At 39.8% G+C, this 288,358-nt stretch overlaps 2 protein-coding genes across 8 annotated transcripts; one reads left to right on the top strand and one right to left on the bottom strand.

The window, feature by feature from the left end:
- The first annotated feature begins 9,885 nt into the window (after positions 1–9,885).
- Positions 9,886–11,673, top strand: KLHL34 (kelch like family member 34). Its single transcript, XM_009665364.2, has one exon. It carries the CDS (start codon positions 9,886–9,888, stop codon positions 11,671–11,673), a length of 1,788 nt encoding a protein of 595 aa, XP_009663659.1.
- Positions 11,674–12,860: 1,187 nt separating this feature from the next.
- On the bottom strand, positions 12,861–238,515 carry CNKSR2 (connector enhancer of kinase suppressor of Ras 2). Of its 7 annotated transcripts, none has more exons than XM_068918098.1 (22): positions 237,783–238,515; positions 201,090–201,253; positions 186,794–186,996; positions 174,409–174,496; positions 158,632–158,673; positions 143,906–144,025; positions 136,961–137,020; positions 132,228–132,296; positions 116,700–116,846; positions 106,390–106,523; positions 102,919–103,130; positions 98,733–98,822; positions 96,890–97,104; positions 74,671–74,719; positions 73,595–73,767; positions 71,437–71,510; positions 69,418–69,489; positions 63,081–63,148; positions 57,954–58,054; positions 56,231–56,774; positions 18,392–18,588; positions 12,861–15,322 (listed from the first exon to the last, which is right to left on the bottom strand). In XM_068918098.1, the coding sequence occupies exons 1-22, from the start codon at positions 237,844–237,846 to the stop codon at positions 15,107–15,109; spliced, it is 3,102 nt and encodes a 1,033-aa protein (XP_068774199.1). In that variant the 5' UTR covers positions 237,847–238,515; the 3' UTR covers positions 12,861–15,106. The 7 variants fall into 7 exon arrangements, with proteins under 7 accessions (XP_068774199.1, XP_068774208.1, XP_068774218.1 ...); XM_068918145.1 differs by lacking the exons at positions 12,861–15,322; positions 18,392–18,588 and adding exons at positions 27,995–30,118; positions 49,043–49,109; XM_068918136.1 differs by lacking the exons at positions 12,861–15,322; positions 18,392–18,588 and adding exons at positions 27,995–31,461; positions 49,043–49,109.
- Positions 238,516–288,358: the final 49,843 nt, after the last annotated feature.

Genomic DNA, 288,358 nt, shown 5'->3' on the forward strand with positions numbered 1-288,358 from the left:
TCTGGTAAATAGGAAGGACATTGTCACGAGTAAGAATGACCATTAGGACCATTTACCTGCCCGAAGGGAGCTTGATGCCTGACTGCTCTTTCTGCCTTTGAAAATTCCCCCAAACATTTCTGTCCTCAGTGTGTTAGTGATTCCTATTCTCATCTTTGCATTTGAGAATTTTAATGTATGGGGAAACATATGGTGCTTATAGAAAATGTAAATGCTCTTCAGTACCTCTTTTCAAGAACCAGTAAGTGTGGTATATTCCCTTTTCTAAAGGAGAAACACTTTTCTAAAAATGTGGGGAGTATTAGAAGAAACCCCTACTTGCCCAGCTACAGAAAAATCAGCCTCTTTACCATGTAATGAATGCAATTCCAGAAACTGAGACAGTAAAAATCTGTCCTGCAAGCCCATCTGCCACTAAAGTAACCCTAGTGAAATCAGTGGTAGCAATAGTAAGTGCACAGGAACAACACTAATACTGAAGGCTTTCCGTTTTCGAGTTTCAGTAGAGGCTGGAATATGGGAACTTCTGAAGAAAAGCTGTCTCTGTCCTTTCCTCACCATTTCTTCACACTCACTAAGGGCTCCTCACCCCATAGCAGACTGCTAATGTAATCTCTACACATCAAGAGTTAACACATGAAAAACGTGCTGTATGTCGAAACTCACTTTTTATGACAGATAGGGGTTTAATTTTAAAGGGTCTGATCTTTAATACCACCCTTTATTCCTTTAGGAACACTGGGAGTTAAATATAACCTGCATATAGAGTGAGAAAGCTGGCATATGAGGCTGAAAAATTAAGCTAGAACAGATACTTTGGCCCAATAAACCTTTCTATGCTAAGAACATAGTGTTCCTGCCTGTGCTAAAGTTGATTACAGAACTCCTATTAACTTCAAGGAAATCACAACCAACCACTATTTCCCTGTTACTCTATAAGCTTCAGACTGGAAAGTACTCATTAGATCACAAAGCTCATCTAAGAAAATTGCAAAATAACCCCCCTGCCGAAGATCTGTCAGCTGTCTAACAGATGCTTTGTTTAGTCAAAGGCAAATAAACTCTCTTGGGAAAAACGGGCAGGTGATTTGAATGGTGTTTACTTGTATTTTATTTTGTTATTATTCCCGCTTACAGCCTCTTGACCATAGTCAAGAGATGTCAAAATATCAGGCTGTATAGTTTGTTTGTATAAATCACTTGTTATTTTACAAGTACAGCTCGTCGATATCAGAACTCAGTAGATGTGACCATTTCAAGGCATCTCCTAAACTTGAGGGATTTTCTTTTCAAGGGAAAACAACGATCCAGCCCTGGCAATGTTGCAAGCGTTCCTTTTAGGGCGATATGTTGGGAAGTACGGGAGAATATACTTAATGCAATCATTGTTTTTAAAAGCTTTGGCTTAGCTAATATGATGGAACTTCTGTACTAGGAAGGCACAGTAGCTCCCTGCAAGGTGATGAGCTGAAAGTCTGCATCAGGCTTTGTCTGTGAAGCTAATTTTGACTATTTTTACCAGGGCCATAGGCACATGCATATGTTACCACGAGTTAAATTAAAGTACAAGCAAAGGGATTATCTACTTCTCTACTTCTGTAAACTCACTTACCCTTTATAAATCAGGTTTCCTCTGACCAGATTTGTCATTTTCATAGTGTAAATTAAGGAAACTTTCTTTCTAGTAACTTGCTTGCTAGCCCATAGTCCAGAGAAAAGGAACACTGAAAGAGGCCAAAAGGTAGGAAAACTATGGTCCATCCTGTCAAGGTGTGGTCAACACTGTCCTAAACAACTGTATTGCTGTCATTGCACTACCTCCAGAAATGCCATTGCTTGTAAGTTTAAAACAATTTAAAGCATGTACATTTATTTTTCATCTCCTTTCTCTTTCAATGGTAGGATAGCAAAATTTACACTGTTGTGTAACTCCGTTTTGATAGCATTTTGTTTTTAACTCCAGCTCTTACTAGCATCCTCCCCTTTCACATGTCTGCTGCCAGGATCAGAAGTTCCTAGATATCAGTTTTGCCTCCACAAACTGAGGAAGAGGATGCAACTGGTCTCATTTTATTGTGTGCGAGGACTCCAGATTTTCCAGAGGGAGGATGGCATCCTGCTGAAGCATCCCAGCCTGCTCTGCCTGAAGAGCACTGTCTCATTACTCCAGGAGGAGTTTTGCCAGTCAAAGTGAGAGGGAAACTTTCGCTAGCCCTAATCACTCAGGGGAGCACAAAGTTTTCCCTGGTGCATTGCTCAGTGCCTCAATAGGGCTGGAGTGGTCTATCTGACCTTTAATGTGAAACAAATCCCTTGTTTCTACTGAGGGGCAGCTAGTGTCCTCGAAAGATGGACCACGTGGACCAGTGGACAGATAAATATTTGCACTATTATAAAGGTGGTTTGCTCTCAGGCATTCTGAGCCCCTATCAAAGGCTTACATAGGTTTTAGATCCATCTGCCCTATACCTTTCTCTTTACTTGTCTGCAATTCAATTTATTTGATGTAATAAAAGGTCCAACATACAGTGATAACTTTTCTATTTGAGGCAAAATCCAAAGGTCTCCCAAAAACCCTGCCGCTGTGTCAAGGAAATAATGCTGCATTCCCAGGCCAGGTACATACTGGCTCAGAGCATGGACTAGCCATTTGTTCACTCTGTTCAAGAGTTACTTATATCAATCCTTAACCCATTCAGCAGATTTATTCTGGTCTCGTTTGAAATAGAAGACTATCTCTACAACCTTTTGAGCTGGTTTAAGTAAACAAATGGTTTACTTAAACCACACACAAGCTCTTGCACTTTAATGAGGAAGTTAATATTTGCATTGTTGCTGGCACAGAACTCTAAAATAGAAAAAAATAAAAATGAGCTCATAGCTCATTCAGGTGTCTAGTATGAATTCTTGAGGAGCGCCTAGGTTTGGCTCACCTCAATCCATTGCATATATGCATGTCCAGGCTGCTTCCAACTCATGCCAGAAAAAGAGAGGAGGTGACTGAAGCCATGGTGTCTCTGGACTCTGGCCTGGAGAAGGAAACTTGACGTATGCAATCCAATTCCCATAACTAGTCTAGAAGTGTCTTCCAGTAGCGGTATTTAGAGGCTGTTCCTGGCATGGAGGGAAACTTCTCTCTCCCTGCTCAGTGGGCAGGGCCACCAGTACCACACACCACTATGGATGAGCCCTGAGCTGAGCCTAACAAATGATCAGTGAGGCTTGCTAGTCACACACCTTTCAGCAACTCATGAAGACTAGAAGGGTGAATAAAACACATCCCATCACTGACTTTGCCACACTCCAACACGGCTTTATTCAGTAAGAAGTCATTAAGATAAAAGAGTCCTCTACAGACATGGTTGGTTTGCCATCCATCATTCACCCCTCAGCACACACGGGCCTGCAGTTAATTCCAGCTGCACCTCACCCAGTACAAGGGCTTGCGTGCAATTCCTTAACCTACTACCTCTCTCGCACCTGAGTGCTTGTGTGAGCAAATGAAATAGGATTAGCAGGCACAGATACAGTGCCTTCAGTCCCAGGGGTGAGCTCAAGAGTTACAGGCCTTGGAAGAAGTTAAGTTTGGGTTCGCTAAGTAACACGATGATGATGACGATGCTGTAGCGTCCAGATTCTAGGAACGCTGTCAGTGATCAGTTGAGCGTGAACATCAAGGTCCACTGTCTCAAAGAGTAATACCATGAACAGCAGCTGATTATACTATGACCTTTTCTTTACTAAGTAACAGTGTCTTAGAGAGCACTTGCTTGAATGTGAATTAGGGAGTGGAAGAGGACTGAAGAGATGAATCCTAACCACTTTACGTCAAACGCACCTTGATTTTGGAGGCCTCTGCAGCCTGCAGCAAGCTCCATGGAGGTTCTCAGCATTACTTGAAGTTCATGGTGTTCTAATAGAGGAAAAGATCATTTGTGTTTTCTCCTCTGTGGTCCCACAACACAGGTCATTTCTTGCATTGCTATCCCTATGAAAACAAATCCCCGTTTTGATTACAACACATTGAGAGACCATTGTAGCAAGGAAAGCCAATCCCCATTTCCTTACCATTTTCTTTGACCTGAGGTGTGGATCCCATACTTATAGTGGTTTTGTACTGGGTTTGTGTGTCACTGAGAGCACAAGAAACCATGTCAGGTGGACGGGGCTACCTGCAGCGGGGGCACAGCAGGGAGCTGCTAGGAGTATTTAAACACAGACAGAGGTGCCAGACCCAAGGGTACTGCCTTGAGTGCTCACACAACCCAGCACGAAGCCAGGAGCGGCAGCTTTTGCTACTACGTGTAAGCAAGAAAATGAAGTTTGGGACCATGGTTCGCCAGGTCTTGGAGAGGCAGGCATCTGTCACGGTGGTCAGTGTAGACGACTTTTGCCCTCGTGGGGCAAAATGCCACGACGAAGGTAGCTCCAGCATGGGGGTGGCAGATCCCATGCTGCCCCACGGCCAGCACTGGCTGCTGGAAGGGGCAGGTGCAGGCTCCATCTGCAGCATCTCCTGTGCTGCCAGATCGTCCACACAACCACGAGGCAGCGTGGTAAAACTGCCATCCCTGTGAAAAGCATATGCACCTCCTAGGTAGGATGCTGCATCCTGCCGCGGGATCAAGCCCGCATGACTTCAGTGAAAAGCAGGACAGCTCTGTGAAGGCCATTAGGACTTTGGCTCTGAAATGGGCTCATTAAGTTACCTGCTCACCTTTCCTTATTCTGCAGTTGTGTTGCCTAACTCATCTTGCTGCCATGACTCTGAAACAGAAACCCAAGTCACAAACTTTTCCAACTCATTTTTTGTTCTCTGGGGAAGTTCATATCTTATCCACTGAGAGTGGAATAAAAGCCATAATTACGTCTGTCTTCACGGGAGGCAAACGAGAGGGAACCTGGAAAAGAAGAGAGAGGGAACGGATGAGGCACAAGCTAATTGAAACACATTTATTTCGCTTTGCCTTTCGCAGTTGGACACGCTTTTGCTTTCTCACGTCAGCGCAGCGGTAGCACAGCCCGGTCAGGGCATAGCACCCCTACCGCAGTGTGCCAATCGTATTTCCTCCCATTTTTCCACAGAACAAGAGAAAACCGCCTTGCAGCCGTGGCTTAGCGGACGTTGCTGTGCAGCAGGTTTTTGCTGGGATCCCTGCTCCGATTCTGTGCTCTGATCGCACTAAACCCCTTTTCCTCCCTAGCAGGGGACAAAGGCTTGCACTCAGTGGCCGCTTCCTGTGAATATTGTCCCTGTATGCAGATCCCTCATAACTCCCAGTCATAACCTTCTCCACCATGGGCCTGGTGGTACCTGGCACCATGCTGCTTTTCTCCTTCCCTCAGCTCCTGGGAGGCTGGAGGGTCCTGCAAGCACCTCTGTTTCACAACACCAACAGCGCTAAAGTAGCTCAGCACCATGTGCACCCTCAGCCTCCCCTGCCTAAACAGAAACCTCATAGCTGGAGCCCGCCTCGTCTCACCCAATAAACCTTTCCCTGTGTTTTTATATACAGACAATCTTGGCATGTATTTTCTTTAGCTGCAGGAAAATTTATACCCCGTTTTGTATGCCCCTACTGTTTTGTTCTTGAGCACCGCTTTCCCAGTCTAAATATTGCTTGGTTTAAATAAATGGGGTGACCCAAATACTATTGTAAATGATTACTCAAGTATGAAGTGTAGACTTCAGGACAATGATTTTTACAGGACAGCTTAAATCAATATCATCTTTTTATTAGTAGTTTCTAGAAAACCTATATTCTACAGCACCCATGTTACATTCATCATTTGGCTCACTTATGTGTGTTCATGTAACACATTATCAAGCATCTGAACCATTTGTTCTTTTGTCCTCTGGACAGTACTGTTTCCTTCTGTAAACAAGTGTAGCTTAGAACTTGTTCACTGTAGATTTTTGCAATGATTATTTTGTAGTAAGCCACTTGTCACTAATTATCCTAATTGTACAACATTTTATATATCCTTTACTCTTAGAAAATAATAGAGAAAATTTACAATGGTAATTGAAGTGTTTACTAACTGATGGCCTACTTATGAGATAAAACTGAATACAGCATTAAAATTCAGGACATTTTCCAGCTTTCTATAAGAAAAAATAATTGCAAGGGTGGACGCCAACATTTTTCATAGAGCACCTCTGAATATTCTTTTTTATTGTGCACTACCTACTGTAGTACAGGAATGATTTTAACAGAAAATATACCAAAAGTCTGAAATCTAAATCAATTCGAAGTCTAAATGAGGTGCATGATTAAAAATATATTAACCATTCTCAGCAAATTACATATCACTGAAACACTAACGTTAGCCTAATTTTAAACTCTGTAGTGAGTCAAACATTAGATCTGATCTTCCAAGTCATGAATGAGAAAAATAAGATGTTGGGTTGAATACATCCCACCTAGCACTAAGTCTGTTTTTGAGGTGCAGTTTAGTCAGTCTGTTCTCTTGCCAATAGACATTAAATAGCCCTCCTGAGATCTGAACTGCTGTCTGGAGATAATTCGTCTGTTGGCTGAAGGAGGATACTGGCTCAGTAGGCTCCACAGTTAGACACAGCTAACTACCTGGAAGTGGAGCAGGAGGAATCCTCATTTCAATAATAATAACTTTTTTTTTTTGGTCATTCCAGTGCATGGGAGTGGAAAGGATTTGGCTTATTTCAATTACTAGTGAAAAAAAAAAAAAGCTACAGGCAAGTAAACAGCTTTATAAGGATCATGATTCTTACGATTTCTATTAGCCAACTCGCCATGAAGATGAAGTAGGTCTGAGATGGAATCACACAGCAAATCTGCATATAATTATAGGACCTGCTTATCTGCCACTGGCTTTAAATCATTTCAGGTAAATCAGCACAGGCTCTTTTTGACAACACGCTATAATCAGCTGACAACTGACCTGTATAAACTGCAGCCTGCGTGCAAAATTCATTTGGAGAACAAGTGAAGCAAAACCAGTTTAGTTAACGCTGCATCACTCCAAGCACAGATGCAGACTTTCACATCAAACACATTTTGTGTGCTGTCAAGTTACAGTACTTGCTTGCAACGGGTACTGTACTAGTAATTTACACATGCCAGAAAAACCAACGCAAGCTGGGGTGTAGCCTGAGCTGTCCTTAATGAGGGAGAGGGAAAACACACGTTGCCTTTGCCTGGGCATACGTCTTTTGATAGGGGAGCATACGTTTGCCTGCTGCTAGCAATAACTGCAGTTTCCCAAATCACATCTCTGACCCCCTTCTTGCACATCTGGATCCAGGCACAGTAGGATTTAAGGAGTTATGTGTCCTTAGTCCCAGCTTCTACTGCTTACCACCATGCACAAAGCACGTGGCCCAGCGCTGGGGGGCTGGTGGCTCTGGCTCAGCAATGAAGGACCAGCCCTATTTCTGCATGCTGGGCAGGCATGACATCCCCAGCTGCCTGCCCACCCGGCAGCTTGCTCTCAGCCTCCGCTGTGCTCTGCATCGTGGCAGTGGATCTGTTTGAGAGGCCATGCAGGGAGGGAGCCTGGGGGAGCTGTCGGGGTTACACAGACCTCTTTGCTCTTGCTTTTTGGATTTCCCCTTGACACTGTATCTGTTCCCAGCTCTGGCTCCGCTCCTAGCCCCAGAGCAGGAGAGCCAGTGCTGCCAAAGGAGGACAGGGCCTGCTGGCAAAGAGCGTACGGTGTCTGGACCTGCTTATGCCTGAGCTGCTGCAGAAGGAAATCCTCATTAAGTTGCAGCCTGCGATGAAAGCCCAGCACCTGGGTGCAGCCGCGTTCACAACCGAACCTCCTGGTGAAAGCGCTACAGGCGCAGTGCCCAGCTTGCTGTTTCCAAACAGCTGAGGTTTGTGGGCACCTTGTATTATTGAGATCTGGTACCCGACAGGGGTTTAAACTGGACAAAATAGTATCTTTATGAATGGCAGCATGTCAGGTCTGGTCCCTCATCACCAGCATGAATGACAGAGGGCTGAAATGCTTTAGAGTTGCCCCAATCACGGACCATGGACAAAATTGACCAGAAAAAAAGAAATAAAGCATCCCTTTCCTACCTCATCCCCAGTGCCTGTACATGTCATTTTGCTAGCAAAGTAGATGATTTTTTAACAAGACCCTGATTTATGTTCTCCAGTGTGATGACAGACAGCAGGTTCAAGCAGGAAATCAATTTCCAAAGCTACATAGCCACAGAAAACTACATTTGTTCAAACCCTCCCCCTTCCAGGCAAAGGCACGTGTAAGTATTATTCTGCTTATCAAGACAGTTTTCACTTACTAAAATGGTGGTACAGCATGTATGGTCCTCATTAGGGCCAATCTGCTCCAAAACAGCCCTCCTCTACAGGAGATGAGGCAGAATTCCATGAAATCACATAAATAAAAATAAGCAAATACAGTAAAGAAAACTTTACCTGTGACTTCAGCAAAGGGTGAAAATTATCAGTTCTGCTGGATCCTCTCATGCCTCCACGTCTGCTGGCTTATGCTGTAGCAAAGTGGTCTGGCATTTATCAACCCTGTCATTTTGCAAGCCTTGAGCAGGTTTGACCTAGAAAGCAAGGTGTCAGAAGGAGATTCCTGACTGATATGTGAACACCTCCACCCAGAATTACACAGGCAAAAAAGAAAAGCCTTAAGTGATCAGAACGCGTAGCTCACCCAGAGCTACTATTCCTGGTAGCAACTGGATCCTGAGAGGCCCAGGTGAAAATCAGAGATAATCCCTGTGTACGTGCTTCTAATTGAGATTAGCTGAAGGTGGGGAAGCTGAACCAGTCAGCTGCAGACCATCCACAGGAGTTCAGGGGGTTTGTTCCCAGTTGGTCACTGAGAAGGTAATTATGCAAAGCCTCCCCTATAAACAGATTTCAGTTTATTATGACACACCTCGAGATCTATTTTTGTCAGCGCTTTGTGCGAATGTGTTACCCTTGTGATTTCCAGGCAGGTCATTCAAAGTCAGCTGCTTTGGCTCGGGCCATTTGAAAAAGCTGCTCCATGTTCCCAGGCCCTCACCTCTCTGCTAGCCCTCCTCAGGCAGCTCCTGGGAGGGAGGCCGAGGGGTTGTGCCTGCAGGCTATTCTGGTAGCTGTGAGTTATAGGGATATCATGTGAACCAAAGAGCCCAGAAATGCATGTCAAACTGAACCAGTGACTAATCATGATATTTTGGTTGACTTAGTGCCTCCAAGGAAAAGATTTATGGGCTTAGAAAATCTTCACGTAACAATCCCCGGGTGCTGACTTGATCTTCAGTGGAGACTTCCTCAGAGAGTGCAGGAAGATGACCAAAAGGGGGCTGTTGTCCCAAGGGTAATGAGATCTAAACTTACCTAAGTTTGAAACACAGACAAGACTCAGGCAGGGCAAGAAACAAGAAAAGCTGGAGCTCCCTTCTCATCTATTTCTGCTCGGAGCCATGTACTGTCAGCCAGAGAAGATCTGTTTGATCTGCCTAAGGAGAAAGAAGGGTCGAGGGCGACGGCTGAGCAGACACAAAGTGCCATTTATTGAGATTGTCATCTAGCTCCCTCATCTGTCACCTGATGGCCAGCCAAGCAAGCGCTCAGCACAACCGTGGACCATTCATCCTTGCACAAGCAACGGAGACAAAAAAAGTAAGCATCCTACAGCTGTTACGACATTCAGCTGTTTTTTCTATGAAAGAATGCATTGAATTCACTGCAAATCTACTAACTAACCCCCTATGCCAGGCAAGACACTGATTTTTTTTTTGATTGGGCTTTTCTCTAACAGCTGGAGGTCTGGTGGGCATTCACACAATGGCTGTTGAGTAGGGCAGCTGTTTTGGTGTCTAGTTGCATTTTAACTTTAATAACTTAAGTGGAAAGCATTGTATTATCTACAATGAGTTACTTCCTGTCCTATTGCAAAGCACATTGCAATGCTGTGCTCGCCCAGTACCAGACCCTGAGATCAGAAGGCTTTCTGTGTGATATTTTGCTGAAAGTGAAGGAAAATGAATTTCCTGCACACAAGTCCTTGCTGGCATGCTCCAGTGACTACTTTCGAGCCATGTTCAAAAGTTACACCCAAGAATCTAAAGCCAGTGTAATTCATCTGCAAGTTATCTCGCCCACTGGCCTCCAGCATGTCCTGGATTTCATTTATACTTCCTTGTTGCCCCTTTCTTTTGAAAGCCTGGAGGATACCTTGGAAGCTGCAAGTTACTTGCAAGTGACTGATGCTATTGCCTTGTGCAATCAGTACTTGGTTAACAATCTTACCTTGGAAAACTGCTGTTTTTCTGCCAATGTCGCCAGAAAGTTCTATCTTCCAGAAGCTTTAGCAGCAACCAAAAAATACATTATCAATAATCTTTGGAAGCTGCTGGACTTGGATTTTGCAGGACTGCTTCAGCTGAACTTCAGGTCTTTGCTAGCAGTGGTTGAATCACCAGACCTGCCCATGGTGAAAGAAACCTGCTTGCTGAATCTTGTGCTGATGTGGCTGAAGCAGGACACGTCCAGGCTGGCTCACAGAGGCAGCCTTTTAGAGCACATAAGATATGGACTCATCCCGGTGGAAGATCTGAGAAAAACCTACACTCAGTCAGAGGTGCCCCTCACTGCAGGTATTAAGTGCTTGATCATTAAAGCAATAAATTATCATACATCTATTTTCAGACAGCCTGTCCTGCAGGATAAGTCCACCACTCTGAGGAACCAGAAGACTCGCATCATTCTGCTGGGGGGAGGGACAGCAAGCGAGGGGCTCATCACCGATGTGGTAGCCTTTGATGTTTACAATCACAGATGGCGAGCTCTCACGCAAGTGCAGGACAGGGTGCAGAACCACAGCCTGTGTGTGGTGGGGAACTTCCTCTATGTGCTGGGTGGGGAAATAGAAGGTGGTGCTCCAGGAGACGCAAAAACTGACAAGGTCTTATCGGTTACTAACAAGGTCCATCGTTATGATCCGAGATTTAACAGGTGGACACAAATCACTGGCATGCTGGAAAAGAGATGCCAGTTTTCTTGTTGTGTCCTAGGCAACAGTATTTGTGCCATTGGTGGGAGAGGTGAGAATGGGTTGCTGCATTCATCTGTGGAAGTCTACGATATCAGCAGGGACAGATGGATGAAGGCCAGGGAATTGCCATGCAAGATACATGGCCATGCCGGAGCCATTTGCAAGAACACTATATACATCTCGGGCGGCAAATGCACAGATCAAGCCAACACAAGTAAGGACGTATATTCTCTGAGCTCGCTGGAAGGGCAGTGGATGAAACAAGCCCCCATGAGCATTGCTCGGTTTGGGCACCAGATGGCAACAATCAGAGAAGCCATATTCACATTTTTAGGACTATATGAACCATTCTCTGAAATAGAAAGATATGACCCTGATCAAAACCAATGGACTCGTTTGAGGCCATTGACCTATGATCGATTTTGCTATGGCCTGGCACTTGTAGAAGAAACTGCACTTCTTATTGGGGGAAAGAAGTGGCAAGACTCACAGGAAGTCCCCACTCAAGATGTGGTTGGCTACGATATCGACAACGATGGCTGGGAAGAGATCTGCAAAGCTCCCTTGCCTTGGTGGGGACTACAGTGTGCGGTGCTGCAGCTTTCTGAAGAGACCGATGAACAGGACAGTGACACCCAACAAAAGAAGCAGCCAAGCTGCTGAGCCAACGCTTTGCGGAATAATCATCCCAGGACGTGAGCCAGCAGGACTGTCCTGGGAAGAAAAGGGAAATTGCAGTGGAACGAAACATGACAGAGTTGAGATTTTGCTTTGACAAGCAATATGCTCGGTGGAAATAGGCAAGAAAATCTGGCTCTAGCATGGGAAAAGGTGCTGTGATTTATACAGCTGAAAGCTGATCTCAAGGAGGACGGATGTAGCAAGTAGTACATTTGGAGGAGATGAGCTAGAATCGCAATGCTTGACTTTTTTGGAATAATACCTAGATAGCAATTAATAGCTGTTGCAAGTCAGATTTTTCAAAGGTTAAAAAATATAATCCATCTTTTCTGTTTTCCTAATCAGAGGTAATTTTCCCAGGTGGTAAGTGCTATTGAATTTTATGCTATAGCTAAGCAAAATGAAAGCGAGCTGTATAAAGGCTAGAAAATTGATGCCTATGAGAACTAATAATAAGTAGTGCCAAGAAAAAGGTATTATTTGATATGCTACATGCTAGGCAAGAATGCCTTAGCCAACCAGCATGAAATTACTGGACAGAAAGCATGGGTTTTTTGAAATGTAGCCTCAGTTATGGCCACATGTTAAAACAGTGATCGTTCCATAGAAGAACTGAAGGAAGAAAGCCACTTCTCTCTGAGCAGCCTTTGTGGTAGTATGCCCTTCAGATGCTTATTTTATGCTATTTTAAACATACACAGTACTGACACAGTACATTTATTTTGTATACAAACCTTGTGTTTAGATGGCCAGGATTGAATGGGTATACTTATTTTAAGGCTCCACAAACCATGTTACAGGAGTTGCAGTAGCTAATGCCCTGATACTTAGCTGGGTACTTTACACTGCTTTACTATACCTGGTCAAAATGGTGAAGTTGTTGAACTAGTACATGAGAGAACCAGGTAGTCAAAAATGGTTTACTTTCATCCAAGAGTACAAAGAGGAGGAAGGTAACTGGAGGTTTTCAGAAGTCTGTATTCAATGTCTGCCTACATCCAAAACAGCAATAGTCTTACTTCTTTTTGGCCATGTTGGCAGAGTCCGAAGGCACAGACTGTGAGCGTACTTTAAGGCATACTCATCTGTGAAATGCAGGCAACACGGCCAGATGCCAGAGAATCACCCTTGTATGGAGTATATTGAATCTCCAATAAAAAACACTGATTTAAAAGCTAAATTTATTGTACTTCATTTTACAACGTTCCCTTTTCTAGGTTGAGGCTTAATACAATAAAAATATATATAGAAGAACATTTAATAGTCTTAAGGCAGCACAATGGATAGGACACATGTTCTTTGTCACTAGACTAGCTTAAAAAACTGTAATGTTTAATTTTCACCTTTAAAGCAATCAAGCTGACTTTACTAATGTAAAGTGCAGACAGAATAGCTGTTGCATAGCAACAGATCTAAGTCTTCTGATCTGCCTTGGTTTTGGCAAGGAATCAACTACACAGTGTGCATATACATCCATCAGATATATAAAGAGTTTTTATATGAATATATTTACTTTTGGTCCAGTAAACAATAGCTAGAGAATCTAAATGCTTGGAACAATAGCACAACCCATCTCAAGTCAAGCATTTTTTAAGAGAAATTTACAAAAACCTCACAAATTTAATATACAAGTCAGAACCCATGCAGTAAATAAATGTCCAGTTTATACAAACAATAGTCTTCTAAATGGTACAAATATTACACTGCATCAAGAATTCTATACAAATGTTAATACATGATTTGTCATTCATATCGACTTGAATATAGGATTACTTAAAATGGGCTACAGAAAGGCCACTCTTCTGTACAATTGTGCAAAATCTGCAAAACATTTGCAATCCAAATGCAACATTACAACCAGGAAGAAAGAAAGGAATGGAAAAAAGAGAAAGAAAGAGAGGAAAGAAAAAAGAAATCTCTCCATTCTTTCATTCATCCCGTCATGGAGATAACTGCCAGGAAATATCAGAGCTCATGAAGTTTAAAGTACATTCACTGAGCTGTACAGGCAATAGTCTGAAGTTGGATAAGAGTACAGCTCACTATAAGAAGTATAAAGGAGGTTTTTCCCTTTCACATGAGCATTACTACATCATATCATGAGTCCTAACTTATTCAGTAAAACATTGAAAAGCAGCACAAATATTTTGTCATGCTCTGATCACTTTTCAAAAACAAGCCCATAAAGAGTAAATACATGATTTAAGATTTACCTCCCATTTTCCTATTCCAAGCATGTGCCTAACTCTAAGGAGGTATTTCTACTCATATTCAACAGGTTGTCTCCAGCACATCTGAAATCTCATGGAAGCTTAAAACGATGTAATTGGCTTGTGAACTCAGCAGAATCCAGACTTCCCTTTCCTTTCAAAAGCAAAACAGAGGCTTTTTTAGTTCTCAGTTATTTTTCAGGTTCTGTGCTCAGCTCTGTTCCCATCACACATTTTCCCTGGTCAAATTTCACAGCTCACAAAACAAATAAAAGACTATTTGAAAAATCCTATTCATTCCTTTTGTATTGTGGGAATTTTCAAAGCCTCTCAGATTCAGAACATTTCATTGGGAACCTTTTGCGCTGCTGCTTTTCTGGGCAGGAGAAATACCTTTATCAACGATGTTCGAAGTCGACGTTTTCTCTTTTCCAAAATCTACATATTATACCAACACCTTCAGTAGAAAAGCAGCATCAATGACAGGACCATAGCTAATTTTAAAAAAAATCAACCAAACATAATTAAGAGACAAATAACACATAATTTCATCTTAATTAGAACATAAACCAGTATCCCTTTGCACTGATGGCAAACGTTAATAATTGGGTTTAAAAAAACACAAGGAAATAAGACCTAACCTTTTAATACTTGAATTCACACTAGTCATTTTTATCTGCTGATTTTTATCCTTTTATCTGTTTGACAAAACTGAAACACAACTACTGCATTACACTTTCTCCCTGTCATTTAAGAAAACTCCTAGAGTTTCTCATTAAGTATAAAAAAAGTTTTTTCCCACCACCAAAATAGTACCTGCACTCCAAAAATGCAATGCAACACTGCAGTTCTATTATATAAAATATCATTGTAAAAGTGACCTTCAGTACTGAAACATTCACCTTGTAGAACTTTCTGTGTGAAGGCTGCAGTCTTCCAAAAACGCTTCTAAATACTTTTCTTTAATAGTTAAAGACCATGTTCATTTATTTCTCAGAAGGTAAACACAAGCGGAGCATTGGTAGCATATAAAATATACAAATCCTCATTAAAGACATGGTGTCATTAACCATTGAAAGTTTACTTCACACAGCTGAGTAGCATTAAAATATAATTTACTAGAGCTCCCACATATTGATATAAAAACTACTGTATGCATTTAAGTAAAGGGCTAGAGTGTAGTAAATGGGCAAAAAGAGAGACCTTTATACATGCGTTTCAATGTAAGAGTGAGTGTGTGCTAAAGAGGCTAGAAGTGCATCAACCTCGGAAGAGCCATTAACAGAGTCCCTCGGGGTACTGTTTTGACAGCTGTCCAGGAAGAGATCAAGGTACGTTTGCTTCCATTCTTGAAAGTCTCTAGATGTCAAACCGGGATTATCCAGAACTTTATCTATAACGGCTACCTCTCCCTCTCTGGCCTGTGGGAGAAAACAAACAAGCAAACAGTCACGGAGAGTGATGAGTCACTGACAAAATCGCGTAGGCGGAACAAGAGGAAAGGAGCAGCAAATGTGAGCCGCACAGGCGTTGAAAGCAGGGAAGCATCTCACCGCTCTGCCCAGCGCTTACAGACAGCAGTCCTACCTACCTACCAGGCGTCATGCGCCCCCTCGCTGCGAGGGCTTTCCTCACCTTGCCCAGCATCTTCAAAAACAGCTCTGCTCCCTGCTCCTCGCCCCCTGCTTAGCTCATGCGAAAAGCAAAGCCTGCCCTGTTTGCTATTAGCTGGTTTCCTTTCTCACGATCTGTTTCACGCTAGGCAGTGCCATCTGCTTACTCTTCTTGATCATCATAAGAAATGCTGTGTTTGTGTGTGGGATGCAGGCAGATGGCCTCTCGCCTGCCAGCAGAGCCAAACCTTTTTTACCAAGCTTGTCGTGGGGACATCTGAGAGCTACACCGTAAAGGGCTCTGCAAGGACCTCTTAACTTGATAACTCATCTTTAAGGATCCTGTACGCACAATGGGCTGGCTTGCTGCCACTGTGGTGGCAAACAAAAGCAGAAACAGGTACAATCTGAAAAAGCTACTGATACCTCCTTACCTGTCCTAGAGACAGGTGGGTGAGTGTCACATAATCAGTGGCCGGTGATTAGTTTCTCGAGAGATGACAGCCAGCCAGTACAGACCACAGTAAGCCTCAGATATACACACAGCTGCGCATGGCTGTTGTACACAGTGGAAACTAGATGCAACAGGCTTAAGCTTTGGAAACACATTTAACACTCAGATTTCCAGCTTTACTTGTCGACATAGGAATGATATGGGCATCAACAACCTCCCCTCTATCCTCTGTGCCAGAGCGGTTTCACAGTCCTCACTGCTAACTCATAACTTCCATGTTCATATGATGAGTATGTTGAATCCTTCTGGGAGCATGCTAAAGAGAAACATGCTGTGTCAGCCTGCAGCATGGGAGAAGTTCTGAAGGGTCAGACAACTCACCAAAAAGCAGTATGTTGAATGGCATTTTTCATGCTTTGCAAACAGTAGCTAATTAATGCTACATGCTGTAATTCTTATTTTCAGAAACTGAGGTACAAGAGGAGAACGACCAGTGGAGGTGAAACTATGGGAACTCCTGATCTCTGTTTAAACTACCATAACCTGCTTCTCAGAGACCTGACTACTACCTTATCTCCTCACTACTAGTCAGGTAGCTCATTCTAGCTGGCAGGAAAGATGATTTTATGATTATATCTCAGGATAGAAAACAGAGACATCCTTTCATTAAGGACTTAGAAGATGGTACTGAGACTTCATGGATGATACCAGCTAAAAGCAATTTGGAGGGCTGGATCAGATTACTAACAATTTTGATACATTGAAGAAGAGGTCAGAACATCAAATCCAACAGGCCAGTGCAAATGACTACATTTTGGAAGGAGAAACCAAAGTTACTGTGAGGCCACTACAAAACTGGCATTTGCCATTGTAGACTGATGCTGTACGTATGCAAGGAAGAGCAGCTATCTAACTTTCTTTGGTACTTGCTGACATCGTATGTCCAATTTTTTGTCATGTACGTGAAGAACGATTTATACTGATCAAAGTCCAGACAAGAACAATGAGCAGTTTAGAAAATGTCTTGCGGAGAGAGAAGGAATGAATTGTGTTTGCTTGGTCTAAAAGAAAAACGACCCAAGGAAGCACTAAAACAGCCCTGCTCTGCGTCAAAGGGGTGAGTTGTTGATTTTCCCCAGAGGAAATCAGTCATTTGTGGGAAGCCATTGGCTTAATTTAGGTCAGGTATCAATAAGTGCTAACAAGAAAGACAACTAAGCATGGCAAGAGGCTACTGATAGTCATTGCATCATTCCTGGAAATTTCAAGGCAGGGTTTTCTTTATTTCAGGCCATCGTCTTTCACACAGTTTTGGTGTGAGTGATCCTGGCATGGTGCAAAAGCACAGATACTGCGTGAAATTCCTGCCACCCCTACTTGTCTGACCTGACTGTGATTCTGCTTCAGTTTCTCATGCTGCCACTTCTTGTTGGAGACTTGCTGAAAACCTGCTCAACTACTCTGTCTTGATTTTTTTCTGCCAGCCTCCAAACCTGTAAAGACTCACATACCTGGATACTATACGTCTCTATTGCCTTCAATGAGATGATACAATTCAGAAAGTTAAGCACGTGTAGCACTTTTTTTCAGGATGGGGTCCCACAGCATGAAAATAATATTGCTTAAATGTTACTCTAGGTGATGGAAAACTAAATTAATTAATGTTGATAAAGCCCTTTATCATGAAAGCTGTTACAAAATCCACTGCACAATTATCTGGTGACTTAAAATGTGGTAATTTAATATCGTTAACAGGGTCCCTGGGGAAACCCAACATATTGTTTGCTGAAATCTCTAACAGTACAGATTTGATACTGCTGTAACAAACAAAGAAGCAGATAAGGGAGGTTAAATGAGCTGTGGCACATTCACAACAATGATAAAAATCTTCAAATCTATCATTACCACTATCTATTTATTTAGTCAATCTTACTGATTAAATACAATGATCCTATCAGTTTATGCAAAATGCAAGGATACAGTTCATTCCTAGACAAGCTCAGCAATCAGAAAACAATCAAATGTTTTCAAAAGTACTGCTCCTTTCCCAAAAGGCACACTTTGCTTAAGCTTCAACTCTGGCAATTACAGACTAAACGTATTCTGGTAAATGAAAATGTTCAGGACAAAAAAGGGATTAAGGTTCCTCCGATAATTTGGTGTCAAATTATGTTAAACTAGCTAGAGGAGGAGTAGCTTTCTGAGATTTTATCTCCTCACAAATAAAAACTGATCTCCTCACTTCCACTGCTCTCCCAAGGTACTTTTTTCTGCGCTTTGAGAACAGCACTTACCCATGTCTTTGTTGTTTGTTTCACACACTAGGTTCAGCCTCGACTCCAGCTGCGTACAATTAATCTCTGAATACAATACAGTAAGATCCAAGCCTGGGGCAAGATTTTTTTCTCCCTCTTTTATCTCACCTTTAAAGTGCTTTTCAGAATTCGCAGCTGGTGCAGTTTTTCATTGACTACTGGATCGCTACATCTCTTTGTAAAAGATTTCTTATACTCCAGCTTAGTGGAAATCCGTCGTTCTCCTAAAGGAGACAGGCTGGCCTCCTCCAAGGCTCTGTACAAGTCTTGCAAGGAGTCTGCTGTTTTTTCATGTATAGTTTCAGCTGCAATGAGAAAAACAAAAGGGGAAAAAAAGAAGAGGAAAAAGACAGAGAAAGGAACAGTGTATCATTAAGATGGTTACACAAATATCTACCAAAACTATTTGCAAAAGGTTTAACAGGTTTAACTAAACCAGAAGGTGAACATTTCACATCTGCTAAGATCCAGGAAAAAAGTGCTGTGAGTTTGGCTAACTCCTTTTCTACTCCTTCAAGAGAAAAGGAGGAAAAACTTCCATGAATTATAAAGTCTCAACCAGTACAGAAAAAAGAATAAACAAAATAGTGCAAGGTGTAGTAACTTTATGGAAACGTACTGTCAGAAATCACATCTTTAATTGCAATTAAATATATTGGTAACTTAGTTATTACACAAGAAAAGGAAGGATTAGAAGCATCCTGTTGAAGAAGGTGATGAGGAATCTAATTTCTGTCAGAGAGTACTGCTATGTACTGACATTCAAGGATATGCTTCCGACTGATGGTCTTGGAATGACATGTAGTTTTCCTTCCTACTAGTTTAAAGCCCACTTCTTTTTGTCTCTTATTTCTGATATTCATGAGTGTAGTTCAACAGTCAATAATGCTATCACTTGTGGTATTTTTTTTACTGTACTAATATGCAGATACTGGGCATAGGAACGCATCCATGAGTGACTAGCCAGCAGTGCAGCAAACCAGACCACAGCTGTTTGCATTATGGATTTTTCGGTGTTCATTCTGATTAGCACTGGGAGCATTTTAAAGGAAGAAAAAAACGACAGATTTTTGCGCCTCTAAGAACAAATTCAACCAAAGGTTGGTTAGAAAGCATCAAAACGTCACCTTCTAACACATCATTTTCCCCATGAGAAACTTCTGATGACTCAGTGGAAACTTGCAAAGTTTTAGTGAAGCCGCCATCAGACATGTGGCAACTGGCAGAAGCAGGGGCAGCCGTGCAGGAGTGAGCCGGGCAGGCAGCACCTCTGTCCCGCTGCCCCTCGCTCACCAACACCTGCACACGCAACAGCAGCTACCACCTGGTGAGCTCACCCCTCTCCAGAGCCCAAGGGATGAGACCCTCCCACCCAGTTTTGGTTTTCCTAATTGTGTATGTTTTCCTGGGCCAACATGCTCATGTCCTCAGGACGCTTTCATTAAACCCCCTGTAGAAAGGCTACAGCTCTTTGGTTTCAAGCACAACTTTTATCCGGTGAGTGATCCCACGTCAAGAAATGGCCATACTCACTGACTGAAAGCTCAGCACATGCTGAAGTGCCCACAGGTAGGGAAGCCTCAGTTTCTCCCCATGCTTAGTGGGTTTTCTATCCATGCTACCAACAGAGTAGCATGGCGGGACAGCTAGCGTTTAAAAGTGCCATTTCTATGCTGAGAAGATATGCTCACCATGAACTACCTGAGGCGTCCTCTGGCTCAAGCCAGCCCCACACAATACAATAACTACTCACCTCAGGTCCAAACAAGAATGCCAGAGACCAAAATCTCCACCTCCTAGCACAAGAAGTATTTACATGTGTATAGATATTTATACAGTCAGAGAATTTTGCAGTCAGCAATTAATCTTGTTCTATCTCCATTGTACGTTTTGTGGGGGCTACTGTGTTGTTCAATAGCCAATAACACTATCACTTGTGGTTTTCAAAGCATTCATTTTTTTTTAAAGTGATACAGACCATGAGGAAGGACTAGAGGTTTTTTTATTGATCGAGGTGTTGCGGGTCTGTACAGAGCTGTTACGTTCCTTCAGTTGGTACATATCCGCTCACTAAATCCTCCCATCATATATTATTCTGCTTGGAGACCTGTATCCATCACCGTATGTGTGGGCAAAATTTGAAGAAAAATAAAAGTGAGATGCGCTTCATTCTTGTGTTTCTTATTAAAAAGGTCTAATGTGTTAAAGGGGAAAATATGCAGTAGCTGAATACCTAAAGATTGCTTAAAAACCCCTGCAGTCTTGATTTTTACGCTTTCTTAAAAATTCCATGCAGCAATGAGACAGGATGTTTCGGATAGCTGTATCCGTTCTTATCACTGAACATCTAAGTCGACCAGTCTGAGAGCTGGGGAATGGGAGTGATTTGTGAAAAAGCAAAGGGAAAAAAACCTCCATGATCTGAAGGGGGAATTATTTTACATCTGCTTCTCTCTTTCTCTTATCCTGTATCATGCAAGAGAAAAAAGATCTTTCCTCTGCTCTCTTTCCCCCAGCAGCATAACCACATTGTATCCTCAGGGGATTAATAAGTACATGGAAACTCTACTGAAGAAGTGAGCCACTGCTTTGACTCCGTGCCATTTTAATTTATTTTGCCAGGCTAATCTAGAGCCTGGATCAGCCACCACTTTCAGGCTTGCCATTGAAAACACCCAGGCTCCTGAAAAATGAAAGGTCCCAACCGCAGTGAAGGACAAAGGTAGCCCTCGAAACAGTTTGGGTTTAACCCCCAGGATCAATCCTGAATAGGAGGTGCCTTTCACGAGGCTGGAACTCAGGTTGGCCTGCGCAGGTAGACGACAGGGTGAGGGGCTCGTGTTGGTCTCTGCCCCCCCGCTGTCACTCTGGCCACCGGGCCCCGAAGCGCCGCCAGACTTCCCCCGGCTCGCTTCCTCAGCTACACAGCCTGCTGCTGAGTGTGTTGGCGGGGGGGGGGGGGGGGGATGCAAACAGATAATTTCTACTCTAGCTCCAAATAGGAATAGCTGAGACTCCATGGAAAAAGGCATAGTCTGCAGGGGCATTATTAGGCAGGGTTGGGCAGAAGTCTAGGTGCCCTCTTATAGCACCAGGCTGACAGGTTTTTGAAGCCCATCAGTACACCACCTTTGCCTGTCTGCGCCTGGCCTCCCCCAGGCTCTAACATCACTCAGCTACTGTACAAATGAGTGGCGTTTAGAAGAGAGAATGGATTTGATATGAAGGAAAGAGCAGCGAGGAAAAACAGCAGGTCTCTTTCCCTATAATGTCTCACTGTTGATGACGTTAGAGAAGCTCAAATAGGGCAAGATACCACCTCGTTCCACCCACGGCTGGGGGGAAGGCAGGAGGAGTCATGCTAACACATCCTAAGCCCTTAACATTTTCCACTGGATGTGATGCACTGCTCTCAATGACTCGAGTAAGTTCTCAGTAGGCGGGAATGAGATTATAAACAAAACTCGCCTCCTTCACCCTTCCACTGAAGGGTTTGATTGATTTCCTGTAGGTGCTGGTGAAACCCTTGGTGCCATAAAGGATCTGAGATAGATACTTGATTAGATACACACCTCAGCTTAAAAATATTTTCTTTTTTCCTTTTTTTAATATTGGTGGATTTGTATGCAAGTGATATGTTATGCCAACAGGGCTGTCTTCTTAAGAAAGAATAAGGCCTCAGGTAATGCCTCATCTAAGTAGAGAACAAGGCCTAATGGGATTTGTAGGCTGACCTTGCAGCAGTCTATACAGCAAGTTGTTATTCACCCACACTGGGCTGCTGAGTAATGGGTTGCGTCTCTCCAGTTGCTTTGTTTCTCTGACTACATCGGTAGATAGCTGCTTCCATATACTACTAAAAAGGAAAGTCTCTTCTCCAAAGCAATAATTTTGTCCCCAGCCTCACCCATGCTAGAACAACTCTGTCACTTTGGGGCAGAAATAAAGCTGCATAAACTCTGCAGCACGCAGGATCTAAATTCTGAATATATCTTCCAAATCCCAGAATACCTAGGTACCAAATTTTGTAATAATGAAGTTTCTGCTGTATCTTCAAGTGAACACAAAACCATTTGCTTTTAACTGAATTAAATTCAGCAGCTGAATAATGCTTCAGACTAGTAAAGGTTGTGTTATTATTTTTTATTATTCTGCCTTCCGTTTGGAATAGTTTCTGAACTTTTTGTACTCTACTCCTACTTCTTAAAATGCCACAAATAGCTGCATCTATTTTTATATTTTCTCAGGAGAGGAAGCTGGAGATTATGGCTGAGTGGGTGAAATTATGGTCAGAAAATGGTTAGGGTTGTTAGCAATCAGGAAAAATTGGTGGGATTTTTTTACATTACACTCCTGCTTATTGTTGAAATGACAGTGACCTGAGATCCGTGATGTAGTAAGCGTAACCACCTCCTGGCTCCATTGGGCCGTTCATCTTCCCATTATTTTCCTCCTATAAACCAGTATCTTAAGAGCAGTAAATAAGACCATAAGGTATTTGAGTAAAAAGTGATCGGAGAGAAACAGTTAACATCATTCATATTTACACAGTCCGAGAGTAGGTCATTAACTTCCTGATCATTAACATCAGGAAGATGACACTGAATTAGGGACATGTAGAAGGTCACCCTTGCAACCCAGCTGGCTAACACATCGTTCCTTGGACACAGAGAATCTCTAGGCACACATTTCTCACAAATCTGCTCTAAATATCAGTGGAGTTTCCTGCACTTATGTGACTCACTTTCCCTGTAAAAGCTCACACCACTGAAAGCTTGCATGCTTTTCCCCTTTGGTGAGGTACCAGAAGAACTAGCGATTGCACTTGGGGCCATGAGTGCAGATAACTGTCCATGCAAGGACAGCACAATACAATTAATCATTGGTTTTATCATCCGCTAGGCCAACCAGGTCAGTCAGACTTTTCAAGGGTTGAAGCTCTCCTTTATGATGCCCCTTCATACTTTGCTTATTCCTCCTAATGCCACCCAGGCACCTCCCATCATCTTTAGACTTCTCATCCTGTATGATGGACACTGCTGCCCACTCTGCCCGCTCTGTTTTTCCACCATCCCGTTTGCTACCTTTACAGCTTAGTGATGCACTTTCCTCCGCTGTGCGACTCCTGTCATGCATACCCACTGCTCGACTTGCAATTAGCCCTGCATTTGAACAAAATTACCACCTTCTGCAAATCCGGAGAAAGCCAGGCTGCTGCAAATTCTGTGACAGAGAGAGAACAACATACAAGCAGTTGAACTAAACCCCTTCATGCTCCACTGAAATCTAAACTTCCATTTTCATTCCTTTTGGTGAGCTCACTTTCTCTGGCAGAAAAACCAGCTCAGCTCAGCCTTCTCAGGATCTTAAGGAGGTAATTTTGTTAGAACACAGCACTAATTACATTATTAAACAGCTGCCATATGTTATTTTCCCCCTACATATCTCACAAGATTTGCTTCCAATTTTACAGTTATACCTTTCTGCTTTACCTTTAGCACTGGGGAGCCATCTCACTGAAACCTCCCAGGGACTTTCTGCGGCTGTCAGTAAATGCTCTACCAAAACAGAGAGCATTCCTGGCCTCTGGGAAATGGTCTCAAGCTAGATAAAAAACAAGCCCTGACACACGTCTCATGTTTATGCATAAATCTCTGCTCCTCTGTTTCATCTTCTTGACCCTGATGCATCCACATTAGAAAAAGAGAAGCTCGTCTACCACATATTAGCTGATACAAGCTAACTAACAAAGTGACAAAATCATAGAGCAGACAAAGTGTTTTGTAATTTTCCTGTGCCACAGCATGTTGGATGTGCCGTGTCTATCTACAAGGTCTATTAAAAACTGCCTGGTCCTCCTACAATTTCACTTTTAGGTGATGTGGTAAATAGACATCTGCTGTTCCCCAGCGAAGGGAAGGCCTCTTGCTGCAAGTCCTCAAGCCCTTGCTCAAGCTATCTGCCAGCCAAAGCGTGAGAACATGCAAGTAGGGGCAGGGGATGTAACGCGTTGATGGGGGCAGACAGCTGGACTGAGGCTGTAAACCCTGGGAGAATACGTAGGGGAAACACAGAAGGGATCTCTCTGTATTTAAGGTGAAAAACTAAGAGGATAGAAGGAGAGTTGATGTGAGCTTTGGCTGTGTTAGAAGGCAGGGAAGAGAAGAAATCCTCCAAAGAAGTACTTTTCGGTTTCTCAGTGCAAGGCTTAAATGTATCTTTGCTGCTGCTCAAGTTACTCTCAAGACTCTAAACTGCACAAGGGGGAGACATATCCAAATACTTATGATGCAGAAGAAAAAAAGGAATTGCAGTCATTTTTGCACTATATGGGTGGACTACAGGCAGACAAAGCTAGATGTTTCCTTTTCCCCCAGTCTACAAACCAAAAAGAAAGAAATGGTGAAACTAATGAAATACAAAGTTTTATAAGTTTGTATCTACACAGCTGTGCACGCTGCAGAAAGTCATCCCTGCACACGTATATGGGAAGCCATGGTAACACGGAAAATCAACTCATGTTAGGAAAGCACTACAAGTCACATCACTGATTACTAAGAAAAGGTACAAGCAACATAGTGTTTAAGTATGGCATGGTGCAAGCAGGCAGGAGGTACAATAAGATGCAATTCTGGTCTATGTGAAAGCCAACTGTTAATCATCTGCTCTGGATAACAAAGAGCTGATTTTCTTGTTAAAGCAGAAATAGAAACCTGTGTCGTCTCCCACTTCATATTACAGCAAAATAAAGGCCTGACTGGGCATGCAAGGATGCGTGTGCATATATATATGTATATATATACACACATATATACATATACATACCTAATGAGACCTTTCTGTGAGTGGAGGAAAGCGTAAGCAAGCTTAAGAAAAGCTTAAGAAAAGCTGTGGGCTTCTTGGGCAGCATCTGGCCTTTGTAATCCTTCTCCCTGCTGTTCCTTCCCTTTGCCTGCCCTTTTCTGTTTTGCGTAATTCTCTGTCCTTTTTGGCCCTTTAAAATACAGATCCACGTACCAGAAAGAGCAGGATTTTCCCCAGTCTTGAGTCTAGGAAGGGAGGAGCAGTGTTTAAAAACAAGCTTGGATACATGTGCATGCAAATACATTCAGTGTCTGGAGGATCAGAAAACCAGTCTGCATTTTACGCCATTCTTACCTCTAATGAGGAAGTATTTCTTGGATACCAGGAGAGTTGTACATGGTTTCTATTCTCTCCTATCATGTAAACTTGTAAGTAAAGAAGATATTCCCTAGAGATGTTATTCACTCAGATCATGAACACAGCAGAGCTCTGTCATATGCTGGAGTTTTCCACCTGATGCTGTGAGTCTGCTTGTCCTCTTACATGCATGGGCACAAATTGGTTTCTTGAAATCAAGTGAACTGTGTGCGCAAGCAGAAAACTCATCTCCCATAGGACAGATTTTAGAAGGTATTTCAGGTGTTCCCACTACATCAGAGTTCAATCAGGAGCAGTTAAGTACCGTAATCACTTTTAAAAGATCTGACCCTAGCCTTTCTCTGAAAAATGTATAGCCTTGGCCATTTTGTTTTTGGATCAACAGACCCCGGTTAATCTCTTTTTCCTCTCAGGTCACCTTTCTGGTGATATCTGAATGTAAAGCTACGTACGCTTTTTCACAGCCTCTTGGGTCACCACTGGCCTGCAGACTACAGGCTGGGAACTAGTAGGCTAAAGCACATTCAGCCTTCAGTCTTCATGGGCCGCTTGAGCTAGTTTACCGGAAGTCGCACGCCCATGTCAGTCACCTCTCTTCACCTTTCCATGCAAATGGAGTTGCTTATTAAAAGGGGCGGGACTAAACTCCATCAGCATTAAAAGAAAAAGACCCTCAAGGTTTCTCCCTGCAGACTAGCACTGCTGTGCTGACAGTAACATTCAGGCATTTTCAACATCCACTTAGCCATGAAGTACTGGTGCCAGCAAATGGGTTAATATGTTAGTGAGAAGGGAAAATACAGAGAGAGGGAATAATTAAATTGCTCTGTTCATACTGCCTCTTGACAGCTCTCACACATCTCGAATGCGCATCAGGAGAAGCTCCTCGTTTGCTCCCAGCCCTGCTGTTTCACTAGGTTATATTGGTGGGCTGTGATTTCAGAGAGGGCATAAGAAAGAGGATGAAATAACTCAAAAGCATCGCAAAGTAACAGGAAACTCTGATCAGTGGCAGAACTTTTTGGCAGCAGCATTATAATTGTATCCTTTGGTATTTGGACACAGAATTCTACTCGCATCAGTTCAACCTTCATCTGCTGAGCAGATTTTAGTGACTCTTTGGGAGAATTTTAACACAGTGAAATAGAATATCTTGACATTTTTCTGTGACACACATTGATATAAGTGCTGTTTAATTTTACCACAAGCTACCAATGTTGAAGTGAAATGAACAAAGCAATTACTTTTTGATGGTACACTTCCCCTAAGTCTCCTCCGTTCAGAAGCAATGAAAAACTTCTTATATTTATGAGCTAATCCAGGATCTGGAGCAAACTGAATACACTGCTGTACATTTGGGGCTGCTGTGACTTTTAAACAGGACAATGATGTCCCTAGGGATACATCCAGCAAGCAATATATGGAAGCAATTACTCCTTCAGGAGGATATTTTTGCACAAACCTACAAGCTGTTACAGCATACAAAGCTGCGAAAGGTTAAGTGACAAATGATATGGACATAGTGACATTACTCACCAGTTAAAAATCAAGTGACAGTCACGCTTGCACAACAGCAATGCCTGTCAAGGTTTTGAGGCTCGCTACCTGAAAGTAAGTCTGAACAGAAGGAATATGCATTCCTGGTGAGCGACATCCACTGGGAAGATGGGCTGTACTTCAGGCTACACTCTAAGTTTGCTTATTTATACGAAAATATAACACCAAGAGTGAAATTTTCAAAGGCACTTGCATCACTTAGGAGCCTAAATTCTACTTCCAACATGAAAGAAGCAGGATAAATTAGTGTAGGCAGGGGCTAGACTCATTTAATAGCTGGCTCAGTTACCTCTGTAACGCACTGTAGTCTGTTGGGGAAGCAATTCCTGAGGCATTTATGAAAGGGGCCTGAAATATTTCTGAAAAAGTTATCCCAGAAGATGTCATATTTATTCAGATATTCAGATTTATTATCGGATTTATAATTGCAGATGTTATGATAGCTGCACTGATTAGATCCCAGCCTAATTAATCTGCACCCTGATTTACAAGTTATTCATTTAGGGCACGACACTGCAAAACATTAAGCACCCTCTGCCAGCTGCTGAATGCCCATCATACCACCAGTCTTCTGGAAGTACCATATTGATTTCCCGCCCTACACGGTACCTTGGAGAACAAAAGCTATTACCATGACGAGAGAAATGCAATACCATGCTGCTTCTCTAGGCATTATGCATGTCATTAGGTGTGATAACGCCCAATAAACTCAGGAACGTATATGCGCCTTATCATAAAGATTTCTCTCAGAACCGGAACAACAGTCGTCACAGAAGAAAGGCTTTTTCCACATCTATTAGGAAGAATGTGTTTGCACACAAAAGAAAGGAAGTGAACACCAGCCTTTACAGTCAATGGTTACGCAAAGGTAAAACTGATAATTTGCTGGCTTATTTCCTTTATTAAGCCCAAAATAACACCTTCAAAAAGCCTGACTTCATGAATAAATCAAATGTCTTCATTAAAGAAACATTAACTGCCATTTTCTATACTTTATTTTAAGGCATACAGAAAAATATTTAACAAATGTGTATGCAATTAAATGCCAGGGACTGCTAATTACAGCCCTTCTGAATGCCTCTGCAAAACAATGATACTCAACACAGTCTGTTAGAAAGGGTGGGGAAAACAAAAGTAGAGGAAGCTGAAGACGATCTACTTCATATTAGCGCAGATAGATCCTGGCCCTTGGCTACAAGCAGCAAATGAGCCATCCATGTAACCCAAAATGGCAGCCAAAGGACATTTGAGATTTGTATCTTTGCTTCTGCTTCTCTAATTCATTTCCAAAACGTTTCATTTCTAACTAATTATGGAATTTAATGACAGAATGTAAAGGACTGGCTCAGGTTTCAGGCCACTCCAACAAGATTTTAATGATCTATCTTGCAGGTTGCGGAATCTTTATGCACTTAGCAGTGATTTATCAGCCCTGGCAGAGGCAGGTACTCAGAGGCAACCTTATATAAAAAATAAATTCTGCCTTTGCCAAGCATCAGAAAGAGCACTAAATTAAATTTAAAAATCAATTCCTCGAGACAAGAGAGTCATAAAAACTCAGTGGGCTTGTCTATTTGGCCAACAGGCAAAAATTTATGAAAGTACAATTTTGTAATCAATAAAAGCAATACAGTGTATGTTTTTGATTGGAAAAAATTAAAGCTGCCAAAACAACATTGTTAAATATTTAAGCTGATTCGTGACAGTCCCATTAAGCAGCAACACAACATGCATTTTGATGAATTTCCAACTAGTTTATGTCATACTATACTTTTTATTTTTAAAAAAAAAGAATATTAAAACTATTATAAGCTTTGTCACCTGCTGTAAGGCAGAATGATGCAATTTTATTCACTGCACATTTCTCGTTTGTGAGGCAAAAAAGCATAATTTACTTCTTTATAAAAGGGAAATATATATAACTATATATATATATAATTTTATTGGTATTAACATAATGCAATACCATACATTGAGCAAACAGAAAGAAAACATTTCAAAATACATTTTTAAAAGTATCTCCCCATAAGATAGTATGAAATATCAAGTAATTAGCATTACATTATTACAATACACCCTTAGCCAAATATATTAAGGAAAATCCACATTCTAACCACAGAGATAGAGGCAAACATCAACCCATAGGGGACTCAGAACATAATAATAAATACAATATCTGAATCTACTTTGAGTGACATCCAGACAAATACTGGCCCCAAAACAGCCCTCTGGAATCTGGGTGTTATACAGAGAATACTTTGTGCCTATTTGGCCAGGCGGTATCACTCACATGTTTAAGTCCTAGAAGATAAAGAGGAACTGAAGAGTTTATCTGCAGAGTCTAATAAATCTCAGCGTGAGGTATCTTCTCCATCATCATCCAAACCAGTGTCAGTGTACCCCTCCGGTAATTCATTACAAATCATTAAATAAATAGAAGTCTCTGAATAGTCTGTACACACCTTCACTTGATAGAATACACTTAGTTTAGTACGATACAGTACGGTAACTTCCTTCACTAACGTGAAGTATGCTTAAATGACATAACTCTGTCTGGTTGGCCTGAATGGATTCACTGGAGTTCAGTAAAAACAACAGGATTTTACAGTTACCATGGCCGAATCCCTCTTTAATTCCTCGAAGTCTGCAGAACAAAACTGAGTGACATCAAAGCCCTTCCCCTGCCAAGACCCTCTTCCCCTTCCGTTCTCCCATGCGGGGGGCAGTATTTTCTGCAAATGTGCTCCATGTAGACTGGATCTGACTTTGTGCCTAGTCCCATTGTGGAAAGGGTGCATTCTTCAAAAGACTGGCCATGCCCTTTGACGCCTTCCTGGAGGCCTCATATCCAGGCATGTGGTTGTCTATGTGCTTTAACACGTCTGTTCTCTTTTATAAACACCAAAGTTATTCAAGAAGAATTGACTTTCTGAACGGAGGCCATTAGGTTGCTTGCAAGAGGCTGAAGTTGAGTCTCCGTCGTGCCAATTCTCTAATGATAAGTTTATCAACCTTTGAGTCCACTCGGTTCAGTGCCAAGGGAAGTGGATCCGATTTGACATGGAGAGGTGCTATCAACTCTCGCAGTGTATTAGCCTAATATGATAAAGCAGTGATACAACACGTTGAAAGAACTGTGATGTGCCATTATTTCCATATCATATTAGTATATTAGAAATACTATCATGCAAACAAGAGCAAATAGCAAATCTGGCGTACAGTTGCAGCACTACAGAGCTTTTCTAATCTGCATGCAGGTATGCTTGTGAGGACAGAGACATGGCACTGTTTTGGTGTTATATTCTGCTCTGTCAAAAATATCCATCCCTGATGCAAAAGAGGTATTTAGGGTAGAAAGTTATATATTCTCTCTTTGTGGATTTGCTTAAAAACAGAACAGAATGAAGATCAATTTAAAAAAAAACAATAAAGCAAGAGAACAAAATACGTCCTAACCAATGTGGTTTGGCTTTCTCTGCGTTTAAAAGACATTAGCTCATTCGGAAGCGCTAAGAAAGGTCACAGAAACAAGGGGAAAGGAAGCAAACAATGTGCCCCAAATCCACCAAATGTGCACTAAAAGGAGAAAAATATTCTGTCAGCAACTTATGCATGACATCATAGAAAAAGAGGTGGCCCAACACAATCTGGCTCCTTTCATTATTCTAGCTGATGATCCAGTATTGTGAAATTGCTGGTGAAGGGTAAGATACACAGCTAGGAAATCATGTGACTTTGAAACCACACTGACATTACATACCTCCAAAAACTTAGGACACTCTAGAAACTTTGTGGACTCGTGTTAGCAAAGAAAAGAGAAAGAGAGAGGTGGAATAAAGTAGCATATATCTTTTACTTTGAGTTTCTATGTGTATGTGCAGTCTGTGCACACAGGGCAGTTTCAGGCCGGCCAGTCTGGTCTCAGTAGATACCCTGTTTTACTGTCTACTATATGTGTTTATAATAGAATATGAAACTTTCATTGAATCTTGAAATCCGCTGTTTTTCGATCCGCAGATATGGAAAGTTGGGGTCTATTTTGTTGTTAAAAAAATCCTCACTTTGGGAAAGAGTTTAACTACGCAGACTATAAAGATGTTCAAATTCAATAACATTTAATTAGTTAGGATTATTTATCCTTTGTTAAAGAGAAAAATTTCTTTCCAAAAGACAGGATGAAAAAGGATGGAGAAAAATAAACCATTGTCATTTTTACTTTCGAGTGTGTCACAACAAGTTTGGGATGGCAGAAGAGAAATGTTGTCCCAAAGACAGAAGGCACAAGTTGGAAAGAAATTCCCGATAGAAACATTGATGCCATTTACTCCACCCACGGCAGCAATGGGAAAATGAGTTTCCAAACAGGTATAATGTGAGCAATGCTATGGAACTAAAACGGAGTTCAGTCTCTCCTTAACTTCTTAGATTTCCCAGGAATTCTGTGCATCAAAAGGAGAGGAGGAAGAAAAAGGAAGAGGAAAACAGTTTATAAAACTATATCCTAAATATAGTAGTCAAGAAAAAATTTTACATAATGTACTGTTTAAAATAAGGAACATTTCTCTCTACAACAAAAATAAAATAAAATAAACTGACAGAGACCCAAAGCAGCACATGTCAAGGCTCATGGGTTTGAGGGAAGGGAGACTTAAGCAGACAGCAAAAGGGAACGTTATTCACATTTTAGCCTGTTTTATAGTACTAACAGTCTCAACATTTAAAATAACAGTCTTGGATTTGTTTGGAAAGAGACAGGAGGAGGAGGAGGACACTGCTGTCTCAATTTTGCAACTTCAGGAGATCCTGGTGTCTTATGGGTACTGTTCATATAACTTTACCTCTAAAAACTCAGAAAGTTTGCTTTTTAGGAGGTTAGGCTATGGCAAAAGAAGCTTTCCTTTTCCTGAAGCAAGATGGCTAAGAAATAAAGCAGGGTCATTTGAATTAGGGCAAGGGCCTAGGTGGCAAATGTCTAAACCCAGTTCTTTCACATGCCCTGTGGTTGGGATACCTACTCTGTGTCTACGGGAGAGCGTATGGAAGAACTGTGCTACCTGATCTGCCCGGTGATACAGGACATTTTTTAATATACCTAAAATCTAACCGCATTCTGCATTATAAGATGACACTCTGAAAAAAATTGCTGATAAGACACATCTGTGAAGAGACTATTCAGGAATATTGCTAAGGCCTTTATGGCACCATCGTCACACACTGGTAATTCTTCTGTGTCCCAGTATGGACTTGTCACAATGTTCATTAACAGCCTTTCAACAGGATCTCTTAAGATAAGCAGTAGAACAAACACTCCTATTTATCTGAAGGTGAATATAATTAACATGGACACTTGGAGGGCTTTTCTAAATCTATTTTATTTTTATTTTGGTGTATCACTGCATCACTCTCACTGATAGCAAGCAACTGTACAATATTTCCTATCAGGATAAGTGCACAATAAGAACTGAGAAATTCTGCTTCTCAGTAATAAAACTGTATTTGGTTATGATCATAAAACAACATTTTTCTTTCTGTAAATCACTAGAATTAGCAAAGTAATTTATGTAAACAATTTCCAGTGTATGGGTCTCTTTCCAGGTTAGGGTATATTTGTTTGTTTTTAAAGGAGAACAAATACAAATAACAAAGAACGAGTAACATACTTTTGGATGGGTACTTATCAACACTACAATTTACGAAAATCATCAACACTACAATTTATGAAAATCATGAGACTTGCAAACATTTTGAAAAATAAACCGTCATTCACATACAAAAATGAATGTAACCCTATGAAAATAATGAAGTGAACTTAATGCATTTATCAACAAAACTATGTTTGCATTATAAGAGCTTTACAGCAAATGACTTCCCCAGAGAAGTTACAGAAACAAAACTGCCTGCTATAAATCTCCAACTATTTCTACAGCAAATGCAGTCAACATAAGATGGTATGTTGGTATCTTATGTCCGTGCAAGTCTGTAGCAGCAGGAGGTACTTATCCCATCAAAAGTGGTGGTGAGAGAGAGAGCATCAGGGCTGGGACCAACTCACCAAATGAGAGCAGAGGGATGCTCTACTGGCCTTTCCTGTAGTTGGGGAGGACATGCCACCGTGTCCCAAAAAACAACAACAAAAATTAAAGCAAAAGGAGAGGAGAAAGTTCCCATCTGAGAGAAATGTTATGAGTCACAGTCAGTAAGGTTTTAAAATGACTGTCACACTCAAAGTCCTATATAGTATGGAGAGGGGCATGGAAGATGAAACAACTGCCTAGTTCTTTTTGTCTTTGAGAACTATATACAAATAACGAAGGCATGTCAGCAGTCACTAATGAGAGGCAAATTGAGTTAGGGTGTTCACATTGATGTGGATTCTAATAAAATGCATAACATTTTACTGCTGCCCCCTGAGAGCAGGCTTTCTTATGCATGTCTGCATTATATACTTTGTCTAAACAGATTACAACATGCCTAATTATTAAATGGTAACTTTCTGGTAAATTTGCTTTTCATTGAAGGGGTAGGTAGAATCATAGCAGGTTAACAGGCTTACTTTTGGAGTAAATAATGAAATTGGAGAAAAGGAAATTTCTGGCTTACCATCTATAGTGGCAATCAGTAAAACTGTAATTGTATTTTGAATTTCTGTTTTGTCTCTCATTTGTATCCTACTTTGTGTACATTTTACTACATCTGTCTATCTATTCATAAGAAAAAAAATGTTGACCAGAAGCTCCCACCTATTATCTATTCTAATAATGTAGCATGTCTAGTTCTATATATTCCCCTATAAGTAAATGCTACGCTTGAGTAATCAGGCTCTGAACAAGGAGTCAATACAGACACTGGGGAAAAAACCCTTCCCCATATACCACGAACTGCTACCTGGCTGCTTCGGCTGTAAATCCAGTGGTAGCTAAATCCTCCTGCTCACTGGGGAAGTGACCGAATGCTATTTGACATAGACTCCTCTGGAGAAATATTGGCAAAGTTTTAAACTATTCATTCCTCAGTAGTGGAAAGTGACTGTAAGCTTCAGGATTGTTCAGGTCACACAGATGCCGTGCAGAGATGAAAAGGAGCTGCTATGGTGCCCGGCAATGAGTGTGCCTGAAGAAAGGGTTTCAATGACATACCCAGTGCAGCCTCCTGACACTATGTTCCAAAGCAGCCTATCTGCACGTTATTCTGTAAGACGCCAATTAAGATGAGGAAGCAGTAACAGCAGTTACCGAGTATTCCTCTGGAGACTCTGGTTACTGCAGTAAAAGGGAACTAAATCAAACACAGATAAATATAGGAATAAACTGTAAGCAGCACGTTCTAGTTTTTCCAACGTTACAGTGTGTGCTTTAGTGTCCCCTGTGTCCTCACTGAGCTAGAAGTAACAACAAAAGAACACCAAGAGCACAAATATTATATGAGAAATCACAATGAACAAACAGGACTTGGGGAACAGGGAGAACAGGTGATTATGTCAGAACATACATAATCCCCACTATCTGTTCCTGTGAAAGTGCCACACTCAGCCTTTGAGAAGAAAGAAGCACAGGGATTTTACAGAGTCCTAACCTTCAGGGATTTTTCCTCCCACTTGCCACAGAATTTCTGAATGCGCAAACGCAGCCTGGTTTTCCCAATAGGCACGTCATATACTGCAATTCCTGCTAAATAACCCGCTATCTACTCAATACTAAAGAACTAAACTAAAAAACAAACAAGCACAAACCCACTAGAGTTACAATAAAAAGCACTCTGAGAGCTGAAAACTCAAAAGTTAGGGTTGTCTTATATACTCCATCACCATAACGCAACCACACTCAATAATACATACAATAGTAATATTCTCTTTATGATCCTGCCTTAAACTGTGCACAGTACTTTTATTTCATATGCAATTCACCTTTTGTGCAGGAAAGACCTGTAAGCCTTGTAAGCTCATTACGCTTCTCTCCAGACTGACTCGCTTGGCCTTGCAGCTGCAGGACCTCACACCGCCCTGGCCCTGGGGCACTAGCACGGACATCCCACCAGCGCCGCCGCAGGCACTGAACCCCATTCAAAGAATTCCTCGTGCCCAGTGAAAGCCCCCATCTCTATACACGACCATATACACATCTCTATACACATCTGTATTCATAGGCTTGGGAAGCTTGTGGACACAGACCTTTATAATCATTGCTCACCCTTCCTTCTTCACTACCTTCTGCGGAAGGAATACCTACTGCAGGCAAGGCAGGGACAAGGCCATAAAGAACATGCATTTGCTTTACCAGCACTGTCCCTCTAAAGGATACGACACTTTCTCACAATGCCACTAGAGCCCCTATATTAGCTGCTGTCTGTTCATGGAGGTTTTACCACGTGATTAACTCCCAGCTCTCTGGGGCAAATAAGGATGCTATCAGTAAGGAAAGCATCTAATGAAGGAGTACTGTCCACCCTTAACAACCCCATTTTTAGTTCTCCTTTTTGGTGCTATATTTTTTTTAACTTAGCATGTCACTATTTCTGCTTATATTAGGTCCCTCCATGTTACATCTATCTCATGGTTACTTATTTTTCTGCTGCACAGGTCTCTCTCTAATATCTGCACAACTCTCTCTAATTTCTTAATGGGGTCTTACTGGAGTGATGGTCCACAACTCCAAGGCTGGGCAGCTTTGAGTTGTGGCTCTGCCAGAAATCAGTGGTTATCTTTGTTTTGTAACCATTGTAAACTAACACAAATAGCTGCTCCCAGACACGAGGCCCTCTAATTTGAGACATAAACAATGAGATTGTATAAAATCTGAAAAATATTCACTGTTATTGGTATAACATGAAAAGCACAAGCTCCATTCTTTTGGAGGGGAGAAAAGCCATACAGTTGGATAACTATGGTCAGGAAAAGAAGTTGGCTAACTTTCTTAATTTTACATACATTCAGAGGGTGCAAGATGTAATGAGGACTTTAGTGTCCCATTGGGTAATCTACGAATTCTGAGAATATTACTAAAATTTCTGTATATTGGCACTCTAATTGCTGGACCATAGTGAAACTAAATTACGTATTTCTGTTGGATGGGCTTCACCCAAGAGAACTTGATGCTACAGTAAAACCTTAAGGCATATATCTAAAGGTAAGGTTCCTTTCAATCCAGTTCTTAAGTCTTAGTCAGGTCTTATTCAGGTTATGACTGCAACAGCATATAAAGCTCAGTTTAATTTACCCAGCATCCTGCATAGCTTATACTGTGAGTGGCTCAAAGAGATGATACGTCTGTATTTTCTGATCATGAATCACAAACTATAGAACCCTTCAATGCACCAACATCAGGTAACGTTAATTGCTCTTTTTGATGGTGCTTTCCATATTGACAACAAAAATAGCGACATACAAAATCACTTGCACGACTAAATAACGCACGGGCAGACAGGAACCTCCCCATTTGCATCCATATTTGCATCCAAGGACAGAGGATTGAAATGCTGCCCCTGCCAGAGCTGGTGACAGTTGCAGCAACTTTACATCCTGGCCTAGCATCTCTTTGCAGAAGGGCTCAATAATAGAGGCAGATCATATACGTTTTAACTTATTACACATCAACACTGTGTGGTTAAGGTCAAACAAGCAGACTGAGCAAGAAGTGTCATCTTGCTTTTTGTGGCTATGTTTTGCTGAGGCTCTTGAGCAGCTTTTGCTAAAATGTTAATGAGAACTCTGGAAATGTTCCGAGTTAGGGAAAGTGGAGTATGCAGATTATTATTATTATTATTATTATCATTATTATTATCATTATCATTATTATTATTATTAGGCTAATACTGCAAGTTTTTAATAAGATTTGGAGCTTACTGGAGAAGCACATACACAAAATATGGACTACTTTATCACTCTTCTGGCAAGACCATTAAGTGAAATTTTGTCAGCTCCCCTTGGTCGGTTGTGCTACATATAACATATGTATCCAGTTATTTCTCCTGATGTATTAGCATGTGTTCGATCGGTTAATCCAACTTGCCTGACTGCTTCCAGGCAAGTCATATGATTTTCCTCCAACTCTATTTTTGATTTAGTCAGGTTTCTTCCAGGCTGTAGTAGGACCATATTTAGCAACACAAATGTTACCAGCTCTGAAATCCCTCCCCCAGCAGACCATCATACTGAAACACACTGCACAAAATTAGCATAAAAAGAAAGTGCTTCTAGAAACCAAAGTGCTTCTAGAAACCTTGTATTAATTTGCTTTCTGCAAAGATAAGGCAGAAATCTCTTTTCCTGTTTTAAAGCAATGATTCAGCTGCTTTCTGAGGTGTCTACAGTGTCCTGAAAGCCCATCAGACTGATACAGCAGTTGGCTGCTTGTTTTGCTGCAGTGAATTCATTATGTACTTGGGAATATAAAATGAAGAATTAAAGATAAAATGTTGCACACCTGGTAGATACTGAAAGGATATATTTTCATCTGGTGAATTTTATGTTTCTTTTTTATGAGCATAATTATCTCTACATAAAAACCTTACACAGAAGGGTTTTATATAAGGTATCCTTCTGGCAAGCCAAGCATTGCTACACTTTTTGGTTGCAAGTGCTCATAGATTTTTAACGTGCAGTAGCTGCTTTCAGAGGTATTCCAAATTTGTTAGGGTTTTTAAAAATATATTCTAAGCCTATTGTCTGTCAAACAATGCACTCACCAGCATAATTAGAGAAAATCAAAATTGAATAGGGATTTTATTAGGTTAAAGGCTCCTTTTACAGCAGTCAAGTGCTGAAAATGTCAGAAGTTCCCCAGTGTATTTCAGGTTTAAAGATAGCAACAAACAATAAATTTTAAATTGTTTCAAATCTCTGAATGCGTTAGAGTCGACATAATTTCTTCAACTGGATAGCATCTCTTCAAGTGTGCTAAGATACTATTCCTATATGCAATCTAGGAGGGAAAAAACAGCAAACTAATCGAAGAAGCTGTTTGTCTTATTGCCTTACATGTCTACGCTCCTGGTTAAGTAGTCATTCCAAAAATCACAAGGCAGCAGCACTTCATGGGAAGTCGGGGTGGTGGAAGGTGAAAAATGCCAGGCAGACCAGTCATGAAGCCCAGATGAACCCTGGAGGTGACATTACAGTATTCCCTAGCCATGCGATGCCACCCTGCAGAGCCTCATGCTCCAAAGTTGGAGCCCTTCGCCCTGTTGCCTCCCTTGGAAATCCAGGCACCCATCAAAAACCCTCTTGAAGGGGATGTAATGCTCGACATTTTTAAAATGAACATCCTCATCAAATTGTTGATGTGCTGGAGATGAATGGGAGGGGTTATTCCTACACTTCCACCAATTCCTATGAGGATTTTTCCCTCAAGGAGCTTAAGGCAAAGGTACAAGGACATCAGCGCCCAAATTCCTTGCTTCACATTCTCTTGCTCCCTAGTTCCAACCCTCCAAGCATTTCTTAAATACAGAAACATTTCTGACACACACACTCTGTTTGATGAGGTATAGTTTTGAGTATTTTCATATGATCGTATTATTTTACAGAAGAAATAATCCTATGTTTAACATGTTATAGAAGTAATACCCAATTTGGGCACTGGCTCTCATGCATGGTCTGCCAAAAAGGTCTGATCCTCTCGCAGCAAGAGAGGGCACAGAGTCCTGCTTCTGCCTGGTCAGGAGGAGGTAATGGAAATACTCTTGAGCACTGAGGAGACCCGCTGCCCCCCTGGGGTGCAGGAGCTGTGTGACAGCAAGGAAATGGCTCCGAGGGCACACCAGGGTGGCCACATCCACCTCCAGATTCAGGCTGAGCAACCTGTTCCCGTGGCAGCTCAGCTTCTTCCACCTGCCCCAAGTTGCGGTGAGAGATGGGCATTTCTCAAAACCTTCTGAGATGTCAAAAATGCTCTTATTTCTCAGGAAAACAAAAATAGGACCTTCAAGGCTTTCAACAGGAAATGAGAAATCCTAAGTGCCATCCTAGGATAGCCAATAGCAGTGGTCAGGTCAGTCTTGAGGAGGATATGAGACCAAAGTACAAACTCTGATAGAATAAAAGAACACCTCTGAAACAGGAATGTTTAGAGTTAATGAGAATATTTGCTTTTCACCATTTCTACTGTGAAAACCTTAAGCTTCAGACAGAAAGCACTACCTACCAGCACCCAAAAATCTCTCAAAATAGAAGACAGAAAATTGGAATTTAAAAGTTCCTGGCTACTACTACAGAATCTAAGAATTAAAAGTCTCCAAGGTATTAGGCTGCTTTCCATATTGGTTTAAAAATTATGCCTTAAGTAACTGTATGATTGTAGTTCTTAGGTCCTGTCACCTCATCTGGGGTTTTAGATCACAAGCAGGGAAAAAAATCATTTGCTTTCTCAAAGTTAATCATATATGGAAAAAGAAAAAAACGATTAAAGAGAGGGGAGCCCTTCTGCAAAGGACTCATGCGGCTCTGAAAGCTGCCAGGTAGGCTGGGGTATGGCTGGTGTCAGACCTTGGCTGCGTGGGCTGAGTCGATCTCCTTGGTGACAGAGGAGTCGGCGAGGAAGAGGAGCGGGAAGGAGGGATGACGTGACGCAGCTCCCCGCCGAGGCTCGCCGGCTGGAGTCTAGCGCGGCAGCTCGATTCAGCAGCGAGCGCGCCTGCGGCTCGTCAGCTGCCACCCTGCCCCAGTGTTGCCATAGCAATCTGCTGCAAAGCAGGGGATCTACTTCACACATAATTAGTATTAAAAACCCCCTTGAACTAAGTAGAGGTATTAAGCACTAAGGAGGGCTTACCCCCTCCCTCTGCAGTCTCCAGGTGAGCAAGCAGTACGGGTGCCCTGAGCCAGCTGGTGCACAGCCCTTGGTCCTGCAGGGACTGCCATATGGAGAATATGGATTAAAGGAAACCTCCACAGGCTCCAAAGGGAAGCCTCTTATTTTCACCGTAACCTGTGGCGGAGGGATATGAGGTGATTCTGTTCTCTGAAGGCCGCGTGCAAGAATGGAAACACCGTGGTGGTTCTCTCTGCTGCTGAGGGGAGGGACAGCTGTAGAAAAAAGATGCCCTTGGAAACTGCCAGGTGACAGTGGCCTGCCCTCAATGGCTGGCGAGTCCAAGAAAGGTTGTGCTGACGAGTTAATGCTGTCCAAGCACCTTCTGTCTGATTAGTTGTGTGCTCTGTCACTCATCGCATGGGTAAATTCTAGAACAAATCTGTCTGGCTTTCTATAATGGAAATATTCCCAGTAACTAGCTACTTATACCCACTTAAGTTTGCTTAAGTATGTTTCATCTCAGTGCTCAGTGTCATCACTAAACAAAGGAAAAATTGCCTATACATCCTGAAGAACACTGAATATCATCCAGCTGAATTCTGTTCTCATCCCACCACAGCATCCTCCCTTCTCACCGAGCAACTGCTCAAGCCGCTCAGTCAGCTGTCCTCCATTAATTTCTTTATATTTCTTTTCTTTATATTTCTTTATATTTCTTTTCTTCTAATATTTTGCCTTTTTAGTTTCCTTCTCCTTTCATGCGAACAAGCATTACACTTCTCTTTTCATGTATTACCTATGTCAAAACTACATCCTTCCCCCCCCCCCCCCCCTTTAAGGTAGAACTATCAGGCACCAAATGGTTCCTGTTGGTTCTTTTCCTGAAGAACAAAATGATAATTACAGAATATTTGTTTAAAAGTTTGAAATCAGCTTCTGGAAAAACAGAGGACTTGAAAATACTTACGGGTTTGGCTTTTACTTCTGAGAAAATAAGGAAAGGAGTAGAGAACAAAGCAGAAAAACACTAAAATGCCACTGTATAAATCCCCGGTGTGTCACATCTTGAAGACTGCATGCCAATCTGGCCTCCTCATCTCAAAAAGGAGTAATAGCACAAGTAAATGACAGAGCAACAAGGATTATTAGTGGTAAAAAAGGCTTTTTCTAGAAGGTATGAGTACGTTCATGCCTCAGACTTGGTCACTATAATTGAGGGAGAGATAACAGAGGCCTACAAAAATTATGAGCACACACATTCACAAAGTAAACAGAAAGGGTGATCACTGCTTCTTCTGATAACAGGCAACATCTGACGTTACAGTGCTAGGTTCAAAACTAACCAAAAGAGATGCCTCTCTCTCCAGCCTGTAGTTACACCATGCAACTCCTTGTTGCCACACGATGTGGCTAAAAGAACCCCTGAGTTCAAAAGTGAGAAAACTAATTGGTGGAAGAAGGCTCCATCAAGGGCTACAAACAAAACTGTTTTACCTCTTCCCTAGGAGCATGTTTTTAGCCACTGTTCAAGGCAACCTACTGGGGTAGCTGGAAGGTGGGGCTTACAAATTTACAACTGCTCTTCAGCGCAAGCACTTGTGCTTGCAGTTTGTGTTTTAAATGCTACTAGCTCAGAGTCTGACATCTGGTCCAGAACTACACAAATCAACATTGGACAATTTTTACTAAGCCCCCATCTGCTCTGCAGAATGGAAAAGTTAGACTGCAAGACTAAATTGTAAAAACAACAAGCTTAGCGACTTTTTAATTCTGCAAGGACTTGCCTTCTCAGAGCAAAGCAAACCTCTCTCTTATGGACACTATCTATATGCTGGCAATAAGCTTACTGATTTTCTTGTATAACACCAAGACTTGATACCAGTACAAGTGGATATTCCAAATACTTGTCACTGATGCTGCTTTTGTAATTTGCAATAACTTGAATTTTTGTTCATCTTCCTAAACGTTTTTATTTCAGAAATATAGGTGAAAAGGTGTAGAAGAATTATCTTGGTGTAAAAACAGGCAATTAAACTACAAATTGATCTTTGACTTATACCATATCTTTCATACCTAACATAAAATAAGCACAGAAAACAAGATTTAGAAACACAAGGAGATCATATGACCTATTACAGTGTCCTTGCTTGTATCTGCTCTATTAATTTAAGGATTTTACTGTGATCACAGAGGTAATGAAGTTCAGTGTGTATTATACAATAAATTTATTAAATTGTTCTGTCGACAAATAAGGCTTCTCTCAAGTTAAATTTCTTATGAAAAAGTACACCAGAAGGTAGGAATGGGTGATAATTCTTTTTCTGGGTACAGTATGGTGCGATGGGCACACTATAACCAGCACGACAACTGGTGATGAAAAAAATGGGGGTGACTGCAATTTGCATAGTGGGGCTCCAAAATACTGCTCTGTGAACTATGAAATAGAGTAAGTAGATGATCAGCTTAATCTGAGTGTTTTTAAACACCTCCTTGCAATGGTAACATCAGCAACATCTATGGGATCAGCAGGCACGTGCATGAGAGTGGGAGGATTTCAGAACCAGAAATCCACAATCACACATGTTGCGTGCAGACAACAACCTCCCCTGTCCAGTCTGGAACTATTACAACCATTTTGGGTCCAGGCTGCCTTGAAAGGAGGAGACAGACGTTAGTAAAAGCCAGAAGGAACAGAGATGAGGATCTGGCTATACACTTTTGATCATTTATTACAGAGCTAGCTATGGTAACAGCTAAAGATTAGCAAAAGCAAACTGAAGAAACGCAAAACATACAAGGATAAAATAAAAAAACAGGGTTCTGACTTAGTCTTCTAAAATTGCTGCTCCATTTCAGTATGGCACAAATGATTAAGCCATCTGAAGAAAGAGTTTCACCAAAGGCCTCTGCCAATGCTTTAAAAGACATGAGTTAACGAGACACTATGTGGAGGTTTTATTTAGCAGAAATTAACAGTCTCTTCAGATAATTATGGACAGAAGTATTACAGCGTTAATGACATAATCATCAGGTTATGTCAGATTCTCCTCCTTGGAGGATACCTTCGGCTGAGGAAATCATTCTGTTAACTGGCATAATCTATCATTATGAGTCCCCGACATAAAATACATCCAGTTGACTGATCTACACAGCATGCTAAATTGTATAATTTTGTGAAACAAAACTAACTACAACATGAATATATATGCATTTATGATATAGGTTTCTTGGTAAGAGGAATGTGTCACTTCAAGACAAAACGTTCTTAAAACAGTTGTTCTGCCTGAGGAAAACATGAGCATTCTCAGTTGTGGCACAAGGCACATTAAGGCGGAAGGGACTGTCTTTTGAAAAACTAATCACTACTCAAGGTAACTTATTCCACAGCTAGTCCTTGCTACTATAGATGTGTGTCTTACTTCTAAGTCTTTGGTCTTCTGCTTCCACCTCAACTCACTGGATTTTACTATCTATCTCTTCCCCAGCTACCCTGATGTTTTCCCAACAAGCTCTACAGACGATAGCCTGTAGAAAGCAACTGTTTCCTTTCTTTTTATACAGGTAAATTAAGCCTCTGCAGTCTTGGGGGTTGCACTTTCATCATTCTTTCGGCTAGTCTTACCAACCTCCTGTTCCCGAGCACCCTGGGGGAGCAGCGATCCTCAGCACTGCACACAGTGCAGTCTTCCAGCATTAGAGGCGGAAGTGCCAAATCCAAGAGAAATATAAAATCTCACGCCAGCATTCCTGCTTTTCTCTGAATAAAAATCCAAAGAGTAATGCACCACCTAGCTCTAAGGGATAGTGCTGGTTGCTCATGGCCATCTAACTGTGGACTGGGCCTCCCACTCCTAAAAGTTCAAGAATAACAAAACACATCAGGAACCCAAGTGCTGTTTCCAAAAGTGATTGAAGAGCCTAAGTTTTACTTCAAGTGACTTTTGTATTCTTGATATAAATCCCATAATCTTGTTTAGCCACAACATGTACAAGCTCAGAAAATTGGCCTTCTGGGATGGAAGAGAGCAAGAAAAAGGTGGCTGACATTTTTGAGTTTCATTAACTGTAAAAGCCATTCCCAAGTTGTGAGTCTCCAAGGCAATCATTTTTTCATTTTATGAAAACTCTGAAACATTCTTCCACCTTCTACCGATAGTTCAAAAATTAACTGAACCTAAAATTTCAGCCTTCCTTTTAACAACTATTCCCAGTAAGAACTAACAACACACATCCCTTTTCAAGCTATTTTTCATGTATTTTACAGATTGTGTAAAATGGTCATGGAATCGAGTTTCTGGACTTACTACTTCAGAGTCTGTCAAGAAGCAAGGAGAGCCTGTGTATAATATAAGATTCATGATGGTCACTATAACGTTTAATGTGTGCAGGCAGAAATTGTGAATCAGACTACAGAATTTTAAAACGTAAAGTGAGCAGAGAATTTTGCAACTACCGATTTATTTATCCATAATGCACTGAGTTCTAAAGTGTATTTTGCTGCTTTTTATTTTTAATTTCATTCCTCAGGCTTATCATTTCCTAAATCATCGTCAAAATTTAGAGATTTAAATTTTCAGTGCATTGGTATAAAAATTTACGGTTGAATTAAATTGACCAAGTTCGTGAATAAGTATTCCTAATCCCTGTAAGAATCACATGCAACTTTTGAGGTTACCTTAGGAAATATGACAGTAAATATCAAGACCAGATACAGTCTGGAGAAGGTAAGTCTAATCCTCAGTGGCAAAAAATGAAAATATTTAGTCTTGGCCTTTAAAGCCTACAACTTAAATGGGAATTTTCCTAGGCTCTTTACACATTCAGAAATAAGGAAACAAAAGTACTCTTTTCTTTCCTCTGAAAAGATGCAAAGTAGCTACTCCTGTTGTCCCTAAACCTATCATATTAAAGTTAAAAATATAACTTTTGTGCCATAGAAGTCTGTGTACGTCGTTAGCTTGATTAAAAAAAAAATTATAAACTCTTGAAAATAAAATTTATTTTCTTAATAAAAAGTTGAAAACAAACTGCAGGGTATATTCAAACCGCAGGGTAGGGAGGAAGGAAACAGAAGAATTCTCAGAATAATCAGCTTCAAGCTTTTTAGGTTAAGTATGATTTTCATATTGGACCTCAAGTGCTCACATTAGTACAGTAAAAATATTAATGCCAAATGCAGAGGCTATTAAAATACTGTTATTTGAATACTAAAACGGAATTTGCTACTTTTACTACAGGAAAATACTTTCTAATTCTCATATTCACTAACTTTCAAGCATTCTATGATGACTACTTTGCATATGTAGAAAACATAGTACTATCTGAAATGGGCCCCTCACATCATCAAGCCTACTCTGCTGCTGTTGTACACAAGCAAGTTCCTCCTCTGAGCTAGCCAACCCCATTGGAAAGCTGAGTTTCATTTAACTCAGAATTAAATGCTGAATGAGCCCCAGCAAGCTCTAGTATTTATTCTCATTGCTGGAGGTCTTGTTCAGTAAAGTAGTCAAGGTGAAATCCTTCCCCTTTGAAACATTCCCAAATGGCCACCTTGTTAACTAACCTCAGATCAGCAGCAAGATGCTTCCCAGCAGCCTACATAAAATTGCTCTTTTGGCAGTTCCGTGGCACACCTAGGTCAGTGGTGAGAGCACCACTGGCGTGCTGTGAGCAGCCTGAACTGGGATATCTGTGAGCAAAAGGCCTAAATCTGAGACAGTACCTGAGGTTGTTCTTTCCAGTAGGAAGAAAAAGCACATCCAAAGACTAAGTATTTGATTTATGCTGGATGGCTGTTTCTCCCCTTTGACAAGAACCCAAGAAGAGCAGCTCAGCCCCCGATGTCAGATGTTTAGGTGGCTAAAGAGCAGAAGAATCATACCCTGTGTACAGACCCTGCTGTCTGATCTTTGTCCATCCCTGAATTTACCACCAGGAAAAATCTCCTAAGTGAGGCTTGTTTAATTCCACCTCTCCCTCAAGTCCTGTAAATCTTCACATGATTAAATCAACATTTCAAAGACTGGCTGAAAAGTGTTTTTAAAGAGAAGCTTTTTGGCAGCCTCTCTCTTCATTTTCTCATGACGTTAACAACTCAAATGCTTTTAAACAAATCCGAGGCGATATTTTATATTCTGAAAGACTAGAGTTCAGACCTCTGTAATCCAGAAGACAAGAAAGAATTAGCTATTATTTTGTGCCAGAAGCACTCACAAAGTGAAGCTGTAAAGTGACCATCCTACTGAAAATGCAGCCATTATCTTCAGAAAAATGTTGTTCCGTGTTTTGTCCATGAAATGATACTATATAATAGCATCACACTAGCTACACTGATGTGGCAGTGGTTGAAGATCCCAAACCCTAGCAAACTGGGGCCACAAAAGGGGACAAATAATATTTATCTTCTAGAGACACACCACAATCTTTTCCTTCTAGAAGTTCAGATTCCGGAAGTGAGTAACATTAGCCATGTGATCAAGCTGTCCTCTGATAGCAAAAGTGAAGCCCAAATTGAGGAGATACCAGAGGTTCACTGTTAAAAACAAAGGCTGCACTATGTGGGGTTCCCCTGCGGGTATCCTAGTTTCAGAAACACTCATTATTTTCACTAATGACCTGGACACTGGAAGAGAATAAGCCTATTATAATCCAGAAACATGAAAGTGGGAGGAAATGCCTCCCAGACTGCTGGAGGACAGCCTTAGAAGACACAATGATTTCGTGGGATGAAATGCCCAGTTTCATGTAACAATATGGAAAATGCTATGTTAACGGACACAGAGCTTGGCAAACTCAGACTGCAGAGCATTTTTTTGGTCTAGTCGAGCTGATAGTTTTACACAACGTCATATTTGCTTGTTGGTTGAATTTAGACCAATTACTTAGATATTTTAAATCACTATGTTTTTGTCAACATGAGCTACTTAACATGGACATGTGAAAGGCACAGGAATAATCAGCTCCACACCTATAAGAAACATAGCGGTCAAGCAGAAAAAGATCTTGGCTACAATACTTCACAGACTGAAATATGAGGTACTATATAGTTGCAAAAAAGATTCTTATCACAATAGGGTGCATAAAATACAGGGTGAAGCCATCTTCCTGGTCTCAGCTGGGTGCACTCCACCCAGTTTTGGATGCTGCCTTTCCAGAAAAGGTAGAAGGCAGCTAGAAAGATCCGGGGAACTAGAATGGTCAGAAGTCTGGAAAACACTATTTGCAGAAAAAAGAAAAAAACTGACTGAACCCTGGGAAGCTCGAGTACAATCTTTCAGCTTAAAAAAAGAGCTACTCTAATGAAGATGCTTTGTTTTCCATGTCACATGGATAAGAAATACTAGGCTAAAATTGCAGAGGGGAAGATTCAACATCCATTAGGAAAAAAAGTCCATTTGCAAAACAGTAAAGAGGAAAAGCATTGTTTGGAGGGATTGCAGAATGCCCACTATTAGAGGTATTTAAGGTTAGATATGGCAGTTATAGTTGCTCCAGGTTTAGAGAAGAGAGAGATACTGGATAACCTCTTGATTTCCTTTCCAGCCCACCGGTTCTGTGAAATGCATGACACACACAGTTTCACCACAGCCTTCAGAGGGGCTGAGATTTTAGAACTGTCTAGTCTACATCTGTTGCCTTCCTGCAGTGGAAAAGTTTAGGAAACAACTGAGGTGAGATTAAGAAGCCTAAACATAAGCTTCAGGTGTCTGAGAGTATCCAAAAACTCCCACAGGGCTGGCAGATAGGACATCGGCCCTACAGAAGACCTGTGGCCCTCCAGAGCTGCAGCCAGAGGCTAGAAGGAACGGCAAGTCAGCCTCAGATTAGGTTGGGACCCTAGGAAAATGAATGAAAAACTACTCTGCAATATTTACTTCATATGTTTCCACGACAACCTTTATCTTAAATGCAAGAACTCAAAGAGCTTCTCTTTTAAAAACAGATTAAATCAAAAAAAACTGCTTTGTAATAAATTTGGCTTTTCCAGAGTCTCCTTTGCAGTAAAAAAAAAAGAAAAATTGCCAGATGCTGACCATTCTCATTAAGAATCGCATCCCTGCAGGTTTTAATACCTTATCTTGCTTCCCACAACTAACAGTAATTAAAATGGAATGCATTTTTACATGGTGACACTAAAGAAGTTCAGCATGTTAATAGTTTAATAAAAGTACACTCCTCCTATGTTTTTCCAAACACTAATGACTCAAGTTCTTCCCTGCATGTGTTTTAATAGTTGCATTAGAAAGAACCTGAGAGCCACAGACAGCAGATGGTACCACCTGGAGATGTAATAAATATAATGTCAAAGACTTTACCCCTGCTCTGTTCTCCCAGTCCTACTGGTACTGTCATGTTCTTCTGATTTAATTATAATCAGTTATAAATAGAGTTTCACATTTTTTCAGTGTTGAAAAAAACTATTTTAAAATTATCAAAAGAACATGTGCACACGATAGCTGGTCAGCTTTGTTCCTTGTAAGTGTCTGTTTCCTTTCCATTTCAGAAACTCTTTCTGACTAGGCTAAGTCCCTGTTGCAGCTCAATGAAAAGAGGAATTATCACAGTTCTGCAGAAATCCTAGTGGAAACAAGCCTTCTTATGTCTTGTGCAGTGGTCAAATCTGCGCGTGTCTTTAAAACAATTTTCAGTGAGTTTGTAATGAGAAGATTTATGTAAATGATTAAACACTTCATATACTTTTTTCAGGTTTGAAAGAAAAATGACTGTAAGCGTGCATTTTAGGATAGGAAAACCCTCTTTTTAATGGGAAATGATATGGTAATTTAAAAAGGTAGTCTGTTTTTCCTTCTTGTACCAAGAGAATTTCAAAAAAGCTAGCTATGCTCATTTAAGAAATATGAGTTTATTACGCTTTAAAATGAAAGCACATTTGGAACGGGGAGAAAAAAATCTGTAAGCACCACAAAGGCCTTATTATATTGCTATTGAGACAAAGCAAGCCAAGAAACCAAGAAGCCATCATCACTTATCCTTCACTATGAGAACTAGAGAGTCCTCAAGGGCTTGGACCAGTATTCCCTATACCACAGGGTCTACCACATATGGGTTGTCTTTTTCCCAGGACAGTATCTCTCTGCAGTCAGACTCAAGACACGGCAGATGCAGGGACACAGCTTGCTTACACCAAGCAATGGAAAAATTAAAGGCAAACCACAGACTGGTTACGTGACACCTAGCAGGAGAATTAATGTGGAATACAGAAATAACAGGAATGTATTATTATATCCATAGAGTTCTTGCTCTATGACCTAACCTGAAGGTGCCTCTGACAGCATGGCTCCATTGACAGCCACCAGCTTAGTAATACCACTGAGGATTTTCTGCAAGAAAATTATTTTGAAAGAATGGTCACGTAAGAAACTCCCTTCTGTTTTTCTTGCTGCTTGTGAAAAGACCATTTAATCCATACAGTTCAGGCAAAATCAGATTACTTTTGTTGGCAAAGACACCCAAAGCTATTAGAAGCAAAATAAAAGTAAGAGAATAACATGATATTTCCATTTCTGAAATTCATCTCTCCTTTGCGTTTTTAGCAAAGGTTAGCAGCATGGACAATGAAAATCAATTAAAATTTAAACATTGGAACAGCATATTTGTGGATAAAACTGAACTCACTTTTACAAACACTAACAGACATAAACTAGTTTTATTTTTGTTGACAGCCCATATCGCTTTCTGAATTGCTACTCAGTAAATGATTCAGTATTTGGGCTTCAAACACTGCAGGCAGTTTTTTTCTCCTCCAATGGAAATTTAAAATCAGAACAGAGTTTTCGTATTTCTTCATTTTTATTTAGAATTCAAAAACACTTTTATAATAGAGTTTCTTTAGCTCATGAGAATTGCAAAAGCTTTGTTTTATAAAGTTTAAATTTTGAACTAAAGACACTTGCACAGGAAGAAAGATACCTACTCACAGTACTTGTTTATCCAAGTTAAGTCTTTGGATCAGTAATTTTCTTTTTAATACAATAATCTAAAACACATTTTTTATATGCACAGCTGAATACACACACATGTATGACAGCTAGGAGGTAAACACACAGCTCCTATCTGGGGTGATGATTTTCCCAGATACGTACTTGCTTTTGAAAGCTTACAGAAATTCCTATTCAGATAAACATGTATCTTAAAATTTGACAATGATATAAAATTGCAGCCTTACATATAAGCTGGAGTATCAATAATGTTGTCCCCCACCCATTAATTTTTAAATATAAAAGCTCTCTTGTGTCTCTGGGCTGTCTCTAGGCCTGGATACAAAAAAATGAAGCATCAAAGAGTTTAGTTAAAAAAAAAAAGAAAAGAGGGGGGCTATATACAATAAATGAAATGCCGTTCCACAAAACGTTTTATATGTAAGGCATTTGCTTGAGAAGATGGTCAGGTAATGTGTTAGCCCCTGTCTCGTCCTGCTTTTCCACTGTTCCCTCCCCAGCCACTGAAGGAAATTTCCCCAGCACCAAAACAGTGCTGTCTAGCCATTGAGAATATGAGCGAACATGCTTCAGATCGTGTTTTGGACATCACCGCCCAGTACTTTTAGCCAAGCTCATTCTGAGTTAGCAGCACAGCTACTGCCAGGGAGCCTCGGGGGCAGCTAAATGGCAGCCCCCTTCCCAGCAGACCGCATGCAAAATGCTGACGCTCCACAGCGGGGAGGAGCGCAAACGTCCCACCAGGTAATGTGGGAAGGGACTCGAATGAGAATGAAAAACGAAAAATCAGACTGTAAAAACCAAGCTCAGAAAAAGCAGCCATTTCATTACTCAACTTCAGCGTCAGAGCGTGCACGGGCTGTGCTGTGCAGAAGGAAGGACGCCGAAAAAAATAACAGCGCGGGCAAACGTTCTAGTTTGTACATGACTGAGAGTGGAGGCAGTAAGTTAGAAAAACGTCCTCCTTAGAGTCCCAGAGGGTGCTGTACTTTGTGCTGTTCACCAGCCTCATAAGGACTATTTCTAATGTGAAACATGACCTGTCATTTCTCACAGCCTCGCTTATTTAAGACACTACCAGGCATGCACATCTTTGCTAACCTGAATAGTTCCAGAGAGGAAAATGTCGTATCTTAATGGTCTTTCCCTTGCCTCTTGGTGCAGATAAAACTAACTAGGTGGTCAAATGACAGGACACCACTAATCATATCCTTTCTACAATGGAAAGAGGCTGTCAGAAAGACAAAAACCGATCGACCACTTTCAGACACACATCGCCAACAACTCAAGTGTGCACAGCATGGGCGTAACACATTATTCATCCAAACTCCCACATTTCACTACTGCTTAAATCCTGCCCAACTGAAAACGTACTCAACCCAAAAGGCAAAGAAACAAAACCTAGAAGTGGTGCATACTGTCCCGATTTATCATGTTGTATTTAATTAGGAAGCACTGATCTTTCTGAGATACACCACTCGAATCACACAATAAAGCCCCTCATTAAAGAGAGGCCCTGTGTCCAGGGCAAGCCTCCCTCTACCCCATTCCAGAATCTGAAATACCCAGCCTTATTCAGAGTATGTCTTTTTACTAGTATTCAGAGTATGTCTTTTTACTAGTACGAGCTCCTTCTTGAAAGCAAACACTGCCTAGGATCTCCCACAGATATACCTCCCTGGGCATGGTGTGTGAATCCTACATGTTTCTAGTCATGGGAGTCCTTGAACTGTCTGTCCTATTTTGTGAAACATCTTGAATGTCCTTTCTAAGACAGGTAGGTGGTGCTGGAAAAACTGCTTTCAGTTTCTCTTCTTATTCTCTTGTTGGTTGCTAATATTTTTACTGGAGAAAAGAAAAAAGTCTCATGCCTGGTACCTCAGAGCAAGCAGATATTTAACTCTGCTGTCAGTGCCTAGTGCTCGCTGAAATTAAGGGGAGCTTTCCTGAACACCTTTGTGGGGCTGGACTTCTCTTGAGCTGCAGAAATGAGAAACACCAGCAGCAGCTCCTGCTCCAGCCTTTGGCAAGTGTCTTCAGTGCTTTAAGGAAAAGAGCCTAGTTTCAGAAACTGGAATATGAGGCTACCATCTTCCTCCGGGATAATGCAGATTAGACTGTGTGGGACTAAGCAAAGGATACCTGCAGGTGTCACACACCTAAACAAGGGCTGACAGTGATGGACCAAAATGCCACGGAATACAAGTGAGCATGCCCACTCTTAGGAAATGTTGCAAAACCTTTTCAACATGACACACGTCACACACGGAAGACTGTCACAGCCTCATAAACACTCCAGTGAAAAAAAAATCTATGCAACAAACAGAAAAGAACATCAACCCCTTTCAGTTCCCCCCAGTGGTTAGCCATGGATTTATTTAAATCTATTTCAGACTTGATTATAATTGTTCACCCTCTGAAGAAGATACTCCAAAGTTACGGTGATGGGTAGCAGCATAAAACCCTACAACACACGTTGGCAGGAATTACAGTACCTAGAGCGCAGGAAAAGGACAGAAAACTTGCAGAAGCACAGACAGGATGAAGAGATCAGGAACAACGCAGGAGGAAATGAGTCTGATGAGTGAGAAAACAGCCTAGTGATTTTTTCCTGTTCCTCTTCACACTCAAAAAAAGTTTTTTTTTTTAATCCACATTCCTGAACAAGTGCAAGGTCCTTTGCACACTGTTGTAATGCCTGGAACCGGCTCCCCTTTGCTCCGACCAGCCCCGGAGTGCATTTAACTGAGCAGCAGAGCTTCTTCCCCAGCACCAGCCTGCACAGGAGAGCAGCACTGACTCCCACTGATGTTCTGGCACCCCAGGGACTGTTTCAGGGAATAAGCAGAAAGGTGCACATTCCTCTGTGGGTAAGTCAGTGGGGTCTCCAGTCAGTTACATTCTTCAGAGAATTAGCATTTGTTTCTCCTGAACGCTAAATGCCTAGAAAAGTCCTTCCTATGACTACTTTCCCACAAACCACAGACACCTACAAAAATGAAAGAGCAACCTCCAGCAAAGCTTTTGGATAATAAAGCAAGAAATGAAGCATGCTTTCCTGGGACAAAAGCCCAAACTGCTCTGCCAAGAAGATCCTAGGTGCTCTTTGACATCAAGTGATGGAACCGATGTCAAAGTGCTGAGGGACGTGGGCCTGTGGGGACGCAGGCGGCAGAGGCACGGTGCACAGCTGTCTCAATCCGTTACCTCCAACCAGGAGAAGACAAACCTGAAAAGTCACCACTTGTCCTTCATGCCTGAATCACAGAAACGTAACGCGCTGTGCCACAGCAATTAGCATGTGCTCTGTGCACAGACTGCTTTAGAGCAACACAGCGAGACGGGAGGATGTTTGGTGCCACAAGTCTGAATATCATCTGCCGTTTTCATAATCTCGGGAGCAAACACATGGACAAACACAAATGTCCCACATGAGAATCTTCTTCGATTAGAAAACAAGAGACTATTACAGGACGGTGTCAATATGGAACAACTAAATGATTTAGGAAAAAGTCATTGGAATTACAGAAATAAAATAATCAACCAATTAAAGATTAGCAGTGCAATGTCAATGTGATATAACGAGACAAAAAGAAGCAACTGAACACACAACAAAGTTAAAGTCCTAACAGATAAACACAGGAAAGAACAACCCATATTTTTAGTTAACTATGACGTATCTAGGCATTGCAGCCAAACTGATACATAGGATTATTCACGGTGTCAGTAAGTTCTTGCAGTATCTATTCAAGGTATATAGGAGTGATTAAAAGATAGAGAGCAGATTCTGAGTTGTTGCAAATCCAAGTAGCTTGGTAGGAAGTCAGTAAAACTATGTTAAATTACAGCAGCTGAGACCAGCATCTGAAATAGTGCACAGATCCCACCTAGTCTGTGATGTGGTTATTTGAAAATATTTCTTCAAAAGAGGTTGGAAGAAGCATGCCTGCACTTTACTATTTGATTTAAATTTGAGAGTTTTTTAAAAGTAAAGTGGGAACGTAAAAACAAAAAGCTGAGAAAACAAACTTTTGGCAACGACATTTGACTCATTTGGCAACAATTGCAAAGGAGCTGTAGTCCTTGTCCCACACAAGAAGCAAGAGGAATGATTAAGCTTTAAAACACATACACAGAAACACAAGAACACATATAATCATCCACAAGTTTAGAACGATGTAAGGATCACAAACGTATAAGGCAAATTAAGGAATTTAAAAGGTTCGTATGATACCAAGTCACAGAAGGTTCAAGGGTAAATCTTTGGGAGAGGTTAAAACCTTTCTAACAGGGAGAGGATCCCCTCCTCCCCCAGTTTCAACATGCTGTTTTCCCAGAACAATGGAGGTGGCGGGGGCAATGACGTAACACGCACAAGTGCACCCATCGGGTCAGCAGACTCAGCAATTAGAAGCAAATGATGACCCTCCCAGCCCAGAAATTGGGATTTTGCACTTAAGAAGGACACTTGCATGAAATCCCTGTGTTTTACTGGTTACAGCCCTGGAAAAAGCCAGTGCTGCAAACAGAACATTGTAGCCATAGCAACAAGCAATTCAACACTTAAACTTTTCAACAGAATAAATAATATTTTCTTTCCGTTTTTATAATTCCATGGTTAATAATTCACCATGAGCACTTCACTTGTTTAGCTGGTCACTAATGTCTCAAAAATAAACTCCCCTTAGTGCTTCAAGCAGGAAAACCTCCTCACCTAAAAAAAAAAAAGTATGTACATACAGGGAGATCATGTCAGAAATTAAACTTTTTTGTCCCTTTTTGGAAGGCAGTATGGAAATGTGGAGAAGAGCCCAAGTTCTGGTGCGTCAATCCAACCACTAGCCCTTTAATAGTAATATGCAATATAGAATGTCACAGCTGGAAGCCCTAAAGCCTTAAAATTGAGATTTAAGATGCCTAATAACTTAGGCCCTGCAACAGAATCTCTGTGTAACACCCTAACAGCACAGACACTCCTATAGGAAGTCTTTGCCCTTTTCATTGATTAAGACGTCTTTTTTTTTTAATGCTATCATTAAAAATAACATTTGAAGACCAAAATTAAAGGCTAAAAATAGTTAGGATAACACAGTCTGTCTGGTTGATGAAATTTAACCCTGTTAAAGTGTGACATGGAGCTGCCTAGTTAAGAGTCTAATGTTACCCTAATAACTGTATGGGATTTTCTGGAAAATAATAATTGTAACTGTATGGCATTTTCTGGAAAATGCTGTAGAAGAATGCAACTGACATTAGGCCTTTTTCTTCTTTTTAATGGCATCCAGCTTAATTTCTGCAAAAGAATTTTCTCAAAGGTAAGAATTTGAGATGTCTTGAACCTACTCATTAAAAGACAAAGGAGAACTGTTGATCTCTCCTGTGTAGACTAAATGATGTCAGCGCTCAACAGAGGTGCTAAGTTTAAAGTTTAATCAATTTATTTACTTAGGCAGTTAATTATCTGAAGCTTTCACTACCCTTTTCTATCTCTTCACCATTTTTATACTTCTTCACTAAGTGAAGAATTTGAATTTGAAGGAACCAGACAGCATAGATCCTTTGAGAGCTTCAGAGGTCATCTTGCCTTCCTTGCCACTACAGACAACTTAATCGTAGCATAACTCCACAATTCACAGATGCTGACTTTGTTGACTGACCCTACAACTCGGGTGCAGACCGAACTTTGCTAGCAACACATGCTGAGTAGCTCTAGAAATGACAGTGAAGGACAGTGCATGAAACAGACAAGGAAATGTGTTTACATGTTCAGAAGGAGCAGGGCCCTTCCTCAGTCCCTGTTTATTTCAATTGTTTTTGACAAGTAACACTAATTTCTGTAGAGTTAATGTGCCACATAAGAGACAGTTACTCGTCATTAAGACTTTTTTTAACCCTGCTAGTCACATAGTGGGTTTTTTTTTTGGTTTGAAATGTTTTTGGAACTTTTCTCTCTCTATATATATGTATCAGAAGGTGAGGAACTGGGGAAAACTCTCTTTTTAACTTCTTACATCTTCTTTGCTCTCTTGTAACCTGTCCACCTGAAAGCCAGACATTCACAGTCTGACCCTGCACTCCAAGATTTACTGAGTGCTTTTACAGCTCAGACAGGAATTGGCTCTCAGCTGGAAAACTTACTAAATATGTCCTGAGACATGTATCTGTCAATAGGGGAGGATTCTGAGCAAGTGGAAGCAGGAAGACAACAAGGAAGCAAAATCCATTTACAAGCAAGATTTACTAATAGGACGTGGTTGGTCTATGTGGTGACCAGCCTACGAGGGAAGTGTTTGGTGATCTATGACAGGTTGTGCAGTGCTCTCAGTCTTTTAAGCCTTATGCATAAGGCAGATAAAGAAGTCATTTTTGATGCATCTCTGACAAGAGGGATTTGGTAAAATTTAGGGGATGTCGAAAGACTTCTTTTTTTGTAGGGAAAAGGAAAAAAAACAACATTACAAGAACAGGACTCTTGAAAAACCACAGAAATACGCCATACTTACTTTTGTCTTCCTGATTTTCTTCTGCTGCTTTGCCTTCCTCCTCCTCATCCTCCTCTTCCTCTACTTCCTTCTGTTGTGCTTCTTCATGGTGATCAGTGGCACTGACAGAAAGGCTCTGACAGCAGTGGTTGAACCCACTATCCCGAGGCAGAGTGAAACTTCGGGGCTTTCCTCCGTTTCCATTTAGCACTTGCATCCGCTCCCCCTCCACAAGGGGGAAGGGGCCGTAGTGATCTTGCAGGTGGCACTTCTGGGTGGGCAGGGTGGACTGCCGCCGGTGCTCGGGGGAGACCACAGCTGTCTCGGAGAACACCGAGTCCTCCAGTGGCAGGGTCTGCAGGTAGTGGAGTCCCGAGCTTGTCAGCGGCGTCTCTATGAGATCCTGCCAGGAGCGCCGCTGGCTCGCCGTCTTGCGCACCGGCGAGTCGGTGGCGCTCCCCGCCGCCTCAGGACGAAACTCCTCGTGCGATGACTGTGACTGGGAGGTCTCTGTGGACGAGAGGCGGCTGTGCTTCGGCTCCACGTATGGGCTTGTGCAACTCATCTACAACATGAATGTCGGAGAAATCTTAGATTGCTAATACTGCTAATAGTCACATACTTTCTACGGTTATTGACGGCAATGAATACACAAAATCCAGACTAACTTGCCCTGATCATAGCTTTGGGGCACGCACAAATTTACACCTGTGACAACTGTGGGCACCATACTGATACACTTATTTGTGCAGAATGTCCCTTAATCAATCAATCGATCAATACAATAAGCCAACACAGGTTTTTTTTTTTTTGCAGAATAATATGCACAGTAAGGCTCTATGGAACACACATAAGAGAAATTCCTGGTCCATTAATATTATCTTTAAAATGCCAGTCAGATGTCTATTGCCATCCTGTTTTATTAAAAGTTTCTTTGCAATCATGTTTGCATTGCTTGGGTACAGTTCTGCTTCTGGAAGAAGAAGTATTGCTTTCAAATTAAACATTATGAACATCCTCTCCCCCCAAGACTTTCCCAAGTTTTCAATCCAAATTTTTGCTTTGTTTTTATATATTCAGGTAAGATGCATTAGCTGAGTATATGGAAGTGAAAATTAAATTCCTAATTTACAATAAGTTAGAAGTCCATACCCTGACTTTATATTAACATCTGCTGCAAGAAGAAATTAAAAAACAAATACCCTTTGTTCTAATTCATAGATAAACATACTTTTTCAAGAACAGCAGAACAACTTATATCAACATTTAGGATATGAGTGAGAACATTTTTATGTTGGCATTTCTCTACAAATTCAAGTGCAATTTGTTACTGTAAAGCTTCATAGCACAATTGTTTCACCTGAGGAAGAATCTGTGCTGTTACCGAGGTATAATGTTCTGATGGAGAACACGATACGGAGGAGGTAGAGGTTTTGCATGGATGAATAGAGGGGTCTGTTTTGTACTGAGAATAGAAAGAAAATTTCTCCAACTTAATCCATCTTGTACAATGACTGGGATTATAAATCCCAGTACGAGTTCTCTACACACTGGTGGAAGTAGCAATGCTGGCTGTTGCAGTCAGCGATGCATGTTACTTAGCATATGCCTTAAGTCAAGTGCTGACTCAAAAAATACACTGAAGGGTGCCCTAATGTGTGCATGCATGTGTTTTAAATGGGAGAGTAGGTAAACGTGACACTTGATGTAATCATTCCTAAGTAGATACTGGCAGGTGACTTACCGAAGGAGGCCGTGGGTATGTGTCGTATGGGGGTGGTGGGCTGTCTTGCTTGGGTGTTGATGGAGTGTCAGCTTCCTCCTTATCACTCTCACTCCAGTAATCTACAAGTTACATATAGATCAGATCAAAAACTACTGACACATTTTGATACATACGCACATCAGAGGCTGGTGTTCACAAAAACAACTGGAAACGCCATCCTAGATATAAACGAGAATTAAACATTGGTGAATGTTGACTCTGTGAATTTTAGCCTCTGTAATTTGGAATTTTTTTGATCCAAAGGAGGAAATATTCAAAACATTATGGGATATATTAAGCTTAATGCACCATTGCACAGATTAAATAGCAATCTGCCAATGAGCCACAAATATATACTGTTGTGTACAGCTTATAAATACAACATGCATACAAAATACCCCTACTACAAATATCTAACTTTCAGATATCTAGAAAATCATCAAAATAATTAAGATTGAATGTATATTGGCTAGAATATACTGAAAATATATTTCAAACAGAAAAAGTGAAAAATGTAAATTGCAAAAATCTTGTTGACTGCAAATAACATTAAAAATGTAATTAACACTAACTGACAAATCAAACAAGTAGCAATTATTGCAAACATACAGTGTCCTACTAGTTGCCCAAGCTTTTAAATTAAATTTCTAATAACAAACAGCTGCAGGTAAAATTAGAATATAAGAAAATAAGAAAAACTTGTATCATCTGTCTGTTTTCATAAAACAGCTGCTGCCCTGTTATCCAAGCACGAGTATAAAGGTGATTTGATAAGGAAAGATATCATAATGATATTTAAGGAAAAAGTTCCAAAAGATTAAGTGCAAAGGACATAGAGCTTGGACGCTAAATTTAATGCGATATGAGGCTTAATTTTGTCATGAAATCAAATCTTGATCAATTCCCTATCATATGTTTGGTAGCTTGGCCAAAGCTTGGGAAAACGGGAAAAACACATGGATGACTGTACCACTTTGTAAGTTATACTTATTCTGTTGCAAATATTTCTGATGCAGAACAGCAGCTAAGTAAACGGACACCATACCTAAATATTTCTTACAAAAGTAAACTACGCAACTTCCAACGCAGTTCAAGATGAACAACTTCAACATTTCTACACAGTGTAACACTTATGTTAACATTTGTTTTATCATCTCATTTCTAACTGTATTAGCACTAGTATTTGGGTAATTAGCACTAGTATTTGGGTAATTTGTACAGTGTAGTTCTTACTATTCACAGACTACTCATAGGCGATTTTGACTTTGCCCAGCAAGTGTTCAATGAACTGCAACACTTACTACTTTCTCTTTGATACATAAGGAGAAAAAGATGATTGATTTTTGCTTCATAAATTATCTCAACCAAAAAAACCTGAAAATATTCCGAGTTGGCACAATATATAATTTCAGCTTTCATGAATGTTTGCTATCATTATGATTATCATATTGTTATGATAAAATAATCTACCATACCAAATGTCTTACTCAAGATTTAAAACAAAGACTGCTTACCTTAAAACGACACCCTCTTGAAACAGTTCTCCCTAAAATTCTATATATTTTTAGATAGTTGTAAATTGGGATAGGGTAGCCTTATTTAATTATTATTTTTTTTTTTTTTACAAGCAGTAACAATTCTGTTATAACACTGGCTCTCTTGATTTGCCTCCAGCAAGCATATACCTGAGAGGCAATCTCTTCAAACAGTATAATAAATAAATAGCATGAATAAAGTTTTCCTGAAGCATAAAATCAAAAACGCCAAAAAGTTCTGCCTCTGTGGAAATCTCTAAGTAGTTTATTCTATGTGAACAAAAGATGAAGTCAGAGACAATTTTTTATCAGTCACACTTAGTTTTAAGAAAATTAGTTTCCAGGAACTGAAAAAAATGAAAATATTGGCATACAGGAATGTTTGATCCTATTACAGCAAAGCCTAATGCAGCTACGTGTGCTGACAGGCCTGTTAAAATTTTACCACTCAGTGGGATTTCTGCAGATTTAGAGCCTAACTATTCATTCTGAAACTAAAATTTAGCAAAGTCTCAGAGCCGGTTCCAGTTCTGGCTAAAAATACAAACAAGTTCATGGCTGACAAATCCACATACAACAAAAAATAGTAAGATCATGCTTCTGTACACTTTACCTCAGATTAGAAATTCTGCTGACAACCTAGAGCATTTGTCTAAAAAAATTCTGCATTTACAGGGACCATGAAATGAACAAAAATAGCCTCCCACCAGCTTTTAAAATGTTTTGCTTTTAGCTGAGTCATTACAGTCTGTCTAAAATGTGTGTTATGCTATCAAACAGTTGCCAGATTTCTCTCCACAGATTTTGTCCCATTCAATGATGGACAAGCTCAATTCATAGGGCATACCTTGAAAGCTTTCTGAATGAGCAATAGACTTCATTGTTTGTATATAAATTAACACTGGCCTGCATTTGCCAATTAATTATTTTCTACTAATATAAGGAAATATTTTTTTCTCTGATTTTATATGACTGGAAAGTATACAACTTCCCCATCCAAAGAAGTCCCTTGCCACGTTGATAACATTCACTATATTTAATACAGAAAGTTGATGGTATTTTTATAAAACTGTTCTGTACAGAATGTCACATTTTCTTCAGCAATACACCCACAATTTGGTGATTCGTGCATCTCTGAAGCACTTGAAATATATTTATGCACTTTAGATTCAGAACCATTCCACTCTTAATTGAAGCAGGTTTGACAACTACTGTTGAATTGTTTCAGAGGTATTATAAAGCCTTGCTGCAAGGGGCTGAACTGAACAGAAATAAAAGATCTTTTGTAAAATCAAATATGTAGATGACAATTGGGACAGTCACTGAATACAGAAAATTCCAGCTTCACAGTTTTATAATCCCAAAACCGCTTGAAGTGATAGAGAGGTTTGCTAACTTGATGCCTCTGCTAATTAGGGACACTGCTCAGCAATTTAATAGCCCTTGTGCTGGGAGCCAAGGATAATCACCAGAGGTATAAAAATACTGTATTGCTGCAAGTGGGCAATGTGATACTGTTCACCCGACTAAACACAAATATGCAACAGATAAAGAGGATATAACTTTCCCTACCTACATATGATAAATCAATTCTAGTGAAGGGCACTAGAGAAGTAATAAAGAACTCCCTCATTGCCAGGGATATCATTCCTATAGTAAGTGGAGTCTCAGTGACAATCTTAAAGAGGGAGCCATTCAAATAAGAGGTATAATGAGACCTGAGTGCACATGGTCCCATGTCTAAGAACTGGATCATCCGTTATTTTACTGCTTGGTGATTGCTTGGTAGGAAAAATATTTCTCCAAATCCATCTGGATTTATAAAAGTGCATTATACCTGCAGTTGTGCACTTGGACCGTGTTAGCGTAACTGTTCATACACCTTTTCCCTTACTGTCCCAAATGCTTCCGTAATTCCAGTTCCAACCTGATGTCATTAAAAGCTTGATTATGGCTTTGGATGCTAACATGGATGACTTCCTAAAAGAGTCTAATATGCAGAGATTCTTCAAGACCTCGTCAAGCAATGACAAATGGTATATAGGTCCCTCAAAATTGGTTATTTCAATACTGCCTCAGAAACAGAGTCCCAAATTTGTTTTGAAGTTAAGAATGTTTTAGTGAGAGCCTGAGAACGTGACTGGAGGAACACGTGAGCATGGCTCTGCTACCCTGTGCTATCTGAACTCAGGGGGCCTGATGTTATGAATGACTTGATGTCGCTATGGACCACACCAAACACTAAAGCGGGTGGCAGGCAAAGCTCCTGGAATAAGCAGCTGCACTTAATAGAAGATATGATTAGAGAGGAAGCAACAGCATGCCCAATCTAGTGATCTGAGAGAAAGACAGAATGCCCCCCAACCTTTCCACCCACATTGCTGCCTTCAAATTAAGGCAGTATGCTGTGAGCCACTGCTCTTGAACCATGCTGAGCCCTCTAGTGCACTCTGTGGTGAGGCAATCACTGTATGAATCAAGGCAGGCACCCTTTCTGATGCTGCTTGTTAATCTCCTACCATTACTGAATATTTTAGTCTCCTGATGTTTCTGCCTGGCTGCTGGAATCACCCTTGCTTCTCACTGAGGAAATACAGAACCTCACCGATGAAGACTGTGCAGCCATAGAATTAAAAAGTGATAGTCTGACTCAGCTGTCAGCATGCAGACAGGTACCCAGAAAAGTTCTGGATCACCACGATCAGTGCAATTTTCTGGTGTGTCCTGCCAGGTACAGCTGTAAAAAGGGAGTATGGATTCACAAGGCAGTTGTTTGCCAAACCAACTAGTTGAATAGAAATACTTCTGTGAATCCAAGTCACTGGCAATTCTGGAAATAACATGCCCAACATGATGGAGCACTGCCCCATTCTTTTTCCTACCTAGGGAAAGGATTTCTACTACAGCAAACTAAAGGGAAGAGACTTATTATTTTATATGTGCTGCTTTTTTAAACCCATGTTATACTAGACACTAAAAAAGCACAGGAAAAATGTTGTAAATCTACAACTGCAAATGAAGTGCGTCATTGAAAAGGCCAGCAGAGCTCGAGCACACACCTCAGTCTAATGAAAACACCAGAAACAGAAAATTAAGGAACCTTAAAATTAAAGCCTTTAAGGGAAATCCAATTATGTCAACAGGCTTTAGAAGAATGGTTTTGTTCCTGAGAACTATTTGATGCGTTCCTGCTCCCTGTGAATTCAAACATCAAGTGCAATGTTTTTTTAAATTTTTTTTTAGTTTGCAGATTCTTTTTTTCTTATGGGAGACACAGGCTTCCTGGTACAGTGTATCTGAGCTAAGTGGAAGTCAATTAGCTGCTTTTAGCCACCTTTTGTGGCTTTCTCAGAAATAATCCAAGAGTCAGATCAGAATCTGAAGGTGTTAATCAAACATCCTGAGAGAGAAGGAATTCTCTAAAGCAACAACCACGACACCCATATGTGAATTACTCTCAGATGATGGGAATGAGGCCTGATGGGGAAGGGAAGGGAAGAGGGCCTGATGGGGAAGAACAGATGAACTTGTGATAAGAGTTGCAGAAGCAACCAAAATAATAACACATTACCTTGCTCTTGTTTGATCCTCTCTCTTTCTGCATAGCCAGCAGCAAGCATGTTAATTCTGTTTAGCCATCTGAAATAATATTGAAATAAAAGCAGTGATACTGATCCAGCATGTTAACTTTGGGTGCATTTCTACCAAAAAGAACAAAGTTATAAGCATCTGAAGGCAATTCAGGACAATATTATTCTTCATGCAAGACAGCTGTTCTCTTTGATACTTTTACTCAGGGTGTCGCCAAAGATCTATAATTTTACTGTTGAACAAATTGTTTCCACAGCAAAGATCTTGTTTCAAATGGAAAACCACATATGATGTCAAACATCTGTAAAATAAAGGATTCTGAGATAATCAAAGAGCCATTAAGTCTGCTGCTCACAGATATGCCATCACACCAATACTCCCGCTGTTCTTATTTCTTAAGAATAAACACCACTTTTCAGAGATTTAAGCAATATTTTAAGGCCTGAATTGGCATCTTAACAGAGGAACAGAGCAGAAACCAGCAGTCAAAAGAACAGGTTCACTCCTAAATAGACAGTGAGGTTTAATTATGCCATTATGCGTTTTAGAGCTTACCTACAGTGCCAAGTACAAAGAAAAGGGGGCATATCAGAATTCACTTTTGTGTTCGTGTCAGACAAGCAGAGGAGGAAAAGACAGTTGCCTCAATGCAATTCACATCTAAGGCTTTAACCTCAACTTTACTTGAAAAAATGCTTCCATAAGCTGCACGAATTAAAAATAAACGATTGCTATTCTCTTCTGGCAGTGCTGTCATTGTGAAGCACAGATTCAACTGCCTGTAGCAAAGCCTTGCTTCAACGTGCCCTTCTCCCTCATGGGGCTCTCAGGGTATTCGTTTTCCAAAAGCTTACACTAAATCATTTCCTCCATCAATGAGGCTTTAAACCAACATGACAGCCTCCCATTGGTAAACCTGGAATTACTTACTCTAGTCATCCCATAGTCAGGACTTGGCAGACCTTATTTGCCAAGCTAGTGGCTTGCAATTTTAGTGCTAATATCCAGAGAAGGACAACTGAAGTTACTTTCACATTTTCTTGAAGAAGGTGAAAGTCTTGGTTCAGAAAACTGTGCCTGATGGGTTTCATTTGCGTACTGTATATAAGGAAACAACATAATATTTGCTCAGCAATGGAGAGACTGTATCCTTTGTAACCACCCCTGAATGTCAGCCCTCAGGATAATTCAGGGCAGGGTATGCAGACATTAGACGGTAATGTATAATTGCTCTCCCTGAAATAAACTTCCATCACTGTCCTTCCGCAAATTGTGACCACATGTATGGTCTGTGAGTAACACTAATGGTCAATAAATCTTCCCAATTGTACTTTGGGAAGAATGCTAGAGATGTCCTGAAGTGATTACAGGATATTTCATGTTAGCATACAATCAAAATTACTGCCAGAAGAATAGGAGGAAAGAGAAGCCAAAGAGACTTAAAATTTCAGTTGCAATTGTTAGGAACTGCCACAGACATATAAAAATAACTGGCACATTGGAACAGAAATCCAACAAATCGTGCCTCAGACAACTGTTCACATCTTCACGGCAGATAAAGTGACCCCCTCCAAAGCTTTCGTTTAGGTTTGCGTTCCTGAAACATGAAGGCTTCCTCTGGGGGAATGTCGAAATGTCAACATGTCGAAAGCTCAGTCGTCTTGACAGTTCTGCCAGAGCTTTCTCTCCACCCCAAATCAGACAGGCCGAATGACAGGAGCCACACGCAAAGAACGGCAGCCTCTCACCGTGGGGGAATGAGCAACAGACCAAACACTCGTCCTTGTGCAAAGGGTAGAGCAGCACAAAAAAGCAACTGCTCTCTCAAACAGTGTGGCAGCCAACAGCGGCAGAGTCTCGCTTGCCTCTTGCCTGTTGCAGATTTCACATCCTCAGTTCACAGGTTATTACTACTCAATGCAGCCAACACAAGACAGTTAGCTACTGAATCAGGCTGAATAGACCAGAAAATGTGAGAAGATAGTCCTACAAAGGTGCTTCTGTTGGAAAACTTCATTCCATTCTAAATATTAGAAAGATTGTTTTGGGTGCAGAACAGTGAGTGAGGTAACCTATTAAGTTAGCAAACAGCTAACTGACAGTCAACTGATACTGGTTATATCGATAGCAGACTATTCTTTCCACAAAGAAGTTATTTCCTGAGATGTATAATCTAATGATAACCCAGGAAACATATAGCAATCTAAGAGAGATCACATTTAATGATTTTCTGCAGCTCATGATTTGTGTTGTGGTTTGGAATATCACTTGCCATGCCTGTGAGGTGAAAGACAAGGTACTGGTGTGGCTGTAGGCAGTTATGGACCATGGCTTTTGAGTGGTTTGTTAGTTCAGAAACTAAAAGAATGGTACTGACTCCTTAGGTGTATTTGCTGATACATAGCCACAGTGCAAAGCGTCTTCAAGTATGGTTAGAATAGACATGGGTAGAGTATTAGATTATTTCAATAAAGCACAGCTAGAGTTATGTTTCATTGAAGTTAGAATCACATGAGAAATTCAACATACTGGGTTTCTGTCACAGGGAAACATTAGGATCTGCTGAAGAACGGAAGAGGCATAAAACATTCCTTCTTTACAAAATATTTAGGACAAGAGTTCCAAGTGTACAGCTACACAAAAGTTCCCTATTATGAATATTAAAAGATATACTAAAATCTTACTTGAAAGTTATCTGCAAACTCCTAGGACATGGAAAGACCTATTCTCAGTGATGATGTGCTCTGTCTTGGTAACCACTGTAACTTTTAGAGGGCAAGAAGCCTAGAAAATATTCCTCCTTACTGCAAATGCAGCTTGAATTTTTTTGTGAGAATTATAAAAATGCATTTTTTAGCTATGACAATAAATGCAGAAATACTGGTAGCTGCAGCAGTCATCTAGACTTTTTTGGTTTTGTTTTTCTTTTTAAGAATAGCACATACATTCCTTGTCAGGGCTTAATCAATACAATTTTATGATTTACATGGATCCATATAAAAAAATACCTTCTAGACCTATAACTGCTATAAAGGGGAATGCGCAGCACTCAATTTCACACAGAATAATAGGAAACGTTCTTCTGTCTTTTCTCAAACCCTAGGGAGATGCAATGCTTCTAGTCAAATTGCCCTTAATCATAAGGCTTGAGGATACAGGATGAGCTTGCTATATAGGAGCAAGATAGACACCATCTTCTAGTGTCTATAGGTAATCAACTGTAGTTTAACTAAAATGAAGAGACCTGCAGATGATGCTGGAAATTTTCTGGAGGTCATCTTCACTGAAATCTTCCAGACATATTCTCATGTGCTAATATTAGAAGCTGACTTGTCATCTTTGCTTTTGATCATAGAGCTACATTAAGGAAGAAAGTTCTTACAAATTTCAGTATTCTGCCTACTCACAAAAACAGACAGGACAAATCAGTTACAGCAGGTTCAAGGAAGTTCTCAGACTACTATTCAACATGACGTTACTGACTATTATCTCTTCCCCTGCCCAGGAAATACAATTTTGGCAGCCATGTATGTCATCACTTTAAAAAAGGACTGCTTAAATAAAAAGGAAGAATAAGGATGCACTAAGTACCTAAGCCAGCCAACCCTGAAGAAGCCACTTTTGCCTCTAAGTAAAAGATCAGGATCTTTGAGTAAAGAACATATATATTGAATCCATAAAGCAGAAGACACAATTACCATGGAAAATCAAAACAGAATTACATGTAATACCATTAAGTAGAAATACAAGGTCTGGACTCGACATCAGAAGTATTTTCCTGGAATAGGATTAACAATGAGCTTCCAAGCAATGTGCTTCTATGAATACACACTTATACCAACAAAACTGTACTTTGTACCAATGAAGGATATTCCATCCTTCTTCACACTCAAACAAAACATGCTATATGGATAGAAAGAACACTTTTGCTGGTCTAACAATGTAGATGAAATGAACTTCACATGCCACAGTAATAACCTGCAGAGTCATAATTCTCCAGACTCCTTACCAGCATAATGGTGTGGCAGAGTCACAAAGGTAGCAAGATAACCTGAACAGTGTCAGAGTTACCTAAGACTAAAATACACATTTTATGTGAGCATCTACTCACACAAATGAAAAATTCATGGGTCCTTCATACAAATACATTTTTTTTAAATAACTAAATCATTATTTTACATAAGGGATGGAGGAAATGAACTAATTCTAACCTTCAGTAAGGCTATGTTTTAACAGTTTGCTACTTTCTTTTCTTCTGCCTCAAGTATAAACAGTACTGAACTGACTGTATTATACATAATTAAAATGTACATCAGAAACCTGACAAAAAAGTACAGAAAGTGATCAAATCAGTCTTAATTTAATTTTTGATACATTGACTTAGAATGTTTTGACCTAGTTTTGCTAGGCTAGAACATGCTTTTACACAAGAAGCATTTTATTATATTATTTTATTTCCACATCTGGATTTAAAAGATTATTTTTCAATAATCCACATTTTCTCCAATATATCAAGTTAATTCAAGGTTGGTGAAAGTGAAGTACTTTTTTCATACATTAAACAAAGAGAAAAAATAAAATTATTTGGTGAGACTCTGATGGCACTGAAGACTGGTAAGAATTACTTGAAATTCTTGACCTTGAATTACTTGAATTCATAGACCTTGATGGAGCTGCTTCAAATTTACATGCGTATAACTCAGATCAAAACTGGGTCAAGCTCATTCTTAATGAATTAATAAATTCCAAAACATAAACAGATTACTCATGTTAGGAGGTTAAAAACCTTCTAGTTACTGAGTTAGTTTTAGGCTGTGCAGTATAGTTTTCAATGTATTGATGCACATTTGCTGCTGCTTTCTGATTACTGAACAGTTATATATTTTCCTCTTCAGAAACAATGCATCTTGTCATGACTGAGGACCTACTGACAGCAAAGATTTACCTATTGCTGTTCTTCAGGATATGCTGAATAGACCATGCCATTATTCTGTTTAGTGTGCAGCAACCTGAACTTTGAGTCACTGGCTTGACAGAATTATCAAGTAAAGACAAGCCTAAAATTTTACAAAGAAATAAAAGAGTTTGAAGCTTCTAACTGGCCAGAGACTTTTGAAAGTGATCCTTAGTCACGTATGAGCTTTTGAAAATGTAAACAGGCAACTATTTCTAAATAACAGTAAGCACAGTATGCAGCATTGGTATGTGTTTTCAGTCAATTAATGGTAAAGAACTGGCAGTTCCCTGAAAATGCTCTTCCTAAAGGTAGCTGATTCTAGCACACATAGTAGAGATTAAATGATCATAGCACTTACTAACTAGTTTTACTAGTTTTTTTTACTTAGACTTTTATCTCCTTTTTTTGCTTTTATGAAAAGCACACAGTCTCCCTCAGTTAGGATGTCCACAAACATAATCTAGGAGAAAGTGAGTCTCAGTTTGCAATCAGATTTCTGTTTAGGTCATCTGTCATATGATGGAAGTTATATATTATTTTGAACTGAATTAATTATTTTATGTTGTGAAAACAGATGAAATAAAAAGCACATATGTGAATAGAGATGAAATGGATGTCATTCCTCCAGTCGAATGAATTAAGAGTAATTGTATTTATTTTGTGCTGAAGTTTCAAGCATTTTTGGGTAAAATTTCAGAGATGGACTAAAAATGGTACAGCTAAGCTCAGTCCCCAAGAACTAAGACTTAACTTCTTACTTTTTTCCAGTTGCTGAGATTTTTCCCGCTTATTCCAATAAAACCAAAATTTCACTTTAACTTGTAGGTTAAATTCATGTCAGTAGAGAAAACCTGGAAAATTCACTATTTACAATTTCTAGTGCCTTTTTCAAGATTGGCAGAAGAAAGATCAGTGACTGTTATAAAGCTTTCTCCTACTTCTCACTCCCACAAGGCCAGAAACAGAGAGAAGCATCACTGGAGCGAGTACCATGTGCTTGTGGGGATATGTGAGCAAGCACTTGGAGATGTTGCTCCTTTGCAGGTGCTGCACATCCAAGAGCAGCTTTACAGAAACATGAAATTCTAAAATCTTGCTTGCACTTTATCTTCAAAAAGTGGATTTTATTTCTTTTCAAAAAGAAGGAATCTTGTTTCTAAAATCTTCATATCTTCACTTCAAAAAAGGCAATTTTTGCATAAATGGAATACTTAGCATATTGCAACCACTCAGAAACAATGCTGCTCTGCAATTATTTTCTCAACTATTAAACTTAACTTTTAATTTAGATAAACACGTAACTTGTTATCACTATGTTCCTGTATTACTGTGGTCCTTGAACTTTGCTAGTTTTCCTTACCTGTTCATATCATCTAGATGTTCAGCAGCAAAATAAAAACTTTTGATCTTAGGATGGCAGGCTTTGAACGCGCTGTAGAGGAAAAACATAATTATAAAAACATAATGGCTTTTTTTTTTTAATATAAGATAGTGAAGTGACCAATGAGATGAGTTCAGATTTCCTGGATTGTTAAAATCCCACAAACAGGGTATAAACACAACTTTTAGGATTGTGCCAGACTTCACTGTCCAAAATGCACTACAACTACCCCTTTCTAAATAATATTTGATTCATATATGCATAAATAGAGATCAATCACTTACACTATACTGCTTTTGGATAAAAGTTAAACAGTTAAAGAATATTTTATTAATCAAGCAACTTTGCTGACGGATCTAGAGGTGTAAAATTCTTTCTGAACAGAAAATTGATGGAACAACTTATTCAATACAACAGAAAAACTCTCAGTCCTGATGACTTTTCACATCCCAATGACCTTGACATTACCTTTAGTTCTAATTACTGGGTTTCAAACAGAAAAGTGTGATGCACTGATTGATTTCTGAAAAGCAGTTATAAATCAACAATATGTTCTTGAGGTCATACCAAGCAATGGGCAATTACATCTCATCTTTCCTTTCCACCAAAGTAATCAACATGACTAGGCCGAGAGAATTACAGCATTTCACACATAATAAGAAATAAATTACTTGAAAGAATTTTTCAACTATGTTGGATAAAGATTTATAGTGAAGTATTTGAAGATCTAGAAAATGAATGTGAAAGTATTTTAATAATTTATAGTACAGAAGAATCATTTTTGAGAATAGCCTGAAATAAATACACTCTTAAAATAAGAACAAAAATGCCTAATAATCCCAAAGAAAATAAGAAAAAGTATAATACACATAAAGAGTATCATTACCATTTTTCTGAGAAACAATGGATTAGATTAATACAGCATACATCTCTCTCTCTGTGTATCTATATATGTATGCACACATGCATTCACATACATACATATGCATATGTATACACATACACATATAAATACATATGTCTATATATGAAAATAGGTTTTCAGAAACCAGATATATGTAATCCAGGAAACTGCTAGCGAGGATAACATGTAAAATTGAGACCAAAAGGACTCATGTGCACATTAGAGTATGACATAATGTTATGCAAGTGAAAACAGATGTACAGTGACATCTGTTCAGTTTAGAAAGACATCATCAACTAACTAAGACCCTAAACGTGACTTCTTAAAATTGTTACAGCATCTGTTGTCTGCATTCTTAGAGTCTTTTTTCTTTATCAGCCACCTGAGTAAGGAATTTTAATAGCCACATTTTATGTTCCACTATCCAGCACATAGCAAAGGAAAAAAAAATTAAGCAGGGTGCAATTCTGAGAAGTGAGTTGACTTATCAACGACGCTGCCTAACAAAAATTAAAAAGGAAGTACTTCAGCAGTGTAGCCCAAGGACACAGGACAATAAGCCCAAGCTTATCCCAAATTTTTTTAATGTAGTTCTCATTTTCTACCCTTTGAGATCATCATGAAGATCAGAGTTCATCCTGAAGGGATATGTAAATCAAGTGGGACAAGGTCAGTGTCTTCTTAAGAACTGTATGTACTATAAATTACAAGGAAATGCCATTTTACTTTTGCAATTGCTTTTCCGTACAATTTTCAGTGATTCCATGTTTTTAAAAAAAAAGGAAAGGGAAGGAGAAAGCCTAAAACTAGTAAAGTAATAAAGGAATAGGAGCAGTCAAGCATTTAATGCTTGCTTTTAATGCATTTTGCTGTGGTCAAGCACTGTGATTCATGATAGCTACAGATCCTTCTTTAGGAAAAATGGCACACAAAAACCACACCAGAATTTGGCTGTTCTGTATGACCTTGTTCTGTGATGTAACCAATGACCATGGTAACAACTCCGTAACGTCACTGTTGTACGGGAAAACTTTGTCCGTTGTTCCACTTTTTCTCCTCTATCATTGCATTGCATTACTTTGGAGTATACTTACTATTTCTTGCGGCATTCGCTGGCTCTGTCAATTTTAAATTCAGGTAGACTGATGAATCCTTCTGCTTTTTCGTCCTGCAAAGACAGTTCTAGATATTACTGTTGTTAAGGTGTCAAAAAATTCACTGAAAACTTAGCATAAGAAATATATTTTCACTTGCATGCTTCTTAGATAAGGAATACTAATGTGTGCTCTGCTCTGGTAAACCTCCCGCAGAAGTCACTGGGACTTTTGCCAAAGTAGTAAGATAGATCCCTTGGTGTAAAACACAATTTTAAAATACCCAGTTTCCTCAAACAATTTCACAGCTGAAACAGCATTTGGAAATATACAATATGACCAAATGTATTCAGGCAATTAGTCAACATAATTAATTAATTTGGGGGGAGGATGGACTAATTAGTAAGGAGCAATGCAGAGTATTGTAAGGGACAGGGAAAAAAGCAATCTGAATTTGCACTCTTTACCGTCTTTAAATGATATCACAGCTAAGATGCATAATAGTTGATTCAGTTACTTTTGATATGTTAGGTACGATTCAGTTATTTTATCTCTCCAATACTCACAGAGCAGACACCTGACCTTCCTCCCTTCTCCTCTAAAGATTTGTACATAGTTTATTTTATCAGATAGTGAATCTCCCTAGTCTTTTCACAATTTGAAAGCGTTATTTAATATAGCATCATGGGCGTGAAGCTGCAGAAAACACAAATGTATGTTGAGGAATTCCACAGAATTACATCTCCCTTTTTTGGAATCTCCATGGCTACATTTGCTACATATGCAGTCTAATATGGCTATTTTGCCACAAAACATCAGAGAAAACTGGAACTGGAGTTGTTTTGTGTGAGATACAAGGTTGTAACAGGTTTTGCACTAGCAGGTACTTTAAAGTCAAAAGAGGACTGTTTAGAATAATCTTGCTATCAATTTTTTGCCTGGTTGCCTAAAAATAAAATTTTGGCAAGAGCACTGTTTGCTTGTCTGTCCATCTGTCACTGAGTCCTCCCCCCGCAACAGCTTTTGAATCTGTTGGTGTTTGCAACCACTTTTGTCAAGCAAGTCTCAGAGAAAACCAAGTTCCAGCAAGTCTCATGGAAACCTGGGAAAGGGAAGAGAAGGGGATGCTCAGACCATTGCCTTCTCCAAGAGAAAGTAGGGCACAACTCAGCAACTCCACACTCTCCTTGGCCACAGTTGGTGACCAGTCATTGTATTCGTAGCTATGAATTACGACCCAGATAAAGACCTCATAGTAGACCTTGGGGAGGGAGGAAGGAGAGAGGGGAGTTGAGGTTATTGATTCGAAGCTGGGTTCAAGTCTGTGGGAAATGAGGCTTTGGTAAATCTGTTCATGGAACGACTTTCTATCTACCCAGGGAAAAATTTGGGACCATAACATTTTAAATAAGTTGTGTGCAAATGCTCACAGTGATTAAAGTAACAAAAACGGCAATCCTGGACTGAGTACATCCACATGCTGGCAATGACTTTATTTTAGTACATTTACAAACGAGACTAGTGTTACTTAAAAATTAGGGTTTCCTACCTCACTGGCAAAAAGCTTTTTTACGAAAGCTGACATAAATAAGCCTGCACTAATGCAAAATACGTTGCACAATCAAAGCTGTACACAATTCATTTGGGCTGCTCTGGTGCTCTTAAGTTCAGCATATATGAGTGCTGAAATTATATCAGAAGCTATGTAGAAAGAACGAGAGGAGAACACAACTGAAAAACAAATGCATCTTCTGTAATTAGCAGAGCTTTTGGTGATTTCACTGGCACAGACAAACAAGGTATCCCAGCCAGCACATTATTAAAGTTTACCTTCCCATGACTAAGTTTGAATGATAGGATTAAATAAATAACTTTTCCCTTCCAAGAGTTTGAATGGCGAGAAAATGAGAGATTTATTCTAAACTGGTGAGAACAGGGCACAGAAAATAGTGTTTTTTCTCCTTATAGGAAAAGGTGAATTTGAAGGGCCAAATACATTTACGTAATTCAGTCAGGGAGTTAATATTAATTTCAGTATGATTACTTGGGTGAATAAAATCATTCACACATATAAGCACTTAAAGCACTGGCTTTCCACTAAATCATGACAACAGTACTGCACAGGGTTTTTGATAAAACAACGAGCAAAGATGCTTACCTCTTCATTGATATACCAGTATAGGGATGTATCTTTCAGAACAAACCAATATTTCTTCCATTTCTGGGAGAAATAGCTCTTGGCATCTTTCTTTTTCCAAAGCCAGCCTTCACAGTCCCCTCGGCCAAGATCTTTACATGAGATCCTTCTTTTGCTTTTACCGGGCATAGGAGCTGAAAATGACAAAGAATTGATGTGAAAGAGTTTGATTTGTCCACCACATCAACAAGCCAGTTAGCCAGAAAGCACTATATATATTTGCTTAAGAATATTAATCAAACATTTCAACCTCAATTTGCCATTATTAAATTATTACAAACCTTTTACTTGGGTCACAGAGGCTATGCAAGGTACCATAAGTTAAAAACAATGAAACAAAACAAACCATGTTCACCACCTCACAGAGCTCATATTCTATGGATGAGACAAAATAAAATAAACAAAAGCAACAAGGAAAGAGAAGAGGTTAGAGAGAAAGGAAAGGCAAGATATTTAAAAATACGAAAAATGGTTATTTATCATTTCAGCAAATTAATATTTCATGCCAGATTAAAGCATACAGCATATAAATGCATGTACTTTCACAGCTGGCTGCTAATTTTTTGTATTTTTGTCAAATACAACTATGTAAGTACTTGACAGAGATGCAGAAATCTCTCCGTGTAGCTCCTCTTGCAACTAATCAGTTCTTAAAAAGTCTTTGTACTTCTAAATCAAAGGAGGACAGTCTAGTACTGTATGAATTACCAGACAGCCTAGGTGTTCTAGTAATCAGCAAGGGCTGCAGAAAGGCCTTATATGCACGTAGCTGAAAAACACAACCCTGCTCCCAAAGAGGCTGCAGTATAAATATAAAAAAATGATAATGACTAATTATATATATATATATATAGACAGGAGAACATTAGAAAACTATGAGACATCAGTAATGGACTAATAGCTTCTTCATGTGGTCAACAGAGCTATACATTTGGTGGGAGCTAACAAGTTCTAACTCCTAAGATACTGCAATACTGTAAATACTAATGTTTGCAATTTCCTTCCTACCAATAAGTTAAAACTAACTTAATTTTTACCTTTGTTCTTCTTTTTACTTTTCTGCTGTAGAGAAGATTGCTGAAATGTCTACAAGAAAATCAAAAGAAGAAAAGTGAAAATACAATGTTAATATTCAAGTGCATCCTCATCATAAAAGTAGTGAAACTTTGCAAACGCTGAAGTCATCACCAGGTATTACCCACAGCAAACAGATTCCTAGGCCCAAGAAAAATGGTAATTTTATTTCATAAATTCATAAGGTTCTACAGCAAAAATTCTACAGCAAAATCACAGTGAAACATGTTAAAATAGACCACAGATTAGTTTGCTAGTGACAACTGAAGTTTCTCTCCAAAATGGTCATTCTTCTCTTCATTCTGTTAATAAGAAATGTCTCATTTTGTTTAGTATGACAGTGAATCTACATAGCTCTTGTATTTCCAAGAGATAGTCTAATTAGGACCTAATCCTAATAGAGCCTAATAAAAATATGCAAATTGTTTTAGTTCACTGCCTAATGAAAGTGTGAAGGCATTTTTATGATAGCATTTAGGATCTCAAACATTTTGCTCAGAAATGATTATATAGGTCTACAATCTTAAAAACCAACAATAAAATTCAGGCAGATCGCAACTTGGAAAGAATTTCCCAGATAAAGACTCTCAAATAAAAAATATTTTTTACCAGGTTTTGACTGACTGTATTTAACTCCATTTGATCCAACTCCATGAACTAGTTTGTTGCCTTGGAAGAAAGATAGGAGGGAAATTACTCCTTTGCTTAGCATCCCAGCTTAGTAAAAAAGGCAATATGTATTAATATGTTTTATGGTCATTTCTCTTAAAATATTTGAACTTAGATAATCATCATCATCATTCAAATGAATTAAAAAATAATTCTCTAATTAATCGCTCCAAGCTTTTAACAACATAATATCAGTTGCTTTGAATTTTAGCTTTATATAGAGAGAGACAAAAAAAATTAGTGGTGAAACTAAGAAAAAAACACATTAGAGTGTCTGAGTGTTAAAACCTCTTACTTTAGCATACACTGAATCGATACAAAAATCAAATCTTTCATGCCACTTGTTAAAAATAAATCTAAGTGAAATCACTGACAGCCCTGGGAGCCTCAAACCTGTTCATAATTGATAAGACAACCTCTCACCTCACCTTACAAGGCTCTCCTCATTTTAAAGATCTGCTGTTTCTTTTCTTTTTCTCCCTCCTCTCCCTGCTCATCTGAGGTCACATGCAAGCCACGGTGGCTCAGCTTCCAAGGGATGTGTCAAGTCACAGCTGTGATATTTTCAAGCAGCAAATACTAACAACATATTCATGGGGATAAATTGCGAACTATACAACAATAATTAAGAGTAATATCATGAAATTAAGAGATTCGGTAGAGATGCTGATCCCTTGGGGGTTGCATCTGAGGAAAGCTACTCAACTGTACTGCCACTGCAGATGATTAAAATGGGCCTCCATTGGAAAGAAAAATGGAGTCAGTTTGTTTTGGCTCTGCTCCTTTTCTTCCTCTATTGATGTCAATTCACGGAGTGCAGCTCTCAGCAAGCTAAGACACCACCACTATCCCAACTTATGTCGAATGAAATATTTCTACTTGTACAGGACTAAAACAGGTCTTTTTGGCTCACGGAGAAATAACAGAGAATGACTGGGCAGAAGGGTGTAAATAATCTTCCTCTTAGAAGCTTTGAAAATCTTAACCTAGTTCAAAGTGGTCAAAACACATACACACACAAATCCATAGCACCTCAGCTCAAAAAAACAGACCACTTCATTCTGCTGCTTAACTTTTCTGCATTAGTATTTTAACAGCGAACTCACCAAAACAGAAAATTTCTGTTTGGTTTTCTTTTAAGTGATACTGGAAAGTTATGAGAACAATATGAAAATGCTTCTCTCTTAAATGTTTCATCCGTAAATTGAACCTGAAGAAGTGAGCTTGCATCTCTCAACTTCTGAGTCAGATTTTGAGAAGAAAGTATAATGAAGGGGTACCAGTTTTTAATAGGAAGACAGCATGTAATTTAGATGTCTAGCCATTTTTCCATACATTAAGTCATATTGCAAAACAGAAAGGTTTTATTAGAATTCACTTATTGTTTCAAATTAGACCTTTAAATAAGATAATAATTAAGGACACAATCCACAGCTGAGTAAAATTCCTGGGAACAATTCATCTGACTTCAGTGATTTCCATTCACACTTTAGATTGTTTCATAGATCTTAGGCTTCAAGTTGGTTTGTTCCGCACAAAAGCAACACCAGCTCATTTCTTTAAACAAAAGATATATAAGCTGTAGGTATTAGTCAACCCCACTCAGTTTCATACTTGCAGGACATATAACTCCAAAAAAACTGCAAGTGAGGATGAAGTCTACAATGCTCATTTTGTTGTTTTTTCTGGAAATCATCAAATACAACAGCCTATGTAATTTGCAGTTACTCCAGTTACTAGATACTGCATATTCCCATTTTCTCAGTGCTGTTTAGAATCACAGAGTGATGTAGTTTGGAAAGGACTTCTGGAGGTTGTCTAGTCCTACCTCATACTCAGAGTAAGACTTGCTTTGAAGTTGGATCCAACTCCAAAGTTAGATCATGCTCTTTGGGGTAATCTCCAGCCTAGATCTGAACACCTTCATGGAGGAAGTTTCCACAGCCTCTTAAGTAACTTGTCCCAATGTGTAGCCACCACAATGTTTCCCCTTTTACAATTTAAATCTGTGATGTGGCAAACATGGAAATAACAGAAATGCTTTTTCTTTAATGCCATGAACCTAAAAATATGGATCCGTATCAAAACATAGAAATTCAGTTGTGTACCAAAGCAATGGTTTGCTGCAAGATACTGTTTAATCACCTGCCCGTGAGGCTGGATTTCAACATATGTTCACTACATTTTGATTCTGATGCATCTTGAGTTTTAAGCAACTGTTTTCACATACATCATTCGTCCCAGTTTCCAAGAATTCATCTCTCCTACTAAACCTGAGAGCAAGCATGAAATTAAATGGAAAACAGCTTCCTATACTAAAGAAAGTTGTTAGTAACTCAAAATAATGAAGAAAAAGGAAATGAAATTGCCACTGGAAAGGTGAAATAGATTAATACCTTAGCCTGATTGGAACTTGTCACTCCTTGAGAAAATTTGCAGCTGTTTATTCATCTTCTGAATGATACACTATCCAGCTACCAAAAACACAATTAGCAAAACTTTCCATTCTCCAAAAGCAGGGCAACATCACTTGATGTTCAATGTATATCAAAATTTCTGTTTATTGCCTTGAGGTTCAGTTGTCTGAATGCAAACATTTTCTCCTGTGATATGCGATGTTTAAGCTTGTTATATTTAATAATATACCTAAACTACACCATCTGACAGATGTATGTCTAAACAGAACATCAAAGAAACATTTATATATATCTACTTTTGCTATCAGCAGCCTTCAAAACACATGTATTTGAAGAGCAACAAAATATCATTCATAATATGGAGTTTTCTATGTTTAGTGTTTTTTTTTTTAAATAAAAGTGCTAGCCTACCTCCAGATGACATTTCAGTCTGACTTGTTCTGAAGGCTTGACTGCATCAATCAATGGAAGTTTCACTATGCGCTGAACAGCCATAACAGTTGTTCTTCCTGCAACTCTTCATTACCAGACTCGTTACATGGGCTATATTTAGTTTTCCACTCTCCCAAATAATTGAAAGAATTCTGAAAGCCCATTAGAAGACTGCATCGGTGTAAACAGTACCCAGCCCTGCGATATGCCTTTCCATTATTTTGGGAACGTAGCACAATGATGTATCTACGTAATCAAAAAATTTCCAGGTGGAAGTTTATACTGACAAGAGAAATCACCAACAACATATAACCATATTTGTTCCTTTAGCAAGAAAATAATCATATACAGATGCTTTATTCAACAATGCCTGTATGTAGGCACACACCAGCATTTTAGTATGTGAAACATAAAACTTCCAAGAAATGAGGATATTAGATTTTCCTCTTGCTAAAAATTATGCAGGTTCTTGCGTGCTTTCAGCTTCAGAGATAAAGTATTCATCCTTGGTTGGTACCAAGTCCTGTGCATTTTTAATCAGAAGGCAAACAAGATTAAAAGCAAGTCATTACCATTCAGAAGCCTGAAAATGTGAATATTTATTATAGACTACTTAGCAGTAATTTGATTGCTCTATATTTAGAAAAACTTATTAAAATAAAAGTGTTAATTAATTCATTTGTTTCATGTCAAATAGGAAACTTAAACTAATCTTCCAAAACCTATACTAGATTGGAGAGAAACTGCTATCACGAGAGATGAATATTCGATAAAACTCTCACTTTGTGATGACAGTTAGAACATTCCTTAGCCAAAAGAAAATTCAGTTGGTGCCTTAAGGAAAAGTGGAAGACAACTAGACTGCTTAATCAAAAGTGTTGATTTGGGAGGCTGGTTACTTTGCCAGTCTTTAAGAGTTTGAGCAGGAAGTCCAAAAAGTTGTTACAAAGGCTTTTTACATTGTCTCCCATCACATCCTCCTAGGTAAGCTCAGGAAGTGTGGGTTGGATGAGTGGAGAGTGAGGTGGATGGAGAAGAGGCTGGATGGCCGAGCTCAGAGGAGTGTGGTCAGTGGTGCAGAGTCTAGTTGGAGGCCTGTAGCTAGCGGTGTCCCCCAGGGGTCACTCCTGGGTCCAGTCTTGTTCAACGTACTCATCAATGACCTGGAGGAAGGGACAGAGCACACCCTCAGCAAGTTTGCTGCTGATACCAAACTGGGGAGGAGTGGCTGACACACCAGAAGGCTGTGCTGCCATTCAGAGGGACCTGGACAGGCTGGAGAGGTGGGTGGAGAGGACCCTCCTGAATTTCCACAAAGGCAAGTGCAGGGTCCTGCAGCTAGGGAGGAAGAACCCCCCATGCAGCAGTACAGGCTGTGGGCTGACCAGCTGGAAAGCTGCTCTGCAGAGAAGGACTTGGGAGTGCTGGTGGACAACAAGTTAAGCATGAGGCAGCAATGTGGCCTTGTGGCCAAGAAGGCCAAGGGGATCCTGGGGTGCCCTAGGCAGCGTGTTGCCAGCAGGTGGAGGGAGGTGATCCTGCCCCTCTCCTCAGCCCCGGGGAGGCCTCACCTGGAGTACTGTGTCCAGTGCTGGGCTCCCCAGTACAGGAGAGACATGGCAGTACTGGAGAGAGTCCAGTGGAGGGCTGCAAAGATGATGAGGGGACTGGAGCATCTCTCCTCTGAAGAAAGGCTGAGAGAGCTGGGCCTGTTGAGCCTGGAGAAGAGAAGACTGAGAGGGGATCTCATCAATGTCTACAAGTATGTGAAGGGAGGGTGTCAAGAGGATGGGGCCAGCAACAGGACAAGAGGTAATGGGCACAAACTGAAACATAGGAAGTTCCATCTGAATATGAGCAAAAACTTCTTTCCTGTGAGGGTGACTAAACACTGGCACAGGTTGCCCAGAGAGATTGTGGAATCTCCTTCCCTGGAGATACTCAAAACCCGCCTGGATGTGATCCTGGGCAATGTGCTCTAGAGGACCCTGGTTGAGCAGGGGGATCGGTCTAGATGATCTCCAGAGGTCCCTTCCAACCTTGGCTATTCTGTGATTCTGTGATTCTGTAATTATTCCTCTTCCAACAAAGATCAGCTCTTCGTACTTCAGAGCTAACATAAATTCCGTATGTGATCAACATATCATGACATCCACGTCCAAAAATACATATATTCTAATAATAATGTGGACCCATTTATAGTTACAGAATTTGTAGTTCTACCACAAAAGAACATAACCGAAGCTTCCCTTGAAGATCTGGATTGGCTATTGTGATTAGTACTAAATTTGATGGCTCCCTAGTATCCCCCTCCAAATGCTAATTTGTCTCTTCACTTTTCTTCAGAAATGTTACACTGAATCAGTTTTGGAAAGCTGGAAGAGGGAAGCAGGTTATGGAAATAATAATCTCCATAACTCTTTTATGTGAATTTGAGCTCATTCAGGCTGGGAAGGAAATTGGCAGGTATTTTTACTATTTTTTTGAAAGCTCAAGTCAAATCCAATTTTTCTCAAGCTGCAAGTTTAGACAGTAAGGAACTATTTACAGTCAGACAGTTCCTTTCTGTTGCTGTAAGATAACTTTCTCTAGTTTTCAGCAGAGGAGCTAGCTACATTTCTGACTCCTGGAACTTTCTGCTGCTAATGGAAAAGCCTGTATCTAGGAAAAAAAAAAAGAAAACTGCTGCTGATGATTATCTGATTGCTCTCTAACATGCTGCAAGAACTCTAGTTTACAAAACTCTTCTAAAAGCAGAGCTTCACTCTGGATGGGTAAAACGCAAATACATTAAATGGGATGGCCCATAAGAGGGAACATCTAATACAGAACCACAGCCATGAGTTTATGAAAAGAGATCTAGAAATATTTCCTGAACTCAAGTCACAGGGCGGTCACAAAATACTCATCATATCTGAGTAATGCATAAATTAATGGTGAGTTGGAATCAAAAATGATTTAGAGGCAAAGAACACTGCATTGATTAACAATGCCCTGAAACCTTCAGTCTTGCCTCCCAGAAAGCAAAATTTACTAAATCAAATCTCTTATGGTGCTTTGGTAACAGATCCTTCTGTGTTCTTTTCTCAGCTCTGTCTGCTCTTTAGCACACTATATGATAAAATACCACACCTGGTTTTAAAAGTACAGCATTCACTATGGTTCTACCTAAGAAATTTAATACTAAAACACAGAATGAATGTTGCATACAAACACACTTCTCAGTGTAAGGTTTCGTAGTACAAAATAGTGTCAGCAAGTAAGCCAGGATCCTTATACTAAATATTCTGTAGAGATCTGTCTTTTAAATGACAGTTACTTCAGACAGAGACGCATGAATCACTGCTTCTGTCAAATGGGTTGTGAGAGCCACAGACATATTAACAGTTACTAGGAGAACTGATCCCAGAATTCATGGTTTGGTTTTTTACCTTACATATTATTTCCCCCCTCCTCCTCCCTCAGTTTTGCTTTTTCAGATCTGCACAAAGTCTAGAGCTCCTCTGCAGGGCCACTCCACACCAAGGTTGAATGAATGTGTTTGCAAAAGCTGGCAAGCCACTAGTTTCCTTAGCATCAGCCATAATGTCCATTTCAGCTGAGATCATTTTCTCCCTCTACCTGACAGTCAGTGGTCCTATTCCTAGTCCCATTCCTATTCCTACTCTTTCTGTTCCTCCCTCAGAGCAGCTTTATGCAAGGCTTCTAAGAAGCACTAGATCTACAGTACACAGCTATGGCACAGCTCTAACTGGGTTCCTTTATGTTCGGAAGCCCCAAGCATGACCTCATAGCACATGCAATTTGTTAGGGTTACCACGCATAGGCAAAACTTAGGCAAACTCTAAACTCTTAAATCTTCAGGCCATGTCAAGAAAATAACACCATATAGTGGCCTTACTTTCCCCTGCCAGGGAAAGCTTTTCTTTCTTATCCACTAAGTCACAGGACTCTCTAATTGAAATATAGCAGCAGTAAATCGTCTGGATAATATCAAATTTAAACCAGAGTTCTCATATTCCCCCACAGTCTTTTCTACAGACAGAACAAGGACTCCAGCACTGTTATAGCTGCCTGAAGCAAACGAGGATAAAAAGTTAAGCTAGACAAGTGCTGTTCATCAAAATAATTTATTCTGAGATCATTCTTCTGCTTTGCATCTACTGTAAAACATGTAATTTTGGTACCTCTCACACTGCTTTTATTGACAGTAAGTAATCTAAGAGAGAAAGGGGGGGGATGGAAAAATATGTCTTCTCTAATGGCAAAAGTCCAAGATATATTATCACGTAGATGTCCAAGATACATTCTATCACAGTATGTGTTTCTACTGCCTTAATTTAAGAAGCAAAAAGAAATCTAAACAATTATCAGCTGTTACAGAATAGTATTTAACTCTTTATTTTGATTTAATTTAAGTATATTCTAGCCCAGAGTAATTCCCAGATTGTTACTCTTATTGAAGAGGATGGACCAGTCACAGACTTGCAGAATAGGCGAGCTGGAAAGGACATTGTCTAGTCCAACCCCGCTGCTCAAAGCAATGTCACCTAGAGCAGGTTGTTCAGGGTGGTGTCCAGTTGAGTTTTGAATATCTCCAAGAATGAAACCTCCACAACTTCTCTGGTCAACCTGTTCCTGTGTTTGACCACCCGCACAGTAAAAAAGTGTTTTTTTAAACATTTAAATGGAATTTCCTGTATTTCTGTTTGTGCCCTTTGCCTTTTGTGCTTTCACAGGACACCACTGAGAAGAACCTGACTCTGCCTTCATCATTCTTCCTCCATCAGGTATTTATACACATTGATCAGATCCCCCTGAGCCTTCTCTTCTCCAGGATGAAGAGTGAACTCTCTCAGCCCCCCCTCATATAAGAGATGCTCCAGGCCCTTAGTCATCTTCTCGGCCATTTGCTGGACTCACTTCAGTATGTCCATGTCTCTCTTGGTCTGGGGAGCCCAGACCTAGACACAGCACCCCAGGTGTGGCCTCACCAGTGCTGAGTAGAGGGGAAGGATCCCCAGCCTCAACCTGCTGGCAACAGTCTGCCTAATGCAGCCCAGGATACTGCTGATCATCTTTGCTGTGAGGGAGCACTACTAGCTTATGTTCATCTTGTCCACCAGGACCCTTAAAAGCCTTTTCTGCAAAGCTGCTTTCCAGACAATTGGCTCCCAGCATATACTGGTGCTTTGGGTTGTTCCTCTCCAGGCGCAGGACTTGGCTTTTCCCTTCGTTGAATTTCTTGAGGTTCCTCTTGTTGCATTTCTCCAGCCTGTCAAGGTCTAAATAGCAGCACAAACTTCTGGTGTTTTCACCACTCCTCCCAGTTTTGTGTCATCTGCAAACTTGTTGAGGGTCACTCTGCCCCATCGTCCAGGACATTACTGAAGATGTTAAAACAGTATTGGCCCCATTATTGACCCGTGGGGGATACCACTAGTGACTGGCCTCCAACTTCATACTGCTGATCATAATGCTTTGAGCTTGGCCATTCAGCCACTTTTCGGTCTGCCTCACTGTCCACTTACCTAGCCTGTACTTCATCAGTTTGTCTATGAGGATATTATGGGAAACAGTGCTGAAAGCCTTACTAAAGTCAAGATAAATAACAGCCCCTGCTCTCTCTTCATCCACCAAGCCACTCATCTCCATGTAGAAGGCTGGTTAAGCATGCTTTCACCTTCATAAATCCATGCTGACTGCTCCCAATCACCTTGTCCTTCCTATGTCTGGAAATAGCTTCCAGGAGGCCTGAGCTTGGAAGAGGTGATCTTTGAAAATCAACCAGCTCTCCTGGACTTCTCTTCTCTCCAGATCGTATACCATGTGATTCTTCCAAGCAGGTTCCTGAACAGGCCAAAGTCTGCTCTCCTCAAGTCCAGGGTCATGAACATGCTTTTTGCTTTGCTCCCTCCTCTCAGGATCCTGAACTCCACCACCTCATGGTCACTGCAGCCAAGGCTGCCCCTGACCTTCACGTCCCCAAGCAGTCCTCCTTTGTTTGTAAGTAGGAGGTCCACCGGAGGGTTTCACCTCATCGGCTTCTTGATCACCTGTGTCATGAAGTTGTCATCAACACACTCCAGAAACCTCATGGATTGTTTGTGCCCTGCTGAGTTGCCCTTCTAGCAGATATCAGCTAGTCAAACAAATCTCTTTAATAAGATGCAGTTTCCTTCAGGAAAAATACGGTTTTGCTTAGAATATTTCTATTTTATTCACAGTAAAGGTAGGCTTCCCTCTGTACAGTTATCCGAGTAATGAAATGATAAAACTCTTCAAAGAGATTTTAGAGAAACTTATTTTTGAAGTGATTTGTGTTAAATTACACAGGTGGTCTGTGGTACAACATGTAACTGATTCTGGAACTACTAGGCAGAAAACTTAGATCATGTAAAACACCAGAAATGTCAGCCTCAGGGCATTCAAAAAATCTTCAAAAAATCTTGAATCAGGCCTATGATCTCCCTATATGAAAAATCATTAGGTTAGAATACAGAAGGCTAAGAAATTAAGAGATTTAAATAAATGAAAAAAAAACTATGACTATGAAATTACTTTTGTTTTATGTGCCTTTTGGTTTTGGATCCTTGAAGATTTACCTTTGAAAATCTCTTCCCTCAACTATAAGAATTGGAAACTGTTTGTTAACAACCACAACAAAGTTAGATGACAATAATTTGACTCCCAGAGCTAGGCTGCTAAAGAAAACAAAATTTAAATACCATGATAAGAACAGCTTGCACCTCTTGTTCTTTCCTTTCCCTCAGTACTTGGACAAACGCTGAGCAATATACTCCCATCCTCCAGGTATGTGCATTACCAAGACTCAGACACCATAACTGAAGGATTTATGATGTGAACTAGAGCCATGCTAAGAGAAGGGGCTCCCTGCCCACTACAATGTCTAGTTGCTTGTCATGGAAAGAGTACATATACACCTCCTTCTGTAGCAGCAACCAGCAACACTTCTGAATATGCCCCCTCAGCATAATCTCTCTTTGCTCAGCCTGTGTGACAGAGAAAGGTGCAGGGGATGTATATGCTGACGAATGAGGGCAGAACTGAAAAAAAAAAAGATTTTTGCTTTAAGGATGTAAATATTAGGAAGATATACGCTTGCAAACTATTCTGTGTTAGCATTTGGGTATAATAGTCTTTCAGGGAAAGAAACACTTTCAAAAATATTAAGTTTCTGGTGAAAAATGCAATAAAATAGAAAATTGTACTTTGAAATAATGATGAGACAAATGTTTTTCTGGAGCTACAGAGTTTACAAAGGCTTTAGTGAAACAGGACATTAGCACACAGTCATGTATGAAAGAAGCAGTCCTAGCAAAGAAGATGCACAAGACAAATCACAGCCACCACAACACTCTTCTTGTTCATCTTCAGAAGACAAAACATTTGAAAACAAATCTTTTGTTTTTCAAGTAATGAAATATCTGTATGTTTCATCATGAGCAAACATTATCTACCGGTTTTGTTACTTGTAAGGACATATCATCAAAGTCATTTCCAAGGCTTGGAGATTTCGTTGCATTTGAACCTTCAGGACTAAAATGGCATTTCCAGACAGTAGTGCTTTGTGCATCTTTATCGTTGCACCACGCTACTAGGAAAAGCTTGCAGTAATAGCTGGAGTAACAGTTGCACACATTAGTGCTGAACTCTGGTAGGTCTTGACTAAAGGAAGCAATGGAATCTTAAACACAGGGAAAGTTTCCATGGGGAAAGACGGAAAGAGCACTTGTATCTCAGCCATTACCCATTCCATTAAAATTCACACCAAACAACCTCATTGCTCCAGTGAATTAACATAAAAAAAGACCAGCTCATTCCAGGATATCAGTCACATTACTGCTGAAATTTAGTGAAATTTCCTTTAAGCATAAGATGAAATAGCACTTCTCAGAAAGTGGGGAAAGATTTTAATTCTATGCTGTCTACGGTGACCTAATCGGTACCAAACCAGCTTACAAAATCAGTATTACACTTCATTCTAAACTCACAATTCTCTAGTGTTAGCAGTATTATTTGCTAGGGTTAATCTGAGAGCAAAGGTATATATTTGGAAAGTGGACAAAAGGCAGCTATCGCTATGCAAAAATATGATTTTTTTTCCCCACAGTACAGTAGCAGAGATGGATTGACTGACTCACAGATCAGGCGCTAAGCAACAGGCACTTCTTTCCAGTAAAACAGAAATATCTAATAAAATAGCTGCTGGTCAGGAGCCACACTGCTGTAAAGAACCCATTTTCCTCCTAGGTGTTACAGCACAATCTCCCACGTCATATGACAACACGATGCTCATAGGGGCCACAGAGCAGTGAGTTCGGCAAAGGAAGGGGGCAGAGACCCCCGCTGAGTCAAAACCACTGCTTTGAAAAAAGCTCTTGTTGAGAAATGCTTATATTTCAAGTATTTCAAATGCTTGTCAAAGCATTTTGATCAAACTCTACCCTAAAATGGGCATCTGCTCCCAATTAATCACCCATATTTTCATCATTCAAGGTGGGGTTTTTTTTGTATACTGTCAGATTTCACAAAGCAGGTCAGTCAATGTCCTTGAATCATGGCTTTCATAGTCCTGGTATTTTCCTTTTCCGTGTGCAAAAGGACCATAAGCAGAAGCCAGTTGGGAAGTCAGGGTCTAGATCTAACTTCTCATAGATGTGACATTCCCCACCATATTGCAGTGATAAATCAAGCTGAGTCTCCTCTGTGCAATGCCTAACATACACTTCTCTGATACAATATGCCATGCTTAATCTCTTCTTTACCAAAAGAGAGTAACTGAGGGACCATATCTTTGTTCTACATTAAAAAAAACTCTCTTAAGTGTGCTATTGTGATTGTACCAACTACAGGTACAACTACAGGTAATATAGCTTACTGGTGTGCAATGTTAACATCTACAAAAGCAGAAGCACTCTATCCGGTGATAAAAGCAGGATATAACCAGGAATGATTAACTGGAATAGGTAACATAAAAAATACAGAATAGGGGTGTGAAAGGAAATTAGGAAATGTTCTGAGCCAGGAGATTTATTAGGCTATAGATCTACATCTCTTGACAGTGTAAAATTACACTTTCAGAGCATTGGATCATATGCTGTAGAGGATAAATCTATACTGGCAGAGTTGGACTAGATGGCCTTTACAGTAACTCTCTCATTTTTGAGGAATTCCCCAGCTTCATCATGGCAAGAAACTATTAACAGGCTATTTTTTCTCTCACGGTCAGATGGGAAAGAAGGTAACAGAGAAAGCTGAAAATAAAAATTTTCCACAAAAGTACCCAATTGTGCTTCAGGTTGATCCATAAACCAGCTCTCCTCATGTCTACAGCATTTTGCTTTTCTGCAATAGTAACTCACGAAAAAAATGACAGAGTATATAGAAATAGAAGTAAAATCTCTCACATCTAGAGCCTTCACATTTCCTTTTGGCAACCACTTCTCCAATAAGAGAAAGCTCATCGTATTAACTGCTTCTTTCAAAAAGAAGCAATGCAGATGTGAAAATATTCTCCTGTGATAGGAATGATATTCATTTTGAACAGTATAAGTAAAAGAACTTAGCACCCTCTCCCAAGGAGACAAAATATTGCTATTTCACAAAATGTATGCTTAACCGGAACTCAAATATAAAAACTACATAAGGACATCCATTTTCCTAAGACTTGAATTCAAAAGTCTGAGAGTCTAGAACAGGCAGAACAAATCTGATATTACTGAGGCAATTTCACAAGATGATTTTAGCTAAGCAGCAATGATGTAACAGAAATAATGCCTTAAATCTAAGTAATTTACTATTCTTTTCGTCTTTGCTGAAATCTCTGTTTTCTTGCCCAGCTCCAGCTTTTTCCCCATGAGGACAGTTGGGCAGTGGAGCAGCCTGTCCCACGAGGTTGTCTCATCTCTGTCCTTGGAGGTTTTCAAGAGCTGGCAGGATGCAGCCCTGAGCAAGCTGGTCTGACCTTAGAGCTGGCCCTGCTTGGAGCAGAAGGTAGGGGCCCTCCCAGCCTGAATTATTCTTTGATATTACTTTATATAGTTTTCTGAGACATTTACAATTTTTTCTTTAGCAAACCAGTGAGGAGTGATGGGCTTTCTCTTGCTGGTAGTCTCATTATACTTCTGTTCTCTTTCCTCTCCTCTATCCTATATTTTCTCTTTGAATTATGCCAACCAGCCATCCATTCACCCAGTTTACCACCTTCTACTGGTCCCAGCATCAGCAACGGCAGTTCATGCCATGTTTGAAGATGGACCTGAACACATTTATGAATAGCATTAAGTGAAGATGACTAACTACAATAGCACTGGACTAGACCGAGGAGGTCTCTGTGTTACTGCGTTGATTATGCTAGTTTAAAAATAATACATTTGCTGTTTTCCATTAGCAAAGAATTCATATGTTGCTTCTCTCTTGCCTTTTGTTTCAAAGATGTAAAAGAAGATTTAATTAGGAGCAGATTTTTGCCAAACCCAGATGAAATATCTAGATCTACCTTTTATCACAACAGTCTTATGGCTATCACTTTCAACTGTCTCAAGTGCCTGATGGAGTAAAGCATATTTTGCTTATTGCCCTTGCTTAACGGTTTTACCATTTTGTTTGTTTTATATGGCACACATTTCACTTTAAAAGAACTCCAAATCTATATTACTCTATAATTTCATAAGCATACTCTGCTCTGTTTCTGCTGCAGAAAGCTGAGCTCCTTCGATTTCCACATATGTGGATTCATATATTGTTCAACATCCACAGCTTTATTTCCTTGTTCCATGTTCACTGATGGGAAAATGAACCCAGAGTTGAAGTTGTAGCATAGGCCAAAGTGCTCTCTTACAACCCTGTAAGAAGGTTATTAATTTCTGGACAGTTTTTGTTTCTTAGCTAGAAATATAAAAATGCTTTTGAACTTCAACTCAGCGAGTGTAGTTTTTAATCAATTAGTTGTTACAAATACATTTTCAAGAAGGAGTTTAAATTTTCCTTTGCTGATGTTTGAGACCTGCAATTCTGTAAGCATTCTGCAGTTCAGTATTATCCTAATACAAATAATTTAACTGGGGATAAAAGAGCACGGATAAAAAGCACTTCAGATCTTAATGTTAACAAAAATCATGGAAATGCTTAGGGAAAATATTTTTACTGTGGCTTTAGGTTAGACTGGACCTTGATATCAACTGCTAGGTTTTTATTCTATAGCAATTACCACTAACTACAGACAATTGTGAAAACAGGAATGAGGCAAAGGAAAAGGGAGCCTTGACATTTAAATATCGCCGTAGTCGGACTTCAAACAGTTCGAAGAAGAAAGTGTACCAACCCCATCTGTTCTAATGGTAAAATAACATTCTAGATTTCAGACACCTACTTAAAATCTGTGCAATTACATTTTCAATTTTTTTTCTCTATGAGCTTGTTTTTGTTTAATTAGAAATATTCATAATAAAAAGTCACCCAACAGAAATTCTTTAAGTACTGCAATGCTTACAATTATAATAAACTGCTAGTTTTTGTAGGGTTTTTTTTTTGGTAAATAGCTTTCCAGTAGTATAGTGCTTAATAGATGCCATTTCTATTCAGAAGATTTCTGCAACAAATTGATGGGTAGCTTGTGCACAAGTTTATTAGAAAACTCTTGTGGATATGTTCTGTACTGTCTTAAATGCTAGCTACGGAGTACTACAATTGTAAGGTTTCATAAATATATGCCTATTCAGGTTCAAGAATTTTCATTAAAAAGGAAGGTACTTTATGTTCAAGTACCTTCCCTTTTTCTTTCATTTCAGCCTTTCGACAAAGAGGAATAGGAAGAGTAAGAGAAAATTAATTACTCATGCAGAGCTAGCTTTTTGAGTTTTTGGTAAAGGGGTTTTTGGTAAAGTTGCTCTCTGTACCGAGAACATCTAAATACACACATTCTGAACTGAACTTTTAAAAAGCATTTTCTTGTATTTTTCTCTGGAGGGGTGGGAGGGCAGAAATGTCTGGAAAAACACCTCAATTAAGTAGAAAATTTATTCCATTTTTCTTGATACTTGCTGTCTCCTTTCCAACTTATCTTATTATCAACTCAAAATTGATTTTTGCAGTAGGTCCATAAGCAAGTGTCCTTCACTGACAGTAGGTCCAAAAAGATCTTTGTTGCAACTGATTGAACTTTTACGTGCTCAGATTGATGAGCACCCACCAGCTCTGCTGAACAAACCCACTGGGCTGAACTGGTACAGCAGCCTCATAAAGACTAACAAAGAAAGACTGAAACTATGACCGAGGCCAAATCCCTCGGCTCCTTGCCTCAGTGTCCCCACAGGCAAAGCAGAAAGGCAAAGTAGTCTAGGCACTCTGTAGGTGCTCACTGGAACAAGCACTGAAGTTATTTATGTGAGCCTGGTGTCAACGAGCTACACTCCAGCTAGGTGGATAGTTATACTTGGTAAAGAGGGAAACATGAGACAAATGCTCACAAGCTTCATTGCAGCTACAGTAAAAACCCAATTGATGGCTTTCGTTTTATTCTTTCTTTATTTAAAGTAAGAATGAAACCTATGTGTGTACATATGCACACATCCCTAAAAACTATCTTCTGCTTCACCTTCAGCAAAATCCCTAGGATTACGTTGCTTCCTTCCTGCATCCCTTCCTGAACGATCTGTTCCAGATGTATGAACTTTAAAGAGTACATCTTGCTACACTTCATCTTCAAATAAAATTAAAATGACCAAGAAAATTTCTGCCATCTTGGGTTAAACAGTTTTAAACAGGCTAGTTATTAGCAAAGGGAGAAGCTAAAAGCAGGTTTTAGTTAATTTTCCTAAGACGAGCAAGATTATTGCTCGTCATCAGGTACTGCTTAATATACAAGAACAAGTGAACATACTATGCAAATGGCATGAGTATAGGAGAGAAGGAGGGAACAAGGTCAGTAATGTAAGTTTGTTTGTGTGGGTTTGGAAATAGTTTGTAAGCAAGGCTTCCTTTTCTTGTACAACTTCCTGCTATGCAAAACAGACTGCAACCTTTTCTTCCCATAGTGGTGTTGTTCCTAGACTAATGGAAAGCTCTATCGGTCTGGATAGGAGTATATTATTATTAACCTGATGCAGAACTTCTTTTGATTCATGACACAATATGCTTCCTAAATAAACACATAATTTTCCAGTAAGAAAAACAAAGTGCTATGTACCAAGGAAATTCCTATACAGAATAGTATAATGAACTTAAAGAATTGTAATTGTGTGTCAGAGCTTTCACCTCTGGTGCCCCAAAGGTCCAAGACAATTTTAACTGCATCACTTATATCTACAGTAATAGATTACTTTGAACACCTGCTTGCACACTAGATTAGCAATGGCTCGAAAAGTTTGCCTTGGCTTAATAAAAATATTAACAATCTGTGTTGGTATTTCTTCAGCAATACTGAAGAAGAAAAATAGAATGTAAAAACAAATTGGCTAGAAATCAATGTACGCTGGAACCATTTCCTGGAATGGGAAACAAAATGAAACAAAAGCGGAGGATAGATTTGATATATATGAAGCTTTAAAAGTAGATACAGGAGATAATCAGTTCACAGACATAACACAAACTAGTTTTCTATTGCTTTTACATTAGCTATTGCTTCAGTTACATTCAGTGGATATAACTAAAAGCTGTTCACTTTTCAAAGCCGTTAACTAAAATACTCCCTTGACCACACAGCTCTTTTTGCCACGGCAAAAAAGATTGCCATGGCAGGTCAATGATACAACAAAATTCCTAAAACTGGTGATTTTATGCAAGTATAGTATACCAGCAGTTACAGAAATGCTAGATTAGTATATTCTTGTGACCATATCAGAATATAATAAATCCACGTTGAATCAGGTGGCATCTTTCAAATGACAACTTTTAACAAATAAATCACAATCATGTACTTCTGAATTACAATGGTAATGTTTTAATGCTACCCACTATAGTTGGGACAATAACATTTAATTTCTGTTATATTAATTTATCAGTGTAGTTTTTGATTACAGATTTTTATTTTCCATAAAGCCGTGTATAAAATCAGCAAGAGCAAGGAGTCTAAGTCAACATAATTGCATAAGCTGCTTTTCTGCAGAAATTAATCACAGTAAAAAAGTAATCAACCTGCATACATAAATGGCTGAAAAACTGAAACAGGAGAAGACCTGGAATTGTACGGGGAATTCATCAGTAACTGGTGGGATGAGTTTTTAGTCCAAGATTATTTAAGATTTATACCAGTGAACTCAAAAAAAAAAAGAAAGAAAGAAATCATCACTGAATAAAGGTAACATAAAATTGAAGACCAGTGAATAACATGACTGAGAACTGAATGCTGAGTGAGCTCCACAGTTTCCATTCCAGGATATTCACAAAACAGAATATAGAGAAAAAAGAAAGAAATGAAATGTGTGTTTTTTTTAATCTTCCTAGAGAACATGCATATTAAAAAATCATTTCAAAATAAAGGTTTCAGAAGTTTAGTGCACAGCAGACCCCAGCATACTCCATGTTACAAGCTTGGGACTCAACGGGGGGCATCTAAGGGCCCAAAGCCCTTACTCTCTGGTGTTTCATGCTTTGCTTCAGAGTCATACACTCTGCTTCAGAGTCATAGATCATAGAGAAATCAGATGTTTCAGGCTGGCCAACCATACACAAAGGTATATTTTTAAGAACAAAGAATGCAAGACATAAATGATTAGATTGGGAACACTAATCTTACAAATCAGTGATTCTGAAAAGGGAAACAGTAGGAAAAAAACCCAAAACTTAAACTAGGTAATCAGTTCAAATCTATGGTTAAAATGGGCATACAGTCCTTTAAATATTTAAACAGAGAAGTAGTGAATGGGAACACGACAGTTTTATTACCTTTCTGTCTGGCTCCGTGAACTGTATGTCCTGTTCTGGCATATATACTTTAGGAAAGATGTCAGAAAATTAGAGGAATTGAAAGAATTATGAGAACGATGAAAGGATATGAAAACACTCTCTAATGACAAACCCAGGATGCTCAGTCTGTTCCTTTTAGGCAAGAGAAGGTTACAGTGTGCTTTGGTTATAACTCGTAAATTCCTAAATTGGGAGATTGGCAACAAAAGGCTTTTAACCCTAGAGAATAAAGGATCAGTCCTATCTAAGGGTGGGACATAGAGGCCATGGAAATGCAGGCTAATGGGTGAAAAAATTGTAACAGAAAGAGCAACTAGGCACTGGATCAACCAAATAAGCATGGTGGAGTATTCTGTAGTATTGGGACCTTAGTACCAAAGCCTGAGGCACTGCTAAGAAGAAAGCCTCAAGTTCAACTACAGCTACATGAGTAAGAGCTGCAGTTCAAGTGAGGAAAGTCCACTGGCTTGTAGTATGAAGCCCAGGGAGTCACAATATTCTCTCTTTATCTTAAATTCTAGTATAATGAAAATATCCTTTTCTTAAATAAACAAACAAACCAAAACAACCCAACTTCTTTCACCTACTGTTAGTGCAGTTTTTGGAGTTAATCAACATTTCCAGCTTATAGGAATGTCGTCGTTTCAAAGCAAAATTTTGACTCATGAAAAATGACAGTAACAAAAACCAAAATAATAGAAAAGTTTAATAGGTGAAGATGAGTTAGGCCTCTCCATCAGTTATGTTAGCAAAAACAAACAAAGAAACAACAGTGGAAAAGAAAAACAGTTGCACTGGTTTGCCTTGTATGGCTCACTGGATTAATCTGCGTATGGCTATAGATTAATATTTCACTCTTAACAGCAAGATGATAAAAGTAGTACTTTGCCCTAAGAAAATAATCCTCTTGCACAATCTGTGTATGGATATAGACTAATACTTTACTATCAACAGCAAGATGATAAAAGTAGTGCCTAAGAAAGCATTCTTGCACTGAATTCATGTTCATTCAAAAGTTCCCACTTGCAGATAATCTAAAGTCTTTGTTGCAACTTGATAGCTGATGATGAAAAAATTATTTTGTAACAGAAAAGCCACTTTTTAGTGATCTTAAGGTAGAATTTTAAATTTAAGAATTAAACATTTGTTTCTTTCTCCTATTTGTTATCTATAGCTTCATAAAATTGCAAAGCAGTCAGATATGAACTCCTTGTGATTCATCTGTATTCCTTTCTTCTTTATCTGCTCATTGCACTGTGTATGTAATATTTCAAGCAAAGTTCTCCCCCATCTAATACAAAACCCCTGTTCCCTGGTGTGAGCTTTTTAAACTCTCTCAATCCTCAGCTCCTCTGTGCCAATCAGCAGTTCTCTCCATATTTATCTTCCATTCTTTTCATCATCATCAGTAATAGAAATTCTGCCAACCAAATTATGCTCTATATTTTTGCAGTATATTCAGCAATCCCTTCTGTGTTTGCTTATTTCAGACCAGAGTGTAAGTAGGCTTTGTTGCGTGGCAATGACATGTAGCCTCATCTGCAAACTAGATTAGGGTTTCCCAAATCAGTACGCTCGCATGCCATCACCTTAAAAAGGGAGCTGTATTGTACCGCATGGTGGCAGCCGGGTGGTTTCCAGCTATAGGACCAGCTGTGCTCAGCTGTAGAGGGTTGTGAACGCTTTGTGAAGGGCTGCTTCCCATTTCCCTGGGCACAAATGAGAAGGGACCAGGGGGGAACCAAGCTTCCTCCTTCCATTTATTTCCTGCACATCACTTCAAAACAGCTTGTGCAGATCCAATACCGATTTGTATTCTGAAGAAAAAATAACATGTCTCTATTTGTACAAATAAATTAACTCCTACTTGGCTTATGAAAAGATGCTGAAGATTAATGGCATTATGGAGATGTCTTTCAGCCGTAGTGGTGCATGATTATCAGATACTTGTGGAATTTGTGGTGCTAACAGTTAAGGGGTGTTTTGTGGATGAGTATCAAAACTACATGAAAAACGTTAATTCTAGGTTTTTGTTCCTTGGTAACTTCCACATCAGAATTTCAAAGAGTTTTCCAAAAAGGGGGAATGGAAGTAACTGAGGAAGAACAAAGATGGAACCTTAAAAAAGAAAACTCAGTGCAGAAACACATTTTCAGGAATTTAACGTATACGAACAAAAGGAATGCTATATGGAAGAAAGTGATAGAATGAGTTAATTCAAGGGGAAGGAAGGTGCTCTCTCAGTATATGAAAAGTGTTTCAAATTCACCTTCCTTAATGAGTTTATGGAGTAGTCCTCTGTTACACAAATTTATTCTCCATTTTCTTCTCTAAATATTTGTTTCAAAGTCTCTTGGACAGACTGGATTCCTGCTAGTAAAGACTGCAGACATTAGGAAGAGGACACAGTCCTGAAACTCTTGCAAACTCCTTCTCTTCACATATTAGGGAAACACTACCTTTGCAAATAGAAATCTCACCAGTATCACATTTCCAACTTACAAAAACAGTGTAAGAAATTGAAGCTGGAGATAATAGAGTAAGAAAAAATTCTCATCCCTTTACTTAGTTTGCTACAAATGAAAAAGAAAGGGAGTAGCATTTATTGCATCTAGGGACCTGATTTAATTAAAGCACACCACAAGCGCTCACTTTTAATACATATATGACATCTTCTCTGAAATTCATCAGACTCACCTATACACTGTAGTGCCAAAGGGAGTTTTAGAAGCCAGTGGACCAAGCACTCAAATGGTGTAAAAGGCTGCAAAGGCTCCATTAGTTTCAATTATCCTACACCAATTTATAATGCGATAATCCGTAGCAATATTTTACAACAGGAAACCAAGTTATCTCCTATGGACTCAGCAGAGCTCCACCTGCCATGATCACACATTTTTCACAGCAGAGTTCCTGACAAGTCCACACCACCATCTCCCTTAGAAACTGGCAGTTTAAATTGCATTCTCTTTGTTGGTGTATGAAGATAACTACAATTAATTGTATTGTTTTGCTGTACAGTTATCGTGTGAATATTCTTCCATGATGGCATCTTTTATTGAGGTCTAAAATACAAACACTTGTTATGGGGAGAACATGATATAATATCTAAAACATATTGCAACCTTCTAACTCCTTTTTCTTGATACTTTCAAAAACTACTAAGTTACTGGCATTTTTCTTTTACAACCTATTCAGCAGAATCTCTTCCTTCAAATTTATTTGAGTTATTGAGCGCTACATGTTAAAAACAGCTATACACATTAAGTCCCCTCTTATCTTAAAGGAAGAACAAACAAAAACCTCCCACAAGTTTTCTGCCCAAAATCAGGCCTTTGAAGGCTGTAATGTAGAAATGTATCTGTAGTACAGGGGCTACCTAATGAGACCTGGCATATGCAACTGCAATGAAAGAGATGTTGGAATAGAGGTTTCCAGCCAGTCAGACGGCTGCTTCTCCCGTTTCCAACAGAAGCAAGAATGCAAGACAGAGATACCACACTCCATGTCAAATGCAACATCCACTCAGTCACATAATTTAAAATACAGTTACAGGTATGCATCCCACATCTGTAATATCAAAGTAAAAATTCTAAGGTATTTTCAATTATTGTCAGAAGAATAGGAAGCAATGCAACAGCAGCAATCAGAAAGGCTTCAGCAGCACTACAAAAACAAGACAGTCTCTTACCACGAGTACAGAGCAATGATTTTTGTTAATATCATTTTTACTTACGTGATACAAAGTGGTTTCTGGTCCAGGTGTGCCCATGACTTCTTGTCTCAATGAGTCCATTTGTAAGCTAGGCAACAGCGAGTAATGGCTTGGACTACTACTCTTGTCTCCCTTCTTTTTGGATTTTTTCCCAGTATCCTTTTTGCTATTCCTTTGAAACATGTAGTCGTCTTGACCTATTTTCTCATTGCTCATATAGCGAAGTAATGAATTTTCTATTGAAGGAAAATACAGTAATGCAAAAGAGTGTTGTGAATTGTTACATGGAGGACAATCTCCCTTCCAAAATACATACTGTTCCTGCATCTGCTGAGATCTAAGATTTTAAGTCTTCAAGGCTATCTCATTAACAAAACATATCCTCCTCTTTGGTCTGGACATAATAAGAAAACAATGAATCTTTTGGTAGGGAAAAGATTCAAGACACTTGCAGTTTTGTGGTTTCTCTGACAAAAAGAAGAACAGAACATAAAATAAGCCCCACAACTACAAAGGCTGTCTTGACAGTTTTCAAAAAATGAGTGATAGCACAATTTATGATCACATTTGAAAACTTTTTTTTTAAGGCAAGATCCTAGATAAATGCAAATGACTGAGAGGCCAAACATTTACAAGTAATTTGCTTTGAGCATTCACCTGAGCTTGTTCTCTTTATCATCCATGCTTTCTCCGAATACTCTTCCAGCATCTACCAATTTGTAGCCAAGGGACATCCTGAGTCAGAGGTAGGGTTTGTGAATTTAGAAAACCTCAACATATTTGTCTTTCATGAACTTGTCTAATCTTTGCTTATATTCATGTAAACTTTAGCATCCATAACCTCCTCTAGCAAGGGGCTCCTTAGTCTAAACCCACACTGCATAAGGAGCCAGCTCTTTTTCTTTCTAAACAGCACCTGACAGAGGCATTTGATGCCTCACAGTTTTTGTATTGGAAAAGGAAGTGACCAACCTGTCCACTTGTTTCATTCTACACAAGATTTCATAAACCTTTAGCACAGCCTACTCATGTTCTTCCAAATAAATGAGGTCCAGCCACCAAATCATTCCCTATATGGAAGCCATTCCACACATATGATCATCTTTGCTGCCCTTCCCTCAACCTTTTCCAATTCTACTATATTTTTTTAAGAGCAGGAGAGACCAGAACCTCACATATACTCACCATGTGTAATAACTTACAGAGCAGCATATTAAATTCTTTTCCTAATGATTCCTTGTTTGCTTTTTTTGGTCCTTCCTGAGCACTGAGCTGATGTTTTTAAGTTTTGATGTTTGGTAAGATGTTATTGCTGAGTGCTTCTAGCCAGCTCAGAGGTTATCATTTCATATGTCAAATTACATAGCTGAGCCTCACAAACTAGAACTTAGAAGAACTCACCCTGGACTATTTCGAGCTGAACCCAGTACTGCTCTAGAATGCTTTTTATCCAAAAAGAATTTATAAAGACAGAGAAAATTAATATATGATTCTCATTTAAGCATAACAACATATAACAATAATAACAACATATTATGGAAATTTAGGGCCACTTTCAAAAAAAAACTGTATAATGCAGTTCAATCAATGAAATGCCAATATCATTAAAATTAAACCAAACTGCAGGGATTTGAAGCCATGATTTCCTCTTGCCTGGTTGTGCAACTTCTTCAATTCTAATAGAAGCTACGAGAAAAATTAATTAAATTAATTAAATTAATACAATGGAGGAACCCAAAACAGGTTCACAGAAATACATATTTAAGCAAGCAGCAAAATGAGGGCTTGAAACAAACATTACCATGGCTTAAAGGGTGATAAAAACGATAATGCCATGTACAAGATGTATGTCCAAATCACTCACCTCTCCTACTATCTCTTTTTATTTTATTGGGGTCTTCATAATCCCCCACCCAGTTATATTCTACTGGCATAGAAATAGGCCTTAGTTTCCCTGGAAACAGAAGAAAAAATGAGATCATGCACCATTTTATATGGCAGTGTTAAACTAACATTCTTTAAAAGAAAGAACAAATTAAATGCTAATGTGCTATTCTACAGGGTTGCTTATGAAAGAGTTTGCAGCATAGTTTCTGAACAAGTAAAATAGGAGTTTTATTTTCTTTAACAGGACAAGAAGCAGCTAAGTATTCATGGATTTTTTTTAAGCTTAGGAAATAAATCCAGTGCCTACTAAATCACCAACAGACTGAAGTTTGAGATTGAGCTTTCTCCAAATGTTTTAAGATTACAGATTACTTTTCACTGAGCAATATCTGTTTATTATTCTGCAGGCCCTGGTACACACATGGAGAGGACTGTTTGAAAGCATAAAGAAGGAATTGTTTCTAACAGAAACACGTCCACATCACTAAAGTACCTTCACAAATGGCGTCTTTGCTGGTGGGCTTAAAAGATCCCTCAGTGAATGAATGAGAAAGGAAACAGAAAACCTCCATGTGTAATTTCTTTTTGCAGCGTTTTATCCACAGAAAAACACAGCATATTAGTACTGGAAAATTCACTTTGATCTCGGAAGATAATCAGAGACAGAAAAACTGAAGAGTACTGTATCTTTAAAGTTTTAATGTGGAAGCTGCTGAAGTGATTTTTAAAAATGCTGTGAATTCCTGCTTAAAAATTTCACAAATACAGGTGGAAATTCAGTGAAAATATGTCATGCAACTTAGTACAGCTAAGTTAGAGAGATCTGAAATTTTTAGCAAGTTAAATAGTATAGGGAAACAAAAAAAGAATAACATGGCACAGGGCAGACTGAAAACAAAATGTTTTCAGAAACAAGGTTAGCGTTTGCTCTTTTTTAAATCAGTCCACTAGTCACAATGCATAAAAATGGGAAAATAATTTGTTTCCAAGCCTAGCACAGCTCAAACTAAAAACTTCAGAACTCTTGTTAAGTATTTTATTAGAAAACCTCCTCAGTAAAGATGATCAATCCTATTAATTCCACATATTTGATGGTAAATCCATGATATGCTGAAAAAAAGACATTTGCTTATACTGAATAAAAATATTCATGTGTCTATTATCAACCCACTTAAATACGGCATCCATGGAACTGCATCAATACCTTGTATATTGTATAACAGGAAAAGGTTATACTGGCTTTTTAAAAAAAAGATATGATGGTGATCTCAGAAAAAATGTATGAGATAAGTTCTGTACAGATTACAGGGTCAGTTCACAAATACATCATTATCTAGGAAATACAGCTTACATATTTAACTTTTTATTTATCATTTATTCAACTATTTATGGGCACATGTATAAGTTTGGTTGAGTGAAGTCAGTGAGATTTAAAGCACATGGTTACGAAGTCATTTCCTGAGAAAGGATATGTTAGGCTCGTGTATATTTTAACAGAAGTATCTCTCAATGGTTACTTTTTCTAGAAATACAACTTTCTTTTCTACATGACACGTTTTCTATGTTTTCTTTTCTTCACAATATATTATACAAAGCACTTGCACATGTAAAAAGATCCACAAGCTATAAAATCAAGTAAAGCTTGGTTACTATCAAAGGCTATAGCAATAACAAATATTGTGCAAAATCTCTGGCTGTTTGAAGTGCATACTTTTTATATCTGGCACTGGAATGACCAAATTCATTCCTTCTGTTGAACTCAAGTTTCTCATCTGCCTGCCTCGTCTGCTAATCTCCTCCTTGTTAACCCACATGGATCCACTAAATCTGTTTTCCCTGGTGACTACGCTCAGGAAAGCGTCTTTGGGTTGTGAACAGAAGCTCACTGAGGCCAGTGACAAGGCTCGCTGAGGCCAGTGTAATTAGCAACATTATGCAACAGCTGGAAGCCAGTAAGTGCATGGAGAGAAATCTCTTCGTTAAAATTGTCAAAAAAAGTCAATAGATTCCTAAAGAGCAATTATGGAGGGCCCTGTTAACCCCTTATGAAGGAAGACTGAGAAGCATTATAGAAAAAAAAATGTCATCGCATAATTAATGAGTACATGCTGAAAACAATTATTTTTCTAGCTTTAATAACCTTCTTTAATAGGTCACCATAAAAAAGAAGGCTGTTATTGTCATATTACAGATTTCTGTCAAATCCTAAGGTCATGCCTAGCCACAAATCTTATGCTAACAAAGGCCATGTGGGAAAGTTTATAATTTAATGCTGAAATGGTAATATTCTTCGAAAATAAACTTAACTGAAAACAGACTCTCTGGTCTGAATTTATTAAAAAAGAAGTGAGATTAAAAATGAAAAGCCATATACTAAATGTGTTAAATAATGACTTGTTCTCAGCACAATCTTCGATCTATGTATTTACAACCCTTTCTGCTAATGAAAAAAAAGATAAAAAAGCTATCTGCTAGCAAAATAATGGATTCAGCAACCCTTGAACACAAAATGTGCTCTTCTTCACTCTAGATCACTAGGATTAAAATTCAAAGTCAGGAACAGAGAGTACCTGTGTTAAAGGAACTGACTGCATCTACCAATTTTAACAGATAAAATGGAGGAATAATTAAATTGATGTATCAACTTTGAACACTTAGCAGTGTTAGAACACTATACAGTATAGGAAGGGCTAGAAAACACCTGAAAATGCTTCAAATCAAAAGGATACTGAGAATTTTGCAGCAGGACTGTGTGGCTCTGTAAAACAGGTGCATTTTATAAAAGTACATCCTTTAACATTCTGTAACTGCATCTCTCAAAGTCCTGAGGATACATTTTGCAGCTCAGGCTCAATTCATATGAACATTCCCAGGTGATTTTGGAGCTTTGCTGCATGATGTACCAATTCTGTGCTTTCTCATAGATTTATGTCTTTCTTCTCAGTATGATGTCACGATTACTACAGTTACTCCAACATACAGCTTGCACTCAGTTTAGTAATTAAAATAATATAGAAAGTGGGGCAAAAACATATTCAGGAATGTGTTCAGCTAATACCGTAGTAATAGAAATATCTTTTTTCAAGGCAGCCTTATGCGCCATACCGTAGTTATGCTCAAGGAATTCTGCTTATTTTTTATGTCAAAACCTGCAGACACTCCCCAAAACATTTTTGCATTCCTTGCTCTCCACAGAAACCTAAGAAGAATGCAATGAGGTGAAGGGATAAAATGAAATGAGATTCCCTCTTCATTTTCTTCTAACAACTCTACAATTGGGCAATTTTGTATTTGGCAATAGAAAAGCAATTCTCCTAGTCCAAAGCTGAAACAAGTTACAATGCTAGCTGAGGGAAGAGTTCCTATAGCCTGAAAGGGAAAATAACTTGGAACATGAAGGTCTGAAGAGTCAAACTGTCACCAGGATTTGTTTCAAAATTCTCACCCTATCTAGGTCAAAATCCAAGATGTAGCAAGATGCACCAGCATGAAGACATGTTTGTGTTTACATGCGTAATCCTTTTTTGGACAACATATAACCTCAAAAAAAGAGGGACAGCTAAATATAGGAAGTTACAGGAGGTTAATACAGTATTACAAAAAAAAGCGTATCATCAGTCATTACTTCTTTTCTAGGATTAGAGAAAAACTGAAGAGTTGTAAGCATGAAAGCAGCATGTCAGCACTTGGTAAACCTGAACTGCTTTTGATCTTTAGAATGATTACTCCCAGGTAAATTTTTCTGATATAGTGTGTTCTAAGCCCATGCAATGATTGCCCTCATACTGGGAGCAAACTTCCATCCTTCATTTTTAGGATAAATATGTATTTAGCACAAATACGTCAGCTTCTCTGACAAAATGATACTGCAGCATAAGCTAGAAAATGAAGCTGATTAAATTTCGAATAAAGGTTTTGTCTAGAACTTACAGTCAGACAGACCATCGATACAAAACTGGACTCCCTATTATAATAAGTAATTCATTTTCTTCATGTGCAGAATAAGCTCTTAGGTTGAGATCAGACTCAACTAAAACTGAATTCTTAGCAAAATCAGTGGTCACTGAGAATATTTTTATGCTAAAATGCAAAAGCAGACGCATGAAAAAACCTAAAGTCAAAATAAGAAAAGGGGGATTAATCTTATCAGATCAGTGCCATACCATATGTTGGCGTGCTCTCTCTCCTCCCAGGGCCACTTGTTCTTCCTTTCTCATACTCATAGCAGTATAAAACTGCATCTTCTTCAACCACATTAAAGCGCTTCCGATATTCCTGGTCAAGAAACGAATTTGGAGATTCGGATCCTGTGTGAACCGGCTTGCCCACTATATGTCTGCCGACATCATCGCACGGAAGATTTCCCTTTTCATCCCTTCAGCAAACAAGAGAGCTCTTTAATACACTGGGACAAGACACTTTAAAGTTTTTTTACTTAAATGTAATACTAATTAAACGTAATTTAATATTCCAAAAAATATGGGATAAATATGTCAATATCGCATCGAAGCGGGAGGCGGGTGCCATCGACCTGTGCCAGGATCACACATCGCATACGCACGCAGACGCCCGCAGACGCCACTTATCCCCCAGGTCTCTGCTCCTTCTCTTCCATCACAGGCCGTGCCTATCTTACTGGCTTCCTGTGAAAGGGATCGTACAAATAAATCTGTATCTATCTATCTTACTGATTTCTTGTGAAAGGAACCACCCAAGTAAAGCTGACAGGTACAGCTGCTCTTTCTCTCTTCCCTTCGGAAGGTCCCCAGCGTTTCGCGACAACGTCGACCTCATTCTTTTACACTGTTTTGCCTTTTCAAACGCCTCGGACAGCTTTTAAGACTTGGCGACACAGTCAAGATGGGAAAACCCAATCTGGTTCTGTACAAACGAACCTCACTTTCCTTTCCTTTCCTTTGGGAAAACGCAAACTACTTAAACGTGTCAAACCGCAGAGACCTGCGCCCGGGACAGAGCCTTCTCCCCGCGCAGCGGGGAGCAGGGCCCGGTACGCCATGGCGGGGCCCTGCCCGCAGAGGGCTGCAAGAAAACCCCCTAACCAGATGGTAATTTTGGGGCAGCAAAGCCCCTGAGAGGTCGCCACGAGAGCAGTTAGGGCCCCGCCAGCCCCCACACCGAGCTGGCCGGCTCCCCCGGCGCCCCTGCCACGGCGGCCCAGCGTCGCGGCCCTGCTGGAGGGTGACGCGGGGCCCCCTTGGGGCAGCCAGCCAGCCCGTTTGCTGGGCAGCAGCGGCAAGGGGCCATCCCTCCTCGGCCATGCCGCCAAGGGCACCGTCGCCCCTCGTCGGCGCGGGTACGCAGGCACCTAGGCGACATGGCGGCCAGCGTCCGCCGGAGCCACCCTGCGCCACCGCGGCCTTTGCCCCGAGGCGAGCGGACACCCGCCGCCTCAGCCCCCCGCGGCGGGGCGCTTCGGCTCGGACTCCTACTCGACAGACTCGTTCGAGGACTTATTTACAGCTAGCCCTTCGCAATACCTGGCACACAGAAACCGTCCGCGGGCATCACCAGGCTCCCCGGCAGCAAGGCCACGGGGCTTTACAACCTCCTTCAGGGCCTCCAACCTTTTACTCTATTCCTGTCACTTTTTTTTCCCTTCACAGCAGCAGCAACAAACGGAGAAACAGATGCTGAGCAGTTTGATCATACCCCAAATGAAAACTTGCTTAAAAACACCTAATCTCGGATTTAAAAAAACAAAACAAAAAACCCCCCAAAAACTGACAAAGCGCCAAAACAGAGCACTGGGAAACACTGTACAGGCTCCGTGACAGGTTTGTGAAATGACCTGCAGCCCATCAGGATTAAGCTGACAAAAGAAGTTTCAAAAGGACATAGCTTAATCTCTCTGTAAGACTGCGGGTTGTACTAATAAGCCATGAAATATTTAAGGAGAATTGGTCCAACCTATTGCATCACCATCAACAATCAAAATGCATTTTAAGCTTCTCAGTTTTTACAGCAGCAGAACTTAAAAACTGCTGAACAAAAATATTCACTAAAAATATTCTGTAAAAAGAGGATGCATTTCTTAGTAAATACCAAAAATATTTTTGTTGCGATCAGTATCAGTACAAAGACACTACTTCCTTCAGGCTAGTACAGTCTTAGCTTCAAGGGGGATAGGTTTTTACCAGATAACTACTTCATTCAAAAAGAAACCTGACGACTATGGGGCTGTTTTGTTTTGTTTTGTTTTCCCAGAGTGTTAATCCTAATGGTTTCAGAATTAAATACTTGATTTTTTCTGTACATTTTTTGAAAATCATGTTCTTCAAATTGTATTTACATCGAGATAACAAAATATCCAGTTATCACATAGAGGAAAGACATATTTAATCCCTATAAACGATTCAAGTGCAATGACTGACAATGTTTTTACATAATCAGAAGAAAAAAACATAATCTAGTCAGTGAAGTAGACTGTACATTGTTTGTCACTTTAAGACAGATACTAAAGCATTGTTTTAGCAAGTCCAACAGGGTAGATGTGTCACACTCATTTATAAAATGACAATATGAGGGATTTTTCTTTTTCCCAGAAATAAAAAATAGACCAGGTAACAGATAAGGCAGTGACAAGGAAAGAATACAGGGTTCAGCTCATGGCTTCCCTAAAATGGTTGTGAGATCATCTAAATCATGAAGTGGAAAGCCACTGTTTTCCCCTGGAAGGTTTTCCATATATATCTCTGAAGACTAAGAGTTTATCATAGAAATACAATTTCTCCTCCCCACTAGGCAATTTAATTTGCCGTACACCTCACTCCTGGATAACCCCCAGGGAAACCTTGTCAGCGGCAGGCCATACATCTCATTAATTGGCTAGAAGAGTTACTGCTAAGTGAGTCTCAGAAAAACTCAAGTACAAGAAACTCAGCTACACGAAAGGGCATGATGCCCTTACAATCTTTCCAAAAGAGTTAACAAAAGGAAAAGAAAAGCAGAAGTAATTTAAAAATACATTAACTGTACATGTAACATTCAGAACCTAGTAATATGGAAACTTTAGAAAAATTGATCCATCTTCAATACGTCCCTATGCCTCTGTGCAGTTACTATTGTAACTTACGCTATAAATCTCTCTGGAGTTTGGGAAAGCAACATCTGTATATACCACAAAATTGTAATGAATCAGTTGGGGTCATGCGAGGGTAGGGCTATGAATCTGCACAGAGAATCTGCTGCTCTTCTAACTCAGCCCAGGAATCTAGAGACTTGCAGGGAGAGGGGTGAAAACGCCTCTTCCAGGTGGCCCCTGGGAGTGGCAGTACATTTATGGAACATGGGGTCACTGCAGAATATAGTATGGTGGCCACACCATAAAAGTCACCTGGAAAATTGCTCTGATACTATCAAATCAATGTATCTAAAAAAGAAATCATGACGGCTGAGTATAATAGTGCTCTGGCTGTTGAAGTTGCACATTTTTTTGTTTTTAGTTCAAAGTCCCTTGTTGAGTCAAGGTTATTAGCCAAGGGGGCAGATATTAACTCTTTTCCTAGTTATGGATTCAGGGTTTCAGACAGTTTTTGCTCAGGCAGGAACAGAACGCTTTGTTATTTTACAAGTATTTTTTGACCACATATTGTACCTGAAATGATCTTTTTTACCTGGGAACATACGGTTCTGTTGGAGGAGGGGGTATGTAGAGATCCTGCAGGGCAGAACTGTCTCTTTTTGTAGGTGTGCTGATAGTGCTGGATGGTGTGGCAACACTGCTTGTAGGACTTCTAGGAATAAGAGGCTGGTTCATCAGAGAGAGAGAGAGAGAGAGAGAGAAAGAGAAAGAGAGAGAGAAAGAAAAAGAGAAAGAGAAAGAGAAAGAGAAAGAGAGAGAATCATGAATATCTGCATATCATACATTTTTTCTGGAAAAGCTACAAAAAATCTATAGCTCAGAAAATTAAGGGAAAGGTTCTAATGCTTTGTGTATTTTTAAACTTGCTGAAAAAAACATGCACGCTAAGGAGATATTCACATGTACACATGGACATGTATTGTGCTAATAAAATTGACTCCTCTGATTATACCTTTCCTTTTCCTCTTTGCAAAGCAAGATTATTGCCAATGCCTACAAAAACAGTAATCAATCAGTAGTGCCACTGGTGAAATCTTTATGCATAAATAACATATAAAATCCAGAGAATTCCTTAATTAAATTAACAGTCTAGTGTTTACAGTAAAAGGTGCATAAGTAGGCATTAAATAGAATGTCATCTTCCCCCATCTGTTCTACAGCTCAAGAATTAACTGTAAAATCTATGGTTTATGTCTACAGATGCTGTAAAATTTCATGCATCCTCAGAGAACACATGCTACGAGACAGAACAAACTGGATATTGTTATTATTCTTCACTCCCCTGGACACACTCCTGACAAGTAATATTTACTCACAGGTAAATAAGTTGCACCTTTCCTGCAGAATAAACATGCATTCCAGTCCAAATATGATCCTTCCTCGTAATCACATTTCTCTCTTCCTTGAATTAAGCACCACTTTTTCTTCCTCAATGTAACTGTCTTGACTAGCCAAATAATGACCAGACGCTTAAAGACTTTATTAACTCACTGTAGGGCTGGAAATTATAGCAAGATTTGCAAACTGTCTCTATGCAGATGCAGATGCAGAAAAATAAAATGAGAAGCAAACCTGGATTGCTCTAGTCTCCCTAATAAGCCTATGTTTCTTGGCTTGTCTGATAGCTAAACTTAAGCAGGAGAAGAAGAAAAATGGCAAAGAAGCAAGTACAATGATATCTTTATACACACTAAAATTAATTCAGTATTAAATATATGCCAAGTTTTGCTTTGAAAGAGTTCTTTTCCCTCCATCTTCTTGGAAACAAATCCCTTAAAGAAAAAAGTGGTGGGAATATAGTGTTCACCCCACTTGGATTTTCTGACCCAAAAAACTGCTGGAGGACACAAATATTTAACATCATATTTACAGCAGAGAAGCTCTGAACACAGACTAAACAGACATGTAAAGAGATTCTTCTGCCAGCACTATTAAGAATACTTTACGATGGACCAATGGGGCATTCCTGTGCAGAACAATCTGTTCTCATTTCTAGATATTAATCTTGACACTGTACCAGTATATCAAGACTGCAGAAAGCTCCAAGAGTTCAACAGCAGGAACTTTTTGAAAAGTTGGCCTTTCATAAGCTAGTGCTGACAAATTCTAATGCTTACTCAAGCAAAGCCTCCACCCCAAATCTTGCCTTACTTTTTCTCAATCTGTATGGTAAAAATAATACATGCCACCTAGGAAACCTGACATCCTTTAACCAGTTACTGCTGTGTTTTATTTGGTAACTTTAGGAACAGAACTCTGTCAGATTATCTCCAACATAATAAGTTAACAAAAAATTTGAAACATTGTAAAACATTGCAAGTATGTCTTTAGAACAATAGCTATGCGGTCACACAATTTTTTGCCTTTCTGAATGCTAGAAGTCCTGTAAACAATGACTCTGTTAAATTCTTTTCTTTCTCATTAGAGTTAATGCGAGCATTGTGTAATTCAGACCAATGAAAGATAGTCACTATTTGCAGGAAGAAGGGGAGAAAGACACACACAGAAAACCAGACAGAAAAAAGACTTTACAACCACTAAAAACAAGCAGAAGACTAAGGTCTGCAAAACTAAAACTGAAGTCTGTGGCAGAAATGAAAAAAAGAAAAGCAACAAAAACCTCTAAGAAAACTTTTAGAGAAACAAAAATCTTATCTGTGACACTGTAACCATAGATGCTCTTGAACCACTTACTAAAGCAATACTAATTATTTCCTTTCTAATAGCTTGCACTTTTATGACAAGCATACTTTGAGGCTTGCCGAGTGGCTTGTAGAATTAATTTGCCTTCGAAACCAAAATAATTTTGCAACCTAGACGACATTTACACTTGTCAAGCACAGCTTAACAGGCTGCTATTGTTCATGGCTCGCAACAGCAGGATCAGTGAATAGAAGATGAGCTGGGTAGATTTATTCACTCCTTTCCATTTCGAGGAGGGAGATATCTGTTTACCTGAATGAATGGGTTTAAAAGGTGACAGAGGGTGCTAAGACTCGTGGCAATCAATAGGAGTTTAAGGCTTCCACCACATAAGGAAATTGGAGCTCAAGCAGAATTGTCATCTTGACTTACAACACGTTGGTGAGCCCCCAGTTGCCCTGAGTGGCTGATAGAGGCCTACGTTAAAGATTTCCCCTTGTGTTACAGCCTGGAATATCTAGGCTTAAACACAAATGTTCATGAGATGGACTTAATTTCTAGAAAATTACATTGCTGAAGTCTGAGAAATCTACTGGGTCACTTCACGGCAGAAAATTCATGACTCCCTGATAACACAGAGTCCAGATGCATAGGTTGGCTTGTCCTTCAGAACAGTTTGCTGGAAGATTCTGGAAATCAATGAGATTTAAACGTCCTTGAGAAATACATCGTTTTGGTTCATCTTTTGGCTAGGCAAGATGGTTAAAAAGGTGAGTGCAACAGGAAAAAATAGTACTCAGTCTACCAGAGAAATATACAAGTAATCCAGATAACTCAGAGTTCTGAAGGTAAAAGGTTTCCCTCAGACTGTTTCCCTGTTAGACAGTGGGTCTTTTCCAGATCTGTGTCATATTGCCCAACTCAACTCTTCAGCTTATTTCCACAAAAACAGAAAGGCCAGGTGAATGGAACTGAAGGAAAAACTCAAATTTATAAATAGGCTGGGTTTTTTTCTTTTCTTTTTTTGATATTTATCACCACTTCACAAGATAAGTCAGTAACTTCTTGTAAAAGAATTGCTGCACAGTAAATCATTGAAATGGTCTCTCCTGTTAGTAGTTCAGCACACTGAGAGCATTGCAGTGACTATCACCTTGCGGTGTAGGAGTTCAGCTTTCATTTTATAAGGAATTAGTCTTTTAGCTTTTCTAGCTAAAAACATAGCCTTCAGAACATGACCTCTAAGTGCAGTGTACCCACATTGTGCTTTGCAGTGTAATTTAGAAACACCTCAACTATTTCAATTTGAGTTGATGTATGCACCTGCAAGCAAATCAGCTCATGTAGGTCTCTGATTCAGTGGTAGCCATCCAGAGGACCGTCATCACGCAGGCACACTGAACAGAGAAATTTGCACTACTCCATTCAAGAATTAGATGCCTCTGAGATCAGTGTTACCACTCAGTTAATGGTCTTCCAAGGACTAGAACTTTTTCCTGCTGCAATCCCTTTCAGTAGGCTGGCCAGGGCAAGTCAGATTGCTGAAATAGCCACAGAACTAAGTCTTTTGGTCCAAAGAGTTAAATACTTGACCCATGGGAATACCCTGGTAGAGAAAGTTTAGAAGTTACATATCCAAACTCGGATAGCCTCAAAAAATGTCCTGAAGAAAGAAGACCCTGCATCAACGCCAACCCACTAAGACAAATGTAAAATCCATGATGTTTCAGTACATGCTGGAGTACTATTTCTCAAACGTTTTGGATGCACCATCCTTCTTCAAGTACATTTATGGACCCTTTCCCAAACTGTAAAACACTTGGCCGGGAAAGAGATAACAGTCTTTACTTACAGCAGCTCAGTTTCTTCAGTGCAGGAAAATACAAAGTCCCTGTAAGTACAGACTACTAGATAGTGTACACACTTATTTCCTTTCCTCCAGAAGCTACTCTATCCCTGGTCAGCTGTTCCCCGAGGCAGCAACCTCCCTGTTGCTACCACAAGCCATTGCTGCTTTTCCCACCCCCAATCCTGAAGGAACTGAGAGGCTGCCAACAGTAAATCAGCATAATTTTTTAAGTGTTCTTTCTCTCCACAATAAACGCAATTAATAATTAATATGTACCATCTAAAATTCTTTTTAATGTTTTTTAAAGCTCTTTGAACCTTCCAATAACTCCCTTGGAAGTTGCAACATAAAGTTTGAGAAACATTGCTCCAGAAAAAGGCATACAACTTTCAAAAATATGAGCAAAACCCATACAAAATTTTACGTGGCAATATCTTTTTACAGCAGTTTCATCAGTAAAAGATTCTAAGCTTAGCATTTTTTTTTTAATATTGGATCCAGGTCATCAAAACTTGCTGAACAGAATGTTTCCAATAAAATAAACTTGTTGTCAAACCAAACCACGACGTGAAGAGGTAACGAAATATTATAACTAATTCAGATTCTGTAGGAAAACCCAGTCAGAATCCATTTTAACAGTGCTGTAAAGAATGCCCAGTTCCCATGTAGTTAAAAGACAACTAAGCAAATGAAGAGCCAGCAAATTAGTGTTTTATTGAAATGTAATGATTAAAAATTGTAAAGTCATTAATTCTAATCATAAATGATGAAAACAGAACATAACATTGTCTATAGATAAATGAAGAAGGCAATATAGTCAAGTAGGAACAATAATAACAAATATTACTAATTAAAATTAGCATTTTCTCTCAAATCAAGGATTCTGTTGATACTGGTGCTCCTGCTTCTTAGGAGGCTGAAAAGCTGCATATAGCGTACCGGAGATATGTGCATATGTAATCCAAAATAAAGTCTGTTTAGACAACTACAAACACTGAGCTCCTGGTGATTTTTCACCAGTACAACCTACATACAGAATAATACAGTGAACTTTTTAAAATATACCAAAGCTGGCATCCAAATAAGCTTGATGAGGAGTGTGACAGAATGTATAAGAGGGGTCCAAAAGTTTTGTCCAAGTCAACACACGACAGCTGGCTGGCAGCAAGACCTGCCCCCAAACTCGCTGAAGTCAGTAAGAGCCTTTCCACTGTAATTCGCAAGGCCTAGGCCAAATTAGCTGAAGCATAATAAAATGTTGATCTATTACTCCTTGAGTCTTCTATATTTTAAAGAAACTGGATGACAAGTCTTCCACGCTGTAGCCAAAGTCCAGTTTCTTTTGACTAATTAGCAAAGTATCTTCCAGAAGGCAAAGGAGGACTAGTTTCTTGGTAATGTGATGATAGTGACTTACTTAAAATTTCATATGCTCTGATAATCTTATTTATTGAACCTTCCACCCTTGTTCACACAGTACTTTGGGGAGCCGTCCTTCGAAATCTCCCCAAAATAACACAAAGTGGGAAGGAAAAATGAAACAGACAATCCAGATTAAGGAAGTTTATTTAAATTAGGTTCTGAACCATCAGTTCATTTTTTTGAGGACAGACGGAAGTTTCAGTAGTTCTAACAGAATTAATTTAATCAACTCTAGGTCAAATAAGAAAAATAAAAAATTAAAGTTGAAACAACTTATCCAGTATGCTCACCAAGTTCAATAACTGTCAGAAATAGGAACACTGTAAGCTGAAATATCATTCTAGGCTTCGCAAAATGGATCACAGTATCCGGGAAAGTAACTGAGAGCCAAAGTTGGTAAGAGTGCTCTTGCAGGCATAATATCTTAATAATTGTGATACAATACCATATTAATGAATACCTTCAATTGCAAAAGCAACCACAAAATTCCCCAAGGCCACAGTTGCCTAATTCAAATTTTATAAAAGCAATAACAACAAACACAGGCTGAAAATCCCTTGACTTCGCAAATTCTGACAAGATTCCAAAATGCATTAAGGGAGAACTCTGATAATCCACAAGAAGTTGGATAGTGATGGATATTAAAACAGACAATCATCAAGTGACTGAAAACAACAACAAAAATCCATTTGCTTTAATCAGGATACAAGAGGAAAAATGGATATTTTTCTTTCTGTACTGATTGACCTTACAGCTGGAATTAATGCACTTGCAAAATATAAGCTCATTATATAATGGAGCATAGCATAGCCATGGGCTAATTGTAATATTTTCCTGTATATCGAGGCATTGGATATCAGTTTTTGGACTGCTACAGAAGATGCACATTTATTTTTCTTCCCTTTTTCCTCTAACCTTTCAGATTTATTCTAAGGATGAGAACAATTACGGAAAAAAAAAAACCCAAAATATTCAATTTCTGCTAAAAGAAAAAAAAAATAAAACAAACAATGAATCCATTACTATGTAGCCTGTATTTAACATGTAATTCATGGCAAGACTGCGATGTGAGGGCAAAATTGTTCCAAGGAGACTGCTGAACATCCTAAATAGTATTTATGCCAATTAGTAACCAGTTAATATCTGAGCAATCTCAAAGCCTTTTCCACATTCAGAGACCATGAACTTTTGGCTGGCATACGGCTAATCTCGATCACTAACAGCAGACAGCAAATGCTTAAAAATTTTGTTATCGGGACACATAATTTAATTAGCAGGATACTCTGTCAATTCACAAACCAAATTGATTGACATACTGCTTTGAGTCACTCGTAGCACCTGCATACTGCTGGCACTGGAGGACTTATCTAGCACTTTTCCAACTTCCAGGCATACTTAGTATCTCTCTGTTAAATCTGTTTTTTCATGTAGCTGCAAATGGCAAACTTTACGTTCAAATATCAACTACACAAGCAGAAGGCAATTTACCAATAATGCATCGACACTATTCACCTTCAGCTAGAATTGAGTTTTAAAGGCTTTCAATTAAAACATCCCAATGTAAACGAGTCTCTTAATTTAACTGGCTGAAATATTTAGCCTCGACATTTGCTGCAAAACAGCCATTAAAGATATTCTTTGCTAGAGTGCATACAAAAACTTAGTCTCTGTTTTTGTGCCAGGCCACATGACAGTGGGGCAAACTTTCACTTTCCCACCTCACTCAGTGCAATTTGATAAAATATGTGACACCACATTTTCCCTTTCCTCTGTTCACTCCAATTGCAGAACCAAAAAACTGCAGCAGCTAGTTTGCAGATCCTAATTCACATTTTATTAGAATTTTGCCCCCTATCTTATTCTAGAGATACGTCTTTTGCTCATATTTTGTACTTTAACAGAATTATTACTGAGTCATAATTTCATTATAGCTTGTGTCTGCTGAATAATACACATGGTTCAATTAACTTAGCTCTAGGATGACAGCACAGTTATAGCATGCTCTATTATTTCAAGACATTCTGATGTAGGAAAACATGTTATTGTAATTTCCTTTATTTCCAAAGCTGTTGGAAATACAGCTTTTCCTTTTATGTTTTTTCCCTGTTTGCTGCCACTCTCCCAGTCCCCTCTCACACTAACTCCCTTGCCGCTACTGAGGAACAGCACCCTTACGTGAAGCTGGAACATACAGACTGTAAGAACAGACATAGGGAAATTTCAATCACAAAACATACAGTCCTTTGAAGAATTTTTTGCAGAAATGTTTGAAGTAAATTCTGTCTCTGATAATGGGCAAATGCTGGAATATGAAAAGAAATTGAACTATTAAAACAAATAGACATTATTTCTGCGTGCTTTTAAATCTATAAAATTCCCTGCATTCTGACTGCTTTTGCTGCTGTTTAATTAATCAAACATACAGTATCAGTATCACACTTAGGCTACCTTTAAACTTTAACAGTAGTGAACAAACTTCAACATCTCTGACCTGCATAAAATAACACTATTAATCTTCACATTATACAGATTTAGGAGTTTGTCTTCACTTGGCCCTGGACCTTTCTCCACACTCAGTCTACTTAAGAAAATGGTTATTTCTCACCGTGAAATCACAGATTACAACAGACATACATATGCATACTGCACACATAAGTGTTGAATGAGGTTCTGGCCTTTTCCTGATGTCACGTTTCACAAAATCAGAACAATATCATCATGATACTAGACTTCTAACTCTGATTTTTAGCAATATCTGTATTTGTACTGATTGTGTCCTAAAAATATTCGTATTTTCTGCGCTATTGGTAAAAAGAAAAACAATGCCCCCCTTTCCCCCTTAAGCCCTTCAATATTACAGACAAACTCTGTCTAGGGTCAATTTCTTCTTATCTGTTACAGATAATCCACATCCGTGCTGGCTGTCCAGACTTCCTTTATTACCAAATGGAGAGAAAGAGACACATAGAGGGTGCAATTTACCTCATCCTAAGGTAGATGGATCTAAAACAGGTCAAGATAAATGACCTAATAACTGTTCTGTCTGTCCGCTGACCACAAAGGGAGTAAAAATGACAAGTCCAAATGTAGATAGGTACATAGTGGATCTCTAAAGCTAGGTAAGTTGAATAATACCCCAGTATCTATAGTGAATTAAGTATGCTGAGAGGTAAAATATAGTCATATAAAACATACTAAAAGATAACTGGATTTTTGTTTCTGGAACTCATTGTGCAGTTTCAAAAACTTCAGCTCATTAACACTTTCACTGTAAGAGGACCATAGGAATTCTTACTTTCATATTGGATTTAGTTTAAATGGTGGAAATTGTTTTTTTCCAATTTCTTCCTATCCTTTTGGAGCATCCTCTCTTGAATTAATTGCATATATGTGATAATAAATGCTCTGCCTCAGGAAGTCTTTTGTGGGATCTTCAGTGGAATTATTCTAATGAAAAAACAATAAAGTGCAGCCAAAAGGAATACTTAGGGAAACGAACCCAACTCACCAAAGAAATACCAAACTAACAAAGAGGATTTAGACTAAAAGTATTTGACTCCATTTAAAGCAATGATCGGCAATATTCATTTGCAGAACACACTCTCACTAAAGCTATGACAAAAACACAGCTTTCAAGTATGAAATTCATACACTCATATCATGCATACAAATTTACACTTTTATGTTCAGATAGTAATAAGAAATTATTGGCTGAAAGTTTATATCACATCTCTAGTCAGTACTCTGTATCTGAAAGGCCAAGACGTCTTAATCATTTAAAATCTATTCAGTTTGAAAGATGATGATGCATTTAACTGTTATAAAATAATATATACATATATATATATACACACACACACACACACACACACACACATATATATATATATATATATATTTAAAAGAAGTTCTTCATGGCATTAGTCCTTTTTATGATCCTGTTAATATTTTAAATGGCAAAGACCACAGCTACCAGCAGTGGCATTTCCATACCTCATTTTCTTTTTGACTGAACAATGCAAAAATCTTTTCTCCTCCAAATGTACTTAATTTTAAATTAGCCTTTTTATTATGATAATAAACATGTCCTGAAAATACATATTCTTTATGAAATGAAAATAAAATTCTAAACATTGTCCTGTCTGAATTGAAAGGAAAAAGGGAATTATTTTTCAGTTCCATCTGTTGGTTACACGCTTTCATCAGTCTGGAGATAACTCTTATTTCCTAGAGTAATCCATCACAGTGACATTTTATCCTGGAGTGAAACATGAAAGCTTTAATGAAACCATTACATGGTTTTCAGTACATTGCAGACCTAATAAAAATAAAGGCCCAGCTGGACCTCCTGTACTACACTTCTTTATGTGCAAGGGTTTGATCTCAAGAAGAAATCTAACACAACTGCCACTTTATTTACATGAGCAAATTTTGATGGTCAAGTGTTTCATTGAATAGAAATGACCTTACGAATTTTCTTATAGTTTCACGATGGATGAAACTTGAGAACTAAAGATTTTTTCCTACTCCCTTTTTCGGAAATATATTGCACTGAAAGCTTAACAAAAAGTCTAATTAAAACTGGACAGTTTCTTAAATATGCTCGGAAAAGTGCATGAGAACCCTAAGGCATCCTGTGTCATGCAGCAGGCTGTCCCTTCTTCCCCATTGCTCAAAGATTTATTTGAGGCTACGTTTTTGCATCATAAATTCTGCACTGATTATTTCTTAACTTTGAAAAGTTCTACTAACAGCTTTAATTTCAATTGAGCCTATGAGAACAAGCTGCAGAGAAATCATTTCAGAAACAATTTTTCAAAGCATACAAGAATAAATCCATATGCTGCTTAGATGAAGCACAATAAAGCATCACTGAGATAATCTGTAGTTAAAATGATGGTGTATGACTTATGATTAAGCTTCATTACCTGCAGAGCAAGGGGCTTCCATCTCATATTTTTCAGTAAAGCTGGTGCTGAGGTAAGCATGCTCTGAGGTCGCTTTTTCAAAGTTAAGATAACACCACTCGGATCCTCTCGTAGTGCATTCACCAAATTTTTCAACTGCCACCCCACCTGGTAACCAGTAAAATCATTACAATAAAATTGAGGTACAGTATTCAATATGTAATGTTCCCTGTTTAAATAAAATTAGTAAAATAACATAATAGGAGTGTAAATATATTTTAAAGGAGATAACTCTAGAAATGTCAAAAATAAATTACTGCATGAAAATCACGGCAACTAAAATAATTACTATAATGCATTAAGATGGATATGCATCATTTCAGGTTTTAGAATTAATAAACTACTGTTACTCCACTGTAAATGCATATTTACATCTCAAAATGTTTTTAAAATAAGCTCTGGTACATAAACTTTAGACACCAGAAAGTTAAAAAGCTCTAGCTTCTGCTCGCTACTGTTTAATTCAAAACTGAGCATTTTATACTCCATGGTTACTATAAAGTCTACTAACTACACGTAGTCTTACTACTTCCGCTCTGAAAATCCTAGCAGCCGATGCAAGCACAAACAAGTTCAAGAAAAACTTCTACTCTTTGCAGTACTAAAAAATAAAATCTGAATCACAAGTCGGTTTTTTAATAGTGCTCCTTTCACGATGACTTCAGAAACAGATACAGTAAATTAATGACAGAAATGTAGTTTAGCCACTACTTGAGTACTAGCCCAAATCAAATTTTTCCTAATTGAATTAAAACATTTTGAAATATTCTGAAATTGAGAACTTGATTAATGTGGAAAGCACCAAGCTTCTATTTCAAAACACGGGATAGAGCTTTCTGAATCATTTGTGCTCTATTTTTGGAAAAACTTACTTCAAATATTAAAATGGTACAACTCATGAGAACAATTGTCAATGTAAATAATGCTTGATTTCAAGTATCTAACTTGAAACACTTCAAAAGACCCTAAATAGTTTTGCTTTTCAGACTATTCAATCCATGTACTTTCAAGTTTGGCACCTACACAGGATCGTACATTATTTGAAAGTCTTGGACTACATACTTAGATAGTGATTGTTTAAGTAAATTTGACAGCTTTTCTTCCCCTCTCTCTGTTCCTCTCTTTCCCTCTCTCTTTCCTATATTAACATGCATGTTTTCCTGACATTTAAAGCATCACCATTACAAACTGTTTTCATAATTTTTACAAGAATGATGTTAAAAAGCAAACTGTCAATTGAATTGTGAAATTCTTACTGACAGTACTTCTAGAACTGTGAAATGGTTACATCCTCTTAAAAAGGAAATTTTATATCACGTCAATATTTTTGGAAAAATCAAATAGGCAATGTGAACAAACAGAATGCAATGTTCCTTATCAGTAGTCCAATATAATATGAAACAACTACAATTTTGTTACTTATTTTTAAGCAAGGTACTCATAAGTAGCTTGTTGCTACTTATTTTTTACCTCATTCCCTATTAGTTCAAAAATCATTCTGTTTGTTCAATATCACATATTTTAAGAACTGATACTCCTGGACATATGTACCACTTAAAGTAAACAATAATGCTTACGTCAATAACCCTGAATCACAGACAGGGTTCAAACTTCACTGTTCTTCCTCAGTTACTGTGCACCTAGCTGCCTTTTCTCACCATGGCAATTGAACAAAATGCTAACTTCTCACCTTCATTATATCCAGGATGCAATCCTACGGTAATATTGTTGTAAATAAAAAAATAGGATGTTGACAACATGTCCCATTACGGAATATTTTCCTGCTTTCAAAGACTTCTGAGCATGGCTGGAATGCTTTTCAGTCCAATGCATCAGACATACTGCTATTATCCTTTGAATACAATTAAACATGCACACACACAACCTCAGCTCAAAACCCACACCCTACTGAAGTCTCCATTCTATTTTAACAATATCTATAGGAAGTCTCTGCAAGTCCAAGCTTTATGTCTTACCATTATGGTTTTATAAAAAATACCTTGCTATTTACAATACTGTTGTGTACCTCAGAGAGCCTGTGATCCCTGCTTAGAAACAGCGTATTAGTCATAGTTCCACCCTGTTATCTCGAGCTCGTATACGGTTTCATTTGCTCTGTACTACCTGAAAGAAGGAATTAAAATCCTACAGTTCATGTAAGACCTCTCTGTATGCAAGCTACTGTACACTTTAATTCCCTAATGTAGCAACAGAAGACAGACTTCTGTAGGGAAATCCTCTCTGCTGCAGAAAGCAACACAAAGAGCCTTGAGGAGGCCATGATGTGATCCAAGTTAACAGAGTTATGCTGTTAAGAGTCTTCCCACTTAAGCTGGTGGGGCACTGCATGGCAAAGCTGTGCTTTAAGGCCATCTGCTCCCCACAGAAATAGCCAGATATAAAAAAAATGCTTCATCCTTTTCCCTTATGCTAGCAGCTTTTAAATGATTTTAAATGCACTTTCCAACTTTGCAGAGACAAACTGCATCATGTATTTGAACTATGCCTTACTTTGTAGTAAACGGAAGGTTATCTAGTCATGAGGGTTAGGGGGATTAAAGAAAAATTACTCCAAAACACTAGATCTTATGTATTTAATTTAGAAGATTATAAATAGAAATTACTTTACTTAATTTTTCACAGGAAAATTCTGAGTTTACTATACATTTCAAATGAAGTCCATCCTCTGCTTTTACTTGGTTCCCTGATAGGAGTTATCTGGCTGGTTCAGCCAGTCCTTGGATTGCTTTTTGTCTTTTGATCAAAAGCTCCTAAATGGACCTGAGAGGAATAAGTCACACAAGAGGTTGTCAATAAATTGATGACGTCCGGGAAGGAGGCATACTTTCCAGTTCTCACTGAAATTCCCACTAACATAGTTTAGATTCCATCAATATTCATATCAATATGCATGAAACAGAATTGATTGTATTTGTAGAGGCCAGGCTGGAATGCAGAAAAGGCAGTCAAGGTATCTGGAACTGAAAACTGTTTTCCAGAAATCCACTTTAGAGATATGTCATCTAGACTTTCTTCAAAGTACAATTTGAATTTATTCTCTCTAACCTCTCCTCAAGATCTTCCCTTTTCTCATTACCATCACAGTCATCAGTTCTCAGCTTCTAATCCTCAAGGTTTTGGGCAGAGCTTTTAAACTTCCTACCATATCTTTTATTTGATTTTTGCTTTCTTTGGCAGTCAGATAATGATTGAAGAACAGATCAGGCAAGTTGCAAGGTGGCTTATACTAAACCTCATCTCTGCTTAACATAACCAAATACATTTTATTGTCCAAATCAATTATTTTTCCTGGCTGTGCTGCTGTGCTAGACTGGTTTGAGACCAGTAAGCTCTGCCCAAATTCTGAGCCAAATTCTCTGCCTTTTTGCTGTACATAAATGAGGCTGAACTGATCCTGCTACTTACGGTTTTTACAAGTGGCATTTATTCACAAGAGATACCAGAGAACCTGCATGCAGGTATGTGCAACTGGGTTAACTCAGACTAAGTGTACTAGATCATTACGCTTCCTTCACACTGGTAATCAGATCAGAAATCTGTGCGAGTTATGGTAAGCAGTTTGATAACTCTGTGCTTCAGTTCTTCTATCTAGGGCATGGATACCTCCACCTCCCCAAAGCCTTTCTAAAAGTCTCTGCTTGCCTTAAATAAAAGATAACACTCCAGCTCTTCCAGAAAAATCACTAGAGGAATAAACGAGAAGCAATCAAAAAAGTCCATTTTTCTCCAGAGTCCAGTATGAAAATGAAAATTATAAAGAAATAAAGAAAGCTCTTAAGAAATAAAAATCTGTGCTACAAAAAATGCTCTTTTGCCAGTGTTCTTCATATACCTTTTTCTTTTTTTTTTTATAAATTCTTTCTCACACCTCCTGTGATGAGCTCTGTGCCACTTCCCTCTGAATATTCACTTCTGTAAAATATGCCATTGATTCTTGCATGACATTCATCTCATCCAGCTTCGCTGATCTACAAAGTAGGTGCCCGGTCTAGTTTACTCCTCTAGAATTTCTCTTTGGCTCAGGGTAAACGCTAGTACAGCAGTTCAGAGGGTGATCCATCCCAACCCAACCTAGAAGCTGCCCATGTACTGCAAAAAGGAACACTAATAACAAAGTTCCATTACTGGTTTGAAAAACCAACATCTTTACTTAAATCTTGGTATAAAGTTCATGGGTTATGTTTAGTTTGCAGAAAATTGCACTAAAACAACCCAAGCAATTAAATTTTAGATCAGTGTATTACTTGATAAGGCCACGTGCCCATTTTTAAGTACTAAGCAAGCTCCCGCTGTTTACTTTTATATAGATTTACATTGTTAAACCAAGTATCACCAACAAACTTTAGTCAGGAGAGGTTTCTTTAGCAGCAGTCTGACCCCAACGTTTGCTTTTGCTCCATAGTCCCTATATTACACCTGACTCCCAGTACAGCTCATTAACAAGAGCAGCAAGGGCTGATGGCAAGACAAGGGGGCACCACCCTGCTGGGGGTCAGGGTAACTCCCTGCATTGGGGTAGAGGCAACAGGGCCCCGGGAGGAAAGGGTGCCCACGACATCAGGCCATCTCTGAATTTCTCATCTCATCCCACAACAATGTTCCAAGAGGCTGTGATGGGGCTAGGAAGTCTCGCCAGCATGCTCAGCGTGGCTCAAAGCCACCAGGTTCCTCCAGCAGAGCCAGTCGGGGCCAGCCAGGCACGCAGCCATGGCCAACATATCCACAGTCAGGGCCAACAGGTCTGAGGCCGGGGCCAATGGGAAAAGTAGATGCCCCTGAGCAAAGACATTGAAGATATATTTCAAAAGACATGAGTCAATGCAACCCCAGCTTCTCTTTGTCTTGCAGCGAGCACATCTGGATCATCATATTATGATGGGTCACAATATATCATATATCTGAAAAGGCCTTAATATTTTAAAGTTCTATTCCAAGTTGCCAACAGTGTTAACATTTTAAATATTAAAAAGCTGCTCTTCATTCAATGACCTTTTTACCAGACGTATCCACTTCTCCCTTCATGACAATCTGGGAAAACTTGTAGCAATCCTCCCCTTTTCTGCCTTTCTCAAGGACGGACAGAAGAAGGCCTCACCATTTATTGAATCTTCACTCTCCCTACATACTACGGGGAAAGGAAACCATAGCACAAGGGCAGAGAACTACAGACTTTCTTAACCTGTTCTCCCCTTCCTTGGAAAAATGGCTTACTGGATTGATTTCCTGCTCTTTTGGAGTGCTAGCATATAGAGCCTCTCCCTAACCTACATAAAACGTACATTATCTTCTGGTCAGTAACTTACCACCCCTTTATCCTTCACTAACCAAGAGCAAGCCGCACAACACAGCCACACCTATGATAATATTCACAAACTCCTGTGACCACTCATGATTTCTGGGAGTACTGCTGCATGTTATAAGCCACAAAAGAGTTTTGTAAAATATTAACATGAAGTCTCCTCAAATGCAATTGGAAGGACTCAGACCAAGTATTTTTAGGATGTTACTAGATACAGCACTTCAGTCTGAAAAATCCAGCGCATGTATCCCAATGAAACTACAGAAACAGTTGCATCATTTAAAAGCAATGTGCAAGTCTAATACTTGTCTAGAGAGTAGAATTATAGTCAAATGATAAACAGAACACAGTCCATGATTTTACAGGAGCATTTCAGTCCAAAGGGTCACCAGAGTCCTGCAAAAGCTAATGAGAGCTCTCTGCTTCCATGAAGAGAAAATTGTTCCTCCCTGCCTCCCAGTTATGGTAATTCTTTCCTGAGTTGCAGCTTTGTAAAAGGGGAAAGTGGTAGTGTCTTTACACTTTTGAAGGAAAAGTAATATTTTCCTGCTAAATATAAACTGCAGAGGTGTCTCCTATTTTCTTGCTAAGCAAATATGCAAAATGCAAAATCCACTCGAGTGTTTAATTTTAAAAAGTTACTGGAACAGAGAGATAATCAAAATTCCTACTCTCTTCAGTGTTGCTTGTTATAAGCAGAATGCAGCCAGAGCTTTTTGAGTTATCAACCATTTTCTTCAATCTTTTACTCAGTTTTAAACTAACAAAAGTATAATTTCTAGGATGAAAGTATATTTACATTAAGAAATGGATGTTTTTAACAACTTACATATCTATCACTCATCTTGCATTTTATAAATAAAAATTAATAACATAGGAAAAAACAAAACTACACATGAAATTACTGTCCATCAAACCTAATATGCTGTTAAGCAAGTCAGAATATAGTCAGAAACTATCTGGCATCATGCTGTTAAACTAATAGGTTGATTTCCATGAAGCTACCAGAAGCGAAGATAGTCAGCTGGCATCCTTATGAAACAAATGCGTTAGTAGTATTTCCTTCGCCTCTCCCAGCTGTAGATGCCTGAAAATGCTAGAAAATAATCCATATATCTTCTGCCTCCAGAAAGCATTATTGAGTGAGGAAATCACAAAAGGATGGTTACAACATGGACAACCACAGAGATGAAAGCTGTATCTGTATGCGGTAAGAGAAGCAACGTCAGGAGAGTAGCAGAAGAGTAGCAGAAGCTTTTCAGGGATTTATCCAGCACACTGAAGAAAACTGCATCTTTCACTCCAGAAAATCCTGATGGTACATTAAAACTTCTACTTATCATTAAACTTTGAAATAAGTCTTTTTTATTTATTTCTATTAAGGTAAAATAAAGGTCAAAATTAAGAGAATTTCCCAAAAATAAAAGGAGTTACGAGCAGAACTGAGAGATGAATCCAGAGCTGCCTCTGACTAACCTGCTCCAATCACATTTCTGCATCATACAACGTATCTACTCCAGAACATAGCTTCTGACTGAGTTTATTATCCTATTCTCTTTAGATATTTGTGCGACTTCACTGTAATTCAACAAACTTCACAAATATTAATAGCATGACTATAGAGCACCCCAGCAATGTAGACAAGCATCTGTTTTACTCGTGAGGGAACGGAAACTTGAATTATCCAGAAACACGTAGTCAGTTCCATATTAAAGCTTGGACACGTTTTCTTTAATAATAATGCCTATCTTTCAGTTTTCACTTGCACAGTCAATCCTGAGTTCAAAGCCACTTTAATGTTTTGCTTTTGAGTATTTCTAACACCCTTGAACAAATCAACTATAACTTTCCCGTGTGTTGGAATGGGAATAGCAAAGATTTCAACTTCAGGGGTTTGAACATACCCTATTTCACAGAGGCAGGTACCGTTCCTAGGTAGGGACAAAGGGGTTCATTTCCCTACTACAGGGCATGACTCTAAGAAACGGGGCAGATTTCAATTTGCTCAGTTTAGGTGTACCTCTCTGAAACGTGAAGCAGCCTCCCTCATCGGGGTGCCTGCTCTTCCCCACAGTGACATGTTGCCTCCAGGGTGATGGATGTCAGGTGTCTATCCCTTTGACCATGGGTACAGACAACCAGAACCGGCAGCTTCAGAGAACTTTCATTCAGTCTTCCCTCGGCTTGGGCAACATGGATTCTTGGTGTTTCTTCGCCTCAGATGGGCTAAATTCAGTCTCTCAAACCCTAGAAGAGTGTCTCAAGCATCAAGACATGCATAACTTCAGGTTAAAGGCCTCCTCCTTAGATGAACCACTGAGCAGAGGAGAATATAAGCATAAGAAGCCCAGTTATTCAGCAGGCAAGAAAACGTCAGGTCACTCCATTGAGAGCTGGGAAACGAGGCTGCTGGTCCCAGTTCCCAGCAACCACTCTTGTGTGATATCAAAATGATACAAGCTATATAGATGCTGCTGGGGAGGGGAGGTCTGAAACCCTGAAGCCCCCTGCTCCTTCCTCAGCGACGGTGCAGACCTACAACCTATATGAACAGAGGTGCTGCCACCAGAGCCCTCACTAGGCCTTGCTTTTCAGGCTTCCCGGGGGAACGTGGGCAGCGCCCAGGTGTCTAAATCCACTTCAGCAGGGCTCCCAGCCAGGAACAAATCTCCACTGCCTAAAAAGAGACACCTGAGCATCCTGTGTGGCCAAAGGCAAAAGCACTACAGAAACTTTTAGGCTAAGCAGGGAAGTGCTGATGAACGTCTGAACAGGCGCAGTTGGGGGTGTGACCTGAAGGCTCAGGTCGGATTTAGGCAGACCGGATCACACCTGAAGGCTCAGGTCGGATTTAGGCACACACTCCAGGTTTTCACATATGAAGCTGCAGTGTGGACAAGTGCTGCCTCAGCCCTCAGGGTGGCAAGGAGCAGTCAGGTCCTCTGCGTTTAATGTGGTGTCAGGAACGTGCTCCTTGGGGGTTACCCAGCAGTATTAACACGCCTCACCCAAGCTCGCCTTATCATAACTCATTTATGTTCCCATAAGCTAACATCTCATGATGTAAATCTGTTGCATGTGTGGGTGTACTGAATATTCACTGAAAATTCTCAAAACTGTCATTCTGGAATTAAGATTAAAAAAAATGTATATATACAGACATGCACACACACGAACACACACATACGCAAATAATTTTGATTCACATTAAATTTATATTATTACAACTTTAAGCAATTTTTTAGAATTATTCCAGTGAGTCATTAATTCCAGCAGTCTTTGACCACCTCTTTTTAATGCACAAATAAAATCCCTGAGATTCCCCAGGAGTCCTACAGCCAAACTGCGCCGCTATCCTTGAAAAAGATGTTTCTTGAGACTGAATACTGAATTCATATAGTGAAAATACATTAAAATGTGTAAAAAGAAATTGAAAAAAAATCTGTAAAGGTCACTAATAACAAAGCAAACTGAAAAAAAACCACTTTAGTTGAGCTGAAAACTTATGTAGCTTCATTTAGCTGAAGGAAGGACAAGGATTTAGAAGAAAGTGTCATAACAAGGCAGTAATTATTTTTTTTCTCTTCATTGCTATTAAAACAGTCAGCCACAGACTATACACCGTATTCAAGCCACTGAAGTGTTCCAAGCCAGTACTGAAGGCTTTTTTTTTTTTTAATTTCGTATGTCGGGAGTGTATCAATTGAAATCGGGCATAGATTTCCCTGCTTTAATTTTCCCTCCCCCATGACACAGCATTAACTTGACTTTCTTATAATTTTAATCTACTTTACCTAAACTATCACCATCTTACTCTTCCTCATAATTACCTCCCAAATTCATCAGAATGACATAACGAATTATATAGCAGAAGATCAGGACTGAACCTGAAGAACATCTGTGTAGTTTATACAGCTGTTATCTGCACAAAGCACAGAGGTATTCAAAACTATTCACTGCTAAGTCATATGTGGTCCAGGCTGTGCACAATAGTAGTATTAGAAAATTAATATGTACTGTTTTGAGGACATCTCTCCTTATCCTTCACCTGCTTTTGTAAAATGTATTTTAATTTTCAGCAATCACAGTTAAAAGGAAGTTAAATTAGCAACAGAATAATCCATTCCTTCCTCTCCAAATACATATATACTTGAACTTACGCTAACAATAAACCTTTTAATCGATTCTTATGGGACAAAAAGAATTACGTAATCTGTACTTTGTTCTCTATGCATGAATGTACTTAACCATAGAAAACTCAGATTTTACCTATGTTTGCTACCTGGGTATAAAACATCTGCTCTAATAATTTATTTCACACATCAGAGACTAAGACATTTTGAAAAAATTCTATTAACTACAGAACTTATTGCCTTATTGTCATTATTGAGAAAATACAGTTAACATGGTAAATTAAATTGCCTGCAAATTGAAACTGTAGAAATGTTAATGAACAGCAGCAACTATGAGAGCAAGAAAATACTTTATATCAGAAATATGTGCATAAAGGCAATAAAGTTTTTGGCAGCATATTATCTTCCAATATTTTTGCTGGAAATATTGATGCAATTTACCATACTTCTTGGAGGACTTTTTTTTTTTTGTTATAGAAATGCTATTACTTTCATACAGAAAAAAAAGAAAAACATAAAATAATTGCAGAAAATAAATTAATTAAAAAGCATACTTATCCAGCATGTTCTGTGCAGAAAGATGAATTTAATAACTAGGATACAAGAGGCACTCCTTGGAATACTGCAGCCATTCCTAGTAGAGGTACCTTTAGGATTATGATCAAGTATAGCTTGTACAAAAATACTCAACTTAGCTATAGACTCAATAGCTTGACCATCATCGATGGGGAAGCTATGAAAGCCTACCGAAACCACCTAGAGATAAAAAAAAAAAAAAAAAGCAACTGATATGGCAGCTTAGTTCTTAGTACAATTAAACTGCTTCTAATAAGAGACACTAGCACCTTCAAAGTCAGTTCAGGTGCATATTCCCAAATTGCAGCCAGTGCCAGATAGAGCAGTCTGTGCCATTAACTACAAGAGAACATTTTTTTCCAAAGAAAAGTAATGGAAGAACCCAATAGTCAGCTAACCAGTTACTCATATATGTTCCTCATATATGTTCCATGAGTAAATTACCAGAGCTCTAGGATAACATAGCTATCCTTTCTGGAGTACAGCCAGGACAGAAAGAAATCTGTGCTTGTGACTCAGCTGTGGGATACAGCAGATGGCTACAGGTGATCAAGACTGCACCCTAATCTGGAAGTGGATACTTCTAGGAATACAACTTACTGGCACTGAGCCAAAGTCCTCATCATATAATGAATGAGAGGACAGGCATCTCCTGTTGCATAAATATCTTCTCTTACTTCCTCCAAAGATCTCCTCTAGTAATACTGAGTAATCTAAGCCTCTAAGAGCTTGAAGGTTATGCAGCTACATCAGTAGGATACTGTGGAGGCTTAACATGCCCAGCATATGCTCTTCAAACGCTGTGGTGCACAATATCTCTGCAGCAGAGGGTACAGATCAGGTACTCCAGAGCACAGATCAAATAGCACACTGAAAGTGGGCTGTCAGTGCCCAAGTCACAGGACCAAGCCTGCTATTCATGAAATCTGAGGCGGTAAGGAACAGCTTCTAAAACCACTTGTGACTTATGACTGACTCTGCACTTGTTCCCCTTCCATTCCAGGACAAAGTCAACCAGGTTTAATGTTTTCAGCTAAGCTAAGCAGTTTGACTTTAAAGTAAGCTAGAAGCAGTCACAGAGTTAAGCTCTGTTATCATCTAGGAGACAGAAAGCTGCTGGAAGGCATTAAAGTGGAACTTCTGATGCAACTTAACCAGCTCCACTGGTTAGAGATACAGGTGTGTAGCTAACCATGAAAGTTTCATGTGGAATGAACAGAGGGAAACTATCTGAAGCTCGGCAGAGACTGGAAGCAGTGTGGGCTGGCCAAGCTTGCGCCGCTCTGTCTAACGCAAATGCAACACTGAAGCGTTTGTTTGCCAATTTGCCGAGCCTGGGTTAGAACTGCCAGTGGATGCCCACGCTGACGCAGCACCCTATTTTACTTACTTCAATCTAGGTAAAATAATGGTCAAACAAAGTGGGGTATACGTCTCAAATATCAGCTCTGAACAAGCCTCAGGGACAAAATGAAAAACAGATTCAGCAGACAACAACCGAAAACAAACGTGGAGCAGTTCTCTTCCTGAAGCAGATACTTTGTCCATGGAGCTGCAGACAATCAGCTGTATTAATTTTATTTAATTGTATTTAATTATTTTTCTAAATATTTAGTTCATTTGAAAAAGTATTTGTTGAAAACTGAAACAAAAACCATCTACATGTACACATGTGCACACTTCCCTGACTTCTTAAAAGACCATCACTCCTACCGCCTCTTTAGAGTACATGAGCATCCTTTCTCCCTGGAAAGTATTTCTTGGAAAGCACAACACAATTCATCTGCATTTGTCAAATTTGTCGATTTGTTTCTCTTTTTCATTTATACTTATGTAAAAACATTTGCATTCAACATAGGGAAACAAAAGATCATCTTCCCTCACACATCTCATCTCTGCAATATCACACTTCCCTGACATATGGGACATAAATACAACATATGTGTGTGTGTGTGTGTTTGCCCATCTATGTAAAAAGAAATTTATGTAAAAATAAACCATAAATAACATTACATAATTTCAATACATATTCTATGTTAAAGACAAAGTGAATTGCAAATCTGCAGAAAGATAATTTCCTCTTGAGAGGATCACAACAATTTAGTTCCTTTATCCGTATCATGTAATACTTAGGGAGACTGTAAAAAAAGAATAAAGGATTGAACTGAAACTTTGAGAGGGCATTAGGAGGAGAGACTAGAATTGCCATAATCAAAGTGTGGTCCTCATACTCGGAAAATGTTTTACTACAGAGAGTTAAGGACAGAACCCTGCAGAGAACTAGGTTACCGCCACAGAGACTTCTATTAACATTTCTGAATAGGCCTAGAAATCTTTTAGCTTTAAACCCCGCTCACCCTTAAAATGAAATATTCTCATCAACACTCAACAAACTTATAAAATAGAGGAAGCCCAAAGAATTTTGGAAAGGATTAAAGTCATGATTTGGGAGATATTACCCCATCTCATCTTCCATAAAAGCACACATACGACAGCAATAGAAGGAAGCTGAACTCGAGGCCTACTTCATTTGAACTTTTATGATCTTGCTGCATTGTTTTTGCATGCATTTTCTGTCAGCTGGAATGTGTCACCTCCCCACAAAGACTGTGACGTTTGTGGAAGCACTGAACTCTTCTCATAGTGAATCCAAACACCAGTTCCTTTCTTTTTCTATGCAAAGATTAAGTTAGGTAAGGTCCAGAAAGGCATCATAACCTTCCTAAGTGTTTAAGCTCGCAGAAAATCAACGTATAATCTTGTAAATAAATCATGCTTCTCTCAGGAGAACGTCAGCAAAATCTCCTCAAAGTTTTTTGTATGGTTATTAACTTCTGCTGACTCCGCCTGGCTCATAAGAGCCTAAAGGAGTGTCCATAGTGGGAGACAGGCCATATAAGAAGGTTAAAAGGAAGAGTATCTTGAGGCAAAATATACTCTTGAATGTATGGGAAGCAACTTGAGCACTGAAGTACGGTGCAAATTATGAATCACCTGAACACCTTTTTTAATGTTTGCATTGGAAATATTTTAGACAGAAAAGCTTTAGAGGAGATTAAGGATGGAAGTTATATGGAAAGCTAAGGGAAGTCAGGGCCTAAATCCTTTGAACTTTAATGGAGGAGTCATGCCTCTCCATTCCTGAGACATCTAAAAAAATCCTAAGCCGTAAGGCAAAACATCGACAGAAGACTCACATAGCTATCTAATCTCAATAAACCACAATTTAAAAGGGACAGTTTTCTGAACATTAGCTATAAACTGACTTCAGGCATAATCTTATTATTTTTTTATTTAAAAAATTCAGAAGGTATTTACATTCCAGAGGTCCTGCCAGATACAAGTGGGTTACATCCTGTTGCACATGGTTCCTATCAATGGAGCAAAAGATCAAGGCAATCACTTGAAATTCTTTGATTTCACTGCCAAATGAAATATCAAGAAGATTAAGCATTGCTACAAGCAGAGGATGTCAACAGTGAATAAAAAAAAAGATTTGATATCCAATTTTAAGATATGTATAATAAAAATCAATACAAGTCACTTAACTATTCTCCTACTTTGTCATGCTGCTGCTTCTTTCAAAATCACCAGGTCGCTTTGAAAAAGCAGACTTTCACAATTAAAATGTGATTCTTGCTAGCTAAAAAGTTGAATTTTTAAAATAATTTTATGGAGTTTCTCTTTCTCATGTTTATATATATTCTTAGAAATATATAGTACCTAAACCCAGAGGCCAATTGTCTTAGATTATATTGTTGATACAACAAAGCAAGAGCAAATATAAATGTATGTTTTATTCTATTGCTATGCATATCCTCTATACCAAATGTTGCTGTTGAAAAGTAAAATCAAGTTAATCTTAGCTCCCTATATTCCCTTTTCCTAGAAGTACAACCTATACAGCACAAAATTCATAGCTTCTTATCTGTAAAAGTGAAAAATCCAAATCTTAGATTTAAAATTCTATTCAACTATGTAAGAAAGTTCACATTTTAAGGCTTATCACAACGTTTTTTGTATTGTTAGGAGTAAGAATCTGATATTTTTGTCAGATAAATGCAGTGGAAATGTGGCAAGAAAACTAGAATAATACTTTGCCGACGGAAACTTTTACAGTTAGCAAGGCAACTTCACCACACAGCTACTTTCAAAATTTATAGGAAAAACTAGCTAGCATAAAGACTGGAAGCTTACTGAGGTGCTTCTTCAGATTTGCACACATTTTGATACTCAAAATAGTAGTATTTTTAAAACTTTCCTTATTGCATTGATGTCATAAGCACTCATCTTGGGAAAGAATATAGAAATGAGTCATCAACTGTATACGTAAGTAATCATGTGATACAATAATATTTATCAAGAATCATACAGGGAAAAAAGGCTTAGAATTCACCCTGTTCTGGTTAGATTTATCAATTTGAGTTTCCTAGCTAAAAAAATAGCTTCTCATCTGTTCAGTTCCATACTTGTACAGTATATTTGATATCAAACTTAGCTGGAGGGTGCAATGAAATATCATACTAATTTGTGCAGAGGAGATGACATGATGTACAGTGGCCTAAAGCTGCAAGTGGAACCCTATGGGGAATGAAGAAACACACTTTTAAGAAATGATTGCTGTATTAATAATGGAAATCTAGGATCATTTTCTGTCAGCTAAATTGCTTGCAAGGATACATGTAATTAATTCCATATATTGACTTTCACTACTCTTAAGAAAGCTTATACTTTAGAAAAAGATTAGTTGCTTTTTATATTGAAAGTCTGCTCCTTTCAATTACTAAGCCCTCTTAGAAAGAAAGGTTTATTTTGATTTTTACAGTTCATCAGCCCTAAATATAATCACCAGGAACTAACATGGAACTCTCGACACTGAGAGCAATTTGCATGGTTTTATTTGCCTATCATACACAGAAGATTTGTTCCATCTTCACCTTTCAAGTTTAAAAATGTGTATTTAAGTTAAGCTAGATACCCAGGGTATATATGTAGGAACTGTAAGTGCTTTTGTTTTCGAAAAACGTGCTCTACCTATTCCAGTAGGTTTAGAAAGTAGTAAGTTTTCTAGCTTCCAGCAAGTAATGTTGATCTTAAGCCTACAAGGACACAATAGTTCCACCTCCCTGAATCCTGTCTCCCTAAACCCCCTATTACACAAAAACAAATCTTTATTAATAGAGCATAGGTAAGCAGAAAACACCCTAACATAACTCAAGCCTCAGTTATTTAGCCTAACTTGATAATACCTCCAGTGATACTCAGACGATCAGAGTTAAGCCTGCATATTTTAAGAATTAAGAATTTAAGAAGTGCTTTTAGAAAAGAAAAAGGAAAATTTAGCTGTTAGAATAAATAATGATTTATAAAAACACAGTTTTCTATACATTTCTTTTCTACACATGCTGGTGTGCCATGACACCTCTATCTCCAATTGACACAGAACATAGTTATACATACCACAGTTTGGTGGTTAACTTGAATCACTTCATCTCCAGCATGGATTTTCTTGCACCGATCTGCAGGTGACTGAATTTAAAATAAAAGAGATGATAAAGAATACAGTTCTTACTGGTCATCATCTCTCTTCAGCAGTATGATTGCTAAGATATGTCAGCTTAGATTGATAATTACATTCTATTGTGAAATAAAGAAAAAAAGAAATATTTAATAAATTAATTCATTGTTGTTGCAGAAAATCTGCACTACTGTGCATAGACAATCAAGTGTTAAGAAAGGTATGAATATTTATTTTATTGAAGAGTAAATCAGTCTTAAAGACTTCCTTTAATTTAATTCTGCAAAAAGTCTGCTTTAGCCTGACTGACATGTCTTAAGCCTTGGAAGTCAACCTTTGGCTGCATGTTGATTCCATGAGGACTAATTGGCAACTGCTTCAAAAATAAATTTCACAACATTTTCTTTTTAGTCTAAATGCTTCGGTATGTTCCAGAGAACGTCAGCAAATCATTGTTCTTCACCATCTATACAAGGAGAGAGGAGTACGTACCAGTGAGGAAGGTCATAAAGTTATATTATAACTTCATGTCTGGATTATTATTAGGATGAAATAAATCCAGCCACGACCAAAATCCTACAAAGAGCATACTTTCAAAATGCAAAGGAGTTTTGTTCTTTGGTTTTGCCTCAGAAAAATAGAAAAACACCCCACAACAAAACTGCAAAACCAGTTTCTCCTCTTCTGCTATTTATACTTTACAGTAGGTCAACTATTTTCTGAGAGACCCTCCCCCGTACATTTTTAGAGGAAAGTAACTTCACTAAGCTTTTCACAGAGCGACAATTCTTTGACTTTTCTCACTCAGTACTGTGACTGCCAGCCTAAGAAGTTGTTTAATCACCTTAAAGGTAAAAGATGAGAGTGACAGTTCAAAAAAACCAAGGTACTCAGGAACAGGTTTCCAAAAAGCTACTATGAATTTTGCAGAAAGGAACTGAAATTCAGTTCACTTTCAGCATTTTCTAGCTCTGGTGAGACAACGTGACATCTAGGGCATGTGCCTGGAACGGGGATTGTCTGCGATAACCTACCTACCACATCCCCATTCAAAATGTCTGTGTCCTGCAGCCATGTCATGACTTTCTAGAGCAATTCCACATTATTCATGGCTTAACTTAAGAACAGTGTTTAAACAGAAGATGTCCAAGGAAGACACGAGGCTGAAAGAAGGGTCACTCACAACTCAGTTCTTGGAGGCATTACTCAGAAATCATGATTTTCTAAATCATCCTGGGCTGGTAAAGATGTAATTTGACTTACATAAAGAACAGCAGCCTTGACTATTTGGCACTCTTCCAGCATTAAAGGAGTTGGCTGAATGACGCAAGGAAAAATTTTAACACTAGTAAATACATTCCACTGATCACTACGTTCTGCCTATCACTGCTCAAATTTATTCATTCATACTTCTAAAAGATCTTTATAACCTTGCTGTGCTTTAGCTCAGATGTGGTTATACCTAAGACCTTCAAAATGTCTAGGAGAGTGTATCCTGTGTCATTATGCTTGCACGCAATGGGATTTTGTTACAATGCAAACTTTTCCTGGTACTAACTTCAGCACCTGCCGCTTAAACCTTGACAAACAGGTTATTTTTGTGTAGCCGTTTGCCAAGTCTGTAAAACACAGTCTGGGAATCTTCACACTGTAAAAAATCATTGCAATTATGTCTAGGAATGAATAGCACTGCAAGGCTAGACACAAATCATTTCTACAGGAGTCCAAGGCTGTGGTCTTATTAGGAGGTTATGGCTCTTGTGCCTTACTGTTTTCCCTCCCAAGTAAGGAAAACAGACCTTACTATAGAGAAATAGTTATCTTTTATCATCACTGTTTAAGGAAAACGGGAGACTTGATAAGCTATTTCTTTTTATAGATGTATTTGCTGATCATTAAGCAAACACCTATTCGTGAAGCCCTGCTAGGAGGAACAAAGTGTGTCACATCACAGATACATCTACGTTAGCAGGCAATTCAGTTCAAGAAGAAGCTGAAAAACAGATGGAAGTGCCTGTTGCTGAGGCACACACAGTTTTCCCATATGAGGGTAAGGAATTTTACTTCAGATGAGACTGAGTGTTGTCCTCTAGGCTAAACGTTGTCTTTGTCCCATTCCCCTCCAACACACCTACGCTGTCCAAAAGACCTGTTTAGACCTTCCTGTCCCCATTAGGGCTGGAGCATATTTGGTGCGTGCCCAGAGTGGAAACTCAGGTATCATTTATTCTGAAAAGTGTCTCTTTTCTGAGCTCTGTAAGTACCCTACAAACTCAACCATTACACAGTAAGTGGGGACACTTGGAGGACTTCACTGAAAAATTGCACTCTCGCTGTAAAAAAAAGTTGATATAGATGCAGCCCATGATATGACTTAGAAAATACTCTTCTCAGCTAGAAAACTAAACTACAAAATTACTAAATTTGATGAAAACATTTGTTTTATGAATTGAAAGACTCTCTCCGTCACTCACCAAGAAGGCTATACTCTCTTGCAGCATAAATCCAGCCTTTGTAATTGTTACTTTCAAACACAAAAGAGAAAACTTGAACCAGAAAGCTCAGCTTGCTCTCATGCTACAGGACCACCAGGGAGAACCTCAGAGCGGGCAGTGACCTCTAAGGAGCCCTGCTCCCTCTCAATTCAAGTTGCAGAGCTTGGCTACTCCAACCCGTAGGGCCAATGAGTTGGGAGAGAAGACTCCTAGTACCGAGCAGCAAGATCCAAACGTCTACGGGGTTTGTGGTTGGACACCAAACACCCTGAATTGCAAACAGATAATATAGAACTGTGGGAAAAAAACCCACAATGTTATATGATGTGGTTAGCACCGTTAAGTTACTGCATTTATTAAAAAGATAAGTGCTTCTCTGTGATCTTTCAGGGAAGATAAAGATAAAAAGTTGTGCCAATATCTCATTTTCAGTAGCAGAATCAGAAAGAAAAAGGCACAAGCTTTTGTTCAAAGGCAAGAGAATTTGGATTCTTACTGTTTCCTAGAAGTCCAGTAGGACCACAAATGGCAAAAATGTCAATATGAAGAGATCAGATCACATCTGCCCCATCATGACCTCATTCTCGCCATGCTCCTTCAATGTTTCTCCTCCTATTTATCAGAATCATATTTGGGTGTTTTTTGAGGTTTTTTTGTGATTTTTTTAAGTAAAAGGCTAGCAACTTTGTCTTTGAAAACAGCAGATACCTCACTTTCCCTAAGGCATTGCTTATTTTCACAAACATTTTAACACACAATAGGTCTTTCCTCAGATAGCAGACTGCAGACTCTCAGTTTGCTTTGAGCACCTCCGGGGTCTTATAGCAAGTGAAAGTGTCAATAACCAAGCAGAAAAGTCATCATGACTGAAGCTTCCTGATGTGGCTTTAAATTATATTCATGAATCACGAAAGATAAGATTTTTGAGGGAAGGCATTAAGATTTTATTCTTATCTTTGCCCATGGGAAATTAAATCTGATAACAGGAACTCATGGAGAGAGAAACAGTTCCTTTTTTAATCTGAGGGAAATTCAAGTTTAAAAACCATCCTCTCTCTTTCAAATGTTTTCCAGATTTGGCACAACTATGGTTCTGTTGTCTCCTTAGTTTTACTAATTCCACTGATGATATTGAAGCTGTGGGTCTGGCTCCCTAGCATTTTGATTGCAAGGCTGAAATTCCTCTTGTGTTATCCTAGGGCAGGTGGCCCATGGACATCCTGTCCACAGCAAAAGAAAGAATAAAGGTTTCCAGATTGCAATTCCTAAGAAGGGATGAAAACAATAATCCTATTCTCTTTCCCTTGAGATATTAACAGAACCCCAGTGCAGATCCAAAGCAGCAGCTGTAAATACCATGGGCAGTTTGTGCTTTCCAGAATATGACGTAGCAGGATAAAACAAGTAATTCTTACAGCTTCATTTTAAGAAAGAGTCATTAGAATCTTCAAAAGGAATTGCCTAAACCATTATGGAGCAATTCAGCGTTGTTTAGTGGTCTGTTCTATGTTTATCAACGATTATGGATTAAAGCCTTTCTCCCTCAAAACAGATACAGCCAGTTCTCTAAAGATGGTGTATAAGGAAAGGAGGGTGTATTTCAGAGAGAGTATAAACGTAGTCTATTATGTTTTCCCTGCTGTTTTAATACCTTCCATCAGAATTAGTACACCAGTAGTAAGTTCTCCTTTCCACAGGCATTATTCAGAAGTTCATGCAGAAACATATGGTTATTTGTCAATGTGAAGGGGTGTCCTCATTTCCATGCATTCATTTATTACAAAATAAAGCTTGATAGATGGAAAATATAAAAGCCATTTTTCTAATACTACAATGAACTCCAGCATATCAGTCTACACTTATTAAAGACATTTATCTTCTATTCACAGTGCAAGGTAACTCCAAGATAGCTACCTCTCATCTTGATCAACTGAAGTGTTTTAAGTGTCTTGCAAGAACAAATCAAAACCAACTCTCCTGGATCTCAGCTACAAACAACTCTTTCAATTCTGAGATAAACAAGCAAAAGCGCTTCTGCCGTCCAACATGCTATTGGTCCTCAACAGCCAACCAGCACACTTTTGCAAGCAAAATGTAGTCTATAGCAAAGGGAAAGCATGAACCACAAGTAAGATCAAAAAGGCTACCAGGCCTGAATATACAGTATTAACAATACTTACATTTTCTGTTGTTCCAGTAATTACATGGAGACCATCATATGTTGATTTAATGTACATACCCTAAGAAAAAGACATCATGGGAAAGAATTTTTAAAGTGTTTCAGAAACCATCACCATCCAAACATAACTTGCACATCTCTAAAAATAAAAGCTTTATATATATATATATATACACATATACATATATATATATATATACACATATACACACACACACACACATATATATAATTTGTGGACCTTTAAATTAACATATGCCGCGAGGAATATGTCTCTGGATAGCAAAGTGCTTTTTGATACACTTAGAGAACAGCCCAAATGTTTCTGGCCCTATGCAGCAGTAGCAACCTAAAACTTTTACCACAGTCATCTCCATAAATAATCCCCAGCTTTCTTTATGTACTCCATAAATGACAAGTATAACAACAGTAGCATCTGCTTACAAAAACAAAATTAAGAATTGCCTTAGGATGATCAATACTTCCATTTCTTTTTGGAAGCTTTTTGGAAGAAGGCTTTAAAAGAGTTGGATTCGCTGGTAGGCAATCCTGCAAAAATAACTTTAAAACTGGTAACTAATGCTCTGAAATACACCTGAAAAATCGCTGGAAGACTTTCTGACTGCCTCACTCATCTCAATGAGCTCTAAAGCTCAATTATAGCTCAATTTAAATGTCAATTTTCTTACCTATGTCAGTTTTTTCAAAAGATGTGGAAAAGAAAGGCTATCAACATATTAGCAGTAACCATGCTGTGCATGACAGCTTATGAACAGAGCAAAGTTCCTGCATGGGTGGTTTGGGACAGTATCTCAAACCTGCTTTTTCACTGAGTCAACATTCAAATAACATTTTAATGGCTCCACTAAGACAGTGGGAAAAGGAAAAGATAACTGGCATACACTGCATTTTCAGCAGCTTCTTAAGAACCTCCCTTCCTCCTGACTAGTTCTTAGAAAGCAAATATTGAGCACTAGACAAAATATCATCCCTGTAATGTGCTTTCTCTCCTTTTAATCCGACTATCACAAAGAAGTCTGTTCTTAGCTGAGGAACAGGATGTGCTCACCAATGACTAAGTACAGCAAAGAGCCAGAGAAAACTCTATCAGCTTGGACAGACCTAATCTGGGGCCAGAACTCACAGACACTATTGCAGTGGGAACATGGATCTGACCCACTTCCCCCCCAATTAGCAAACTGGAGGATATTCCCAGGAAAAAACTGAGACTTTCTCAGGAGAGGGGGCTCAAAACCAAATTCTCCTTTTACTCTGCACAATCTGTAGCAGTAATTCATGGCATCATCTCCAAGTGTCGTGCTGGGCTGCCACAGGTAGAACACAACAAAGCAAGAACCTACAGACAATTTCTACAAAGATAGGAACCCCTTGACATTTTACTTCAAGCTCCACCTCTATGCATCTTAAATAATTTTTTCATTGATAGGCTCCTTGCTTTCCTACTTAACTCAGTTATGTCAGTATCGCATGGCACTTTCTTACATATTTATCCTCACAACACCCCTGTGAGGTAGGGAAATACCAATATAAATACACTTTACAGAAATGGAAATGAGCCATACAAGAAGCTGAGATACATCGGTATATTTGGTATGTAATACCTATCCCCAAACCAACAAAAATCAAGACCTAAATCCTTCTCAGGATCCAGATCTAAGTGACCTGACCCGACCAGATAACCTGCAACATGGCAAAGAGCTGAAATCAGGCCAACCAAGTTTCAGGAGATCCAGTTGTAAGGGCTGTGCCATCCAGCCTTACTTGCTGAACGCACCCAGACCAGTGCAAGCTACAGACGTCATGTGGCAGGTCCACACAGAGCAACTTCTGAAGAAAGTCTTATTTTTGCTTCAATGACAGTGAGTTACCGCTTTTGACTTAAGCATTTAGATAATAAGGTTTCATTATGATTTCAATATTGAACTAACCCAAAGAATAACACGATTTACCATCTGGTTTATTATTGCTTTTATTGAGGTTATAGTTTCTGTACTAACAATTTAGTGGCTCAACAGTACCTCAAAACTACCCGTGATGTTTCACTGAAACACTACAAACATATAAGTATGCTATGGTGGTGGACTGCAATCCCATCCAACCTAGTCTTTTGTAGAGAAATAAAAGGACTTTGAAGAACCAAAAGAGGAGAGAGGATTTGTGAAGAATTTTCCTTAAAGGCCAAGATCAAGAATTAAATAGGAACACTTTGGGAAAGAGGGGGAAGAGGGAAGCTGCAAAAAAATTTATATTTACTCCACGCATCAAGAATGTTACACTATTGCTATGTCTTGTCAACTCTGCAAGAGCCAACATTATTATGTTTACAAAGCAGCTTTTTAAATGAGGAAACGTAACATTTTGCCATTGCCAAAAGCAAATGCAACAGAAAGATGATCTACCCTTTAACATACCTTCCTCTGCTGCTTGTTTTAAGTGAACAATGATATATGGGAAACTGTACAGAGAACAAAATGTTTCTAGGGTTTACTGGAATCTCCTGCAGAAATAAGAGTATTACAGACATTTATAAATATTACCCTCTTTGCCTCCTTGCTGTTCATTTCTACTAAAACAAATTAGCAGGGATAATCTTAGGTATCCAAAGATAACTCCAAAGTCCCTATGAATTCACAAGAATCAGTTATGTCAAACAAATGGAAAGATAATTCAGTTAATATGCCTAAAATAACCATCAGGTAACCAGCATAGGAATCAAGAACGAAAGTACATATAGATCAAAGACCAGGTAACTCACGCTTAATTACACAGATTGTTCTGATCAGCTGTGGGAAAGAGTTTAATTTCAAACAAGTCAAGATATTTGATCTTGGTGTGAACTATTATTCATTTAAGGGTTAGAAAAGAGACCTTGGATTTGTATTTTTTTTAATATTGTGATAATAGAATTTGATATGCTTGTAACACATTTCACACAATGCCAAATGGAAAGTACACAAGAAGATACTAATTCCATTTTATCATATACCTAATTGAATTTTTACTCTTTCACTGTGATGGCACCTTGATGCAGTCCCCCAAGGTTGCACATGCCTCTTTAACCCTGAAACATGTTCCAAAAGTGTAAAATATACCCTAGAAGTAGTCTTGTGTCCTCCTCCAATTCAACTCTAGAGCTTAGCTAGGTCTAAGAAGATTAAGACCCAAACAGTTTTCAGAACCCTATTCATAATTTTTTCCCAGCTCCTCCAATATTTCGGGCCAAATAACATGGAGAAGTAACAGTACACTGGATTTCTGGAAAATACTTCCTAGCAAGACCTCCAGCAGTGCACCTTTAACAGGCTGCCACACTCTGCTCTATCTTCCACTTGTATCTTATGGGTGCTTTTGCACATGACAGGCTGATGTTGTATTTTCTTTAGCAAGCAAAGAGGAACTAACAAAAATTAGTCTACCGTTGCGGCATATTCACCTTTGTATTTTCACAAGAATCTAGCAAGCTAGGTGAAGAGTTGAAATTTAAAATCATGTCACAGTACATGAACTGGCCAGGATTAAAAAGAAAATTTGAACAGGAGAAACTGAAATTCAAGATTAATCTGTGCCAAAGTTCTCCTCCAATATTCCATATTATATTTAATACAATAATAAAAAGGCGACTATTCAAGCAAAACTTCCCAAGGTAAAGCAGTACCTATGACTTGGTTACCTGCTTTTGCCTAACAAAATGCATAGAGTAGTCTGCTTTTTTGCCGAATACATTGCTTTCAGTCAAGCGGTAAAATTTTTAAGTCTGTTTCGTGGCAAAAGATACCACCTAAACTAGTCATTTTTGTCTTTCTCTATAACACCAGTAGCAGAAAAACACACAAAATTACATTCAATAGAACGATACAGATAAATCAACTTTCAAGTCCTCAAAAAAGGAAGGAGTGATTACGTGTGGGAGTATGAATATCTGGCAGTGATTGCAAAGCTGACCACGTTAATCCACGTTAGGGCTTTTTAGAAGAATTCTGTACTCTGAGAACTCCCTTTTCATCCTTGCTTCAAAACTGCTGCAGGCTGTGTCTTTTCCTGCAGTAACGCTCCCTGGAGAACATGTATATACAGCCAGCCACATAACCACACATGGGCAGTAAACTTGGGGACAGAGGACAGAGGAAAAAAAGCAAACCCCAAACCCACCTATGATGCTGCACTCAAGCTTTACCCAGCACACAAGAGTTTCTCCATACCACGCCATAACCATGTTTTCTTCTTGCCAGGTTCTTTAGTCTGTTTTTCTGCTAAGTACTGATTTTAATATCTGTAAGACATTTTAACCCACGTAACACATTTGGTGCTGCTGCAGTAACCTATTAGTTGGACAACTAACATTTATCTCGGACTGATACTTACATTTCCACACAAAAAAAAAAGTCAGCTGCAGTGAAGGAAGTACTTATACTGATTAAAACATCCTGATAGTCCTCCTGTCTGTTTTATGGTATAAAATAATCCAACCATTTTCCCAATTCTGTCATACATTTACCATATGAGTTTAGAGAAATTGCAACGTTTTCCATGCTTTTTATTTCCTTCTCCTTTTCTTTCTCTCTCCCTGATCTACCTTAGCTTCTTAGATACTGCTTGAGATATTTTAGATATTCTGTCCATGCTAGGTGACAGAATATCTTCCAAGTTAGCAGCCATCCTTGCCCTTCCCTTTCTGCTTGCAGTCTTTCCATTTTTATATGACTAGCATTTTATCCAGTGAACAGTACAGTCAGCACAGAGTCTCCACATGGGTCCAGACTCAAGAAGGAAGTTCGCCGTAATCCATCTTTCCATCTCCATCGCTGCACACATCCTGGAATAGGGTCCAGAAGTTATCGAGCTTCGTGTTCGTGCAAGTGCTCCTGACGTGCAGCCACTAGTCACAACACCAAACTCTATCATCATTTATTAAACTGATACTCTTAATACTCAAAAGGGTTGCACCGATATCCGTTCACTGTATCTTCACTGAAAGACAGTAGTTACAAAAAGCCAAACCCAGTGTTTTCATACAAAGCACCAAGAGTAACGTGACAAAGTTAACCTTTTAGCGTGACTGGACTGGCGCTGTAACAAACTGAAAGGTATGCTGTGCGCCTCCCAGGGCAGATACATTGGCCTTGGCTCCTGCTCCAGAGAGCTTACAGTCTAGAGGGCACAGCGCAGCACAGAGGCAACACAACTGAGGCATAGAGGTAGGAGGGAGGAGAATTAAAGGTCACTGCATCAAAACAGCATTGTCTCCTTCCGAGGCTTGTAAACCAGGCTTGCACAATCAGTATTTTCCATTTTTAAAAATACATACAATTATCTTAACGATAACGACATGGAATTTCTCGGTCAGCACCATGACCCTGTCCAGCTGGTTCACAAACGCTGATTACAGGAAGAAGCCCTGCCTCAAGAGGTTCCGGTTTAAACAGACAAGACAGACAGAGGGTTGAAAACAGAGGCACAGAGAGGGGAAGAGATTCTCTACCCGATCAGCTGAATCACACCCACGTAAAGACATTATTCTTTATAAAAAATACTGCTCTTAACACTTTTCAATCACTGCAGATTAACATTACCCTACAGAAAGACTTACATGGGGGGGGGGGGGGAAACAGCCACAAGACAGAAAGGAGAAAAATTAAAACCTAAGATAAAAATGGACAGAAATCCAAAAAAAGTACTTGAGAGAAAAAGAAAGAACATTCCTTCATTACAGGAGGAGACAGGATTTAGAAAGGCTGACTGCAGAGAGCAGGCAAAAGAGTGAGAAAATTAATAGGAGAGGAAGAGAGACAGAGAGACAGAGAGCCCGTGAAAAGGTGAAATCCTGGAGGTGCACTCTGAAGTGCGTTCAGAGATTGTAAAAGAAAGCCGGGGAGGAGGGAAGAAACAAGCCGTAGACCAAAACAAAGGATGGGCCAATATTTACTCATTTAAAAGATTTTTGTCTCATACTCTAATTTTGATTTGCTGAAGGAGAAATATTAGTGAATAATTAACCTGAAAACCTTGGCATATCGAATTTGTCAAAAACAAGCAAACAAACAAACAAACCAACCCCAAAAACCCACAAAGCCCAGAACACTCTCCAAAACTACACCATTCAGCAATAAATTTAAAAACCTGCAGCAGAGAAGAGTGCAACAGTAATCCTTCTTATTCACATAAATGGAATGAGAATGACCTTGGGCAGAAGAAGCTGCAAACGCTATTTCCCTAGCCAAAAAACAGTTAATTGTATTCTGATCGCTTTTTACTATCTCCAAGGGAGGTGGGAAGAGACATTATTAGTCATGTAAAGAAGAACAGCTATAGGTATTATCAGTGGGTTTTTCTCCATGCCACGGGTGTTGGATACTTGAGCAATTGAAAGATCAGTGGTGAAACTCATGAGCGACATAGGATGGCTACACTGAACTTTCACAACCACCTGATTAAGCATGCAAAGTTTTTGCGGTAAAATTCAACAAGCTACTTCTCAGCAGTGCTGTAGAGCCTCTGAATAACTTATAAAATAGCTTTATATCCCGGAGATATTATGAAGCAAATTCCAGAATTTGACAGTTTTTGTGCATAAGCCCACACAAACGTCTTAGTTGAGCTGATCTTAGTAATTTAAATCCCTTCAGACTTCAAGATCCTAGAACAATCTGAACCACTTTTCAGAAACCGGTATAAATGGCAAAAACATCTCTTTCATTTTTTCCTGTTTACTAAATTTTCTCATATATTGGTCAGCCTTACAAAATACTTCTTCACTGGCCCAGCTGCACGAGAAATCAAAATGTTTCAGATTAAAAAAAAAAACAAAAAACAAAAAACAAAAAACTAAAGTCTCCTATTTCTTTATATATATATATATACATATCTAATTTAAAAAATTCCCTCTCTCATCCTGGATGATGGTTTTGATTAACTGCGTACTTCTTACCAGCCCTTCGCTTGGCTTGATGTTTGTGAGCTGGATCACTTCAAGGTGGGCAGACTGGGAAACCAGAGGATCAGAAGAGAGGGAGATGATATGATCACAGACGCCAGAGAGAGTTTTACACTAGGAAGAAAAAAGGAAAAAATAAAATAAAATAAAATAAATTGTCACAATGAACATGCCATTACCAACTATTTGAATATCAACCTACTACTTATTTTTAAGTCACGCTGTTGCACGTAGAAGGCAGAGGGAATGAGGGAGGAAGGGTAAAGGCCTCAGTCAGCAGCGCACAGCAAAATTCAGTTTTTATGATGATTCCCAACCGACGCAGCATCAGAACAGCAAAGAATAAGAGGCAACTACTTTTGCATCTCAACAGAGGCAGCAAGCCACGGTGTGAGCTCCTGCTGGCTGCTCTCCTTCTTGCACGTCCTCCATCTGAGCTGCGTTCAGACACCTGGGGCACCTGGGCACATCCCAGCCCCCTCTCTCTCCCCAGACCTTGTGCAAAGACATTAAGTGCCCCCAAGCCCCACTCATTTCAGTTCAACTCGCAGACATTCAACACGCATGAAAATCTGACTGCTAACAATGACGGGTAACTCCCATTAACTCTGACGTTTATGCTCGACTAACAGAACACGTTAATTGACTTTGGAATGAGTTTCTCCTGTCCTACTGATGCCAAGTACGATTTACTGCTGCAGGCACGAAGATTACAATAAATAACCACTTCATCACAGGACAATTTTTAAACCTGTAATCCTTGGCAGTGTCTTCGCAGCAAAACAGAAGTAAAGTTTCTAAAAAGGCTGCGACTGTCAAATGGGTACATTGTTATCTACTCATCTCTCACTTCCTTGATTCCCACTTGCCAGAGGAAGGAAAGCCACAATAATTTATTTTCTATCATTCTCTCATATTTCTGTAAGCAAGTCATTTTTGATAGCTTTAATGTTTTCCATGGAATCCCTTTCCGGCAGCTAAAACTGATTTCTCAGGTCAGGTTTCCAAATGCGCGTTTTGCGTGCGCATTCAGGGATTACAGCATTCCTTTGGTCCCACAGCTGTGGGCAACAGCAAAACCAATTAAGAGCCACTCTAACTGTCCTCAGATTCAAAGGGTTAAAGCTAACCAGTCTCCTCCAATAACTGAATCACAACTGCTGTACCAACCCCTCTTTCAAGCTTCCAAATAATACTTTTTAAGGTAAAAAGTATCTACAACAATGCTACGGAAATAGGGTATAAAATTGGATATAACCTCCTTGCCAAATCACCGTTATAATTCCTAATGCCAAACCAGAAATATCTTATCTAAAAGGAAAGCAAAAACCTTGAGTGATAAAAAGTGTGGGAAAAAAAATTCAGTGAAAGTGAAAATTTAATCCTGTTACAGACCATTACATTTGGAATTTCTCTTCTCGAAATTATTTATAAACAGCTGGAAACTTGGCTCAGTATATAGATTGCTTATTTTATTGAACAATAATGCTTCAAGATGAATAAACACATCAGAATCAAATGGAAAGTATTACAAAACTTGCATTACTAGCATGACCTTATTTCAGATATAATACTGCCTCCAAGCGCACATAAACACACACACCTTCTGTTTTATCTGTATTTCGTGACGCAGTCATTACTGAAAAAGGAAGTCAAGAGATATTTAAAATGGGGGTAAAAATGCTTTGTCCTTAACTGAATTAGGGAGAAGTGAAATATTCACTTTATTGTAGAATTGATTTTTTACATTTTTGTTGGGATATATGAAAACTTCTTTGAGCTTACATTTAAAAAAAAGTAAAAAATATTATAAATACTGCTATGTTATTTGCATTTTCATCCTTCTTGTAATTTCACTGAAAATTATTGAAAAATTCCCTTTAGAAACTTACAGACCACTAAGCTATCTTCATACAACATTATAAATTGTTCCCTGGCAAAGAAAACTGAATGGATCATATACCTCTAGACCTGTGTTCAACCACCCACACTCCTCCTATTAATCTGCTCTAAAACTACTAAATTGACAGGGTCCTGATCAGCTTCAATGCAGTTTCCATGAATTAACGTGTGATTTTTTTATTCTATTCTCAAACATTGCATTGCACAGAGATGTCAAAACACACAGGAAGGGAGTGTTGCTCTCACTGAACACTAGGTAGGCCACTTAAAGTCTGGAGACTTGGAGCCTTGCTCAGAAAAAGTTGTTGGCTGCCCCCATGGGTAATGGGGAAAAGATGGAAGTCCAACGTGTGATACGGAGCAGAAGCCTAAACTGAGATGCATTAAATAACTCTCTGGTGCAGTCGCTCTCCCTCTGCCTCTCCGCAAGGGAGGGTACACAGAGTCTATACAGCAAGCCTACAGATATTAGCGTCCCAATATGGTTATATAGGTTGCAACCCTAAAATAAGTTGGTGGGGATATTCCCCAAGAGGAGCTGAAAGAATACTGGATGTAAAAATCACCAAGCTACTATGATTAAAAAAAATCTTCCATATGCTCCTGTGCATTTATAAAAGATTATTCTCCTTCATGTCTTGCCATCTTTCTCTCTATCCCAGATCCTCATGCTTCTCTATATGGTATCTTGCATATTCTAAGTACAATAAATGATCCTAGCAAAATCCCTAGAGAAGATCTTGTGAGTAGAGGCCCCATGCTCCTCTACTGCTTTTGGGAAGGTCTATGGCCTTTCCAAAATTTAAGCACTCATTCAACATATGGGGATGCATATATAACTCTCTTCAGAGAAAAAAATGATACTTGGGGGCAAAACTCCACTGCATTATTAGAAAAACTTTTCCACTGCATAGATATTCAGATCTAACAGTGGTGAAGATAAAAGTTGTAGATGGTGAACTTTCAAAGCTCTACTAAATGTTATCAGGTTTATTACCATATATTAGCATCAGAGGTGACTGGAAGAACAGACAGAAAACAAAAGGTACAGAAAAGTGGAAATGCAAGTTCTTCAACTCCCTCTCTTAATTTTAAATCTTTTTCTTCTAAAAAAGCACATTTATGGACCTGGTCCAATAAGACAAAATGCCATGTAACAGCATCCATAAATGATCTTTCTCAAGAAAGAGTTGCTCTAGATAATGATACCTAATTACAACAATGATCATTTAGTAATCGTGGAACAGTTTCACCCAGCACACCAATTTCCTAAAAGATATGTTTCGCTTCGCTTGTGAAAACTATCTTTTCCTTTGGAGGGGAAATGCTGTTTATTATAGAAAGATTTTGAATTTAAGGCATAGTACTATTGCACAGTGAACTAGCATATTCATGTTGCTTGGACTTCTTGTATTTCACATATATTTGCATAGTACCAGATGAATGACTAGCTAATTTGTTTTTAATTAAATGGCATACACAATTTCATTCTTCTTATTTCAGAAAACAGAAAGAAAATGCATAGTAATCTTGTTCTAACATAATTACAAGACCTTGGGAACAAAAAGCAAATTTTAAAAAGACAGGTCTGGGATCTGCCCAACCACCCAAGACCTTCTGTTGCTAGAAGCAAATATCTAACAACTCTTTTAATTTTCTTCTGAAAACAGAAAAAACCTGTTTGGGTTAGAAAAGCTACAGAGCCTTACAAGCCTCCCTTTGCTATCGTATGTTTAAATCATTTCAGCGAAACATGCTCTTTTTTAAGTCAATCTAAAAGTCCACTTTCTATAACCTAAGATACTTTGTCAGTTGTTTTTAAAGAATTATTCCTTAATTTTATCATGCAGCTGTGACAGCACGCAGGAGCCAGGACAGCACCTGATCTTCTTGTGCTACACTCTCTACAGAAATATCCAATAGCTTTTGCCAAACTGCTCCCTCAATTTGGCTACGGTTTTTTTTCTTCCTCCACACGCTGCTTCAGGCCAGTGAGGGCTCTCCGGTCTCAGACCTGGTGCCTGCTCCCAGGACTTCCTCTACACGAAGGGGACGTGGCTCCTCCAACCCCAGACTGCATTAGCAGTGGGCACGCTGCATTTTCCAAAGAATTACACCATAATTTAGTATCTACAGAAGTATTTACTGCGCTTGTGTGAATGGCAACTTGTAAAGACCTCACAGTACCCCCAGCACAGGGGGAGCGGGGGTCGCACTGCTACGCCACAGATACGCTGTCTCCATCGCAAAAGGCAAGGTGCTTGGGCTGTTAGCAAAAACGTGGCCGCAGGCTGGCATGGGCAATACAATGTATTTTTCCTTGGCTTTGTTGTCAAAAACATCTCAGCTGTTTTGTTTTGCTTTTCAATTGTTTGTTCTTCAGGAAGGAGGGAGTGAAGGTAGCAAAAAAGAAAAAAAAAAGGATGGAAGAAGGCAGGGGAGGGAAATTCAGCCGAATCAATGTATCTGAGCTTTGACAGCTCTCGAAAACATCCATAAGGCACAGCTATCTCAGTTCACAACACAGGTGAACAGTGACTGAGAAAACCCAGTGGCTCTGAAGGTCGGTAGTTAGAGTCCAACATCCGCCCAAATTACTGCTGTTAACTTTATTGGCCCAGGCTCCTTACCATGCTGGTCAGCATTAACCTGGCATACAGACGGAAAAGCCTCTTCATCGGGAGCACAGTCCCTCTAGTTAGGGCTGTTAGGTTAAAGGCCTCTTTACAGAAAAATATATGTTGTTTCTGCTTGTCTTGGACCTATATGGTGCGTCAGGAACTTCCGTGGGCAAAGCCACCACCACACGGCACGGGAGTGATGTTCATTTAACAGAGGCAACATATTAGTGTGGCTAGAGAGTTCCCAAGCAAGTGGTCTTTGAATTCTCTATACTCTCCTCCCTCAGCACGTCAGAGGGCGACTCACACGCTCATCGCACATGCGCTGTTTGGGAGCTCATTCATGTGAACTCCTTGCCTGACTCTGTAAAGGTACATTCAGGGCTACTTTACTTCCAGCTTGACTAAATTTTCCCTAAGCTCCCCAGACTTCACTGAAGCTTTCAACTTGCCAGACGCAAAAGGAAGAAATTATGTAAGTGGGAGAAATGCCTGGAGCTTTTTATTATTATTGTTGTTTTATTTAATAGAGAGTGATGGACTGCACCAATATTTTGCATAGAGGCTACTCAATTCATTTGAGCGGAATACAAGCACACAAACAGTGCACTTTTGCTACTCATTTTATTCTAAACAATTTATGAATGCATCATTTTTCAGCACAGCCTATTCAGCACAAGTGGTATCAACGGCATATATTAGTTTCACTAAAAACTGATGAGACTACAAAGTACCTTTTGCCTCAAATGGTAGTTACCTTTTGGTACTTGCTAAAATTACATTTCTGATTACAAAAGCATTGTTAACGGGATCAAGATCCTTTATCATACCTGCATAACTGTTGATTCCCCATTGCAACGTAATTTTAAAAATACCTGGCTCGCCTTTCAGTACAAAATAGGTTCGTAAATGTAGAAAATTGATTCAGGAGATATAGCTGCTCTTCAGCCCTGGGCTGGGTAACTCAGCTGTATTTTCCAAAGATAAAAGAAAAGCGTAATATGCAAACTGATCTAGCGCTGCCCCCTTTCCTACTTTCTGATTCCAGAAAAGATTACACATTTATAAAGGACAATGAAAGACTATAGTTAGACAACTGGTCAAGGGAAGACTCTGCCTTAGAACACTAAGGAGGATGTGGAAAATACTGTATTTTAATGCTGCAGGGGAAAGCAGCCAAAGCAACAAGGTATCTTAGCATGCCTGCCACTCATAATCCTTGCAAAAATAAATGTGCAGCGGCCGTTGCTTGTATTGAGGATAACAGAGGAACATACTGAGTAAGAGACAGTTCTAGGAAGTAGCTTTGACAATCAGAAAGTGCGAGCAATGCAGTTGCAAATGTTGCTGCCAGACACCGTACATCTTTAAGCAATTCAAACCAACCTATTGCAAGAAAGGAGAGGGAGAGCTGTTCTTTGATATGCAATGAAAGTCTGCTAAGGAATAATTTTTCTAAAGGACGTATCCCCAAATGTCAATGTGCCATGTTTATACATTGACAGAAACAGGCTTGAAAATGCTAAGCAAGTATCAGTCACTAGATACAGTAGGAATGCAGGAGAATGAGCATTCAATTGCTCCTATGAAAATCAGCAGGCATTAAAAATGCCCAGCCTTTCTCAGGCCGCACTCAGCCTTCAGCATGAACTTCAGCATGAACAGAAGGACTTGGCCAAGACAAACAAAAACCCAGAAATAAAATATGAAAGAGCAAGCTACAAAAAATGAACAAATCAACTGAGAGAAATCAGCAGATGATTACATTTCCTCTTCCTTTTTTTTGCCTTTTTTTTTTTTTTTTAAACACAGCCCCTGTTCTCAACATAAGGTTTACAGTGATGATTTCAGCTCTCTTCTGCAATAACACATCACTGAACTTCAGTTATAAATTTTCCCCTCTATTCAGTGACAAATTTATAATTGCAGATTGTAGCTACACCACAGCCCTAATGTGCAAAGCTAAACGATTCAAAGGAGGGTCAAACAAAATCGCTACAGAGCATCTAGTTATTTGGTACAAATTCAGCAATTGTACCAAAGGAAGGGAAAGAATTTCTTTCGCTCAGTAGGTAACTAGTTTATGCCCCAGAGCATGAAGAATAAAAGATCACACCTAGTTTCTTACCTATATTTTTTAACTGTAGTGTTTCTAATAGATTTTCCATAATAGATTTCTAATAGATTTCCCAAAGTTTCTAATAGATTTTCCATAACTGTTCCTCCTTTCAGTCAAGGGGATGAGGACGTAAAGGTAACTAAATTAGATTTGCATCTTTCTTAGTTTTGGTGCTAACAAACAGCTCTGTGGCTACTTCAATTTGTACTGGCAAAATGACTTCTGTCTTCTGCAGCACTGTGGAAGTAGTTTTCTATGCAGCTACCTTCAAAGGCCTCCACAAGCTGTGTTTTCCCCAACAAACACAATTTTCAGCTGTTCCTTTCAGGCAGCTGTAGGGTTGCCAGACATTTCCGGCTGAGCACAGAGACTTGTATTTGTTAGTTCTTCCCAGGCTGGTGACCAAGCTTAAATCTATCTTGCCCCACGTTTGCAGCACTGGAGCACTCGGGCTCAAACACGTTTCCCGGGCTGAGGGCAAGAAGAGCGCCAGCTGCCCCACCATGAGTTCCCTCATACACGTCATTTGGATGAGGGATGGGATGGCAATGAGATATGCGGAAATGCAGTGCTAAAGGTAAGAAAAAATGCCTTGGCAATGTTAAGATTAACCTGTTTGAAAAAAAAAATGCTCACAGTCAGTTACATCTGGCCAGGCCAAAGTAGCTTGATACATGAGCACTGAGTCTAACTAGTTAGTTTAACCCACACCAAATGATTGTTATTCAATTAATTCTGCTGCAAAACATGTTGTACTGTAGGGAATACCTCCATAACTGCAGCAGTCTCAGAGCTGTCTTGGCTTGGGCTTCTGTTCGTATATACACAAAGTTGAAGCAATGAGCTAAGTCTTATTCGAAATGCAAAAAAAGAGAAGCATCTAAGAGAGTGAGTGAGGCTTGCCAGGACCAGTTTGCAAGGTAATAGGCACTTGAAAGGAGGCAGATGATTACTTTTTCTTTTTTGCTCTTTGAGATCATCATAAAGATGCCCTTGACAATGCATTTTTAAGCAATAACCCTACAGTTTTACAACAACTATAGTGGGCAGCAGTAAATCATCATTACTGTAGAGTCTGCCTGGCTCTTAGCAAAAGGAGAACATTCTGATCCTTTACTTCTTTTCATTTATTAATTTAGCAATAGCTCATTTGTTTTTCAAAACCTTCTGAATATTAATTTCAGTCTACAGTTTACTTTCTACAGTTTTCCAATTCAATAAAACTAGGGTAGGGGGCAAGCAGTGGATTTTTAAGAAAGTTATATTCCTTAGGAAGACAGTCTCTTTTTTTACAGAATTAAAAGAAGAAATTCAGTGAAAAACTACTAAGCTGAATGGTGCTCTGCTTCTGCTTTCTACAATTACTCCTGCTTGCTTTGGTCTCACTGTATTGCTTCACATGGATTAATCTGAACTAGACATTTCCATCGTTTATAGCCTTGAACAGCTGGATGGGATCAATGAACTACTCTTCAAGGCTTTTGAAGCTCCATCAGAGTTTCACAACCACTAACACAGCTCCCGAAATAAGCTGAACAGATACCCTTTTAAGCTGAGTAGTTTTCCATACACTTTATCAGCTCAAGTTAAATCAACATAACTTAAAGAGTCTAAAAATAGACTAGCAATAGTGTATTAATTTCCAGTTTTAATGTAAGCATCACAGCAATAGCTTCATATTTAGTCCCACTGTATTTTAAACACTCTCGTTAAGTCAATATTTTCTACTGCCATCTATTTCTGTTGGAATTCATTTTCTGTTGGTATTTATAAATTATTACATTTATTATTATTATATTATTTATTTGTTACATGGCTTACTGAGCAAAAAGTAAACTGGAAAAAAAGTACTGGGAAACTGGAGATGGTAGAAATATGAAGTATTTTCTCTGTATTCATGAATATTTCAGAAGCATCAACATTTTAATGAGCAAAAACCACACTCACTATTCCTATATGGTTTTATGCTTCTTATTCCACAGAAACCTAGTGTTTCAGTGAACTCACATGGAAAAACTTTAAGGAATATAGTTGTCTTTAAAATAAGTATTTCTACACACTTGCAATTTAAGGGCAGAAAATTTTAGAAGAGTCATTTTTTCCAAAAGGCGTACTTTGCAACTCCCATTTAGAAGAAATAAACAAATCGAGGTAGGCAATTTCTTCTTAAAACTTAATCAGTTTTTCATAACACCTTTTTCCCTTAGATTTGCTTCATGTTTTTAGCTGAATAATATAGACTAGTTTACTACTTAAACTAATATTGTGACTCACAATCAAAATTGCTTTTACATGGTATTTGAAACCCCAATTGCTTGAAAAGCAAACAGAAATACTTCTTTCTTTAAACAAAAGAAAAGCTATAGGGTTTCATCTCCACAGAATGCAATTACTTAAAACATATCCACGCTGTCAAAAAGTTAACAGTAGAATAAGTTTATTGACATTAAAACATATTATCTATGGATAAGGTGATTCAGCAGTCTCTCCACACAAACACCCACACCATGAGCTGAGAAAGACAGAAAACGTATATTTGCTTCTAACGACAGAAATTACTGGCATTAGAATTCTAACACATTAACTATTTCTTAGTTAATCTCATTTAAACAAACTGATCAGGCACTTAATTGAGGCTCTTTCCCTTGCTGGCTAACTGCTCCCATCATGCTTTAGAGGGAAGGGCAAAGGAGTGGCGACTGCTCAACTTTGGCTGTTACCTGTAGCCACAATTTGCTACAGAGCAGCAGAGAGGTCTCAGGTCCCCTGACTGTGCCCACATGCTCTCCACCTTGGGAAAGCATAAAGCTGGCTGGTTCTGGTGGGAACAGGATAGCAGCTCCATAGGACATGTGTGCCCACAGCGCTGCCCCTCAGCCAGGGCAGCTGCCCCCAAACAGCACTCTGAGCCATGTGAATGATGCGGACGTTCAACTCCAGACACGAATTCGGTCCGTTCTAAAGTAAACCACCAAACCACCTACAGGTAATGTGGACCAAGGTCAACTACCTTGATCTACCAATCTGTTCCAAAGGTGCCAAATTTCTCTGCATCCTAAAGAACAGTAGTACATATTTGTCATATAATTCATTTTAGTTGCTGTAGCTGAAGACTTTTTTTTTTCCCCTTACGTAAAAAGGATAGTAAATCTTTTAAAATTTGGCTTCAAACCTTATTGAGAACAATGCCTTGCAAAGGGAATTTCCATGGATTAATTACAGGAAGTGCTAATCAGTTGTCATCTTTGCCTTTCACTTCTGTGAGGAAACGTGTGGTGAAATCACGCAGGATGGGCTGAGGGCTTTGAATTCAAGCTTTTCTTGAACCCATCCCAGCCTATGCAGCTATACATTGGTATCCAAACATTCAAAGGTAGCTGGATATGGCACTAACCACACTAACTAGTAACGTATTACAGAATCACAGAATGGTTGAGGTTGGAAGGGACCTCTGGAGATCATCTAGACCAACCCCCCTGCTCAACCAGGGTCCTCGAGAGCACATTGCCCACGATCGCGTCCAGGCGGGTTTTGAGTATCTCCAGCAAAGGAGACTCCACAGCTTCTCTGGGCAACCTGTGCCAGTGCTCACTCACCCTCACAGGAAAGTTGTTTTTCCTCACGTTCAGGCAAAACTGCCTGTGGTTCAGTTTGTGCCCGTTGCCTCTTGTCCTGTCCCTGGGCACCACGGAGAAGAGTCTGGCCCCATCCTCTCGACACCCTCCCTTCACATACTTGTAGACATTGATGAGATCACCTCTCAGTCTTCTCTTCTCCAGGCTCAACAGGCCCAGCTCTCTCAGCCTTTCCTCACAGGAGAGATGCTCCAGTCCCCTCATCATCTTTGCAGCCCTCCACTGGACTCTCTCCAGTACTGCCATGTCTCTCCTGTACTGGGGAGCCCAGCACTGGACACAGGACTCCAGGTGAGGCCTCCCCAGGGCTGAGGAGAGGGGCAGGATCACCTCCCTCCACCTGCTGGCAACACGCTGCCTAAGGCACCCCAGGATCCCCTTGGCCTTCTTGGCCACAACAGCACATTGCTGCCTCATGCTTAACTTGTTGTCCACCAGCACTCCCAAGTCCTTCTCTGCAGAGCAGCTTTCCAGCTGGTCAACCCCCAGCCTGTACTGCTGCATGGGGGGTTCTTCCTCCCCAGCTGCAGGACCCTGCACTTGCCTTTGTGGAAATTCAGGAGGGTCCTCTCCGTCCACCTCTCCAGCCTGTCCAGGTCCCTCTGAATGGCAGCACAGCCTTCTGGTGTGTCAGCCACTCCCCCCAGTTTGGTATCAGCAGCAAACTTGCTGAGGGTGTGCTCTGTCCCTTCCTCCAGGTCATTGATGAATACATTGAACAAGACTGGACCCAGGAGTGACCCCTGGGGGACACCGCTAGCTACAGGCCTCCAACTAGACTCTGCACCACTGACCACACTCCTCTGAGCTCGGCCATCCAGCCACTTCTCCATCCACCTCACTCTCCACTCATCCAACCCACACTTCCTGAGCTTACCTAGGAGGATGTGATGGGAGACAGCGTCAAAAGCCTTGCTGAAGTCCAGGCAGACAACAGCCACTGCTCTCCCCTCATCTACCCAGCCAGTCATCCCATCAGAGAAGGCTATCAGATTGGTCAAGCATGACTTCCCCTTTGGTGAATCCATGCTGACTACTCCCGGTCACCTTCTTGTCCTCCACATGCTTAGTGAGGACCTCCAGTGAGCTGTTCCATCACCTTGCCAGGGCTGGAGGTGAGGCTGACAGGCCTGGAGTTTCCTGGCTCCTCCTCCTTGCCCTTTGGGAAGACCGGAGTGACACTGGCTTTCTTCCAGCCCTCAGGCACCTCGCCTGTTCTCCAGGACCTTTCCAAGATGATGCAGAGTGGCCCAGCAATAACATCCACCAGCTCTCTCAGCACTCCTGGGTGCATCCCATTGGGGCCCATGGATTTGTGGATGTCAAGTTTGCCCAAATGATCTCTAACCAGATCCTCCTCCACCAAGGGAGAGTCTTCCTTTCTCCAGCATTCCTCTCTTGGCCCCAGCGTCTGGAATTCCCCAGGGCTGGCCTTAGCAGTACAGGCTGAAGCAAGGAAGGCATTCAGTAACTCTGCCTCCTCCGTATCCTTCGATACCAGGGCACCCGCCCCATTCAGCAGCGGGCCCACGTTTTCCCTAGTCTTCCTTTTGCTATTGATGTATTGGAAGAAGCCCTTCTTGTTGTCCTTGACATCCCTTGCCAGATTTAATTCCAACTGGGCCTTAGCCTTCCTCGTCGCATCCCTGCACGCTCTGACAACGTCCCTGTATTCCTCCCCAGTGGCCTGTCCCCTTTTCCACGTTCTGTACACTTCCTTCTTCTGTCGGAGTTTTGCCAGGAGTTCCTTGCTCATCCATGCAGGTCTCCCGCCCACTTTGCTGGACTTCTTCCTCAGAGGGATGCACCTGTCTTGAGCTTGGAGGAAGTGACACTTCAATATTATCCAGCTCTCCTCGACCCCTCTTCCTTCTAGGGCCCTACCCCATGAGATTCCTCCAAGTAGGTCCCTGAAGAGGCCAAAGTTAGCTCTCCCAAAGTCCAGGGTTGCAATCCTACTCATTGCCCTGCTTCCTCCTCGTAGGATCCTGAACTCCACCATCTCATGGTCACTGTAGCCAAGGCTGCCCCCAACCTTCACATCTCCAACCCGACCTTCTTTGTTTGTTATTTTACAGTGTAGCAGCACATCTCTCCTTGTTGGCGTCTCCACCACCTTTACCATTACTTCTGCTACCTGCTGAAGTTACCATGGTTTGCTGATGGGACATCTAGTCAAAGAAGGACTTCTGGTATTTTGGTCTTGAAACTTAAGAAGAGCAAATTTCATTTTCTCTATCTATAATATTCATACTTTGTGTGTGTGTGTGTCCTCTCCTGCCAATCTGTCCTACTTCTTCCGGCATTTTACATTCTAGATTGTTTCTAGGCTTTATTAAAATGTACTGCTATTCTTTTTGTATCAGGGAAACTTCTTTTTACCATTCACATCCAAATTTACTGATATACAGTCTATTAACAGGAGTTTTAAATTCTTAATCGCCCTCTAGAACATCTTGAGTCTGACTCCTCTGCATGCGTGCGCATTCATATATTCTATTGTCTGTTAAGTATCCAACGTCCTATCTTTTTGGACTTATGTGACATAACAGCTGCCATAATTTCTCTCAAGATCTTGACATCAGTAGGATATCATAATCCCTTTTCACCTCATTTTTTAATCTACTTCTTAGACTATTTCCTCTTCAGATTGTCTAATAGGATAAAGCACCTTTCTTCGCCTTCCAGGGAGAGGAATTGGAAGGAACTGTGACTTCTTTCAATTCTAATTCGGTCATCAACCTTTGCAGTTGCACTTATAAAATATTCCCTTTCAAATTCAAAATATGATTTCAGCTTCCAACTTCTAATTGTTCAATTGCAGATTTATCTCTTTCCTCAATTGCTTTGGTCAGCTTTCATCAGGTAAAATGCAACAGTCAGAACTGATCCAATTTAGCCAGTGTGATACATACAGTCACTTTTAATTCTAAGCTTTAGCAAAAAGTTCAACAACATGTTCACGCTTCCCTTGCAAGCCTGAGTGCTAATCATAGAACCTAATTAAGCTCTCCACAATAATACATATGTCCACCTGTCACCACAACGTTGTTGCTGTTAATTAAAGCAAGAAGCCTGTGTGAGGCTGAATGATGTAAGATAATGTAACTTTTGAAACCCGTCTCCAATTTGTCCATTCACCTATCTTAAACTAATCCCTCTCAAATTCCTTAGAATTTTCTATTGAAGACTATATTAACTGATGCTGCATCAACTTTAAAGATTGCCAGCACCCTTTACTCCCTTTACTACTTTGTAAATGATATAAATTGGATATAGCAGATGTCAGAACTCTTGGCTCCTACAAGAGAAAACAAGCATGCATTGAAAACTAGGCTATATGTAACGATCTCAAACTTACAGCACTTCAACTTTTGCCAAGATTATGCAATTAAAGACTTCATTACTTAAATGCTTGCAGAGATCAGCATAGCAAAGATGATGATGTCAGCCTTACTAAAAATGCTAATTCTTTGCGTCCCACAGGGGAAAATGTCAGTGAAACTTAAAAATACAAGAAGACTTTTTATTCCACATCACTGTGAAATCAAAGTGTCAAAAGCTTACAGAATTCAGTTCACCATGCATTTGATATGGGAGCACTGAAAAAAAACGTATAGCAAAATTAACTGAGAAGCTCACATTTTAAAACAAAGAAACATATTTTTTTTTCTGCTCAAGTTCAGTAATATGAAAAATTAGATATCAAAACCTACCCAAATGTGAAATAAAGTGAGATGTAAAATATTATCTGTTTCATTATTACATTAAATCAATTCATTACTCACTCTTAAGAACTATATCTTCATATCTAACTTTTAGAAACAGGGTCAGGGTTAACTTAATACTCACTAAACCACAGCCACAGCATGAAAGGCAATTTAATATTTTAAGGTTAGGTGCTGTGTCATCTCAGTAGTTTTCAGACAAAGTTTGCTCAAGTTTTTGCCATCTCATCCAATAAAACTACAGCTTCTGGGAATAGACCATTGTATTTCTGCTGAGAATTCAACAGGAAAGTATTGCATTAATTTTCCTATTATGAGACTGGCTCCAAACAGCTAAGGGGAATAAAGCTGTAGAAATGAAACTGTATCACTAACATAAATATATATGATTTCATAGAAGCCTAGCAATCAGCGCTCTAGAATAAAATGCCATTTTGCAAAATCATTCCTCTGACCTTGTTTTACAAATAACAGATGGGACTGAACCAGACTGAAACACAAGCCCTTGCAAAGTTCCTTGCTTCTCAGAGGCCGACTTTGGCTTCTGTAACGTCAGTAACTATTCAGAATCATTTCCATACATTCACCAGTCAGTCAAACCCAGACTAGTTCACTATCACATTGGCATTACATACAAAAAGCACAAAACACACATAAAATCCTATGTACTCAATAACAAATATATTTATTAATAGAAATCTAGAAGACTACTCACCACGTGTAGAATTTTATTCTCCGTTTCATATACTGTGCAATCCTGAAAAAGCAAAGCAGAAAAGGGAGGTTAAACTCAACCATGCAATCAATTACCCTTCCTAGATTTATCTCTAAAAAGAATTGAATCATACTGGAAAGCCCTTAGGCTGAAACAAAAGATTTCTCTGTCTCAACCCGAATGTACGTAAGCAACATGTGAGATCGCCACAGAGAGGAAGTACCAATTTCTTTGCCATTCATTGTTGTTGTTGCTGCCTCCTTGAGGCAGATGATCATCTTCCTGCTCTTTACACCCTTTTGGGGCATACCAGCTGGCCACATGTACGCTGGACAGGTGGCTTCAACTAGCAGTCCCTAACCATGGAGAAAAGCCGTCTACTTCTAGAAGGAACACTGAAAACCAAAGATATTGGCAACAGCCTGAAATGTACCCTCCTGGAGAGACTCCCACCAAAAACTGTCTAAGACTCTGCAAAGCAAACAAGTTTAAAGTCACTGTACAAAAATGGCCTCTTCCCCCCCCTCATTATTTTATCTTTACTTTTGATTAACTAATCTTATTTCTTCTAAATTGTCCTCCATTTAAAGTTATGTAAAAGGGAGTCAGAAAAGCAAGCCGAACAATTGCTGGTGAGCTGAACTGACGTGTTTGCACAACCCACCAAAGGAGGGAAGTTAAAACTTAGGAAGAAGAAGTGGAACAAGAGGATGAAACACCGCCTATATACAACACCCCACACAATGGGTGGGAAGGCAAATGTGGAATGAAAAATGCAGAGGAAACTTGAGCCTGACCATCATATTATGTACACCCTGTTGGAGAGCATGTGCACATCACCGTGCCTTTATTTAGAATATAAGGCAGTTTCTATAAGAAAGACTAGCAGATGGGAAGCTGGAGGCTGCGAGAGTTTTTACGAAGGGCCAAAATCTCTGTGGACAGAGAACTGAAAGACAGGGACTAAGAAGGCAGAGAGCATGCGAAATACAGCTAACGATGGTGAAAGAACCGCTCTTTTCTAAGTTTACCGGATGCTGTATCTGTATAGTAGGTAATTCATGCAAGTTCAGCCAAATGGAGGCTTTATACCCTACCTAACAACTCACTTAAGTATGAAAACTATTCACGCTTTTCAAATTCTTTCATTTTGTAATCAGTTTTTGCAGTTAGAAAAAGAGCTTTGGTATATACAACTGTTTTAAAAAATGAAATTCTTATCCATGAAATGCTTCTAGTGTTACCCAAGCTAAGAAAAGCCAATGTGTTCTTAAGCTTTATATAAATCAAACCTATGCAGAAGTAGCAGGTTCATCAGGGAGTATTTTCCTACTAACAGCTGTTGACATTCAGGAAACATTTGCCAATGTAAAAAGTACAGCCGGAAAGAAAATCTAACATGTTTAATTATATGCAGACATCAATGAAGTATTTGCAATCTTAGCAGCAAAACACACATTTCATTGTTATATGTAGGAGGGCACATAACATTTTCAGTCTGGATACATCTATGTTCTGCATGGATTCTTATGAATCATTTACACACAGCAGGAGGGGATTGCAACATTTATACTGAAAAAAGAAGCACCTCTAAGCAGGCATAGCAAAATATCCATACTACAAATGAAATAACTACAAGTTCAACATTCAGCTTAAAAAGGATACTGCCTGATAATTCTTGCTGCTAAGGGAGGAAGGATTCTGGGTTTTTAAATGCTATAAAGGCTTATTACAAACCAGAAATGAGTGATAAAGGGGGAAGCACTGCTACTTTCTTGAAATGAAACAGTTCCATACCATCACGAAGGAAACTAAAGAAATATGGTTATTTCTGACAAAACAATAGTATAAATAACATTTCTGAATCTACAAAGATAGCAAAGACAGTGCAAAACTTCACAGGCGTCCTATCTAACCAAGGAACGAGTACCGGTGGCATCGCCCTTAAATTCTCTCCTCAACACACACGCATCCAGGGGCTGAGGAGACAAATCACTAAATGAGCCTATCACATACAGGACTGCTGATTGTTGGACTTGGTGTTACATCTTCCTATTCAGGCAAGTGGAAAAATAACAATTTGAGTTCAGTAAACCATAAAAGACAGAAATTGGAGGAAAGTAAACCTAATGCGCTAGGTAAGAAACAATTCCAAAATATACTCTTTTCCATACATAAATGACTAAATATTATAAGATAAATAACTAAACACTATTCAATCCTTAGCTCAGTGAGATGTGCAGGAATGCAAAGCTCTATGCCATCACAGCCTCAAGCAGCCCTGGAGTGCAGGAACCAAAGAAACCTCTGAAAGGTCACCAAGCTGATCCCTGCATTGTCGTGAGCTTGTTTTAACTTCCTGCAGCCATCCCCAGAGTTGCGTGGCGAGACCGCTTTTGAACGATCCCAAGAGCAAAAACTGCATGTCGCTTTCATTCCTAGTGAACACTTTATTTCCCCTCAGATTTTTTTTTAAGTCTCTCTACTGCTTTGTGCTTTATTTTTAAGCGAGCGATGAAGACACTGAGCCCACCCTCTTTAAGCATCCCTTAGGTAGAAGGATAAACTGAATACTTATTACTGGGGGCCTTTACCATTTACAACTATTGCCTTTTCATACCCATTTCATTTCAACTAAACGAGTTTAAACCACTTGAGAAGAATAACAAGAGTCACTAACTACACATTTAGAACTAAATTTGTGTTCGTAATAGCATACCACCCACAGCTGCAGAACTGCTCTTCCTTCCGTGCCGAGACCATGAAACCAGATCTTACTGCTGAAAGGTCTGCTTCGATACCTGTTCAACCACAGTATCAAAACATTGCAACCGGGGGAGAAACAGATCACAAATAAGTTTAACGTCAACTTTTTCCTACTTTAGAAAAGCAGCACAAAGCTGTCACCCGCAACCAAGCTTTGCTCCTCTGCAAGGTCACAGTTCACTAGTCTCGTAGCAAAACAAGACTGTGATTACCCCAACTTGAAATACACATATGCAGAAAGGGGAAGATCTTTTGTTATTACCTTTTTATTCTCTGAACTTCACAAACGTGTATGCTGACAAGCTGTAACTAATGCTGGGCTATTTGATCTTCCTCTAACCAAACAAACAAAACTGCAGCTCAAGCAGCAGAAGGTTGTTTTCTAAACGAGACATTAGTAGTGCAGATTGCTTAAAAGCAGCAAGGAGTGGTTCTTTTTTCCCCTATGCCTAGAAATGGTGTGTCAATGTATACTTCCTAAAGATTTAGTCAAATAATTAGTCAATAGCCATTTCAAAGAAAAGGGGGCAGAATCATCTGCAAACAAAGAGAAACAAAATGGGAATATAATGGCACGACTTAATTACTAACGTCAGGTTTTCACGGTCACTCTTCCAGCTCTGCCTCATGCATCAAAAATGGCAAAAGTGACCTTAGTAGAGACAGTTGGAAGCATATTAAGATACCAATAAAAGGGAAATATAATTCCAAAACTGGGAAAGAAAAATTGCAGTAGGAGAAGAAGTTAAAAAGACCAAGAACATCCCATAACACCCAGGGAGAGGGTCAATGCACTTTCAGTCCTATTATACGCTGAAAATCTTTGCGTAGGACTAGTAAGGCTTATGCTGCACTTCAGCTGAGAGGCATCACCTAGATGGCATTTCTTCCAGAACTTCTAACCTTCACAGCCACAATTCTGCATTATTTCTACAAATATTACAAGTTTCATCTGCAAAGATCCTAGCACAATGTCGTAAGCAATAATTATCAAAGCCATTTACTATTAGATATATTGAATTAAGACAGCAGCACTGACTGGTGAGAACACTGTCAGACGTACACATCCCAGCCTGCCCTCAGATACGGCTAGAACATGCCACATGTGAGGTAACATAAAATATACAAATATTTGTGGATTTGATTTTCCAAAAACAATGCTTATGATGCTTTACTTTTCCAGGTCATTTTCTTTCTCCCTCACTGCTGTTGCCTTCATTTTAAACCTCTACCTTAGCATGTCACAGAAGCAGGGAAGCGGGTTAGCTAACAGTACTTTTTCTACTCTTTGATCCTTTTCTTTGCACCAGAGTTGATTAAATCTCAACTCAGAATGTTAAATATGGAGAGCATGCTACTGCTCACATACACTCACAGGAGAAAAAAGTTCTTATAGTTCCCTAGAACTATAAATACAGGATAATATTCAACAGAAAACACTTCTATTTCTGCATATATATGTTCCGGTTTTCACATCCGAGTTGGCAACCAGTCAAATTACCTTTTGCAATTACCCATCAAAGACTTCTCCTCTTGGGGTACTTACAGGCTATAATCTTGAAACCTAACAACCTTATTATTATTACTACCATTATTATTGTTTGTGGTTGTGCCTCATTTTCTAGGCAGCTGTTGCACTGCACACTTTCTGGCAGTGTTAAGTTCCTATCAACTCTATGATTTAACTTCAGAGTAAAGTTACACTACCTCAGAAAATAAGAAACAGATACATGTATATAGCTGAGTGATACCAGAGGGGAGAATTGCAGAATTATGCTTATTAGTTGCTTAAAAATACACAAGATAAACCAACATTTCAGCACCCCTAGTAATTCTTAGATGAGAGTGCTCAAGAGAGGGCTAGGACTTCTTTCCCTGCACTTTCTTTGCCAGCTTTATTTGTTCATGTATTTAGTCATCCTAATTTATTTTCTTCCTCCAAGGCAAGGAAATCTAGGCAGAACTCATTCATAAGCAGATTACACGGTTGTCAAGAAGAAAATTCAGATCTCCTGCTTCCCAGGTAACATGTTAGCCAAAAGATATCCTCTCTGAATTCACACAACATTAGCATTGCTCAAAAGCAGGCTGCACAGCACTACAGTGCTGGAGTTAACTGGAGCAAATCACAAGGACAAGAGCTTGTCATGAGAGCGTTTGTTCTCCAGGCAGCTTTTGAGCTGTCTATGACGGAGCTTCCTCACTGTTCTTTTGGTTGCTGTTGTTTGTTTTTCTTTGCAGTCCAACTGAATATACATGAAGGCTACTTACATGTGGGTGTTTGCGCATTTAGCACTCTTTCTACCTGTCTTTAGCTGATAAAACGTACACAAGGTTGGGAACATAATTTTTACAATGGTGGTGAAATTGCTGGGGAAATGCATCCTTCATGAGCAATTCCACCCATCTTCCATGTCTAGTTATAAGAAGACAACAACTAGATTTTAAGTAGTGCTTAAAAGCAGATGTCTCAGAGAACTGCTGTCACCATTACTCAAAAGTCACGCAAAATGTTCTAAACTATGTTCTAAACTATGTAACTACAGTTCTCCATTTGTAACAAAAATAAGGAATTACATTATTCCTGAAAGAAGGCTCAGACTCTCAAGCACTGGCAAACCTTTGGTACAAAATCTCTCTTGAGTAATGTACCCATTTGTTGGAAATAAGCCAAGCAATCCTTTAAATCTCTTTGCTTCTCAAACTGATTAAAACTGTAACGGAATCCTTTAATACGACTATGTCAAATGGATAGTTAGTAAGCATTGCTACTTAGCAACAATGAAAAATAATTAAATGGAGAAGGCTCAGACCATAACTCCCTATCCCTTCATGCTCAGCACTGCAACCCCAAAAATCAGTTGTTCTGGCTTCAGGAAGTCCTCTGTGAGCTTGATCAAGTGTCACTGGCTCAAGGGAATTTGTGCCACTGGCTCTAGGAAGGCTCATTTTGTTTGAATTATGCCCAATTTAACTATGGCAAGAGAGCTACAAGACTGAGATTGAAATCTTAAAAAAAGGTTCTCACAAACAACAACAATGTTCTTTAAAACAATAATGATGAGAAATTCTAAAGTTTTGCCAAAACATGAAAAAAAAAAAAGCTGTAGCTGTAGATTCATTTAACTATTACTCTTTGCTGCTTTTCACCTACCAAGACAGGGGTACGTAACTTCCAAATAGGTACAAAGGCAAGATAGATGCAATCAATTCCAGTCTTTCACTACTTAAAACAGAAAACACATGGAAAACACATGTAATGCAACTGATGACAGAATTAAACAAGAAGAGTTTTGAGGCAATAAACTTGCTCAATATGGTACAGGCTATGGAAAATGTTGCTGTGTTCCATGAAGCGTAATGGATAGCAAACTGAAGGCTGTTAGGGAACTCCACTGCCCAGTCTGTGATTTACAGGTGTGCCATGAGTAATTACTGGAATAATAAAACCCAAAGTGGCAGATACGCAGATCTGTTCAAATCCCTCCTCTCCAAAAAAACCCCCAAAACAAAAACTCTTAAATATCCCCAAAGCTATAAAGCTGGCAAGCAGACAATACTCTTCTCTGCCAACAGGTAAAGGACTAGGAACATGACACAGTCAGAGGCTTCCTGGTGCAGTGGTTTACTGTGTCTTTGAGTAGAAAAGGCCTAGCAGGGCTTTGGGAGGAAAAGGTGTGGCCCTGGGGGATGCTGGCAATTATAAATGTTTGGAAGAAAGACAGGGCTGCAGAGGAAGGGCAAATACCCTTTTCCTTTCCAGGCGAAAGCAAATAAAAATGCAAATAACCAAAATGTAATAGCAAGGTTTTTCTTAAGCTATCTACCAACCCAGTGCTGGTACAGGCAATCCTTGGCTGCTGCCACACAAAAGGAATTTTTCAGATCACACAGCCATTGTTAAAAATGTACACACTACTTATAAGCTGCCTTCCCAGAATGTGTGCTTTCCCTAACTTTCTTCCCACCAAACTTCTCCCTGAAGAGTCTCCCACTGAGGTTGCGTCTCCTCCCTGAGCCCGCCGCGGGCCCAGGGAGCTCTGTCCTCAGCTCGCCCCTCTTCTACAACCCATTCCCTATTGCTCGGCAGCCTCCAACAACCATGCTGCTTTAATTATCATCCCTGCGCTGATGATTCACAGATCTCTCGTCCCTTCTGTTCACATTCGCAGCTCCGAGTCTCCTGCTGGATATACGCCACCAGCCCGAACGCAGCACTCTGAAAAGCTGAAATCACGTTTCTCCCCGCGTCCCCCTCCTTCCCCTATCTCTGTCAACAGCTCCGCCACCTTCTGTCCCACCAGCTCACAACCTGGGTGCCATTTTCAACTCCTCTTCGCTTCCCACACAAATCCTGTCGATTTGCTTCCCACTGCCGTTCAGAAACACTGCTTTCCTTCTCCACTTATGCTGCAGTTATTCAACCCCTGCAGCTTCCTGACACAGGGTCTATGGCGCCTTCACGCTGTTACTGCTCCCCGCGCCTATACATTTCAGCCAGGGTTCATCCATATGTGGAGCAACCCACTCTGTCCTCCCCCAGCAGAAGCACACATCAGAGCCTATGGAGACGGTGGAAAACAGAACAGCAAGTACACACCATTTAAGATATTAAGGGAAGAGAAAAATTCTCCACTGTGAAAAATATGTCAGCTATTAAATAAATGCTACATAAAAAGACATTTCCTACGCGTCCTACACAAGCTAACATGCTTCTGAATGTCCAGAGCCTTTCCTTGAATATTTCATGAAACTGCAATTCTCTTTTAAGTTCACAACACTTGTGTACAAACTAATAGCAATTACCCAGCTTACAGAGTACAAAGAATTGCTTTAATATTATTTAAACAATCTGTACGGAGTGGCACCTATCACCATAGTAACAGAATTCTTCATGTAAAAATTAAACACAACTTACATAAATCACCCACAGATCAAGCAACTACTAGGAAAAAATTGCTCTCTAGATTAGTAGAGATGCAATGTGTAAACGAAACGCTTTTCTTCTACCTTTCTGAAGTCATTTTCCATTTCCAGCTATTTCTCCCCTCCCTACTGTAAAGGACTCCATCTTGCTTTCCTTTGGCATCTGGTCACATATTAGTTCTTACTCTGCATATAGAAAGTAACACTCCTTCCTAATATAGTATTTCTAAAATGAGCTGGTATACTTTTAGGCCAGAAGTCATAGCAAGTATTTCTGCACTGACAAAAATCATATTGGTACTTGCCCATATCCTGCGGGATTCTACATGGTCTAAATTGCATTTCAGCTCCTGAGGTGATTTCTCTATGTAGAGACTTTTTCAGTTAGCAGGTAAAAAAAAAAATTCCAGTGCAACTATCAACAGGCAAGAGCTTGGAAATGAGGCAAGAATGTTCCACCTAAGGGAGAAATCTAAACCCAGAACACCCCTTTTTTCCACTCCTCTTATCCAGAAAAATTATTGTCAGACATCCAAAACTAAATATTCTACACTGACATGCAAAAAATAGTTTGCAGTAATATCAGTCTGCTGTGCCAGTTCTTAAGTTTCCCATGTCACTTCCAAGACTATTTAAAGGTAAATAACTTCTCAGTTTTCTACCTTTGTTTTTCCTTCACTATTGTCTTTGATAATCATTCTGATCTATAAAATACAATTGCAGCAAAATGTTTCAAGATGTATAGAGTGCCTGGCTTATTCTGCCACAGAGGAAATAAAATTAAACATCATTATTTTTTCTCAGGTTCTATTAAGTAGATGGTATCTCAGGCTCAGCTATCACTTGAACATTTCGTATCGGATCTTCTGAAATTCTTGAGGTATTTTTAATAGATTTAAGCAAATGAACACAGATATATCTCACATATTACCTTCCCAAAATAAGCTTGACCCTGTACTTTTTTTCGTGCTCAAAGCTCCCACTAGCTACCTAGCAACACACAGTTTCTGTGATTCACCACACTGAAGTTGAAATCCTGCTTCCCTTCACTGGGTTACAAAGACTAGAAAGAGAAACCAGAGCTTCCAAAGTATTAGTCTTCACTTCTACTGATATGATGATATAATCATAACCCAATGTCATTAGTGATTAAATTTAGCTTTTATGAAGAGCAACGCAGGAAGCATGGCACATATTCTCTGTCTGCCTCCATCTAAATGGGATCTGGGATGCTACTCAGCCAGCACTGACACAGCCACCACATGGTCACTCTGAGGAAAAAAAAGCACAAGTTTTATTTAAAAGAAACTTATGAGACAGCAGAATACATTTTTGATCTCTCTCTACACTTGACTTGAATTTCCATGGCCTTTCTGCTACGTTCTGGTAGTGCTTCCCATTGTGTGGATCAATTAACCCAAGCAGCCCTTGCTCTTTCACTGTCACCTTGACCCACTCTGGCTCCTTTTCTTGGAAAAGTCTAATAGCTACATCACTTTCCCAGAATATATTCCATCAAAAGGTGCCTTCTTTTTTTCCTCAAACTATCCTGCTTTGTGTTTCAATTTCCCCCATGTTCTGAGGTTGCCAATCGTTAATCTGGAAGAAAAACAAACAAAACAAACCAACATCAACCCCTTTTTTGCTTTCTGGTCACTAAGCTTATGTGTTCAACAATCGTATTTTCTCCCTCCCCCCTAATCATAAGGAAAAGAGACTACTTCCTCTAAGAATCAAAAAGAAAACCAAGGTCACAAATTCACAGGGCTGCAGGGGGTAGGGTTTTATTAAGGTATACAGTGACTTCATAAGCTACTTTGAAAATGTCAAATCACAGACTACAAAAGTTTAGGAAAAAACTCTTTACAGTATATATCTCAGTGATAATGTGTGAGGCATGAGATATTTTTTAGCAGTGGCTTATATCCCCACAGACTATGAATATGTTAACTTTTGAGCACTTAGTGCCTAATCCGAGCTCAAAAAGGACTCCGAAACTTAACTCTAAAGATGGTAATATACCTACAAGTAGCTACTTCAAGAAAGAAATTACAGAACAATAGCAGAAATAAACTATCAGAATCAGAAAAAGCCATCTATGTTAAGCACCTCAGGCACTTTTACATTACATTAAATTACATAGGAAATTTTCTATAAAATGTGCTGTACAGAAATAAGCTACCCTACTTTCAACAAGAGGAAAACATTGCTAAAGAGCGTAAATTCAAGCTGCTTTGATATTGCTTTTTGTAAACAAAAGCCATTTTCATATTTCCAACAATCCTTTAACTTCTATTGTACCTTATACATTATACATTGACTTCTAAATGTGAAGAAAACAGCTGCACGGGATAATATGCTTCCTGAAACTCCAGTACTTCTGAGTGCTGCTTTGAACCTTGTGCAACAGAAAATCTTGCATAAGATCAGCAGTTGAAGAATACAAAGCTACTCTAAATTTCTGTCAATATTATTTTCAATGTGTTACAACTTTCTCATATACATATATATATATATAATATATAAAAATAAATAATTTGGATTCCATGTATGATAAGTAGACATTGCCTGGATATTTTTTCCTGTAGGTCTTTTTCATTGTTTTTAACTTTTAAACACATTGATTTACCTACTGACACATTTGTGCACTTATTAAAAATGGAGCATTTTATATAAATGCTGCACCATAAATATATATTTTAAATTCCAAGATATGGCTTCCTCTCCATGAAATATCTTTATTAAAAAAAATTTTTTTAAGGGTGATTATTTACCAAAGGAGGATAAGAAAGATTTTCCTGGAAGTATCTGATAATGAAGTTGAGGTGGAAGGAAGAACTTTTAAATTAAAAACTTTAAAATTTAATATATAACCTAATTTCCATCAAGCACATCTTGCTTTGAAAATCTCAACAATCTGGAAGTGCAAAGCAGCTTTTTAATAAGGACCCAATCAAACGTTCACACCATTAAACTATTAAAGTGCACTTTATTAGTTAAGAATACCTGAGAAATAATTATCTAGTTAATATGACCTTACATTCAAAGTTTTAAAGCTATATTTAGCAAGTCCTTAAAGTCCTTAATAACTAGGACTTCAAAACAAAAGTGGCAGAAATTGGGAAAAGTGGGATTGTGGTAGAAAAGATTATATGTAAGATACTTTCTAACCATATTACTGCTCCTAAGGTTATTCATTATTCTTCTGCATGCAGGTATTTGATGCTGCCCAAATAAAATTAACAGAATCATTCTCTAGCAGGCATTTGCATCCTGTGTTGGGAGGGTGGAGTGTCTAAGAGAGTAAATTCCCTTTTTCTCCTTTTAATTGAAAAATTAGCTTGCACATATTTTCTCAGTGAGGCTTAATATTTGAAACATTCAGCGCATAACTTAAAGCCATTTGGTTGTAAAAAAAAAATGCGATGACTAACCCTTCTTAAAACACATCACTTAGATTTCCAGTGTCATAGAAAAAAATTGCACTACTCAAGAAGTAATTTGTGATCCTCTTCATTATCTTTTATTCTAAAAATTCAGCACGCAGGGTACTTCTGGATGTGCTCTGTATTAGGGCTTTCAGGTTAAAACCCTAGCTACCTGTAAGTCCAGGCAGAGAGGCAGAGTTTTTTAGGGTTTTTTTTTTTTTTTTGGTCTTTCCCACTTATCTTCCCTCTTCCCTCCTGGCTGCTGCCTCCCCAGCTGCAGCACTCAGGTTCTCACTCTTCGTAACCTGAAATCTGAGTTCACCTCCCAGAGTTGCTGCAAGGCAGAGGAGGTCAGGAGTATATCCTGTGACAGCAGTGCAAGCTAAATCCATGTCTGCCAAGTGACTGGTCTCCATCTTCACTCCTGTCACAAAGGCAGTAAGCTACCTTGGTGTAGCTTACTCAAGACATTAAGGTTGTGAGATTAACTAAAAAAAAATCACAGCAAATCATTGTGAAAGGTGATCAACGAAAGTGAAAAACTCAAGTGCTGCAAGATATCACTACTAAACAGGAATTGCAAGATCCATGGTGTTTATCAGTAAAGCTTTCTTTAAACGTCTAATAACTTATAAATCTGAAGACAATATGAAATTAGACTTCTCAGATATTCCCAAGATTTCCATGATTTTAATCCCCCAAAAGAAAGCTTCCTTACTGAAATCTTAGTGGGTTTCTTAGGAATAACAGCACTGAGAATGACAATAAAAGCTACATACAGATTGCCTAAGAAAGCAATAAATCTTTTGCTTCTTCCAGCTATCGTTGTAGCTACTGCTGCCTTTTTGAAAAACAAAACAAAACATACTTGAATGGGTAGGTCTCAGGGAGAAAGGGAGACAGCATGTGAGCTGCGAGCACAAGGAAACGCTTGCAAATATCATGATAGTCTCACAGCTTTGTCATTTAAATCTTTTTTTTTTCCTGTATTACACTGTAGGGGGGGAATTTGACTATAAAAATGAAACAACACCACAAGCCTTAAATTAAATAAGCCATCAGCAAGGAGGATGGAATATTAAGAGTGAAAACCTGCAGGAAGCACCTATGAAACAATATCCTGAAGTCCTAAGGGGGAGGAAAAAAAAATCCCTAAGCCAAAATAGAACAGCTGCATAAAAGCAGATGATTAGTATGAATGCAAAGCAGGTTACAATAATAACTTGCACTGCTCTGAGGGACTGACTTGCAACGGCAAGTACCCACTGGGCACTCATCTGTTAGTTGGGTCCTGGGCAATGTGCAACACAAACAGAAAATGAAACAGTTAAAATAAAAAGTATGCACTATGCTGCATTATATTGCAAAGGCTGTCTCTAAGTAGGCATTATAACTCTAATTTTTCTAATTATTTAAAGGTTAAAGCACAGAAATACAACAGATTTTCCTAGATTGTATACTTATAATGAGAGAGCAGTTTTTCTGCCAATTTTTTCTTCATTATCCATTTAGTACTGATAACAGGGAAAGAAAACTTCACCCTGTGAAGAAACACTGACATTACAATTAGCCTCAAAACCTGCAAAATAATACAAGCCAGCCAGCTTAATTTTAATTTTTTTCACATCTTAAATAAAGAACAGTTTTTAGTTAATACATCTGAAAATTGGTTGTAAGTAAACAACACAAAAAATTTCAGATTCTCCCAGTGCTGAGTTGCTAAAGTAAATAGCAGAGTATGACTGTCCTAAGAAAATGTACCGATTGCATGTTTATGTTTTTAATACATCATTAGGCATTATGAAATCTGTAGCTAGCGTTACATAAGCAAATTGTAACATTGCTTTCTGTGGGCCTCTTATAAACCAAAAAAATTCTTTATAAATTAAGTTATAAATTAGTGAAGCACTATAAAGTACTTCATACACAAGAGAAGAGGGATTCTGAGATTGAAAAACACCTGATAAGGCAATGTTGAGACATTCATTTTAAAGCCTTAAGAAAGCACAATGAGGATTTTCGGTGTGTTCAATGATCATATAAAATAAAAGCTCAGTGAAGGCGTTTTGAAGTGCTATGATGGAATGCGTTTGTTTTAAGTAGAGCTCAAACCACATGTGTTTGGGACTAGTAATGGAATTTTTCATTATCATTCTTCTGAGTGCAGCCCAATTGAATTTCAGAATATGCTTAAAATTTAGGTGCACAAATACTCCTTTTGACTTCAAAGTATGGATTCATGTACTGAACTGCTTCTAGATTGGGGAATCATGTCAGTTTTGGCAAAGATAAGATTTCTTTTCTCCCAAGGCATTAAATAATAGCATTTGCTCTCCGTGTATACTGTTCGAGGACCACAGACGAATTAGCAGTGTCATGGATAAGGATGATTTTGAAAGAAAGCAAACGATATTGAGCTAAATCCTGGGAAACACTGCAGTGGTTGATATTTTACCCACTTTCTCATTGACAGTGGATATGCGAAATGGATCAGAGGGCTCTTCCCCTCACTTAAAAAGCTAGACAGCCATGCATTGCTACGTTGATAGAAAATGAACAGTATGGCCAAGGGGCAGGGATGCCCCTACGCACTCCTTTCAGGGTAATGATTCTGACAGTACGAGTGCAAAACAGCAAATAAAAGCACACTCAACACAAAAGCCAGCCAAAAAAAAACAAAGGCCCAAACTCTTCTTCTGCAGCCACCACCGCTTACACTCTGTCGCAGCTTGAGTCTGGGCAATGGTGAGAAGCCCGGCAGGGAGTGCAGGATAGCAGGATGGGACTGGGGAAGCTCCCTGTACCTTGGTGCAGGAGGCAAAAATGCTGTGTGGATGGTGGGGAGGCAATAATCCACCATCCACCTCTGCCTCAAAATACGTGAACATAATTGGGAGAAATTGATAGAATAATAATAATAATAATGAAGAAGAAAATTAAGAAAAATTTGAACACATAGACACTAGCAGTACTGCTCTTCTCCAACACAGGGGGAATGCAAATCGAACTATCTTTAGCATTGTACAGATTTGTGAGAGGGTCAAAGAAAAACGTATTTCTTGTGTAAGACGGAGAGTATCATCAAATAAAGTCATGTCAAGAGGCCACAGGAGTTTAACATTGCTCGAACTGGAGTGATGCATCTGATGATGGGAAAAATTTCCTCAGTGCCCCTACCTAGCCTACTTTCTTCATTTTCCTCCGTTCCACGTACTCCTTATTATGGTCATTATTGACTGTAGATAGATCACTGTCACCAGCAAGAAATATAGCAGGTTGCGCTGAAGAAGAATGATAGCTCTGACTCTTTTCATTGGGGATTGAACTGCTTGAACTGTAAACAAGCCCTCAAGTTTCTAACCCCAGCTTCCAACTCCCTCAAACATGAATTGCAAGGCCCATTAGCTTATACAGTCTTTTTTTTTTTCTTTTATTCAAACTGAACTCTGTTGGACTTGCTGAGCTCTACTTTTAAGTAAAGAACACCAGATATTCATAGAAATAAAACAATAGAAAACCAAACCAGCAACAATCCATAACGGGTAAAATAACCAGCAGCAATGAACAGGCTCTTTTCGTTTACTAAAATCCCCGCAAAATGCAGGATTTATTTTCTAATCCCTCATGCCATTTATCCCCTAGGCAGTTATCATAACTGTCAAAAAAAGCAGCCTTCAGATTAGCATTTTCAACAAACAAAAACAATTCTAGATAAAACGGTGCAGATTCTCTTGATAGTCTAAAACTAATTCAAATTTCCCTGTAGAATGGGCATTCATAGCTGATCTCCAAACACTATAAACCTAGATAACATATAAGGTTATTAAATGAGCTGATATACGCAAATCAAAAGAAATCTGAAAATAACTGATTGCCATCCTTTCAATTATAAGAATATTGGAGAATAATAGGATGGATCTCTGAAACACTTGCATCAGGGTAAAAGATGATGCTCAGTAGAACATGACTATTTTAATTTCCTAGGTTAATTCTAATGCAGTTGATATCAACGCTAGTTTGAACTTGCAACAGAAAAGACTTTACGCTTTTACCGGAATAGGCAAAGACAGGGACAGATCCAGCCCATATACAGAGGTGCAACAAAACGGCTGGGGAAGGCTCTCTAGACAGGACTCCCAAATGAAGCCTGTCAAGCAAGTGCTTCTCTGTATCTACTTCTGGCTTTCTTGAAGGTGGACTGTACAAAAATGTCTATGTCATGTTCCAGCCTCATGGGGACACGTGCCATCTTTACAAAAGCCCAGATGGTATGAACTGCATGAAAGAGTAGACAACCAAACTCCAATACATACAGATCTTTTGAGCCAACAAGTTAATTAAAAGTTATTGACAAATATAAGAAATTAGATAAGCAAATTATCAAATAGATTTTGCAAATTTATAGTAATGATATTAGACTAGAGAATCTAAGATGAATTTCAGTACTGAGACGTGCAGAAGTGTAGACACAGCATAGTCCAAGCCAGCACTATAAAAACGGGAAGCACAGTTTTTATAAAGCATTTATTAAACACTCGTATTCCCTACTTTATATTAGAAAAGGATACAGAGTAACACAACTGTGTGAAAAAGTGACTGGTCATTTACTATTAGGCAAGAAGAAACTAATTAGACGTATAAGCAGATGGTCTCATACCTGTTGTACAATTGTTGTTAGTTCCAGACAGAGCTGTATGACATTATTTCTTGTTACCGAGTAATCTGTCACAGCAGCAAAAGGTGATCTAAAAAAAAAGAAAAAAAGAAGGAAAAAAAGTGTTCAACAGCACTGGCATATTTGCACTTTCTTCACTGGTGCATAACGCATTTAGCACATACAGTCTTTTAACAGTGATTCTTGTCTAGCGATAGTAAAAGCACACAAAAAATATCTAAAATCTACTACTAGAATTGTAAAATACATATTCCTGGAAAATGCTCAACTCCTCTTAGTTTTGTAGGGTTTTCAAAGTTCCTCTTCAAGAAGCCTCATTTATAAAAGCACCATCATCTCACAGCCTTGCAGTTTACTTCTGGACGGCCCTCACTTCCCCAGACAAGCCTACTTTGCCTTCTGCAGCAGTTTTCAAACACCCTGACAAAGGCAAGCACAGGTATTGCTTCCATTCGTGACATGAGCGGTGCCCAGACATGAATAAGCTCAGAAAAGCATCTGGCTGATTCACTGGGAGTCTTGGGACCTGACCTAATAGCTGGTGAAATTACTGGAGGGAGTTAGAGGAAGTAAAACTTTTAGCCAAAGGGGAGAAGAGCATTTCCAGCTAGAGAGAGATGAACAGAGATGAACACTCAGAAGAAGCTGCCAAGGCTAAACTAGGGGCACAATCTAACATCCCAGTAGACTGGGCTATAATCAGAAGGGCTTAGTGAGAGGAAAATGTAATCCAGCATTTAAAAAGGTCACCTACGTGCATTCAACATCTTAAAGCTCCATGTTAAAGTGTTTTAAATGCCTATCTGCCTAGAAGCTTGTTTGTTTTCTCTCTTATCACTTGAGCTAATAAAATATATTGCTTTTTTTTTTTTTCTGTATAGCCTGCCTTATGCAAAACTTTCACGGCATTTGATTTCTTCTCATCCTCTTTTACAGTTCTAGAGGCATTGCTAAAATATATTTTATTAGTCGGTGTGGCAGTCCTCTGGCTTTTGTACTGCAGGTCTGTGCTGTTCAACTATTAGGTCTATTTTCTATATTCAAGAAGCAGCCAAACACTAGGCAGGACTGGTACTTTCTGCAAGAGGAGTCAAGATTTTGACTTCATTAGCATTGCAGGTGAGGTTTTACAGACATTAATAGCTTTGCAAAGGTGGTACTCCCCCCTAATACACATTCTTCAAACATTTTAAAACAGAAAAGGTAGCAAAGCACTGCAAGGATTATAATATCTGAACAAACTACCAATAGCTCACCCAGGGCGCCAAGACCTCTGCAACAATATTTAAAAGTGGTGGCATTTCAATTAAGCTGGGTGACAAGACCCTTCCCCAGCTGTCTTCTTCCATCACTTCTTAGAGCATACATATTTATATATGCCTTTAACAGTTTTACAATGCCAGTTGGCATTACACCTTCCTCACTTAAACCTCAAGACAAGTTGCCAGTACAAAGAACTCAGTTATAACCATGTCTGAATGGTAACTGCAAATATAGATTTGTTTTATTTTTATAACTTTTTTTTTCCATATGCAGAATTACTGAAATGTTAGCACATTTGGAACTGTCCATTAGTAAGCCCATGGGGGCTTCTCTATCTCTCCTGATTTTCCTAATGCTGCCTTTCCTTTCCAATGCTGGCCTGATGGTTGATGGTTCACAAGATGAAACGAGCTTTAAAGCTGTCAGACTTGACTAGGCACCTCAATTTGCTGTAATACAATCAACCAACAATATATACTTTCTGCTCACATTATGTAAGGAGAAGAACAGTTCATTCTCTTCAAAATAAGCCTGCAGAAACTGGAAGGTAGGTAGAGTTCAGGAAACCTAAAAGCAGTCCAACAGTGAGGACACCATAGATAGCACGTGGGTAAGGTCCAAAAGGCACTTGACAAAAGCTATTTGCCATAGAGTTATAATTTAAAGTGCAAGTTTTATGCAGTACATGGCACATGCACAGTAGATGCATACTATACTAGGCCTACTCACAGACACATGCTCAGAGCATTACTGAGTTTCAGGAGATGTGTGAGCTTATTAAAGGATAAAAGTTAATTGAACTGCTTGGTTATGAACTATAATTGTGTTAAAAAGTACTTTAGCCAAGATCTTAAAAAAAAAAAATTAAAAAAATATATTTTTCCTTTCAAAAATGTGACTGTTGAGATTCTGAAACTGACCTGAAACCTTGAATTAAAAAAGTCATTTTCACTTATGAACTCGCTATTACTTAAAATGAAAGAAATCAAGCCAGCAAACGGTATTATTTTACTTTAAGTATGGATGTTAATACAATTTGATCCTCAAATTACACAACTGGAATCTAGTTGACATTTCAAAGCCTCCAGCATTTCTCTAAACAAAATTGCATGGTAGGCTTTGGCTTCTGATATTGCATGCTCTTCTCTCATACTTTTACAATTTAGTTTGGTTTCACGGTTCATGAGGAAAACAATGACATTTTTAGCATTATTGCTCTTAATGAATGTTAGAAAGGTCCCCAAAAAACTTGGTTGACATTAAAAAACAAGCAAAAGGACTGAAACACCGCTCATTTTTGTTACACTGAAGTGTAACATCAAAGACTTACTGAAAAAACCACAGAAGCTGGCAGCAATGGTGGCAGCAAGGGGCAAAGTATACTAAAAATCAATAACCAATATGTAATATTTTGAAAAACACCTCACGACTTGGATGGATAAGGTGACGGGTCCATATAACACAGCCTTTGCTCCTGGAGAAAATGCAGGGAGTCCCTGAGCTGCCTCCTCTGCGGGTCTCCGCAGCTTATAAACTGATCCCCTCCCATCAGTTTGCACCAATGCCTCTGGGGGGTCACGCTGCAAATCAGACCGGGATAACAGAACGTCCCTTACTTCCCCCTCCCCAGGTCAGATCATTTCACTGGTCCACTCTGCATGCACAACTCCACAGATGGCTGTACAGACACGACTGCATGAGCAGCTGGGGAAACTGTAAGGACAAAAGCCTCTTAAAATAGCTTTACTACCAAAGGAAAAGTATTTTGGTACAACATCCCAAGCCTCACTTGCAACTGTGAGCTCTCAGGAAGACTTAGTATAGCAACATGTCAGCAGTTGCTAGCAAAATATCAATAGAAACCTCATTATACGATCACTGATCAGACTTCATAACGAGCTCACTATGAAACACCAATCTGATAAAAAATTCCCTTTGTTAATAAAATAAGCACTGATAGTAAAATGTATAATTTTAATATAGCACAGCATTATTGCAGCTATGACCAGATGAGGCAACATATGTCTATGCATAACTGCAAATAAAACCTATATATATTGTACCTTTTCAACTGGCTGCTGCAATACCTTCCTTCTCAATCCATCAAAAACATACCAAGAAAACAGTGCTCCTAGAGGAATATGATCACTTCCCTTAACTTTTTAAAAATTCATTCCTTGGCTTGGCTGAACCAATTCTATCAATTTCCAATTTTTACTCTCTTCTTTCAAAGCTGCCTCTTAGTCCCTCTGGCCTTCAGCTCTCAGCTGTCTCCTACAGCTCCAGTGAAGCCAAGTCCCTGAGAACACGTGCAATTTTCAAAATGCATGTTCACTGCTTTTTAAGTTGCACAAGAGCTAAGAAGCTGTCTTGGACTGTGTTGCCCCACTATCTGCTGGGACATTGACCTCAACGTCCCCTTCTTTCACCCCTCTCACAGGCATTTCCAAGACTTTTTCCAGACACGTTTCCCTGTTCATGGAACCTTTCTTACCCCATTCCTCCTGCAACAACTTTTTCTTCCTCCAAAACCTCCTCAACCTCTTCCTTTGCAACAGCCACACAAAACACCTTTACAACTCCACAATGTAGCTGCCTGGCCATATACTCTTCCTGTTCATTTCCTCCTCCAGATGTTGCGTTATTTCTCCTTTCTACTCTTTGTCTACCCCTTCCGGCCTCATTTCTTCAGGGAACAAGATTTGTGCAATGCTTGTGCATACATGTGGAAGGCGATTTTGCCCTTGTTCTTACCTCTTCTCCCTCCTGCTCCTTTCCAACATTTGAAGCCATCAGCCATTTCAAACCACTTTGACAGATGAGCGGTGAAAAGGTTTCAAATGTAATTAAGTTCATACATGCACTGCGACCATGTATGCAGCTGGAGAAGACAGAGCCTATTAAGCTTCTCACTATACGAACCCATGCTGTGAGCCTGCACCTTATTAGATGCCACAGACTCCAGTGAGATGAAGAGGTCCTTTCTAATTATCTCATTCACAGAAAAAATTTGCTTACCTTTTTTTTTAAAACATTAAAGTCAAACAACATCAAGACCCTAATGTACAGAAAACAAAGTTCCCCTACAGCCAGTCATCATGGAGCTATTGGTTGTTTCTTTTCATTTTTTTAAAATTGGTGTTGGAGATAAACAACAACGATGTTGAAATATGAAATATAAAGATGTTTATGCGTGTAAGGTAGGCTATAACACACACATATACTTACATACATATATAATTTTTTTTACACACACATACACATACTTTTTTTTGAATTGAGACCTTAATAAAATCATGAGCAGTATCAGCATCTTTTAGGATTAAAAAAAATAATAGATTAATTTGTATTAATACACAAAATTAGTCCTTGTACATGCAGGCAATCTTTCCCAAATATTAAAAGGTATTTATTGTGAAGGAGATGCTTGTTTTTTCTAGGCTATCAGCACTGCCAGTATCATACGCTTAAGCCTCATCTGTCTTGTTCATATAACACTCGGTTAGGGAAAAATGGTATTAAAATTTCAAAAATAACTATTTCTCATTAAAAGATTTGCGGTTTGGACAAATACAGACTGCTGTTTGTAAAAGCATTACCTGAAAATAAAAGCTTATCGTATTTCCCCAGTAGTTGTCATACTGAGATATTTGATAACAATAGATACCATGAGGGGCTGAAAAACAGTATTATTCTTATCTTAGCATCCTAACAAGGAAAAACATATACAGAGTTTGTCTAAACATAATAGTCAAAAGTCTTCTAAAGAGAGAGATAACCCAATGAGTAATATAATTCAGTTTTCAAAGGTAGCACTTTAAGCCCAAATAAATACAATTGTGAATGTACAGTACTGTACATGCAAATATTTTGTGCCAGCACCCATCTAAGATTCGTGGTTCTAGGCTTTTCATGCAACAAATATATTATTTGTATTTGTAATAGAACTGTTTTAGGTACTATCAGGGAGAAATGCAGTGAAAATCACACTGAATAAAGGAATCATTTAAATAAGTGCTCTGTTAAGTGTTTACAGCTGTTCTAGTAGCACTAAGATGGTTAAGGGCCACTGCATTCTTAGCCAGCATTTACTGACAGGTTTAGCATCCCATTCACATAAGCATAAAGGGAAACATAGAAAGGAAACACAAGATTCACAGGCTGAAGACTGAAAACTAATTGACAGAAAGTGGATTATTTGTGTGGTAAGTAAAGAGTCACTGAACTCTTTGATTTGTTTTTTGTTTGGATTTTCATTTGTGCCAACCAGATCTATCCTGTCAGGAAAAGCAATAAGCAAGCAAAACTAATGCAGCTGTATAGAGCCCTTTACAAAGGAGACTTTGATCTAGTAACACATCCCTTGAAAATGAAAAGTTATGGGCTTGCAAACATTGGAGCATAAGATTCTCCCAATGAACGCTCCTCTTTACTTACAACTACAAAACAGTCACACAGTAAACACCACCGAGGCACATTCACTGAAAACAATCAGACAAAGAAATCCAGCTGAACACAGTTTACCTATAGTGTAATAAAAGGTGTGCATTGTATTCGCCATCATGGCGAAAAGATGATGATCCATTTTTTTGTAGGAAATATGTTTTGCTACCACAGTACTTTCATACAAAGCACATTTAAGCTCTAGTGTCCTGAAGCTGAGCAGCTAGGATTGTTCACATATGCTTCTCTGTACACACTGGAGGACCACACAGCAAGTTCACAAAGACCACAGTAGGGCTTGGAGGTCCCCTTCTGCTGTCCGAAGTTACCCACTGAAGCATCCCAAAGTCCCCAACATTAGGCACAGATCTGAGCCTTACCAAACAGGATTTAAGAGTTTAAATCGAAGTGCTTTGCTGAACATTGACATGACTTGCTCACCTGGGGATCACATCCCATTGTTTTGTGAAGGCCTAACTGATCCCCTAAAAGTTGACCTAGACTTGTCGGAAAGGCCTTTTACTCTGAAATTTTACACTACGTTACTACTGTTAGCAATTTGACCCATATCTTTTATATGGTCAACAATTTCTATCTTTCTATCTTTCTATCTTCATGTTCCATTTTGTTCATGCATCAGGCTCCAGGCAGCAGTGGTAAATTAATCAGGCTGGTGCGTATTTGCCAGCCTGCTAATTCTTCTCTGGGCACAGCACTGAAAGATTGGAATAAAAAAAATCCATGCCCACAAGATCTCTTTGTTCCCAGTACTTAGACTTCACTGTGATCTGTAGCAGCAGTTTAAGTTTTTTTATTTCCAAATGGGGGTAGTCCTAGGGTGAAAAACAGGATTCAGGAGAGCGGCTGTGAAAGACATATTGAATCACTGCCCACACAGATGGCTGAGTCAAACAGTACACTAAAAAAATCCAGTGCTCCCTAACAAATCCTAATTCATGACCATTAAAATCTGTGATACAAAAACAGACATAAAATGTTGTAGTTGTTATCTCATGGCACGTTGATTACATTTTCTTAAAATTTTAGTTGAAAAATAAGCTACTGCATTATTTTGGATGTGTCTTTAACGAGGGTTCCATTAAAGCCCTAAGAACAACTGGTCCTTCCCCAGTCCTAGTCTCCAAAAACACGTTTATAGTTTACACAAATAGTTTACTATCTGTGCGATGAGCCAAAAACATTCCTCTCATGATTGCACAGGAAGAAAGTGATAAGGGGCCCGTGTTCTGGAAAACAGCCCTGGCACCACCGAGCGGGCAGAAGCAGGGAGCCCAGAGGCACAAGTCACCTGGGAAGAATTCCTTCCTTAGTCCACTGCCTCGCTTCACAGCCAGCAGGACATACGCAGGTTCCCAGAGAGGTCCGTTTGCAAAGGAGACTCAAATGTTGTGGAGGAGAACGATAAACCGCACCAGACTAAGAGCAACGTGGAAGAAGGTGCCAAGGGAAGCAAGGGAAGCCGAGCAGCCGGGTGTTACAAGCAGCAATGCTGGCAGGAGAATGAGACAAAATGGGAAGAGACAAGGCTCATGCAGCTGCCACCAAATGTCGCTCTGAGTCTGGTTCCCTCAGGATCGCTCCTCTTCCACAAGGAGCCTGACAATGCCTCCTGGTTAGGGCTAAAGTAATGAGCTCCACCTTTTAAATCTAGCTGTCCCATGCAAGAAAAATATGTTCATATAATATATGGATGTATTTGCACTGGAATGTGATGTACAGTGAGATCTGAAGGGAAAAAATGGTTGCTTAAAGGATGTGTAAAAGATGCTTTCAGTCCCAAGGGCGTCTTCACTTTGCAACAGCCTCCAACTTATTAGGAGAAAAAAGTTGAATAGGGATGCTCAACATGGTGCCAGCTTCTGACGAAAATACAACCTCCTCTCTGTCAGTCAGATGGTTCGGCAGATACTGAGAGAAAAAGTCTCTGATGGATCTGAGTGCCCTTCAATCATAGGACTCATCACAATTTCAGTTGCAACCCATAGGCAGTAGCAAGTTGGTAGGAAAAAAAAGGAGATGTGAGTAGAGTACAAGAGCTGGCTGTGTCTCAGTCAACGAAAAAGTTAGTTGTAAGCATTGCTAAACCCCCTAAACTTGAGCTCAGAAGTTTTTTCTGAGATCCCCATGATATCACTGCTTTTAAGTTCACATTTGCCTCAGGACAAAAATCATGAAGTTTTCACAGGTTATCACTGAAGATACCAGTAGGAAATCCTAACACAACTTCTTAAAGATGAAAACAAGTAGTTTAATTCTTAAAGTCCTGACTGAGTTCACAGTGCTTTCAGTTCAAGAAAGCAACGGATGGATAATATACACCTCTGGTATGCCTTAAGTTTATGTTTAGCTTGAGGGATAAACCTCATTTTTTATTTTCACTAAATCTGCATGTATTTTTCAATCGTGTCTTTTCTTCATTCCTTTCACTGGTTTCTTCAACTATTCAGTTTATTTTCCACTCAACTGTGCTTTCTTGACAGTCAGCATTCCAGTTTTCCTAGATCTTAGATAATCTATTTTTGAACACCACAATAAAAGTATATAAGATGGAGATTTGTACTCATTACATTTGCTGCTTGGCCTCCAGGTTGCATATTACTTAACACACCTTGCGGTCAGGAGCACAAAGAAGAGTTTTGCTTGTTTGACCAGACTGCTTGTTTAACAATATTTGACTCCCCGCTCTATTTCTAGCAAATAATATTTTTTGCATAAAATGAGTTCTCTTGACTTTGAAGGTAAGGTTGTGTGTGCTCTCAGTGTCATTCAGAATGTGAGAAACATATTTAGGAGAACTGGTAGGCATAATCTCAGCAAATAAGCACATAGTGCAGAAAGCACTGAGCTGGCATCTCCACAATGGAGTGCATCAGCTCTGCGAAAGGCAGAAGAATGTCCAGGAACTCACCAAATCAAAAAAGAAGAAGGACTCAGAACCATGTCATATATTACTAATCCAAAGAAACAAGGTTGAAGAACTACAGGAACAAAGCCTGAAACTAACCCCCACAATCTAAATGAAAGTCTGGAACAAGTGGATGACTATATATATTATTCTGCTATTCTTGTGAAACATCACAAGAGACATTTAGGTGCCAAGTTGTTTTGAATATCAGATAAGTAATTTGTTGCTATAGCCTAAAGCGTAGCTTTTCATCAGGTTAAGATCCACGTAACACGTAAAGTAGAAATGCACCATACTTTCAGAAAAGATTCTTATAGTTTTTCAAGACAGCACAAATCTAACAGGCAAATTGGCTTGGAGGAATTTGAAGACTAGAGAAAGAGCATAAAATAAAATAGTATTAAGTGAAAAATCTTCAGAAGTCTTCTGGAAGAAAAGAAAGGTTTCATGGGTTAAGACAGTAACAGGAAGTTAAAATTAGTCTAAAAAGTAAAAGGGCATAATCTAGCGGCGCGATGCGTTTCTTTACAGGACATCTTTATTAGGGAGCTCTTTTATGCTCCTAAAAAATAATCAGCAAAACTATTTAGAAAACAGCTAGAAATCTTTACTGAAATTTCCAGTTCCTAAATTACATTAAACCAGAAGACTTTTAAAACTTGAGAATAAAAGCTACCCTAATTTTCACTGAAACATCATGCTCTGACATACAGCTAGAAGCAGGATTGCTCCAGGGAAAGACCTGGAATAAAGACCATATCCCTGTATCTGCCCTGTGCAGTGTAAACCCAAGAGCTGCAACAGTAGTAGCCCAGCAAATCACAGCTGTCACACTCTTTTAGGAGTGCGAGCCTGGGAGTGCGATTGGGCCTGGCCTACTGAGGTCCTTACAGACCCACACTGGATGTGAGCACCCTATGGAAACATCAGAAGAAGAGAGCTCCCTAGAGCAGCAAGGGAAGCACAAGCTGTATGGAGTCATCACCAGCCCTTTCACATAAGAAACATATCATTGCACTTTAGGCATGCTGGAGATGCTGCAGCTGCTTTTTCCAGATGTGACCTGAAAAGGACTGCACAGGAGTAAGCTGCTATGGATGTTACAATGGAGTAGATAACCCTAACAGCCACGTTATTCCTCCTAATGATTTTCCCTCCCCTCTCTCACACCCCAAAGATGGAACTGGTGTTAGGAACCAGCCAAAAAATTAACATTCGAGGGTCCAGTCTTAACACTAAGGACTGTGTAAAATAAAATGAAATTCATGTTCATCGCTTTCAATATTTTACTTTAAAATCTTTCTATCTCCCTCTAGCGGCCCTAGGAGATGCTAAGAAGGAATATAATAAGCAGAATCCTATTGATCTCCAGATGTTCCCACTCTCTGAAAAAAAATGTAGTCATTAGCCTGCCTTCATCCCAACTTGGGGGCTTCACAGAGAGGAAAGACAAAACCTAGCCACAAAAACACCCTCATAAATCAGAAAAGTCTTAAAACATTACAAAAAACATTTGCCGCAACCACGTGTTTAAGTCTCAGAGATCTTCAGAAGGACATTCCCAGAAATCAAATTCAAATTAAAATATTGCTTCTAGGAAGTCTTTTTTGGGCACCAAAGACAACATTGCTCAAAGCAAACTCCCACTTTGGCTGCTCTCCTTTTTAACTCTTTAGTACTCCCGGGGCTGATCAGCCATCCTTTCAGACAGAGGCAAAAGCCACGCATTTTCCTGAGAGTAGAATTGATATACATGTTTTTTAAAATAACTTAAGAGATCTTCCCCCACCAACAATAAAGTCTGCTATCTATCTGAGTTATCTCTGACAGATATACTACAGCTGTCTTTATAAACTTAATTTTAGTAATAGGTAATTCTCCATGGACTTCTGAGCTACAAACACATTTTGCAGACTGGATTTGTCTTTTAATACTAAAAGTCCATAATTTGGGCCCAGTGCAGTACCACCGTGACACATTAGTGCTCAGATATAGACACTTCCATTTAATTTCGATTTCATTATTCAATTATTTGACCAGTCCCCCCAGAGAAAAAACGTGAGAGCCTCGTGTGTTTCCACTATGATCTAATGTTATAATTTGGAAAAAAAAGGGTCAGTAGACAAACAACACCATTTTAACATGTCTCTGGAAGAACATATGCCACTAGTGGTATATCATGACACGTTTTTGAGGGGGGGGGGAAAAAAAAGATTCCTAACATTTTATTCTGAAGTTCGACTACAAAATTTTTATTAACATACCAAAACACATAATTAGCTTTTCAATGTGCTAAATATATATATCTGTGAAAGTTTACTTTTAATATCAGAGTCTACTTCATGCAAAAAAACTCATACTAATACTCAACTTCTTAATGAAGAGTCTTTATACATTATCCACAAGTCAGATGAGAAAACAGTCAAGCTTATTTCTAAATGGAAAGAAGTGGCAAAACACTTATCTGCCTGTGCAGAAGACGACGCTTTTCTATTATTCCTTCTGTTTCAAAACCCAGGCAGCTCTCTGCCAAAAATGAATTACAGGACGAAAAAGTGAGGCCCACAGCTCTTCCAAGTCACAACAGGCTATGGGCAGAGCTAAAAATATATTCCCAGCTTTTCAACTTTCATACTGAAAGCCATGCTCTTCAATGAAACTGTATTGATCCTCTGCGTATCTAATATTAAGTGTCTAAACATAAATTTTGACTGCAACTTTATAGATATTCAGGTTTTGAAAGTCAGGAGAGGGCAAGAAAGAGAGGAAAGAGGAAGAGGAAGCGGCAGCTGCAGTCTATGGAACAAAAGAGTTTACAGTTCAGCTGAAGAAACGGAAAAGCTTCATGCCTCACCTAAACCCTTCATATGGAGATCATTTATGGAATAGAAGCCAGTTTTCCTCATGAAAAATGAAACAAAACAAAACCCAGAGCAGTAAATCCAAATAAGTCTGTTCGATTCTAAGAATTACACGGGACTCATTCCCTGAACAAAATTTTAGCTGCTGCATACAAAATAAAAAATGATAAACTTTCAAATCAGGATGATCAGTATGGTTGCTGATAAAAATGTGCTGTGCTGATGCATTTTATAAAGAAACATAGATATACTAATTTTAACCACTTGAGTTTCAGTGATCATCTTAAATACCTGGATATTACTATTGCTAGGTCAACGCTGATATAGCAAAGGAGAAAAGAAAGTCCTGGTCAAACATGTTTTCTAGGTAATACAGGCAGAACTATAATCCAGTTCCAGTTGCATCTACCGTTCAAGAGATACTTCCTTACAAATTAATAAACCTAAACTGCAACATACATGTTTACACACATACTCACACAGTGGAAGTATATATTAACATCGGTACAATGAAAAGTACAATCACAGTTTTCTAAGTTTGATTATATCAGAGCAATGAATCTGAGTTATGCTGACGAAAGTGTTGTTCTATATTAATAAAAAATACACATATATTTTAATGATGCTGTCCTGTTGTTTTATTGTGTTTCCAGATATGCGTAGGATTGCAGTGCATTTAAAAATACTGTACTGAATGCTGTCTGAACTGCACATTGGCAGTCCAAGTAACAAGAAAAAAATGCTATAAATTTTCCCTCAGAATTTGTAAACGGATTCTGCTTCCACTTCAATGCCTAAATAACATTTTGCAAAGAGTTTGGGTTTTGTGCATGTGCATGAACTGGTTACCTGTGACACATTTGGGAGATTTTACCTGTCCAACCAAGCCAGCAGACTTTTAGCTGCTCCAATCAGATCCACTACTGATGTCAGAAAGTCATTTGGCAATTTGCGGCTGGTCCTTCCATCATAGTGACCACTCCTCCTCCTCCCAGTTATGAAGTTCTGCAGATTTTTGGCAGATGCATTCAATTTGTGAGAAAGGGTTTTTAGATTTTCTGTTTCCAAACCATAGTTCTGCATTAAAAAAAAAAAAAAGGAGAAAAGAAAGTTAGCTCTGCAGCTCAACATGAAGTACTGAGAAACAGCAAGACTACTCTTTTGCTTCAAAACTTAACCATTCCTAATAATTAAGGTAGAAACACACCTACTCATTATTTTTTAAACGAATGGCATGTTCTGTTTCTAAAGTGCATAAAAATAGAACAAAAGAAGAGCAAAATTATGAGTGATCCTTAGGCTGGTTTTAAGTGCATTGAGAAGAACAGCTCAATACGAAAAAAAAACCTGCTCTGCAAGATTGATATTGAAAGCAACGCATCACTCTCAGTAGACGTGATGGTTCTTCTCAGTAGATCTGATAGCTATGGACCTGTCCCTCAGGCTCATACTCACACCGATTTCTAAGAACACCTAAGGAAAGAGGGCTCACAACCAGCACAAGTACACAGTATGGACACAGTGTAATACCAAATTATTTTTGTTGGTTTCAGTGAAGGAAGCATCTTCATTAACTTCTTTTTATTCTTGTTAAGAGTAAGGGAAAAGCAGAATCACAGATGAGAGAATACAGTACTCCTCTGCACAATACCTATGTTGCCCTTTAAAGCCAAGCTGTAAACTTTGCTTCCATTTAATAGTCAACCCCTTAAGCTTAAATTATGGTCCTCAGCTATGCAGCAGAGACGAAAATAATTATGCAGCAATATTAACAAATGGTACTTGGAAATCCTTCAACTATACAAATGTTGCTAAAACTGCACTTGAGAATGCACTAATTTAACGTTCAGTTATAATATATTATAGTGCCATCAGTGATCTGTTATTTCTAGAATAGATTTGTTTTCTCTCACAAATGCTAGGAATAATAGTGAAGAGTTAGTTCAAAAGAGATTTTCCCTTCCCTTTGTAAAGGAATAAGCAAGCGCGTAGACTTGTGCTCATCGTTCCTGTAAGGAGTAAGACGGGACTGCAAAAGGGTGCTCCTTGGCTTAACCACATGATGGGGTTATAGTTTGTCATGCTCACAACTTGCTCTGATGACTATGGAAAGGGCCACTTACTATTGAAGATGGGCTATTTTCTACCACAAACGATGAAGACGGATGGAGAAAGCATCTCTGGAGTTCAGGTGCACACAGAAAAACCTGCTTCCTACTGATGCCCCCTGACTGTACCAGCCCTCGCCTTGGACACCTGGCTTTGGCCCCACACTAACTGGTCCATAAGGAGAAGAGATGGGAGAAGGGAGATTCATCAGCGCCAGCTTAAGACTGCTGAAGCTCATTTACCTTAGTCTTTTTTTCTATAACCAACAGAGGGAAAAAAATGACAATTTACAGCAGTCGTCATGTTCCTAATTAGAATGGTCTACTAAATAAACTCGTCTCTGCTTTAACTATACAGGGTCTCCAGGAAGACTACGCTGAGGTGAGCCCTGGTAAACACCCAGCCCCGAATCCTTCCGCAGCTTCCGCTGAGCAAACGCTGGCCATAGTGCAGGAAGGAGACTTCAGCGTATTGACTTGTCTCCCATCCCCCAGCCAGAGCCTCTCCGCACTTGTAAACTGAACACACTTGTGGATCCACTAAAATAATCCTCTTCTCACAGCAGAGAATGCGCTTGAGGGGGAAGTGAACACATGCCAAGGTCGCATTTAAAAAACCTCTACCGTAACTTCTGAGAACATAAAATTTTTGGCCAATGAGGGCTTTAAGGATAAGCTTATCAACTGAACAGTCTCTGAGTGGGTCACGCTTTTGCCATCACACTTAACATGCCTGGGCAATGGCTCTTCCAACATGTAAATATTCTACAGCAATTATACAACAGATACATTTAAGCCAGAAATAAAAAATTACAAGAAGAAAACAACAAATTAGGATGGAAAAGTAACACATACTTTGTTATGCAGTTAAATGGCTCATAACTAATTACTTATTAAATCCATTCAAATAACAGAGATAAACATCAGATAAAAATAAATTTGTTTTTGCTGTGGTTTCCTGTGTTTCCAATGGTTGAGAGAGTATGTTAGGGGCCTTATTTTATCATTTCTTAAGCATTTAGCTCAATTTGGCCAAATTAGCCAGGAACAAAACAAAAGGAAGATACTCTTGACAAAAACATACCCTGCAAAATTTCTTACAGAACAGCTTCCCCTGAGCAAACTCAGAGAAAGGGTTTCAAAGAGTCAGGCAAACAAAAAACCTGCCACAAACAAACCTGTACAACGTGCTTTTACCAGATTGCTCTTGTCCCCAGACATAGAGGGGAAACTGCAGGTTTCCCATAGGTTTATTTCTAAGGTTTCCTTTGTTTTTAATATGCAGAAATGTTGAATTTCCTAATTAACACGGATGATATGAAGAAGCTGAATGTGATTATCCAAATACTGAGCTCATCTTCAAGCCAGAAACGTAAATCTGAATTTCCTCAGCAATTCATCACATTTCACCTCTCAATCTCTTCAAATCTTGCGTGTCTCAGTTTTAAAAATGTTTTTACCACAAAACCCACATTTTAAGTTTAATCTGGAATAACAAGTCCGGCTCTGTGTTGCACTATGTGTGTGAGGCCAAAGCTCCACAGCACCAAATACAGCCTGCCCAGAGAAGGAGAAATTATCACCTCCGCAGCCCCTCGTGTTACAGCGTCTCAGTTCAGGTCAGAACGAGATCAATTTGCAGCTGCTCTCTTAACTATATGGCCCCCTTTTTTTTTTTTTTCTCTCTACTATCACTATTTTTGCTCTTTGGAATTTCTCTTCAGCGCCACTACACTCCCCTCTTCATGAACTATTTTATTCACATTTCCCCTCATCTACATTGCCCTGTTTTCCTTCACATCCCGGGGATGCAACTCGCTCACATCACGTGCGAGCGGGGAGGAGAGTCCTCCATCCGCCCCTGCCCTGAGTCACCCCTAAACCCACCCCTGCCGCAGCGGGAAGGAGACACGAAGGAAACCTAATCCATCTGCCCCAAACTGGGTTTCCCTGTTTAATGAGGGGAGAGAGGGCGTCAGGAAGGAGCTGCCGCGCGCCAGGCCTCGCCTCGGGGCACGCTCCCACCTCGCCTCGGGGCGCCCCGCTGACGGGGTTCGACAGCACTGAAGTTCCTTCACGCCTCTTGTTTCCACCCCACCAGTCTTTGCCTGGTCTGTTTAGACAGGACGGTACCTGGGACCGGTTTGTGCCTGCGCATTGTGCCCGCTGCGCTGGGCACCCAGGCAACTCACAGGCCCTGAGCTCTGTTACGATGTAAAGAACCAATAATATCCAAACTCGCAGTATCGAACACCCCGGACGTGGCAAAGAGGCATTTGAAAAATTATTCTGCAATAGGAAAATAGGGTACTTTTGTATATACAAATGTACACACATATATATACATACATAATTATATATATAAATATACTTAGAAAAGCAGCTCCCGTGAAAGCTTAGTGGCCTCAAGTTGACATCTCATTCCTTTTCAAGTGCCTTTTTTGATTGGCAGGCATGTATAGAGAAAAGGATAATATTAAGAGACATGAAGCATATTTTCACAGGTATTCTAAAAATGTGTGTGTTTTCTTTAGCATAAACAACTGACACACTTAACATCCAACCTACATAAAATTTAGTGTTATATTAGGAATAGCACTGATTTCGGTAAAGCCTCCACCCATAATATGAGATAGTTATATCCAGGGATGTAAAATACAGAGATAAATTTGAGGCAGAATATATTTTTGGATTGCTGTGTTTATTAAAAACCTCAAGTAGAAGGATCCTAAAACAGCAGCCAAGCTAGAAAAATCCCCACTTTCTTTATTACTACTATCTCTGGCCTACATTAAAAACAAACAAAAAGTTGCATGTTCTAATATTGGGAAAAAAGCTTACCCAAATAATAACCGCCAAGTTTAATCATAGCTTACATGTGATAATACACTATTAACAATGGTTTTCTTAGCAAACAATGCATTTATTTTTGAGCAATGTAAAAAGATAACTGCAGGCGAAGGAGACAACACTCTGTTTTTCCCCACTCTGCATTTATTCTGCAACCAACACAAGTTATCGTTTCATTAGACAAAATACGTTTACCGTCACTGGAAGAACCACAGAAAAATCTCTGCATCCTGGCAGAGATTACAGGAAGCAAAGCAAGTCTCCACGTGTGCTTTCTCCACCAGAAGCCAGAGAGGCAAGGTCTCTTCAGAGACACCCCACCTCCACAGAAATGCCGCTCATGGAGCCATCTCCAGCAATCACAAAACACGAACTTGATGAAGCTAAGCTACACACAGTAATAGCTTGTCAGCGGGTATTCAAACTAAAGGTGGTGGGAGCTATTAATAGACATTTTACCTGCTAATTACTTTTCTGTGACTTCTCACGACAGCGTGAGTGATGAATTGTAGCTCTTTTCTTCACGCGCTGACAAGCAGCAGCTCTAATCACCACTGATGAGTTTTGCTTTTTGGGGCGGAAGGGAGCCGGCCAAGCCTCTGTGACGGCCCATCTCTGCACCAGTCCCAGGCAGCACCACTAGTACCAAACTTTGGAAGTGAACTCTTTTGGACCAGTTTGATCAATGCTCATTAGTTACCATTAAAAAAAAAAAAGAAAGAAAGAAAGAAAGCTCACTTCCAGCTACTTCCCATGTCAAATTCACTTAACCCTTGCTACCAGGCAAGTGCACCTGACACTCCTAACACTGGTTACAAAGTAAAGGGTGCCTAATTTATGCAGCGCTAACTGCCTCGGCTGCCTCAGCCACAGCCGCTACAGGCTGCTGAGATCCATAGCCCATGGGATGTTTACACTGCCCACCAGGGTGCAACACAGAGACATGCCAGCTAACAAAAACAGCTAAGCTCAGGTACCAAAAGCAGCCTGGGTCTAAACAGACCACAGCATGCAATACAGACATACCCACAGCCCCAGTAACAAATCCATATATAGAATCACAGAATCACAGAATGGTTGAGGTTGGAAGGGACCTCCGGAGATCATCTAGTCCAACCCCCCTGCTCAACCAGGGTCCTCTAGAGCACATTGCCCACGATCGCGTCCAGGCGGGTTTTGAATATCTCCAGCAAAGGAGACCCCACTACCTCTCTGGGCAACCTGTGCCAGTGCTCTGTCACCCTCACAGGAAAGTTGTTTTTCCTCACGTTCAGGCAAAACTGCCTGTGGTTCAGTTTGTGCCCGTTGCCTCTTGTCCTGTCCCTGGGCACCACGGAGAAGAGTCGGGCCCCATCCTCTTGACACCCTCCCTTCACATACTTGTAGTTTCCACTCATCCAACCCACACTTCCTGAGCTTACCTAGGAGGATGTGATGGGAGACAGCGTCAAAAGCCTTGCTGAAGTCCAGGCAGACAACAGCCACTGCTCTCCCCTCATCTACCCAGCCAGTCATCCCATCAGAGAAGGCTATCAGATTGGTCAAGCATGACTTCCCCTTTGGTGAATCCATGCTGACTACTCCCGGTCACCTTCTTGTCCTCCACATGCTTAGTGAGGACCTCCAGTGAGCTGTTCCATCACCTTGCCAGGGCTGGAGGTGAGGCTGACAGGCCTGGAGTTTCCTGGCTCCTCCTCCTTGCCCTTTGGGAAGACCGGAGTGACACTGGCTTTCTTCCAGCCCTCAGGCACCTCGCCTGTTCTCCAGGACCTTTCCAAGATGATGCAGAGTGGCCCAGCAATAACATCCACCAGCTCTCTCAGCACTCCTGGGTGCATCCCATTGGGGCATGGATGAGGCCAGCCTCTTCTCCGTGGTGCCCAGCAACAGGACAAGAGGCAATGGGCAGAAGCTGAACCACAGGAAGTTCCATCTGAACCTGAGAAAAAACTTCTTCACTGTGAGGGTGACAGAGCATTGGGACAGGTTGCCCAGAGAGGTGGTGGAGTCTCCTTCCCTGGAGATATTCAAAACCCGTCTGGATGTGATCCTGGGCAATATGCTCTAGGTGACCCTGCTTGAACAGGGAGGTTGGACTAGATGATCTCCAGAGGTCCCTTCCAACCTAAACGATTCTGTGATTCTGTGATTTGTGGATGTCAAGTTTGCCCAAATGATCTCTAACCCGATCCTTCTCCACCAAGGGAGAGTCTTCCTTTCTCCAGACTTCCTCTCTTGGCCCCAGCGTCTGGAATTCCCCAGGGCTGGCCTTAGCAGTACAGGCTGAAGCAAGGAAGGCATTCAGTAACTCTGCCTCCTCCGTATCCTTCGATACCAGGGCACCCGCCCCATTCAGCAGCGGGCCCACGTTTTCCCTAGTCTTCCTTTTGCTACTGATGTATTGGAAGAAGCCCTTCTTGTTCTCCTTGATATCCCTTGCCACGTTTAATTCCAAAGGGGCCTTAGCCTTCCTCGTCGCATCCCTGCACGCTCTGACAACGTCCCTGTATTCCTCCCAAGTGGCCTGTCCCCTTTTCCACGTTCTGTACACTTCCTTCTTCTGTCGGAGTTTTGCCAGGAGTTCCTTGCTCATCCATGCAGGTCTCCCGCCCACTTTGCTGGACTTCTTACTCAGAGGGATGCACCTGTCTTGAGCTTGGAGGAAGTGATACTTCAATATTATCCAGCTCTCCTCAACCCCTCTTCCTTCTAGGGCCCTACCCCATGAGATTCCTCCAAGTAGGTCCCTGAAGAGGCCAAAGTTAGCTCTCCTGAAGTCCAAGGCTGTGATCCTACTTATTGCCCTGCTTCCTCCTCGTAGGATCCTGAACTCCACCATTTCATGGTCACTGCAGCCAAGGCTGCCCTCAACCTTCCCATCTCCAACCAGACTGTCTTTGTTTGTTAGTACAACATCCCTTAAAACAGATAAAAAAGCTGCTGGAAGCCATGTGGAGCAAAAGACATGCAGCGACCAGCACTAACGCTTGCTGAAGCCACACAAGATGGGACTGAAGATACTACCACAAGCTGACGCTTGGGGCAAATGAAGAATAGAAGCAGTTTCCCCAGAGAGGTGCACAAGTTCTCGGTGCTACACTGATTAATTTCTGCCTCCCTTCTGGAGAAGGCAACTTCCTCTGTATAAACTGCGGAAGGTAATGCATTATTTTTCTTTAGCAAATATTTGTCACCACACTCACAAACATCATTTTTTTAAAGAAGGAAAATAGTGGCAACCTCTGGAAAAGACAAATATTACAGTCCAGAAGATAGCTGTACTGCATAACTTGCATGCACTGTATAATAAATTGTGTGCAAAGAAATATAACTTCTCAGTTATGCCTGACTTTTCTTGGTAATGCTGAATAAAAACCGTAAGGATGAAGTCATAAGTTTTCTTTTGCATGCAATTTTTTTTTACAAAGTTTTTTTCCACCTATTCATAGACTGAGGCAGGAACTGTAGGTAAGAATAGCATATGACTAATAAGAAGTGGACTTAAGAATTAAAGCAAACCTAATTCTGATTTTTCAGTGCTTTCACCTTTCCAATTTAATTCTTGAGAAGCATTTCTGGATGTAATATCTATTGCTTTTAAACTCACAAAATGGAAAAAAAGAAACAATACAGTTCATAGAGTTGTCAGAAATCCTGGGGAAGTTTCTACTTGAATAATCAGAACAGCTTCCCCTGGATTTGGAAGCACATGGCAGCCACTTCAAAACCATGTCTAAAAATTTGGGGATGCTAAAAATTGCCATGAAAAATTCCAGTCATCTTTTTCTCCAAAACTCTTCTCAGAATGAACAAAGCGTATCTTTTCCTAAAACTCATTTTCCAAACTGTTTGGCTGAACACATCCCACAAAGTACAGGGCAGAGAGTTTACCAGCCTAAAGTCGTAAGCAACTGAGAACAGAGCTTGTCATATTGAAGGTGCCTTATGTAACCTTATACCTCATCAGATCTGCCTACAACATATATTTCTAAGGGCCCTTCCTCCAGTATCACGAAATGCCAACTAAGAAACTAAGGTTATTTCTCTTGCAAACAACACTGACATATGGCATAATTTAAAACACACGATCACACACACGATCCTAACACACGATCCTAACACATCTGTTTTGCAAATGCAAAATAAATAGATAAGGAAACAAAGCCCAGTAGTTCAAATGCCATTTATTGCAAAAATTAACCATAGCTTTACTGATTAAAAGGCAAATAGTTTCAAAGAATATAAGTATTTCCCTAAATGTTTTGTCTGAAAAAAACTCAGGTGTGTGACACTCCCAGTCCCACAGACTCAGGGAAGGACCAACTGTCATCATCATCCCCATCCAGTTCTTAGACTACGGCACAATCAAGCAAGGTATCAAGAAAGCAAAGCCTTGGTATGCTCTGTAACACTAAGAGGGCAAATATATAACTATTCTTCTTGCCCTTGTTCAACCAGCAGATTCTGCAAGACCAAGCGCTCATTATTTTTTTGTTTTGCTACATTCTTTCATGTAATTTTATCCCTAGTTAGCTAAGTGCTCTTATTTCTCTGGATTTCAACATACTGGTTACACATGCAGTTACACGCGCTTCACAAATTGTTAAACTGCTAATGAGCAGCGTCAAAAAAAAGGAAATAGTTATAAACACACAACCACTTTAAAACGTTTTACACTGTCACAGCCCTTTTTAACCAGTCTCCTTTAAACCACAGCCTATATTTTGCACCTCCCCAAAGAGAAAGCAAATAAGGAAAGTATCGAGGAACCATGACAGAATCTTGAGGCAGGTGGGAGGAAGGAGACTCATTCCCCACGCACAGGCATGTTTACCGCCTTTGCCATACCACAGGTTTCACTGCAGTTCTGTATAAAAGATCTACTAAAACTAAGACAGACAACAAATATTTTCAAGATGACCTGCATCAGCTATCAAAAACTCTTTAACTCCTTAATTTTCCTGTTCTGGTTGTGGATCTTTGATTGAGAATTTTCTCCTTTGAGGAAGTTAGCCCAGGGTGAAGGTCGGTGGCAGATGATACGTAAGTAGAGCTCTAACTTGCAAAGGGCAACAGTAAAAAGGGTAATTTTTCTGCCATGAACACGCAGACAGCAACAATAAAGCCTAACTTTTGTACATACAAATTTCCATTCTGAAATGAAATCTTCCTCCTTTAGCACTACAGTGATTAAGTCAAATGTTCACTACTACTGATGAAAGTAGTTTTAAGATCTCACTAGAGATAAGGGCAAAGGAAAGGATTTCTGTGCGAGGAATAGCAAGAAGATGAAATTAAGATAAAAGGCATAATTCTTAAGAGGAATCATTCATAGATAAAGTAGGTCTATTTTTACATTCATTTGCATATAGATGTTCTGTGTTAGTGGTAAATGATAAGTAATTTCATGTTGTTAGCGCATCCCTGTGTTTTCTCTGCCAAATAATAATGCTATTTCATCTGCTGCAGTCTTCTAGCTCTACAGATTGAAACATACAGAGCATAATAAATTCCACTGCAGCCACAGGAGATTTAAATAACCAATACGAAACCAGTATCACTAGAATTCTGTACAAAGCAATAATTTCTTTTTTTCTTTTTTTAATCAAAACTCTATTCCTCAGAAATGCAGATTCCCCTTAAAAAGTATTTTGCAGATTCATAGGTACTTTACTAAATCCTTTGTTTAAGGAAAACTTTAAAACATCCAAATATTATTTGTGAAATTTTCTAAATATACTGATCTTTCCATGACAAAACACTTTCCATTTTAAGGTTTCATTCTTAAAAATATTTGGAAGTATTCAAAATCAAAATTAAACTTATTTGATCTTTTCCATTCAAAAAACGTACATGATATTTTGCAGTAGTAAAGCAAAAAATAAATTTGCACATATCAAGACACTGTGATGATTTCTCAGGCAAACTCCTTTTTCTCAAAGACAGAGGAAGAAATCTTGGGCTGTGCAATCTGTATTTTCAAGAGAGTGATGCAAAGGATAGTATTTTCTTGGAAAACTATGATAATTAGGAGACATATAGACCATTTTAGAGGCCATGGACACTAAGCAAAATATGGTCATACCCTGTTTTGATACAATGAGCTGCCATCTTCTGACAGAAGACGGAACAAGATTTATGGGCATTTCTTAGCTTTCTGCAGCACAGTTATGTCTTTCAGGAGCTACAAGACCTTCAGATGCATTCTAAAACTGAACACTGATATAATGATCTGATGACATTATATAATTAACCTCCTCTTCGATATGCATTCCTCTTCTCGTAAGCATCATCTCGGTCTATCATCAATGGACTTTCTGTTGGCATTTTTCATTCACCTCCAGTTCTTAGAGAACTCAAAGAAACAGGGCTCTTTGCATTTTACGTGTAAATGAAGGTCTGCTACATTGTTTTTTTTTAATTGCTGAGACGTAAAGCATACAGTCTTACACTAACTTCACGGCCACACACATACGGAAAGTAAAAATGATGATGCCGAGGCTGGATCTGGGCGATAATTTTTATAACTGATGAACAAGTAAACCTTTCATTATCTGGGAGTAGCCTAGAGAAAAAATACCATGCTAGCTAATTTAGTACAATCTTTACTGTTTTTCTGGAGCTGGGCAAGCAGTTCCTTAGTCAACCATTTTTCAGCTGTTTTGGAGATGTCAAAAATATTTGAGAGGATTGTCACTATGAATAAATAAACATGCAAGTCCACATCCAGCAGGAATCCCCCTGTTGATGCCACCAGTGCAAGCTTTGCTTCACGCCCCAGTTTGAACAGAAAGGGAAGGACAAGAGATGCGTTTTGCTGGAAGTAGAACAATTCCAGAGGACTATTTCAGTCCTGGTATTTTCTCAAGGGCTGAGTCAAAACCATGCAACAAACTCCTAGCAACAATGAAGGACCATCATGAATCTCACTATTTTCTGCTTTTAAGCATAGAGCATATTTCATTTATCTTGTCTTTTTTTGACATATATGTTCTATAAAAACACAAAACTGCACCAAGGCAAGATAATCCACTGAACATGCTCACTCCTTTACACCCTGAATGAGAACGTGAACATGCAAACTTTCTAGTTATATTCCCCATTTTCCACTGGAGTATGTTCAGCTTCAGTGATGGTATGTGATATATATGCACCAGACTATCCCCAGCAAGCAAAGCCCGCTAACAGCAGTAGCGGCTGGACAGAACCTTTATTCCTCCTTGCCTGAAGCATCACAGGTAAAGAAAACCTGTCAATCCCGACCCCAGGGCACTTGTTCTCTCTTCAAGAGCATAGTACAGCATGTTACCAGCCAACAGAGACTCCCCTGAGATGTACTAGCACAGGCGACCACTTGTCCTCTGAGCAGCTGGCCAACAGCAGAGAATCCACTTGCTGCAAGTGCTTCTGATCTGATGGGAACACAGCAAGTGGCCATGGACAGCCACTCACCTTCTGTCAAAAGTCAGTAAAGGACTTCCTTTACATTACGTCACCAATCAGTGTGTGGTTTTCTGATTATTACTGCAAAAGCAGTTTGTCTTTTTAGCATTATTCTGAAACCCGTCTTCGTCAAAGAGTTCTCTTTCACTGTCTGTACCAGCCAAAGACACTTGTTGATGCTCTCCACTTCCCTCCCAGAAGAGAATATTGCCCTGTGAACTACAGACCCTTAACATGAGCAGCTGATTTGCCATAACCACAGCTGGCAGGGCAGAAATTCCAGCAGAGGTTTTCCCCAAAAAACTGCTGGGAGGAGGAGAGGAAGGAAGCAGCTCCTAAAGAGTATCAATTCCCAATGCTACAGAAGCTTTCTTCACTGACAACAACTCTGTCTTAGAAACTTCCTCCTACACAGTGCAGCAGGAATGAATAGTGGGAAGTGGCTTTGTTGCCCCTACTTGTCCTCTATGCCAAAAAGCTATTTAGGTGGTCACTCACTAACCCAGAGAGAATGGAGAATTCAGAAGAAACGATCCCTTTGTTTTTTAATGATTAGTTTAAAATTAAAATAGGTTATGCTCACAAGGCAGAATTTACATTACTGTTCCTATCCCATCACACTACTGATCATGTCCAGCATCCAATTATTTCTTAATCCAGTTGGATCATACCCCTGTAACTCATGCCAAATTCTATTACAAATCCACTATCACACTCCAGTGAAACAGGATAAATAATCAGATTTCATTTAAAAAAAAACCTGCACAGTGAATACCTGCGCTAGAAGTTATGCAAAGTTGGGAGATTCATAGGCTTAAAGTTCTCCTAGATATGCAGCTCCACATTAGAGACTAATCTGAAGAACAGGCAAGCACTAATCTGCACAGATACTTACTGATGCAATAAAAAAGGAAAGCCTGTAAGATTAGGACCACTATTGCGTAAAAGATTGTTTCTCAATTAAATTTTGTAAGAGATGTATCTGATTGGTGAACAATAAATTGAAATTAAGTCCACTAAAATCAATATAGCAATCACATCTTGTATCCCTGAGGCGCCACCAGTAGCCAGTTGTGAGACCGCAAAAACTTTGACTTAAATTAGAAGTTGTGATCTGATCATCTGATGCTGTGTTTCCAGTGATGATGTCTTCTGTAAGAGGAACTCAGAAGAACAGACAACACGATATGCAACAAGGAACAGCAAGGCAGAGACTTATTGCATGGATTAAGGAGGCAGTTTTAGTTTTCACTACGAATTCTTTATTTTAAATATAATCTAGTTCCATATACTATTGCCTGGATAAGGGAGCTGCAAATATAAGATGTGTCTATTTGTCTAAAGATAGCAGCTGTAATTATGTGTCGGGGGAAAAAAACCCGTATCTTAGCTGAATGAACAATTTTTTCTCTTGAACAGGTTATTTCTGAAAGAGCTGTCTCTCGTACTTGCCTGGAAAGAACGGTCATCAATGTTCACACTAACTTAGATTTTTGAATCTGAATTAATTAGAAAGTAAATATTTTATTTTGCTTCCTTTTGCATTGCCTGATTTAAAAAAAAAAATACTTTGCAACAAACTCTCTGCATGTTCCCTTGTATAACAGTAGTATTTTTTTAGGCTTCCACCCTTTCTATTATTTAAAAAACAAATAAATGAGTTCAGTTATTTCATTGAGGCACTTCACAACACTGTTAAGAGTAGCACTACTCTAAAGAGCAAAATCTGAGAGATATGTTTAAAGTTAAACATTTTCCTGCATGGAAAGGCTTCTCTCCCCCTATTTACTTTTCCTTTTACATTTTGTATTTATTTTTTCATTCTCTTCATTACTCCCACATGTAGCTCCCAAAGATGTCACAGAGGATACTCAGAAAAGCTTCTGCATACTGAGAATACAAGTCCTTCTAAAGGGCCTTTCTGCCTACCATCTTTGATTTCTTCTACTAGGATTCAGCTTTCTTAAAGCTGCTTCTGAAGCTTGGAAAAGTACTATGGATTAAAAATCTGTAAAACACCGCTTTAGGCAGTCAAGTACATCTTAGCAGAGCTGCTCACAATCCTTCCCACAGCTGAGAATGCAGTGTGCCCAATCTATCATTAATCTTTACTGTCACACACAAAAAAGTTCCTAAGAAGAGTGAAGTCACCACCCACACCCTTCACAGAGAGGATAATCCAAGTTTTCCATGACGCAATGTGACTGAAAACACCATTACCAAAATCCCTCTCTACACTCCATCAGAGATGTATATATTATTTACACATCAGATAATTATTTCAGTATTAAATCCTTTCTACTGTGAAATACAGGCAGCTACGCCTAAGCAAGCTCAAATAATCACCTAAAACATAATTCATAACACTCAGAGAGACTGCATGAAAGGATCAGTGAAAAATGACATGGTTAATATCAGGACATTTTGTTTGCAAAGGGCAACCAGCATCCAATTACTGCATTCGTATAAATAAGTATTTTACATTCCAAACCAAACACAGTCTAGTCTTTTTGGTGATTTCAGACAGGCTTTTCTTCTATAAAGACAGAGATATAAGCCTTAAATCTCTCATATCAAATTATGTAACAAACAACATCTTATCAGTAGATACCTATCTTGCCTCCAGTTTAGAATGTTAAAATTGTTTATATGTTACATGTCAAGACTTTCTCGAACTACTTAAATAGTCTTTAGGACTAGAAATATGAATACACAAACTGAATGCTTCCATGCTGTTCGCTCCATCCCCTTTTACCCCTAGAAGTTTACCAGTGCGCAGAGCAAGTCTACTGCTTCCAAGATAAGCTCCTGATGGCCAATTCGTGTGACTCCAAGATCTTCCAGTTCTTGATGAGTAATACGTAGTAGCTGGTCACCACTAATCTTCTCCCTCTCAAAGTTCTTAATATATTGCTGCAGACAGTCATCCAGACCTGCCGAAACAGGAGGAGAGAAGGAAAGAGGAAAGTTAGTAACATTTTGTACTGGCATAGGAAGATGAATCAAACTGGACTGGAATCAAAAATCAAGCCAACAAAGGATATTTGCCATATTTTGAAGCAAAATATATAAACATTATAAGTGCAAGTAATACAATTTTATGGTGCCCTGAAATCATAACATATGGAGAAGTAGGGTGGCTTCATGGTTTTTTCTGCCTCTGAACAATACCTACTGCTCCTGAAGCCAGAACAGAGCCCTGAATTTTTGTAGTACACCGTGTCATGAATGCATATCTGACAGCCTCCTAATAATAAGCAAACTAGCAATGCCTCCGTTATATCAAGGAGGGGAGAGGAGAAGAGGGAATAAGGGAAGGAAGACTTACTGCCTTCCCCAGGGGCAATATATTAACAGATGCTATTAATTATTGGAGCACAGTATGAGACTAGAAACAAGGGAAAGCATTTGTGCCAGAGAAATTCTAAGAAGTAACGGGAGAGGGAGTGTGTTTAATGCTACACATCCAGGAGTGACTATCCAGCGGTGCTTCTTAACCTGTCTCCCAGCACACCTCTGGCACGGTAGGCTGCATGATGAAAACAGCCTGCCGGAGATGTCCACAACTAAGAACATCTCTCTTTGCTGGACTCCTGACTACAGTGCCCCATTAAGTGACACACAAAATGGTAGTGCCACATCACAGTGTCACATCTCCTCCTCCAAGACCATACGTACCAGGCTGTGCTGCTTGATAGTTCACAGACCCATGCTAGCCCCCAGCCTGAGACACCAAGGGCTCTGGAGAACAAGAAAGGTGGTAGCACTGCAATGCATAAATGGAGCTCACAACTGCAGCAGCAGATCCAGCTCACTGTATCTGAATTCAGAGACTATGCAGTCACTAGTGACAGAAAAAAAGCTTATCGAACATGGAAAACCACTCAAATCAAGATCTGGGTGTACACTGCAGAACAGGGTAATCAGGGAGTAGAAACAGGTACATTATGCCAAAAGAGACCTAAAAGTGGCTATATCTTGTTTGCCCAGGACACAGATGAACAGAGGTTTGTCCCAGTCCTGAGTTGAGGAAAGTTGGGCCACCCCTGCTCTAGCTTTCAGTTTGCGTGTCAGTCTAACGACATGTAGCTGACCTACTTGTTTTTGCCTGGAGCAAAAAGCACTGCAGAACTCGAGCTAGTCTGTCCTGCATTTCTTCCCTTGCAATCTTTGCCCAAGAGGGCCAGAATGGCACAGGGAAGCTCTGCAACATATGCCTGCATCTAGAGGATGAGGAAGACTCCTGGGTTTTCAGGGTTGCACACTAAAACTTGTCAAACTGAACGCCCTCTGATGGATGTACATAATTGCTCCTGAACAGCAATATTTGATGAAACCCAGAATATACTAATTTAGCTGTATCCTGAGAGATAACATCTCTCTGATGGAGGTCTTCAAACAGTCACAGCCAGCACATACCTCTTTCCTCAACGATGAGAAGGAATCTGCTCTTTAGGTTGTAAGGAAGTAAGATTGTACTTGCTAATCAAAAGGCCTGAAAAATCTGAAGATATGTGGAAGAGAAAGGATCTATCTGACTGCTAAGCATGAGACTCACGAGAGTCCCAGCTTACAGCAGAAGCTTCTCTGAAGGTGGTTTTGCAGCATTTTTGGTTCTCTTCCACCCTTTTTAGAGTGCAGCCACACCTCCAGAGAAAATCACACAAAGAAAATATTGGTAGTCTAGTAGTCCAGGCAGGGACACCCCACTGCCAGGTCAGCCTGCTGCTCCAGACTCAGGAAACACATGCTTTGCCCTTACTACATCCCACCAATACCCTACACACACCAACACAATCTTCGTGTGGCTTTAGGTTTTGGTGCACGTATTCTAAAAATTAAAGCACTTGCAAACATGCTGCAAATAAAACTCTCGAGGCCCAAGACACAAGAAATTCTCTTTATGCAGTCCCCAGCTTCAGCAGACTCTGCCTACCTGACCATCCTTCTACAGCCTGCCACCAGGTTTCCCACCTCTGAAATGAAGCCACTTTACAGGGGCAGTTAATCAGGCATTTTGGGCCACATTTTCCATTTATTTCCCTAAGTCAAATAGTTGCTCAAATTATTCATATACTCTGTTACAATATATCAACAGAGGACTAAAATGGTGATCCAAAACTGATCATGTATCACATCCTGCCATGCAGTCTGGCTCTCAGATATGTATTACCAGCTTGTGAGGAGCTAAAATTGTTCCATAATTCTCCAATAAGGAAAGTAGAAACTGTTTCAACTCTCAGTAAGAACAATGATCTACTGAAGTTTTTATTTCTCCTAAGTTTTATTCCTCTATAGAAGGGAAAACAGAATCATCAGAGGCACCAAGACTGATCCCTAAAATGACTTGGTTGTCAAACATACTAACAGAAAAGAAGACAGAACACTCACAGAGGCCAAAACAACATGGCCTGCTGCTTTGTGGGGTGTCACCACATGCCCTGTATCTTTGATATTATTCCCTTTACGTTTGAATAATGGATACTCAGGTTCTGGACCTAGAACTGGTTGTTAAATAAAAGTAAAGTGTGACTATAAGAGTGCTGTATTGTAGAAGAGGACGATCTTAATCTCTTTCTTTCTTAGACACCAGTGCTTCTGAGCATGTCACAGAGCCCGAGTCCTGTGCGTTCCCAAGGCATTTTGATGACAGCCCTCAATTCATCCAAATGCTGCCATCTCTCTTGTACATACTACGCAATACTCATTACAGAGAAGCAGCAATAAAAATCACACACAGTTTTACCAAATATAACTAATCATTTCTGCCTGACACCTGGAAGAAAGGCCACTTACCAAGTCCCAGATCTGTAAGAACTCATTTGGATATAAAATTTAAATACAAGTTGCAAAAGGAAATCATTTTCCTCAAGCCCTCTTCAATCCATTTTACTTGTTCACACACACACACACACTCACTCGATACCATCACCTCAGCGTATCTGACCTGAACCTTCTTGATTTATCCATATTTGTACAAATAATCTCCAGGAGCTCTTTTAAGCCTAAGTTTCTCATTTGGTAAACTAATTGCACGAACTATTTTACACGTGCAGTGTCAAGTATGATGGCATTTATTTTTTGAAAGAAAATGAATATTCTTGACAACACATAAAACACTTCCTCTAAAAATGTATTAAAAATAGAAAACGGATGTGCCTTTGCTAAATGACTAAAAAGGAAAGCAGTAAGTATTTCTGATATTCCTGAACTTAAGTCCTACACTGCTTACATACACTGCTGGATGAGAATAATAAAGTTAAAATATTCAATGCCACCAGGTAAAAAAAATACCCTATCATGACAGACTAGTAACACAAATCCAGAATGAGACACTGCAGACGCATTTAATAAACACTTACTGTAAGTTAATTCTAAATAAAGCCAATGCTCTTCCCCCTCCTGCTATCTATGTATTTTTCTCACTCAGCTATAATACCGGTTGATACATATAGTTCATACAAGGTAAGAAAAAAATTAAAGAAAACAAAAATATTACTGACAATTGCTTGACTCACCAATTTCGTAAAAACCACATCCAGGAAAGAACAAAATAATTTAACTGTAGATTGCATGACATTTTCAGAATAGCTTGCCACAATTACTTCCTCTTATTCCCTAAATAGAATATCCTTTTAAAAAGTTATTTATTTCTGTCATTCTACTCCTTAATGAAAGAGCAGAAACACTTTTTGTCAGTAAAACTGTGCACGGACAAGAAACAATAAAGCCAGTCAGCTTTCCCCACCCACACCTTTTGTGCCCCAGAGCCACGGCAGACAGGACTGTTCGTCAGTGCCCAGCAAGTCTCCATTGCTTTCAAAGCAGCAGGAGGGGAACGGCAGGGGAGGCACGGTCCTGGCTGATAAATCCATTTACTCTGGGACAGGACAAGATGTACCCAAAAACTTCAAGTGCCGACTTCGAGAGCCTTCTGCAGAGAAGCCGACCGTGGAAGTACAGCCTTTAGAGCACTTCTGTCTTACAATATCTCTTTAACTCCAGGCATTCATCCTTCCCAACCTCACTGCAGTAAGAAATTTTTTCTAATTGTCACTTTCTGTTCCTCTTCTGCCCCCAGATGCTCTCATACCCAAGGATGTCATACAGCCCATGTCCTGCAGCAATCCCAGCAAGCAACTCGACTTGAGGCACTATCCCCTGCTCCCAGCCTTGGGTGTGATTATGGGTGCCCAGCATCTCATAGTCCTGGATGTCTCAAGAACAGCGGCCTCTACCCAAAAATTCAGGTTAGTCATCATATTCTGGCTGCATAAGGCCCAGAGGTACATCAAGCATGTTTTGTGATGTCAATAAACAAGTCAGAGTCTCATATTCAACGATAAAGAACAGCCCACCCACTCCCACACAAAACCCCCCCAAGATTTTGTGGGTATACGTAAAGGAACAAATGCTCCAGTTATGAGGGTGCTTAATGTAAAATCATACGATGGCACCCTTCTTCCTTTCAGACCTAATCTTTAAAATTAACTCTATACAATCTCTTTTTTGTTTTTTTTTTTTCTTCTAAAGAAGAATAGTCCTTTCATTGTGCTCATGAAGAGGAGAGACTTCCAAGGCTGTTACCTACAGAAGAGTCACTCCCCCACCTAGGATGCTTCCACCTGAGCTAATCAACCATGGAGTTTTTCAGCGTTGTCCAGATCTCACTATACACTCGTTACCTGGCCAATTTCATCGGGGCCTAGAAGAGTAGATGTTAAGTTAATACACAGTACGTTTTTGCCAGGTGGAGTACCACTGAGGTGTTATGTACCCAGATTCAGTCTTCTGTGTATTAACAGAAAAGAAGCAATTATTTTCATTAAGTTTAAAGCAAGCTCTACCTTATTGTGGACTAAACAAATAAAAACCAATAGCAATGCTCCTCCAAAAGAAACAGCTCCAACACCAATGTGTTTAACACTAAAAAAAGACTTCTCTAGAAAAGTTCCTCCTGCAGATGAAACATAGCCTGGCCTCCTCCTTTCTTTTTAAAGTCTGTCACTGAGTTCTGCCTTGTGTGCACTGAATCAGAGTTCATCAAATGAACAATACTTCCCATAATGGCTCGCTGATGTGATACTGGGCAGATCTTCTATGCAGTGAATTCCCAGTATTACAACAGCACAGGAGAAACTGATCCAGAAATGTTTAATTTCTTTTTTTTCCCCCCCCGAACTCATATATGATTTTTCAGCAATAAGATTGCAAGATGCAGTGATGCTCTCTGGGGCAATCTTCCATGCTTGCACTCTTCTAACTAATAATACAACTGCACATTCGTGATCTCTCCGAGGTATTACTGTATTTTCATGTATGTAACCCAGAGGTTATATTTTGAAACAAGTAAACAAACAAATCCTGTAATTCAGCATAAGAATAGGCTAGGCACATCTGTGGTAAGTCAAAGGAAAACTTGGAGTAAAATTACCAAATATATCCTCAGGCTCCGATCCCCAAGTCTGCTCCTCTTCAGTAAGTTCACTCTTCCTCCCCTTTCCTTAGGGGGACATTTCGGTCAAAAGTGCAGTAATTGCTGGGCCAACACCCACTCACTTTTGAGTAACAGAAGTAAGAATAATGACTATCTAAAACGTGAATTAGACATATGAAAGTACAGTGCTAGTGTATCTCAGCTGTAGCAAAGCTGCACATTTGTTTCCCTTGAAAATTCAAACAAGACTAAAGATTAAACTTATCAGTTTGTAAATGTCTCTTTATGAGATCAGTGCACCCCTAAAAAGTATTAAAAACAGATTATCTTTTTCTACAGCTAGGTCTGAACTGCAATTTCTAGTCAGCTGCTCAGACATACACGAGAAGATACATGTCGAAATAGAGTAACATCTGGGTAGACCATTATTCTCCAATTTGGCGGCAAAGTTATGGTTTCCTTAAGGCTGGAAAACTACAGCTAAATAACAGAGCTTATGTCCCTTCCAGCGCCTTTTCAGTTTGGGTTAAACGAAAGATTATGAACACTACAGGTTTAACTGTCATACCTGAAACTTTGACAAGGGAGTATATTTTTATGCTCCCTTTGTAAACGGGAATGAGGCTGTAAGCAGATGAGTTCCCTTGGCAAGCCCTTGCCCTGTAAACTCAGCATTTACTGGAGAACAGTAACGTACAGACAATCCACGGAATAACTTTTCGCAGGAAGGAAAGATGCACAGCATTTTTAAAAACAAGTGGCAGGTTTGGGGCTTTTTGTTTGTTTATGCATAAAGCCAACAAGCTAAAGTTATCTTTCAATCTGAGCAGAACGACTATGCCCCTGCCTGAACGTTGCCAGTGTTATAATAACATTTTTAATATTATTATAATATTTTTAACATAGTTTTTTTAAATAAATTCAGGTAACGGAATATAGCACAGAAATTTTCATGAAAAATAAAGTTTGAGCTAGAGTTTAACATAAGCTGGACATTTCTGTAGCACTACCCAAAGCCATTTCAGTCTGTAAACTGACAATTATTCACACCATGTCTACCTAAACAAACAAGATGGAAGAAAATATTAAAATGTGAAAAGCGCAGAGAAAACCTTGGTTGCTTTCTCCTTACTCACTATTAGATATGCGCTGAATTTAAGCCAACTCGCTTTAATGACTGACCTTCTTAGAAGCTGCAGACGACTCCACTCATGTCACGTACCATTTTTCAAACTTAAGTGTGCAGTTGGGTTCCTGGTAAATTAAATACTGTGCCATGATTTATGCATTTGCATCTAAGCTTTACTAAGCTGGAGCTGGTATGCTAGCAATGCATTTGCTTAAATTTTACAAAAATGCAAGCTGGCCTTATGTCAAAGAGCACAACAGTCAACCGGGAAAGGTTTCCTTCCCTTCTTAGCTCAGCCAGGCGGCTGCTCGGCAACTCTGCGTGTCACAGCGGCTCCCATTTGGGACAGGCACGCAGGTTTCCTGCCTGGGGACATCAGAGTGCCAGAGCAGAGAACAGGGAAGTCCAGGTTTCATTCATATTCTCTCTCTCCCCCGCCCCCCAAATACATACATACATACATATTTTATATATATATAAAAACATATATATTACATATATGTGATTCAAATAAAATCCCAAAACCATTAAAAATGAACATTAAAAATGACTGAGAAGACCCAAATAATTACTCCTTCGTGCATAACACACTCACTCATAGAACACAGTATAAGATTACATGTCTTTCAAGTGCAGCTTAGGGTAGATGTATTTTCTTAAGAATCTTTAACTCTTGATGGTAAAAATAGTAGCTGAAAGGCACTGCTAACTAAAAATTATACATTTTTAGGCAATGAAAGAAATACAATGTATTAAAAAACTTATGTCCACTGGATACATAGTACATTCAGAAAAACATATTAAGCTTGTAGAATTTACAACTCAAAAGACATAAGATTTGAATGTGAGAACAAGTGACATAATCACAATTCAGCTCTGCTAAAGGTATTATAATACTGGCTACTAGACCTGAGGTACAGTGTACAGCAGCAAGGTAAATAAGCAAGGTATCACAGCGGGCTGCTGAAGAGGTGCATAAAACGAGGAACAGAAATAGAAACACTTCTTTTGATCTTGCACTTGGCTCTCTTAATTGTTAAGATCCTTGCCAGGAGAAGGGTCTATGGCTGGTCAAGAGAAAAAGCCACCGAAGAATGAGGAGATGGATTCATACCAGAGGGAAAACCAGGGATCAGGAGAGTAGGACTGGGACAGTGTCAGGGATTGAAAGAGAAGTTTGGGAGTGAAAGAAGTACTGCCCCAAGCCCATACTAATCCTCCAATTGAAAATAAAATCCTGTTCTATTACTCCGACTCTAAAATGTCTGCTGTTTCTGTGCCTACAGATGCAGTCTTGATTTCATGATTGTGAACTCTTACGGATTCATTATTTGAGAGTGTTTGCAATAAACTGCAATTTTGTTTATCAGAAAAATGCAGAAACATTAAGACTAAATGGGTCATACATGCTTCATCAATAGCTCTAATACTTCTAGTCTTATAAGACTATAAGACTTATAAGACTTATAATACTTATAGACTCTAAGACTTTCACACTGACAAATTTTCAAACTGACAAACAAAAGGTTTAAAAAAATATATGAAATAACAGGAGGAGGAGGAGAGACAGGAAGTATACGTATATACTTACGTAAAGATACACAAGACTGAACTGGGTACAAATTCTGCCAGTGTCTAAGAGAACACATTTTCAATAAAAGTGGTCCTTGCTGTTACAATACTTATAATCAGTTTTTTTAATGGCAAGTTAGGCTTCTTAATTACAAGAATAATATACGAAGGGTTCTGTTTAGCTGTTGGTAAGTGTAATCATTCATATTTCTCGGAGCGCTCTTTGTTTCCCTTATGCCCATCTGTATACCAAAGCCAAATCTTTACACAAGCATATTCAAAGTTTTGCTAAGTATCTGAAGTCTTAAAACATGGGTAATACTGCCACATCCAATGTCTAGATATATTTCTTTGAAACTCAAAGATTAGTAGCCCTGATTATCAATATTGTTCTCAGTGTAAAGAGGTTATAATTATTGTTATATTTAGGACTCATTATTGGATTACAACGACTATATTGTTCAACTACAGCTGTGGCCTTTGCACACTAGAAATGCTGAAGCGAGCTGAAAAGTTAGTGGGGCTGATAATGGCAGCAGAAATCACTTTGCTGCTGGAAGAGAGAAGAGGTTGCCAAACAACCCACATCAAAAATCAGGAATCCCGCAAATAAAACTAATCGAAGGAACGTATGCATTTACTCCAGATAAACACTACTGTGTCCAACTGCAGGGGCCTGGGGCAGAAATGGTGGGGATGGGAGAAGGTGTGCACTCATCCTCATAATTCAATGTATAAAATGCACAGATTTCAAGTTCAGATTAGAAGTTCAGCACCATTTAGGAAGCATCTAGAGATAAATCAGAAATATCGGAACTTTAAGGAACTTTTTTTCACAGAGGAATCCTACTTACAGTCTGAACAAAGAACAGTTAAGCTGATTGTGGTTTTTTTTATTATTTGTTTGTTTAAATATCATATTATACTTACCTTACTGGAGAACTTTTGGTTTTGGTATGTAAGCATTATCAAGATTGTAAGATTATAAACACTGAATGAAATATATGCCTAAAATTTCAAAGGGGAAATGTCATTATATTCTCAAATTTTCTCCTACATAAATCTATACCCTAATGATTTTTGAAGCAGCTTTGAGGATGTGGTGTGTATCATAAAAGCTTTACAAAAAACAAAAAGGGACTTTGTCACCTTAAATGCTATAACATATTTTTATGAAACACAAGAATCTAGCCAATTTAGTCTTATTTAGGGTCCCATGATGCTGTCTACAAAAAAAAAAAAAAACATACAGAATCACACACAAACACACAAAACAAACACAATCACTCTCCTTCCTTTTCCTCATGTACGCTTGAGTTTGCAGATCACCTGATAAGAAAGGAAACCTTCTGGGGTTCAAACAGTCTTTAACTTCTTCCTCAAAGTATTATCTATCTGTTCCAATTATCACATGCATACTAGAACATATTGCAAATTACCTTAGCGTACAAACATTTTTCAATAAGCATTATAAAATTATGTCTATAAATACCATTCACTAAGATCTATTTGTGTTTTGTCAGATAATTCTCTTTAACTGTGGATTTTTGGTTTAAATTTCAAATATTTTCATTTTTGTCCTTTATGTCTATGTCCATCACTAACACTATGGGTATACAAACAAAAAGAGCACACCTCTAGTTTATACAGAGAAAACTGTCCATCCAGCAGCATACAGCTCTATTACCTCTCCACTGCATCTCTCAAGTAAGCAGCAAGCACTAACAACGCTAAAAACGTTGCAGTCGATACCAGCCAGATTCAAGGGCACCACTAATATAGCAGTGCACGAGAGCTGGAAACAGCTGGAGAACGCGTAGTCTGCCTGAAGGAAACTAGCCCTAGATCTGCTCAGCCCTGAGGCCAGGGCTTTGTGCCTCAGACAGCAATTATGTTAATACACCGTACCTGCCCACTGAACTATTTTGCAGCACACAGCAGTGATAAACTCACAGCCTCCCAAGCATGACCGTGAGCATTGCAACGCAACCACCATAACCCCTAAGGAGGGGAGGCTTTCTCTCGATAGGTGGGGCATTGGCTTCTTTAATAGTTCAGAAGTGACGATAAGGCTGAAGCACGCCTTCAGGACTTAGATGTGAAAGTCCAGTTTCCCACAGAGCTTTGCACTATCTCCCATGATTATTTGCAGCTGTGCTTCACACTAGCACATATGGCTATCAGAAGTGCAAAGCCATCGAGTGTCCAAGCCTACAGCAAGCAGGCAGGAGTGAAAGCTCCTTCAAACTCTCAGTGAACTCCCCCTAATTCTTCTTTCTTGCAACGCCCATGCAATTCCCAGGCTCGAAGCTCTCTTTTGCAGAAGTTAACACAATTCAGCACAGTTTGAGATTTGGGACGGTTTTACGGCTGTGGGCAGAAAGAGCTGTACACCCCCTCCACATGACAAAGAAACATCTGTAACTTAAAATCACTGGTCAAATCTGTTGATAAGTGTAAGAGTGTCTTAAAGAAGAAAAGGAAAGCTATACTTCTGATATTCATCGCTTCCTTAACAGCAGTACTCCAGATGTCTCAGCAACCACCCCACCTCACTGCAAAATATAAATGAATCATATATTAAAGGGAAAAAAACAAGTATAAGTTTTAAGACAGTCAAAAGATGTTGCTGTAAGCCAAGCGCACCCCTGACATTACCCGAGTAAGTAAACAAGCACTGGTTGTTCTTTCAGATGCCTGCACGTGTTTGCATCCTTACAGGGAGTTTTGGGCAGCCACCAGCCGGGCCCTCCTCTTCTCCCACCCTCACACAGGCTAACGTTTGCTAGCACGCAAAATAGGCAAACAAGGACTGTCCCAGCCTTTCGTGCAGTTCTCCACTGTGCTGCTAAGCATATATTATGTTAGACTGTATCTACTCAGAGCAAGCTGAAGCAGCCTGTCCCCAAAGAAATAACACAACAGTTGTCAAAACTTTAGTTTACGTCAATTCTCTATAGTGTTTCCACCACTGGAGAAATCTGTTAGTAGTTCAGATGAGCGTTCAAGATTTGCTTGGTGATGCCATCACACGGGGTCTGTGGCTTTCAAAAGCCCCAGCATCATGGTTAAAAGCCATGCTGTGCAGTTTGCAACATCAGTGATTCCACACTATTAGCATGCTTACAAGTGAACCCCTGCGAGAGCAGTAGTGGGTGCTGCTGGGACAGGTACTGGGAGTGCTCATATGACGACTTCCATCCATGCTCCAAATTATCCTTTCCTCCTCCACATGTTTTTCCTTCCAGTACCAGCAATACCGTCCACTGTATGTTGGCTCTAGCTGCCATCTCCCAGGAGCGGTTTCAGAACTGAGACAGAAGTCAGATGACATTATCCTTACTTGGACAGAATACCTTAAAATAACTTTCCAAACAGCCCTACAACTACAGCTATATTACATACTGATATGCACGGATCCCATCTATGATGGGAAGTCAAAAAGATTTCTATTTTAAGCTTCTTGGTGAGACAATCTGCTAGAAATTACAGCCACAGTAGAGAGCTTTACATAAAAGTACGTGCATTTACAAGGACACCTTTACACCCCTGCACTTCTCCATTCTCTTTCTCTCATTAAGAAAGAATACTATATTCCATGCTGTTAAATCTATAATACAAACTATAAACCTGTAAATTGGGAGTGCAATCCACACAACAGAATCATGAGAAAAAAACATTTATTAGTTTGCTATTTTCTTTGGTAATTTTTTTTTTTAAATAATGTTGTCAGCTTTGCATATGTTGTAAATACATAAAGATTCAAAGAATCTGTTGAAGTGACATCTTATACTTCAGCTGGTTTCTCATTTTGCATAATCACTTGCTCATACAATTTATCCATATGAGCAAAAAGCAGTAACTAGGAATTAGACCCTTCAAAGAATGAATTAATCCACAGTGACATATTAGTCTCTTTCAAGTCTCATCAGTGTTACATCCCCAAGAAAGAGAAATGAAAGTACACATGGAAAGTAACGTGTGCATGCGTCACACAAAATTAGTAGCAATTTAACTATTACCTGCATAACACTAAACTAGTGGTATGAAACCTCTATCCCTGAACCTCTTTCCCAAACACAGGATAAGGTATGTACATGTTTCTTATTTCTCACTAGGAGGTTACTTCATTAACTGCATTATTAGCATTACGTACATTTGCGCAAAACACTGCAGCTTAGCACTACCAGTATTTTCTAATACCCACATGGACACACGTTTACTTAAATCAATTCTGAGGCCTGGTGGTGGGAAACCCAAAGAAAAACCTGATATCTGCATACTTTGCTGCTGTTGCAGTGAACATTTAGGATACTGCCAGTGGGAAGGTGGAAGAAGCGTGCCGCTGCCAGCCTCCCAAGCAGTCACAGAGAAAGAGGCCAAACACCCACTGTGGAAAGGGAACTGTCAGCAAAGGCTTTAAAACTCATACGGAGCCATCCAGAAGGCAGCACAAAAAGTGACACTCTCATGAGTTTTGGTTAGGAGTACTTACAAACAGCCTTGCACCAAGCCACGCAGAAGGCTCAGCAAAGTCAGAGTATTGACTTAACCAGGCTTCAGTTGCAGAAGCTTTAGTATATTGTTGCTATTGCTTAATAGACAAAATACATTTAAAGTATTATCACCGAATTCATTCTGAGCTTGGGTTTTCCCTGTGTGATCTTCATCCCTTATATCCATGCCTTTATACCAGCCATATCCACGGCTGGTAGTACTTGTATCGGTCTATCACGTGTATCAGTGAGCATGAGATAAAGTGTCCCAGTCATGGATATTCCTGCCCATTCCCACAAGATATCCCTAGGAAGTAAATCTGCTTAAACACTTCCTGTGTTAGCTATAGCCAATTAGAGTATACCTTTATGTCTTGTTAATCAGCTCATGCTCATTTAAGTATCTAATGGTTAACTTTATATTGGATAGTACTGGAAAGGGTTCACCAGTTTAAAATATTAATTATTTCTGTTAATACTTGATCTAGATTTAATCAAAAATTGGGGGAAAAAAAGAGAATCAGAAAGTAGGGAAGAGTTCTGAAAGAATTTTCATTCCGCAGAGTTTAAAAAGACTTGTTTTATGTACTAATACTCTTAGTGTTTGAGAGAATCCTTATTCAATATTTGTTGTTAAAAGTGTACCTGTAACTTAAGGGTAGGTGCCCTTTCAAATAGCTGTAAAGGCTGACTATATTAGCAGCTTTTTTTTGATCACTGTTATTCTGGCTGACTTTACATGCCTCCCCCCTTGGTGCTATAGGGCTGAAGGAAACAATTGTCATTGCCACGTGCCACAGAATTTTCAGGTCCCATTAAAAATAAACTCTCTGCACCTCAGTGAAACTTAAAGGGCGGTATTTCTGAAAGAGAGAGAACATACTCATTTCCAAGTTCCTGTTCTAAGGTACCAAATACATCACTTTCAGTATCATTTCTAAAGGCCAATCAGTCCATTAAATAGGTATTTATCAGCTGTTTTCTGATCTTGCATTGCATCACGCGCATCCTAGTGGTTATAAATCATTTCAGCCTCCTGTTACACAATGTTAATTTTTTAGTCCTTTTTAACTCTCCTGACCAATCTGAACTATTGCAGATATAACAGGTTTTTAAATAATAAAACATGCATGAAGTCAAGCACTGGTAGACAGGGAACTGAAGTTCTACATCCACGAAGAGAAGGTGCAATTCACCTTTCTCATGACAGGTTATGCTCTACTAAATCCCCTTCAGAGCTGGTTCTCCACATAACAGTCAATTTCACAACTGTAATAAGGAGAAAAATAGAAAATGGAAAGAGTTTTCAAAGCTTTAATATTAATATTTTGAATACTAAAATTTCAGCAAGTTGTTTGTATACTTTTGAAAAGAAAAATAACAGCATAACAATGTAGGACATGCAGATTTCTGGGATAGTACTTTTTAGCAAGCAAACACACACTGAATTTTAGGGGTATAGTGAGAGTGAAAATTAGAAGCAGAAGAGGGCTTGCTCGAGGGGTTTTGCAACACACTGCCCCAACCCCTCAATCAGTCTATCTTGCAGCCAGACAGTATGTTTACTCCCTTAAAGACCATCACCTTGCGCCCAGCTTTCCCCATGTTCCTTTACCATAGACTGCAGCGCTCCCATCCCGTAGCCCGCTCCAGCTGTAAGGAGGACTGTGTTTTTTGCCCAGCAGCAACAATTTAGGTGGTAACACCTGAAAACCAGTGATGCCATTCTTGAAATATTCTGCCAGGTGCCTTCCGATAAGGCTATAAGGCCAATTTGTGGTTACAGTCCCATATGAAAATTGTAACCATAGGCAAGATTTTGGCAAGAGCCCTAACCACCACCTTCAGCAGATGCAAAGGGAAGTCTTGTTAGGATTGCCAGTTGGAGAACCCATCTTATTTTCCTCAGCACATCTGTTACTTTACCAGCCCAACCCACTCTCTCTCTTCTTTACGCCCTCCTTACTCTCTTTGCAGCTATGCAGGAAGAGGAAAACCATTATTCCTCTAGCATCCCTTTTTTATTCCTCTAGCATCCCCCTCGCTCTCCCTGAACAGCCTCAAGGTCAGCAGCACACAGCTTTTCAAAGTGGCAGGAGCCACACAGCAAACTGACAAGACCCCTGACAATTTAACTGCGGCATGAGATCTGCTGCTAACATCAGTGAAGCCACCTAGAAAGAGTGTTACTAGTTTCACCTCACTGCTATTGCTCGGAAAAAAACTGTGATTAGCAGTAGAGGTATCAGTCATCCTCCAGATATCAGGATGGCAATATCATGGTGCATCAGAACAAGAAAGGAAATGATGTTTCTTTTACCTAAAGATTCAAATTCTGAGCCTGATGAGATCCTTCCTCCTTATCAGGAAGAGAACTGTCTCTCCACCATTTGCAAAGGAAATTTTAGTACAACCTACTCCTATTATAAGCCAGTCCTTGGCAGACAAAGCAGTACTTTGACTTCCAAGGATTCAACAGTGGACCCTACTAATGAAACTCTTTTAACCCACACTGCTCAGGTATGGAGCCATTCCTTAACTTGCGTCTCACAGAATCAGAGCACCACATCAGTGGTGGGCTCATCTTCTCTGACACAACTTGACGCTTTAGTCATATGTTAAGCTCTGAAGCATCTGTTCCATAATAAACTGTTATACGTCTGCCAAGAACCTAAGCACTGCCTTTTGGATGAGTATTGCTAAGTTGCAAGCCATAATTTAATACTCGTCTGACATTGATAGTGACCCAATGTTTAATGGAGCTTAATGCTCTTCTGATGCCACTGATTAAATTATTGCTCAGTAGTCCAGTTTCATAATCTACAATTTGCACAGAAGCAAGACAGATATACAGACACTGTCTCCTCTCACATCAGTGAATCAGTTCCCTGGCAGGGAAAGGTTTCCTAATTGAAGTTATAGGTAAGTACACTACAGTGCATCATTCACCAACACAAAATTTTGTTTAGATGCTTTAAGCCAATTATATTATTATGGAAAAGCGAAGCATGAATTATTCCCAAGTGCCAGGGGAAAATATGGGTAAAAGCCTTGACCTAGCATGTGCAGTGACTTCATAACATCCTGAGCACTGTCCAGGAAATTCAATGCTCTGGCCAACAGGAGTTTCTATTCATTTTTCCCCCACTAGGTTCTTTAACAGTTTGGTCACTGCTCAGATACAGCTGTGCAAACAATCTTTCAGTGTTTGGCCTGACACTATTGAACTCCATCCCAAAATGTCTCTCCCCTCCTTTTCTGCACATAGGATGAAGAAGGCTAATTTGCACACGGAGAATTATAGGCTTTCACAGAAAAACTTACATCTGTAGCTACTAACATTTTTGAGTTTCGAAAGAATATTCCTAAGTAAATTAATGAGGTTTTTCTCTAATTTGTATCTAAGGCAGTTGGTAGCAACAGTACCTTCTAAATCATCTCAAGAAGGCTGTCTCCCTTCCTGAGGAAAAAAATGAATGCTGAATGCCTAAATTTTTAAAAACTATTTAGGTAAATTACTTTTTCCCTGTTTTTTTTTTTTAATTTTTGAAAAAAGCATTGGATGAGAATGACTAAAAACATTTCTGAATGTGTAGAGATTAAAAATAATGCTTTTCTTAGCTTCTCAGAAAGTAAACCTTTTATTTCAGATAAAGAAGAGTAACTGCCAATACAAATGCACTTTTGCAGGACTATTCATAGTTACATTATTTTCATGGCTACTGGCCACCCAGAAACGTATCACTGTTAATAAAGTAACTAGGGACTAACTACATTTAAATTGAATGCTAGATGCTAGCACAAAGCAGTATTAAAGCTGCACAAATAGAGAAGCTGAAATCAGAAAATCCCCAGAGTGAGATTTCTGAGGTTGATTTCACTTCAGCTATACTGTAGTTCTCAGATACGGGCCTCATTTCTCACACTGTACATGATTTTAACTTCAAGCAGGTGAATGCTCCTACAGAAATTAGCAGATCACTCAAGTGCTTTATGTAAGGGTGCGCTTGCCCATGTTGTTAGGAGATAAATTGCTAATTCTAAAAGAAAGTTGCAGAGCCACTCATGTCCATTCAGTTGCTAGGAGGCAGAGCCTAAATAATTTAATTAATATTCTGGAAGGTTTAAACATCAAACCCATGCATGCACTTTACAGCCTCTCCTAGAAATTCATGTAGTTACTTCGTAACATTGTGAAAATCTCAAAAACATCTACATTTAGAGATAGTTAAAAATTTTTTTTCCATTAAATGCACAGTATAGCCAGTGTTAAAATGTGCACGAAGATGTTTCAAAATTAATTCTAAGATAGTTTTATATAACCATAATGTTCATTGACTTCTTTCATTTTAGGGTTTTATCCAGAAATGCTTTAACATTGGTAGAATAACTTGATTCTTGTTTTTCTGAATTTGGTCTCCAAGATGTTCCTCACTATACTTATTAAAGAAAAAAAATAAACAAATATCGAATCAGCCAGTGTTTTAAACATGCAATACTGGTAATTAAATTTCAAGCAGTTAATCTCTGGATAAAGAATAAAAATTTAATACACAACACACAGGAGGAAGCTCTCCAGCCCAAATTCCACACTGAAGTCTCAACAGGCAGGGTCCCCAGCATCTCCCTGTGAGGTACTTGCAACATTAGAAGCTCTCAAAACACTTTGCCAAGAATAAACATATAATAAACTTTCAGGATTCCACAGGCTATAAAGGATATACAATCCTTTTCCCCTTTTTTATTTAATGAAATATTTTTCTGCATTGTCAAACACACACAAACAAGATGTAGCTCTGGTGATAAGCACCTTTTTTTTGTTTTTCATCCTACTCTTTGATTCCGCCTTCCCACCATCCACCACCAAGGTTACAGTCTGGCCAGGCCTGCAGAAAGCTTGCTCTTTCCCCTCTGTATGAAAGAAGCTAATCTCTAGAAAGAAGTAGAAGATATTTTTTTCTGCAAACCCAATCCTCATCATTCAGCACCCTCTAAATGCTAGTAGGGAAATGTACTTCATCAGCGTGCAGGAAAAATACAATAAGGTATTGTTTTTTTCTTGGTCAGGTTTTATAGCTATTTCTCAACAAAAACTTTACCCTTCAGCAATGGTACAAGAGAGGTTTATTTTCCTGCATCTCAGCTCCTCCTGAGACCGTCTGCTGCAGCGTTTATCATCTGGGGTCTCCTATCTTTCTCCACGGGTGGTTGAGGCAAGGGAAAGAGGAGTGTCTCTGCTAGGTCCCAACCACACCAATGCATCTAGGAGCAACGGCCAGCAATGAACCATGGAAAACTCCTATCTTTTACCCCTAGTTCCCACGTACTAACCCACTGCTATTCCCAGACGTGCAATACTGTATGCAATAATAACCCCTTGGAGAACGGGTACCTCAGGTCCCTCTTCATGCACGCTCCAGCTGGGGAAGACCTTGGTGCGACTATCACCAGTCTATATGGACCAGAGACCTGTCATCTGCTCAGAGCTTCCCTGTTTAACTGGTCACCTGCCTGGTCCCAACAAGGCAGAGAAAGTTGCTGCAAGGAGCTGTGGCCCCCTAAGGAGCTGTGGACCCCCCTTACTCTTGCTTGACCTAATCATCATTCAACATCTCATCTTGCCTTTTCCCTAGACAGGTCAGACGCTATGTGTTGCTCAGCCGTGCACAGCCTAGGCGTCGCCATGCATATAGTTATCTGTATGCTCACTGTTAGTAAAGCTGGCAGAAGTCCCCATAGCTACAGTTCACTGCAAAGGACTCTACCACCTGAGCTTGAGGCAGGTCTTGTAATTTAGAATACAAAATGGGAAGGATATGGGTAGATTAGTGACGTGTTACTGACATTTTCCATGGCTTTCCATTCAGTTTTCCATAAAATATGCTATTAGAAATGACTATTTGTCTTTATTCTTTTATACATTCTGCATTTTTTAAACACAAATAGTTAAATGAAAATTATTTTGATTAAATGCCAATTTCGTGCAGAGGAACAGATTTCAACTGAAGAGAAAGTCCTACAATTACAGACCCCTAAAGGAGTTAGTCATTTTATTTTACTGGTATTTGGAAAGCTTTGAATATCAGGCTAAAACACAAAAAAACCTGCTTCAGTAGTTTGAAGGGTTCTGAGGCTTATACATTCTGCTGTAATTTATAATTGAGAGATCTATTTTTTTAAGTTAGTCAGAAGTCAATTCCAAACATTTTTTGAATAACTAACTAGAACCTCAGAAGAAAAAGCAACTCGATGAATGTGTGACTGTTATAGGACATACATGTAATGCTGTATCATGCTTATAATATTTCATTAAATAGTAGACCTCTAGAAGATGGGAAATCACTCGTTTCAGTCACAAGAAAAAGTAGTCATTTTTGTACCAAACATCAAAAATGACCAATCACTTAATAGCAGTAAAAGAAGATCGGACTTTCCGACTTCTTCATGTCACCTGCAATTATTTTACTAATGCTTCAAGATCTCAAGAGTTTAAAAATATTATGTCAGGGAGAAGGAAAGGTAGCTTGCTTGGGTTAGTAATCTAAACCCTCAAATTTGTAGCATTCCAAGTCGGATAGTTAAACTACAGGATATTTTTTCATTTAATCACAATGTAGGCTTACCAGCTTTGCGCTAGTGACTAATACCCTTAAGAAAAAATACTGTGATTAAAGGTGTTTCAAGTCCTTTAGCAACTACCTTCAAGTGCTAACGAGTGTTCAAAACACGACAAAAATGTAAATTGTTATAGAGCGTCTTGCTGCACTGCTAGGTAACTAATACAGGGATTTTTTTTGTTTTGCTTAGGTCGGAACTAGCACATTGCAGGACTGGCAGTTCAAGCCCAGGTTACACAGTCACTCTTTATATCACCTTCTTAAAGGATTTCACAGGTGTTTCAGCTCACACCTACCTACAGAGGAGGCTTTCTGGTTTCCCTGTACTCCACACAGTCCACACTTTTGTACCCAATTTCAGAAATCCAACTCTAATTAAAAACAGAGTATTACAACTGCCTTGCTTTCTACAGACCAGCCAACCTGAAGGAGGTCTCGGACAGCTGCGAGGGCCGCCCGCGCGCTGCTTGGGCGCAGGCGTTTCCCTCATGCCAGCTGGTTTCACCCCAAGCGAGCACGTTAACAATCCGTTAATGCTAAAAGAAAGGCACACACGCATAGTAACCGGCCTGTGGGTGCTGGGGACTTGAGGCAGCCCTTGAGGCACAGGGCCCAGGGCACATGTCCTCCTCCGCCCTGGTACGGCCGCGCACCGGCCCCTGGCACTCGCCAGGAGCAAAGGTGGCAACACTGAACTCCCACAAAACAAGAGGAAAAAAACCCGCATCTCCCCTCAAGCAAAAGAGACTAACTGCCGCCACTACAGAGCAACAAAGGCGGATACCCCCGTGCACACATCCCCAGGCATACCTCTACACTCTGGCAAGCTGGAGTCCGGCTCCAAGGGGCCAAAGCAAGAGCCTGGCAAGAGCCTTCTCTTTTCCCCTCTACCAAAAGCATAAAAGCTTCCCCATCTGCTCTTCCCAGTGAGCTGTCTTCAGAGCCTTTGGCACAGGGTAAATGCCGTAACCATTTTTCCTAATATGTTACCATTATGAAATAAAAAAGAAAAATGAGGCACGGTTTATCCCAGACACATCACATTGGTTATTTCATTTTTCGATTTTATTTTTATGCAAAAATGGGCTTACTTCTTTTCCTACCAGTCTCAATAATTTAACGCGATTAATTCTTTATGCAAGTTTTAGAACAGAAAAAGGCTTAGTCCCAAATTGTCAGATGTCATTTCAAATTTTCCTTGAGAATGTCACTGACTACTCCACCCTTGAAAACATTCCCCTAAAAGCCATCACAAATTCCGGTGAAAATAGAAGCTGGTGCTTACAAGGATGTCAACATCTACTACACTTTTATTGAGTATCCTGCCGTACCCCAACTGATATTTTGAACTAGTTTTAGTACATGAACGTACTATATAGACTCAGAGGATCCATTAATCTCAGCTGTAGAGCGCTTTTTAAAATCTTTACAGTTCTGTTATGACCAGGCTCATAATTCATATCTCACTAAGCAATATGTTCTCGAAGCCCTATCCACTTTGCAACGAACGGGATGCAAACCTGGCAAGTGTGTTGCTCATACCCATGGCAGCACACTACATGAGCACTTCGGCAAAACACTCTGAGATTTCTCGTACAGCTTCAAGTACCTTCTGAAACAGATTTTGAAGGTGTATTTGTTGACTTTTAATGGACCTAAGTTTGTCTTCTATTGCCTTGCTTACCACTGAAGGAGTGATAAGCACTGAGCAAGACCACAACAGACCTATAGTTTATAGCAAATAGAAGTTTTACACCGAAGGGTTTCCTACTGCTCAAAATCACGTAATCAATATTCTATATAAAACAAAAAGCTTGCAGTAGTCTTCTCTGTCTTTCTCCTTCTCTTCATACATTTCCTCTCTCTTTCCATATATGACTTAAACTACGTTACACAGGGCTGCATTTTACAGAGCCTAAGACAACCAGCATCCAGGTGGTTTCCTACAGCAAGCCTCACCAAAGGAAAATGTTACAGATTACAAACCTTCTCTCTCTCTCATCTTACATTCAGTTAGAAAAATGGCTAAGCAGACGGCAAACTGCGAGGGCTGCTACCGCTTGCCGATAATTGTGCACAATTATCATTTGGTTACCAGATCTCTCCCTCTGAATAACCTTATTCATTTAACCTTTTCTGCTTTGCCATTCAGACTGTCATATCCTTGGGATAAAGATATTCTCTACTCAGAGACTAAAAAAGATGCCTACTCAAGCCCCTCTCCAGTCCTCCCCTTTTTTTTTGGAGGAGGAGAGGGGAATGTTTGATTCAGTGATTCGTTTTACTTCTTAACACTACTATGCTTGCAATGAACCCCAACTTGTTTGGCCAATAGGCTCTGCAATAGTATACTGAATAGAAATCTTTTCTGCGAAATTTTAAACCACTGGCAATAACTTTTCCTATTTTCAACGTGCAACAACATGGCCACTAAAGAAATTTTCAAGGGACTGTTTGCCAGCTGGGACAAAAGGTAATAAGGTAATTAATCCCCAGTCTACCCCACAGCTTTTGGCACTAGAAAAATATAGGAGGAAAAGCAGGGTATATTTGATTTGTTTAGGACGTGGCTGCATCCCAACAGCCGATCTGGCTTTCCAGCTGGGATCTACAGGTTCGAAGAACTTTACCCAAATGACAAGTGACAGGCAGCCCAGCAGTCTTTGAGTCCCACCTGTGCACACTTAGGTCCACAGGGAAAAAATCAAAGCACTGCAGTGAGGAGGCCGGTGGAAATACATACAAGACTTCAAATAATCAGAGGGCATCAGCCAACACAGAGTGCCTAAGAAAGTACAGATAATTCTGTCTCTTCCCTAGAAAAGGCATTGCCTGACAGCTTTTTAAAAGGTTGCGAGCAAAGGCATATTGTGTGTTGTAATGGTTTCGTATTTAAAACACATTCCTAAGCTTAATGTATCACACTAAATGCACCTCAACTTAGTCTTGCCATAAAGCAGAGGCATTTACGCACACAGAACAAATTGTATCTTATGATACTAAACAAGACTGAATATGTTCTCTGTATTAATGATTAACAAACCTTTGTATTTTCAAATATATAAAATGCCTTAATTTCTTATTATTTCGAAGTTATAATATTCAAGGCAGTGGCGTCCTACAAAACTAACATCAACAAGAAATAAATCTGCCAAAGAGCAAACAATTTCTGCATACCACACAGGATATATGGAGAGTAATATAACAGAGTGGTTTTAATTAGCTGGGCATATAAGCTGTTACAAGACAAATTTCTTTCATTAAAAAAAGAAGCCAGTCATTTAGGAGTGCTTCAGTGCACCTAACGTAAAGATCAAATACCGCATTTAACCTCCTCCCTCCCCCTATAACGAGGGGAACCCAGGGCGCTTTCCAGCAATACTGTAGGTGGTGAGCAGCCACCTTACCTGCCACTGAAACACTTGAAACTCCAAAGTAACACAAAACAATATTACAAGGGAGGATACAGAGAGCACAGTAGCACAGGGGAAAAAACTCAGTGGTACAGAGGATCATGTCTGTAATTTTGCTCATACAGAAGAAGGAGAATTTTCTTACAAAACGATACGTAGGATTTTTATCAGTAATGAGTACTTAACTTTTGTGTTAGCCAAAAGATGGTGCCTCTAGCAGCGTAGTATCCATAACAATAGGTTCCTACTCTGCACAATGGCTACTTAATTTCAGCACTAGATACTAGAGGTTATTTTGGTTACTTGCAAACCATCCCCATATAACTGAATAGATAACATTTACTTTATTACTAGTTTGTTTCTAGTTTCATTTTTTCAATGTAAGTGAAGTATCTGCTCATTAGCAACAGCAACTGCTCTTTCCCAGGGTTACATCTCATACCACATGGTTTGCGAGTCAAACACTTACTTTATGGACGCAATTTTGAAAAATGTTATAAATATATCTTAAAAAATGATCAAAGAAGGCAACAAAAACCCCAAAGTGGTCGAGAACATGTGTGTATGCACTGCGCCTCCTTTTTCTCCTCTTTTTTCATTTCCACTTAAAATACTCCACTTTCTATGTTATATATATATATGCATCCTAACATCCCATTCCCACTTTCCCTTGTGCTTCAAGCCAGGCAGAAGAGTTATGCTCAGCTCCCCTTCTCCCCCAAGAAGCACTAAAGTACCCTCTCCACAGATTATTAGCATAGGAGTTACTTTGCCTGGAACCACAGAAAAATTCATATGCTTAAGGACAGAAATTAGATGCCTGCCTTTAAGATTGCACTCATCAAAAGCCACTTAGGGTGAGATTGCACAGAATTTTATCTGATCAAACTAGCATGGAGACAGACCCACCGTTGTCTCCAAACGCTGTCTTGCCCCTGCCACCTATTCCTCACCCCTGGGTGCACCAGCCAAACACACACACACACACACTCATCCACCCCAGCCAGGATGCTCATGTGTTGCAGTGCCCAAGGTATTTAACAGCAAAGGGAACCTTATGCTCCAAGCCCTTGTTCGCTAGAGTATTAAAAAGGTTCTGGATAACATGAAAAACAATATATAGACAGCCCCAAAAGCAAAGCTAAGAATCCAAGACTCCCCCTTGCAGCTGAACGGGGATTCACTGGGCAGCAGCTTCTCATTTTTAAAGTGGTTTTGGGAACAAAGATTACAAGACATTGTATGAATGTAGGATTGTTCCTCTTCAGCTCAAAATAAGTCATTGTTCTAGAATGGGAAACTGTGGTTTCTCAAAAGACAAACATCCCTTCTGGCTTGTTTCATTAAACTGGCAAAAGAAAATTTAAGTCAAATTAAGAAAATTTGTATTCAGACAGATCCATTGGAGAAAAACAATTGATATTTAGGTACTGCTGCCACGTTGCACTCATTACAGGGGCTAATGTTTTGCAAAACACATCTTTTAAACCTTACTAAGCTTATTATTTACTATCTCCTGACAAGCATGACTTCATTTCAAGAGCTGGCACGCATACCATTGTGAGAATCTAATCTTTAATAACATATCCTAATTACACATGCACATTTAATGCTAACAACGAAAGCTAAAATTCAAAACAAAAAAAAATTCATTTGACTAACCAAACCAATTGGATTAGAAAGCGCAGAGCAAACTTAAAGTCACATACACCACAGCAAAAACTCATTAAGGGAAGGAAAAAAAGAAAAAAAAAAAACTAAAAAGCCAGGCAGACGACGCTTGATAGCTGGCCTCACGTGACCTTTGTGCACTCCTAGCTAGTTTACTTCCCCATCTGTCATAGGATAATAACTTTAAAAGGAATTCATCAAAAGTTCAGTCAAGTCAATTGTCCTTATGGTGTTTACCACATGAAAGAAGGATGGATGTTCTTCTAGAGGATCTGCACATGTATTTATTTTTCTCAACAATGATGGTTGATTTTTAATGGATTTGTGCTGTCCCATGACAGCAACACAAAACCCTAAAACAGTAACTAGTAAAACAAGAAAATGATGTCTTGAGATTTAAATACCTAGTCATGATACTAAAAAACTACAGCATCTATTCACTCATTTTAAAATTACTGTAACCTGCTAGCCTATTTCACTCTAGAAAGTACGGTCTATGACATCTTACATTACTGAGATGCTTTAAACTCCAAAACTTTGAGCTACAACTTTATGAACTGCCTCAATACTTTCAAAGACTTTCTTTATCGAAATAAAAATTAGACTTATGTGTAGTTTTAGAAACAATTTTATTGATTCAAACTAAACCCTGACACACAGCAATCTTTTCCTTCAGAGGTCACAGTCTCATCCTAATTCTTCCATGAGATTAATTTTGATTTTATAAGATTTATCAATCTGCATTCTGCAAGGAGTTTCTTGCAGAAACTCCTTCTAGTATGTTATAGCAGTACAAGAGAGAGTACAGGCTTCAGATTTACAGTTTTAATTCCAAGGATAAATAGAACTGTCTGCTTTTAAGTCAATTATCTTGTAAAAGGTAGGTCACATTACTAAACGTATAAAGCGAGGAAATCTAAGGAAATGACAAGACAACATCACATTTCTTAGATGTTATTTAATTATGCCTCTGTTAGTTCAACTAATTTCATACATATGTAATTAAAGAGTTATGAGCAAGTTCATTTTTCACTTGGATCTAAAATGTCACCGTTCTCACCACAGTCTGCAATAGATTATCAACTGAAGAACAAATGTTTTGTAAAATAAGGGTTTTTTTATTTATTTTATAAGGGGCTGGACAGCAATGTTTTCATTCAGCTTCATTTTTTTTGATTAGAAGATTAATTTTTGGCTAATTTTTGTTTCTTTAAAGGAATACGTCACACAATAAAGTTGTGTTTTCAGCTATTCTGTTATACACACGGCACTCATTTTTCTAAATAGGAGTTGGCGCTGACTTGCAAAGATGGCAAACGTTCAGGACACAGCGTTTTCCAAACTCAAGTCCCTGTTCCACAATCCATCACATTCAGATGCTCAGACATCCACACCACCACCCCCACTATGTCGGCAAACTGATAAAAACCTGTGATCTGATAACAACGGAAGAGGCAGTAACTAATTGCCCAGTCTGTTCAGGTTCACTCATTCATATCTCATCAGCATTAGTTACCTCCAGTTCGTAATGGAGCAGTTCAGTGTGGCTTACAGTGAGCTGAAGGACGATGGTTAGCATGAAGGCGATAAACTAAATGACGTCCAAGTAAGTAACAGGCAAGGGTTTTAGCAACCAAGGCAGAACAAATAAGAGATCTGTGCGCTTTCTATACACTAACTTTGTAAAATTTTAGTAACTGACAATAATTTACCTTTAGCCTTCCGCAACAAATTTCATTTTGTATTCTCCTAGTGAATAATACATACACCCCATAATACTTTGGGAATATTTTTGTAGAAAAGTGATGTTTTGTCTTGCACAAAGTTTTTTTTTTTTTTCTTTTTTCCCCCAAGACCTTGGATGGCTATGCTTGTAACAGCCTTTTCCATTACTGACATTTCTGCGAGGGAGATGGATAGAATTCCTTCATTAGCTTTACTGTGACTGTTCAACTGTCTTATTTAAGCCCAGGTATTTATCAGGGACATCAAATTCTTTATTAAAAAAATACACACACATACACACACAGAAACATGCTAATTGTAGGAACACAGAAGTTTTATGTATAAGCACCGTCTTACTTTCTAGAGTTGCTTAGGGAAGCTCCCCAATAATTCATGCATGCATTCAAATGCTATTCTAGTAATGTAAATTGCTAAATTAAACATTTAAAACAATGTTTTGAAAGCCAGGAAGTATATCCACTCTTTTTAAAAGATGACTTTGCTATCCAGGAGCTCTGTGTTACATGCAACTTTTTTTCTTTTTCTGATGAAAAACTGTCCTCCTTCCTTCAACGTTCACATCGCCACTTAAATGGAAGTTTCTCGAGTGCAATGATTATGCTTCCAGGCTGAACCTCTCTCTTTCTTTCTCTCAAATCCACACACAGAATATGACAAATTAGTCACACTACACCGTGCTTTTGGACTCAATTATCAGGGCTCCAGAAACAGGCTTTTGACCACAGACTGCATTAAAAAGCTAAGATCCATATGGTTAGAAACATGCAATGAAATAATGGTTAAAGTAATGAAAAATACGTCTGATTTGAAAGATCAGTACACCCCAGTGAAACTACTGATCACAGACACTTTTCGAAAGGATTTGTGGGGCACGGCATTCAAGACTATACTACAAGACACAAAGCCAAATTTAATAAACAGTAAGTCTTCGCATTTAAAGTTGAACAGTAGACTGCAATGTTTGAACAAGGCAATAAACACCTCTCTGAAAAGCAGTAATGACTACTTCATCACAGCGCGCTTGCAAAGTTTTAGAAACAAAAAAGCAAATTACAAAAATAAAAGCACACTAACAGAGCTGCAATTTTTTTAGATTAGCTCTAACAAAACAAGTTAAAAAAATTAAAAAAGAAAAAAAAGGAGCCATGCTTACTCTCTTAAGAGCACTGGAGACAAAGAGAGCCAGGGCTCTGTCCCTGTCAAGAAGGGAACAATAAACAAATCATCTAGTAGTCAGCCAGGGCTGCATACCCAAGAAGGCATGCTTGGATCCTGCAGCTCACTCAGACTAAGAAAAGGAGAGATTTGCTATTTCTTTGGTTTTTAACAGGTTTACACGAAGCAGAACAAGTGTATATTCGCCATCGCTGACTGTACACACAGCACAAGTTATTTCTTCGGAGAGCAACTTCCAATTTGCGCGCAACTGATCCCTGCACCACTGTTTCTTGAAACTCGGAAACAAAGCAAGGGTAAGCACTGCACCCCGCCTTACCAAGAGCCAACACATCAGCTGTCTGAAAGCAAGGAAGAAAACTAAGCAGCAATCAAAGGAAGGAAGGGCCATGTCCGTCACATATCAATGAGATGAATCCAGTTACACAGATTTTAATTTTTAAAATGGAATTTACTCAGGGCCCTCGCGTTAGTTTTCCTACTGCTATGAAGGATGCCAGCCGGCCTTCAGCAACCACACCTGGAGGTCGAGACTGCAGGGTCGCATCTCCCTAAAAACGCTATGGTCTCCTTTAATCCCTATGAAAGGCTTCTGCGTTGACTCAGAGGAAAGAATGCCACCTAGTGAATTACTCACACAACACTAAAATGTCCCACCTATATTTACCTGGCCTCATTGTGCAGCAGAAGATTTTCTTCACCATTTACTGGTGTGAAGATTATCAGGAGAGAAGGAAAAGAGAAAAGGAGGGGAGGCCGGGGAAGAAGAACCTATTTTAAAATAGGTCATTTCCAGCTGTAGCTATTGGCAACTGGTGGATCCGGGCAAACTAAAAATAAATTTTACAGTTTAACAAAACCAAGATTATCACAAACTTCTGCACTGCCAAAGACCATGCTCCATGGGAGGCAAGAGCCCTTTGGAGGTGACCTAGCTGGTGGCTCAGCAGGATCCATGTGTACGCCCATCCTGCTACCCAGAACAGGGCCAAGAAGGAGCTCCTGGCACTGACCCCCGGCTCACGCATGCCGTTAGCTCACACCTCAATGCTCCTCTGGACCATTCTGGCCAGATCACACCAGATGAGCTTATTCCACAGGGGGCACCAGCTGGAGCAGCGTAGGCAAGACCTAGCCAGTGCCACCCAGCCTCCACATCAGAGACTGAAGTCCCCAGGCCTCTTATTTGACAACCTTATAGCCACTACACAATTGTGTTTTTTAAGGTGCATCTTCCACCCCCCCCCCCCCGACGGTGATTTTGGCCATTTCTGGGATTCCTGAGTACCCTGAATGTCTGAAGTTACATGAAAATGTCTCATATGCTTGCACAGCTCAACTGTATGTCCACTGACTACCCATGCAGCACATCTCTCATGGTTTCTGTCCTGGCTTTCCCAGAAGGAAATATGGGGTCCCCATGTGCGAGTCTAGACTCCAGTAAAACCTAGGCAGCAGGGTCTCCACAGCATTCACAATCTAAAATTCACTGTTACCAAGCAGATGACCCTGTTCCATTAAACCAATGGATGCTTGATGCGGATGTGACTCTTAAACCATTTATTAAAAAAAAAAAAAGCTACTTTAACCTTTAATTTAAAGGTTCAATTCATTCTCAGCAGGTTTTTGCCCTCTTTACAGAGCAGAAAAGGTATAGCACAAAAGTACAGCACTTCACATCCCACTATATTAAAACAATGTATTTTAGCTGAATACAGTTTAATTACAGCTTACTTTGGTACACTCATATATTAATTAACAGTTTACTTGGAAATTCCCACCATATGGTACAGTAGCAGATGTTAAACATGTAAGGCCAAATATTTTAAAATTACTCTCCTAGACACTTCATCTGAGGTACCAAGTGCCCTAAATTTCTACCTTGGAAAAAAAAAAAAAAAAAAAAAAAAAGAACTGGAAATGCTGAATGCCCTACAAGATCCTGTCCACAGCTATTTTCTCAAAGATAACATTATTTGGCAGCTAAGCAGAACACAAAGGGCTAGCTTTTCAGTCCTCCAGTACTTTAAAATGACTTGATACACAGCCAGTGGGGAATTTGCCACATAATTCCCTGCACTGGAAACCTCACGAAAAAATTCCCTTTCTCTCCTAGGCGTTTCCTAATCCCCATCTACAGTGAAGGAGGAAGGTATGCATCAGCGTATGTTTACATAGCATTCCAGCTCATGGGTGCAACAGATCACTGATATCTCCTAACACCTCACCTTCCTTTCCTTGCAGGAAAAAAAAGCATTATCAGGAGAAGCAGTCTTGCTGCTAGACAGTCAGCTATTTCAAATCTCAGAGCACATGTCCTGCTCAGTCCAACTGTCCCACAACCACAGAAGTTAGACTCCCTGCAGTGTTGCAATTAGGTTCGTATGGCAGTTGATTTCCTCTGTATTTTGAGTTCCTCATGGGCCAAAGGTTGGGCCCCAAAACATTTTCTTTTTGAAAAATACAACTCATCTCCCTACTTCAACCCTTTAGAAAAAGTAGATGCATCTGAAAAGATGGAAGAGAGGAATGAAGAAACTGCGATATTTCATAGCATCACCAATAAGATATTTGGAAATCCTTATTCTACAGCATTTGTCTTGATAACTATTCAGCTTCTAACCTGCACTATGTTCATTACATAAACTATTTAAGTAATAAGTGTGATATTAGTATAATTTTGTTTTATTTAGACCTAGAATTCTGAAACTAGCTTATCCTGCTAAAGGACAAGCATTTGCTAATGGCGATCATCAATATGGTTATCCTATGACTTAATTAAGAAATAGTAACCTCTTGAAAAAGAAACAGCAACTATATAGAATAGAAATCTGAAGAACAAACTTCCTCCTTCTCCTAGTTGCATACCTTTGGACGCAAGCATGAAGAATTTTCTCAGAAAACAATTTTGTCCTAATCCTTTTGAAATCAATAACAAATACTACTACTTGACTCCGAGAAATACAGTATAATCAAATCCTACAGTAACTTTACTGAGATTAAATGGTTATCTGCACTTCTGAGGATCAGACAGAAAGGCTGGACCATTTGTCAATTTGGATTTTACAAAATAAAAGTGCCTGGTTTATTATCAGAGCACCAAAAGACAACCAGCAGCAAAGATTCTAAAAATATATATATATATATTTCAAAACTCTCATCTGAAAAGTGATCTGGTTTATGTCTCTGCCCTGAAAAATTCTTGACAACCATTAACCAGGAAAGGCATTTGTAAATTGCTTGGTTTAATACTGCAGCGTGCAAATAAATCTGAGTAAGATCAGAATATGGAACTTATTGAAGTGTTGCAAAAAAACACTTGAGAAAACATATTGTGAGGCCATATTTAAACTAACAGATGTTTCAGAAACAGAACAGTATGTTCAAACAAAATAAAGGTGTAAAGGGGCAGCATTAAAAGAGCTTCGCAACTAGCACGTTCATTTTGATAGTGAGTGAGACCACCTCACTGAGGAAAGCTCTCTCCCTGAAAGATTATTAACTTAGGAATGAATTCTCACATTATGTTTAAAATTTGTCTGTATGAATTACTTGCAGAGTGGCTGCTTATGTAACATTGCCTTTGCTATGGCAACACACATTGTCACATTTGAGTTTCAATTTCAGTCTTGTTCTCTGCTGATAAGCAATGCTCCCGAAGTATTTAATCAGAAACCGAGATGCTCTAAAATAGATAACTGTAACCGATGGGGTGGCCATTGATACTGCTAAAATTCCTGATGTCGTAAGGGTAAGCAAAAAGTCAGAGATTCACAGGAAAAATAAATAAGCTAAAGAGAGATGTCTTACAGCAGTGCTTTCACTATAGTTTTAAAACTGGAGTCTTTAAAACAAAAGTTTAGAATAGTATGCTTTGACCCTTGACTATCAGCCTTTGTACAAACTCCCCCCTCCAAAAAGACCTCCAACATGCCTTGCTGAAATTCTTATTGCTCTGTTACAAATGCAATACTAACGATCTGTAAGTGAAAAAAACTGCAGGAGTTCATCATAATTAAACCCAAAATATGGCCTTATATCACATTTTTCTACCCACAGCTTTTCGTGCGAGGTATTACAGCAAGAGTCATAACTCTGTTTAATAGAATCACTTAAAAGCTAATGGAGTACCACCCGTACCCTCTGATAACTGAGAATTTCAGTTCACTTTTCTTGGAGAAATCCCCATTTTAGTGCTGACAAAATGCAAAACATCTGATCTATTGCATACATGGCTTTTAGCAATGACTAGTCAAGTTGATGACTATTCTGCAGCTCATCAGCCATCTACACAACTTTCACAAGAAACAGAAGTTTTGGAATACAAGTATTTTTAACACTTTAATATTCAGGTTTTGTTTCCCAGAGACAACTCTTGTCATCTGCACATTATTTCTAATTCTCACATTTGTTAAGGTACCTTCCAAAAAATGAAGAAAAGTAGCATGAGAGGACCCTTAACTCAATAAATTATTGAAAACTAAGAAGAAAGCTAAATCTGAAAGCCTAAAGTGAAGCATATGCACCTGTGCAAGTGCACGTCCTCCCTACCGTAAGTCAGATGCTCATATACCTTTGTGGCACTACAGTCCATTCTGGAAAAAGTGCTCTTCTGAAATCTGTGCGTAACAGAAACTAGAGAAAGCCAAGGTAAAAAAAATGAGCTCTGCAAGTAGGTTGGATAGCGACCCTGAACACAGTCATTCTCACTGTTGTTCACCCAGATCCATCGGCTAGATCGCAGAGCTGCAGAAGGTTTGATGCCTTCGCGGATGAGTTTCCCTGCTGCTACCTGACAGTTCAGGAGCTCCAGTGGGATCTGTGTATTGCCACCAACGTCATGGGGCTCTATACAAGCAGGAGCAGGCATAAAAGGGTCCCCATAACAACATTTCTTCTTTTTATTACAAGCTGTTAGAGCCTTTCATTTCAGAGTATTTCCACAAACGCTTGCATTTTCTTGAAGAAAAACATGTAATGCCAGCTACACCAACTAAAACATAGTTGTCAGCAGCCAGTGATGACATCAGTGCAAACATATGAAAACGGACATGAATTTCTGTACAAGATGAGTAGATAAAAACTCAGTTCTTAAATCCATGTAACATTAAATGAACTAAATGGTCCCACTCTGCGCTCTTTTTGCTAGCACATTCTCTTCTCCTGATCCTTCTACATACATCTGTATCCCTCTAAATGCAGGTAAAAGTGCCTTATACAGGTAAAAAGTCCACACTCCTGAGCATCCTTTAGAGCATCAGATTTCAACCTCTTCAATGACTGCCATTACAGCCGTTAAGTATTGGCTCTACGAACTGCCATTTAGCAAATGTAAAACAAACATTTAAGCTTCCTTATATAAAGTAATTTATATTTTTTCCAGGTGGACTACTTTTTTTTTTTAACCAGACTCTGCCACTGTGAGAATGGCACTGAACTAAAACAAGAATATTGTTAAAAGGAGCAAGGACTTATCAAACGGCACCATTATAAATAACTCAAACAAAAGAAGTTAAAAATACAAGACTCAATTACTTTCCAAACACCAGGACATTTTTAATTGTGTCTTGCCTTTGAGCTTTCTGAGGATCTCAGAAACGTGAGACGTATCTGACACGTTCCCTACATAAGAGGGCGAAAGCCATGACGTTCGACGGCGATCCACCTATGCAGCATGTCAACGTCTTACAGCGCTGCAGTAGGATCCACATAGGTCCTCATAAGGAAAGGCAGAGGAGTTGATTAACATAGTTTCAGCTCACTGATCCATGCACGGCCTTTAAAATTAGCGTTAAATATACAAAAAGCAAAATAACAACACAGTTTGAATCCACCTCAGTATTCATCTTATCCTCCACAGACAGGTATGCAATCCTGAGGGAGAGAAGAGCTAATCCAACTGCCTGTTTTCCAGCTCTATGACAGTTAACTCACTGTAGGTGGGTTCGCTTTAAACTACACAAAACTTCATTTGCTGACACAGGCTGTGTGGGGTTTTTTTATCATTTCCAATTATAAATTTTTGATTAACACTGGATACTTTAGTCCAGAACTTATTATAGTATAGATTTTCACAGATAAAAATTTAGACAGCCACTTACTTGCCAAAGCAATTCCATGTACATCTCTATAAACGAGCAGAGTTAAGAGTCCATTAAAGGATTCATAGACCAACTGTGTATATTAAGCAATGAAAAAATGAAAATCTATTTGAGAGACTCTATTTACTCAGCGAATACCCATGGGTCTCGAGCCTGCTCCTTACCCAGCCATCCAGTGGGGAGCTCGGCACTTTTACATAACACTTTCAAGTTGGAAAGCTTTTCCTCTCTTTGTTTCTCACATCTTTACTATTAGGCCCAATGCTTTATCATTGGGCTGAACAAAATGCCACTGATGTAATGGCTCTTTCGCCTAAATAAGGAATTCCAGACAGGGCCTTTTATTGCAAATGTTCAGGTCATACCAGCAGTACCATCACAAAAACACTGAGAGCAATAAAATCTAAAGTGTTTCATTTCCCCTTACTTTCAGATAATTGTAAACAATGTTAAACAGTAGGGTTTTCCTTTTTCAAAAAAGACTTTGCTTTGAACACAGAAATTTGTTCTGAAGAATGCCTTTAAAGGGCTACTCTTAGCAGACGTATTACATAATGTAGCACTTACTTTAAAACACGAGGTTAAAACCAAGTTCAGCGTTTAAAATTCAGTAAAATAACCCCAGCAACTCAGCAAAATATTCTAGTATCTTGAAGTTTAATGTAATTTATGCAAATGAGGATTGACTTCCATTAATGCAAAGACCACTAATGCACTCACCCCAAAGTTCTCACGAGAAAGATATATTCATATTTTACTCATTTGTCCATCTTGGATACCTCTTAAAATTTAAAACACACATCAGTTATTTTTGAGACTTTCTGCAATGCAGTTTTGGGGAAATAATGTGTTTAAACCAGTGGAAGAACCTTCTTTTTACATGGATTTCAAGACGAATGTTCTGCAATACTTCAAACAATTGGCAAGGAAAATAAAGTTATTGAAGCCAAGATGACTTGTGCCTACCTGCTACACCCCTTCCTTCCAAACTTTGCAAGTCATTATCCATCAGGTAGAATAAGACCCGCACATGACTGCTGATCTTACTAATTTCTAAGCTCAATTTTTGAAGCTACATTGGCTATCTCAGTGTTTCTCCTCCAACAGGTCTAGTCAAAGGCAGGTGCTTTAGCTCTTTGCCTGTCATTCTAAATGAAGTTTCACCTGCAATTCAGAATATAACATGAAGAAACGAAAGCTTGAAACAACACATATATGTTTGCTCAGTAAAAATGGAAGTAGTTCAGAGAAGCAATTGAGCATTCTCATCAAAACAGACAGTTTAAACATCTGAAAGTAAGCTTTGTAACCAAAGATTTAGGAGTGATTGCAATAATTTTTTTTTTCCTACAGCTCACATAATTATTTTTAAAAATAGATCTATAGGTCTGTGGATCCACAGGCTTCCAATTACAAACAGTTAAATAGCCTCATAATTTTAATATTGTATTTTATCTAGCAAGCCTGTCGTTTTTAAATAATTGATTTGATAGTGATGCAATATATCAAAGAGAGTATGTAAGATATTTCAGCGGTCATTTATGAAAAATATTTGATTTATTACGTTTTTGAAGTGTTTTAAAAATGCAGTATCTGCAAATTCATTAGTTTTCTGCATTCCCGAAATAGGGGGGAGGTATCTCAGACATCGATCTGAAATAACTCCTACACAATCTTTTTTTAGAAGTAAAAACATTAGAAGATAAATAGCTGTAATGCAACATTCTAATGTTGCAAGTGGCTTGTTTTTAATACTGATCATCTGTAGGTTTTTTTATTTAATATTTGCCAGTCTCTTAGAAGATGAACCATCACTTTTTTTTTTTTAATTCTATGGATTGAGAGTGCTTCAGGAGCAGCAAAACTCTATATGTTACTGAACATAGTTATAACTCGATGGCTATAAATGCCAGGATGGAATAACTGAAAACATATGCTCTATGCCTGAAATTTTAAGGATGATGAAACTGTCACATTAGTAGCATGCAGCATGTTGTAAAGAACTCCCACAATGTAGCAGTTGTTCAAAAGTTGTACCCATCCGGTCATTCTATCTTTATAAAAAGATACATAATACTAGATGGTGATTTATTCAAAACACAGCTGCAGCCTAGGTTAGAGGTAACAAAAAAAAAAACCTTTTTAAATCATAGCTTTAAAGCCATGTCTGTGTCTACAGAATAAACATATTTCTAAAAGTCTGAATCTTATCCTCATTGGGCTTGTGCTTCGGGGAAGGGAGAAGAGGACAGGTGAGGAACCAGGAGAAGGCGGAGAAGCAGCCTCAACAAACGTCAGCCCAATATACGCTTCCAGTTTAATGTCAATAACGGATCATTAAGTCGCGACCTGCGCGATTTACGAACCTGAGGCTAGCCATCCTCAGGTGCCTTTAGAAGAGGGAAAGGAGCTGAGGCAGAAATATTTGGCGCAAGCAACTCGTTTCATGGCAGGGCCCATGAAACCCGTGACCCCCGGGCTCCGCAGGGGCGCGGGCGGAGAGGCCGCCCCGAGCATCCCCAAAAACTCGGGTCCGGCCCTGTCGCCCACCCCACCCCCGCCCCGTTCCGTGCGCCCCAGCCGGCCTCCAGCCGCCTGCCTCCCACGGCAAAGCCGGGGCCACGCACCCAAACCGGTGCCCTCCGCACTCCCCAGCCGCTTCAACTTTTATTTCGTGAGTCATTTCGCCAGGGGTAGCCCGCGCGCTTTTTTTTTTTTTGGGGGGGGGGGGAGGGGAGGGGGGACGAGCCCCGTTTCCACACCGCGGTGCCACCTGCCAGCGCCCGGGCTCCCCCCACCGCGGTCCCCCCCTCCCTCCGCGGCCGTCGGGGGCCGCCCCCGCGCCCAGGGACGGCGCAGGCTGCGCCGGGCGCTGCTCCCCTCGCCCCGGCGGCGCGGACCCGACGGCCTCCCCTCTTCCCTCCCTCCCTCCCTCGCCAAAAAAGCGCGCCCCAGCCAAAACGTGCGGGGAGACGGCGGTGCCAGGGGGCGGGAGGCCGGCCGGCCGGCGCGGAGCTCTCCGCACCTGCGGACGGGCTGGGGAGAGGGAAAGGAAGGAGGGGAGATGCGGGAGGGGCACCGCGCAGCCCCGGCGCGCCGCTCACCTTTCATCCAGTCGACGACTTGGCTCGGCGACCACTTACTGACCGGCTCCATAATGAGGGCCATGGGGGCTGCGCGGGGCGAGGCGGTGCCGCGGCGGCGGGGGGTGTATTGGCGGGGGGGGAGGAGAGCACCTCGGGGCCGCTCTGCGCCGAGCCGGGAGGCTTTTTTCCGCCGCTTGCCCGGTGCCCGAGCCCGCCGGCGGAGGCGAGGAGAAAGCCGCTAAATCCCCGTTTGCCTCCGCGCCGCTCCGCACCTTCGCCGCGCCGCTCGCTCGCCGCCTCTGTGCGTCTCCGGGGATTTCAGTTCATGTTGCCGGCTCGGAGGGGAGGAGGAGGAGGAGGAAGGGAGGGAGGAGGAGGAGGAGGAGGCGGCGGCTGCACGCTCGGACGCCTCCCGCCCCCGCGCACCCAGGGCCGGGCGGCAGCGGCTCCCGGCTCGGCCGGCAGGTCGGAGCAGCCAGCGGGGCTGCCGCGGTCCGGCTCAGCCCGTCGGCTCCCGCGCGTGTGGCTTTTTCCTCCTGGCGGAAATGACGAGGCGGCTCCTGCCACCCGAAAATATCTCCAAGTGCAATGGAAAACGACACCCGAAGGCTGCCCGGGGCGGGGGAAGCGGGAGGCGGGATGACTCGCAAGGTGCCGGCCGCCGGGTGGGGGGAGGGACCGCGGGGGGGGGGGGGGGCGGTGGCAGCGCCGAGCACCTGCTGCTGCTGCTGCTGCTGCTGCTGCTGCTGCTGGCGGCGGCGCTCAGCGGCGGGACACCGGGGGGGCGGGGGGGGGCTCTGCGTGCCGGGGGGGTCGTGCTGCTGAGAAATGAGGGATTAATTATTATTATTCTTTTTTTTCCTCCCCCCCACCCCGCCTGGAGAAAAGCATTTCTGAGCAGGCTGGAAAGGTAATTTTTTGAGAAAAGGCCGAGTGCAAAAGGGACACGATGGTCGGTCCCGACGGTGACTCAGAGAGCTAGACTGATCGGTGGGTGGCTGGGACGGAGGCCTCAGCCGCAGGCTGCTGTCTTGCCTGCCTCTCCCAGGCTGGGTAACGGGGCACAAGGGGGTGAGGCAAACTGAAAAACTGGCAGAGTCAGAGCAGGAATCCAGCAGTCCTGGGAGAGAGAGGGCACCGCGCAGAGCACCTCTGCCTGTCCTCCGAGTTGCCTCCCCCAAGGCATGGTAGCTGCCGGTGTGACAGCCCATCGCCTGTGCGGGGAGCAGAACATCAAGGATCTCCTCCTTGGCACGTCCCCACAGGCTACACAGTCCTCAGGGAGGAGGGTTTGGCCTGATGGAGATTGCCACAGACCCAACACTGCAGCATCTGTCCCTAAGGGTCCCTCCTGAGTGCAGAGACCTTGCTCTGGGGGTGGCCACAGGTGTTTTCTCTCCCTTTCTAGGAGTTCCTGCTCCGAGGAGGCAGCAGCCCACCCCGAGCTCCTATCTGAGGATATCTACTGCTAAAGGGTGTTTCCCTGCTTCTAATTTGGCCGACACGGGGTTTCACTCGCATTGCATTCCTTCAGCTTCCCCTGCCGAGGCTGTGAGGCCGTATAGATGTTCCCTCCGACTGTGTCGGCTGCACGACGCCAGCTGCTGACGCTGACATTTAATATCTGTAAGTGAGAAAAAAGAGGCTTCCCTCAACCCTGAAGCGGCAACACTGATGGCACGGGTAACACAGCACAGGCTCTCCCGTTTTGGTACGTGGGAATGCAGCACCAGCAATGAGGGCTGTGACGCTCTCGCAGAGTTGGTAACACCCGTCCCTAGAGACCCAGGAAGACTGTCCCTAATGTCACCTGTAGCAGCATTATTAACACTTGACCTTCACTTTCAAGGTTTTATTTGTAGTTTATCAGAAATAGAAACTTCTTTTTAAGGAGCAGAGCAATTTTGATGCTGTAACTCTCCCCGTATTTGGCTCTAGACGTGTGTCATTTGTGTCACGTTCCCGCCAGCACCCCGACTATGTTCCACTTCTAAGAAAGTTTCGTTCCCTGAAGCCACTGAAGCAATAAATGCCGCTCTGCAAATTAAGGTTGACTTTTTTTTCCTTATGAAAAGTTTGAAAGGTATGCAGAATCCTTATACACGGGGTTATTGTTGTTGAAAAAGCGTGTCAGAATTTTAATTAGACACTAGTATTTTGAAAGGCTTAGAAATAAATAACCAAGATCAGACTGAAACCTGGCATATAATTTATAACACCATTCTTGTTGTGTTGAAAAGCTCTTCATGGGTGAGGAGGCAGGAAATAAGTTCTGAATGCATATCTGTAAAGTCATATAAAGTTCTGTAGTTCATAATTACAGAATACACCTTGATTGCTATAGTTTTTCGGAGTAATTTGTAGCTAGAGCTAGTTTCTGAGTAAAACATCTGTACTTCACTATTTTAGCAGTGGTCAGTAGCTATGACTTTAAAGCCCCTTTATAGTGCTTCTAGCAAATTGTGGATCAGCAAAAGGAAGCTTACTGCCCTACTTGAGTAAACAGCTGATGTGTTGAAGCATGGTATCCAATTATCTTTATTGTTATTTTCACTGAGCGTAGCCATCTCATAAATACTGGGCTATATCCCATAATTTTACTCATGCAAATGTTCTTATTTCAGTCTCGCTGAAGAGTGTTGGCTTGGCTAAAGTGAGGAGGATTTGGCCCCTTATGAGCATCATAAAATTATCCAGCTACAGCATTTAACTGGATGACCTATTACAGAAATGAATTCCATAGTTAGGACATGTGCTACATAAAAGTTTTTTTTTTTAATTTGCTCTAAATTTATTGCTGCCTGATTTTATTATTGTTCTCTCTTTCTAGGATAAGAAGTCAAAAGAAGAGCTGAATGACTTTTTGTGCTGACCTTCTTAAATTAAAGTGTCTCAGCCAAATGCCTTAACCAAAGTCTTTCACATGTTTTCATCTTTCTTTTTAGTGCCCCTCATCTTGCAGTCACACCTGCACGAATCAGGCCTTTTATGTAAAGCATATGGGACAGGCTTCTGCACAGATGCTGGATTGCAGAACTATGGCCTAACTCATGTTATATAATTACTCTGGTGCATAATGTAGAGTAATTATATAATTACTCTGGTGCATAATATATTATAATATATAATTACTCTGGTGCATAATACATTAAAAATTAGTAGGTTTTTTTAAAATCTAAATCTAAATATTTTTACTTACATGTCTCTATTAGATAACTCTCAGTTTATTATGTAGTAAGTGTAAAAGTAGATACCTAGTAAAATCCAATATTCAATGAAAAATAAAAAGAACGGGAATGGGTTTAAGAGTGAAGTACAAGCCTGAACCCAGAACCATAGACTTTTCCACCTAGGCCTCAGTTCTCCACACATCCATGGACATGGACAGGTGACAGCCGCAAGGAATAAGTCTGGGCGCACAGCACTTCTGGATCAGCCTGCGAGCTCATGGGAGGAGGGGCTGCCCTCTTGTTACGGTACATTGCCAAAACCAAAGCTCCCTAGAGTCCTGCTTTGGGCCTGGCAATCATGGCTGCTGTTGCAATGCTCATTGCCCAAAGAGTGTTAATATGCTTTTTGTGGCTATTTAATCAATAGGACACCTCCTGGAGCAGAGCTCTACTCAGCCTGAATAATGGTGGCAGAGTTAGATCCAAGCTCCAGCACTATGTTGAGCACCCATGATAAGTAAACCTGTGCACTCCCTCAGTTTTTATGCAGAGAACTGAAATCATTCTCCATGTTTTGTATCTCCATTTTATGTTTTTATCTAGCTGGAGTGAAGCAACAAAAAAGCAAAAGGTAAGACTAAACATTGGTTTTATTTATATGAAGCCAGATTCTACAGTGGCTGCAAGTGATAGGTACGAGCATACCTCTGGATTTCCAAGCAACATTACAGATCTTTTGCTGGGATCTCTAAAAAAACCATGCAAAATGCTCAGTAATGACAAGTTGAAATCCTGCCCTGAACTCAGGGAAAGGAATTTGTCTTTTGAAAGATATTGTTTCAGGTGCTGGCTGTAAAAACAAATACTTCTAGGGGGAGGATGATGAAAACAAGAAACAAGTGGAAAACTAACACTGAGATCTAATAAGCCCACTTAGTTTTTAAAAAAAAACGCTGAAAAACTTATTATTTATTTCAAATCAAAAAAGCTTGTTCATATTTTGATAAGAAATAAGTTCCTGATTTTTACAAGGCACACATTTTGGAGGGCTTGTTTCCCTATTTGATAAGAACTGACCTTGTCCATCCGTAGTTCCTAGCACAAAGTGCAAGTATCTGGTTTGGATCCTGTATCCGTATTACTAGAGAGTATTTTATTCCATCGCTTGAGACAATGTATAAAGCAAGTTGCTACTCTCCTTGAATAAAGACACTGGATTTATTCCTTACCAAGGAGGGCTGCCATCTGTCCGCTTTTCCCCAGAGTCTTTTTACCTTCAGAGTCTTGTCTGAGCTGATTTCTAGCAAACGCAAGGTTTGCTGTTTCTTCCAGGGCAAGAGTCATCCAAAGAGAAGTGGGAATGACAGTGGAGAATAATAATAAATAGTTGTGGTGCCAGGGGGCCGTAGGCATGCAGAGGAGGAGGAGGAGGAGAGAGGGAGGCTGGTGGTGGCAGCTCTCCCGGGAGGCAGAGCAAGAGGTGCACCAACTAGGAAGCCTCTGAAACAGAGCGGGTCAGAGACATTTAGAGGAGCAAGAGGGCTTAGATAGAGTTAGATTTCAAGCCATCTTCGTTTGGGGCTTTGCGGACAGCAGGTAGGGAGATGAACGCAACTGTGGGATGTGAGAGGATGAGCTGGGGGGTGAGACCTGGAGGCTTTAGTGGCATCATGAAGCTTTGATGATAGGTGAGTCTGAAGAGACTTTGCATTCTGGGAGAGACGGAGGACTCCAGAGCATCAGGGGTAGGTGTTGCAGGAGGAAACCCACCGTTGCCCAGGATCTTGTGCCAAAATCTTACTTGGGATTTGAGGACGCAGACAGAAATTAGCCTAAACCCCTGCTGACCCATTTTATTTGGCACTGCAGCGGCACAGAAGCACAAACACAATGCGATGCCACATGTCTCTGGAAAGGAGATCACTTGTAGCAGAGAGGAGTGGGCAACTTTCTGATGTGTGTTGAACTGTTTTACTATTTTTATAAAAAGCAGCCACTCAGTCCTTGCAGTTAGCTGTCTCTGTATGTTGATTGGCAGAATCTATCCACGCAATAAAGAGGCCAAAAAGACAACGACACTTAATTTGGGGCCTATGTCTATTTCTCTTTATTTCCTCATTTCTCACCAATCATCTCCATCAACCTGCTTGAAAGCACAAGTATTTTAAAAAGGTATTGCCAAGACAAATGTCTTGTGCTCAAGTATATGTCTTACCTCCCTGATGGTTTAATTTGACATAAATATGTTTTTTTCTTGTGAAATTTATATTGTTTTAGTGTAATCAGAAATGCAAATCATAATCCCCAAAGACATTTAATAATTTAGAGTATTCAGAACTCAATTAAGGCCATTAAGAGATTAGAAATTAGATTAAAGGTGGCTAAAGGGTAAAAATTCAAGGACTTCAAACACCTTTTATAATACAAAGGATCTTACAAAATGAACAGGCTGAGAATTTCCCCAGGAAACTCCTATCATTTTAATTAGATTTCTTCATCTGAAAAAAAAAAAGGGAAAGAAACTCTTCTGTATACAATTTGAGTCCTATTGCCTTTCTTAAACAGTGAACTCAAGTAATCGCCTGCTGAGACTTCCTTTTTCCCCAGGTTTATATGGAAATACAAAGGCTTAATAGATTTTTAAGAACAAGAGGAACCATCCTGATCATCTGACTTGTCCTCTTATTTTAACATTAGCCAAAGAATTTCATCCAGTGTTTTCTGTGGCGAGGAGAATTATCTTTTCTCCAATTATTTCTCTTATTTGTACTAAATTGTATCCATTTCTCATTTCCTCCTATATGGAGTAAAACAGCTGGTTTATTTTGTCACTGGAAAGAACAGAAATTCGTGTCAATATTATGGACTTGCTTGTATTTCTGTCTGCATCTGAAAGTTGCTCTCAGCTGAGGTGAACATGACACCAGCGAGGGTTTAGCTCCAGGAATTTGGGGGCACATCTCAAACCAAGGAGGAATATTGAAGGTAAGCTTGGCCATGAACAGCATAGCTTACCATGGCTATGCTGTTGGATGTTGCCACATCGGTTTTTTAAGCAGGAACTCGCAAAACTGCCCCAAAGCAAGTACAGGTCTGGGCACCACATGGAATTTGCAGAGGAAAGGACCTGGTTTAGTCACCTCAATATCTCACATCTTCTTTGAAGTTATGAGCTCACACAGTTTATTCCTAAAATCCTGCACCAGGGGGAGTTATTTAGGCTATGCCACTTTTGAGTAGCCCATGACAAAATCAAGAACCAAACCTGGGTTATGGGCTGGAGGCAGCAGTCTGATGATCATGGACTAAAATCACGGCCTTGTAAGCGTGTTTCCCCTTGGTCCCAAATTTCAGAGGAAGCTCCGTGGGCTGCAATCGCTTGCCATGGCTCTTGCTCAATGTCATAGAAAGAAAGGCTGGTTTTTGGTGCAACCCAGCCCTGGAGGAAAGCCAGATGCTTCCTGCGGTCTAGAAGGGAGGGTTCGTGCCTCTGTGCACAGAGGGGATTTTCAGGAGCGAGAGCCACTCTCTGGAAAAACCGGCTGGGGGCTCACACAGAGCCTTCTATTCCTTAGTGAAAATAAATATGCACAGGTATTATGTGGGCCCTCTTGTTTTCCTTCCGTAGGCACAAGCTAGAGGAGGCCATTGGCTTGTTCAGCTACCTTGCTGGGCTAAGGCTGCATTTACACGGCTGCAGCTCCAGGGCCCCACTTGAAACAATAAGAAACCTGAGGGAAGTGTGTTTCTGTGCTAAAACTATCAGAAAGAGATTATAAAAGCAAACAGCTACAAATTATTAGCATCAGCTTCCCACTCATTATTAGCATCACAAATGTAAAATGGCTGCCAACAGGAGTCAGCTCTGAAACCTCATTAAAAAGAAATGTCACAGTTTATTCCTGGTTGTAAATGATATTTTATTACCTTTGGAATGATCAGATGGCTTGTCTAAATGCAATGGGTGGCTCCCCTTGAGGTATATATTTGTACTGATGAATTTATATCAGCAAAAGAATAATAAATATCTGATCATTTCCTAAGCCATTCTGAAAATAAAATAACGTTTTAGAATTGCCTGCGAATGTAGTCATCTGAATTGCACACTGTAGTACAAAAGAAAAAGAATAATGATGTGGTAATATAAAAAGGGCAAAACCATAATGAGAAGGGACATTTGTCAGTATACTCAGAAAAGCACAATCTGTCTCCCTGGTAATTTGGTGGTGTACAGAAAGTATTACATACCATATTACAAGTATTACATTTTATTTTTGACTTCAGGAAGGGCTGCCATATGTCTTCCTAGTCTGTAACATCCTCTTAAATATAGAATATTTTTTGTTCAGACTATATGGGTTCTATACAGCATGGACAGTATTTATTCTGAATAAATGAAAGAGAGTATAAATCTTCCAGTGTTACAAACGCTTCATATCAGTCAGCTTTTGTGGAGTTTTGGCTAGATGAAGTGGGCAGGAACAACATAGCTGCTAATGACCAGAGAAACTTGACAAGTTTACTTTATTTCTCATACCTGACAACTTTCTCTAAAAGCTATTGTTATGGAAATAGTCCAGAATTTCCCAGCCTTAAGAAGCATTTAGTACTTTCAAACGTATTTCACAAGAAATGAAAAAAGATAAATGAAAAATACGTGTGAAACATATTTTCAAATATTCCTGGTATAAAACAGCATATCCATGCCACAATTAAATGTGTGTTCTAATGTGCCTTGATAATATTCTGATTAGAATTTAATTGAGGGTTCATATGCTTATGTGACGCTTCATACTTACAATGTGAGCAATTTGCAACCTCAGGTCCCAGACCTCTGAGCTGCCCTATCCAGTCCCTGCATTTTCCCTGGAGCTAACTGGGATAGTGCATAGACTTAAAGGTCCGTCCATGTGGTGTGCAATTGAAATCAAAGGGGCTTGAGGGAGGCTGATGGTCAGATCAATGCCTGCGGATCAATCTTAACAGAGTATGTGTTAGACTTAAATAGTAAAGTGGTCAGATATCACAGCAATGCCGTAGTTTGGACTTTTCTATATTGCCATGTCACTAACTTTCTTTTTGTACTCTTATTTACAGCTGGACCTGATTTAAGCGTAAAAAACAAAAGGTGAGACAGTATTGAATGATGAAAAGTATTGGTTTATGAAAGGGAAGTATGAGGAATATTTTAGCAGAGAAAGGAACTTTGCTAGTATCAAAGAATTGTAATAATGAAGGAAAGCGAATTTAATACGGAAAGAAATGATAGAACAAGGTGAAACTGTGGCATTATGAAAAGGTGTGAAGCAGAAAAAAGGGCATATGCTACAAGAAGCAGTAAAATAATCAGAAGAGAATATCAGAAGAAATGGGGGAAAACGAGCATAAGAGGATTGATCCACATATGGATCAATCTGCAGATACAGTTGTAATTGAGAGTAGGGAGCTTTAAAACAATGTTAAAAAGAGTGAGAAACCAGTGAATTGGGAAGATAATGGAAGAGTATTAAAATTGAGAGGGAATAAGGGAGAAAATGTGATTATATTGTCATTAAAGCCAAGAGATCCAAAACATGAATGGATTCTAGAAGAAAAAGGTTTTAAGAAGACAGACAGATTTGGAACTGATAGATTGGAATTACCTAACGTGAGTCAGCAAGAGTGAAGCTATTGAGGAGGAGTCAAAATAACTTTAATTAATCAGAGAATCAAGAAAGCTCCTCACAAAACACACCCGGACCAAGTGCTAAACAAAACTTTTTTGTTGCTGTTTTTCTTGTTCCTCGGTGAACTACGGCTACTGAACTAAATGTGCCTGGGCTCGTTCTCTAGCACTGGTCTCAGCTAGTGTAGAATGGCTCACATCCACGGTATTAAATACTCTGAACCTCAAAACCAAGTAGCTGCATGCAGCCTGCCTATTTTGAGTGGTCCCTGGCCATGCAATTGCTCAGATCATGCTTGGGAATTATCTGGGAGATGTTAGCATAGCCCAAAACTGTGCCAGGGAACATCTGAACACTTGGTAGTATGAGCAATCTCATGCCTGGAAATATCCCAAGACCTCGTTAAATTTACTACTATGGGCATAACCCTGGAGTCTACATTTATGTCACTGGCTCGGGCATTGCTTTCCAGGTCTTGGTTCACACTCTGCTGTACTCTATCTTGAGTATCAGTGCTAGGCTCAGACAGAAAGCATCTGTCCCCACAGCAGTGAAGTCGGGGCTGGGTAAGAGCCCGGGCAGTCTTCTGCAGGTCCTCCAGTTCCTACACTTGGGCAACCAACACCCAGGGGTGCACTGGAGGTGTCCTAAGTCCCAAATGAGAACCTAGGGGTGTCCTGGGGATGACCTTAGGAGAAGACCTAAGCAATGTCTCAGGGAGGCAGTGGAAGTAACGCAACACCTCACCTTCCCACAAGGTAGCCCTACACACCTATGCCCCACAAAGTAGCAGAACGACGATAAATCAATACTATAGTATGAATAAAAGCATTTTCCTTCTTTTGTTAGCTGCCTGTAGCTACAGAGGCTCAAATTCCCCCCTGAAAGTTGGTCACACTCCTACCCAGACAGATTATTGTTAACCATAAATGGTGCCCCAGTCTTGTGATCTCTGGAAGTTTTGTCCATGGCTGGCAAGAATGAGCACTGGAAAATCATGGAATAGGAGTCACAGAGTGGAAACTATGGCAAAACTCTCAACCGTTGCTTCAGTAATTGTTCAGCATAAATGCAAGCCACGGCATCATTCCAGAATCTTCTAACTGTCCTAATATTAAAGACTCTATGAATCCCAGTGACAGCTGGGTATCAGACCTATCTAATCTAATCTTCCAAGGCATTTCTATTGTGCTCTTCTCTGTAATATCCGGAGCATTTTAGAGAATTAAATGAGTCTACTACATAATCTAATTAATATCGATCTTTGGTTTGCTTCTTGCTCAATACAGGCAGAGGGAGAAGGCACGTAACTCATCTAGTTTAATTATTATTACTAAAGTTATTATTGTGGGAAAGCAATGATTGAGAAGAGCTGTGCATTTTAGCCAGAGAGCATCAATACCCATGGGTCTTCTAATCTCTTGAAGGAGGGAGTTCCGAAGAAAGCTTCCTCTCATGGTGTCAAGCAGTACTGGAGAATTTGGCACTAGCAAATCCAGATTTGTTCCAACAGCTTTTTAGCTGTAGGTAAGTAGTGCAGGTGCATATTAATGTTTATATTGCTGCAGTGTACACTGTTACATACTTAATGTGCAGCTGCATCAAAATTCATACCTGCTTTACATCTGTGCACAGCTTCATATCAGCGCTTGCATAATGCATTACACTGATACAAATTCCTACCGTGTAAATGTGGTCTCATGGTTTTTTAGAAAGAGGTGATCCTGCACATGGTCTGGAATGAGTCTACTAGGAATGCTGACGGTCAGACCAGAGTCTGGAAGCACCAGGGTGATTTATTTGTATCTTTTTCCTTTCTTTGCAGGTTGACTGCAGCCCCTTGAACCAGCCTGAATTTTACATTTGCCTCTCTGGAGCTGAGGTTATTTCTAAATTCACTGGATTGCATCTGTCAAATCAGGAAGTTAGCAATGCTCTGAACTAAGTTAGCATATGGCAGCAATGGGCTAGGTCTCCTGCCCAATTTTTCTGTCAATTTTGACTATTGGAAAACCCAATAGCAATGAGAAGTCTAGAATGATCCCAGAGCTAGAAACCTTCATGTTCTCTTATCTGAAGGTAACATTTCAGGATCACGTGAAAGTTTAACTACAGCCTAATTACAGGAGCTCCATGGCCTCCCAACCGCATCTGTTTCACATGGGCCACACTCTGCGCCAGCTGTCCCTGCTGGGAGGGACAAAAGCCTTCATAGGCATGGGTCACCCAGTGAAACCCCATATAGTCTTATATCCCCCACTCTATTATGCACATTTAGATTTAGATGAGCTCTTCACCTCAGGACTGAATCCACCTGGCGCCTGGGGTAGCTGCGAAGTGATACCATTTTTATGCAGTGCCTCAACTGTATTACTGAGAATAAGCAGGGCTGTGTCACCTTCACGCTGCAAGTACTCAGATCCAGGCTGTGGCTGTAGTGCGCTAGCAGTTATATTCGGATGTTGAGCAGAAGAGCAAATCAGCTTGGGTAATTTTGCAGGTGAAGTCTGTAGTGCAGGAGGCACAGGTGCTTCTCCAGCCTTCCAAGATTATTTCAGAAGAGAAAGCCTGATGACCATGATGCAACTTTGTTTAGATGAAAGAGCTTTGGCAGCCAGCAGCAGTATTTCTTAAGCAATAGCATGCAATATGCCTTAGATAACCAAGCGTATGGCCCTTGCCCATAGTTCATACCAAGAGGAATTGTATTCCATGTTGGTCATGCTAGCCCTGAATCTAAAATGAACTTAGTATGATAGATTTGAAAAATTGCCATCATCAACCCATTTTTTTCTTTCAGTACAAAAAAAAAAAGTAACAACTAAAAAGGTTAAAATGTTGAGCAGGTTTTACATCTGACATGTCCTTCTGCAGTCTACAGAAAATTACCATAACCGTCTCCCATAATTACAGGCTACAATTCTCAGAAATGTATAAACTAACATGAATGTATCCCAATTTCCATGGCACCTGTCTTATTGTTAGTGCAAGAAATCTTCCTTACGGCTGCCGATAATCATGGAGAAACTCAGTGGGTTACACAGCGATCATTTACTGAAGGAGGAAATAAGTCAGTATGTGAAAGATAAAACCTTGCTTGTTAATATGCATATATATGAAGGATATAAAAGTCTCAGGGATGAATTTTATTTGGGGCACTTTATATGGCCTGGCGTACTATACTGTAAAAGCAATTACTATGCAAATACAGACAGCAACAATAGAAGGAATTTAGGGTATAGCTGATGACATTATTCTTGGTTTGAGATCATAAATATTATTTTGACCACTTGATCCAATGTTACCATGAGAAACTAGAGGTAGGAATCGGTGTGATCTCTTAAATTGGAGCGATTTTTAAACTACATGTGATAAAACGTATTTCCCAGTTCAGCTTTTCTAGCTAATTTGCACATATGAGTTTTGGGCATCAGATAAGTCTGATCTCTATAGCCATGATCCCACATCTACACAGATGGCAGCTCCGTTAACCATCTAGATTGTTCTCTTTCATTCATCCTATTTTATATACATTGCTTTTATGATGAGAGACTAAGGAAATATTTGGTTGGAACCAGAGGAGAGCGGTGCTGATCGATTCACACTCCCATCATATTGTGTGATACAGCTGCCAGTTCAAAAGAGTGGGCAAGTTTCCTCTGCATCAGCCTTCTGTCCTTTCTTTCTAAAAGGTCCTTTTTCTCTGTGCAATTAATCTCTTTGACCAGCAATACAGGCCTGATTCCAAAGTCTTTTGTGTTAGCAGTCATTCTAGTGGGTCAAATTTTCCTCTGAAATAAACCCAATTAACTCCAGCATAACTCCATTAACTTCAAAGCACCACACAAGTGAGCGCTAAGTTTATGGAAGATGGAGTTTGGCATTCTGACTTCAATGGTGTTACTGTCCCCAAAACACCCTTTTACGTGAACAGCGAGCAGGAGCCTCATTGTTCGTCGCTGACTATTAATATCAAGTATCTTGAGGTTTGTTTCAGTCTCGTCTTTGGCACAAGCTTGGCATAGAGAAGAATAATGTGGCTTTCCATGTTTCTTGAAAGTTATATCATTTTTCAATTTTGCAACTTTGTCATCATGACCTTTCTGCCCAGAAAAAGATATATAGTACTAGGATAAATTGTTCTGCTCTTTTTCTCCTAAAAGTCAATTAGTTAGTTTCGTCATTTCACATCCGAAATCTCTGTCAGTCAGATCAAGTCTTTCTAAAGCAACAGCTTCAACACAAAAACACAGGTTGAAACATTGTGCAAATAAAATAGTGTAACAATAATGTTCTGTATTATTCTTCAGTTTTTTTAGACAATAAAAAAGGAAAGGAAACATTTAGGATAAAAAGATATTAGATTTTTTTCAAAGATTAGTTTTCCACTGATATTAATCCAGAGCACTGCTCGTATTTTGAATAAAGCTTCCAATATCTCAAGCTATTCGTTCTTTATACATGAAAAGTCAAGTGTATTACAATTTGTAGTCAAGTGACTACTTAGAGGAGCTCAAAGCATCAGTAAAGATTATGTCAGACTGTAAAAACAGATTGTGTACATTTCCATCCAATTCATGGTAGGCATAATAGTTTACACTAGTTAAAAGTGTCATAAAATTGGACTTTATTGATCATATTTTCAAGATGAAGTTGGTAGTGGGGGGAGTTTAGTTTTTTTTTTCAGTACTATGTTGGGGAAGAGTTGACTGGGGAATTAACATTCCTGTACTCCAGAAGGATTTTTCCGTAACTGTAGATCCAAATTTATGCACCAAATCTTTTAACATGACATTTGAATGCAGAGAGCATGTAGTTTATGTTTCTGCCACAGAATGGAGCAGGCAGGCTCGTTTAGCTGTTTCCGGTCTTTATTGCTTCCTAGGATTCATATGAATAACTCGGTTAATTCCCATCAGCTCTCCAGAATTACATCAATGGCTTGAGCAAGTTGAGATTTCCCTTTTTTACAATCAGGCATGCCTGCATATTTGGAATTAGCCTTTAAAAGTGTTTCATTCTTCTTATCCTGGGGTTTGGTACAACCACCTGTCACTGTCTTCATATTTATGTAGCATCCCTCATTCAGTGGTCTCAGGCAGTGCATGTATTCACATATGAAAATGTGTAATATTCCTCTGAAATGTGAATAATCCTCTTCTGGCAGATGTGGAAAATATGGCCTGCAAAGGCTAAGCAACCTGCCCAGCTCACACAGCTGGGAAGCCCCACGTCCTGGCTCTCAGCCTGGCCAGACTCTTTTCCCTTTTGCACATTTCAAAAAGAAAGCCTGCAATGCTCAGAGATGATGCCAAAAGGCTGCACCACAACACTCCTGTTCCTTTTATCCTAAGGGATTTGGGGTAGTGAGAAAGCAGACAAAACACTGATATCACCAGCAAGATGCAGTGATTTACTTGAGGACGGAAAGGGCGAGAGCCCTGAGGAGGCTGCCGCCCCCGCTAGCGCGCTCGGGGTGCAGAGCCCCTCGGCTGCTGGCCACGCAGGAGCAGGAGCCCTGCCACGCCGCCTCCCCCGGCCGCCCCTCTCTTTGAAGCTGGATGTGGTCTGGTGGCGATGCCGCTGGTTCAGCAGGGGATGCCGCGCGGGATCACCCGGCCTCCTGAGTCCTTCATAAAGGAGCTCTTTGTAATTCAGCCCTCCTGAGCACCAGGGGTGGGGAGTAGAGCACTGCTATAAATTATTCAGCCGTATCATTAGCTGTCTGGTCTCTGTAACTATTCTGATTCCTCCATAGCCTGAACTACGCTGTGCTTTCACAGGCCTCCTGCCCCTATGAATGTCTCTGCGGCACAAAGAGAACGAGGAGTCGGGAGAGAGTTGCTTAGTGTTGCCTCTACACTGGGTTAAATTTGAATGTGGTCACATAGCACACAAAATTAGATTCTCCCGAAAGTTAATTGCAACCGTTTCACCAATATATCAGTTAGAGAATGCAGCACATACACATTAAGCAGCTAGTAAGAAGTATGTTTTTAAGTAGTTTTCATTTCTATACATTTTCTAGATCCTCAGAAGTGTAAGGAAGACTAAAATTAAATAAATCAGATATATAAAACTTCTGAACTTTGCCAAATCTTTTAAATTTTCTTTTTCAAATTATTTGGTATCTCTGCAAGTATGTTTTACCATTCATGGTCTGTCTCAGCTCTTTTTAACAATTTGCCCTCTCCCCCAGTCTTTTGATTGATTATAAAATGTTCGGAAACATTTTCTTGCATAAATAGCCTGTACATTTGTGTTTCTTTAGAGGTTGAATTTGAGGTCACTTACAAAACCTTGACTCATCTGAAGATGTTGTACATTTTCCTACTAAATAGTCTAAACTTACTGTGAGATGCAAGTTCTAGCAGTGAGACCTAGAGGAGTATTTAACAGGAGTGAAACCACTCTACTTTTCTTGATATCATTCTAGAACTTCCAAAAAAGCCACATTTTCTCATCTAAGATCGGCCTTCAAAAGAAACCTGGAGTCCAGCTACAGAGTTATGAAGCTGTATTATAGCAACAGTATCCATAGAGCTTGGACTTCTCCATCTGAAGGAAACAGCTTGAGGTTTTTTCCCTTCTAGGTTCCACAGTGAATGTAGAACTTCCTTAAAGGTGATGGAAATACAAAGTTATGTAGCAACCAGAGTCATAGAGAGGCAGAGATTTTAGCATTCATCTCTATGTTATTCTCTAAGCAATGGCTCAAAGCCATTCTGAAATCATTGCTGTACAGTAGGGATGCACACATGCAGTCTGGGTGGGCACCACTGGCCGTGACACCAAATATTGGCTCTATCCCTGCTGTGCCTGGGAGGACTCTCATCGACCCCCCTCTCCTGCCATATCCTCTTGGGACATTGGGCCATAAGAACCATTGGCCACCCTCCTGCTACCCTGATCTCAAATCTCGTGCGTCCGCAAATAGGGTCAGCGTACCCTCGACAGCAGCCTCGGCGGCTGAGATTAGTCAGGACACGTAGGCAGGAATGGCCTGACCTGAGCCAGGGGGCGAACGCCTGCATAAACACCTACCAGGAACTGCCTTGAACAGGCGTTTCCTGTGCCATCCAAATTAGCATCCATATGGGAAGGTGGAAGCGTTGGAAGTGGTTTGTGTAATGCCAGTGGCATTCATACCACAGGTGGGGAACCACTGCTGATGTCACTCTGCACCAAAATAGATCGAGGCGATATTACCTTTTTAGTCCACAGAACAAGACCTGCAATGAGTGAATTATTTAGTGCTGATGCACATTCCCTGAATATTCTTGCCCTATTTAAGAGCACACAAATGAAATAGCTGTTATGAAAGTTTTCTCATCATCCGTACATCAAATGTGTGTCAGACAGTTTCGGCAATAGGCTGATACCTCAGCTATGAATCAGTTTGCATTTACTGCTCTTCCTTTCTTTCTTTTTTTTTTTAAACTTTTTTATTGCTTCCCATATTTTAAAATGCTTAGAAAGATGATACAATGATAAACATTAAAATTAAACCGAAAGTGGTATATCAAGAAGTATTTCTCCTCTGAATGTGATATTTTGTTGGTAAGATATTGTTGCAGAATGACAAGTAGCTTGTCTCCCTGAGGAATTTGGTAGAGGCAAGGGCCAGAAGCAGCACTCTTTCTGATGCTTGACATCACCTCTGGATGATTCTCACGTCTTTACTATATAACAGCAAGAGGTGGGTCCAGTGTCCTTGGGATAAATTCAGAAGAGATAAAGGGACTAGACTCCTTTGAACTCCTTAAATTAGTTCTTTGGGGGTCTTTGGGAGTCTAACTTCTGAGAACACATGCAAATATGGGAGAAAGTGTGTATTAGAAAAGCCCTACGTGGCTTGTGTACGGGGTCTCTCCTTTCTTAGAGCACAATGCTATGCTTGCTTAGACACTTTACATATTAGTAGAAGCAGTAGGTTGTTTTAATGATTAGTTTGGGTGGGGACTCTCAGGAAAGTTATGGATAATCAAGTGGTTAAGTTAACAGGCATAAGTTCAAGCACATTAAATGTCTAGGACATGTGTTTTCACTCAGAATAAAGAGCCCTGAGTTTGCAGCAATTTAAACAGAATTAAGCTGCAGCAAATGAAAGCCATTTTATTCCTGCATGAGAGCACCCATATGGCGTTTATCAACCTGCAGTTTAAGCCTACTTACTTTCCACCTTTATTTGATTAACTTTCCTGCATGCCTTCATAATAGGCATGGCTTATGATTTTTCAGTTGATTTAGTGAGCCTAAAATATGCTACTTTGCTAATATGATTCCTTGTTTATAAACTACACTATACTTGTGTCTCTTCAATAATCCATTACTAGCTGTAATTACACTAAAATTTACTGTAATAGTTGCTTAATAAATACACAAGGTTGAATACTCTTACTTTCAAACTAAAGAAGCATAAAACGTACTATATTAGGTCTGGTTCTTCAACAGAAATGACCTGTTCTTTGAATGTAGATAAGTGATTTTTTTTTCAGTCAGTGCTAACTCCATCACATATCTCCATGCTGTCAAATAACTTAGCTTCCCAGTTCATTTCCAGGTTCAGTCCTCTAATCATCTACGTTAGTCCAGTCTCACACTCTCTTTTGACATGAACCTACTAGGTCTCTCCAAAACAAAATGTGAGTATACTTTCAAGGATGCTTGCATGCAGGGACCCCTCTGGGAAGGCAGGGGATAAGGCTGGCTCCCTCCATGCTGCACAGCATATGTCTACATTAGCAAGGAGTGCAGTGTGTCAGGGTGCTCACTATAGAGTGAGCCATTTAGAGCCAAGGGTAGGGCTTACACACACTACATGCATTGCAGGAGATTTTCTTTGGACTCATTGTAGCTTTAATAACGCATTAGGTGTGCTCCTTTGCATCCCATTAACTATATAGCATGCTTCAAATATTTTTTGATTTTTATTTGAAATTAGAGAGCATCCTCTGGTTTCATTTCATTTGATTGAAGGTAAATCTACAGGCACGTTTCTGCCCAGAGCAGGAACGCACTGTTGAAGTGAATTTCTCAGCTGTCCCCGTTTACCTCATTTTGGTTCTCATTGGAGAGGGGTCTCTGAGCACAAAAACCGGACTCCTTTTTGAAACTATGCCAGAAGACAGTTTCCAGTAGAACAGATAATGTCAGTGCAGCCCAGGGACCAGATCAGAGCTGTTCAGAGCTAAAGAAATCCTCAAATGTGTGTACAAATGCCTGTGTCCTGTTCAGGAGTAAAATCTTGGGTTTGGTGCCGTGTATTACACTTTTCAAAAGCTTTAATTTTCTGCCACTGTCAAGTCATTTTAGAGATGTGACCTGATACCGAGAAGAGCTGTGTGGCCCCAAGGTATGCATAGCAGTTGGACGTGGTCATGTTGACCCTGCTAATAAGTGCAGGAAGGACTGAAGTCCAAGTGCTAGCTTCAGGTACATTGGTTTGGAAGGGCAGCAATGAAAAGGAAGCACAAATTGCAGGTTTTGGAAATGCAAGAACAAAATTAAAAAATGAGGAAATAATAAAAGAGGGAAAGCAACATCATCACCATCCCTTCTCTAGTGTGTATGTCTGTATTTACCTAACATCCTCTTGCTTAGTAAAGCAGGGACTGTGCCACAATATTAGTACTGCCTACATTCTTTAGAGAGTTGTTCCCAATGGTTTCATTGATCTGGAATTAATGCAATATGTGTTTGCTATGTTTTGTGATTAAAGGCTCATCTGTCCTCCCAGGAAGGAGCACTGAGACACACTGGCAGGTGGGGAAACCTAGGCGCCTCATCAGAGACACGAGCACCACCGGTCCATGGAAAGGCTCCTGGAGCAGCTCACAGAGGAAGGGGGGGTCACTGCTTACGGAGAGATGGGTGCGTTAGGGGATGCAGGCGGGAGCAATTGGGGGCTGTACAAGACTTATTGTGGGATGCTTAGGGGAGGAACCACAGTTGGGGAAAGGAAGAGATCAGCATGGTTTGGGGAGGAACAAGTGTGGGAAAATAGAGGGACAAAGAGATTAAAGGGGCTGGTCACATGTAAACAGTCAGTACACCTGTCTGGCTCTACCCTGTCAGAGCCTGATCCCAAAGTCAATTTTATCTTCTCATTAAACTTCCTTTCAAACTATTTTCATGGGTGAGGGGCTCTCTATCCTCAGCACAGGGGTGTGTTGAAGTCTCAGTGCTAGTACCGGGGCTGGACCTCGAGTCACAGGGGCCCATGGTGGCAGCAACCAGAGTGAGTGAGGGTGCACGTGCCAGCACATGATGGCCAGCAAATATCAAACCTCAGTAGCTGATGAGTAGGATAAAGGCTCAGGAGCCAAGTATTGTAGTGATCTTGAGTGTGGGCTGGATCCTAGAGAGACAGGAGGGTTTGTGAGTCAGCTGCTGGAGGGACCCAGAGGTTCAAGTCAGCTGCTGGAGAGACTATGGGGTCTGGGGGTCAACTACTGGTCGGGTCGTAAGTCTAGACCAGCTACCGGAGAGACCCTTTGGCATGTGTATGTGTCTCTGAGTGAGGCAACTGGGTGACCAGGGGACCCAGGGGACCACCTACTCTGTAGACTGGGTGTCTAAGGCCCATTACTGGCTGCAGGTCACAGGGCAAGGCCAGGTGCATATGTCTCTATGTGTTGCGTATGCATGTGTGTGCCTATTGAGAATACGCGCTCAGCCTCAGTGCTGGCTGGACCCGGGGGCAGCAGGTCAGGCTGGGGGATTCAGCAGCTCCTAACAGTGTTCACTGCATTTCCACTATACACAAGCACAGTACTGACATCCTCTCCTTCTTACCATTTATTGCTGCAGCAGCCTTTCCTCTGGCAGTGAAAGCAGGAGCTGTAATCTCCTTCAAGGCCGATGTTAATTGGTGTGGAGTAGACAGGCTGTCAAGGGGGCCTGGGGTAACCTGGCATCCTTCCCCCAGGGGACCAAATGTGTCGCCTCTGAGATTTTCCATCTGGCAGGGAAACAGCAGTCCTGAGGTTACTCCTGAACTCAATTCCCCTGTCCTGAATTACTCCACGAAATGAGCTTCCCAATCAGAGATTATAATGTTTTTCCATTACATCCACCTAATTGCATTTAAAGACGGTTATATAGCATGTAGTTTAGTGATGGGAATCATCCCATTGCTGATGCAACACTATAATACAGAGAGCATAGTAAATTTTCCAGAAATGAACGAGTGTTAAAAGCATGCTGATAAAAAATTATTAGAATGACCGTTTGTGAGGGTTTGAGTCTCTTCTGTGCTTTTTCATGGTACCGATAATTACAAATTTTTTCATATGAAACTATTCAGGTGTTCGTTTGAAAATTAAAAGGCAAATTATTGTTTTCAAATTTTCAATGGAAACTAAAATCATCATTATGAATTCTAATTAATCACAGGGATCTGTTCTCCACCGAAAGGCTCAAATGCCTTGGAGGTTTTTCTCTTTTTAACTATTGTGCATGAAATAGCTTTAAAACATAAAATGCCTTGTTTAGAGTTGATTTTCCAGGAATTATCACACACAAGTTTTTTAACAAATGTGAAAAATTTCAAGACAAATGGGAAGTTTTGTCATGAATATTCACTCAGAACACAAAATTTCTGTCCAAATTTACTTCTAGTTTTCAAAATTATTAACTTACTTTAGCCATTCATCTCTAAAATTCAAAACTTACAGTTTCAGAATGCAAAACAGCCCAATACAGGGCAATCTTTACAGATGTGCACTGCACATGATATTGTTTTACAACCTCTGGATTAGACAAAAGCAGAAATTGATAAAACAAACATTGTGTGTCTCCATACACAGACTTTGAGAGGGATTCATCTTACTTAGCTTTAAGCGAACTAACTTTTAGACATCTGAAAGTGACTGAGCTGGTCATGTTCAAAGCTCCGTTAAAAGAGGCAGGCATTTCTAGAGGATGATTTGCCTTAAAGATCTGCCTTACAGGAAGAGGAATTGCCCTCTGGAAGTAACTGTCAATAGACTGTAAAAGGATCCCACAGTGAATAGTTCAGACTCAGATATCTACTTTTTTCAAAGTCTAACCTGGGCATATGGAGTCCATCATTTATGCACAAAAAACACAAAAATGAACAGATTCTAATGTGACAAAGCAACAAAAGTAATGCTGGTCATGTGTATGCTTGAAAGGACATGACAAAAGACAACACACAGAGCTGCATACTTCTGATACCCAAAATCACCACAGCTACCCCCAGAACAGCTCGACAACTTTCCCTCTTTGTATTAAGTGTGTCTTGTTTGAGGAGGTCACCCATACTCCCTACATTCTTGGTTTATAGACTTACACCTTTAAATGCTGTAACTTGACTGAAGTAGGCCAGCAACCTTCCCCATACATTTTGAACGGGAACTAAAATATTATGCCTTTATTAGAGAAGATGTGCACTCACATATATGTATTCATGTATACATGATTTAACTTGAAGCTTAATTGAATCAAAGTTACTCCTGCATACCACACAATCTAAAGGAATTAAGATAGATGTATAGGCTAACATACATACCTCATGGTTTTTTTTCTTTTTTTTCCTCTACAGATCCAGCTATCTACATTTTCTCTTCCAGTTACTTCAAGCACTGTATTTTCCATGGAACATCAAGTCTCATTCTCCTTACTCACAGCTGCATGTGACGTGTTACTCTCTTTTTTTTTTTTTTTTAAATAATGCGCTCTGTAGCACCAGCTGGTTTAATGAACCCCTGTGCATCTCTTCTGTGCCCCTGGAAAATCCCAAAGACAGCTCCAGCCCAAGTTTGTTGCTGTAGTACTTTGGTGGCCATTGTCCATTTTTTTTCTCTTCCTGCAGTGCATAGGGAACGATGCCAAAGCTCAGTCCCAGTGGTGGGCCCAAAGCTCAAGCTTGAACAGAAGATTGGGCTACATTCTGGATGAATCTTAACTTTCTAACTCTGGAATTCTTAACTTTTTCTGGATGAAAGTTTTCTTTTGGGGCAAAAATTTCTTGGGCGAAACCTTAGTAGGAACACGTGGCGAAATTCCCACTGACTTCAGAAGGAGCGAGATTTTATCCTTAGGGTAAGTGTTATCACCCTGCCAGAAAAAAAAGGTTTTTTTTTCAAAAAAGTCAAGCGTCTTAGAAACGGAGCCTGAAAACAGAGCTCCGCTTTTTTCATTTGTTCAAAAAGCTGAGCTCACTTACGCCATCTGAAAATCTGATCTCTTAATTTCCTTTCAGTTTTGTGATATGCAGATGGAACTTCAGCTGAAATAAGCTTTAGGTTAAAAGTTACACTAGTGTTTAGTCTTTCATTTTATGCTAACAAGGATGAGACACTATTTCAGAATTGCTAACAAGTGACTTCTTCATGGCTAAACTCAAAGCTAGTGAAGCTAGTTGTTATGCTCAAAATCTTGTTTTATGGGCAAAGAGAAAATACATCTTACATATAAAGCCAGAAATTTATTGTTAGCATAATTGAAACCTGAGCAGTCTATTCCAAGAATCGTTATTCATCCAGAACTAATTATTACAGAAAGAGAAAGAATATGTTTATGCAGAAATAGTTTCAAGAATAGTAATAGTAATACGGCTGAAATTGTCACGTGCATGCTTCTTAGTTTCTCCTCCTTTTCCTGGTGCAATGCTGCCCCTCCCCCTGCTCCTGGGGCCTAAGGTCGGCGGTTTCATTCTGGTGTTAGCAGCGGGGGTCTTATGGCCCAGCGTCAGCGTCTGGGGTCCTTTGACGGGAGGAATGTGATGTTCATGTTAATAGTTTCTTCTTCCTCGCTCTAGGATCCGCTTAAGGCCATTTTAAAAAGTTTCCTGACGTGCTTTTACACCTTGCTCTTTCTTTATTGGTCTGCAGCTCCGTATTACATCCAAATTCATTATATCTATTGCCTTTTACATGTTAGATACTGGTTCTTTGTTCTCTTTGTTGACCCTAAAACTGGTTTTGTCGAGCTCCCGGTCTCCATTTCTTTAACCGACTGCTGGTGAGTAGTTTATAGCCATGGTGTCTCCGCTGCCAAGCCTGTGCCCCATCTCCTATCAGCCCCTGCACTGCCTCCTGCATTCCCGCTGCTCAAGGCCGCTGCTCGCCTCCTGGGGCTGCATTTCTCCACACTGCATCGTGGAGTCATAAACCTATGGTGGAACAACCCAGGGATGAGCAGAGTAAAACAAATTAGCCATTGCCACCTGCTCTGAAGAAAAATTGCTGCTACAGCTAAAGCAGGTTAGAACAAAGCTGCAGGCAGGTGAGTAAAAGTTCAGAGCAAGCCCGGCCAAGCTGCAGTCCTGAGGCCTTGCACACTCAGCACAAAGCCCATGGTCTGTTACTAGCAACTGCAATGCTGTATTGCAAAGCTACATGGTTAGCTGGTATGAATCCTTCCATTGGAAGAGGTTGATAGCTGCTATACAGAGTGCAGTAGGTGAAAAGAAAATCTACAGAAGAAATGAATTTCTAACACATCTTGGAAATTAAATTTTTGAGCAATAAAGAAGGAAAGAGAAAGTTCTTCAGCGTCTTCTTAAGTCTAGATAAGGGTGGGATGTGTATATCAAATTTATGGAAGGTGTTGAGGGTAGCTGCTTGAAGAATTTCACTTCTTTAAGAGTAGGATTTATGTCGGAAACATCCCTTCTAAACACGTTCACTGAACTTTCAGTTGTTTCCTGCAGAAAGCTTCTTCAAAATACCTTTTCGCTTGACGCTCCACGGCTGTATTTATTTCTTTATTTTAGGTACTGGAGACGCAGATGATCGGTTAAAAAGATATGCCACATATTTGTTTGGCTTTCCTTCTCTCAGGCTTCTTGGCTTGCACCTGCAGATTTGTTCGGTTAGTTGTGCTGCACAGATCACCAGGAATAAAGCCGCATTTTCACATACACTGAATACTTGACATTCTGATTGGTGCATATGGGGGGGACACTTATTCATACTTTTTATATATAGCTAGCAGAGGGTTTTGAAGTCATTAAGAATCTTATTTAAAATTATTTTAGGATGAAACTGGTAGAAGAGACCTGACAGAGACTCCCCTCTTAGCATGCCTTGATCCTGCAGCGGAATCTGACAAATTGCTTAAATAATAAATGGAAGGAGGCAAGATGACTAGAATTGCTTTATCCCAAGCAATCCATTGGGCCGCAAAGCCATCGTGCCGGAGGCACCATTCACGAGCAGCGAGCAGATCTTGCACGGGGACGCGGCATGCCTCATTTCTAGTCCCTAAATCCTTCCGTGCATTTACTCTTGAAGTGTTGTAATTCAGTGCATGTTATATACGAAAGCCAATCCCTATGTTCATTAAAATACTCCCAGCTGAAAGATGTGGCACCTTAAATTAGAATATTTGGAAAAATTATTGATATCAGAGTTTTATGGGGAAAAAGCTCATTTTTACAAAACTATCAGGAACCTTTAAAATTTTTTTGACGTTTTTACGTTGAAATAATGGCAAATACTTGTGTTCCCTCATTTTTGCCCCTCCCCCAGCTGGAAGCGTGAATGAAAAGTAGAAATCCTTGCATAGCTATAAGTAATATTTAATCTTAAAATGCATTATTTTTCTATAGCTAATAGAAAGAGTCTGCTAAAAGAAAAAAAAAAACATAGTTAACTTTTTCCAGTGAGAAATAAGTTTGATTCTAAGTTTAATTTCTTCTCTTATTCCAGTGACAGGGAGAGCAAACAGCCTTAGATGATGAAATAAATGAGGGAAAGCTTTTCTAAAATGAAACAATGACTGTAAATTTTTGTTAATATTGAAGTTTTGCTTACATCTCATGTATAGAATTTAAAATGTTTTATGTCTTCAAACTAACAAGTTGTTCCAACTTCTTCAAAGCAAGCTGCTTGAAATTATGTTATGTATTTAAATGTTTACTTAAACAAACAAATATTTAAACATCTTTTTTTTTTTTTTAAAGAAACGGTCAGATTTTCAGAGCATCCACATTACGCAGTGTTTCCAGAAGAAACAGTAGGTATTCTTGCACTTTCTGAATACTAAGCCTGTTGAAAACTGTCTCAAACTAGACATCCACAAAATTTGAGTATTGAAAAATGTAGGTTTAGCATCATATTGACTAAACATAAAAACAAGCATTTGAATACAAGAATGAGTATTTGCGTGTGTCTTGGGGCAAAGCATATATGTTTTGTCATAGACAGCAGAATGTTACACCCTTTCGCAATTAAACAGTACATTACTGCAGGAACAGGCCTAAATATTAATGTTTGGAAGACTTTTCCTTAAACTGCAGTCACAAGGAGAAACGCATATGAATAGCAAACCTCATTAAGTTTAAATGTTTGCCCCGTTTCCTCCAGCTGTATATTTTCTCTGTACCTGTCTCCTTTTCTTTCTGTTTCCAGCTCCTGTCCGTCAGATATCAGGATATTAGAGATACTTTATGGGAAAGTAAAGTCATCGCTGGTTAGTACCAGGTACGCTGGTACCTTGCTTATTCGTATTATGGTGAGATTTACCCACCTGAACAAGAATATATGCTGATATATATTCCTTCTTGTGGAAGGAAAAGCAGCTAAAGTAATAGAGTTTTTTTGAATATGCTTCTGCTTGCTTGACAATATAATTTTTCACATACATTATTTACTTTCCTTTAGTGGATTTAGAGAGAAACCAGCTCTCATGAAATGTTTAGATGAATATTTTCCAACCTGTTGAGGTGAACATTAAGCTTCCCGGCATCTTAAAAATAATGCACATTATTCATTATTTACCCAGCTAGCACATGTTACAATGTAGCATGCTAACCACAAATATATGCTTCATTTGCCCTTTTTATCTTTTACAGGTTAACTGAATAATTAAGCAGTTCACTGAATACTGTGGAACAGAAAGGCCAAAAAGCCCATCATCAGAGCCACTTGGGTCACTTGGCTTAATAACTAACAAGGAATACAGTTTGAAAAAGGTTTTATTCTACACAGTGATTTGGTTGTCATGCAACTGTGTAATTATAAAAAATGATCCAGTTTGTTTATCCCAGAGAGCATCTGGTCTGATTTTCTGGAGTTGTTTAGTTTGGCAACTTCCTATCAAGAGTAATTGTAACTGATACATTAAGCTGACCAGCCTGGTAGTTAAGCTAGGCATTTTGAATAAAGTCTTTTAATGCCTTATTTAAAAGTTTGTGCCACGTGTGCCTTGAATATTCCAACTTAAATATTCAGTTGTACAACTGGATTTTGAAAGAGAATAAGGAATGAATTCATAAATTTATTAATAAGTTCTCCCTTCTTGGTTACCTTTCATGCACGTTTCAACTCCCTGTATAATATCTGAATGGATATCTGTAAATAAATACATATTTACCTTATTTCCAAGCTATATTGCCACTTCTGCAGTTTGAGCATTTTGCTTCTGTCTTAGACTTCATACCACGAAGCTCCCTCCTCTTGATTTCTTTGATTTGGTTTGTATGAACTCAGTCACTTGGAATAGGAAAAACTGGTATATCTGAGAAAGACATGAATATTATTTTGACATATTATTGATACTTTTCTTCCAAGTCAAATCATTCTCTACTCTCCTTGAGATAGATAAAACAATAAACAAAAGTGCTTACTGAAGACGCTACCCTTTGACACAGTCTTCACCTTAACTACACTGAAATATGATTGACTCTTACTAAAATAAGATCACATTTATTTATCCTACATTAAACAGCATGACCTTTACAGTACCACTTTACATGTCTTGTGTTTGCTAAGAAAGACTCCGCAGTATGATTAATGAGCCATTCATCCCACAGTAATGAAATCTTGAAAGACAGTCTGTGGCCGTCCTTTCCCAGACGCCCCAAAAAGACTCCCAAGAGAATTTACTGTTGGTAAACTTTGGGATAATGCAATACAGCATTTCCATTTTATTAGCCCGAGATGCTCCCTTCCCCAGCATCTCCACACGAAGTTCACCTTAATATCCTGCCTCGGAGGAGACAACCAGAGAATTCAGGCCCTTACAAAGTGACCTCTACCCTTCCGTGCTGCGAGTGCACCCGCGTATACGGTGGATATCCACATGCACATCCACCACGCGGCCAAAAGAAACTGTCAGCCACCCACTTGATTACGGTGGCCTCACATAGGATGGACTCTGCGGCACTGGGGTATACAATGGCAAATTGGCGACCATGCAAATCCCAGCTGCTTGGATCTGGACGGCATCCATTGCCATTCAAGCACTCTTGTGCAGTTGTTTCAGGGGCTCTGGGATGGCTATGGTCTTTCAAATGTAACATAAAGTTCAAGGGGAGGTTTTGGCCCAATTAAAGCCAATGGTAATAGAAGTGAGGTTTCACCTCAAGCCTTTATCTTTCCAAAAGTCATGTGTCATTCTGCACAGACTGTTGTATTAAACAATTCTGTCACGGCCAGATTACAGTTCTGAGATGTCCAAATCTCATCAGGTAAATGTGCAAGAAATTTTGGGATTATTTGGGGATGAAAAGTTATCATCTTTTTTCTACTGTTCAGATGCCTATATGTTTTTGCCCTTTCCAAATGAATTCTGTATTTCCATATCACAGAATGCTTTCATTGCTAGGTAATTTGCGACGAATGTGTATTCTCTTATCTTCTTTTGCTGCCTCCTATTTAAACTTGTATTTTATTTCCAAAGTGCAGCGACAAGCTATCAACTTCAAATAAAAAATTTCTCTCCTTTCTATCTGAGTTAATTTGCACAATTTAACTTTGGTTAACCTCACATCTTCAGAATTTGAAAGACATGAATGTATAACATCTGGCATAAATTCTTGCGTGGAAGCACAGAACATACAGTGATAGCAACTCAGCTGCAATAAGAATGAGCAGAGGTTATGGCCGCGACCTGGAAAAACACTTAAACGTATACTTGTTGTAAATCACAAGAAATAGTCACATATATAACTTTGAGCTCATGCTTAACTGTACTGCTGGATTGCTGCCATTGTTTTAAGAATGGGCTGCGTACTTTATATTCTGATACTTATTCATAACGTAAGACACTGATACTTCATCTTACAGCATTTTTCTTTGCGTAACCCAAGAGGTAATTCGGAAGTTATCGGCATGCTTGTAATTTATTTGCCTGTCACTGAGTGCTACGTAGAAGGAATGCGTTCTTTCAAACATCACACACAAAATAGTTTTCATTTCTTAAATATGCTTAGGTATACTGTCGCATAGGCAAAAACAATGCGCAATTTTTTTTAAGGAGCAAGAACTAGCACTTTTAAGGAAGCTTCAGATACTAGAATTGTTTAGAAGTGGCCATGTGCTAATTCTGTACACTCTTTAAAAAAAAAAAAAAAAAGATAATGACTAGCTTTCTCCTTACCTGTTCTGGAACTACAGTTTGACAATTTGTATTCTAAACTGAGGAAAATGTGAAAAACAAACTCCTTACTAAACATATTTTTCTCCTTTGATTAAACAAAAAAGCAAACTTCTGCAGGCTATAGCTTTTACATGCTAGTACAGAACGTTCTATTCACCCACTCATTAAAAAAATAAAGCACTCTGTGAAATAATGCAAAATAATTTTCCTGAAGAATATGTATACATTTCTTTGGAGTGTGAATGGAGAGCTGTGATGACCATACAGAACTACATTTGCTTGATCAAATGGTGATCCATAATGTACAGAATGCTACAAATGAATCTGAAGGAAAGAATATTTTAAACCAGTGGGAAGATTCTATGGTGATTTGCAAAAGATTAATAGGAGACATTTTTCAGTAATTTATTTACTAATCCAGATACAGGGAGCATCTCTGATTCTTCAGATGTACCTGAGTAGCATTGTGCAAATCGTGTCACCACTTATTCTGTAAATCTCTGGAGGCGGTATGTCCTCTTATTAAGGTAACCATTATGAAACACTTAGCAAGTATATCTCCAGCTATAGAAAATAAAGTGCGGCTGAAGTGTTATAGCCAGTAACACAGCCCTTTAGGGTCCTGTTCATCAAAAATATGTGCTGTGCATGCATTTGTTATTTATTTATTCAGTCAAAAATATTATATCCTGATTCTTCTATGTAAATACAATGAATATTATTTTGTTCAGTGCAGAAAATGCTATTGGGTCTAATGGGACATATTACCAGTAAAATGTCTGTGAGCTACTAGGAAACCGAAGGACGTGAACAAAATTACAAACATCCCTGATTCCACACAAGTACAGTTAGACCTCTCAGCAGGTATGACTTACAAAAGGATCCATTTGTGTAATTACTTATCATGGAGCAAATTACATTACTAGACTATGCCAACATTTCTGCAATATCTAGTATTTTACCTTAACATTACAAAATCGACCTTTCAATTCCCCTGTCCTCAAATCTTACTGTACTTTAATAAAGACTCCAAAAGCCACTGACTGTTTATAGGTTCTGGTTACATGTATGAATCCAGTTTATAAGATCTCAGCTTGAGTTAACATAATGGACAAGTAAGAAATTCAGTGAATTTCTTTATCAATAGATCTTCTTCTGATGAGCTACAATTTTTTAGTTCATAAAGGCATAGAGGATGGACTTTATCTTGCCTGGGTTTAGGGACCTAAAAACCGGGAGCGTGCAATAAGTTTTCCCCTTAGACTCCTTCTGCAGCCAGTAAGGAAAGAAAGAGTCCTTCAGAGAACAACTCATCCTCTGGAAAGAGTGTTTTAAAGTGGAGGAGGGGAAATTGCCCTCTGAATGTCCCTCTTCCTTCCCTAATGACAGAGAGGCTAGCATGGACTAGGTGCCCAGCTGACATAGGCAGCCAGGCATAGGCAAGGCAGATGATTGCATCTCAAAGGTAAACATTAACTTGCTCTGAGGCCAGAAGATGCCACGGCTTGAGTGGGTAAATCCTCTTCAAAGCCTTGCAGTAGTCGCTGATAACTGCACACAGTAGCAACACGGGGAACAGAGGGAAGCTTGAGTCTCCTGTGACGGGAGGTTCTTGGCATAAGAGGCCATGTATGTTTGTATAATAAAATGCTGATCTTTGAGTGCTTATTAACTGCAAGTAATTAAGAGCAACAACAATAATGCAGGAGTCAGTAAAAATGTAAAATTGAGTTTCTGGCTACTTCTGATCAGCACAGATCTCATAGCATTTTAAATAGTAAGGTAATTTGAAATACCACGCACTTCACATGCAGCTCAAAATGAGCACAATTAAATTAAGTTTTCTGGCCTAATTTCAGTTTAAATAATTACTTCTGCCTAACTAAGTTTTTCTTGCAGTTCTAGCAGGGCACAGTACTTTTTACCTCCTTGTTCAAGATGGGTTATTGGACTCTGTTGCTCCTGTGCCTGTTGCAGCCCCGCAGCGGGGTGCAGAGCGCAGCAGTCTGGCGGCCAGGGCTGCCCTCCGTGCCCAGGCGGACACTGCCTGGGCTTCTCTCAGAGCGAGAGCGGGCCGGCACTGCCAATGTTTTCTGTCTCCAGTGCGCTGTTGTGAAGATGTGCAAAGTCCTGCTAAAAAAAGCACTGGTGGGACCTGATGCTAAATTTGCTGAAATCAGTGGCAGCCTGGATCAGAGTGACAGGGGTGCCAAGATCGGTTGTGTGCAAGAGAAGGATTTTCCCTGCTTAAATTCTCTCTCACATTTATGTATCTTTATAGAATTCTGTTCATTTATTGGAATATGCCCACATAATTCCACTGTTCAGTCAGATGAACGATGTACCCCCTAGGAAAAAAAAATCCTCAGAAAAATGAAGACAATCCTGCTTAAGTTAGACTTTGATCAATACAGTCTTTTGAGTAATATTAAAGATGTATCTAAAGCTTCCCTTCAAACCACTGCCCAATCAAGGAATTTATCAAAGAAGAGGGTAAAGCCTCCACAGTGATCTGGGAGTTCTTGACCAAGAGACTGAGAAGGAAATCTTCATTTAATGTGTCCCTGTTGTTTAACTGTGGCAGGGACCTGTGTGGAGAGTTATGATCATTTTTAAAAGCAACTTTACTTCAGAGCAGCGATTCAGTATGGCAAAGCATTACATTATTTCTGAGTATGGAAAGCCGTGAGTTACAATAAATGGCCTTCTCTGCATCATCTCAAAGATTTTTAATGCTTTCTGCAGAGACAGTGCCCCTAAAGAGTGTATGAGTTCTCACAGATGTGATGGGAAGTGTGTGTTTATGTATGTAAAACTTTAAATGCAACTAATCTATGTGATATGATTACCTCTAGAAGTAGAGAGAAGGTGTTTATAGGAGATAGCTTTGATCATTACTTCCAGGTTGACAGCTATCAAGGGCACCCATAGCAGGGATTACCTTTCATTACCTGACCCACCTGCGCTAGAAAACGAGGTGGTTTTTAGAAGTGTTACATGGCGTAAGATGCTATTTTTCACTGACATGTCTGTATTCTTCTACAAAAATGCATTGTACTCCCCTCAATCCCGGATCTCAGCAACCTGCTAGATCTTGCTCAGGTCTGGCATATGCAGGCATTAGTACAGAGCCTTGAGAGCATTTTTGTGTTTTAAACACATCTGAGCACCTGGACCACTGTGTTTGTCTGACCAGCACTATATTTAATGGAGTTGTTTCAGTTTTTAATCAATATTTCATTTACAGTGTTATGTACAGCACTTGTCTTCCTGAATAAATGGATCCTCTTCATGGAGTTGCCCTTCTTTCTTTACCCTTCTCTATTACCTTATTAAGCTGCTTGCCAAGCTGTGGTAAAATTCAGTTTATAGGGGTAGAGACACTGTATGTGCTCTGTATTTGGAGTTTGTCTGCACAGCACTCAATTTATTATCACAAATAGATCTGCAATACACTTATGAGTATAGTGTAGAAAGTGTGAAAGTTTCTTCTGGGATTACTTAGCATAGATTTAGATGAGGAAGGACCTAGGATGACCACACAGGGGAGGAGCACCACGCCCTGGTAATGAGCCTCCCAGAAAGTGCTCCAACCTGGTAGTTTGGGTATGGCTGTACAAAAACCTCGCCTTGCAGTCAGCTCTGCAATGACTTATTTTTCCAAGCTGACAGTGTGCATGCATGTGTTCGCCATAGCAAACTGATTTCTGAAAGGCATCTTGCACCAACTAAACCATCTTTGTAGGTAATAAGCCACTTGGCCCTTTCAGTATCACAGCCGGTACTGATCTGTGAGAGAGTAAATGGATGGCAAGGGCACTTGCGAAACAAAAGTTTTCCTCTCGCTTGAAAGAGGCTGATGTTGAAGACTGCAAAAGGAACCAAGTCCTACACAGAGACTGTGGCATGTAGAGTAATCCCCACAGCCAGTGTTTTCGGTTTTAAGTGTTGCTAAATAGCACTGGAGAAAAGTCAAGGCTATTTTGACGAGAATACCGATTAAAATGCTATTTTTTTAGATGCTATTTTCTCTTTAGATGAGTTGTGGGTGTTGGGCATCTTTAAGTATTGCTCATTGACCATCGTATTAGAGATGCTGGGTTTTTACATCCATTGCCACAAAAATAAATTCTAGTCAGATAGGCTGAAACTTATATACTCATATGTTTTGGCCTTACTATGAAATAGAAGATAAAAATAGTTTAAAATAAAGTCAAATGAAGGCATGCACTTGCTAGAAACCAGCCATTATATTTACATAGCAAGCGGTGGTGATGTTCAGGCTTCTTGTTTCTTCAGATTTTTTGAGCAAAGTATTCAGGTTCATGCTGATAACTTGATGAAATGAAAATTCCCATGTACCACAGAGCACTAGAAATTGATGCTTATATAAATGTTGTACATTTTTTTAAACTAAAATAACATTGATTCTCCCTCACCCCGCCATTCTCCCCCATCTCCCCAAATGTGTGAATTACTGCCTTTTGGAAGCAACAGCTGCTTGTAAAAACAGTTTCTCCAAGGCCAAAATTCTGCCCTACCTTGCAGAGAAGTTCATCCCATAGCTGAAATCTTGTTGAGTTAATGTAAGATTATTTGACTGAATGAATAAAAGAAGTCATTTGCAGCTGGAGACCTTTGGCAAAATGATTGTTATTTCCTTCTTTCTACCTTTCATAGCTTATTGACTTCAGAGTCATGGCTAGATGGGAGGAGAGCACAGATAAGGGCTTGTCTTGGAAAAGCTCCGTTGTGAGAATAATGGGTATTGTAGGAAGCTCCTCATCTTCACCAGCCTGTTTGAGCATTCGCTCAGGTATCTGTCAGAACTTGACCCTGCAAACTTTACACTTTCAGAGAGAAAAAGGATGCGCTGACTGTTAGGGCGCAAGCTTCCACCATTCCTGTGTTAGGCTTCTTCCTATATGACCACGATGATCCTTACCTTCTCTAAGGTACTATTCCCCTATCTGTTAGCTGACGATCATTTGAATGACAATCGTTCCCTACTCTGAAAGAATATTGTAAAACAATCACATTTCCAAGTAAATGTCAGTCGCTGCAAGCTGGTGATAAATTTCTGTTAAATATTAGCATAATATAAATGAAGTGTGGAAGGAAGTTCTCCCCCTTCAATTTTACCCTCTGCTGCACTGGAGCTGACTGAGATTGCTTCCAGCACACCTGCAAATGCTATACCCCCTGGAACAGATCCTTCTGGGCCAAAAAAAAAGAAAAAGCCGGTGAAAAAGTTATGCTCAGAATGAACTTCCTAAAAAATTATTGTACTTCGTCCTCTATTCAGAAACTATAGGAAATATTTATGATATGATAACAGACTGTGGGGCTTTAGGATGATGATGATGATATACACACACACACAGATACATATGCATACACATATACATATACATACATATACATGTACATATGCATTTACCTACATACACATACACACACGTATAAATAAATATATATATATAATGTATTTCCACTAACCCTATTAAAATTTCAAAAAAATCAAGTGGCTAAAGCTGAGCCCAGACAAGATCAGGTCACAGTGGTCAGAAAGAGATGTCTTAAAAGACCAAAGCTTTGTTTCTGGCTTTCATCAAAGGCATATGGCCACAAGGTTCAAAGCCTTGGGTTTCTGCCCAGTTCTCCACACAAGGTAGATTACCAGGGTGTACAAGGCTGCACAAATGCCCTCTTTAAACTTTCATTTGCCAGTAATCTTGACAAAGGCTTGGCCACAGCAACCTATGTATTTATCTTCTCCGTGCTGGTGCAGTGTACCTCCTTGTAGCTGAAGCTGATGCGCAGACTCCCCCAAGCGGGGTGCACACCTTCTTCATTTCTGGGGTGGTGCAAGCCTGCAAGGCCTTGCTTCAGTCTTAGTCAGCATCCAGCACCAAGCAGAGGCCTTGGCTTCATTTTCAAATCAGTGAACGTATCAAGCCTCAGTTACGCCAGAATATGTGACGGCAGCTATGATCCTTGGGGATGGAGGGATGGGAGAGCCTGAGATGAAAAGTATGACAAGCCTCAGCCTTGTTGAAGGGCATTTGTCACTGGAGCCATCTCTCAGCGCTGAGAGGCAAGCGTGATGTTAGGAAGACATCCTCCGAGGGAAAGCCATTGCTCCCATTGTAGTGCTAACAGATATAATGCCCCATTTATTCCTCAGCTCCTTTCACTTCCCCCAGGATAAAACAGAGCAGAAACACCAGTCCAAGCAGCTTCATCAGGCAGAGATCTGGCTTAAAAAAGCAGAAGAGAGTCCCTGAAGTCCACTAGGGAATTTGCTGTTGTTACTGATTTTGCATGAAGCACTTGCATATGTTATAGTGGTAAGTGATAGAATAAAGCTCTAAGGGAGGAGAAATTGGTAGCTATCTTTAAAAAAACAGTAAAATGAAAATGACTGATTTACAGATACCTGAATAAATGTAAGCTGAATAGGATTGATTTTCCTCCGTTCTGACAGATATGACTCACTTTTAATAGCCATAAGCACTAAGCGTTAACAGAAGAATCCTGAGGACTAATCCACTATTTTACAAACACAGATCCACTTGACCTTCCTTGTACTGGGATATTATGGAACACCTGATGAAGTTACCTAAGATATTTTTATGAAGTTCATTCAGAAAATGTATTGAGAAAATTATACTCCTTTCCTAGAAATTATTTTAGCTATCAGTTTCCTAGGTTGGAAACGGAAGGCAAATCTAAGAGAAATATTTCAAAAGGATTGTAGGCGTATCTGCTATCTACCTACTGACACCACTTCATGTAACTGAGATCTGGAACAGTTTCCAGGATCAATATCTAGATAAATATTCAGAAATTCCCTTAATTTCACATTTCTCATTCTTCTTTTACTGGGTTCTTTGTTTCCTAGTTGGCCCACTTGACATTTCTGCCAGTGAAAAACAACAATTCTCCTTGGAAGAACAAGAGAAAGAAAAAAAGAGGTGAAGATGAAGCTGCGACACAAGGCATAGGGTGTCAAGCGTTGCCAAAATAAACCCTGCCCTCAGCAATAGCCTTACCCCATAGTATTGCCAGTTCCATATCTGAAGGCCAAATTTCCTTGCATCAGGACAGGTATTTTACCATTTCACTAGCAAAAGAACTTCTCAGTCGGGTGAAAATGGTCCATCAGCTCACTACCCAGCTACCAAAAGCAGCATAGCCTACATTACCTCTGTTCAGAGCCTTCAGTTTCTTAATGAAGAGGAGAGCTGGAAGAAAATAGCAATAGTCTTGTTCTTACTGGTACCTTGATCCCATATTTTGAGCCGTTTTGACTAATGTGCCACCATAGCAGTAGCTTTTTATTTTCCATTAACAGTGACTTAAAATAACAAGGGTCTGCTTACACAGAGGGCTTCCTTGGTCTTATGATGAGAATTTGGAGATAAAAGCACCCACAATGTATCCATGGCAAAAGTAAACTGGAGGTGCAGATTTCAGAAGGGTGTCATTTTATGACATCTTCCTCATTCCCTTATTGCACCAATAGCAAAAACTCCTTCTGATATAAGTGTTTCTGATGGCGTCAGACCAACTGGGAGCGCAATTGTCCCCATTTCGTCCAATTTGGCTGAATAGGACCTCTCGTGTGCTCTGCTGGGGAGGGGGTGAAAACTCTGCAGACACTGAACTGTCACGCCACGCGTGTCTGTCCTCATCCCAAACTCCTGCTAGAGTTGGCAGCCCTCACTAAACCTGTTGGAAAGGCACTTGAAGGTGGTCTGACAGAGAAATGTGGATAGCAGAGAAACTTATGCGACTCCTAAATGTTCTTAGAAAAAATATTACTTCTCTCTGTGAATCAGAATTCACCAAATACACCTGAAGTCTACATATCTTTGGAAACAAAAGACTATTCAGAATCCCGTGCATCATCTGGAGGAGTCTGAGAATTTTTTTTTTGTTATGTTCTCCATAGTAAGTGAAAACATTACCAATATTGTTACCTCTCCTTAGCAAACAACTTTTATTGGTTTTAGTTGCTTGCTAGGTTTAATTCATTCTACTTGTCACATCATTACATCTTTTTGCTGATTGTTAGTACTGTGGCAGTACGTGTAACAACGACTGATTTGTGTATCACAGGTTAATATTCTCGTAGCAATTTAATTTGCATTACACAGGTGTATTCAAGGAAGCCAATTTGCTTGTCTTAATAGAGCAAATTAACAATAGAAATGATAAAAAATTGTCAAACTATGGTTCTGAGTATTAAAAATCAAAAAAAAAGATGTGTAGAAAGCAATAAAATGGTAATTTCAAAGAGCAGAGTGCCACCTTCTAAAACTAGTTTTTCTACACGTAGCAGCCAAAGAACTTCTGCAGCTTCATTCTAGCTCTATAGGATGTCCAAGATGCAATAATAATTTTGTTCTTTACATTTCCTAAACTGCCATTGCACTACTTTTTAAAATGCACTTCAAACGGGGAGAAATTCACTAATCATTCAGCAAATATGAGATGTAGATTCACGAAAGTCTAATTAAAACATAAGAAACAACCATCACTTGCTGGAAGCTTGTTTTGTGTTACTGAATGAAACACCTAGAAAAATAAAGGCATTGGTTTTGCTATTTACATATTATGTCAAAATATAATCTTCTCCACATCATGAAGGAAGAAATAGCATGATTGTTTTATTTATCTTTCCTTCAGGAATATTGCATATTGCCACAGGAAGGATGAGTTACATCCTCGTACTCTGTGTGGTAATTACTTCATTGAGGTTGCGATGTTGCTCTACATAGCGCAGGCAGGCAGAGTGGTACCAAAACCAAAAAAGGCAAAATATTAAATGAAGTTCACATTTTTCTTCAGTGCAGCTGTCAATATATTGAGTGTGCTAAATTCTGCATCTCAGATAGTTGGTGCATTCCTGATCTGGATTTCCGCATCTATTATATAACTGTGTATGGGTATCCATTCTCTCACACAGAGAGTCACAATAAGCGTCACATAAATGCCTACATTTCATAACAGTGACATAACTTGTCTTTATACTCCACATATGGATGTCAGTAAATACCATGCACATAAATGACTACATTGTTTCTATGGAAACTAGTGTACCTCAGGCAGGAAAAGTGGAATGAGATTTATAAAATTTATAAAAAAGAAAAAGGTTGAAAAAATAAGGGAAACCCCAAACCTCACCTCTTCAAACCTTCTCACTCTTCCTCAAAACCCACCAGCCTTTCTCAGAAAACTGCAAAAGATATCCCCCCCAGTTCTTTCTAAGATACTGTTTAACTATTATAATTGAGTGATGGTAATGACACTGTCCTGGAAAACTAGATGGCTAGCTTGTACATTTTGCTCTGTATTTCTGTCTCCAATAATGTAATCTAGCTGATGTTCTGCTTCCTAACATCTTTACAGAAGATATTCAAGACAGTGTAGAGGTGCCTGTGTGAAGCCTGCACACTACGTCCGGTCCCTTTCAAGATGTACGGGATGCATGTTCAGGGCCTGGCACAGTTCCCTTCCTTTCCTTCAAGAGAAGAGCAGAACAGATTCAGTACCCTTTCCCTCCTGAATTTTATAGGAAAAAAAAAAGAAATGGAAGAAAGAGAGCAGTCACAATCTCTTCAAATTCTCCATTTCAATAAACATTGAGCCAAACATTGAACATTTCTAACCAAGTTCTGCCAAACTCGGAGCTGTGACTGTAACACTTCTATAGTGTGTTGGCTGCAGTGCTTAAAGCCTATGCCATCTCCTGCCCATGCTGGCTGGCCAGCGTTTGAGCACTGGGCTTTGGTGCTAGCCTCAGGTTTGGAATATTTTCCGTGTCAGCGGAGCGACTTCTCCAATTTCGGCATTAGGCTGCCTGTTCCTTGGCAACTACTTGCTGACTATTTCAGCTCCAGGTTCAGCTGAATCAGCACTACTCAAATTGCTGGTTCTCTCCTCTGTATCTGCAAGACCTGCAAAAACATAGAGGCAAGTCTGAAAGGGTTACCATGGCAGAACACGAGAAACAGTGAGCAGCATTTTATGTATTTATTTTCTTTGAGGGCTTGGGAACACTTTAGTCTCTCCTGGCATGCCATCAAAACAGGTTTCCCAGCTCTGCCTCAGGTCTGATACAGACACAAGACAGATGTTGTTATACATTTTTCAGTAATTTTCCTATCCAAGTCTCTTGGTCTTCTCTCTCTTACTCCTGCATAATTCAGGTTGCTTACAGTGGTTTGATGTCTCTCTTTGAATTTCTCCTTGTTTGTTTGCCCTCCTCTTTGCCAGTGAGTAAAATCATAATACTTTACCACCAGTCTAGGGAATTTACGCCCACACATCAGCAGCAAATACCCAGAGCTCTTCTATAATCTGAACTCTGAAGAGGAAGCTCCTGCTCCTCTGGGTCTTCAGAGAGCAGTGCAGGACTCCCAAAATGGCAGCTTTGATAGCAAAAACTGAACAAAGATCTCAAATGTACTGTTATTAGTAACAGTTTCTTTGTAAGCTATAAGCCATTAAGGATAGGTGCTTTACATCACTTAAAAAGTGATACATCTCAGAAGTTTATATCTGAGCTGTTTCAGAAAGGGAAAAGTAACTCAATGCTTAGTTATAAGGTGGCTGAATATCTCAGAGGATGGGGTGGTGGATGACAGAAACTTTTATGCGTTAGTCATTTGTTCAAAACTGGCTCAAGTTCACTACAAGCAAGAGTAGTTTCTATCTATCCACTGCTTGGTTGCTTATACGAAATAGCTGGCAAGTGTGGCTTGGTTCCTAGCATAGCACAATCTATCAAAAATCGCAGCTGCCACCCTCTCTTGGTGGGCTCAGCAGCGAGAGACTTGGCATGAAGACTGAATTATTGCCTTGTTTTAGTAATGGTCCTGCCAGGTGAAGGCTGAAACACTCAAGTGAATCGGCAGCAAGCAGGGAACAGACAGTTACATTAGGTCTGGATCCATGCCTAAGGGACAGAGGCACTTAAGCACCTACATTTGGAAACTCTGGTGTCTCCTGCGTCATCTAAACTCTCTTTCAGGTGCCAAAACTCTCACTCAGCACTTTAGCCTGAGCCCTCTGGATATGCTCAGCTCTGCCTTGCACAGTGCGAGGAAGATTGGTGCAGCAAGTGGGATTCCTGCTTTCGAGCTAAGTGTTTCATTCTCCAAGTTGGTCTGCCCATTGGCACAAACTGCCCTATCATCAGTCTCTGTTTAGAGAGAATAACCTCTGCAACAGCATCTCCAGCTGCACTTTCCTACTGCACAGGCAGTGATGGGATGTGCCTGACCAACATCAGCTGTCTCCTAGTATACCTCAGCAGCAGCCCTTGTGGGGCCTGATGTAGCAAAATATTTGAGTCCATATTGACTTTAAGTGTGTGATATTCCTCCTTGACTTCAGTGAAATTATTTGTATGTTTGCTCGTATGCATAACCTTAAGCATTTTGTGAGACTTAAGCTTTTCCTTTTTGAAAATGATGGGATCTTTTAAAAGAAAGCAGAGTTAGAAATGCCTGCTACAGCCTATACAGCAGTGGGAGCCAGAACATGCTCAAGGAATAGGTAAGATATATTAATAAGGTAAAATATGTGGCTCAAACTGGCAAAAGGGAGGTTAGTGTTCAGATTCTATTGCTCTTTGGTGTCCATTTAGAACATTTTGATTAAGTCTGGAGAACCAGAAAGTGAAAGACAATGACCCTTAGGAAATCAAATTCCTTCAAAGCATTCAAATAGAGCATCTTTAATCTCCAGGCAATTCTGAAAACTGTTGCATATCTTCTCCTTGAAGAGTATTGCAGATAGCGATCCTATATAACCTGTCTGCATTACTTCCTGAAATGCTATTAAACTTGCACTCAAATAAAAGTTCCTGCATTTGTCTGTCATAGATTGTTAACTGTTTGTGCCAGGGGCTCTACTGCCATACATGTGCAAGAAGGGTCCAGAATACAATGGGTGCTGATATGATCTACACTGAAAAATATCCTAACAGTCTCTGTCACAAAATCCCCATATCCAACATTAAACATACGCGTATAGAAAAATAGAAGAAAAGTGGCATTATTAATGGTTAGGGAGAAACGGAAATTCTTTAGGAAGCATCTGTACACATTGAAGTTCCACATTTCAGATCTCTGAAAGCAAAGCTGACAAGATAAAATGCTTGCACTATATCTAATTGAATCTCATAGTTCCCAATAAACATATAAATAGAGAGTAATTAGAGTATAAATATAAATAGAGAGTAAATAGAGAGTGTTTCAGTGGAGAAGCTTACAATTTTATTAAAGTGTACTATTGTTTCAGCAGGAGAAGGAGAGCAGCTTATATTATCCGTAGATAGAAGCTGACCAGTAAATTGGCAGACTGGGCACTACCAGTTGACAAGCAAAGTCTACTATCTAACTTACAATGGATATTTAGAAGTTCTCAGTAATGTGCTGCTACACTGCAGAGGCTGTAGAGCTAAACTTCGGGTATTGAGAAGTTTCAAGCATTTTTCTGCTGGTTTTGCAGAAGATTTTGATAGCCCTGTGCATGCTGAGTAGTATCATAGAGCTGCACATTGTCTCAGCAAGCATAATATGCCAGCTCAGAGAATAAGGTATCGCGCCCAGACCTCATTTCGTGACAAGAAAGAGTGTTTTCCACAGAGGGTAATGAACCTGCTTCCACAAACATCTGTAGATGTCTGCTGGTGACTCACATTGTAAAAAAACACTTTTCTATTGCTAAAGTCTTAATCCTAGCTCCCTGCTTGTGTGTAGTTATGTTATAATTACATCGCCTCTCTGCAGTTTATGAACTTGTTACAGCTGTCTAAATCTTTGAATTTTGATGAGCTCCCTTTCTGCTACTTCCCTGTAAGCATCCGTCTTCCTCTAGTCTTTTGGCTGCTTTACTCATGCCCATCTGCTAGCGTGGCAGGACGCTGCTTCCAGATTGGACCCTTGCTCCAGCAGAGGTCTTGGGGAAAGTCAGGATTAGGTGAGTAGCATGTTTAACAGTGTCTCACAAGTGAAAAGGTCTTTCCTTGTGCCAGCTCCAAAGAATTTGCAACCTGTCTCTCTTCATGCTTTGTTCATATTGCGAACACATTGGTCTGTGCCTCTAACAGCCAGGGCTGTCTGGACCAGATGGCTCTCTTTGCTTTCTAGCTGGAAAAGATCCGAGATGATTCTTATAAATGGCCTGAAGAACCTAAATCCAGGGATTAAGTATACAGGAATTAAAGCATTTCCTGGGGCCAGTGCATACAGAGCCCTGGCTTCCATATTCCTATGCCTGCTGTAGATGTCAGAAGCACAGCTAGTATGTTGCTGTTGTTTGTTCCTTAGAAAACATTGCATTTTAGTTAATAAGCTGTTAATGTGTCTTAATAACTTCCAAGGTAATGATCTGAAAGAGACTTGCATTGGTAGATATTTCCAGGAAGGTGACTTTTGCTAGATAAAAATTAGGCAGTTCATAACCAGAAGAATAGGAAAGAACATGAAAATGAATGAGGCCAGAAGACCTTCTGGTCACTAATACCTTGTTGCTCGCTGGACCATAAAAATCACTTGACCTGGATGAGAATTTGCATTCCTTCTGTGTAAATATCGTGCTGAGGATGTCTGGTAATGCTTCAGGACAAAACTAAACATCAGAACCAGAAGTACCTGTTTACTCTAAGAAAGCAAACATCTTAAGTTGTACAACTTGCCTCAAAACTAGCAATGTGTTCCAGTGCTCACTGCCATGAAACTATAGAGAAATATTCACACATATAGTTCTTCATTAAAATTACTCCTAAAAGTATAGAGCATAGTCTAGACAAGAATGTTAGTGCACAGAAAGGTGATAACATTTTAGGGCATCTGGTAGGATGTACAAGCTCTAGAAAATGCTCATTTTTCCACAAAAGTGGCAAAGATAGAAGCAACAATTCTTGATAAGTTGCAAAGGGCCAGTTGTCCTGGTTAAAACTCATTAACATAGAAACTGTATTAGACGGGCCTGTCTGCCACATGAAAAGCTAATTGGAGTGTTTGATTATGCCCTTTTTATTTATTTATTAACAACAAGCAAACCCAAAGAGGTACTAGATTGTGAGAGACTGTCTCAGTGTAGACTTAGATGCAAGAAGGAAGCAAGAGGAAAGAAATTCTCTGTAGGAAAGAAACTGGAGTCTTTCTACCTGTGTTTCTTTAATAAACCTCCCCTACACGGCTGCATAGAAACTCCCTCTCATTTCTCCATTCAGAATATCTAGAACTATCAGAAATCTCTCCCCACAACAATACAATGTATGCTGCATTGTGGACTTTGTGAAGTAACAACATCCAGGAAAGGCTGGATAGCCTTCCTGGATTACATTAGGAGGGAGGAGGATGACATGACACTATGGCGTTGTGCACAAGTCCAAGATCTCATGGTCTCTTAGGGCTTATTTGTGTATTTTCACTATATTCTTTTTATTGGTTGACATCCAAAAAATGGCTATTTGGGACACTTTTTGCACTTTGAATGGTCTTAAACCTGAGCAGAACATACCAGTTATTTCTGGGCTAATATTTTAGTCTGGTTAATTAGAATGTTATAGATTGGTGATATAAGTGTGTTTGTATTTGTATTCACATATCTATTTGTCAGTCTGTCCCCTAACATCTTTTGTTGACCAGTATGAATCAAACTTAACAGAGGTCCTAGGTATTAAATTCCCATGTCATATTGGATAGAGAACGGAGAACCTACTATTGCTCTGCAGAAGGGTAAGCTGCAGCATAGGCCAGGTACTCAGATGTCAGAAGTGCTTGGTGGATCCCGACTTGGAGAGAGAAATTCTCAGGAAAACAGCTTCACTGATGGCACTGCTAATGAGCAACTCATTTATTTCATTGTATTGCAGCACTAACGACTTGGTTGGTTGGTTGGTTGTTCTGGGGGAAGGGACTGATTTTCACATTTGCTTTCAAGTGGCATATAGCCTATACCATGCAGCAGAGGTGTGTTCAGAACCCCTGAAGCTGATATATATTACTTAAGTTGAGCAGAGGAACTAGCTCAGTCCTCAAGACAACCACACTAGTGCAGTGCTGCGCTTAAGGCTTCTTAACTTGTGGGTAGCACTAGACTAACACTGATGTGCTACTTCTGGAGGTTGTTCAGTCAGTATTAGCCATGCTCAGCATTAGCTATGTTAACCGTGCTCTGCTACGCACTGCAATTATGTCTTGAGAGAAATAAATCAGTCCCAAGGAAAAGCCACTGCTAAGGCACATTTTCATTACTGCTGTTTCTGAAGGTGGCCACACCAAGATGTGTTTGATGGGAGGAAAGTGGAGTCACTACCCTGCCTAAGGAAGGGAGAAGTTGCGGAGGAATGGAGCTCTGAACAGAGGACATGGGCACAGACAGTGGGAAGAGGGAAACAGGCTGGTGTAAATGTTTAGGCAAACTACCTTCCTTTGAAATGCCTGGAATCTTTATTACTGGTGAATAAATCGCACCAGAACGGACAGCTGCAGGGACACTTGAAGAGTTGGTCTAAGATATGAAATGAGGCATTAAAAACGCGAGTTTTCCAAATTGCCGTCTCTTTGCTGCTGCCTTATTATCAGTTTTGACAAAAATATCTTTGAGGAAAGATTTATGGTGCGAACTCATTTTAGTTCTTTGGATAATTGGATACTAAATACACACAGAACTCATCTTCCAGATATTTGAAGTCCTTCCAAATTAGCTAGCAGCTCTTTGGAACTAATGCTTTCCTTGGCCTGCCCATACATGAATCTTTTCTCCCTTCAAGGTGGACCTCAAATACTTTAGCCTTTGTACACTTTTGAACTGTTACTGGGCAAGCTACAGGTGTTCATTTGCTTTTATGAGGTAGTTTATTACCATTTTCTACATTTAGGCTTAACATGAAGATGAAAGTGTACCCACATCATAAAAAATATTAGAATCCATTACATACATCCAATTGCTTTGGTCAAAACCTGTCAGGCCAAGGTTGCAATCAGCCACAAAATCAACAGCAGCAATTACCCTGTCGTTGCCAATATCATATTGGACCAGGCAGAGCTTTGGACTATAATGAGCTTTCTCTCACTGAGAAATCCAAATTTGGACTCCAGAGAAATATGAGTCCTACTATACCAAGGTGTGCTCCCCTGCATGGGGTGAAATAATATCAAGGCTAACTGTGGAAGGGACAGACGGAAACATACAATAGGATTAAAAGAAGAGGGAAGAAGAGAGCAAGAGGGAATAGGCAAAGATGAAGAATAAGACTTTGTGAGCAAGTCGGGGTAATTTTGTTGTTTACAAAGCAATAGTATTCAGAGACCCTAAATTAGATCACATTGCATCTTCCTTGGCAGCAAACAAGGAGAATGGCAGAGCGAGCCAGCACAGAAGAGGGAACTGATCTGAGCGGAAATTCAGAGCAGAACTAGGGGTGCCATTTGAAAATGACAGTAGAATGGCTTGGCTTCATTGCACCTTTGCGAAAGACATGACTCTAAGAGCTCAGTTCAAAATGACACTGTGCCCCAGAGTCAAACTTTCACGGCATCATTCCCTCAGTGTTCCCCTTTGCTGAGCTGTGCCAGCAAAAAACTGCAAAGTGCATTGTAGTGACCCGTCTGTGTTTGACCAATAAAGGAGATGTGGAGCTCAGCACTCACACTTGGCTGATCCAGCTCCAAGGGAAGCATTTGAGGAGTTCAGCAGATAAAGGCACGGTCTGATCGTCTGATCAGCTCTCGGCCAAAGATCTCTGGGCTGGAAAGATGCTATTGCAGGCAGTTGTCTTGTCCAAGTCACAGCTCCTTAGATCAGGTGGTGCTATTTTCTCCATGGAGAAACCATGATGGTTTTGACAAAATATGGATTCATAAAAGAGACAGAAAACAACCACCATAACCTCATTATCTGTGATATTTCTTTCATCTTTTTATCCATTTGCTTATTCAATTATTTTCAAAATCAGCTTCTTTCTTTGCCCGTGGGCCTTCCTTTTCAGTCTGCAAATCATCTTTCAGGCATTTAGAAGATTTTCCTCCTCCTCTCCTATTGTATCATCAGTTAGATCTTTTTTCTCTGAGAAATCTGAGGCTGAGAGCCCCAGCTTTACTGGTGGCACTGAAGCTCTGCTAATTTCTTCTAGACAAGGATCTGGCTCAAAGATTTCAGAAGTGTTTGTCTCATTGTTGCTACCATTTTGCAGGGTCCTTACTGTACAAATTGGTATGTTCAGAGGCCTCTTTTAGATGCCAATTCTTACAGGAGGTACTGACAAGTCGAAAGGGGCAACACAAGAGGTTTTTTTACTCCACAGGGTGACAAAGTTGTAAGTGTCTGCATACAGATTGCCAGCCAAGTTGGAGGAGGAGAGCAAATTCCCTATAACTCACTCCGCTGAGTCTTAATCTGTTTCAAATAATCCTCCCGTGTGTGTGAGTGGTTTGCCTTCTGCCTTCAGCTACAAACTTGAGTACAACAGTGCTGCACTCATGGCTGTATGGTGGATGAAAATTCTTGACCCACATATTAATCATCTGAGTCAACATATGAAGTCATTGTCAGAGACAAGCGACTAATATACAAGGAACAATATAAATATATGGAAAAAATTCTGCCAGCTTTCCTGTTTGCTTGTTGTCTTCTAGTATCTCCTTCTAGGCCTCTGGGAGACTGGAGATTTCCCAAATGTATTCATTTCGCCAATTTCTTTGTTTGGAGATCACCTAGAGAAATATCTTGGGGAATATTCACAATTTGCTATTCATAAGTCACGCTCTGTTGCTTAGTCATGTAGCTACTTCTCTGTTCCCCGGCTGGAAGTATTATATAATTTCTGTGCTCTACATAAGGGCAGTAGCGGGACAGGCTTTATATATACATCTAAGTACATATGTATATACATATACATATACATATGCATGTATGTGTTTTTGCATGTATATATTTTCAAATATTTATACAGATAAAACGATCTGAGCCGTGTAGTCTCTGCTTCTAGCAGTACGTTTCTCAAATCTATGGGGAAACTTTATCACACAGAGAAAGACTCAGATACCCGAGCCTGCACAAGTCAGAGCAGAAGTCCTTCTCTTAGTAGTCCAAACATAGTGGCATAATTCTTATTCTGTGGGTAGAATAAGTAAAGAAATGGGTTTGCAGAGCCCAGCCTTGAGAAGTAGCACGTGCTGAGGGAGACTTCTCACTTCTACCTTGCAGCCATCCTGTGGTAGGGTCTCCTGTCTAGCCCACAGCCCCAGTCGAAGCCACCTGAGGGCCTCCACAACCCATCTTGGCTGGCTAGAGCCAGATGAGACAGAAAAATCACCTAGAAATTTTAAGTCATCGCAATTTTAAGTGAGCCATTGCAGCTTTCTGGACAGGGTAAATCTACAGAGTCAGCAAAAATAGAGTATCTAGCTACAGCACACAGGCCAAATTGTAGAGCGATTTTTTTTTCCATTTTAAAATAAGGGAAACATCACTGCCCACATGTCTTTATATGCCAGCCCTGTCTAGGGCATGTTGCTTGCCCAGATAATTAAGTCAGAACATGGTTCATTAAGAAAGCAGAAGCGCTCCCCTTTTCAATGGCAGAGTGCATATACCCAAGTGAAAACACCATAATTTCCCATATAAAAGGTGAAAAATAAACCCACATGATAAAAGAAGCTAAGAATAGAAATAAATAAGCTGAAAAATAGGGCCTCTGCTCTGTAAATCGGATCCAAAGGCTTTTACCTCCCCTGCTCATATGCATGCAGTTACACAGTGCCCTCTAACACCTCAGCACAGAATTATTCCGGGATTCACTCTGGACAAGTGACACCCACTAGAGCAACACCATCATTTGCCAGCACATCTGTTTTTTCCCCAGAGGTTTCAGATCCAAAAGCTGAGATCTGACAAGTTCGTTACGGCATGACTGCAGACATGTAAATTGGAAGCAGCCAATTTCATTTCGCTCACGAGCTTAAAAAATGTAAATCTGAGGCTCTGAAATATTCTAATTACTTCTCCCCTGTTGGATCTCTGTGGCTTGAATAACACTAAAATTTCATGACATTCCACCCCCAGAAAATGCATAATTCATATCTGCAATCCAGCATCTGTACCATCTGTACCAGCTCTGTTCAACTTCAGGGAGAACATTAATTTCAGAATGAGGGAATCCCTTATTTCTTTACTGGGGGGAAAGTGTAAATTTTGTGCTGAGTGCAATCTCCATGTTATTTATCCACAAAGAAGCAAGGACTACGCTGAGAGTGTGTGCTGCACTGAGCCTGTGGTTCGTGAGCACTATAGGAAATATGTTCTCCTTGATTAACTTCATGTTGACAGCTTCAGATTGATTGTGGTGAAGCCTTCGCTCTGTCACCCACAATTACATGGTGGCACTTAGGTGGGAGACTGCAGCAAGGAGCAGCTCACTAAGTGTCCGCTGGGCAGATGACCGGGGCAGTAGTATGAATGGAGAGCAGCGATGGGATTTGTACTGGTCAGTGGAGAACAAGAAGATATCCCCTTTTGCCATATTTTGAGCAGTGCAAACTCAAAGATCTCTCTAAATTGCTTTAGTCTCATAAAGATTAGCTCCCAGGTTAGAAGCAGAAGTAGCTCTGGGGCCAGCAAGAGAGTACTGTATTTCCTGGCAGACCAAAATCTGGAGTTCGTCGTGTGTGCACAAAGGAAGCTGGGAATTAAAGAAAACGTTCTAATGATGGGTTGTGAAGTGTGCATGAGATAAAGATGTGATAAAAATGTGTTTATTCATATCACTTCTGTACAGCATTCTTACTTTAACTTTGTATTTATTGTATTCCTTTGAAATGTAGCTGCTTTGTAAGTATAATTAAGAATGGGTGCTCCGCACTTTGCAAACATGGGGATGCTGCCATGGCAACAGCAGAGGAACGTAGAGAAGACGCTTTCTCTGATTAATGTAATTACACAGCAAGCATGTATAATGCCTTTAAATACAGTTTACTTTTGCATGAAGGAGGCATTAAATGGATATTATAAGTTCTATGTGTGTTAACGTTCCAGAAATGCTCTTTGTACATGTTGCGATATCATCATTTGCAGCAGATAACTCACGTCATGAGGGACCTACCATCGCATGGCAATTAGGCCTGTAGTGCGGGATTAGGGTTTTTGGCTTCTCTCATGCTCAAAGCAAGACTTTTCTCTACTTTGTTTCTTTTAGTTACATTTCAGGAGTCTATTTCAAAGTAAGATCTTCTTAATGCAGTTGATTTCACTGCTTTAGGGTTAGAAGCTTCAAATCCATACACATGACCAACTTCATTGAAGTTTGGAGGCCTATTCAGGTAAAGTGAGAATTGTCAGGTGAGTAAAATTCCCCATTTGCCTAAGTACCGGTTGTGTCAAGCCTCAGCAAAATTGGTATGCACCTGCAGTTCCCTGAGTAACTAATTGCCACACGCATTAATCCCAGTCCAGCATTCCTCAAACATTAACCCTCGACTGCCTCTTGTATCCAGTCAGATATTTTCAGCATGGAGGGAGCGAAGGACTGAAGTCTCAGAGAGAATAATAAAGCCCACGGATGTTACTCAATAAGGTGGGGTGGTAAATGAGCCTTTAAAATCATTGTATTTAAATGGATGTTATAGTACTATGTAGGCCACTTCAGTCAGAAGCTTTGAATAAAGGAATGGAAAGGGAGTTTCGAGCAAAGGGAAAGCATCCTTCTTCCTTCTAGGGCACCCCTTGGGCATGAAAATGTGTGTGAAATAGTGAGGGTTGTAGGGAAGCTCTGGAGGCAAGCATCCTTTCACGAGCCCAGGAGGCAGGAAAGTCCAAGACAGAAAGTGCATCTGCCCCCCTCAAGTCATCAGCCTACTTCACGAGAGATGGTAGCTCCCCTTACAGCCTGAGATCATCAGGTTAGCAGCTACTCTAAAACAGTGCTCATATATTGCAGTACGGATCCTTTGGAAACTGCATAGCAGCTTACAAACCATAGTCAGTATTTTCACTAAAAAAAGAGAGGGCATCTGTCTAGAAACGGAAGCCTTAGGATCCAGAGGACTGTCCTCAGTGGTTTACAAAAATTATACCAAGTTTGAGGTGCAGTAGCTCAGCAGTGATAATGTCCCATGAAACGTGTAATATACTGTGAAAGGCTATTGCATTTGCAGGTACCGTACAATTTTCTCGTAGGACCAAAATATTTTTTTATGGTAACTACATGTATTCTTGCTTGGAGTATCAGCAACTAAAAGCCTATCAATGCATACTACTGGTATTATATTTTTAGACTACGTTTCCTAAAATAAGAGCTAGATCCTTTGCAAGCATGAATCAAAATAAATCAGTGGAGCCAGGAAGACTTCCATCAGCTGAAGATTTCATCCTGAATGTTCTTATCTGTAAGATATTTTTCTACTGGAGTACAAGCACAGGTCTCATTCTTGAACCTAGCTAATCTGTATTAGACAGACGACCCAAAGCGAGGCACTTTCGGTACTACAATTTGAAAAAAAATACTTTATATTTTTCATTTTGATTTGTGACAAAATTCTCGTATGTTAAGTTTTTCTCACTTTTTTCACCTTGGAGAGAAAGAGCATAAAAGTAAATTTAAATGACAAAGAAAATATAATTTCCGCTCACAGTCCCAGTTATTTCACTGAGACAATAAATAGGAAATAAACTATTAAAGATGGTTTTGATGTTTTGATCAACTTTGAATGAAATGGAAATTTTTTAATAAAAAATATCACGTAACAGGCTTTCCTTTTATTAACGCTGCTGTTTTTCTACATATTTTTCTTTTGTTTATTATAATCTCTCTTAAGTGGACAGTTCATTGTAGCCTTCCATTAAGGACGCTTCTGCATGAACAAATCTGCCAACAAAAGCCAAGGAATAAATAGGAACTGACTTCTTTGGAAGCTCAGCAGGGTTCTTAATTGAGTAGTACTGGAGCATCTAATGTCTGGGAACAGAGGACTTTCCTAAAAACTGAACAGAAAGCTGACTTGCGAGCTTGTATCTCTCATAATGACTCAGAGCCAGACTCCTGACTAAGAGAATTTCATTGTTCATACCACAGAATATTGTCAAATTACAAATTAGGAAGACTGCTAGCCTGTACTCTCAGGCTGACATATGAATATGCATTATTCATTGCATTCTCATTATTTCCTTTTCCTTCATAAAACAGGAAATAAAAGACTAAAGAATTCAGTGTGAGGTAAGCTGAAACTATTGATGCCATCAATTCTGGCCATATGTTCATTTTTTATGTATTTCACCCTCCATTTTTCATTCTCCCTTTCTCCACTGCTTACCTTTTCATCTGCTCCATCTATGTTTACAGCCCTCCAATGCATGCACACTCTATGGAGCGCACGCTATTGCT

Source organism: Struthio camelus, chromosome 1, assembly GCF_040807025.1.
Source record: "Struthio camelus isolate bStrCam1 chromosome 1, bStrCam1.hap1, whole genome shotgun sequence".
Taxonomy (NCBI): Eukaryota; Metazoa; Chordata; class Aves; order Struthioniformes; family Struthionidae; genus Struthio; species Struthio camelus.

Coding starts and splice junctions, on each gene's coding strand:
- KLHL34 (XM_009665364.2), top strand. CDS start 9,886: ATGAGTTACTTCCTGTCCTATTGCAAAGCACATTGCAATGCTGTGCTC.
- CNKSR2 (XM_068918098.1), bottom strand. CDS start 237,846: ATGGCCCTCATTATGGAGCCGGTCAGTAAGTGGTCGCCGAGCCAAGTC. Junction 71,511..73,594: donor ACTGGTATATCAATGAAGAG/GTAAGCATCTTT, acceptor CTGTCTTTGCAG/GACGAAAAAGCAGAAGGATT. Junction 69,490..71,436: donor AGCGAATGCCGCAAGAAATA/GTAAGTATACTC, acceptor TTTCCTCTACAG/CGCGTTCAAAGCCTGCCATC.